The following is a 288,358-nucleotide window of genomic DNA, read 5'->3' on the forward strand; positions in this document are numbered from 1 at the left end:
TGTTCGGGGTACTGTCCACACCCGCAGAGTTTCACCGACCGGCTTACCTCCGTGTCCTCCGCCATCGCAGAGCATAGACCTCCCCCCCCGCCTTCTTGCATGAATCATGTACGTTGCCAGGTGCTAGCCAGGATCACAGTTGTCATGGAAACGAGCGCACGAGGATCGGCCACCATTTTCCATATGCGGTGTGTGTGGCAGCGTGGCGTGTGACGGCACAGGATGAAAGTGTCTGCAAAGTGGCGTATTAATATAGCTGCCCCTATAAAGGAAGCGCATGCTTATATGGGCAGTGTTTATATTTGGGACCCACAGCGATGTCTGATGGATCGTCTGTCCATGTGGGTTTGAATGTGGTCCAGAACCTGAACGGTGGCTGGCCAGAGATATTATATAGTATCGGTGAATAGTGTCGAAAAACAGATGTTGCCTGTCTCGGTGCCTCACTACTGGCGGGCCATAGTGTTCAGTGTATTCACCTCTTGAGGGCTCTGGTAAAAAGCAGAGCACTATACAGGGAATAGGGTAGGATCTCCTTTTCACCCTAAATCTTCTTCTGGAGACAGGCGTGATTAGCCGACTCAGTGGAGTGGGCAGAGCATACCATTCCAACTTTGAAGTCACCTAACTGAAGTTTAAATTTAGCCCCAGTATGGCGCAGTAGCCTAAGTCATGGCCTCGCAGTCCAGCTGCATTGTTTTGGCTAGGTGTCCCAGGGGCATCCCAGGGGCTTCCAGCAGGGGGTGCCATGAATTGGCTCTGTGTCACCCTGGGGGCGGGAGGTGGGGTCGAACAGGGCTGCCTCGTGTCTTCCTGGTTCTTCTGCTAGGTCAGATGCCTGCAAGCTCAATCGCGGTCACTAACTGGGGAATGTGTTAAGCTCCAGTTCGCGTGCCGGTGTAAACCTCCTGGTTGAGCGGGCAGAGTGATAGTTTGGCATTGGAGGACAGGCATCTTAAACTTCGACTCTCTAGTACTTGCTGTGGAGGTTTTACGACGTGCTGACACCATAATCGTGAATTTGACATATCTAATTTGGGAGGGGAGAGAAATATAAATAATGAAGCCATTTATTTCCCAGCTTTTGTAGCACCTTATTCCAGAGCGGACAAAACAACATATGTTTTTAACCTAGCCAGCTCAAAGATTTGATCTATCGACTTTTTCGTTACTTGTGAGATAATCTAACCACTAGGCTATTTACTGCCCCTAAAACCCATCCAAAACACCTTTGAAGGCACAGGAGTATTGAAGAGACCAAGACTGAAGCAAACAGATATGGACCGCGTACAAGGCATAACTTCTTTATTGTTATACACATAAATACTTCTCCAAAGACTTTGCACAAGTCAATGGGGCGACGGCATACTCTTGAGATATCAAAAGTCTCACACGGTTCCTCATCATTTGGTTAAACAGTCTAAGCATGTATAATCTTCATCCTGCAAACGTCCCCCAAGTTCACATCAATAACAACCAATTAGAAATGAAGGTTTTTGTGCTGTCAAATGTTACTGTAAGTTTATTATTAGATTACCCATTACAAACATGTTATATTCATTGTCAAAATACAGGTGTGCAAATCCTTAGAAAAATACCCACTCATACCAGTTCCTGGATTGTGATTCTGTAAAAATCCTTACAAATAGTATATATGTTGTCTATATATATATATATATATATATATATATATATATATATATGTATATATATATATATGTATATATATATATATATATATATATAATGTTTTCCAACATGCAATGTTGCTTTTTAGAAAAATATCCCAAGTACTAGTAGTTTAAACCCCTAAAAGATACAGCTCTCACCCTGCTCTGAGGGGACAGACTAGAAATAAAGAAAAGAGGATTTGGACTGAAATGGATTAAATAAAAAAACATATCAATACTTAAATGTTATAAGGTTGGTATGGCGAACTGCATTGCATTGGTGTAATTACGACACAGTGTAAAGTTGCCTTGGGAGAAATGTTTTTTCTCTTTAGAAATGTTTAATTATTTTCTTTATAGTGAGTCATGTTCTATACTGACACACTTCAGATGAACACTGTAGGACCAATCAGAATCCATAGACCAGTTAGTACTTCCAAAGTACAGTTTTGGCTCCCGAAATCAAGTGGTTTGTCAACAGATCATGCAAACTATCCTAAAAAACTACATTGAAATAAAAACAATTTTGCCACTTTTCAAGCCCTTTTCACGAAGACCAAAATACTCTAAACAAATAAACGTCTACTAGTCAGTTGCACGGTGAAATAAATTAATTTGAAATGGATGGTGGCAAGTGTAATGTTAGTTTGTCGATTGTAGATACATAAAAAAAAAAAAAAGTACTTCCAAGCTGCACCTGCAACTAAAATGGTTACGATGTAGTGGCATGTTTGTACATAACTCACCTTCTGAGGCAAGCAAACAACATTACTGTTCAAGACTTTTTAAAGGCATTACTTCATCCTAACCATACAGTAGTACCACTTACCATATTACGGTTTCTGTCAAAGTACCACATAACATCCCCCTGAATCCCACCTGAATAAATTTAACGTTTTTTTCTTAAGATCTGTACAATCAGTTATTTTTCTCAGAATCCATACAGGATGTTCACTTGCCATGCTAACAGACAAGCAAGCAGAATTCGGGAACTCACAATAAGAATAAGGACGTCTTTTATTTTTCTAACTCAGCCATCTACTTGCTCTTACAGCTTAGTGGTTTTAGAATGAGAAGCAGAGGAGAACAACTAAAGTAACTTGTCAACTAACAAAATCCCATGCACATTCATCTAATAATAATAACAAAAAATATATTTTGGATTCAATAAATATTTGATAAGACTTTTCATCCTTCAGTCATGTAGTCACATAGACCTATCTATGGCTTGCTACACTGTGGCTTCATTCCTCAAACCGTACTGTTCATTTCCCTGCTCACATCTATTCAAATGATGATTTTCTTTCCAGTTATGTGATAAAATTAAAAATAAACAGATTTTTACAACAGTTAAAACTTTAAATAGACTAGACCCTTTTTTGGCAAAATATATAATCCTTCATTAAAAAAATAATATTGCACATTTAATAAAATTAGGATAGAAGATTCTCATTATGAAGAAATAGAATTATGATTTTTATTCCTGATACCAAAATAAAAAGGATGTTGACTCTTGTCAAGGTTGATCAGTAGATTTTCTTTTTTTAAAACTAAAAGTAACCAACATAAAGAAAACAACAACTACAACAACAAAAACTACAACTAAATGTTGTCACAACAGTACCATGCACGGTCATGGTGTCAAAGCAGTGCCTTCCGGGTGCAGGTGGGAGGAGACAGAAGAAGCTGCGTTGGATGGTGATTGGTTAACAGAGTAAGACTGGCGAGTGACCGAACTAGCATAGACGGCTAATGTACGGTGCGTAGTCTTTCCTGCAGCAAGACGTGGTGAGAAGAGCCATTGGAACCGTAGAACACTGGAACATCAGAACTTCAAAATGTTGGAACCTTAAAATCTCAGAACCTCAGGACTTAGACTGTGGGAACATTGGAACGCCCCCTTCCCTGAAACCCAGTGCTCTGGCCTTGTGGTGCTCACATCTCCCCATCAAAACGTCAGAGAGTAAAATAGTAAGGCAGCTGTTCGCTCCTGTCATCTAAAAGTGCATCTCCACGCTGGCCCAGAGTCAGTCAGTCAGTCAGTCAGTCATCCCGTCATCCAGTCAGTCGCTCAGTGTTCAGGCTAGGGTAGACTTAGGTTCTGCACAGAAGGAGTAGCCTTGGGCCGTGCTCAAGCAGGGCAGAGTCCTCACTGATTGGGTCAGCGGGTGTGTATTTCAATACTTCAGATGTGTGTGTGTTTGTGTGTACGTGTGTTTGTTTGTGTGGTATGTGTGTGTTTGTCCTTTGTCCTAGTGTTTCTCTTTTGTCCCTCAGATTCATCCGATAGCTACCCAGAAGAGAAAATTATGATCAGGCAGGGCTGTAGACGGCCTAGGACCAGCTGCGGGTCCTTCTCTCCTGTTCCTCTCTTGCTCCTCTTCTGTTCCTCTCCGTTGTCACACAGCTGAATCCCATGCTCCTGTCGCTGATCCAGGTCTGGCTGGTGCCATTTTGATTTCTAAAGGCCGGCAATGCAACTACACCAGTTGCCATGGCATCACTGAGGAGAGAAACACAGTTCAGATGAGGTTTAATGAATTAATTATGAACTGATTAAAAGCGGGAGATATAACAAACATGTTGGGTAATTTAATGCATTTTCAGAAAGACAACAACAGTGGTAAACTGAGGTTACCTGACACTAGGGATCATCATGTCAAGAAGTGGACAAATATGATCGCTAGGCCGATATTCAACAGCATCACCATAGCAACCAAGATAGAGTTAGGAGCCTGCAAGACAAAGTAAAGAAGAGAAAACAACATGGAACTGCCATATTCCATAATTAGAATATATTCAAATCAATTACAGTTTGCTCCTAATAAATACATTAATAATGATTTTTTCAGGAGGTTAAATATCTGTGGGGGTCAGTAAGTAGAAGTGTTTGGTCATTATATACATCTTTGGTCAGTAGCTAGAGGTGTCTGGTCATTAAGTACATGTTTGGTCAGTAGCAAAAGGTGTTTGGCCATTAGATACATGTTTGGTCAGTAGCTAGAGGTGTTTGGTCATTAGATACAAGTTTGGTCAGTAGCTAGAAGTGTTTGGTCATTAGATACATGTTTGGTCAGCTAGAGGTGATTGGTCATTACATAGATGTTTGGTCAGTAGCTAGAGGTTTTTGGTCATTAAGCACTTGTTTGGTCAGCTAGGGGTGATTGGTCATTAGATAGATGTTTGGTCAGCTAGATGTGATTGGTCATTAGATAGATGTTTGGTCAGTAGCTAGAGGTGTTTGGTCATTATGCACATGTTTGGTCAGTAGCTAGGGGTGTTTGGTCATTAGATATATGTTTGGTCAGTAGCTAGAGGTGTTTGGTCATTAGATAGATGTTTGGTCAATAGCTAGAGGTGTTTGGTCATTAGGAACATGTTTGGTCAGTAGCTAGAGGTATTTGGTCATTTGATACATGTTCGGTCAGTAGCTAGAGGTGTTTGGTCATTAGATACATGTTTGGTCAGTAGCTAGAGGTGTTTGGTCATTAGATACATGTTTGGTCAGTAGCTAGAGGTGTTTGGTCATTAGATACATGTTTGGTCAGTAGCTAGAGGTGTTTGGTCATTAGATACATGTTTGGTCAGCTAGAGGTGATTGGTCATTAGATAGATGTTTGGTCAATAGCTAGAGGTTTTTGGTCATTAAGCACATGTTTGGTCAGCTAGAGGTGATTGGTCATTAAGTACAGATGTTTGATTAAGTAGAGTTGATTAGTCAGTAGACAGAAGTGTTTGGTCATTACATAGATGAGTTTGGTCATTAAGTAGAGTTGTTTGGTTATTAGGCAGATGTCTTTGGTCATTAGCTAAAGGTTGTAGCAAAGAGGTTTTTGGTCACAAGGTAGAGACGGTTGCCATCTAAACAGTGCTGGCATGAGAACCCACATTCCCCTGACACTCCACATCCCCGTCCGCCGTATGGATCAAGTGTCTCAGAGTAGGACAGCTGTCCTAGGATCTGTCCATGTAAACATAGTCCATGTGTTCGAGAATCTCAAACTGATCCCAGATCAGTCTTCTCTGAGACACCTGATACACACATGCTCCTCCCCTTCAGTTACCGTTTCTTCGCCACGGGACTCAGCCATCTCCCTGCTGGCCCTTTTGGTCTCTGCCAGGCTCTTGGGCTTCAATGAATCCTGCTTCCTGAGTTTGCCCGGCTCACTGGTGGGCGTCGGCTTTGGGGTGGAGCTCCGGAACGACTTGGGGGGCGGGGGGCACATCCTGGCGAGGGTCAGCTGACTCGGCTCCTCGTCCTCGTCCGGCTCGGGGTCTCTGGGCAGGGGCACCCGTGCGGGGGTTTTGACGTAGTAACTGTGATACTGAGTGTGTAGCTGTCCTATTCCATTACCAGGAGCCGCTGCCGTCAGGGGAGCAGACTGGGGGGTGGGTGGTTTGTTGGGGACAGGCTCCGGGGCCTTGTGGGGTTTAGCTGGGGCCTCCTCCTGTTTGACCTGTGGTGGGGGAGCAGCTCTCGGCGGCTCGGCAGGAACGGACCCCTTTTCCTCTTTGCTGACTTTCCTGCTAGCCCGCTCCTCCTTGCTGACCTTATGGGCCGGTTTCTCCTCCTTGCTGACCTTATGGGCCGGTTTCTCCTCCTTGCTGAGTTTGCGGCTGTGTGACGATTCTTCTTTGCTTGTCTTGCGGGAGGCGGAGGCGGAGACGCTGTTACCTTGCTGTCTCTTCTTGCTGTGGGGCGATGGGGGAGGGGTTGGCTCGGGCGTCTCGGCGTGGCCGGGGATGATGTCGTTCAGCTCTTCCTCAGCGGGGGGTTGTTCATTGGGGATCTCAACTGCCTCCATGAATGCCTGTTTGATATAGTCAGGACCTACAGGAAGACGGGGACACACTCTTAACTGGACCATACATGTAATATATCGTATGTAATATGTAACATATAAAATGTTATATGTAATATGCAACACGACATATATCATATGTAATACGTCATATATCGTATGTAATATGTAACAGGTAATATAACATGTAATATGTAACACATAATATATCATCTCTCCTTGTCATGATTCATTTTGGCTCTTTGGCTCCCATATTTTTTTTAAAACACGAGACAATCTCTAATGGGTCACCAACAAGTGTGTGAATGCATTACTCCACGACATGCCAGTTCCCATGGCTTATTAAGAATCCCCTCAACACAGAGTAGTGTTGAGGGGACTCATTGTACTCTGTCTTGAGGGGACTCATTGTACTCTGTGTTGAGGAGCTCATTGTACTCTGTTGTTGAGGGGACTCAGTGTACTCTGTGTTGATGGGACTCATTATGCTCTGTGTTGAGGGGACTCAGTGTACTCTGTGTTGAGGGGACTCATTGTACTCTGTGTTGAGGGGACTCATTGTACTCTGTGTTGAGGAGCTCATTGTACTCTGTTGTTGAGGGGACTCAGTGTACTCTGTGTTGATGGGACTCATTATGCTCTGTGTTGAGGGGACTCAGTGTACTCTGTGTTGAGGGGACTCATTGTACTCTGTGTTGAGGGGACTCATTGTACTCTGTTGTTGAGGAGACTCATTGTACTCTGTTGTTGAGGAGACTCATTGTACTCTGTTGTTGAGGGGACTCATTGTACTCTGTTGTTGAGGAGACTCATTGTACTCTGTTGTTGAGGGGACTCATTGTACTCTGTTGTTGAGGGGATTCATTGTACTCTGTGTTGAGGGGACTCATTGTACTCTGTGTTGAGGGGACTCATTGTACTCTGTGTTGAGGGGACTCATTGTACTTTGTGTTGAGGGGACTCATTGTACTTTGTTGGTAATGAGCGCCAGAGGCCTCCACGAGTGCCAGAGGCCTCCACAACCACCAGAGACCTCGACGACAACCAGAGGCCTCCACGAGCGCCAGAGGCCTCCACGAGCACCAGAGGCGCACACAACCAACGTTTCCTGACCACCACCCCCTTACGCAAACATTCCATTAAAGAGAGGCTCAGAGGACAAACCAGCGATGACACAGGAGATTACAAATCTCTCCCAGAGTGCCAGATAATGTAATCTGTGACCCAGCTAGCCACTGTCCAATAACCCGGATTAGGACAACAAATCAGGGCCCAACGATCTGCCCCCCACAACCCAGGTCTGGATTAAGGAAACAGAACCAGAACACAACCAGAAGAGGGAGGCCGAGAGCCCCCCCCCCAGTCCCTGCCTGACATCTGAGGACAGGTACTTCCATTGTGTGTACCATCACCGGACTAACAAAATAACAGCAATGCACTGTCCACTGCTCCAGTTTAGAACTCATGTTAGGAGAACTGAACAGAACAGAGACATTTGCTAACCACGGCCAGGTCTAGAAACCATATCAGGTGAATAGAACCAAGCACCAACTAGTTCTGTCAAGAAACCATTTTAGGAGAACTGAACCGAACTGAAGAGAACAAAGCCATCTGCTATATACTGCCAGGTATTTTAGCTCTCCAGATTCACGCTGGTTATATAAGTGGGCCTAGTTTATTTCATATGGTTTTTACAATCCTGATAAACTGAGTCTTTACCATAACAGCTAAACACATACCACAACAATGCTAAGCATTCTGGGAGATTTCCCACCACAGTGTGCCTCTGTATGAAGCAAACATGGAGACGTTCAAATATGTTAGTGTACCTTTTATGTTGCCACAGTAACAATGAAATGGAGTCGTATCATGCAATGTGAACAGCAAGAGTAGAGTGACAGTAAAACACATTACTCATGTGGCCCCTCATGGTGCCGTCAATGCAGACAGACACTGTAAACGGGGCCTGTAAACGGGGCCTGTAAACGGGGCCTGTAAACGGGGCCTGTTAACGGGGCCTGTAAACGGGGCCTGTAAACGGGGCCTGTAAACGGGGCCTGTAAACGGGGCCTGTAAACGGGGCCTGTAAACGGGGCCTGTTAACGGGGCCTGTAAACGGGGCCTGTAAACGGGGCCTGTAAACGGGGCCTGTAAACGGGGCCTAGCGATATGTTCACCGCCTCTCAGTACATCTGTGTCATTCAATGGCTGACGGGCGTCAGGTTGGGCTCAGCACCATCCAGGGTTTTTTGGGGTTGTGGGGGTTGCCAAGAACAAACGTCTCCCTGAGGGGTCCTGGCAAGCTCAACGGGGAACGCTGTTCTAATCGTAGAACTGAAATATTTCACTAGTTTGCGAGACAGTGGATAATGCAGATAATGTTTGACAGTATAACTGTTAGATTCCCCAATTAGTTTGATAATGTACGATAACAGATAAATGGTAGACATGGCAATGTTTGATATTTAAAGAATCATAGTAGATTCATTACAGCTCTGTTGGACTGAAGAGCAGGATTATTGTTTCCCAAATTCAATGGCACCCTATTCCCTATATAGCACACAAATTTTGAGCTGCGCTCATAGGAAATCGGGTGCCATTTGTGGCTCTGTGCAAAGAAGAGAGGAATCAGAGCCCAGACCCCAGGCTGACATTACTTAGATAAGGGACGTGATCTGGCCTGGAAGATTATAAGAACATCTACCAATGAAAATCAAGTTAGGAAATATCTTCCATGATGAGTTGTCAAGTGGTCTCATGTTCACAAATCAAATGTCCACAACTTTCTAAACTACTGATATTTTCCTTTAGGATTCCCTGGCCTAACATCTTTCCACGGTGAGCTAACTTGAATTAAAGTGCTTGGAATCACAGTCTCCGTCCTAAGCGACTCCCTATTGTCATTTATAGTGTAATTCTTTTGACCAAAGCCTTTATGAGATATCCTGCTCGAAGTAGCCATCAGAGGATGGGTACATGGTGGTCATAAAGGGATGGACATGGTCAGAAAAAGGGAAGGAGAGACTGACAGACTGGCAGACAGGCAGATAGACAGGCAGGCAGACACATCTGATTAGCACTCAGTACACAGAAAAGCCTTACTGGGAATCTCTCCGGGGAGACAGAATCCCAAACAGCAGACACATCCGTATATACAGCGGTCCTTAGTGAGTCCTATGGGTTCTGAGGAAAAATAGTGCACTATACTGGGATTAGATAGTGTGTCATTTGGGATACGGCAAGAACACTTCTGGAGCCTCCCAGCAAGCCAAGTCGGCACTACTTATCGAGTTATGGTGTGAAATTAGGCTCACAAGACTTTGAGCGCCGTGTAGGTTCAGCGGCCCTGGCCTGTTTGTGGAGGAACTGAAAGGACCGATATGAGAGTGAACCAGGAATGTACTAGTGGAGGGGACATCATTATATGGGCTTAAGTGATACTGGACCTTCACGCAGAGTCACAGTGCGAATCCCAAATGGCCCCTGCTACCCTGTATAGTGCAGTGAAATGCCCCAGCTGTGCAGATCAAGAGAAGTGCGTTATGCAGAGCAGCAGAATGCCACTGGATTCAGCCAGTGTTTGTTGGAGTAGATTAACTAAAGAAGTGTATTATGCAGAGCAGAAGAATGCCACTGGATTCAGCCAGTGTTTGTTGGAGTAGATGAACTAAAGAAGTGTATTATGCAGAGCAGAATAATGCCACTGGATTCAGCCAGTGTTTGTTGGAGTAGATGAACTAAAGAAGTGTATTGTGCAGAGCAGAAGAACGCCACTGGATTCAGCCAGTGTTTGTTGGAGTAAATGAACTAAAGAAGTGTATTATGCAGAGCAGAATAATGCCACTGGATTCAGCCAGTGTTTGTTGGAGTAGATGAACTAAAGAAGTGTATTATGCAGAGCAGAAGAATGCCACTGGATTCAGCCAGTGTTTGTTGGAGTAGATGAACTAAAGAAGTGTATTATGCAGAGCAGAAGAACGCCACTGGATTCAGCTAGTGTTTGTTGGAGTAGATGAACTAGAGAAGTCTATTATGCAGAGCAGAAGAACACCACTGGATTCAGCTAGTGTTTGTTGGAGTAGATGAACTAGAGAAGTGTATTATGCAGGGCAGAAGAATGCTACTGGATTCAGCCAGTGTTTATTGGAGTAGATGGGCCAGGGGCGGGGAAATAATACTGGCAATACAAAAGTAGTTGGTCCACTGCAAATTGAACAAGCCTAAAATGAGATTGCATTTGACAATGATATACTTTGATCACATTAGAACACTTAAAGGCCTACGCCTCTATGTTTATACACCTGAACTGAACTCATATTAGGTGTGACCTTACATTTTACCAAAGAAAACATGTTCACACTCCATGATTACCTCCACACATCTTTGCTAGCGCCAGCTAAAGTTTGCTGAAGATTTGGGTGGCTGTTTACTGTGAACAGAACAATGGATCGCATTTTCTCTTGAACTGTAAACTACTTTTGGGCTCATGGTTTATAAGGTTTGGGGACTGGAATGGACAGGGATCGGTGAAAGCCTTAAGCTGTGACCTCCAGCTCTGAAAATTGTGTTTTCGAAGCCACTGCTAGGCAATCACATTAAAATGCATTCATTATTTCCTAGTGACTGGTTTTGAAGACCTAAAAACAAAGGATCCCTCAATATGAAAGGGGCATCACAGGCACACATTACCGTGTAAGAAAAGTTGCTGTTACTCTGACTAACTGTTGCTATGTTCTATGGCTCGGTAAACTGTTGATTCAAATCTATTTAGATACAGTGATGGGAAACCTGCCAACATCTTGACCATGGCTGTTACAGCGTTATATTTGATCCCAAATGGCACCCTATTCCTCCTATAGTGCACTACTTTCATATGGCTTTGGTCAAAAGTAGTGCATTAGATAAGGCGTTCCATTTTGGACAGATCCACTGTAATCCGGCCTTGTTGTCAGCCAATCCTGTCGCTGTTGTAGTCACCGAGGACTTCCATCACTCCCCGAGAATGGAATGTTAAAGGGTCATCTTGTATGCGATGATGATGATGGTGTGTTCTAGAACTGGAATCACAATCAGATGTGTTATGAAAAAATAAATGAACCACACGTCAGAGCTTCTGCTGGCTTTTATCCCAGCAGGGATCAATGACAGGAACAAAACCTGCTGCTTTAAGCATGGTGGTTAATACAGGCTCCCTAAATCAAACCCATCTACCAATTATAAGATTAGTATGTGGCCTGAAATGAATACTCAACTGAACACAGGAAAACGATGTAGGTGTCCCTAATTACAGCCTATTCCCTAGTACAGTGCTTCCCAATGTATTATTTATTTGCATAAAATGTAGTCCTTTAATCCTACAGAACTAGCTCCAGACAAGATCAAACTAACGGGGGCTTGTTCATTATTTGACTAGTTGAAATACAGCTCGGGAAAAAATTAAGAGACCACTGCACCTTTTTCTTTCCCTTCCAAAAAAGTTGAAAAGGAAAGTATGGAGTGAGGAACAGAAGCGTTCAATTTGCAGTGGTCTCTAAATGTTTTCCCTTCTGTCCCTCACACAGTTTTGGAAAGGAAAGTACAAGGTGCAGTGGTCTCTTTATTTTTTCCGGAGCTGTAGATGTGCTTATCCAGGGAACTATATGGGTAATAGGAAGCCGTTTGGTAAGCGTCCTGTGATTGAACTCACCCAGCAACATCCCAGGTGTAGTTGAACCACACTGAAGACTAGGTGGGCAAACCTCAGACTGTTTTCTGCTCTTTCTTTCCATCTCTACTCCCTCCTTTCATTCTATCACCTCTGCTCTCTCTACTTCCCCTCCTCCTTTCATTCTATCACCTCTGCTCTCTCTACTTCCCCTCCTCCTTTCATTCTATCACCTCTGCTCTCTCTACTTCCCCTCCTCTTTTCATTCTATTACCTCTGCTCTTTCTACTTCCCCTCCTCCTTTCATTCTATTACCTCTGCTCTTTCTACTTCCCCTCCTCCTTTCATTCTATCACCTCTGCTCTCTCTACTTCCCCTCCTCCTTTCATTCTATCACCTCTGCTCTCTCTACTTCCCCTCTTTCCTCAATCTGATGTCCTAATCCTCACTCCTCTACATCCCACATCGGTAGAACAGGACAGTAATAAAGCCTTTGTTTCAGCCACGGATGCCAGCTACCTTCATGTTAATCCTGGGGCAATGTTCACACTCCCACACACACACACACACACACACACACACACACACACACACACACACACACACACACACACACACATAACCAAACACAAACACACACTCCCACACACACACATAACCAAACACAAACACACACTCCCACACACACACACACACACACACACACACACACACACACACACATTACCAAACACACACACACACTTCCACACACACACATAACCAAACACACACACATAACTACACACACACACACACACACACACACACACACACACACATAACCACACACAAACACACACTCCCACACACACACACACACACATTACCAAACACACACACACAAACTTCCACACACACACATAACCAAACACACACACACACACACACACACATAACCACACACACACACATAACCAAACACACACGCCACAGTCATCGTTAATAAGCCAATGACTTCCTTTCCCCTGATGACCTTAATTTGATGTGTCTGAATGAGAACAACCTAAAACCTCTGCATGGGGGTGTGTGTGTGTGTATAGCTGTCACTTCTACTGGCTTTGTGATTAAGTTAAGTTGGGACCTGACCTGGCTGCTTGTGTTAGCATGTATGCGCGCACGTTAGTGTGTGTGAGAGTTAGGGTGTGTATATAGTGTGTATTGCTATCACACCTGTAGCATTTTATTAATTAGACCAGGTTGCACTCGACCTAGCTGTGTTTATGTACGGGTGTGTGTGTTTGTCTATATGTGGAAGCTGTGTGTGTGTGAGCAAGATACACAGCTCTCTCAGTGGGACAGTACAATAGAAGGTGCAGTTCTAAATCAACAAAAGTGGCAATAGATTTTATCCTGGTTGAACTGGGAACCTGCATGAACAGGAAACCCTGGGAAAGCCTCTGCAGATTCATCAACAGCAGACTACCAGCATTTCTGACCAGCAACCTACGACAGACCATGTATACACCACCCCTCCGAACCAAAAATGTATGCACTGACGATGTAAAACAAGCGTGGCCTTGTTCCTGTGGAAGCTCTCTCCGTGGACAGGCCTGGTTAGAAGGGAAGACAGTGTAACCTGACCACAATATGAGGTGGAAATGGAGACACACTTCCTGACATCCCGACAAATGTAGTGTAGTTGTAGATATTTATTTCAACACATTGCCCTCAGATCATACAGACCTACAAGGACATCAGTTACACAGGTGCAACTACAGCAGCAAGGTATAAAAAAAATTGCCATGAGGAAAGGGGTGGAGCATCAAAATCATTGCAAACATGAATGAAATTAACCTGTTTATTTATTCCATTCACACTGTAACTATGGTTTCAACACTGTACATATTTTAATTGCACTGATCCTTTTGTGGGTGTAATGTTAACTTATATTCTGATGGTTTATTTTCCATTTTTGAAATGATTATTTATATAAATTTGAGTGAAAACCAATGAGAGAAAGACAGGAGAGGGAGGGAAATTAAAATATATAAAAAAGGAGAGAGTGAAAAAGAGAGAGTAAATGAAAAAGAGAGAGTAAATGAACAAGAGAGAGCCCCAAGGCTGCTCCTGATCTATGAGTCATTCTGGTACTGGGTCACACAGTTCATCCTTGGATTTTCTTTCTCTTTCTCTCTCATACACACACACACAAAACAAATGTTTGTTTTTCTTTATGCATATTCAGGTGCACTGATAACAGTAATGGTATTGAGGATGGCATTTAACAATGGAACCAAACCATTTAATAGTGATAGCATTGTAATTTGCATGTAGCTATTTCTCAGTAAGTATGTTTTATAAGGAGAGCAAATCATTTGAACAATTACAAAAAAGTTTTATTAGCCTCTATCATTGACTTACAGAACTTTGGTTTGATTGTTTGGATTCAACCCTAGATGGCTAAATCTTTAAATATGAACCTTTTTACAGATATTTAAGTCCAATAATATTGTTTAAAGGTGAATGGGTTTTACGCCTTTTCCATTTCATTTGATCTGTACAGAAAAAATACATTTACTATATACACTCACCTAAAGGATTATTAGGAACACCATACTAATACTGTATTTGACCCCCTTTCGCCTTCAGAACTGCCTTAATTCTACGTGGCATTGATTCAACAAGGTGCTGAAAGCATTCTTTAGAAATGTTGGCCCATATTGATAGGATAGCATCTTGCAGTTGATGGAGATTTGTGGGATGCACATCCAGGGCACGAAGCTCCCGTTCCACCACATCCCAAAGATGCTCAATTGGGTTGAGATCTGGTGACTGTGGGGGCCATTTCAGTATAGTGAACTCATTGTCATGTTCAAGAAACCAATTTGAAATGATTCAAGCTTTGTGACATGGTGCATTATCCTGCTGGAAGTAGCCATCAGAGGATGGGTACATGGTGGTCATAAAGGGATGGACATGGTCAGAAACAATGCTCAGGTAGGCCGTGGCATTTAAACAATGCCCAATTGGCCTAAAGTGTGCCAAGAAAACATCCCCCACACCATTACACCACCACCAGCCTGCACATTGGTAACAAGGCATGGATCCATGTTCTCATTCTATTTACGCCAAATTCTGACTCTACCATCTGAATGTCTCAAAAGAAATCGAGACTCATCAGACCAGGCAACATTCTTCCAGTCTTCAACTGTCCAATTTTGGTGAGCTCGTGCAAATTGTAGCCTCTTTTTCCTATTTGTAGTGGAGATGATGGGTCTTCTGCTGTTGTAGCCCATCCACCTCAAGGTTGTGCATGTTATGGCTTCACAAATGCTTTGCTGCATACCTGGGTTGTAACGAGTGGTTATTTCAGTCAAAGTTGCTCTTCTATCAGCTTGAATCAGTCGGCCCATTCTCCTCTGACCTCTAGCATCAACAAGGCATTTTCGCCCACAGGACTGCCGCATACTGGATGTTTTACCCTTTTCACACCATTCTTTCTAAACCCTAGAAATGGTTGTGCGTGAAAATCCCAGTAACTGAGAAGATTGTGAAATACTCAGACCGGCCTGTCTGGCACCAACAACCATGCCACGCTCAAAATTGCTTAAATCACCTTTCTTTCCCATTCTGACATTCAGTTTGGAGTTCAGGAGATTGTCTTGACCAGGACCACACCCCTAAATGCATTGAAGCAACTGCCATTGCATTGAAGCAAGTGTTCCTAATAATCCTTTAGGTGAGTGTAGAAGATCATGTAAATCCTGTCTCTACTCTACCTTCCTTCAACTGAGATTAATACTATTACTTAATTAATCAATAAATGTTTATATTATTGCTAAATCATATAGATTTTTCTATTTACAATCTAAATTCATATTATTTCTTCGGTTAATTGATTTATCTCAGAATAGTGGCAATATATAATTACATTATGACAACAAAGTAATTTGAATTGAATTGTGACTCAGAGGACTCATGTCCAAGTCTTTACGATGTAACCTGTAATCCAGATAGACCTGTGTCTCATCTCCAGGAAGAATTGATGATGTCACCTGGCACTGGCCTCCCCCTCCATTGGACTACTCCCCATCAGAGTGATGCTTGTCTGGGACTACTCCCCATCAGAGTGATGCTTGTCTGGGAATATTCCCCATCAGAGTGATGCTTGTCTGGGAATATTCCCCATCAGAGTGATGCTTGTCTGGGAATATTCCCCATCAGAGTGATGCTTGTCTGGGACTATTCCCCATGACAGTGATGCTTGTCTGGGAATATTCCTCATCAGAGTGATGCTTGTCTGGGAATATTCCCCATCAGAGTGATGCTTGTCTGGGAATATTCCACATCAGAGTGATGCTTGTCTGGGACTACTCCCCATCAGAGTGATGCTTGTCTGGGAATATTCCCCATCAGAGTGATGCTTGTCTGGGAATATTCCCCATCAGAGTGATGCTTGTCTGGGAATATTCCCCATCAGAGTGATGCTTGTATGGGAATATTCCCCATCAGAGTGATGCTTGTCTGGGACTATTCCCCATCAGAGTGATGCTTGTCTGGGACTATTCCCCATGACAGTGATGCTTGTCTGGGACTATTCCCCATCAGAGTGATGCTTGTCTGGGACTATTCCCCATGACAGTGATGCTTGTCTGGGAATATTCCTCATCAGAGTGATGCTTGTCTGGGAATATTCCCCATCAGAGTGATGCTTGTCTGGGAATATTCCACATCAGAGTGATGCTTGTCTGGGAATATTCCACATCAGAGTGATGCTTGTCTGGGACTATTCCCCATGACAGTGATGCTTGTCTGGGAATATTCCTCATCAGAGTGATGCTTGTCTGGGAATATTCCCCATCAGAGTGACACTTGTCTGGGACTATTCCCAATCAGAGTGATGTTTGTCTGGGATTATTCCCCATCAGAGTTGTGCTTGTCTGGGATAATTCCCCATCAGAAGGCTGTCCGTCTGGGATTCCAGCTAGGTGTTCATTAGTCCCTGGTGACATATGGTCTCCAAATATATACTAATTAACATAACTCCATGCACCATGCCTGCCCAACCCACACTCTGTTACAGCATCTTAGCCACACACACAGGCACACAAAACACATACAACACACACACATAACATAAACACACACACACACACACATTCAGTCTTATATTCAGAGCATGTATGCAAGTATGTAGTCACGCATGCACAAACAGAAGCATAGTGATAATCTGCTATTAGTGTTAAATACCCGTTACAAATGACAAGGGCTTTAAAAGGACCGTGGCTTCCTGTGGGGAGTGAGATTTGACAATTTTCTTATTGTTAGATGGTGACAATGTTTCCGTGACCGTCTGTTATCAGATTCATGAAAGTCACAGCAGTTTGCAAAAGGACATTGGAGATTTTACCACCCATTACTTCTCCTTTAGGCTTAAAAATACTAATAAGAATTAAGTGAGTGAGGAATTCACATCAGAACCAGACATTTGCAATGCAATGTTTTGACTGATGGGTAAATGTCTACAGGTAAAAGTCCTAACATATTTAAGTTGAGGCATGGTTACCAATCAGAATGGAGGATGATGTCGATAAGGTCTCTGTCAGGGTCTAGAAGGCGATGCCAGAGGTAGCAGTGAGGAAGGCACTGATTGAAGGGGCGTGGACTAGACCAACTGAAGTCAGCATCCCCAACAGCGTTCTTATTCATAACCACACTCTAGAACTCCAGGACACTCTAGAACTCCAGAACTCCAGGACACTCTAGAACACTCTAGAAAACTATAGGGCACCCTGTAACTACAGGATACTATAATTGTAAGTCACTACAAGCAAAGGACAGATAATCTCTAAAGCCATAGGACATTGTTAAACTCTAGGACACTCTAGAGTCCGAGAACAACCGAGCTCTAGAACTCTGGGCCACTCTAGAGCACCTAGCTGAGGTTCCCTGGCTGCCAAGGATTGCCGGTGTTTTCCACCACACCAACAACCAGCAGACCCTGTTCCCAGCCAGCAAGTACGTTAGCTGTGTCCTAAAAGGCGACCTATTCAGTGCACAGTGAACAACCTTCCATCAGAGCTCTCTGGGACCTCCATAGTTAATTGGGTACAAGGTGGTCCCCTGAGGCTGCATAAAAGGACATGTCTCTCATTGTCCATCAGTTACTCACAGATCATTTCATGGCTGGTGGGCGTTTGGCAGGGGGCCATGTCAGCGCCAGCAGGCTAGCTCCCAGGACTAAATATACCTGGAGCTACTGAGACAGGAAGGGAGATGGGAGGGGCTACTGAGATAGGAAGGGAGATGGGAGGAGCTACTGAGACAGAAAGGGAGATGGGAGGAGCTACTGAGACAGCATCACTCCCTGGCTACTGAGGTACAGTGAAGCACAGATAAAGACCAGGAGCCAGTTTCCCAGAAGCAACTTCAGACTAAATCAGGATTTCCCAAACCTCTCAGGCTTTCTTTTGTTGTAACCTTTAAGCACACTTGATTAAATTAGTCAAAGTCTTGGTATTTAGGTGGGTAATTGAATCAGGTTTGCCAGTTTAGTATGAAAACAAAACAGCCAGTAGGAGAAATAATTATTTTAGTTCTGCTAGCAAGTTCTGATAAAAGTCAGAGCCATGTTAAATGAGAACAGATGAAACACAATTTAGACATTTTAAATAATTTTAAACGTTCAAATATAAATTATTTGGAATGTAACTCCTCCATTAATTATAAACCATATTTAAAAAACCTGCAACAATAAAACCTTTCAACAATAAAATTAGTTTGAGTGCAAGGTGCCTGAATTATGCTGTCCTTTTCTCACTGATATTTACAGACTGGCTCTAACCACTACCCTGACCTCTTGACCTGGTCAGGACCCCCACCATGGGCTATGTGGCATAAGTGTTGCTTGTAAGACTCCACCCACCCCTCTAGTTCTATGCAAACCAGGTGATTCGAACCCTGAATGCTGATTGGCTGAAAGAGATCTTGCATGAGACCACATTCCATGGGTACGATATCACATTACTTTTCTAGTTATTTTGGTAACCAGGTTTACAATAGCAAACGTCTCGTGTTTTTGTTGTATTGCCACCTATACTGGCACATGCCCCCGTTCACCCACTGCTTCCCTAAGGCCAATGTTTAGTGTGTTTGAGGGAGCAGGTCACCTGTTCCGGAGAAACGGATTGCAGCTTCAGGCCTGGAATGTGCCACTTCGTGGGGAAGCAGCACTCACTAGATTGGTGACTTCCATAACAATCTGCAGGTATTTTTTTACCTGAGCAGGGATCTAACCTAACACCTTGCTGCATCCACCAACCAAGACACACAGGACCATCCCGATGAGGCAGTGAACATCTAACAGAAGTTCTACAGAATACACATTTCCAAATGAACAATGGGAAAGATAAGCATAGTCCTTCTTGTCCACACTGCGGAAAGCACTGACTTGGTCCTCCATTCTTAGCAGATTTAAAACAGGCTGCTTTTGTCCAAATCGAAACACAGTGGCTCATTGTGCTCTTAGAATCCTTCCTGAATAGCTGTGCTCTCTATTACAGCTATACTGTCCCAAATGGCACCCTATTCGCTGAGTAGTGCCCTCCTGTTGAGCAGCGCCTATCAGGAATTTGGGCATTTAGACTGAACACAGGGCAATGTCATTGGTGAGTATTCCGAGAAACTGGGCAGGAACTGGGACTTCTGTCAACACAGACCGTGCTAACTTTAACACATCTTTGCATAAATGCCTCAAGGGCGCATTCAGTTAAACGAATGAAATAAATGACTGTTACTGAACAAGCTTCTTCTGAACAGAGGCAGAGAGCGACAGTCACACAGAGGAAGAGAGAAAGGATAAGACCGAAAGAGCAAAGAGAGTGAAATTGAGAAAAAGTGAGACCGCTGGAGAAAAGTGAAGAGACAGAAAGAGTAAAACAAAGAACGAAAAATAGACAGAGAAAGTTGCTTGTGAAAACCATAACCTAACATCCTTTATTCCATGTGTAGTTCTGCTACCCAGCAGGTGGGGGACCCTGTGAACTCCAGCACCTGCTGTGCCAGTTAAGAACTAGGTTACAGTAAGTTAGGGTTAGCTCAAATCAGTGTTGAGTCTAGCATTTTTAGAGGCCGTAAATAAGATATGTCCAAAACAATAGTTAACGTGTTGTCATAGCTTCAATTAACAAAGTAAACATCAATCACTGAATACAATGCCCTTTTCACATTCTGGGGTTGCAAATGTAAAGTACAACTTTTGACAATTACTGCATTTTATGTAGCTATGATTGATTTGGGGTGAGGTTGTAGAGCTCAGGTTAATGATAAATGACTGATATACATATAGGTATATAACTCTTATAGGTATATAATGAGCTGCACCAAAAGGAAGTTGATCTTAAATCTGCAATTTCACCACAGAAGAAAGGATCTGACATGTATAATGTGTCCTAGAATGGTAATAACAGATCTGACATGTATAATGTGTCCTAGAATGTTAATAACAGATCTGACATGTATAATGTGTCCTAGAATGGTAATAACAGATCTGACATGTATAATGTGTCATAGAATGTTAATAACAGATCTGACATGTATAATGTGTCCTAGAATGTTAATAACAGATCTGACATGTATAATGTGTCCTAGAATGTCAATAACAGATCTGACATGTATAATGTGTCCTAGAATGTTAATAACAGATCTGACATGTATAATGTTTCCTAGATTGTTAATAACAGATCTGACATGTATAATGTGTCCTAGAATGTTAATAACAGATCTGACATGTATAATGTGTCCTAGAATGTTAATAACAGATCTGAAATGTGACTGTGAATATGACACGGTGTTGCAGAGTGTTACCTGGTTGGTGGAAGCTTGGGGATAGCTCCATAGCAACGGCCCTAGCGATGTCGGCATCCTGACTGGCAGCTAGAGCTGCCTGTTCTGCTGCCTCTCCCTTCGTCCTGGCGTGAGCCGTCCTTGAAAAAAAACACACATTATGATTTATTACAGCATCTCAGACACACAAACACACACACACAGACACCACATAAGACCAGCAACGCATGCATGCACCAACTCACAGAGAGAGAGAGAGAGAGAGAGAGAGAGAGAGAGAGAGAGAGAGAGAGAGCATTAGAAGAGCAACACACACAGTCATGTGCGGACATACTTTATAACATCATCATCAGCATCTCTCTCTCTGCATCCCTCTGTGTCTCTCTCTGCATCACCCTGTGTCTCTGTCTGCATCCCTCTGTGTCTCTCTCTGCATCCCTCTGTGTCTCTCTCTGCATCCCTCTGTGTCTCTCTCTGCATCCCTCTGTGTCTCTGTCTGCATCCCTCTGTGTCTCTCTCTGCATCCCTCTGTGTCTCTCTCTGCATCCCTCTGTGTCTCTCTCTGCATCCCTCTGTGTCTCTGTCTGCATCCCTCTGTGTCTCTGTCTGCATCCCTCTGTGTCTCTCTCTGCATCCCTCTGTGTCTCTGTCTGCATCCCTCTGTGTCTCTCTCTGCATCCCTCTGTGTCTCTCTCTGCATCCCTCTGTGTCTCTCTCTTCATCCCTCTGTGTCTCTGTCTGCATCCCTCTGTGTCTCTCTCTGCATCCTTCTGTCTCTCTCTGCATCCCTCTGTGTCTCTCTCTGCATCCCTCTGTGTCTCTCTCTGCATCCCTCTGTGTCTCTCTCTTCATCCCTCTGTCTCTCTCTTCATCCCTCTGTGTCTCTCTCTTCATCCCTCTGTGTCTCTCTCTTCACCTCTCTCTATATTTTTCTCTGTTACTCTCCCTCTGCATCCCTCTCACTATCTCTCTCCCCGTCCATCAGAACCCACTATCCTGAACCCACTATGGTTCTCAAATACTAAATCCTTATTTCCCAAATGAAACTGTGTCTGTCAGTCAGCTGGCAAATCATTGCACCCAGACCCATGACTGTGGGATCACCAAGACATTCACCCTCCCACCTACCCACCCATGATTGTGGGATCACCAAGACATTGACCCTCCCACCTACCCACCCATGATTGTGGGATCACCAAGACATTGACCCTCCCACCTACCCACCCATGATTGTGGGATCACCAAGACTTTGACCCTCCCACCTACCCACCCTTGACTGTGGGATCACCAAGACATTGACCCTCCCACCTACCCACCCATGATTGTGGGATCACCAAGACATTGACCCTCCCACCTACCCACCCATGATTGTGGGATCACCAAGACATTGACCCTCCCACCTACCCACCCATGATTGTGGGATCACCAAGACATTGACCCTCCCACCTACCCACCCATGATTGTGGGATCACCAAGACATTGACCCTCCCACCTACCCACCCATGAAAGGACAAGTGGAAGACAGTACTCTGGGCTGGGTCGGCTGCTAATGGAAAAGTTGCTGTTTTGATTAGCTAAAACAAAAACTAGAAAATGTAATCTGATTTTGTGCACTTAAGAAAAACACTTCAGATAATTACTTCTGCAAGCATCTCTGGATAAGAAGCTAAATGACTACTATGTCAATCTATAAATGTGGAATCAGAACTGAACTAAACAAGTCTGTTTCCCTCCATGTGGAAAATAATCATATTTGGCCTGTGGGTTGTAGAGCACTGACCCCATTATGGATGTGAGATGAAGAACACAGAGCCCTCTATGGATGTGAATTGTAGAGTACAGAGCCCTCTATGGATGTGAGTTGTAGAGCACAGAGCCATCTATGGATGTGAGTTGTAAAACACAGAGCCCTCGATGGAATGCGAACTGTAGAGCACAGAGCCCTCGATGGTTGTGAGTTGTAGAACACAGAGCCCTCGATGGTTGTGAGTTGTAGAACACAGAGCCCTCGATGGATGTGACTTGTAGAACACAGAGCCCTCGATGGATGTGAGTTGTAGAACACAGAGCCCTCGATGGATGTGAGTTGTAGAACACAGAGCCCTCGATGGATGTGAGTTGTAGAACACAAAGCCCTCGATGGATGTGAGTTGTAGAATACAGAGCCCTCGATGGATGCGAACTGTAGAGCACAGAGCCCTCGGTGGATGTTAGTTGTAGAACACAGAGCCCTCGATGGATGTTAGTTGTAGAACACAGAGCCCTCGATGGATGTGAGTTGTAGAATACAGAGCCCTCGATGGATGTGAGTTGTAGAACACAGAGCCCTCGATGGATTTTAGTTGTAGAACACAGAGCCCTCGATGGATGTTAGTTGTAGAACACAGAGCCCTCGATGGATGTGAGTTGTAGAACACAGAGCCCTCGATGGATGTGAGTTGTAAAACACAGAGCCCTCGATGGATGTGACTTGTAGAACACAGAGCCCTCGATGGATGTGAGTTGTAGAACACAGAGCCCTCGATGGATGTGAGTTGTAGAACACAGAGCCCTCGGTGGATGTTAGTTGTAGAACACAGAGCCCTCGATGGATGTGACTTGTAGAACACAGAGCCCTCGATGGATGTTAGTTGTAGAACACAGAGCCCTCGATGGATGTGAGTTGTAGAACACAGAGCCCTCGATGGATGTGAGTTGTAGAACACAGAGCCCTTGATGGATTTTAGTTGTAGAACACAGAGCCCTCGATGGATTTTAGTTGTAGAACACAAAGCCCTTTGTCTCTCCTCTTCCTCCTCCCTCTTTCTCCTCTTCCTGTCTCTCTCCACCCACTCTCACCATCTAACTCTTCCTCTCCCTCTCCTCCTCTCCCTCTCCTTCTCTCAGCCGGTCTTTCCTCCTCCCACCTGGTCTGTCCCTTGGTCTCTCCTCCTCCCTTATCCTGATGTTGTCCTGTATTAATGGTTATGGGGGGCTGAGTGCATGACAGGGCGACAGTGTGTGTGAGTGTGTGTGAGTGTGTCTGTGTATGAGTGTGTGTGTGTCAGTGTGTCTATGTGTGTGTGTGTGTTGGTGTAGTCCAAGGCAGTGAGATATTAAAATGGATGAGGTGGGAGCCATATCCTTCCTGTCGGCACAAAAATAAGCCATCGTTACCCACGGATAATGAAACTTATACAACACACACACACACACACACACGACACCTCTGTGGCTGTGTGTGGGCTATTTGTATTATAAATGTGTGGGACATGCATAAGTGTCTGTATATGTGTACGCCACTGTTTGAGTTGAAAGTGAAAACCACCTGACACCTCCTAGATACAGGCCTTCAGATAGAGGGCAAAAGGCAGTTTAGAGGGACTGTCTCCTATATGTCCTGGTTAAATGTAGTGTACTACAGATGGACTGTCTCTCTATATGTCCTGGTTAAATGTAGTGTACTACAGATGGACTGTCTCTCTATATGTCCTGGTTAAATGTAGTGTAATACAGAGGGACTGTTTCTCTTTATGTCCTGGTTAAATGTAGTGTAATACAGAGGGACTGTTTCTCTTTATGTCCTGGTTTAATGTAGTATACTACAGAGGGACTGTCTCTCTATATGTCCTGGTTAAATGTAGTGTACTACAGAGGGACTGTCTCTCTATATGTCCTGGTTAAATGTAGTGTACTACAGAGGGACTGTCTCTCTATATGTCCTGGTTAAATGTAGTGTACTACAGAGGGACTGTCTCTCTATATGTCCTGGTTAAATGTAGTGTAATACAGAGGGACTGTCTCCCTATATGTCCTGGTTAAATGTAGTGTACTACAGAGGGACTGTTTCTCTTTATGTCCTGGTTAAATGTAGTGTACTACAGATGGACTGTCTCTCTATATGTCCTGGTTAAATGTAGTGTACTACAGATGGACTGTCTCTCTATATGTCCTGGTTAAATGTAGTGTAATACAGAGGGACTGTTTCTCTTTATGTCCTGGTTAAATGTAGTGTAATACAGAGGGACTGTTTCTCTTTATGTCCTGGTTTAATGTAGTATACTACAGAGGGACTGTCTCTCTATATGTCCTGGTTAAATGTAGTGTACTACAGAGGGGCTGTCTCTCTATATGTCCTGGTTAAATGTAGTGTAATACAGAGGGACTGTTTCTCTTTATGTCCTGGTTAAATGTAGTGTAATACAGAGGGACTGTTTCTCTTTATGTCCTGGTTTAATGTAGTATACTACAGAGGGACTGTCTCTCTATATGTCCTGGTTAAATGTAGTGTACTACAGAGGGACTGTCTCTCTATATGTCCTGGTTAAATGTAGTGTATAGTCAAGCATGTTCCCACAAATGTATCGTGCAATTCATATACATATATATATATATATATATATATATATATATATATATATATATATAAAATACAATAACACTTTGAACATTCTAGAAAGATATTGTCTATGTTTTTTGCTATATGGGAAGAAACTTGAAAACGTTTTCAGTTTTGAACGAATGAACCCCAGTAATGAGAAGATTCATGTGAAACATTGAGGTGAAAACCACTCTTTCTTGTATTTAGTTGAGAACCCAACAGGAATGCTGGAGGCTTTCATTGGGCTTTAGTCTAAAACTATTTCCTCTCTATCTCACACATACACAGACACGTCTAAAGCATTACGCTAAATAACATGTCTGCACAAATTAACACCACCCTGGAAGCAAACCTGCATTCTGTGTCTATTTAATGGATACATGAGATCCCAGAGTTAATTCAGGATTACTTGAGCGCCAGTGTTAATTTAGGATTACTTAAGCGTGACTAACACTGTTAGCAGTACAAGAAACGCAACACCCAAATAATTTAGAAATGATTCACATACGTCAGAGAAGGTTTATGTTACTACCGATGAGCTGAGGGATGTAGAATGTATTTAAACAGAGTTATATACGGTGCTGTACGGAATTACTGAACCCCTCTGTAAAGATAAGCAAAAAAGGCTGTAGGATATGAATAGAATGCTGGTGTAAGGTTGGGCACTATTTAGCGAATATGGTAGAAGGGAGAGATGAAGAGACAGAGAAGAGGAAGAGAAAAGAAAGAGACAAAGAGAGGATGAAAGAGGCAGTGCAGATTTCACTGCATGAGCACTAAGCACTAAGCACTAAGCACTAAGCACTAAGCACTAAGCACTAAGCACTAAGCACTAAGCACTCGCTGGCAATCAATGGGCAAAACTAGCTTATAGCCGTTTTAGAATATAACTATTCTAAAACGGCCTGAATCTCATTGTTCAGGTTTTCAGTTTTGTCTTCTATTGTTTTTGCTGACATGCTGTCATAGATACAGAGGTTTTATACACGGTGGGGGGAAGGTCAGTTGGAAAGCCAGTGAATAATAAAGGCCCAAGATGGCTGCCTTTTGTTACACTGTACTCATCCATGTTTGGGTCAGAGGGCTCCATTAGTGAACACCTACTGCATTCTATTGGTTAGCACCTCAACAACAGGTGAGGAGAAAAATACTAGTCCAAAAGCACAGCTCCCACCATCTTCTAATTAGCAATTTATTTTAGCCAATCATCAACCATTTGCATCAGCCCAGGGAATATTGATTTCCCTTCCGTGATGATAGTCTACCTGCCTGTCTGTCTGCTTGGCTGTCTGCCTGTCTATCATCATGTCTGTCTGCCTGTCTGTCTGCCTGTCTATCATCATGTCTGTCTGCCTGTCTATCTGCCTGTCTGTCTGCCTGTCTATCTGCCTGCCTGTCTGTCTGCCTGCCTGTCTGTCTGCCTATCTATCATCATGTCTGTCTGCCTATCTATCTGCCTGTCTGTCTATCTATCTGCCTGTCTGTCTGCCGGTCTGTCTGCCTGTCAATCATCATGTCAGTCTGCCTGTCTATCTGCCTGTCTGTCTGCACGTCTGTCAGTAATCCATAGAGAAATGTCTCTCCTCTGCAACTCCTTGACAGGGTATTTTCTATTTAATCAAAGCCGATTCCCATAATTCGCATTGCAATTCACAGAAATAAAGCATCTGCCTTTGTTTGGGATTTTAAATCTGTTTCTACCTGTCCTGGATAATTATCTCCTGCTGCTTGATCCAACGCACTGACCCATCACTATATCTGTTTAAACTACAACAGGTTTATATGTAGCACCTGCCAGAGTTTCACAGAAAACAAATCAGTGACAGACAGACAGATAGACAGCCTGACAGACAGACAGATAGACAGCCTGACAGATAGACAGCCTGACAGACAGACAGCCTGTACTGATTGTGTCAGCCTGAAAGTACACTACCTCTGTTGATATGATTACTCCCCCCCTTTCCCCTCCCCTGTTCTCCCCTCCCCTCCCCTCCCTTCTTGTCACCACAGTACAGTCATGGTGATGCCAGCAAACAGCTGAGCAGATCTGGGATCAGGGGTCAAGGCACAATCACCAAACCTGCCTCTCAAGTAGCACACTATCACCTCACAGAGCACTACTCCTGACCACACGGGCCTATGTTGAAATGGTTTCAGTTTTTATTAGTACTTCTACAGGGAACTTGAGACCAGGTTCTCTTACAAGCCCTGTGTCACAACAATTAAATCACATAAAATACAGACAAAAACCTACTTACTAATTACAATCACATTTTACTATAATTAGTCACTTCTTTCAATTGTGTTATACAGTGGCCTTCAACTTTAGGTCACCCTGTAGAACATTCCAGGAGTGGGGGCCCAGTAGTTACGTTCAGTTATACCTGTATCAGACTAAGCCCAAGCTAGTGCTCTATAACGTGAAGAGGTGCCATTTGTGCCATTTAGATAATTACTGAAACTGTAAATGACCTTGTGCAGTGGTGGTCTGCATGTACCAAAGCAGCCAGTCTAACATTTCAAATCCACATTCACTCCAGATTGAACTACTACCACATTAACCTAATGATGATGGGATTCAGTCTAATCACTACTACCACGTCAACCTACTGAAGATGGGATTCAATCTGATCACTACTACCACATCAACCTACTGAAGATGGGATTCAATCTGATCACTACTACCACATCAACCTACTGAAGATGGGATTCAATCTGATCACTACTACCACATCAACCTACTGAAGATGAGATTCAATCTGATCACTACTACCACATCAACCTACTGAAGATGTGATTCAATCTGATCACTACTACCACATCAACCTACTGAAGATGTGATTCAATCTGATCACTACTACTACAAAATGACCTTGCAGAAATCCTACATTAAAAGGAGCAATCTGCGGTTCAAGCAAAAACAAAGTGACAACCCTGCCAGTGTTTTGGTAAACAGCTGAAGGATGGTAGAAAAATTTAACTATTTACATTATGGAAATAGATTTGGATTCAAGGAGTAATTGGCAATGATAATGAAATGTTCGATTTAACCATGTTTTAAAGCTAACAAAATTAAATTGTTTAGACACTGATATCCCTTTCATTAGGGGTTTTTGATATTGTAAAAGACATGAAGAGAGATCTACCATGGGTAAATATGTGATATTGTAAAACAAAATGAAGAGAGATCAACCATGCTTAGTGTTTCGATATTAGAATGGACAAAAAGAGAGATCAACCATGGTTAGTGTTTTGCTATTATAAAGGACAGAAAGAGAGATCAACCATGCTTAGTGTTTCGATATTAGAATGGACAAAAAGAGAGATCAACCATGGTTTCTGTTCTGATATCATAAAGGAGAGAAAGAGAGATCAACCATGGTTTCTGTTCTGATATTGTAAAGGTGAGAAAGAGAGATCAACCATTGTTTCTGTTCTGATATCGTAAAGGAGAGAAAGAGAGATCAACCATGGTTTCTGTTCTGATATCATAAAGGAGAGAAAGAGAGATCAACCATGGTTTCTGTTCTGATATCATAAAGGAGAGAAAGAGAGATCAACCATGGTTTCTGTTCTCATATCATAAAGGAGAGAAAGAGAGATCAACCATGGTTTCTGTTCTGATATCGTAAAGGAGAGAAAGAGAGATCAACCATAGTTTCTGTTCTGATATCATAAAGGAGAGAAAGAGAGATCAACCATGGTTTCTGTTCTGATATCATAAAGGAGAGAAAGAGAGATCAACCATGGTTTCTGTTCTGATATCATAAAGGAGAGAAAGAGAGATCAACCATGGTTAGTATTTTGATATTGTGAAGAATAACAACCTAGAAACCATGGTTAGTGCTGTAGAGGAATATACGTGTTCATCTTTATTTTAGCCTAACCCCCTTTCTCCTCCCCCCCTCCCCCTCCCCCTCCTCTCACCACCTCCCCTCCCGCTCCACTCCTCCCCGTAGTGGGGATCCTATGTACCATTCCCCAGTACAGGAGCAGCCCCCACCCTGTAGAGGCACCATCAGGGATGGCATGTCAGTGAAATTCAATCTCTTTGACACCAACTCAACCTGGTGCTCACACTCTCTCTGACCAGGCACATTTTTACACAGGTACCAAAATAATTATGCTTTAGTACCGTATGCTCTCTCTTCCTTCCTGAGCCTTTCTCTCTCTGTCTCTCCTCCTCTCTCTATATATACCTTATATCTCTCCCTCTCCTTCTCCCTCTCTTCTTCTTTTCCTTGATCTGTCTCTCTCTTTCTGTCTCACTGAACCTCTGATATTGCATCAGCATAATTATGAATATCTGTTTAGCCTCTGACAGGGGAATGGCAGTCTGGAATGGATATGAAAGACATATCAATCAAACCTGTGTATATGGGTGAAGGGGGGGGTGTAACAGAAAGAGGAGAAGGGAGAGAGAGAGAGAAGAGATCGGGAGAAACGTTGAGAAAAAAGGGAAGAAGAGATGGACCGAGAGAGAGGGAGGGAGAATAAATATATATGATATCCCAGGAGCCAGCTGAAGCCACACCTGTGACCTCACACAGACCGTCAACCTCAGGACGCCAACCTCAGGATGCCAACCTCAGGACGCCAACCTCAGGACGCTAACCTCAGGACGCCAACCTCAGGACGCTAACTTCAGGACGCCAACCTCAGGATGCTAACCTCAGACGCCAACCTCAGGACGCCAACCTCAGACGCCAACCTCAGGACGCTAACTTCAGGACGCCAACCTCAGGACGCTAACCTCAAGACGCCAACCTCAGGACGCCAACCTCAGGACGCCAACCTCAGGACGCTAACCTCAGAACGCCAACCTCAGGACGCCAACCTCAGGACGCTAACCTCAGAACGCCAACCTCAGAACGCCAACCTCAGGACGCCAACCTCAGGACGCCAACCTCAGGACGCCAACCTCAGGACGCCAACCTCAGGACGCCAACCTCAGGACTGGCCTAGTTACAGTTATACTGTACATACTAAAAGACACCCATTACATGCGTGGGTAGGGTGGATTACTGAGACTATCAGCCACAGTACAGATACACAATATGTGAAAAGTTGATGTAGTACACACATGGTATGGATAGGTCACTTCGACCTTTAACCTTTTTACCAGGTTGAGCACAAGCCGTCTTCTCATGAACAAAAATGTCCTGTTTATCGGCCTTGCTCAGGAACAGAACCAAGTTAGTAACTTAACTGTTGGATTAATGAAACGTATCACAATGACACTACTTTGAGTTACTTTCAGGTTACATTGTTGTAACAGTTTTCCTTGATTGCGTAAGCACATTTGTGCCTTTTTTTTTACTAGCTGAAATACGCTAAGACTCTCAAAACCTTAAATACATTAACTACTTGCAGCACAACACAAAAATCTTAAGAAACGTTAACACAAAATCCCATAAAGACTAAGTAAAAATATGTTTTCATATATTTTTGAACATGTACTAAAAATAGAAAAAAAAATATATCTTGCATATGTGCCCTCCACAATTATTGGCACTACTACTAAAGGTGAGTAAAAAAGTGCTGTAAAATATTAACCTTTTGGTAAATCCAACATCCAATTTATTTTTGGGGAGAAAATCTATAAATAATTATTTCTAACAAAAACAATTATTGCCAAACCTAGAAATTCTTATGAACAAAATGTAACTGAAGCATCTTTTCCATTTAGATTTTACTGTTTTAAGATGATCAGAGTGTTTAGGAACATTCAAGCAATAATCCATGACTTCTTGTTTCACTGGGTTATAAATATGAGGTGACACAGAGGCCATATTCCCTTATTCATATATCAACATGGGAAAGATAGGAGAACACACAAATTAAATGAGGGAAAAGTGTGTTGAGCTTCATAAGTCAGGGGAATTATATAAAGCTATTCACCAGAAAATGCCCATATCTACCGTTAGGGCAATACTAAAAAAGATCAAAGCAACTGGAACTGTTACAAACTTGCCTGGAAGAGGACCCAAGTTTATTTTGCCCCCACGCACAGTGAGGAGGATGGCAAGAGAGGCAAACAAATCCCCCAAAATCACTGTTGGAGATTTACAGAGGAGAGTAGCATCACAAATAGGGTCACAAAGTCTGCAAATCGTAGACTTTGTATATGCAAGATATATCTTTTTTTCTATTTTTAGCACATTTTCAAAAATACACGAAAACATGTTTTTACTTAGTCTTTATGGGATTTTGTGTTAATGTTTCTTCAGATGATACGTTGTGTGTTGTGATGCAAGTAGTTAATGTATTTAAAAACAGGCCATGTTTTTAATGTAATGACAGGAACAGGAAAGATCGCAACTGGAGTATGTTAAACGCTACAGGACCTTTGACTCAAGTCGAGTGCTATAGTCAGATGAAATGAAAATGTAGCTTGTCTGGTGGTAACAGAAGGAAGTTTATATGGACACAACCTGATCTCCACTGTTAAGTATGGAGGAGGGTCCCGTGATGTTGTGGGGTTGTTTTTACTCCAAAGGCCCTGGGAACCTAGTTAGGGTACATGGCATCATGAACTCCATGAAATACAAGCACATTTTGAATCTGAATCTGGCTACCTATGCCAGGAAACTGATACTGGGTTGTCTATTCGATCTTCCAGCAGGCCATGTTTTTAAACATACGTCCAAATCAACACAAAAATGGTTCACTGAACACAAAGTCAAGCTTCTGCCATGGCCATGTCAGTCCGGTGACCTAATATCCATTGAAAGCCTGTGGGCTGAGCTGAAGAGGAGAGTGCATAAGAGAGGACCAAGGACCCTGGATGATCTGGAGAGATTCTGGAAAGAGGAATGGTCTCAGATTCCTTGCTCTGTACTATCCAACCTTAAATGTTACAGGAGAATATTTAGTGCTGTTTAATTGGCAAAGGGAGGTTGTACAAAGTTGTATTATACATGTACAGGGTGTATTATAATGTAGATGGTGTATTATAATGTAGATGGTGTATTATAATGTAGATGGTGTTTTATACATGTACAGGTTGTATTATAATGTAGGTGGTGTATTATAGTGTAGATGGTGTATTATAATGTAGATGGTGTATTATACATGTACAGGGTGTATTATACATGTACATGGTGTTTTATACATGTACAGGGTGTATTATAATGTAGATGGTGTATTATACATGTACAGGGTGTATTATAATGTAGATGGTGTATTATAATGTAGATGGTGTATTATACATGTACAGGGTGTATTATAATGTAGATGTGTATTATACATGTACATGGTGTATTATACATGTACATGGTGTATTGTACATGTGCATGGTGTATTATAATGTAGATGGTGTATTATAATGTAGATGGTGTATTATACATGTACATGGTGTATTATACATGTACATGGTGTATTATACATGTGCATGGTGTATTATAATGTAGATGGTGTATTATACATGTACATGGTGTATTATACATGTGCATGGTGTATTATAATGTAGATGGTGTATTATACATGTGCATGGTGTATTATAATGTAGATGGTGTATTATACATGTACATGGTGTATTATAATGTAGATGGTGTATTATACATGTGCATGGTGTATTATAATGTAGATGGTGTATTATAATGTAGATGGTGTATTATACATGTACATGGTGTATTATAATGTAGATGGTGTATTATACATGTGCATGGTGTATTATAATGTAGATGGTGTATTATAATGTAGATGGTGTATTATACATGTACATGGTGTATTATATCTACACATATTTAGCCCAGTGGATTGCTAAGTAGTGATGGTGGAAGGAGGGTCATACTCTGACTTCAGAGGTTGTGAGTTGGAATCCATTTAAACACAGAAGGAAATCGCTGAGACTACGTTTTTATTTTAAATCCTAACCATTAGGGTATATGACCCTAACCTTAAACCTAACCCTGATCCCCAGCCCCAACACAGTGCGTTTGTGCGTGTGTGTGTGTGTGTAAGAGAGAGAGCGAGTTAAGTGTGTGAATGCTTTGCTCTAGATTAATCAGAGGCGAGCTACTCTGCTGCTCTTGAATGAGAGGAATGCCAGGCATCACAGAAATACTTATCTCTCCTCACAGACCTGACACATACACACTCACACTTTCCATTCAGACCGGGCTCATTCAGTGGTGATAAGGTTAAAGGTCGGTGAATAAGAAAACTCACCCGCAAGTTAAATCAGGACACACCAAAACTGACAGAGGAACCTGACACCCCCCAAGGCCTCTACACAAGCGTCACGGTAGCTCTCTATTGATTGGCTGATCAACACCATGAGGTCAAACGCTCAGCCCCAGGGGCTGATGGGATGGCTCATTTAGGGCTTTCTCTCAGAGCTGTGTGGGTCCTGTTGTTCCTGGTCTCCCTGTCACTCCAGGGCCTCCAACAGCCTTCTTTCTCCTGTCCGCTATTCAGCAATGTAACTCCTCTCTCCCTATTTTACTGAATCTATTCCATTCCTCATTCTTCTCCTCTTCCTCTCCTCCATCTGTCCATTCCCTCAACCCTCCTTTTTTTCCTTACCGTCCTCTCTGAATCACATGACCTCTAGAAATCAATAACAACACATCTACGTCAGCCAGCTACTACATAATGATGTTTACATAACAATTAACCAGCTACAGCCACAGTCTTTATAAAGGCTGGTTATAACACTAAGTCAGTCAGCTACTACATAATGACGTTTACATAACAGTTAACCAGCTACAGCCACAGTCTTTATAAAGGCTGGTTATAACACTAAGTCAGCGAGCTACTACATAATGACGTTTACATAACAATTGACCAGCTACAAGCCATAGTGTTTATAAAGGCTGGTTATAACACTAAGTCAGCAGGCTAATAAATAAGGACATTTACAATAAACAATTATCAATGATAATTGTGTACAGGTAAGATTTTCACCAGTTGAAGAAACTATGGGATCATATGTTCATGAGTCAGTCCTGGCCATGAACTCCTTTAGACCAAGCCTCAGTTAAGGACACACCCATATCGACCTGGACCTTTGATGAAAGTATGTTTGTTGTGGGTTTAACTGGTAGACTGGAAGAGCCTGTTTTGGAAGACAGAATTTCTGAACACAAACCAGTAATTCAATAAGACGATGAAGACTCAGTAGCCATGAATGCAGAATATAAAATTACATATTTCGCTGAAGGCATTTAAGAGTAATGTCATGAGCTTATGTCCACAGTCACATTGCTGTGAGCTAGGCCTGTTATCAAATATCTTCACAGGACAAAGTATCCCTTTTATATGAGCTGTTCACTTAAATAAACTTTCTCCCTTGACAAGACAACATTTATTTAAGGAAAGGGACAGAACCTTTCTAACAGAGATTCTGTCATTTGAACCGTCTTACATGCCAGAACATTTGAAAGATTCTCTGTAAAAACATGTTACCTTTCTGACATATATCATGTGTTTACTTTCCCTGACACAACCTGTTTACTTAGCCAGCTGTAGCCAACATTCATGACCATTAACTAATACCAGTTCTGGTTCAGAGGATTGCAGGTTGCTAGCGTGACTTGCATTGTGTGTCTGCATTTCTATGGTTTTATTACATAGCTACAGTACAGCCCAAACACTAATTCAGGGCATCTGCAATCTCAGGACAACGTAAAACACACACAAACACACAGACACACAAACACACACACCCACCCACACAAACACACACACAAACAGATGATTCAGGTACTTGCACGGCATCAAAGCCCTGGTTGTTTGTTGATGATGACAGTGATGAATCAAATAAATCCTTTTAACTTTCATAAGACTCCAGCCACCGGCCACAGTGTTGCCTTTCTGTCCATCCAATGGAGTCTCAGAAGTTATTCAAGTCACCATTTGCATATTCTAGTCATTCCATTTCTCTATTTATAATCCCACCCGATGTGAAATGCAGGCGAGATAACTCATAAGAAAATGGCCCCTGGCTTTAGTGCCCCCACTCGCTCACACAGCCACACCCACCTGCCCACACAGCCCCGCACACCCACCCGCCCACACAGCCCCGCCCACACAGCCCCACCCACCCACCCGCCCACACAGCCCCGCACACCCACCCACCCACACAGCCCCACCCACCCACCCGCCCAGACAGCCCCACCCACCCAAGTGACCTACCTGGAAGCTGCTATTTCCACTTTGGTCCTGGCGATGGCCGCCGCCCTCTGCGCCCCCTCTACGGCCCGGTCCACCTTCTCTTTGGTTTTAGGGTTCTTCAGGGGGATCAGATGCTTTTTTATTCCACGCACCAGCACATTATTTTTGTATTTCCCCTCTTCTTTGTTGCCCTCAGGGAAGGTCGTGCACCCGTAACCATGGCGCTTGTTGTTAAGCCACTCCCCCTCGTACTTCATTCCATTGGAGCGCTCGCTGACGCCGAACCCGTTGCGCTTGTCGTTCTTCCACTCCCCCATGTACGACTCTGTCGTCGTGGCGTCCACGTGGTCCTCCAGCAGCAGGTCCTCGTCCGGCAACTCGCCGTCACCCAGGGACACGGTGGAGTTGGCGTCTGCGTCCGACGAGCTGATTCGGCTCATGGTGGCGTCGCTGCGTGCCGAGCTCCTCTTGCTGGAGATGGACGACTTGGACTCGGACTTGTGGAGCCGGCGGAGGCTTCCGAACAGCGAGCCGCGCCGAAACAGGCCCTTCTTCTTTCCTCCGACGGCCTCGCTATCCGAGAGGAAGTTCAGGACAAAACCGCCACGGCCCCCAGTGGGCGTGTCTCCCGAGAGTTCCTGGAGCACGGCGCCGTTGCTCTGCTCAGATCGCAGCGAGGCCAGGGAGGTCCGGAGAGGGGAGCGAATCACTGTGGCCATGCCATACGGCACGCTCTGGCGCACCCCGTAGCCATGCCTCATTCCTCCCATCCACTGGCCCTGGTACGTACCTGCAGGGACAAGTAAACAGATTGATTGACAGGTCAACAGATTGATTGACAGGTCAACAGATTGATTGACAGGTCAACAGATTGATAACTGACTGACTGTTTGGTTGGATGGTTGGTCAGTAAACTGATTAACTTTAAATAAATGATTAAGGGTTTAGGGTTTAGAGAAACCTGATGAGGGTGAATTGGAACAATAGAGAATGTCTAGGTAGAATATTGGTCTAGGTTTTACACATAGATTCTGTTTTATTGTCCTCTGAAGTACTGTTTATGAAAACAGACCATGCGCGGCTCCAGTTCTAACTCTTGGAAAGCTGTGAGTGCTTTTATATGATATGATCAGAATTTACCAGGCGTCTATAGCCAATCAACAACTGATTTCAGTCAGGGTACGGTTGTGGATTGGCTACAACGAATAGAATGCTGGCAGTTCATTTAAAAACCTGAATGGAATCGTTCCTCCGGCCGGCCGGACCGCGAACACACACATAAACACACACACACACACACATACACACACACACACACACACACACTGTACACCCTGGTATTCAATTTTTCTGGGGTGTTCCATTTTCTCTTTCTATTGTGATCACTGACGCGCACACGCATGCAGGCACAAACACAATGTTAGACACACACACACGATCACACACACACACACACACACGCATATCTCTGAAGATGAATGTGAGTCACTCTGTCTATGAGGTGGGAGACTATTTTAGGCATATCACCATCTTGTGTTCCCAGTGACAGTCCCCCGTTTTCTTGCCTGCATAACACGCTCATGATATCATCCTTAGCTGAATGTTGCACGCGCAGACTGATTTCAAAGGTCAACCGGTGTGTTTGCAATGTTACAAACAGGTGTGTTACAGGTTTATTACACAACAGTTGTCGTCACGACGTACTTCGTATACACGATGGCAGTTGCTCTGCGTTCCAAAGACAATGCCTTTTCAGCCAATCACCAACAGGTGTTCAACAACTCCATGGATTCATCTGGGGACTAGATGAAACACACACCAGCTGATAATAATGTATGATATGTGTGTAGGATAATGTATGATTACATGCATTATAATCAGCTAGTGTGTGTATCATCTAGACATTTAGAGATTGACATTTAGACATCCAGGAGCAGGTTGTTACCCTGCTGTATGACGAAGCACCGTCTAACAAGTTCGTACTTCAGCTGCCAAGATGCTTCTGTACACTTCAGAAGTAATTCTGCTTCTAATGTCAACAGGTGTGTTAACAATGAAGACAGGTGATCTGGTTACTGTGGCAGCCATATTTACACGCTCCTCAGCCACGTCACCAAGATGAGATACTATGCTGTCGACCCCGGGCCAGCCACACGCACAGCCCATAGATCCAAGACAGGACAAGGACAGCTCTCAGAGGCTTCCCCAAATGATGAAACACCTGTCAAGCCAATTGTGCCAATGCTTTTGGTGCCTTGAAAATTGTGATATGATACACAGATGGGACACAGATTCTGTCAAATAAATGCTGTACCAATTTCTACTATCTGTATTTCTACTATCTGTATTTCTACCATCAACATCCATCTATTGATAGATAATTTACTGTACATCTATATCTCTATCATCACTCTAGCTATACCTTAATTAACTACATGAGAATACTTTATGCATGGTCCCAAAATGCACCACAATCCCTATATCATTAGGATAGGACCCCTGGTCAAAAGAGGTGCACTACTTAGAGAATGGGGTGCTACTGGGGACATAGACTATATGCACAGTAACAGCAAAGATACAGGACGATCACAACTTTAGCACTGATGCCACTAGACTGAGATTGTCCATCAGATTAATGAAGACAACACAGTGCTAGTGACCACTGGTATCTTAAAGCCTTCAGCTGACTCTTCAAATCCTAGTAGTTGATAAGGCTAAAGGTTATACACTACAGGCCAGATGTCCGTCTATTCTTATCACCACTATGCAGTATAAGAATTTATAGATGTTCCAAATGACACCCTATTCCCTAAATAGCTGACCACTTTCACCAGGGCCCAGAGGTTGCCATTTGGAACGGATTTCGGCCATAGCTGGTTAGTGATGTAACTACGTGACGTAACTACAGCGCGTATTGTGTATGGTACCCAAATACGCGTTTAGATGGTGAATCAGATGGTGTCAGCAGGTCCTGGTTCATCCGTGGGCGAATACTCAACCGTGAGGAGGTCTGTAACGGAGGAATGTCAAACTACAACTGCAATTTTCCTTTGAATCAACCGAATTGCTAAGTAGAAGCTACAAGCTGGTATACACTTTGAAATTACTCTACTATAATGAAAAGTGCTTTACAAATGCAATACATTGTTCGTAGTATTGGCTCTGCCGCATTTTAGCAATTTGCCCTGATGATTTGCCCATTGCAAATTCCTATTTGGCTGTGGGTGGGTGTGGAGCTAACCCTCCTCTCGCTCTCTCTCTCTCTCTTACACACACACGCACACACATATCCGTCTACCCACCCTCACCCCAAATACACTGCCACTATCACGTGTGTAGAAATCAATGGCTGAAAATGCGAGTTGCTGGTCACGGAACAACACAGACAACTAGCTTAGCACAGATAACTTGAGCCCATGCAACGTTTTAACCAACGGCGAGTAGCCTAAGCGTAGACATAAAAACACAGAATATACGCCGTTATTCCATCGAAATAATATAATAGGGAACATATTAATCATGAACATAAATCAAATAAACACGTTATATGCCGGTCGAAAGTCGAGCATGTTCCATTGCGTGCAATGGAGCTAAGTCAAAATTCGATCACTGTAATATATAGAAGCTTTTAATGCCCCTTTAAAAACGTCGAACATGGAGAAATATTGAACCCCATAAGAGTCCCATCTCCACTAGTGTGGCACATTCTGTCTCTGCATAAACCTCTTCGCACGCCAAACCACAACAGATCATTCAGACAAGGATCGTATTGGTTGGCGGTTTAAAGAGACACACTCGATATTTCATAAACAACGTACGCAAATCAATTTCTTCACGTTATCTTACCACCGTCTCCATAGGTCTCGATCCCATAACCGTCCTGTAGGCCATTACTCCACGTCCCGTCGTACCGGGCAGGTGTATTGTGGTTCTGGCGGAGTCCATACCGACCCTTGAATCCGTGGCTCCACTCCCCGCGGTAAGTCCATTTCCCTTTGGTTTCAACCCCCAGACCGTGCCGTTTCCCCTGAGACCAGTATCCGTGGTACGTATTCCCACTGGGCCAGGTATACACCCCCACTATCTCAAAGCCGTGCGACCAGGAGCCGGCATACTCGCCCTGGCCCTTGGGCCCGGTGCAGATGCCATGTCCGTGGGCTTTGCCGTCTTCCCATCCTCCGCAGTATGTTCCTCCATCGTCGAAGTCGAACCTTCCGCCCGTCATTCAGAATAGCCGATAAATGAATCAGAACACTACGGCCGCAGATTCAATGGTGTGGTGTAATTTTCCCCCCAGAATGGATCCAGGCGCCAATTTGGAGAAACTGACAGAAGATGACTCTGAACAAGAAGCAAGAAACAAAAACACTGACGATGATCATGGACAGTGTTTATGAACAGATAATGGCGTGCGTGATGAGGATTCGTGTGTGTGTGTGTGTGTGTTTGTGTGTGTGTGTATGTGCGTGACGGTAAGGTATGAATGGGAACGTGTAATTTACCGGAGGCGCACGCTGTATCCGCCGCGGTGTGGTAGGCTAGATCGTCTCCCCCTTTCACCACTGATCACAGAGGGAGAGAGAAACATCGAGTCGCTGAACAAGAAAGACACTGCCAATTGCTACGTCACGCATGCCAGTAGAACCTCCCACGAACACCCGCACACGCCCCCTCCGCCGCGGCCCCCTGCTCTAATTAACAGCGTGTACACAGTAGAGACGTCTTTGCCGCTGGAACCCAGTAAATCATTGTTAAAACAGCAGAGCAACCGACATATTGCCACTGCTGTTGCCACGCTTCATACCTGCGCCCGCCACCGGCACTCGCTGCCAAGCCGTACCTTTTAAAAATACGCGCCTCCTGCTTCGCACAGGTGTGTTCCCGTTACCGAAAGGCTATTTTTAATTTTTGAGTGAACATTGGGCAATATTTTAATGTCTTGGCTATGCGGTCGCTGTAAGACACGTGTATGGACGCCTAATTATAATACTGAAACATAATCCACGGTTTTGCCATTTGAGATTTACGAGGTCATACTATAAAGTTATAGCCTACTGTGCAGTCTACACAGCTTGTTTATTCAATCAGTTTGTTGGCTTTATAAAAATGTTAAGCCCGCGGTCGAATGGAACCTATTTGTAATTACATTGCTGACCATACCTCACATCTAAACCCAACAGAGATTCGAGGGAGAACCGGATAACACTGACACCTACTGATGGCTGTAGGGAATTGTCCAATGGTCGACAGACTTGTTGAAAACACTTGTCGTTTTTTGCCTACATAGGGCTATGGGTCATAGCCTCCTCCAAGCGAGGTTAATAAGTATTTTTATGTATTATTATTCTACTATTCGTGTTGCTAAAAGGAAATACATTGTATAGAATGTGTATTCCCAAGGGTCTACAATTGGCGTACCTAAAGGCATACATATGCTATAGGCTATTTGATGTCTGTTGGTCTTTTAGAGATTAACTTACAACGCGGACATCCATCATCCTTCACGGAGAATCAGTGCTGAGAATCAGTGCTCAGAGGGGCGTGATCCTGATGACGTAACGGGGTGGGCGTCTGGCTCGGCGTTCCCACCCGTTCCAGTGAGCGACATACCGCTAAAATGGCGACGGAAAACAGCTCCGAGTCTCAGGATGAGAAAGAAATCCTCATCAACAAGGGAGCTGTTCAGGAGACGCCACAGCAAGAGAGCACATCTGTCGCAGAAATAACAAACCCGAAACCGTCCAAACTGATGTTGTATCATTGGACGCAGTCATTCAGTTCTCAGAAGGTAAGTGCGTATCTGCAATCACCAGGTTCAGAACCGCCGCCATGGACAGCTCCTCAAGGGTGTCCAGTGGTGTGTTGCATAACTATGCTATACTTAGCATAATGCTAAACAAAATAATAGGCTACTTTTCCAGGCCTACGGGTTGACAGTTTAGTTTTCTTTAAGGAAATAATGCTTACAAGTAGTCAATGCTTACAAGTAGACAACATGTAGTCAATCATCATTGTTTGCATACGTCTGATTTAAATCAGGTATGGCAAATTAATGACGTGTTTTATGGACGCATAAACACTGTACTGATTGAGATTATGGTAGCCTATGTTATAATCACACTGCGTTCACCAAATTGAAAGATTGGTCCAGAATCTGATCTGCAAAACGCATTATGTGCTGTTTGTAGCTCAGCGTCCAGCTGGATCTCTTGGCCAGTTGTGAACATAAGTTTGCATACCCTGGCAGAAACTGTGGAAACATTGGCACTGATTTAGAAAATATGACTGATCATGCAAAAAAAACCTGATGATATGAAGCCATTTATTATCACATAGTTGTTTGGCTCCTTTTTAAATCATAATGACAACAGAAATCACACACATGGCCCTGATCAAAAGTTTACATACCCTTGAATGTTTGGCCTTGTTACTGACACACAAGGTGACACACACAGGTGGAAATGGCAATTAAAGGTGAATTTCCCACACCTGTGGCTTTTTAAATTGCAATTAGTGTCTTTGTAGCAATTGGGAATTAGTTTGTTAGCTCTCATGTGGATGCACTGTGCAGGATAGATACTGAGCCATGGGGAGCAGAAAATAACTTTCAAAAGACCTGTGTAACAAGGTAATGGAACTTTATAAAGATTGAAAAGGATATAAAAATATATCCAACGCCTTGCAAATGCCAGTCAGATGCCTTGCAAATGCCAGTAAGTAATCACTTATTAAGCAGTGGAAACCACCTTGACACGCCTCCCAGCTTCTGGCACACAGATATTTGTAGTGACGAGACCAAAATAGAGCTTTATGGTCACAACCATAAGTGTTATGTTTGGAGAGGGGTCAACAAGGCCTGTAGTGAACAGAATACCATCCCCACTGTGAAGCATGGTGGTGGCACTCTGATGTTTGGGGGGGGGGGGGGGGGGGTGAGCTCTAAAGGCACGGGGAATCTTGTGAAAAATGTTGGCAAGATGAATGCAGCATGTTATCAGAAAATACTGGCAGACAATTTGCATTCTTCTGCATGAAAGCTGCACATGGGACGCTCTTGGACTTTCCAGCACGACAATGACCCTAAGTACAAGGCCAAGTTGACCCTCCAGTGGTTACAGCAAAAAAAGGTGAAGTTCCTGGAGTGGCCATCACAGTCTCCTGACCTTAATATCATCAAGCCACTCTGGGGAGATCTCAAACGTGCGTTTCAAGCAAGATGACCAAAGACTTTGGATGACCTGGAGGCATTTTGCCAAGATGAATGGGCAGCTAAACCACCTGCAAGAATTTGGGACCTCAGACAACTATTATAAAAGACTGCATGCTGTCATTGATGCTAAAGGGGGCAATACACAGTATTAAGAACTAAGGGTATGCAGACTTTTGAATAGGGGTCAATAAAGAATAATTATTTGTTGCCATGTTTTGTTTTATGATTATGCCATTCTGTTATGGCCTACAGTTGAATGTGAATCCCATAATAAATAAAAGACGTGTTTTACCTGCTCGCTCATGTTTTCTTTACAAATGGTACATATTTTACCAATTCTCCAAGGGTATGCAAACTTTTGAGCACAACTGTAACACCTTAATTACAGCGCGATGGTTGGTAAGCATTCAGTGGACAAGGGATATTATAATACTAATGCATATAATATTTGATTTGTATAGTGAATTGCAGATGCCTTCTGCACTTAAGGTAGGAAACCAAACAAAAATCCTAACTAGTACAACACATCTTTTGAATTTACAATGGATAAAATAGATTTTAAGCTGATTTAATCAAACTTTTTTTTTTTGAGGGACATTGAATAGACCAACTTAACATGTGCATGTACTATGTTTTGTTAGAATAGGTCTGTGACTGGTGTGGCCATTCAGTTAAGAATCAAATTTTTCTTCTTTTGGGGAGTCGTTTTCAAGAATCAGCGTTGGTGCAAGTAACTCTGTTGAACTGTCCGTTCCAGATGCCTATTGGATGCTTTGGTCTAGACATACTAAGAGCCAAACGATACGCCTGCAGGGGGGGGGGGGGTAATGAATGTCATGTTGTCCAGGGGGGTAATAAACATTATGTTGTCCAGGTGCGTCTGGCCATAGCAGAGAAAGGCCTGCGGTGTGAAGAGTATGATGTAAGCCTCCCCCTCAGTGAGCACAACGAACCCTGGTTCATGAGGCTGAACCCAGCAGGAGAGGTGCCCGTGCTTGTCCATGACGACACCGTCATCACAGACCATGTACAGATCCTGGACTATCTGGAGCAGAACTTCAGGCATGGCAAGTCGCTGACCAATAGGCCACCTCAATCTATAGTTGTGGCTTGGAATACAGGGGGGTTTTGGAGGGGGGTGAAGATGGCTGGGTTATTCCATGTCAAATCACAGTTCCTCTCCTTATAATAATTATCATAATACTTTGTTTGGCACCATCCAAATGTTAGTTTTTAATTTGAATGTCTGTATATCCACTGATTTCCTGTTTTCATTTCCCCCTTAATATTTTTTTTTGAACAGTGCTGTTTCACACTGCCAGAAATGCCCTTGCACATCACAGTTACTGCTCTGTTCTTTTATTATATGTTCTTTTTATGTTAAGTTGAAAGTTCTGTTACTCATTGTTTTACTATTCTGTTTATTTTGTCCATTTAGCGTTATCAGTGTTATATTGTTCTCTCGTTATCTTGGTAAACGTGGGTCATGTTGTTCAGCTTGCCTCTGAGGAGGAGAAAGGAGATGTGGTCTGGTAAGTAAATGGAATTGTTTTGATGGATTTATTTGAAATTCAGTCAAAAACTTTCTGGTTTTTGAAAAACACTTTTCAACCAAATATGTTTATTTTAGTCCATAACTAAAAACAATACATTTGGCATGTTCACAGTTGATATATCTGTCTAATCTAACCTAATATGTTTCTCTCTGTGTGTGTGTGTGTGTGTGTGTGTGTGTGTAGAAGGCAGTATTAACCTCATCCCTGAGGAGGGAAGCATGTATTACCTCAGGGTTCATCACTACAGGGAGCTTCTGGACTCCCTCCAGATGGACGCCTACACCCATGGCTGCATCCTGCACCCTGAAATCACTGTGGACTCACACATCCCTGCCTACGCCACAGCACGTATACGAGGTTAGAGTCACACATCCCTGCCTACGCCACAGCACGTATACGAGGTTAGAGTCACACATCCCTGCCTACGCCACAGCACGTATACGAGGTTCGAGTCACACATCCCTGCCTACGCCACAGCACGTATACGAGGTTAGAGTCACACATCCCTGCCTACGCCACAGCACGTATACGAGGTTAGAGTCACACATCCCTGCCTACGCCACAGCACGTATACGAGGTTAGAGTCACACATCCCTGCCTACGCCACAGCACGTATACGAGGTTAGAGTCACACATCCCTGCCTACGCCACAGCACGTATACGAGGTTAGAGTCACACATCCCTGCCTACGCCACAGCACATATACGAGGTTAGAGTCACACATCCCTGCCTACGCCACAGCACGTATACGAGGTTAGAGTCACACACCACTTACGCCACATCCCCTGGTCTCAACAATAACCGGCCCTAACATGCCCTGGCCCTAACATGCCCTGGCCCTTACATCCCCTGGCCTAGACCTGGATCACAAACAACTTATACACAAATCTGGTACATTACATGTAAATAATAGCATATGGTTTGGGTTTCTATGTGACAGCCCAGATTGGAAATACAGAATCAGAGCTGAAGAAACTAGCTGAGGAGAACCCAGAGCTAAAAGATGCCTACATGGCTAAAACAAGGCGTTTAAAAGTAAGTGTCTTTACTCAAACCAACACTGTCAGACACTCTTGAAGGGGTATTTTAGACAACGTTTGAAGTTTCAATCGTTTCTTTACTATCCCTGGACGTGTATTTATAGTTCAGCTATGGGTCAGTTTGAAGAATGTCTCAGATATCTGGTGAATGTCCTGTGGTGTCTGGTAAATGTCCTGTGATATCTGGTTAATTTCCAGTGATATCTGTTGAATGTCCTGTGATGTCTTGTTGAATGTCTGCTGAATGTCCTGTGGTGTCTGGTGAATGTCCTGTGGTGTCTGGTGAATGTCCTGTGGTGTCTGGTGAATGTCCTTTTGAATGTCCCATGATATCTGGTTAATATCCTATGATATTCAGTTAATGACCTGTGATATCTGGTTATTTTCTATGTTGTGTACAGGTATGTGTTAGGTCATAAGGTTGCCAGACAAATGTTGCCGGTTTGAATCCCCAACAATAACAAAAAACAGCAGATGTGCCCTTGAGAAAAGGCAGCTACCCATAATTGGTCCTCTAAGACACTTTGGATAAGAGCATCTTCTTAGTGACTTAAAACGTTATTTAGATAAATGAATTAAGGCTAAAACACAATGTGTCTTTCTCCTGTTATAGCACAAGCTTTTGGACCATGACAACATGAAGTACCTGAAGAAGATGTTAGATGAGCTGGAGAAGGTCTTGGACCAGGTGGAGACAGAGCTACAGAGGAGGGCGGAGGAAACACCAGGTATCCATCTTGGTGTGAATGTCTAGAACATGGTCACACTCTGATCTTCAACTCTCCTGAGTAGGTTGGGAGGTTTTGTTCTGAGACGGGGTTGTAGATACGATGGGATATCATGAAATGTAAGGGGAGAAGAAAGGGGAAGGGGTATACATTATGAAATACAAATGGAATCCCTCTCTCCATCTCTTTTTATTAATCATTCATCCCCTCTTCCTCTTCGTCACCAGAGGAGTCCAGTAGTGAGTCGTGGCTGTGTGGGGAGTTCTTCAGCATGGCCGACGTCTCCCTGGCCGTCACCCTGCACCGCCTCACGTTCCTGGGCCTGTCCCGCCGTTACTGGGGCAACGGCAAGAGAGTTCACCTGGAGGCCTACTACGAGCGAGTCCTGGGGCGCCCGTCCTTCCGGAGGGTTCTGGGTCATGTCAACAACATTCTGATCTCGGCCGTGCTGCCTGCCGCATTCCGGGTTGCCAAGCAACACGTGCCCGCTTTCATCGGAACCGCCCTACTCGTCGGTGTCTTGGGCGGAGCCACATACCTGGCCTTCCTCTACCTGAGGAACAGGCTGTCACTGGCCAGGTGAAGAGGGGGCCCTTCTCCACCTGAAGGACAGAATGAACAGGTGATGGCCCAGGCGGGATGGAGGAGAGGTGGGGGAGGGAAGAGAGAGACTGTTGGGGAGCGAGTGGAAGAAATAAATTAGGAGAAGGAAGATCGTTAGAGAGGTGGATATGGCAAGAGAAAGAAATGGAGAGATGTTCAGACCCAGAATGTTTGTTGATGTTGTTGTTAACCATAAATAGAATAGAATATAACTTTATTGAATACCACTTTACTGTCCCCATCATTTGGACCTTTCTGTTTGCAATGTTGCAATTTGCACAAATAGAACTTTCAATCATTTTCATTTACAGCAGTTGGCTTCAATGCTTGAATATAAAATATCACATATATATTTTTTTTATATTTGGCATGATACAACTAAACCAGCTTTGGCTATAAATGTGCAATGGGTTAAAATACAATCTGAGACTGCATAGATGTTAATAAAAAACAGACATATAAAATGAATACATTGCTAGTCTTTTCCTTTTCCAAGTCCATTTCCTTTGCACCATGTGGAGAAAAGACTGTCTTTGCTGCTCCCTGGACTTCAGAATGACCCAGCCTCTCACGTCAAGTCTGCTGACAGCATTTCTAGTTTTATAACAAGACCCACCTATTTCCTGAGGCTTTTAAAATGTTTTCACAATGCTTTGCGTTTCTCAATACTTTTTGTGTCCTCATGCACATCTTAAAATGGGACTTTTATCCATTACACATTTTATTAATTATTATTGTTTATTCATCTTGAAGTGGGACCTTTTGTCCATTACAAATCAAATTCATTATTTATTGTTAATTTATCTTAAATTGGAACCTTTGTCCATTACAAATCAAATTCATTATTATTATGTTATTATTGACACTTTTCACCAGTGGACAACCTAGACAGGAGGAAATTAAATGTATTTCATATATAGTATGATACATATACATACTGGGTCCCAAATAGGTGAGAGTCCTATGAACCCTGGTTCAAAGAAAGCCCCTAGATAGGGAATATGGTGCTATTTGGGACATGACCGCAGTCTCTGATAGACACATCCTGTCTGTGGGATTGTGTGATGATTTGCTTGATTGTCATGTTCTGATTGTAAGTTGTCTGAACCCTCATTGAAATGTCCCTTGCATTCTTCTTCCCATCGATGTGTCCTGATGAAATTAAACCGATTCTCTTACTTCATTCATTCTTGATTACTTCTTTACTCTGTTTATCTCCAGTTATCCTTCACCTCTTCCTTGTTTCAGCTCTTTCAGAAGGAAAGTGTGGATTGGGGCCAATATTCGAAATCTCTTCTATTTCACCTCACACATGTTTTACTAAGGGCTCCATTAACCTGTGCGGAATCAGTGTAAAAGGTCATTTTAAATCAGAGGTCTCAAACCGGTTCCACGGAGGGCCATGTGTCTGCAGGTTTTTGGGTTTTCCTTTAAATTGGTTCCCAGTTCAGACTTAAACAACCAGGTGGGGGTAGAAACGAACCAATTAGTGACCTAATTAGTCAGTTAAGTACAAGGTGAGAGCGAAAACCTGCAGACACTCGGCCCTCTATGGAACCGGTTTGAGACCTCTGTTTTAAATCATTCAGGCTCATTGTCTATATTTGCCCTTTGGGAAATTCTTGTTAAAAGCCACACTGACTATCAAACCATTTCTGAAAATGTCAGGCACACCTAAAATAATTGAGTGAAAATATAACGCTAACCTATGCTACGATTCATATAGAGAAGACCTTAAGACTAAAGCTTTAAACAGCATCTGTTGGAGGTCATTGTACAGAGAAGACATATAGTAGAACTTTAAACATCTGTTGGTGGTAATCGCACAGAGAGGTCCTACAGATGACTACTGTTTTTTCAGAGAAGACATATAGTAGAGGTTTAACTACAGTACACTGCTGCCTCTCTTGCAGACAGTCTTGGTAGCTGTATATTGAATACATTGTCTGTGAGGCCTTCTTAAACAATTGCAGGTCCAAATACAAGGCATGTTTGAGTTCCAAATGCTAACCTATTCCTTGTTTTGTGCAGTATGTTTGATGTGATGAAAAGTAGGTCACTTAACAGGGAATAGGGTGGCATTTAGGAGGCAGACTTCACAATGTGGATATGGAATACTATGTTGAATTTGTCCCATGTTGAATATGGATGAAAAAAATTACATATTTAAAATAAATCCTTTCCTGTCTAAACAAGCCAGACCTGCCTAATTAGTACAAAGTCTAATTACTTCAGTATGAAAACTGGATTAAAATGTGGTATGTTTGACAGTCTGGAAAAACATATTGGCCTACAGACAGAAAGACCCAGACAAAATATATAATTAATCAAAATGAAAAAGCAGTAGAACAAATGACACACAGATGCATAATTAGAGTGTTACACAAATACACGCCAAACCAGCCCAAACCGTCAATGAATTACATTCTACCAGTCATGTGAGCTGTAAGGTAACAGATAATATATAATTTCCACAGCAGTATACAGCTCCAGAAAAAATTAAGAGACCTTTTTCTTTCCTTTCCAAAAAGTTGAAAAGGAATGTTTGGAGTGAGGAACAGAAGCGTTCAATTTGCAGTGGTCTCTTAATTTTAACCCTTCTGTTCCTCACTCAAAGCCTTCCTTTTCGACTTTTTTTGGCAAGGAAAGAAAAATGTGCAGTGGTCTCTTAATTTTTTCCAGAGCTGTATATAAATATATAAATGCCACAGCAGTAAATGGTGAAGGACAGAGGGGTTTTATGCTGAAAGAGTTTGACTCAAATGTCACAGCAGTACATGTGTGCCAGAGGCAGTGGCTTACACTAATGAACCACCCAGGCCACACAAAGAATACATTTATAATTCTCTACTCTCCATCCAATGAAAAACATGGTTGTTGGCCACTCTTGATGAGATCTCAATGTCAGTGATGTTAAACCAATCGCAGCTCTCCAAGTTGATGTTTTCAGTAGCTACAGATCCTGGATCAGCAATTCGTCCCATCGGATGGAAAAATGTAAAGATGACCCAGATCAGTGTGCTCGTAAAATCTATGGCGGTATGACAGCATATATTCTTCACCACCAGATGGTGGTGTTTCCTTACTAAACATTTGTCTGCCTAGAGGAGATGCTACTCTGAAGTGGAGTGAGTTCAGCAGCCATAGAGTGAGGTGGTGTCTCAAATAGCACACTACATAGTGCATCACTCTTGAACATAGGGACTAGATGGGCCGATAGGCTTTCGTCAAGGTCATTTATTTTATAGGGTGCCATTTGGGACATATGGATAGCATCTAGGGGTCGGTTTTTGCGGACAAAGATTGAGCCTGCATTAGTTGTCTTGGGTCTAGGGTTAGCAGGTGTCTGTTACACCAGCCCTTGGTGTCTATGACTGTGCTATATCTCAGCAGGACTACACCAGTGAGGAAGGCAAATTAACACCCAGGTAGGTGGGCAGGCAGGCAGAAAGGTAGCCTGACAAACATGAAGACAGACAGGCAGGCAGACAGGCAAGCAGGCAGAGAGACAGGTGACTAAACAAACCCAAGCTAGGAGCCAGCATTCTGCCTCGGCCCATGTGGTACACTCGCCACATGGTTCCATTGAGCAGGCTTGATGTCTGGAAAGTTTTCTAAGTTCTAACAGGTGGTGGAGCATAATTAGACAAAGCCCACTGGCCTCATCACAAGTAAGGAGGTGGAGTGGAAGCCTTGTTAAAGTGGCTCAGTGGTGCTGAGGGTATTATTGTATTCATCCTTTGGAGCCTGTACGAGGACCCACGGGTTGGAAACACGAGTCAGTGACTGTGGTCGACAAACAGGAGTCAGGAGAGATGCATTCTGATGGAGGCAGATGGGACGTTGGGTGTGTCTGCGCACGTTGTTTGGATGTAGTGTTTCTGGACAAGCACCACGACGAGGGCTTTGGAGGACACCCAGTTTTGCAGGGTCTGTCCGGTCTGTCCGGGGGTGGCCTGGTTTTACAACGTTGACCAGTGTTTTTATGAATGAATACAGATTTCAGCAGCCAAAGAATAGTCTGAAAATACACCAAACATATTCTTTGGGTTCATATTCTTAAATGTAATAGTTGTAGTAGAAGTAGTATTAGTAGTTAGTAATGGTATAGTAGAAGGAGTAGTAGGAGTAGTATTAGTATTAGTAGTAGTGGTAGTAGTAAGGGTAGTAGTAGTTGTACAGTAGTAGTAGTAGTATTGGTATTAGTTGCAGTAGGAGCAATAGTGGTAATAGTTGTAGTACTAGTAATAGTAGTGGTGGTAGGAGTAGTTGCAGTAGTAGTACAGTAGTAGAAGTAGTAGTAATAGTAGTACAGTAGTAGTTGTAGTACAGTAGTGGTAGTAGTAAAATAATTTGGGAGAAGACTTCTGTAAATAATCAAAATGTGAACAACCATCTTTGTAATGTATAGGTCCAACTTCTAACAGTTTGATGTTGTATAGAATTATGTAAGTTTGTGTGTTTATCTTTGTGTCGAATGTGAATATTCAACCAGCGATCACTCAGCCAAAGGCAAGGAGGGCAAAGTCCAAGGGAAATGGGCAACCATCACACTTTCAGTTACACTATGTATATAAACAAAGGTGAAATACTCACCACTTTTCTAATATTAACATACAATATTTATATAAACAAAAGAGAAATACTCACCATCTTTCTAATATTAACATACAGTATTTATATAAACAAAGGAGAAATACTCACCTGGCAACTCCATCAGCCGGTTGCCGGGCAGCATCATTAACCCTAACCCTTCCAGAAGTCTGAACCTACCGTTTAGGCAGCAGAAACACCTTTATTCCACTCTGCCACAGATATATAAAAAAATTTGTTCTGGCCAAGACTATTCTCAAATCAGTATGGTAAAAAAATGTGTCCCATGACCTAAGTTTTCTCATGAGTCTTCAACCTGGAGGGGACTTACTGAGGACCTTGATCAGTGGTTCTTAAACCGCTCCGGTCGACTTCCAGATGTTCCTAGCACTGGATGTATCCCAGAGGTAGCACATCTGAATCACCTTGTCAACTAATTATGAAGTCCTTGACTGCTTTTAGGAGAGCTAGTTCAGGGCTACAACAAACTTGTGAGACGGTCGGGAGTCCCCAGGAGAGGTTTGAGAAAACCACACATACTTTCTCCAGTTTTTCTGGACTGAAAAGACAATTGGAAGGTTCAGTCAGGGAACCCATCTATCCCAAAGTAACATAACGCTAAGACACGTTATGTTAGATGGTTTTTTAAAAAAAAGGTCAAAATAATGTTTTATTTCCTGTTTGAAGAATGATAATACAGTCTCAGGCTCGAAAGGAGGGAAATGCTCAAACCGCATTGCTTCCCGGTAGTTGAACAAATAAAGTGTATTGATCTAATGATGCACTCTGAACTGTAAATGTTTTTTTAATGAAATATATACTTTGTCCGGAAAATATAGATGGATGGTTGTGTTCTAGACAGGTATGCACATTTCCTACTCTAGTTCATAATATTTTGTAGTTAAACCATATTTGTAGGAAGAAATCAGAAAACCTTTTTTTTAAACCACATTCTGTGGCAACCGGAGGTTACTTCTGTGTACCAAGAGAAATGTTTCTTTCAGCACCACTTACATTGCCATTTTCAAAATCTGCTGCAAACCATTGCTTGGAAAATGTTGCTCTACCAGGGTAAAAAGGACACCAAATATCACGATATACACAGTTTGAAGTGTTAATACACCTATCTTCAGATAACTCGACACTTTGTGATGTTGCTCTAAGGTAAACTATCGTTCATTCACTATGAAAGAAAGGTACAAAAACTACAAAGGATCAACAAAGATCCTGTTATTAGAATGCTGAACACCTATTAACCCAAAAACATATTCACCTGAGGAAGTTGGTTAATCTGATGGCAAAACGGTCACAATAGACAGAGCTTTCTTGTAACATTTACACTGCACTGAAGTTGCTGGAAAGCTATGAATGAAAGGGTCTTCTGAAACAAAAACATCAAAAAGTGTCTCTATAAGTGATATGATAACCCATAGTGCTCTAGAGCTTACCGTCTGATGGCATCCATGCCCAAATCAAATGAGGCCATAGCAGGTGGTACCGGAATGTCAGATTCATTCAGTGACTTTCAGCCATTGAGTTTCACTGGAACGAAAAACTTGTAAAGAATAAAAGGTATGTTTACAATGTGTCAATGGAGGACATTGTTAAAATGATCTGTTAAAAACATGAGAAAAACTAACACAAAAGTGTCAGTACGAAACAGCAAATTGTACTGGATGCATGTGAAAATATGAACTATTTATTGTAGTTACAGAGTTAATAAAACAAACATGACTGTTTTAAGGTATTTGCCATAGTTAACATTGTAGGGTCAAATATGACCTTGCTTAGCACTATTAGCTGCTGTTATATGTTGCAGATTTTATACATGAAGAACAATGACTCAATAACTGAAAAAAGTTTTTCAATCACCAGACAATGTTCAATAAAGACCTGACATTGATGGACATTGATGGGTGAAGTTGTCCTTGTCAGTGGGGCAGGTTAACCTAACCTCAGGGTGTATGTGACCACCTCACAACCAGTGATAACATACTCAACAGGCTTCATTATGAGCACATACTGGTCTCCTCTTATTTAACATTGGTTAATTATCTATTTAATCTGTTTTGTCAGCAGTAATTTGCTTTAAAAGGCTGTCTGGGACTGCTGTTCATTGTATCTCACTGATCATGAGGGTGGTAATACTAGCACTGACTCTAGCCCTCGTGGGTAAGTAATACTATCTATCTACAGAAAAGTTACAAAATATGACTAATTGTTTTGAAATGTTAATTGTTAAATTGTGATTTCTTTTCTATTTTTATTCTAGCGTGTCAACATCTTAACCTTGGTAGGTTTAAGTTATGTTCTTGTCTTAACATACTTGTAGTTCATTGTGAAGTTTACCTGATGTCTGAAGTATTTTTTCAAAGATTACAACATTGTAAATTGTATGTTGATTTGACATTACAGCCCCCCAATTTGCTGCCGGTAAGACCCATGTGTACAGCTATGAGGCATTAATCCTGGGCGGTCTGCCTGAGGAAGGTCTTGCTAGAGCTGGAGTAAAAATCATCAGCAAAGTTCTCATCAGTGCTGTTGCAGACAATAGCTACTTGCTCAAGGTATTAGTTTCACTTTTACATGACAACCATACAGCACAACAATGTCCTGTGAGGTCCATTACACTGACTAATATGTATATTGGTATTTCCCTGTAGCTTGAGGATCCTGAGATCTTAGAGTACAGTGGATTCTGGCCCAAAGCTTCTTTTGTGCCAGCTCCAAAGCTCACCTCAGCCCTGAATAATCAGCTCAGGACCCCCATCAGGTTTGAGTACACCAACGGTGTTGTGGGTAAGGTATCTGCCCCAGCTGATGTCTCAGAAACAGTGCTGAATATCCATAGAGGCATCTTGAACATTCTTCAGCTCAATGTCAAGAAGACACAGAACGTCTATGAGCTTCAGGAGGTAATATCTGAGTTCTTCACTAATTCTCTCCTTTATGATACATGTTCTAATGTGTAATGTCTGAGTTCTTCACTAATTCTCTCCTTTATGATACATGTTCTAATGTGTAATGTCTGAGTTCTTCACTAATTCTCTCCTTTATGATACATGTTCTAATGTGTAATGTCTGAGTTCTTCACTAATTCTCTCCTTTATGATACATGTCCTTTCGGTTAGGCTGGAGCTCAGGGAGTATGTAAGACCCACTATGTGATCAGTGAAGATACCAAGGCAGAGCGCATCCATCTGACTAAGACCAAGGATCTGAATAACTGCCAGGAGAGGATCATGAAAGACTTTGGTCTGGCTTACACTGAGAAGTGTGTTGAATGTCAGCAGGTATGAACATAACTATCTATATTTTCTAGGCTAACAATACATAACCCCTGTATCAAAATGTCTTCCAGTTTCACACAACTGAAAAATAATCATGCAGTAACTAAAAATGTGAATTGTTTTTTGAATTCTATGGCATTTTCTCTAGATGTACATGACAAATCTTTAACATTTTCATTACAAATTTTAGAAAATTACGCATAAAGCAGTGAAGCCATGCAAATAAAGATTTTATCCTCACAGAGAGGGAGGGCCCTGAGGGGAGCAGCTTCCTACAACTACATCATGAAGCCAACTCCCTCCGGTGCCCTGATCATGGAGGCCACTGTTGCTGAGCTCCATCAGTTTGCACCATTCAATGAGATGACTGGAGCTGCTCAGATGGAAGCAAAGTATGATGACTTGAGATACAAAACAAAAACACTTGAACTTATATTATGTTTACATTTCTAAAGGTTTCTTATTAACAACTTTTCACAGACAAACTTTGACCTTCATTGAGATCAAGCAGACTCCCATTGCACCCATCAAAGCTGAATATCTTCAGCGTGGAACCATTCAGTATGAACTTTCCACTGAACTTCTCCAGTCACCGCTTCAGCTCCTTAAGATTACCAACCCACAAGCACAGGTACAATTAAATACATATATACTATTTTAAATTAACATGATACTATATTTATTAATTTGAGTAAATAGGTAAGTGTGACTGTAAATGTGTAATGTTTTGAATAAGCTGGATAATATGTAAACACTAAGATGACAGTAAATTTAGTTTTCTTTTTCAACTGCATTACATATGTGTTTAACAAGGTTTAATACAAATACTTCACTATAATTTCACTATAATTCTCTAGGCTGTAGAGGTCCTGAATCATCTGGTCACATCCAACGAGGCACTGGTCCATGAAGATGCTCCACTGAAGTTTCTGCAGTTGATTCACATCTTGCGCAGGGCTAGCTTTGAGAACATCGAGGCCATCTGGACTCAGTTCAAGACCAAACCAGCCTACAGGTATTGTTTTTTTAACATTCATTTTCTTGGACAACTACTCAAGCAGAGAAACAAAGATGTAACACAAATGTGCTGCAATGCAACATTTTATTTTTCAGAATGTGGATCCTGGACTCTGTTCCTTCCATTGGAAGTCCAGTTGCTGTGAGATTCATCAAGGAGAAGTTTTTGGCTGGTGACATCACTATTCCTGAAGCCGCTCAGGCTCTGGTTGCTGCTGTACATATGGTGACTGCTGATCTGGACACTGTCAAGCTTTTTGAAGTAGGTACAGCATTAAATAGCAGTTGCTTTCATCTTTAATTTCATATCTACATTTCTATTGCAGTCAATGGACTTACACAGAGTCCATTCATCTTAAAAGGGCAACTAGCTACCATGGAAATGATACAACCTGCTTAATCAACCAAATCTTCTCAAATTGGGTACATATTAGGGAGAAGCTATAAATCTAGTTACATCAGGAAATTGTAGGATTTATAGCAGCATAGTATCAAATAAGCTAGCTAAAATTGTTATAGTGCTAAAATCTACAAAGTGTCTTACAGATATTGAATTGCAATCCAGCACTTCTGGAGTCTTTAGATTTGTTCATACTGGTCACAGTCATATATAGTCCATGCTATTCATGAATTCATTTAATTCTGGTGAAATAAGTAAAATCTTAAATTCACTACTACTATGCATAGATTGCATGAGTCAGAATTGAGGCCTGAGCTATAATAGTGTGTAAAACCATCGCCCACAATACATAAAGGTACAGTGCGTGCATTAATGACCAATGTGGGTGTGAATCCCAGACCCACTTAAATCTTACCTACTCAATATAAAATATTCTAAATAACTTTTCTTTCCCACCAGAGCCTGGTTTTCCATGACAAGATTCAGAAACAACCAGTTCTGCGTGAGATTGTCATGCTTGGTTATGGTACACAGGTTTACAAATACTGTGTGGCTTCTCCCAACTGCCCTGCTGAACTTGTGAAGGTAAACTGGGTGTATTTTCCTATAATGATCTCTATCACTATGACCTAAAGGACTGATAGAGGTTATTCACATTTCTACGTCTTCACACAGCCCATCCATGACCTTGCTGTTGAGGCTGCTGCTAAAGGCAACTTTGAGGAACTCGCCAGAGCTCTTAAAGTTCTGGGTAATGCTGGCCATCCTGCTAGCATTAAACCAATCACAAAGCTCCTGCCCATCGTTGGAACTGCAGCTGTTAAACTGCCTCTGAAAGTCCAGGAAGATGCACTATTAGCTCTGAGGAACATTGCTAAGAGGGATCCCAAAATGGTGAGTAGTCACATCAATAAATAGCAAATAACAACGTCATCGACATCATCATCAACCATCATCAAGTCCTTTCAAATCTCTGAAATGTTTGGTGTAAATTAGGTCCAGGATATCGCTGTGCAGTTGTTCATGGACAAGGAAATCCACCCAGAGCTCCGAATGCTTGCCTGTGTTGTGCTGTTTGAGACAAAGCCTCCAATGGGTCTGGTGACTACTCTTGCTAACATTCTGAGGACAGAAGAAAATCTGCAGGTGGCCAGTTTCACCTATTCTCACATGAAGTCCCTGACCAGGAGCACTGCCCCAGACTATGCCCCAGTGTAAGAGCACTCTCCAACCTTTACTACAACTCTCTGAGTTTATATTTAATCGTGTACAATGACCTAGTATTCCTTCATTTAGTGCTGCTGCCTGCAATGTTGCTGTCAAGATCCTCAGCAACAAATTTGAAAGACTGGGCTATCGCTACAGTAAAGCCATGCACCTGGATGCCTATTACAGTAAGGGAATCCTCTTAAACTGCTTTGTTAACAATGACCCATAATACCCAAACCCATAATACCATCCACTAAACCTCAACAAAGACATTGACAGTCATGTATTCACTCTTAAAGGTCCCCTGAGGGTTGGAGCTGCTGCCACAGCTTTGTACATCAACGATGCTGCCACCATTTTGCCCAGAGCCTTTGTGGCCAAAGCTCGCTCCTACTTTGCTGGAGCAGCTGCTGACGTCCTGGAGGTAAAGGCATTTTTTAAAAGTTCCTTGAGATTATGATACAATCATTTTAAAACCCTTTTTAACGGTTCATGTATGATCTGTGTTATTCAGTTTGGAGTGAGAACTGAGGGAATCCAGGAGGCTCTTCTGAAAAATCCCACAGACTCTAAAAATGTTGATAGGGTGACCAAGATGAAGCGCATCATCCAGGCTGTAAGTGCAGTATTAAGGGTCGAAAAGTTAAACAGTGATCTTCAATTGATATCATTATTTTACGAATTAAGTTCATTCAGATTTGTGATATTTATCTTTACACAGCTGTCTAACTGGAGGTCCCAGACCACCAGCAAGCCCCTGGCCTCCATGTATGTGAAGTTCTTTGGACAGGAAATTGCCTTCATCGACATCAACAAAGCCCTCGTTGATCAGGCCATTCAGGTACAATGAATGAGGAACATGAATAGTTGTCAAAATTGTTAAAAACATTTACCGTTAAATTTGAATCCGTCCAACCGTTTAATCTACCCTTGTCCTAGCAGCTAGAGAAGAACAGTTAACAAAGTATTTCCCCACAGCTTGCCACCAGCCCTGCTGTCCAGGCTATGGGAAAGAATGTCTTGAAGGCTCTTCTTTCTGGAACTACTCTCCAGTATTCTAAGCCCCTGCTGGCTGCTGAAGTGCGTCGCATCTTCCCCAGTGCTGTTGGTTTGCCCATGGAGCTCAGCTTCTACACTGCTGCTGTTGCTAATGCATTTGTCGATGGTAACCATATCATAGTAGTTATTAGTACTTCTTTATTACTTCCTATCTCCAGTCTGCCATATCAATGTGTTTTATTCTTTATCTTCATAGTCCGTGCAACTATGAAACCTGCTCTGCCTGAAAACTTCAATATTGCCCAGCTGTTGAAAACAGACATTCAGCTGCAAGCTGAAGTTAGACCAAGGTTAGTATTACCGTAGGTTAATTTAATGATTTTATTATTAATATCACCATTCTTGGTGAACTTAACAACCTTCTCCATTCCCTGTAGCATTGCCATGCATACATTTGCTGTGATGGGAGTAAACACCAAATTCCTCCAGGCAGCACTGATAGCAAGAGCTAAGGTCCACACAGTTGTCCCTGCCAAATTCACAGCAAAACTTGACATTGCTAACGGACACTTCAAGATTGAGGCTTTGCCTGTTTCTGCTCCTGAGCACATTGTTGCTGCTCAGTAAGTATAATGTTTTCTTGGTCAGCAAAAAGGTAGTTATAGATGTCAAAGTTCTTATTGTAGAACCATGCCACCACAATAGATTCTATGTTCCTTCAACAGAGTTGAGACCTTTGCAGTAGCAAGAAATGTGGAGGATCTCCAAGCTGAGAGATTAACTCCCTTGATTCCTGACAAAGCAGCAAGTCTACAGGTGTCCAGTGAGACATCAACTATGACTGATTCTGGAGACTCCAATACTGACAGTTTGGTGAGTTTAGATTAAATACTACTGAAACAAAATGCCCTTTTACTTCATCTGTAAGAATTATTTGACCACATCCAGTTGATTACCTCATACATTGATATCTGTTTTCAGTCAAGATCTTCAGAGATCGCAGAATTTCCTTCCATACAGCAGCTTGAGAAAAAATTATGTGCTGAAAGACTTGGAATCAGTGCATGCATAGAGATTGCCTCTGAGAATGCTGCATTCATCAGAAACTCTCTTCTCTACAACATGATTGGAAAGCATTCAGTCATTATTGCTGTGAAACCAGGCAAGTATACATTTGATAATAAAAAAAATGGTACTTCGGATTTACTCCAAATAATCGTAACAGAGTTATTTATAATGCCTTAGCCTCATCAGGGGCTGACATTGAGAGACTTGAGATTGAAGTGCAAGTCGGACCCAAAGCTGCAGATAAGATCATCAAAGTCATCACCCTTAACGATGATGAGGAAGCTCCTAAAGACAACACTATCCTGTTGAAGATCAAGCAAATGCTGGTACCTGGTGTGAGGAACAAGACTTCCTCCAGCTCTAGCAGCTCTAGTTCCAGTAGCTCCAGTTCCAGCAGCTCTAGTTCCAGTAGTTCTAGATCCAGCAAATTGCAGAGCAGCAGATCTTCAAGCTCCTCTAGGTCCAGTTCCAATTCCAGCTCCAGCTCTTCCAGCTCTTCCAGCTCCTCCAGCTCCTCCAGCTCTCGCCGCTCCATGGTCAGGATACTGCTTAGTCAAACATTTGTTGCAAACATACATTTTAATAATGTATGTTAAATATATTAAACTGACATGCTCCCTTTCCCCCCAAATAGTCTCAGGTTTACAACCGCAATTTCACCAGGAATCACAAGGTACAATATTAATCTTTTTACACTTATTTATCAAATTAAATTAATGGTGTACAAAATGATATATTGATACAGAAATATTTACTTACATTCCAAGATTTGTTTGTTGTTTTGACTTATTTTATTATTTGTTTTCAGGTCTCTCAAGCAATCTCCAAGACAAGTGTCTCGAAAAGCAGGAGCAGTGGCTCTAGCTTCCAGCACATTTACAATGAGGTCAGATTTTGACACCAAAATCTGAATCAAGATGATCATGTCCTACCTGGAGGTAGTGAAGAGATAATATAATGCAACATCTATTTCTATTTTCAGGCCAGATTCCTTGGCGAGACTCTTGCCCCTGAGGTGGTAATTCTGGTCCGTGCAGTGAGAAAAGACCAGAAGCAGGCTGGATACCAGGTGGCTGCTTACTTGGACAAAGCTACTTCCAGACTTCAGATCATTCTGGCTGCCATTGCTGAAGATGACAACTGGCAATTATGTGCTGATGGTGTTCTGCTCAGCAAACACAAAGTCAATGTGAGATCAATTATATGTAGATGGTTCTACAATATAAGTCTTCTTATTGTACCTGGTTTACTTTGGTAGCAATAACCTCTGTTGTATTATACCATTATTACACTCTTTGTTCTCTTAACCAGGCCAAGATTGCTTGGGGTGCAGAGTGCAAGGAATATAAGACCTTCATCACTGCAGAGACTGGTCTTGTTGGCGAAAGCCCGGCAGCTCGTCTGAGGGTGTCTTGGGAGAGACTACCCAAGGTTCCCAAGACTGTTAGGCGTTATGTCAAGATGTACGGTTACTGTATAATTTCCTATTTTAAGAAGATCCTTTAATTTATACAGCCGTTGAATAATGTTATAAAAATGATCAAGAACCATTTCTGATTGAGTTCAAATCTTTCTTCTCTAGCATGTCTGAATACATCCCAGAGTACATTCCATCTTACCTGGCTAGTTTGATTCCAGTTAAAAAAATGAGAAATAGTGAGAAACAGATTCAGTTGACTGTGGTTGCAACATCTGAAAGGACCCTGGATGTGATTCTGAAGTCACCCAGGGTGAGGAACATTTAAACATTTTCCAAAAACCTGTTTCGCAGTTTTTTCTGCTCCAGACTTCTGGGTTGACTGTTTCTGATGATTATCTGTTTATCTACTTTTCAGATGACAATGTCTAAACTGGGCATGACCCTCCCCTATCCTCTGTCCATTGAGTCTGTGACTGGCCTTTCTCCTTTTGATGAAAACATGGTCAGCAAAATACACTCAGTGTTTAGTGAAGCCACCTCAGGTCAGCAAAACAATACTAAAACAGAGACAATTCACACTAAATGGAAAATTAAAGGTTAAAAAATTCCAGGAATCTTAGCTTTGTTTACTGTTTTCCAGCTCAATGTAGCATGGTCAGAGACACTTTGACAACCTTCAACAACAGGAGATTCAAAAACGAGATGCCACTTTCTTGCTACCAGGTTCTGGCTCAGGATTCCACCCCTGAGCTCAAATTCATGGTTCTGCTGAAGAGGGATCAGTCAACTGAAGAAAACCAGATCAATGTGAAAATTTCTCACATGCAAGTATACTTTTAGAAAACAATTGCTTTTCACACATGCATGTCTCCATTACACCAAAAAGCTAATTTGCCACATTTAATCTCTGACATTTCCAGTGATGTTGACTTGTACCTTGAGAACGATGAAGTGATGCTGAAGGTCAATGAAATGGAAATTCCCATCAGCAAGCTGCCATACCAGGACCCCTCAGGTTTCTGCTAATGTTCCTAAGACATACTTTATTATCATCACAATAAATAAAATAATAAAATAATGTTCTGCAGTAATAAGATCACAGAAAATAAACAACATTGAAAAACTGCTTTCTAAAGGTTCTATTGAGATCAGACAGAAGAGTGAAGGCCTGTCTCTGAAGGCCCCAAGCCACGGTCTCCAAGAAGTCTACTTTGATAAGACTTCATGGAAGGTGATGAGAATCTTATGTCAAAATAATAAATAGAAGTGGCTGTAAGGATATTAATAGTTTAAAGTATACAACAACTTCAGCTGGAGTCATTCTAAGTGTTTGTATGGTTTTGGCCCTCAGGTTCAAGTTGTGGACTGGATGAAGGGGAAGATTGGTGGAATCTGTGGAAAGGCTGATGGGGAAATCAGGCAGGAGTATAGTACACCCAGTGGACGTCAGACCAAGAGCCCAGTCAGCTTTGCCCATTCTTGGGTACTTGCCTCTGTGAGCTGCCATGATAAATCTGGTAAGTGTCATGCGATGATCGCCTTTAGTAATTTTAAATCCTGTAGTATGTTAAAAATGGAGCTTAGGTGCTTCAAATTCCAGCCTGTATCTTTGACATATTATCACTGTACCCCATTGTCTTAGAATGTCGCATGAAGCTGGAGTCGGTGAAGCTGGACAGAGAGGTGACTTTGGAAGGCCATAAGTCTAAATGCTACTCTGTTGAGCCTGTCCTGCGTTGTCTTCCTGGATGTGTTCCATTGAGGACCGCCCCCGTTACCATCGGCTACCACTGCCTGCCCCAGGGTGAGTTTACAATGGAAATCTATGAGCTTTTTTTACTGAGGTTGTTGAACAATTCCAATTCTCTTTTTCTTGAGGAAAACCATTTTGTTTTGACGTACTAAATTGAATTGAATTTAAATGCTATCCAAATTAAACTATATTCAGTACATGACACATACGACAGGTGTACAAGGAATTCAGTTCTACAGCAAAGTGCTTAGATACTTAAATTCAGACAATGCAGAGATTGAGAAGAAAGAACAAAATAAAAAATCAACAGTGAAAATATATCAGCAGCTACTAACTCTTTATTCTCTTTCATATAACAGGTTCCCACCAGAACAGCTCTGATGATCTGAGCAGCAACTTAGACCAGAGTGTGGACCTGAGAGAAAAGACAGAAGCTCATTTGTCCTGTAGCTGCACCAAAGATTGTTCATAGAGCCTTTAAGTGGGACTTAAAAGTTGTAATAATCTTTTTAATGTATTCTGAATACCTCTTGATGTAAAATAATGATTAAATAAACAAATTATAAGCATCTCTACATTTGGAATATTTTTTGCCAGCATGACAGGAATTAATGTTTAAAGTTTACTAAGTTGAGTGCTGTTTATGTCTTCATCTTGATATATACATTTTAGTATTAAATTCCACTTGATTATCTATTAAATTATAATTTTATGAAATTGCATTTGGCCTTCTGCTTCCATGCGATAGACATCCCAAATTATGGAAATTGACATTCGTTGAGCCGCTTCTAACATTGGCCTAAAAAACCCTTATTCAGATTGGAAACATGATTTTGGAATCAAAATTTAGCTCCGGAAAAAATTAAGAGACAACTGCACCTTTTTCTATCCTTTCCAAAAAAAGTTGAAAAGAAAGGTTTAGAGTGAGGAACAGAAGGGTTAAAATTAAGGGACCAGAGCTGTATTATGTATTATCCGGAACAGTATTATGCTAAATTATTGTTAAAAGACTGTTGTCTATGAAATAACTGCAATCTGGTTCAAATAATCACGATCAGGCAATTACGTAATAATTGTGACAGCCCTTGGTATAGGTCCTCTATATCACTTTAGATTCTGGCACAGCAATTTCCAATCGTTACTGGACCCCTGAACCTGCCGCCATACAGGCAGCCCAGGGAAGACTACATCAATTACATATTGTTAGAATGATGGTGTTTAATACTTCTCACTGGCATCGAGACTAATTGTAATAAACAGGCTGGAGGTGTCAACCTTTTTTATAAATTTTTTATCCATAGTTATTTAGCAGTAAAGCGGGATGGTGTTATTGCAAAAAAATATATTATTAAATGATGCTTTAACAACACTGGAATGGAGACAATGTATGTAACTCAAACACGTTTCTGTGGCTATCGATTCAACTCTGATCGACAAAAAAAAAACAACACATTACTACATTTTTATGTTTCTAATTGCATAAACAAGAAATAAACATTATTTGCTTAAAACCTAATGTGGTTCATTAATCAGTTGTATTTGCATCAAATTCTGGGCTTAAAATGGCAGAAAGCATGTTGCAAGAACAATAGCCAGCTAACATTTACCACAAGATGATACCAGCTAGCATTTATGCTGGTGGACACCACAAGCTTAGCCTGAGCTGTATAGTAAATTAACTACAACTGTAATTAACCTGTATAGCACTAATACATGAAAATGAAATTACTATTGACAAAATGTACAACACTATAACATGACACAAGTAAACATAATTCTACATCACATACAAGTAAATTCTACTGATTCTTAGCTGTAGTAAGCTAAGATTGTTCACCGATAGTCATTGCTAACTTGCCAAAAAAACACGTTTATTGAGATTTTAAAGAAACTAACCAGTGATTCATACAAAACTTCTCAATTTGTACAGTGAGATTTTGTATATAACTCTCAAATGTATTTCCCACTTTTAGCTAGATAACCATTGTTCAACTGTATGCAAGTTCTGCACATGCCAGGCTGCACTGCTTACTCGCTAATGAGAACTGCGTTGTAGCCAGGGTTGCCAGATTTCATTGACGGTGTTCCGAAACATCATTTTACTCAGACAAACAGGTCTGACAAATTTCATTGTAAATGAATGGCAATATGCTCCTTCAGCAATGGAACATGAACACCAGTAAACCAATATTATGCGGCACATGTGATGTGAATGAAGCTGATGTCCTATGTTAATAAACAACACGAAAAGTTGACCGTACAAACACTTCATATCATACCATATCGAATTATATATTTCATGTGTATATGACTTCTATGCAGAGCATCAAATATGTCTGGAGTTAACCAGGGGTCTGAGCTTAGGGAGCAATGTGCACGTGGAGCCAACAAGGCCATAGATCACGCTACCATATGCCATCTGTTTGTGAGAACATAATAGGAACACACAATGAAAAATGTGAATACAAAATATTCCTAATAGAGGCCAAGCATGGGCCCCCCACCCAGTACGAGACCAAGGTGACACCACACTTCCAGCACACCTGACAGTCACGCTACAGCTTTAGTGCTAGCTTTGCGTCAGGCATAGCAGAGAGGCAGTCAAGTTTGCTGTAGTAAAGGTTGTGTTCACTAAAGATTCTGTAGGTTCATTTAGTGATAATGCAGGGTTTGTTCCTCTGGACTGACATATCTGCAATGTGGCAATGACCACTAACATCTAGTGGAAATACACCATATATTTATGAAGTCTAATGATTGAAAACTTACAGAAAAGGTTAAGGTCACATCAAAGTGACTATGAACACATTTAAGTAGGTTAGTAGGGTTATAAGATAGGAAGAAACCATTGAGAGGAGCCAGACTCTGAGTGGTTGCCCATTCATATTTTGGCTGTCAGGTAAAAATTATGAGTCACCTAGTCCCCCTGCACAAAATTATTGAAGCATTAAACTAGGGACTGAGAAACTGATGGGTCTGAAAATATAACCCCAGACAGGAAATAATTCCACCTACTTTGCTAAGCACCAGACCAAAAGGATACTTTCATTAGGGGGAACACGAGTAAACCAGAAATACCAAGTGGAGAGGGGAGCCTTCCAGGCAAGAACAGCCAAGTATATTTTGTAACTCGAGTACCTTTCCAATCATCTTCACATCCCTGCGACAGACTACACTAAATCATGGACTTTGCTGAAGAGACGAGTAGACGAGGTCATGTAAAGCTTTGTTCGTTGACAGTAAAACCTTAAAATCAGCCCTTGCCTTAACAGGCTGTCGGTGCAGAGAGTCTGGGATAATGTGATATGTTTTTTTCATTTTAGTTAAGATTGTAGATTTGATTTAAAACAGAACTTTTTTATACAATTCTCTGAAGATGTAAAAAATTTGCTCTAGAAATATATTTTATACGTTCATCAAATGAGATCAGGCTCGAGGGTAAGACTGAGCTCTCACATTATTTTGGGTTAGGACTTAACCACCATTAAGGTTCATTGTGAGATTGGACTGCAAATCTGTTTCTTGGGACCAAAGAGTATAATTTCAAAATAAACAATGTGTTTTTCCATAATAAGGAGAAAATGACTGGATTTCTGTTTCTGTGATAAGGATTTTGAGAATTAATTTTTGTTACTAAAGGTCAAACAAGATAAAACACTTTTACCTAAATCTTGGGGAAAATATGCCACTTTCAGAGTAAAGTTTTTCATGAAAAATCTGATGGACATTGATCGGTGAAGTTGTCCTTGTCAGTGGGGCAGGTTAACCTAACCTCAGGGTGTATGTGACCACCTCACAACCAGTGATAACATACTCAACAGGCTTCATTAGGAGCACATACTGGTCTCCTCTTATTTAACATTGGTTAATTATCTATTTCATCTGTTTTGTCAGCAGTAATTTGCTTTAAATGGCTGTCTGGGACTGCTGTTCATTGTACAGTATCTCACTGATCATGAGGGTGGTAATACTAGCACTGACTCTAGCCCTCGTGGGTAAGTACTACTATCTATCTACAGAATAGTTACAAAATATGACTAATTGTTTTGAAATGTTGATTGTTAAATTGTGATTTATTTTCTATTTTTATTCTAGCGAGTCAACATCTTAACCTTGGTAGGTTTAAGTTATGTTCTTGTCTTAACATACTTGTAGTTCATTGTGAAGTTGACCTGATGTCTGAAGTATTTTTTCAAAGATTACAACATTGTAAAATGTATGTTGATTTGACATTACAGCCCCCCAATTTGCTGCCGGTAAGATCCATGTGTACAGCTATGAAGCATTAATCCTGGGCGGTCTGCCTGAGGAAGGTCTTGCTAGAGCTGGAGTAAAAATAATCAGCAAAGTTCTCATCAGTGCTGTTGCAGACAATACCTACTTGCTCAAGGTATTAGTTTCACTTTTACATGACAACCATACAGCACAACAATGTCCTGTGAGGTCCATTACACTGACTAATATGTATATTGGTATTTCCCTGTAGCTTGAGGATCCTGAGATCTTAGAGTACAGTGGATTCTGGCCCAAAGCTTCTTTTGTGCCAGCTCCAAAGCTCACCTCAGCCCTGAATAATCAGCTCAGGACCCCCATCAGGTTTGAGTACACCAACGGTATTGTGGGTAAGGTATCTGCCCCAGCTGATGTCTCAGAAACAGTGCTGAATATCCATAGAGGCATCTTGAACATTCTTCAGCTCAATGTCAAGAAGACACAGAACGTCTATGAGCTTCAGGAGGTAAATACACACATAGATGTTTCAATGAGAAATCTCTGAGTTCTTCACTAATTCTCTCCTTTATGATACATGTTCTAATGTGTAATATCTGAGTTCTTCACTAATTCTGTCCTTTATGATACATGTTCTAATGTGTAATGTCTGAGTTCTTCACTAATTCTCTCCTTTATGATACATGTTCTAATGTGTAATATCTGAGTTCTTCACTAATTCTCTCCTTTATGATACATGTTCTAATGTGTAATATCTGAGTTCTTCACTAATTCTGTCCTTTGTGATACATGTTCTAATGTGTAATGTCTGAGTTCTTCACTAATTCTGTCCTTTGTGATACATGTTCTAATGTGTAATGTCTGAGTTCTTCACTAATTCTCTCCTTTATGATACATGTTCTAATGTGTAATGTCTGAGTTCTTCACTAATTCTCTCCTTTATGATACATGTCCTTTCGGTTAGGCTGGAGCTCAGGGAGTATGTAAGACCCACTATGTGATCAGTGAAGATACCAAGGCAGAGCGCATCCATCTGACTAAGACCAAGGATCTGAATAACTGCCAGGAGAGGATCATGAAAGACTTTGGTCTGGCTTACACTGAGAAGTGTGTTGAATGTCAGCAGGTATGAACATAACTATCTATATTTTCTAGGCTAACAATACATAACCCCTGTATCAAAATGTCTTCCAGTTTCACACAACTGAAAAATAATCATGCAGTAACTAAAAATGTGAATTGTTTTTTGAATTCTATGGCATTTTCTGTAGATGTACATGACAAATCTTTAACATTTTCATTACAAATTTTTGAAAATTACGCATAAAGCAGTGAAGCCATGCAAATAACGATTTTATCCTCACAGAGAGGGAGGGCCCTGAGGGGAGCAGCTTCTTACAACTACATCATGAAGCCAACTCCCTCCGGTGCCCTGATCATGGAGGCCACTGTTGCTGAGCTCCATCAGTTTGCACCATTCAATGAGATGACTGGAGCTGCTCAGATGGAAGCAAAGTATGTTGATTTGAGATACAAAACAAAAACACTTGAACTTATATTATGTTTACATTTCTAAAGGTTTCTTATTAACAACTTTTCACAGACAAACTTTGACCTTCGTTGAGATCAAGCAGACACCCATTGCACCCATCAAAGCTGAATATCTTCAGCGTGGAACCATTCAGTATGAACTTTCCACTGAACATCTCCAGTCACCACTTCAGCTCCTTAAGATTACCAACCCACAAGCACAGGTACAATTAAATACATATATACTATTTTTTATTAACCTGATAGTATATTTATAAATTTTAGTAAATGGGTAAATGTGACTGTTAATGTATATTATTTTAAATAATCTGGATAATATGTAAACACGTATGTAACAAGTGTTAATACAAATACTTCACTATAATTTCACTATTATTCTTTAGGCTGTAGAGGTCCTGAATCATCTGGTCACATCCAACGAGGCACTGGTCCATGAAGATGCTCCACTGAAGTTTCTGCAGTTGATTCACATCTTGCGCAGGGCTAGCTTTGAGAACATCGAGGCCATCTGGACTCAGTTCAAGACCAAACCAGCCTTCAGGTATTGTTTTTTTAACATTCATTTTCTTGGACAACTACTCAAGCAGAGAAACAATGATGTAACACAAATGTGCTGCAATGCAACATTTTCTTTTTCAGAATGTGGATCCTGGACTCTGTTCCGTCCATTGGAAGTCCAGTTGCTGTGAGATTCATCAAGGAGAAGTTTTTGGCTGGTGACATCACTATTCCTGAAGCCGCTCAGGCTCTGGTTGCTGCTGTTCATATGGTGACTGCTGATCTGGACACTGTCAAGCTTTTTGAAGTAGGTACAGCAACTTACTAGTAGCTACATAGCATCTCACTAATGTGTGTAAGAAGATATGGTTGATATTCCATTTGATAACATTATGAATGTTTCTTTGGTTGTCAGCTCAGTACCTAAAATGTGAATGTAACAAAAAAATTCAAGACAAAGTATAAACTGCTATTTAATGCATCAGAATTTTTGAATTCATAGCGTTGTGGTAAGCTAGCTAGCTAACATATTTTTAGTGCAATTTTTTTAATATTTCATGTCGTTTATATAGTTATAGTTAAAATATGGTTGGTGAAAGGATTGTGCTATATTCTATAATGTCCACAAAGAGTCTTACAGATGTTGACCAAAGTTGCAATCCAGCACTTGTGCAGGAACTGGAGTCTATAGAACTAGCTAGAACAAAACGACCTCTGAATTCATTCATAGTAGATGCATATAGGACATCATGAATTAATTTCAGTCTGGGGAAGTGAGTAAAATCCCATATTTATCCAATGATCGGATGATTGGATTACTGTACCCTGAGTTAATATACTGGGTAAAACCATTGCCTGTAATACAAGGTCCTCCAGTGTGACCGTATGAGTGTGAATCCCAGACACACTAAAAATGTACCTATTCAATATAAAGGACTATAATGAACCTTTCTTTCCCACCAGAGCCTAGTTTTCCATGACAAGATTCAGAAACAACCAGTTCTGCGTGAGATCGTCATGCTTGGTTATGGTACACAGGTTTACAAATACTGTGTGGCTTTTCCCAACTGCCCTGCTGAACTTGTGAAGGTAAACTGGTTGTATTTTCCTATAATGATCTCTATCACTATGACCTAAAGGACTGATAGAGGTTATTCACATATCTACATGTCTTCACACAGCCCATCCATGACCTTGCTGTTGAGGCTGCTGCTAAAGGCAACTTTGGGGAACTCATCTGGGCTCTTAAAGTTCTGGGTAATGCTGGCCATCCTGCTAGCATTAAACCAATCACAAAGCTCCTGCCCATCGTTGGAACTGCAGCTGATAAACTGCCCCTGAAAATCCAGCAGAATGCACTATTAGCTCTGAGAAACATTGCAAAGAGGGATCCCAAAATGGTGAGTACAATCACTTCAATAAACAGCAAACTACAATGTCATTGCTGTCCTGCTGGAAGTCCTTTCAAATCTCTGAAATATTCCTGTAAATTAGGTCCAGGACCTTGCTGTGCAGTTGTTCATGGACAAGGACCTCCACACAGAGCTTCGAATGACTGCTGCCACTGTGCTGTTTGAGACAAAGCCTCCAATGGGTCTGGTGACCGCTCTTGCTAACATTCTGAGGACAGAAGAAAATCTGCAGGTGGCTAGTTTCACCTATTCTCACATGAAGTCCCTGACCAGGAGCACTGCCCCAGACTTTGCCCCAGTGTAAGACCACTCCTAAAGGTTAACATAATCTCTTTTAATTTGTATTTAATCATGTACAATGACCTAGTATTCCTTCATTTAGTGCTGCTGCCTGCAATGTTGCTGTCAAGATCCTCAGCAACAAATTTGAAAGACTGGAATATCGCTACAGTAAATCCATGCGTCTGGATGGGTATTATAGTAAGGGAATCCTTTTAAACTGCTTTGTTAACACTGACTGACCCATTATACCATCCACCAAACCTTTACAAAACTGTAACAAAGACATTGACAGCTAGGTGTCTCCTTGTAAAGGTCCCCTGAGGGTTGGAGTTGCTGCCACCGCTTTGTATATCAACGATGCTGCCACCATTTTTCCTAAAGCCTTTGTGACCAAAGTTCGCTCCTACTTTGCTGGAGCAGCTGCTGATGTCTTTGAGGTAAAGGTTGTTTCCAAAGTTCCTTGAAATGATAATAGAGTAATTTTAAAACACATTTAATCTGTTTGACTGTAATCCCACTCAGGTGGGAGTGAAAACTGAAGGAATCCAGGAGGCTCTTATGAAAATCCCAACTGATTCTGAAAACGTTGACAGGATCACTAAAATGAAGCGGGCCATTAAGGCTGTAAGTAGAGTATCAACGATCACTAAATATAAAGCACTTGAACTAAGTTGATCAATCCGGTTTCCTTTACTTACACAGCTGATCAACTGGAGGTCCCAAAATCCAAGCAAGCCCCTGGCCGCCTTTTATGTGAGGTTCTTTGGACAGGATATTGCCTTTGCAAATATCGACAAGGCCCTCGTCGATCAGGCCATTCAGGTACAACTAATGAATCATTTTAACTTTTACAGTATTTATGGAATAATTGAATCTACCCTTGTCCTACCAGTTAACAAATCAGTTAACAAAGTATTTCCCCACAGCTTGCCACCAGCCCTGCTGTCCAGGCTATGGGAAAGAATGTCTTGAAGGCTCTTCTGTCTGGAACTACTCTCCAGTATTCTAAGCCCCTGCTGGCTGCTGAAGTGCGTCGCATCTTCCCCAGTGCTGTTGGTTTGCCCATGGAGCTCAGCTTCTACACTGCTGCTGTTGCTAATGCATTTGTCGATGGTAACCATATCATAGTAGTTATTAGTACTTCTTTATTACCTCCTATCTCCAGTCTGCCATATCAATGTGTTTTATTCTTTATCTTCATAGTCCGTGCAACTATGAAACCTGCTCTGCCTGAAAACTTCAATATTGCCCAGCTGTTGAAAACAGACATTCAGCTCCAAGCTGAAGTTAGACCAAGGTTAGTATTACCGAAGGTTAATTTAATGATTTTATTTTTTATACCACCATTCTTGGTGAACTTAACAACCTTCTCCATTCCCTGTAGCATTGCCATGCATACATTTGCTGTGATGGGAGTAAACACCAAATTCCTCCAGGCAGCACTGATAGCAAGAGCTAAGGTCCACACAGTTGTCCCTGCCAAATTCACAGCCAAACTTGACATTGCTAACGGACACTTCAAGATTGAGGCTTTGCCTGTTTCTGCTCCTGAGCACATTGTTGCTGCTCAGTAAGTATAATGTTTTCTTGGTCAGCAAAAAGGTAGTTATAGATGTCAAAGTTCTTATTGTAGAACCATGCCATTCTATGTTCCTTCAACAGAGTTGAGACCTTTGCAGTAGCAAGAAATGTGGAGGATCTCCAAGCTGAGAGATTAACTCCCTTGATTCCTGACAAAGCAGCAAGTCTACAGGTCTCCAAAGAAACATCAACTATGACTGATTCTGGAGACTCCAATACTGACAGTTTGGTGAGTTTAGATTAAATACTATATGAGTATATATGCCATTTTCATTTAAAACTAGATTCACTTGTGCATTATGAATCCACAGATTATTAACAACTATATCTGGTTATGTTCTATGTTGATGCTATTTTTCAGGAAAGATCTTCTGAGATCAGTGATTCTAAATTGTCATTCAACTACAAGTCCAAACGGCAGCTTGAGAGGTCATTATGTGCTGAAAGACTCGGCCTGAGTGCATGCATAGAAATTGCTTCTGAGAACGCTGCCTTCATCAGAAACTCTCTTCTCTACAACATGATTGGAAATCATTCAGTCATTATTGCTGTCAAACCAGGCAAGCATGTATTACTTCATGTTATATGTTAAATAGCTTAAAATCATATGTTAATATGAATATGTTAAATGTATTTAAAAATAATTGAGCATTTCATCTAAATGTATATTGCTTGTCAATTTAGCTTCATCTGGAGCTGCTATTGAGAAACTAGAGATTGAAGTGCAAGTTGGACCCAAAGCTGCAGATAAGATCATCAAAGTCATCACCATTAATGATGATGAAGACGCTCCAGAGGGAAAACCTATCCTGTTGAAGCTCAAAAAAATGCTGGCACCTGGTCTAAGGAACAGTACCAGATCTTCCTCCAGCTCTAGCAGCTCTAGTTCCAGCCGCTCTAGTTCCAGCCGCTCTAGTTCCAGCAGCTCTAGTTCCAGTAGCTCAAGTTCCAGCAAATTACAGAGCAGCAGATCTTCTAGCTCTTCCATGTCCAACTCCAATTCCAGTTCCTCCAGCTCCTCCAGTTCCTCCAGTTCTCGTCGCTCCATGGTCAGGATACTGTTGTCACAAACCTTTTGCAAAAAAATTTGAATAATGTTTAGTGAATATTTTATATATTAAAATGTTTTTTCTCTAAATAGGGTGAGGTTTACAACCGCAACTTCACCAGAAATCACAAGGTAGAATTTTATAATAAATAGTTTTAAATCTAATGGAAATAATTGTATACAAAACTATGTATGTATATATATGTACTTACTTATGTTCCCAGATGATTTGTTCTATTCTGTGTTTTCAGGTCTCCCAAGGAATCTCAAAAAGCAGGAGTACTGCCTCTAGCTTCCAGGAAATCTACAATCAGGTTAAATATAAACACCAAAACTTGAGTCAAGATGATCATGTCATTCCTTTTGTTCACCCAGATAGTGTGCAACAAGTAATAAAATAATTCTTCCTCTCAGGCTAGATTCCTTGGCGAGACTCTTGCCCCTGAGGTGGTCATTCTGGTCCGTGCAGTGAGAAAAGACCAGAAGCAGGCTGGATACCAGGTGGCTGCTTACTTGGACAAAGCTACTTCCAGACTTCAGATCATTCTGGCTGCCATTGCTGAAGATGACAACTGGCAATTATGTGCTGATGGTGTTCTGCTCAGCAAACACAAAGTCAATGTGAGATCAATTATATGTAGATGGTTCTACAATATAAGTCTTCTCATTGTACCTGGTTTACTTTGGTAGCAATAACCTCTGTTGTATTATACCACTATTCCACTCTTTGTTCCCTTAACTAGGCCAAGATTGCTTGGGGTGCAGAGTGCAAGGAATATAAGACCTTCATCACTGCAGAGACTGGTCTTGTTGGTGAAAGCCCGGCAGCTCGTCTGAGGGTGTCTTGGGAGAGACTACCCAAGGTTCCCAAGAAATTTTGGGGCTATGTCAAGATGTACGATTACTGTATAATTTTCTGTCAAAATGTACTGTTACTGTATAATTTTCTGTCAAAATGTACTGTTACTGTATAATTTGCTATGTCAAGATAGCGGTTATGTGTCTAAATGTATAACTTTATAATGATACTGCAATTTAATAATTTGAACCGTTTCTAATATATTTATCTTTCTTTTCTAGTATGTCTGAGTACATCCCAGAGTACATTCCATCTTACTTGGCTAGTTTGATTCAAACAAAAAATAAACAAAATAGTGAGAAACAGATTCAGTTGACTTTGGTTGCAACGTCTGAGAGGACCGTGGATGTCATTCTGAAGTCACCCAGGGTGAGGAACAGTGTTTCTTCAACACAACTATTTTCTGCTTCTGTGTAGTCCTCACCAGATTTCACACTTATGTTTACTGTTTCTGAAGAGTATCTGTTTATCTCTGTCACAGATGACCCTGTCTAAACTGGGTTTGAACCTCCCATATCCTCTGCCTATTGAGTCAGTGACTGGTCTTTCTCCCTTCAATGACAACATGATTAACAAAATTCACTTGCTGTTTACTGAAGCCACCTCAGGTAATGGAAATCAATATTAATATATACAGTTACAGTAAGTTGAATGTTACAAAGTTAAAGAAATACAAGGATTATGAGGTCTGTTGATTGTTTTCCAGCTCAATGTAGCATGGCAAGAGACACTTTGACAACATTTAACAACCGGAGATACAAGAACCAGATGCCACTTTCTTGCTACCAGGTTCTGGCTCAGGATTCCACCCCTGAGCTCAAATTCATTGTTCTGCTGAAGAGGGATCAGTCAACTGAAGAAAACCAGATCAATGTGAAAATCTCTCAGATGTAAGTATTCTTTTAGAAACACAAGCTTTTTACATAAGTATCTGTTCCACCAATAACATACAAATGTATTTTCTGACATTTCCAGAGATGTTGACTTGTCCCTTGAAGACGATGAAGTGATGCTGAAGGTCAATGGAATGGAAATTCCCCTCAGCAAGCTGCCATACCAGGACCCCTCAGGTTTCTGCTAATGTTCCTAAGACATACTTTATTATCATGAAACTGACTAGAATGATCTAATATTGTGGAAATTTCTCTCTTAATCTACTTTAATACTGACTTTACATTTAACATTTCTGTTCTTACTTAAAGGTTCTATTGAGATCAGACAGAAGCGTGAAGGCCTGTCTCTGAAGGCCCCAAGCCACGGTCTCCAAGAAGTCTACTTTGATAAGACTTCATGGAAGGTGATGAGAATCTTATGTCAAATAATAAATAGAAGTGGCTGTATGGATATTAATAGTTTTAAGTGTACCACAACCTCAACTGGAGTCATTTTAAGTGTTTGTATGGTTTTGGCTCTTAGGTTCAAGTTGTGGACTGGATGAAGGGAAAGGTGGGAGGAATCTGTGGAAAGGCTGACGGGGAAATCAGACAGGAGTACCGCATGCCCAGTGGTCGTCAGACCAAGAGTCCAGTCAGCTTTGCCCATTCCTGGGTACTTGCCTCTGTGAGCTGCTATGATAAGTCTGGTAAGTCTCAGGCGATGATTGCCTTTGATGTATCACAACAAAATATAGTGAATAAACACACAGCATACACTGCTATCCAGTTGTAAGTTTTAGTCCATTCCATCACTTTAATAATATGCCATAATATAACATTTGCCTAGTTAATTATTTGAGCCAGTATATGTAATAATTTTATTTAATCCTGGGTGGTCGCAGAAAAGACCCGTGTGTGTGGTCTGAGGCTTTTGAACAAAACAAATTGGAAAATGATACATAGGGGCAAGAAATGCTGAAATAGTGGAAACCATCTGAGTCCACTGGACAAACAGTTTTTGACACTCCATGTTCATCATTTCAGACAGTACTTTTTAGAGCAGTGTGCGTAATCCAAAATGGATTGCTAAAGAATTTGCATTATTTGATCGGATTTCATCCATGTATAATTGTTTGAAAAACGTATACATTCGAAGACTTCCTGTTCATCCAATATTTTATAAATGCGCAGGCTGAATCTTTAACTTATTATCACTGTACCCCTTTGTCTTAGAATGTCGCATGAAGCTGGAGTCGGTGAAGCTGGACAGACAGGTGACTTTGGAAGGCCAGAAGTCTAAATGCTACTCTGTTGAGCCTGTCCTGCGTTGTCTTCCTGGATGTGTTCCATTGAGGACCGTCCCCGTTACCATCGGCTACCACTGCCGGCCCCACGGTGAGTTTACAATGGAAATCCAATGCCATATGTTACTGAAGACAGCATCATGTTGTATCCAACACAACAGGAATCGAATCCATTTCAATTCCAGTCAATGAACGACAGTACCATTCTAGATCCAATTCCAAATCACTTCAGTTCTTTTCACTGAGGAAAATTTTGTTTTGGTTCACTTTCTAAAATGACTGAAATCAAATTAAGTTTAATTGTATTGATTGTAGACTTAGCCTGACAATGGAAGGTAAGGTGTAGTTCCAAACCCTTCATTTTCTTTCTTATAACAGGTTCCCACCAGAACAGCTCTGATGATCTGAGCAGCAACTTTGAACAGAGTGTGGACCTGAAAGAGAAGACAGAAGCCCATTTGTCCTGTAGCTGCACCAACGATTGTTCTTAGAGCCCCCAGACTGAAATGGTCATTTCAATTGCCTTCTAGTATTCACCCAATACATATGGATGTAACATAATTATTGAATAAAAACATTTTATACATAATTATTTTTCGAAATGCTGTTATATTGTGTGATGTTAAAGGACATTTTGGTAATACTTTACAATAAGGGTACATGAATTGACAGTTATGATTCAGTATTAACAAACATGAGTTACAGGGTCTTAATAAACATGTAGTCCTCTTTGTTAACATTAACTAAGGCAGTTATACATGTGAGTATTAGTGTGAGGTAATGTTATAATAATAATACATTATATTTATATAGCGCTTTTCAGGGACCCAAAGACCCTGTACAATAGTAACATGGAACAGAAAACAAACAGAAACAAAATAAATACGATGAGAAAACAACAAAGATTGAGAGTGTGGGATTTGACGTGGCTATGGGTACGCGATTTTGAACAGATGAGTCTTGATGTGTTTCTGGAAGATGGGGATAGTCTCAGAGTCACGGATGGTTTTGGGGAGAGAGTTCCAGAGCCTAGGAGCAACCCTTGAGAATGCCCTGTCACCAAAGCCTTGGAGCTTTGACTTGGGGATCATGAGGTGGCCTGCAGTACTGGAACGGAGTGTGTGTTGGTTGATATGGAAGAAGAAGGTCAGAGAGGTAGGCAGGGGCGATATTGTTTAGGGCTTTATATGTCAATAGTAGGATCTTTTAGTTGATGCATTGGGTGATAGGAAGCCAGTGTAACTCACAGCGGATAGGGGTGATATGCTGCTGGGACTTGGTGTGAGTCAGTAGTCTGGCAGCAGAGTTTTTAACCATTTGGAGTTTATGGAGGGATGTAGATTTGATGCCAGTGAGTAGGGAGTTGCAGTAGTCAAGACAGGAGGTTATGAATGCATGTATTAGGGTTTCAGCAGCAGGACAGGAGAGGGAAGGTCTGAGTTTAGAGATGTTGCGAAGATGGAAGAATGAAGGTTTTACAGTTTGTTTGACGTGCTGATCAAAGGAGAGTGTAGAGTCCAGAATGACGCCAAGGTTACATGCGTGGGGGGATGGAGAAACAACGGTGTCATCGATGTTGAGATTGAAAGTGACAGTTTTGTTGAGGGTGGATTTGGTTCCAATGAGTATGGGTTCTGTTTTGTCACTGTTTAGTTTGAAGAAGTTGTCCTTTATCCACGCCATTATTGCAGTCAGGCAGGATTCAATATGGGTCAGAGGTGGGTTGGTGAGAGACTTGGTGGCTAGATATATTTGTGTTTCATCAGCATAGCAGTGGAAATTAAGATTGAAGTGATAAAGATTTGACCAAGGGGAAGGATATAGATGATGAAGAGCAGGGGACTAAGTACTGACCCCTGGGGGACACCTTGAGTGACTGTGGCTGAATCTGAGTTTAGGCCTTGGAGTTGGATAAAATGGGTTTGGTTAGTGGGATATTAATTGAGCTAGGAGAGTGCAGTTCCCTCAACACCCAGACCCTTGAGCCTGGTGACCAGAATCTGGTGGTTAACGGTGTCAAAGGCAGCACTCAGGTCGAGGATAATCAGGATGTTGAGGGAACCAGCATCAGTAGAGAGGAGAAGGACATTGACGACTTTGAGGAGTGCAGTTTCTGTACTATGGATTGGCTGGAAATCAGACTGAATAGGCTCATATAGATTGTTTTTGAGGAGGTAGGCTTTGAGCTGTGAGGCAAAAATTCTTTCAAGGGTTTTTGCCAGGAAGGGGAGGTTGGAGATGGGGTGGAAATTGTTAAGGATGTTGTTGTCGAGTCCAGGTTTCTTTAGGATTGGGGTGACAGCAGCAGCTTTGTAGCAGGAGGGGAAAATACCGTTGGTGAGGGAGATGTTGACTATGCTTGTGATGTGTGGACAAAGAGCAGGTATGGAGGCTTTAAAGGCATTTGTGACACTTATTGTAAATTTTAAACCATATGGGTATTAATTAATGGATAATTAAAATTTGGAGAGTCTTCATTAGAAGGCCTTAGTAGCTAGGCATTTAGTAAAATATTTATAAAATATTTCCTCACTATTTAATAATTGTACCGAATGTGCACACAAGAATGAAGGTATAGGAGTAACTCAAAGATGAGTTCATTCAAGTTTGTCCTCTGTCCTCAACCTGTTCTCAAGATGGAAGATGTGATGCTGGAAGATAAGGAAGTAAGTGAAATGTACAGTCTGAAAAAAGCTAAAATGCAATCTTTAGTTAGTGAATGTATAGTTGTTACCTTCAACAGGAATAAACATGAACAATGACTTATTAAATGAATGTAGTAAATGTTAATACATTTTAACGAATACATCGCTGGACCAAGAAGCTAACGTTCCTCTGTGTCCTCTGTGACACAGCCTTGTGTCTCGTCTCTACTTCCAGTTGAGAGTATCTGCTTGCGTCGTGTTGGTTGTCGCTTCTCATGGGAGCTGTCAAACTCTGTTCAACTGTTTCTTCCTGTCTTCTCTAAAACGTTCCGTCGTTTTACTGTTTTTTGTTTTATATTACCTGCTGCTGGTACGCCTTTCATTTGCTGATCATACGTGTCTCAATTGCATTGCTGTGATTACCTCCAACTGGATAACTACTCATTCGGCTCCTGTCTACCGTCTCCGTCCTGTCCTGGAATATACTACGGTTGGATTTCCACGTCTTCCCATGAATTATAAAGCCTCCCTGCTCTATGAATTAATACTGGACAACAAGCTGGACTTTCTTTTCCTAACTGAAATGTGGCAAACACCCAGAGATTTTTTCATATTAAATCAAGCAGTTCCCAATGGTTTAGCTATCTGTCCCACTCCTGCCTAACAAGTTGTGGTGGTGGCTTTGCTGAACTAGACAAATCCCATTTTAAAATCACTGAGTTGTCTCTTCCATCTTTCACCTCATTTGAATATATAGCCTGTAAATCAGGAAACTCCCTGACCATCATCCTTATTTATCGTCCTCTGACTTAGCTGAACTACTCACCAATTGCTGAATCACTCTCAACTCACCTTCTCCTGCTTGGCCACCTCAATATTCACTTTGACTCATCTAACTCCAAACTCTGATTCCATCGCTGTCCTGGACTGTTTTAACTGTATCCAACATGTTAATTTTCCCTCCCATTTCAAAGATCACATACTTGATCTCGTCTGTTCTGCCGGCCTTACCATTACCCATATAACTCCATCTTCATTTCCTTACCATTACCCATATAACTCCATCTTCATTTCCTTACCATTACCCATATAACTCCATCTTCATTTCCTTACCATTACCCATATAACTCCATCTTCATTTCCTTACCATTACCCATATAACTCCATCTTCATTTCCATTGTCTGACCACAAGATCATTCATTTCTCATTTTCTTCCAACATACCACACAACACTGAAGTACATAATCTCCTTCTGTAACATCAAAGCTGTTGCCCCTCCCCAATTATCAGACACCATTTGCTCTGCTCTTCCGATTGATTCCACCCTCAAATCACCTGAAGAACAAGCTAACCATCTCAACATTGCTATGTCTGTCTCTCTCAATGCTCTAGGCCCACTAAAAACTAGAAATGTTTCTGTCACCTCCTCATCCCCCATACATTTGAGCTCCTCACTATCTAATAAATCTACCACAGCCCCCCCTACTCTTAACCTCCATATTTGTCCACTTGCTGCCCGGGACTCTCACCTCTCCTCATTCAGTCCAGTTGATTCCCCTTACATCACAAAACTCCTAATGACATCCAAAAATACTACCTGCTCTCTTGATCTTCTTCTCACAGTCCTGCTTAAGTAATGCTTTACTACTATGAAATCATACTAATGAAGACTCTACAAACGTTTATTATCAATTTTTTACTAATCATATGGTTTACACGTTACAATAAGTGTCACAAATGCCTTTAATGAATGGTTTACTACTATAAAGTCATGATAATGTATAGCCCACAAACGTTGGTAATACAACAATACACATGAATTCCATCCTATTTCCAATACAGATATCTTGAAATTACTAAGTTCTATAGACTCTGTGCACCAGCGTAGTGACGAACTTCCGCTTTTGTCTAGAAGTCGGTATTGCAGTTTCTGGTTTACTTACTAATACTCATCCGCATTAGTAAACACCTAAACTCACAACAAGATGAGTGATGCTGTTGTACGGAAAAGAAAATAAATATAATGTACGTGACTCATTTAAGTTTCAAGGTACAAGTGGGGCATCATTTTTATCAGGAGAATGTCCTCTTTTTAATAAAATATTTCTTGCGCCATTCAATGACTTCAAACGCTAGACTAGAAATAGTCAAAAGGCGATTTTTTTATATACTTCCACGTAACGCAGGTTTAAGCGCAATTAATACCATATAGGACCAGATGTTTACTTCCTATGCCAGTTGTTATTTTTCAGTTTCGTTGTGAAATGAGGTTACAGTAGTCAAATAAAAGAGGAGACCTGTTTTGGTACTTTTTTGAGGCTATGGAATTTGAAGCTTCATTCAGGTTAGAAGAGGCTGAACGAAGGTTCGTTTCAATTCACTTGCTATGACGCGCTAGCGTTCCAGCTCAGCCAATGTTCTTTTGCGGTTTGAATGCCGGTGAATTTTTATGCGTTCTATTGTCCTGCCTAATACTACACTAAAAAGGAACACGTCACTAACTAGCTTAGCCGATAGCCGGCCGGCACACCACAGTAAACTACTTACCCTCGTAGTTGTGCAGATAACTCGATACGTAGAGTTTGAATCCCTTGTTCAGCTTGCTTGTTGGAGCAGGGGACCAGGCATCAACAATTCGATGGACATCACTAATGCTTATTTTAGGCAGGTCTTGGAGACATCTACTAAAAACTGAAATTTTGGGCGACGCGGGTGATCGCCTTAAGGAAACCGGAAAATGATATGCCAACATCTGGCAAAAGCGGAAGTTCGTCCATACGCTTGTACACAGAGCCTATTGACCTTATTTGCACTGCAGGGTACCATGATATAACTTTTTTGGTATGCAATAACAGACATTCCTTTGTTAACACCACTTGCACATAGTTAGGTTATGAATACCTCATGTACATAGTTCTCTTTTTCTATCCTCACTCAAATTAATGGACCTCATCAGTAATTTACTGAGGGGTTATTAAGCAACTAGTTAGCAACATTTAAACAAACTTAGATATTCATATTTCCGTGCGCAAACATTTCTACGTACTAAGCTAGCTAACATTCAGTCACTCTACACGCCCTGAGCACGTGGACTAGTGAAACACACTCTGTGAAAATTTTGCATAAAACACCCGCAGCTGTGCCTAGCAAACTTAAACGATAAATTTCAACATGCCTTTGTCATATAAATTAACTCAACCTAACAGTTAACTTAGGGTAATGCCTACTTACCAATGATAAAACTCTTTCTGTCATCAACAATGTTCATACCTGAGGAGAGGGGATACTAAATTACACAGGACACTGTGCTGCTTTCTTTGTGTCAACGGTTGTGATGATGAAGATTAGCAGTGGCTCCCTCTCTATCCACTGATTACACCAGAACAAACTAGTCAATTGTCACGCCCTGATGTGTTTCACCTGTTGTCTTGTCCCCGCCCCTCACCAGGTGTTCCCGGTTCCCTATTGGCCCTGTGTATTTAGGCCCTGTTCTCCGTTTGGCAGTTGCCAGATCGTCTTGTCTTGTACAGTCGTTTCCAGCGTTCTGTGTGTGATATTACCCACTCTGCCTGTCATTCTCTTCCCCGGTTGTGACCCTTGCCTGTTTTCCGGATTACGAGCCTGCCTGCCCTCCCCTGTTCCTTCGACCATCAGACCGCCCGACAACGAACACTACCTGTCCCCCACCGCGAGCCTGCCTGCCACCCTTGTGCCTTCAACCATCTGACCGCCCCGATAACGACCTCTGCCTTTCCCCCACTGTGAGCCTGCCTGCTCCCTGGTTGTTCAAAAAATACTTTGGACCGCCCTCCTCTGCCTCTGTGTCCGCATTTGGGTCCCCGCTTGCTCACCGTTGTGTCATCAATCCCATATCTGGATCAAGTAATGTACTCGCTCAACAAGTTCAGTAGAAATTCTGTTAAATGAACAGCACATTTCAACAGAGCTATGTCAGCATATATACAGTATATACAGTGGATATAAAAAGTCTACACACCCCTGCCAGGTTATTGTGATGTAAAAGAATGAGAAAAAGATAAATCATGTCAGGACTTTTTCCACCTTTAATGTGACCTATATGTGAACAATTCAATTGAAAAACAAACTGAAATCTTTGAGGGGGAAAAATAAAAAACTCACAAAAACCTTGTTGCATAAGTGTGCATACCCTTAAACTAATACTTTGTTGAAGCACCTTTTGATTTTATTTCAGCACTCAGTCTTTTTGAGTAGGAGTCTATTAGCATGGCACATCTTGACATCGCAATATTTGCCCACTCTTCTTTGCAAAAGCGCTCCAAATCTGTCAGATTGCGAGGACATATCCTGTGTATAGCCCTCTTCAGATCACTCCACAGATGTTCAATTGGATTCAGATCTGGGCTCTGACTGGGCCATTCCAAAATGTTAATCTTCTTGTGGTGAAGCCATGCTTTTGTGGTTTGGATGTGTGTTTTGAGTCATTGTCATGCTGAAAGGTGAAATTCCTCTCCATCTTCAGCTTTCTAACGGACACCTGTAGGTTTTGTACCAAAATGTCTTGGTATTTGGAACTGTTTATAATTCCCTCCACCCTGACTAAGGCCCCGGTTCCAGCTGAAGGAAAACAGCCCCAAAGCATGATGCTGCCACCACCATGCTTCACTGTGGGTATGGTGTTCTTTGGGTGATGTGCAGTGTTGTTTTTGCGCCAAACATACCTTTTGGAATGATGACCAAAAAGTTAAACATTGGTTTCATCAGACCATACCACATTTTCCCACGTGCTTTTGGGAGACTTGATGTTTGTTTTTGCAAACTTCAGCCGGGCTTGGATTTAGGAATTACAGCACTTTAATATGTAGCCCCCTCTTTTTCAGGGGACAAAAAGTAATTGGACAAGTGACTCAAAAGCTGTTTGATGGACAGGTGTGGGCCATTCCTTCATTATTTCCTCATCAATTAAGCATATAAAAGGTCTGGAGTTTATTCCAGGTGTGGCATTCACATTTGGAAGCTGTTGCTGTGAACCCACAACATGCGTTAAAAAGAGCTCTCAATGCAAGTGAAACAGGCCATCCTTAGGCTGCCAAAAAACAAGAAATTCCATCAGAGAGATTGCAGGAACATTAGGAGTGGCCAAATGAACGGTTTGGTACATTCCATTCTGAGTTAAAAAGAACAGACTGGTGAGCTCTGCAACACAAAAAGGCCTGGACGTCCATGGAAGATAACAATGGTGGAAGATTGTAGGATCCTTTCCATGGTAAAGAAAATACCCTTCCCAACATCCAAGTGAAGCACACTCTCCAGGAGGTAGATATATCATTATCCAAGTCTACCATAAAGAGAAGTTTTCATGAGAGCAAATACAGAGGGTTCACCACAAGGTGCAAACCATTCATAAGCCTCAAGAATAGAAAGGCCAGATTTTGCCAAAAAATATGTAAAAAAGCCAGCCCAGTTCTGGAACAGCATTATTTGGACAGATGAAACTAAGATCATCCTGTACCAGAATGATGGGAAGAAAAAAGTATGGAAAAGGCTAGGAATGGATCATGATCCAAAGCATACCACATCATCTGTAAAACACAGTGGAGGCCGTGTGATGGCATGAGCATGCATGGCTTTCAATAGCACTGGGTCATTAGTGTTTAGTGATGATGTGACAGAAGACAGAAGCAGCCGGATAAATTCTGAAGTGTATAGGGATATATTGTCTGCTCAGATTCAGCCAAATTCAGCAAAGTTGATTGGATGGCGCTTCACCTTGCAGGCGGACAATGACCCAAAACATTCTGCGAAAGCAACCCAGGAGTTTTTTTAAGGCAAAGATTCTGTGATGGCCGAGTCAATCACATGATCTCAACCTGATCAAGCATGCATTTCACTTGCTGAAGACAAAACCTATGGCAGAAAGACCCAAGAACAAACAAATACTGAAGACAGCTGCAATAAAAGGGCTGGCAAGGCATCACAAATGAGGAAACCCCGCGTTTGGTGATTTCCAATGCGTTCCTACAAAAGATTGTTGACAATGTATTAAAAATTGACATTTTATTTATGATTGTGTTAATTTGTCCAGTTACATTTGGGCCCTTTTGATAAGGGGACTGTGTATGAAAATGGTTGTAATTCCTAGAAGTTTCATAAGATATTTTTGTTCAACCCTTCAGTTGCATCTCGGTTGTTTAATTTCAAATCCATGGTGGTAGCACACAGAGCCATAATTATGAAAATGGTGAGATTTTCCACATATTTCCAGACCTAACTGTAGGTGTGCCAGCAATACTGTAGGTGTGCCAGCAATACTGTAGGTGTGAAAATGTGGAGACATAACCCAGCATACAGCTGTATTGCTGGCATGTGTGCTTTCACCTAGCAGGGTGGAGGAGGAGAATAATCAAATTATAAAATTATATGTATTTTCTACATTTAATTTAATTTCAAAACATTGACAAAATCTGTAAGTTTTAAGTATGGTGTGTGTATGAATGTTGCTGAGGCAATGTACGGACAAAGAGATGTGGGAAAAGATATGCCCCTGTTATCTACAGAATGATTTGTTGATCTGGAGTGAAAGTCATGGTTTTAAAAGCATCACAAAGTGTGACAATGTGTTACGGCGACACCTAAAATGACCACAATGTATGTAGCTATAAAATGTCACCACTTCCTAATTTCACAGATTAACTACTTAAACGTTAAATCATATCGAATATTTTTATTTCAACCACTGATAGAACACAGCCTTTGTCCAAACTTAAAGTCTATGATTTCGGTTTCCGGGGGGTGGATTTGCCCTTTTGATCAAAAACAAATAAAAACATGACAAAGTTTAATTTGATTTGATAAATGTTGTCCAAAAATGGGAGAGGAGGGAGAGGAAGAAAGGGCACACCGTCCCATTTGGGCCGAATGCCCAGTTAAGTTCTGATGTAATGACATTATCACTGATTAAATATGTTCTAATATATTTAATATTCTGTTATAATGTTACATTCTACTATATATTATAATAGTATAGGTAATAAGAGTCCCACTTACCTTAAAGCCAATATACCTTTTAATTACCTTGTTTATAATGGTCTGGGACACCTGAGACAATCACATAACAAGAACCATTTGTTGGCCTTGACACAGGAAATCCTACAAAATGTATGAGAACTAGAAAATAATTAATTTTTCTTTTATTCATTTAAAGATTTCTAGTTCACATAATATTCAAATTTCTTCATGACTCATTTTTGGCATAGTTTCCAGTTTGGGACAAAATATGACTATGGATATAATTATATTGGTTGAAATATGTTGGTACTTTTAGTGTTAAACAACATAATATGTAAGTTCATAAGGACACCTGAGTATTTTCATAGGAAAATTGATGGACATTGATCGGTTGTCCATGTTAGTGGGGCAGGTTAACCTAACCTCAGGGTGTATGTGACCACTTCACAACCAGTGATAACATACTCAACAGGCTTCATTATGAGCACATACTGGTCTCCAATTCATTAACATTGGTTAATTATCTATTTAATCTGTTTTGTCAGCAGTAATTTGCTTTAAAAGGCGGTCTGGGACTGCTGTTCATTGTATCTCACTGATCATGAGGGTGGTAATACTAGCACTGACTCTAGCCCTCGTGGGTAAGTACTACTATCTATCTACAGAATAATTACAAATTACGACTAATTGTTTTGAAATGTTGATTGTTAAATTGTGATTTATTTTCAATTTTTATTCTAGCGAGTCAACATCTTAACCTTGGTAGGTTTAAGTTATGTTCTTGTCTTAACATACTTGTAGTTCATTGTGAAGTTGACCTGATGTCTGAAGTATTTTTTCAAAGATTACAACATTGTAAAATGTATGTTGATTTGACATTACAGCCCCCCAATTTGCTGCCGGTAAGACCCATGTGTACAGCTATGAGGCATTAATCCTGGGCGGTCTGCCTGAGGAAGGTCTTGCTAGAGCTGGAGTAAAAATCATCAGCAAAGTTCTCATCAGTGCAGTTGCAGACAATAGCTACTTGCTCAAGGTATTAGTTTCACTTTTACATGACACCCATACAGCACAACAATGTCCTGTGAGGTCCATTACACTGACTAATATGTATATTGGTATTTCCCTGTAGCTTGAGGATCCTGAGATCTTAGAGTACAGTGGATTTTGGCCCAAAGCTTCTTTTGTGCCAGCTCCAAAGCTCACCTCAGCCCTGAATAATCAGCTCAGGACCCCCATCAGGTTTGAGTACACCAACGGTGTTGTGGGTAAGGTATCTGCCCCAGCTGATGTCTCAGAAACAGTGTTGAATATCCATAGAGGCATCTTGAACATTCTTCAGCTCAATGTCAAGAAGACACAGAATGTCTATGAGCTTCAGGAGGTAAATACACACATGAGAAATCTCTGAGTTCTTCACTAATTCTCTCCTTTATGATACATGTTCTAATGTGTAATATCTGAGTTCTTCACAAATTCTCTCCTTTATGATACATGTTCTAATGTGTAATGTCTGAGTTCCTCCCTAATTCTCTCCTCTATGATACATGTTCTAATGTGTAATATCTGAGTTCTTCACTAATTCTCTCCTTTATGATACATGTTCTAATGTGTAATGTCTGAGTTCTTCACTAATTCTCTCCTTTATGATACATGTCCTTTCGGTTAGGCTGGAGCTCAGGGAGTATGTAAGACCCACTATGTGATCAGTGAAGATACCAAGGCAGAGCGCATCCATTTAACCAAGACCAAGGATCTGAATAACTGCCAGGAGAGGATCATGAAAGACTTTGGTCTGGCTTACACTGAGAAGTGTGTTGAATGTCAGCAGGTATGAACATAACTATCTATATTTTCTAGGCTAACAATACATAACCCCTGTATCAAAATGTCTTCCAGTTTCACACCAAAAAATATTCACGCAGTCAATACAAATGTGAATTGTTTTGTGAATTTTTTGGCATTTTCTGTAGATGTACATGACAAATCTTAAAAATGTTCATTACAACTTTAGAATCTAACGTAATAAAGCAGTGAAGCCATGCATGTCAACTTGAGCAGGAAAAGTTCTGCAAATAAAGATTTTATCCTCACAGAGAGGGAGGGCCCTGAGGGGAGCAGCTTCCTACAACTACATCATGAAGCCAACTCCCTCCGGTGCCCTGATCATGGAGGCCACTGTTGCTGAGCTCCATCAGTTTGCACCATTCAATGAGATGACTGGAGCTGCCCAGATGGAAGCAAAGTATGTTGATTTGAGATACAAAACAAAAACACTTGAACTTATATTATGTTTACATTTCTAAAGGTTTCTTATTATCAACTTTTCACAGACAAACTTTGACCTTCGTTGAGATCAAGCAGACACCCATTGCACCCATCAAAGCTGAATATCTTCATCGTGGAACCATTCAGTACGAACTTTCCACTGAACTTCTCCAGTCACCACTTCAGCTCCTTAAGATTACCAACCCACAAGCACAGGTACAATTAAATACATATATACTATTTTAAATTAACCTGATACTATATTTATTAATTTGAGTAAATAGGCTAGTGGGACTGTAAATGTGTATTATTTTAAATAAGCTCGATAATATGTAAACACCAAGATGACAATAAATAAAGATTTCCTTTTCAACTGCATTACATATTTGTTTATCAAGGTTTAATACAAATATTTCACTATAATTTCACTATAATTCTCTAGGCTGTAGAGGTCCTGAATCATCTGGTCACAACCAACGAGAAACCGGTCCATGAAGATGCTCCTCTGAAGTTTCTGCAGTTGATTCACATCTTGCGCAGGGCTAGCTTTGAGAACATCGAGGCTATCTGGACTCAGTTCAAGACCAAACCAGCCTACAGGTATTGTTTTTTTTACAGGTACTCGTTTTCTTGGACAACTACTCAAGCAGAGAAACAATGATGTAACACAAATGTGCTGCAATGCAACATTTTCTTTTTCAGAATGTGGATCCTGGACTCTGTTCCGTCCATTGGAAGTCCAGTTGCTGTGAGATTCATCAAGGAGAAGTTTTTGGCTGGTGACATCACTATTCCTGAAGCCGCTCAGGCTCTGGTTGCTGCTGTACATATGGTGACTGCTGATCTGGACACTGTCAAGCTTTTTGAAGTAGGTACACTTTCAAATGAGATTTGAGCTTACTTATTTGTATTAGATGTATTCATATTTATTTTATCTTATGCGGAATGAGTGGAAGTTTACAGATTGATTTAACCTTTGGTCCCAAGATGACCTCAAACTTCATATTTCAATCAGAGGAATAACATTTTAAATGATCTCCGTATCAACAGATGTATACAAACAACCCTTTCTTTCCCACCAGAGCCTGGTTTTCCATGACAAGATTCAGAAACAACCAGTTCTGCGTGAGATCGTCATGCTTGGTTATGGTACACAGGTTTACAAATACTGTGTGGCTTCTCCCAACTGCCCTGCTGAACTTGTGAAGGTAAACTGGGTGTATTTGCCTATAATGATCTCTATCACTATGACCTAAAGGACTGATAGAGGTTATTCACATATCTACATGTCTTCACACAGCCCATCCATGACCTTGCTGTTGAGGCTGCTGCTAAAGGCAACTTTGAGGAACTCGCCAGAGCTCTTAAAGTTCTGGGTAATGCTGGCCATCCTGCTAGCATTAAACCAATCACAAAGCTCCTGCCCGTCGTTGGAACTGCAGCTGTTAAACTGCCTCTGAAAGTCCAGGAAGATGCACTATTAGCCCTGAGGAACATTGCTAAGAGGGATCCCAAAATGGTCAGTAGTCACATCAATAAATTGCAAATAACAACATCATCACTCTCCTGGTAGAAGTCCTTTGAAATCTCTGAAATATTGGTGTGAATTAGGTCCAGGATATCGCTGTGCAGTTGTTCATGGACAAGGAAATCCACCCAGAGCTCCGAATGCTTGCCTGTGTTGTGCTGTTTGAGACAAAGCCTCCAATGGGTCTGGTGACCACTCTTGCTAACATTCTGAGGACAGAAGAAAATCTGCAGGTGGCCAGTTTCACCTATTCTCACATGAAGTCCCTGACCAGGAGCACTGCCCCAGACTATGCCCCAGTGTAAGAGCACTCTCCAACCTTTACTACAACTCTCTGAGTTTATATTTAATTGTGTACAATGACCTAGTATTCCTTCATTTAGTGCTGCTGCCTGCAATGTTGCTGTCAAGATCCTCAGCAACAAATTTGAAAGACTGGGCTATCGCTACAGTAAAGCCATGCACCTGGATGCCTATTACAGTAAGGGAATCCTCTTAAACTGCTTTGTTAACAATGACCCATAATACCCAAACCCATAATACCATCCACTAAACCTCAACAAAGACATTGACAGTCATGTATTCACTCTTAAAGGTCCCCTGAGGGTTGGAGCTGCTGCCACAGCTTTGTACATCAATGATGCTGCCACCATTTTGCCCAGAACCTTTGTGGCCAAAGCTCGCTCCTATTTTGCTGGAGCAGCTGCTGACGTCCTGGAGGTAAATGCTGTTTTTCTAACTTCCTCGAAATAATTAGTAATTTTAGACTCAGAAAAGTTTTAAAACAAATTTTAACTGTCCCAATATACATCTTTTCACTCAGGTTGGAGTAAGAACCGAGGGACTCCAGAAGGCTCTTTTGAAAAACCCATCAGATTCTGAAAACGTTGGCAGAATTGCAAAAATGAAGCGCGTCATCCAGGCTGTAAGTAGAGAATAAAACAAACTAAACTACAGTATCTTCAACAGATTTAATAGTTGTTTTAAAAATATGCTGATCAATCACGTTTCCTTTACTGCTTTATAAACAGCTGATCAACTGGAAGTCCGAAACTCCAAGCAAGCCCCTTGCTTCCTTGTATGTGAAGTTTTTTGGACAGGAAGTTGCCTTTGTTAACATTGACAAGGATCTCGTTGATCAGGCAATTCAGGTAAAACTAACATTGGAACTTAGATCAAAGAGTAATTATAATATGGTTGAATCTATCCTTGTCCTACTAACTGGAGGAAAACAGTCAACAAAGTATTTCCCCACAGCTTGCCACCAGCCCTGCTGTCCAGGCTATGGGAAAGAATGTCTTGAAGGCTCTTCTGTCTGGAACTACTCTCCAGTATTCTAAGCCCCTGCTGGCTGCTGAAGTGCGTCGCATCTTCCCCAGTGCTGTTGGTTTGCCCATGGAGCTCAGCTTCTACACTGCTGCTGTTGCTAATGCATTTGTCGATGGTAACCATATCATAGTAGTTATTAGTACTTCTTTATTACCTCCTATCTCCAGTCTGCCATATCAATGTGTTTTATTCTTTATCTTCATAGTCCGTGCAACTATGAAACCTGCTCTGCCTGAAAACTTCAATATTGCCCAGCTGTTGAAAACAGACATTCAGCTCCAAGCTGAAGTTAGACCATGGTTAGTATTACCGAAGGTTAATTTAATGATTTTATTATTAATATCACCATTCTTGGTGAACTTAACAACGTTCTCCATTCCCTGTAGCATTGCCATGCATACATTTGCTGTGATGGGAGTAAACACCAAATTCCTCCAGGCAGCACTGATAGCAAGAGCTAAGGTCCACACAGTTGTCCCTGCCAAATTCACAGCCAAACTTGACATTGCTAACGGACACTTCAAGATTGAGGCTTTGCCTGTTTCTGCTCCTGAGCACATTGTTGCTGCTCAGTAAGTATAATGTTTTCTTGGTCAGATGTCAAAGTTCTTATTGTAGAACCATGCCACCACAATAGATTCTATGTTCCTTCAACAGAGTTGAGACCTTTGCAGTAGCAAGAAATGTGGAGGATCTCCAAGCTGAGAGATTAACTCCCTTGATTCCTGACCAAGCAGAAAGAATACAGCTCGCCAGGCAGACATCAACTATGACTGATTCTGGAGACTCCAATACTGAAAGTTTGGTGAGTATATATGCTATTTAAAACTAGATTCACTTGTGCATTATGAATCCACAGATTATTAACTACTATATCTGGTTATGTTCTATGTTGATGCTATTTTTCAGGAAAGATCTTCTGAGATCAGTGATTCTAAATTGTCATCCAACTACAAGTCCAAACGGCAGCTTGAGAGGTCATTATGTGCTGAAAGACTCGGCCTGAGTGCATGCATAGAAATTGCTTCTGAGAACGCTGCCTTCATCAGAAACTCTCTTCTCTACAACATGATTGGAAATCATTCAGTCATTATTGCTGTCAAACCAGGCAAGCATGTATTACTTCATGTTATATGTTAAATAGCTTAAAATCATATGTTAATATGAATATGTTAAATGTATTTAAAAATAATTGAGCATTTCATCTAAATGTATATTGCTTGTCAATTTAGCTTCATCTGGAGCTGCTATTGAGAAACTAGAGATTGAAGTGCAAGTTGGACCCAAAGCTGCAGATAAGATCATCAAAGTCATCACCATTAATGATGATGAAGACGCTCCAGAGGGAAAACCTATCCTGTTGAAGCTCAAAAAAATGCTGGCACCTGGTCTAAGGAACAGTACCAGATCTTCCTCCAGCTCTAGCAGCTCTAGTTCCAGCCGCTCTAGTTCCAGCAGCTCTAGTTCCAGCAGCTCTAGTTCCAGTAGCTCAAGTTCCAGCAAATTACAGAGCAGCAGATCTTCTAGCTCTTCCATGTCCAACTCCAATTCCAGTTCCTCCAGCTCCTCCAGTTCCTCCAGTTCTCGTCGCTCCATGGTCAGGATACTGTTGTCACAAACCTTTTGCAAAAAAATTTGAATAATGTTTAGTGAATATTTTATATATTAAAATGTTTTTTCCCTAAATAGGGTGAGGTTTACAACCGCAACTTCACCAGAAATCACAAGGTAGAATTTTATAATAAATAGTTTTAAATCTAATGGAAATAATTGTATACAAAACTATGTATGTATATATATGTACTTACTTATGTTCCCAGATGATTTGTTCTATTCTGTGTTTTCAGGTCTCCCAAGGAATCTCAAAAAGCAGGAGTACTGCCTCTAGCTTCCAGGAAATCTACAATCAGGTTAAATATAAACACCAGAACTTGAGTCAAGATGATCATGTCATTCCTTTTGTTCACCCAGATAGAGAGCAACGAGTAATACAATAATTCCTCTTCTCAGGCCAGATTCCTTGGCGAGACTCTTGCCCCTGAGGTGGTCATTCTGGTCCGTGCAGTGAGAAAAGACCAGAAGCAGGCTGGATACCAGGTGGCTGCTTACTTGGACAAAGCTACTTCCAGACTTCAGATCATTCTGGCTGCCATTGCTGAAGATGACAACTGGCAATTATGTGCTGATGGTGTTCTGCTCAGCAAACACAAAGTCAATGTGAGATCAATTATATGTAGATGGTTCTACAATATAAGTCTTCTCATTGTACCTGGTTTACTTTGGTAACAATAACCTCTGTTGTATTATACCATTATTACACTCTTTATTCTCTTAACCAGGCCAAGATTGCTTGGGGTGCAGAGTGCAAGGAATATAAGACCTTCATCACTGCAGAGACTGGTCTTGTTGGTGAAAGCCCGGCAGCTCGTCTGAGGGTGTCTTGGGAGAGACTACCCAAGGTTCCCAAGAAATTTTGGGGCTATGTCAAGATGTACGATTACTGTATAATTTTCTGTCAAAATGTACTGTTACTGTATAATTTGCTATGTCTAGATTGCGGTTATGTGTCTAAATGTATAACTTTATAATGATACTGCAATTTAATAATTTGAAGGGACTAGTCAAGAACCGTTTCTAATATATTTATCTTTCTCCTCTAGCATGTCCGAGTACATCCCAGAGTACATTCCATCTTACCTGGCTAGTTTGATTCCAGTTCAAAAAATGAAAAATAGTGAGAAACAGATTCAGTTGACTGTGGTTGCAACATCTGAAAGGACCCTGGATGTGATTCTGAAGTCACCCAGGGTGAGGAACATTGTTTCTTTCACAACAACCTTTTTGCTGTTTTCTTCTTCTGACTCCTATTTTGGGATAACTGTTCTTGGTGATTATCTACTTCACAGATGACCCTGTCTAAACTGGGTTTAAACCTCCCATATCCTCTGCCTATTGAGTCTTTGACTGGTCTTTCTCCTTTTGATGGAGACATGGTCAGCAAAATTCACTCAGTTTTTACTGAAGCCACCTCAGGTCAGAAGAAATAATAATCGAAATCAGCTTTTCACACTAAATGCAAAGTTACCAAACTCAAAAAATGTTTAAAAAATGTCTGTTTATTGTTTTCCAGCTCAATGTAGCATGGTCAGAGACACTTTGACAACCTTCAACAACAGGAGATACAAGAACGAGATGCCACTTTCTTGCTACCAGGTTTTGGCTCAGGATTCCACCCCTGAGCTCAAATTCATTGTTCTGCTGAAAAAGGATCAGTCATCTGAACAAAACCAAATCAATGTGAAAGTCTCTGACATGTGAGTGTTATTGTAGAAAACAACTTCTGACACATGTATTTGAAAGTTCTCCCAATAACATACTGTATCACTCTGACATTTCCAGTGATGCTGACCTGTACCTTGAGGACGATGAAGTGATGCTGAAGGTCAATGGAATGGAAATTCCCATCAGCAAGCTGCCATACCAGGACCCCTCAGGTTTCTGCTAATGTTCCTAAGACATAATTTTTTATCATCACAATAAATAAATTATTCTAATGTTCTGTAGTAATTAGAAAATAAACTACAACATTGAATAACTGCTTTCTAAAGGTTCTATCGAGATCAGACAGAAGCGTGAAGGCCTGTCTCTGAAGGCCCCAAGCCACGGTCTCCAAGAAGTCTACTTTGATAAGACTTCATGGGAGGTGATGAGAATCTTATGTCAAAATAATAAATAGAAGTGGTTGTATGGATATTAATAGTTTAAAAGGTTCTACAACTTCAGCTGGAGTCATTCTAAGTGTTTGTATGGTTTTGGTTCTCAGGTTCAAGTTGTGGACTGGATGAAGGGAAAGGTGGGAGGAATCTGTGGAAAGGCTGACGGGGAAATCAGACAGGAGTACCGCATGCCCAGTGGTCGTCAGACCAAGAGCCCAGTCAGCTTTGCCCATTCCTGGGTACTTTCATCTGTGAGCTGCCGTGACAAGTCTGGTAAGTCCTATCCTACATCCTGTACTGTATGAATCTAACAGTTCTCAGCTGATTTAGTTATAGTGATTCCCCAGAGATGTTTTCTTTTTTCAGTCACTAGAGTGGAAAGTGGTGTTGAAGACGGGTACCTGAAAATGTGCACGTTGTACAATATCTTAGAAATGTGAAGGTGCTTAAGATCCCTGACTTCATCGTTGACGTTTCATTGCTATATCTACCTGTCCCAGAATGTCGCATGAAGCTGGAGTCGGTGAAGCTGGACAGACAGGTGACTTTGGAAGGCCAGAAGTCTAAATGCTACTCTGTTGAGCCAGTCTTGCGCTGCCTCCCTGGCTGCGTTCCACTGAGGACAACCGCCGTCACCATCGGCTACCACTGCCTGCCCCACGGTGAGTTTACAACAAAAAACTAAGCAATACAATGACAAGAAAGAAGCCCAAATCAAGCCCATATCAGCCGACACGTGAGCAGAAGTGATAGTGGTGAGCTAGGGAGGGGGCTTGAAGAGTAGCTATTTATGGACCAAAGCCATTTTTGTTGTGAGTCAAGACATTGTTCCTGTAGTTGAAGTTGTATGCTAAGCCAGCACCAAAAAGTGGGAGGCCAGGGATTCCAATCTAAGGAGATGTGCACAAAGATCTGTGTCTCTAACCACAACTAATCACTACTGAACAATGAATAGTTACTAGGCAGAATTTCAGAATAGCTGTTTAACAATGGTTTGTCAGTCTATCAGTCGCTCTTCTTGGCCAGCTCCACTAACGTGGTCCAGCAAAAATAAGGAATGGTCCCAATCAAGTCATTATGTTGTAATTGGTTGAATGGAATCCTTTACAAGTATGCCAATTAGAGTAAAACAGGAAATAAAGGAAGTTAAGCTAATTTGCCAGTTCTTATTCTTTCCCATTGCAGATTCCAACCTGAACGGTTCTCAGAGTTTGAGGGGCATCTATGATAAGAGTGTGGACATAAGAGAGAAGACAGAAGCCCATGTGGCTTGTCGCTGCACAGAGGATTGTGCTTAAGGCCCCATGGCTGAATCCTGAAGCATTCATTGTTTTTTAATGTTGAAATCATCTGTATATCTAATACTTTAATAATAAAGCAATCAGTTCCTTCTAAATATTCCTCTCCAGTGTATTCTTTGGTTTAACAACTGGATTGCCTATGTATCGATGCATATGCCTGTGTATTGATGCATATCATCAGCATAAATTGAGATATGATGCTAAGAATGATGTACGGTGAAAGGACTGTAGTCAGGAGACTGATGAGCCTCAGTGATTGGTTCAAGTGAAAGGCCAATCAGCAGTGAAGTGAGGAGACATTCCTGACGTGACCCTCCGTTAGGTAATTGTAGGTAACTAGCTGGCTGTAGGTCATTAGCTTGTCAGATTCTGACTCAGGCTAACCTGGATGTAATCACAGTGTTTGATTACATGATCAAATGTCAGAAATGTCTCAGTTTGATGCTATCCTTCATAGTATTTTAATTTAGTACATTTAAATGTTGACAAATACTTCACCCAATAAGGTCACTTCCACACAAAGGCCGACTTCTAATGGTTGCTGTGCTTTATAGCCGGGGTTCTAGGTTAACAGCTCTCAATCAAACAGACACGCATGAACCCTAAACCAGCAAGAAACTAAATGGGAAAGACCCCTTTCAAACTATTTAACAGAAAATATGTATATAGAATGTTCTTTCAATGAGTTATGGCGAAGTTCCCAGGAACACAGCACGCACACAAATATACACACACACCAATACAGACACATGACATAAACACCTACACATTACCCACACCTACATGGCAAGAACATAAACAATAACACACACACACCAACACACAAAGACCCATGACAGGTAAATAAACAATAACACACACATACCAACACACACTGCTCTATTCAGAATGACATATATTGCAAATGTTCCCTGTTTTCATTTCTGTTCCTTGTTTTTATATCCTTAGCAGTGTTTTTGTAGTTTATTTTTCAGGATACATTTCCAGTCTCTCAGTAAAGGCCATTCTCCTGCGCCTTAAAAACTCTAGCAGAAACCCTGAAAGACTTACTAATGCACTGTAGCATGTGAATCAGTACATAAGACAGGTCCATCAAATGCATTGGAAGGAATGATCATATAGTCTCTACTGTATGACCAGTCAGGTGGTTTTGTTTGGGAGCTGGGTGTTTTATGTACTGTACTGTATGACCAGTCAGGTGGTTTTGTTTGGGAGTTGGGTGTTTTATGTACTGTACTGTATGACCAGTCAGGTGGTTTTGTTTGGGAGTTGGGTGTTTTATGGACTGTACTGTATGACCAGCCAGGTGGTTTTGTTTGGGAGTTGGGTGTTTTATGTACTGTACTGTATGACCAGCCAGGTGGTTTTGTTTGGGAGTTGGGTGTTTTATGTACTGTACTGTATGACCAGTCAGGTGGTTTTGTTTTGGAGTTGGGTGTTTTATGGACTGTACTGTATGACCAGGCAGGTGGTTTTGTTTGGGAGTTGGGTGTTTTATGGACTGTACTGTATGACCAGCCAGGTGGTTTTGTTTGGGAGTTGGGTGTTTTATGTACTGTACTGTATGGCCAGCCAGGTGGTTTTGTTTGGGAGTTGGGTGTTTTATGGACTGTACTGTATGACCAGCTAGGTGGTTTTGTTTGGGAGTTGGGTGTTTTTTATGTACTGTACTGTATGACCAGCCAGGTGGTTTGGTTTGACAGCTGGGTGTTTTATGTACTCTACTGTAGGAACAGCCAGGTGGTTTTGTTTGGGAGCTGGGTGTTTTATGTACTGTACTGTATGACCAGCCAGGTGGTTTTGTTTGGGAGCTGGGTGTTTCATGTACTGTACTGTATGACCAGCCAGGTGGTTTGATTTGGGAGCAGGGTGTTTTATGTACTGTACTGTATGACCAGCCAGGTGGTTTGGTTTGGGAGCTGGGTGTTTTTTGTACTGTACTGTATGACAAGCCAGGTGGTATTGTTTTGGAGCTGGATGTTTTATGTACTGTATGACCAGTCAGGTGGTTTTGTTTGACAGCTGGGTGTTTTATGTACTGTACTGTATGACCAGCCAGGTGGTTTTGTTTGACAGCTGGGTGTTTTATGTACTGTACTGTTGGTACAGCCAGGTGGTTTTGTTTGGGAGCTGGGTGTTTTATGTACTGAACTGTATCACTGCTGAGGCTGCAAGGCCTTCTGTCACTTTTTGAATCGTTGATTTTAAGACACATGTTTCTTGTTTCTTCTAGTATTGTGCTTGGCAGCGCTGGTTACGATTCTGCCAATGTCAAAAATCTGCTTTCAATAACATATATAGAGTTTCACCTGTTATCTTACAGGGGTCTTTCAGAACAGAGAATGTTTCCCTGGTTTACATATAGTTGTTTAGGTAAGCCTTGAGTTGCTCATTCTTATCTGATAAAGCTTGCTCTTTAATTCAGGTATGCGGTCAGCACAAGTACTGAACGGATTTCACAAGTTTGTCAGTATTGTTCTTGTGATTGAGTTCAGATACAGTTCAAGGTCTGTCTTGAATCAGTTGAATATTCCCTGAACCCCTTGAACTCAGTTGTGAATGGGCACTGAATTGACATGCGTTTGCAGAATAAACAGGTTTTTGCATGAATAGAGTAAAGGCAGGTGAAACATGGTTCAGTCTCTGTTAGATGTTTACCTTCTATAAAACATTTGGCTCAACATGCTAATCAGACTCGTTTCAGAACGTCTTAAATCTCACTGGTAGATAATGGCATTTGGTAGTATATTTATATGTAAACCCAATTACTGTAAAAAAAACACAAAAAATCGTGAAAACATTTTTGCAAAAGCCTAGAAACTATTTTATTCATGCATTAATCATGGAAACAAACACACCTGCCTAATAAAAGTGAGCTGTGAAACACATTTTCCAGATACTTCTGGTACCTGTAAATGGTGTGATTATGTCAAAGAAACAAGATGTTATTTGTAAACTGTCTACTCTCACATTAAAGCTGACAGTCTGTACTCTAATCCCATCATTCTATAATTTCAAATCCGAGGTACTGGAGTACAAAGACAAAACAACAAAACCTGTGTCACTGTCCAAGTATGGACTTCACCGTATATGGAGTCATGTATAAATGTCTTACTGTATGTCTGACACATCTTACTGTATGTCTGACATGTCTTACTGTATGTCTGACATGTCTTACTGTATGTCTGACACGTCTTACTGTATGTCTGACATGTCTTACTGTATGTCTGACATGTCTTACTGTATGTCTGACACGTCTTACTGTATGTCTGACATGTCTTACTGTATGTCTGACATGTCTTACTGTATGTCTGACATGTCTTACTGTATGTCTGACACATCTTACTGTATGTCTGACATGTCTTACTGTATGTCTGACACGTCTTACTGTATGTCTGACATGTCTTACTGTATGTCTGACACGTCTTACTGTATGTCTGACATGTCTTACTGTATGTCTGACATGTCTTACTGTATGTCTGACACGTCTTACTGTATGCCTGACATATGTCTTACTGTATGCCTAACACATGTCTTACTGTATGCCTGACACATGTCTTACTGTATGCCTGACACATGTCTTACTGTATGCCTGACACATGTCTTACTGTATGTCTGACACATGTCTTACTGTATGTCTGACTCGTCTTACTGTATGTCTGACACGTCTTACTGTATGTCTGACATGTCTTACTGTATGTCTGACATGTCTTACTGTATGTCTGACATGTCTTACTGTATGTCTGACACATCTTACTGTATGTCTGACATGTCTTACTGTATGTCTGACACGTCTTACTGTATGTCTGACATGTCTTACTGTATGTCTGACACGTCTTACTGTATGTCTGACATGTCTTACTGTATGTCTGACATGTCTTACTGTATGTCTGACACGTCTTACTGTATGCCTGACACATGTCTTACTGTATGCCTAACACATGTCTTACTGTATGTCTGACACATGTCTTACTGTATGCCTGACACATGTCTTACTGTATGCCTGACACATGTCTTACTGTATGTCTGACACGTCTTACTGTATGTCTGACACATGTCTTACTGTATGTCTGACACGTCTTACTGTATGTCTGACATGTCTTACTGTATGTCTAACACGTCTTACTGTATGTCTGACACATGTCTTACTGTATGTCTGACATGTCTTACTGTATGTCTGACACGTCTTACTGTATGTCTGACATGTCTTACTGTATGTCTGACATGTCTTACTGTATGTCTGACACGTCTTACTGTATGTCTGACACGTCTTACTGTATGTCTGACACGTCTTACTGTATGTCTGACACGTCTTACTGTATGTCTGACATGTCTTACTGTATGTCTGACATGTCTTACTGTATGTCTGACATGTCTTACTGTATGTCTGACATGTCTTACTGTATGTCTGACACATCTTACTGTATGTCTGACATGTCTTACTGTATGTCTGACACGTCTTACTGTATGTCTGACACGTCTTACTGTATGTCTGACATGTCTTACTGTATGTCTGACACGTCTTACTGTATGCCTGACACATGTCTTACTGTATGCCTAACACATGTCTTACTGTATGCCTGACACATGTCTTACTGTATGCCTGACACATGTCTTACTGTATGCCTGACACATGTCTTACTGTATGTCTGACACGTCTTACTGTATGTCTGACACATGTCTTACTGTATGTCTGACACGTCTTACTGTATGTCTGACATGTCTTACTGTATGTCTGACACATGTCTTACTGTATGTCTGACATGTCTTACTGTATGTCTGACACGTCTTACTGTATGTCTGACACATGTCTTACTGTATATCTGACACGTCTTACTGTATGTCTGACATGTCTTACTGTATGTCTGACACGTCTTACTGTATGTCTGACATGTCTTACTGTATGTCTGACACGTCTTACTGTATGTCTGACACATGTCTTACTGTATGTCTGACATATGTCTTACTGTATGTCTGACATGTCTTACTGTATGTCTGACATGTCTTACTGTATGTCTGACACGTCTTACTGTATGTCTGACATGTCTTACTGTATGTCTGACACGTCTTACTGTATGTCTGACACATGTCTTACTGTATGTCTGACATATGTCTTACTGTATGTCTGACATGTCTTACTGTATGTCTGACATGTCTTACTGTGTGCCTGACACATGTCTTACTGTGTGCCTGACACATGTCTTACTGTATGTCTGACACATGTCTTACTGTGTGCCTGACACATGTCTTACTGTATGCCTGACACATGTCTTACTGTATGCCTGACACATGTCTTACTGTGTGCCTGACACATGTCTTACAGTATGCCTGACACACGTCTTACTGTGTGCCTGACACATGTCTTACTTATCTGAGCAGAAAGTCTTCTCAGTCTCTGCACATCCTTGGACTGTATCCTAAGTGGAAGATCGCTTCAACCAGAGGACGTTGAGAGGACCTGATTCTGCCCAGCAGGCTCTTACTACTTAAAATCTCAGCTCTGGATCCTTTCCTCTTCTCTCTATACACCAAGCAGTGTTCTAATACTCAAGACCAGGACTCGAACTCAGTTTAGGCTCAACTCACGATTTTCAGGACTTGTGACTCGACTTGGACTCGACTATGGAGATAGATTTCTATCGAAAAGTTGTAAAGTTGTAAATAGCAAGTCACAAATGCATACTGTAAGTCACAAATACATAATGCAACTGTCAAAGAAAAATCACAGTCAAGAATTGTTAACAAAAACAAAAGATGATTAGCAAATAAATGTAAAACTGTTTTTTATGTTGAATCATGTTTTTGTGAATGTTTTTATAGCATTTGTCACCTGCATTTTACAGATTTGTGACTTGCATTATATTTGTGAGTGGGCTAGTGTTGGGTAGTAAGTATGATTTATGTTTACACATTTTACAATTCAGCATAATCTATTGTTGTTGATTTCTACCGCTCACAGCAATGTGGGGACATGGTGGATGGATGTCGGTCGCAGGTGCCTTTCAAGTTTTATCACCTAGTTAGCAAATTGAATATTGCCAGTCTTTCTGCTCAGTCAAGTGTTACAGGGTGAAATGGTAAAGCATTCTATCAAGCCATGTCATGCCCCTGTAATGGAATGATAATGATCTTCCTACAGCAACATTTTTGTTTTACTTAGCGACTACCGCAATGCACAAACTTCTCAAACTTTAATTATTTGATTAAATATTTATTTCTTACAAATAAGTAGCATTCAAAAATTGAAATTTACTGTTCTGTGCAGGTGGATACAATTGTTTTATCCGATTTAAGATTTTGTAAATTTTGTGATCAACCCTATTGGCATTTCTGCTCCCAGTCTGAAAGATGAGACTGACTGGAAAATAATAAAATACATGATTCAGTTATGTTGAGGGATTATTGTAAGGCATGAATTTTGGTGTTTTACATAAATCGACATGTGTAGCTGGCTGAGGAGAACAGACTGACCATCGAATGTGTAGCTGGCACATGTTGGTTTGTGTAGCAACTCCAACACATTAACAAGTTCAAGATGCATTCTAAGTTTCACTCTTTTTATTTTCAGTTGTAATTAACAAAAGAAAAAAATATGATTGAATACTTTATAGGTTTTATAGCACCTTTGGTTTGTTGTGTGTAACCTGGAAATGTTTTGCAGAAATATATCATGTACTTCCTGCCAAAGTTATGTCACTTGGCTGTATCCATTTTATTTATTTTATCTACTCATGTTTTATATCCTGGTGTATAAGAGTTTGCCTCAGTCTGCAGTCAGTTACACAAGTCACCTAATAGACAATGTAATCTAGCCAAGGATGAGATGAGCTAACAAGCTAATGTAATGCTACTGCATGCCATGGTTAATACCAATATTATTATTGTCTGAATATCTCCGTTGGTACTTAACTACAATATGCTACAGATTATTTAGCCTATTAGGAGACTTGATTGAGTAGAAAGACTGGCCATAGTCAGTAAGCAAACTGGGTGATAGAAGCTATATGCATATATTTCTTGACAGTGATTTTTCTTTGAGAGCTGCATTATGTCTTTGTTACTTGCAGTATATACAGTATATATTTGTGACTCGCTACTTTCAGGTTTACAACATTTTGATAGAAACCTCTCTCTCCATACACGACCACAGGGAGTGAGCAGTTTTCTTTTGGTGTGGGAAACCTGCATCAGAGGAGAGTGTTTGCAGACAAACAGGCTCAACTCCAGCTCCAATCATACATACATCGCTAAATCTATTCCCATAGCTAAGCAGTCCCAGCCTTGTTGTTAGCTACCCTTCGCCTGGTTTTGGATGAACTAATTGACCAGCAACATTAGTAAGCATTTAGTTGAATTTAACAATCCAACTGCGGAAACCTCCCTACAGAAACCCCACTTTGCACACTGAGATCCCATTGCCAGATTATCTGAAATGGAGTTTCTATTGGGCAAATTCAAGTAGGTCCCTGTCCCTACCAGTTTCGTTCAATTGGGAAATAAATGAATCAAAGTAGATGTCCAGAGGCTGACGTCACTAGTACTATGAGTGATAAGACATTGTCAGTGAATGAGGTCATCAAGATGTCAGGATCATTAAAGGAAATGGGAGGCTTAAATACTCACACGAGCTGAGACCAACCTCAGACCACTGCCTTCTAAGCCTGGCACTGAGTGAACTCAACCACATGCTAAACCAATTCACAGTTGAAATGGGCTTTACATACAGAAAATGGTGGTTTAGAAATGGTTCTTACACAACAATGCATAAAAAATACTACACACTTAGCTTATTTTTTTCTGAGTTGGATAACCAAGGCCAAAACGCAGCACATTGCTGTAATAACCAGCCTGGCTGAAGGAGATTGTATAGACGGTCACGCCATATTCAGCGAGGGCCAGTAGAGTGTGTGAGTTTACTGTGAGCCAAGAAACCCTATCTGCCTATGTTATCATTGGCTTACACCTCATCGATCTGTATTTGTTTTTGTGGAGAATATGTCTTTGTGCAAATCCAGAAAACCACAGTCTATATTAAGTATGAATCAATCATCTCTCACTCTGCATGTGTCTATCATGCTGTTTCAACAGTAGACCATGAGAAGGGGTCGGGTTAAAAGTTATCAAATGCATTTTCAACCATACAAAGTTACATATCCTGCTGTCTAATCCAGGAATGGCATGAACATTTCTTTCTTACTTTGGGTCTCTTATTTTATGTGCGTCAAACCGAGAGTCTACACCCAATGTTGTCATGTCAGGGACTATTAACAATTTTTTCAAATTTTCTACTCAGCATTTTGCCTTTTTGCAAATAGTATTTTTTATTATTGCTCTTTAAATTGCCCAGCATAAAAAAATAAAACATTATATAACATTTGGTACACATATGTACAGTGGGAACCCCCACACAAACACACATACTGTACTGCACCATATTACCAATGTTTTTTTTATCTCTAGGAAATAGAAATCAATCAGCAACTTGTTGGCGCTTCTGCACAATGATTCCCGCAGGACATCTGCGCCTCTGGATTCCTCATTGGAAGTTTTTATTCATTCACCCACTATCAAAGTAAATACCTGGAATAGCCATTCCGGTTAAGCTTATGTCCTTGCTATAGCAACAACCCTGGCTCAGACCAACACTCCAAAAACAAAAGGGTTCAATTAGATTTCATCAGCTGTGCCTTTGGGAAACCTATTTTTGGTTCCAGGTATAACCTATCTGGGTTCCATCTTGGAATCAGGTTTTACATGGAACCTAAAATCAGTCAGTCCATGAGTGCAAGCCTTGAACCATTTGGGTTCAAACTTCAAATTTCAATGCAGTAACCAAATCTTGGTTGTACATTGTGTGCAAACTGACAGAATGCCAAATGTTATCATCTATACTCTGACCTCCTGGACGTCACGGTTTTGTGGGGGCTGCTCGTGTCACAGTAGGTTGAAACCCTTGGCCAGCTGACGTGGTGTGGAATCCACTTGGTCTTGATGGGAACGTACCTATTGGTTAAGGGTCGTAAAGATTGTTCCACAACGCAACCACCCGGTCGTTGCCCAGGTTTTTATTTTTCTGTTATGGTTTATTTCTGAAGAGTGGCTGTATATCACCTCGTCCCCTGCCCCATCTCCTCAACCCATGTATTTTAGAGTCAGCTAAACAGCCTACTGATGTAAGACCATACATCAGTGGAGTTGGCATAAGAACATACAGACTGTAAATTCTACACATCCCATCTGCTGTTTAATTCTCCAGGATAAACATTATCCTCTTCAGCAGCTTGTGATGAGAGTTACCCTAACTTCAACCTTCGGAATGGGGAATGAATCTCTCAATATTCAGTTTTAATTTAAAAGGCTTTATTGACATGGAAAACTTGTTTGCATTGCCAAAATAGTATATAATAACATGTGATAATTAACAGAAGTGAATTTTTTTTTTATCTCCCTTTATTGCTCTCGGTGTCTGTCTTTCTCTTTCTTTCACTCTCTTCCTCTCTGTGACTCTTTCTCTGTATTTCTATTTATCTGTATCTCTGTTTAGCCTGGATTCTAACACATAGCTTTTGTCCTGATCTTGTGATCAGGTCTTATGAGTGCCAATATACAATATTCCATCAAGTTCAGGACCAATGACACATTTCTGGGGCATGTATATATGGGGCTACAATGTGGCAACATTGCCCCTTTGTCAGGAGAGGTAGTGCTGGACTTTATGAGGCCCAGTGTGGGACAAAACAATCCAGTGCAATCCCCACTGATGTTAGTCTTAAACTTGACTTAATCTGTGTCCACGAAATCAGCCCCAAGTGAGTTCCCAGGAAGGTCCTTGCAGCCAAGCAGGACCTTCTCTCAGGTGTCATCAAAATCTGCCGTGGTATTCCTGAAACAGCACCACATTCATATTATTATTATTATTATTATTATTAGCCAAATTATCATTATCATTTCAGGCAACAAAAAAACTGTTTTAGAATGGCCCTGCTGCCCTAACGATGCAATGTCCTGCCTGAACTTTCACGTGTCCCAGAACTGCCATGTGACAACTCATCTCAAACACTTGTACATCTGTATTAATGGAAAGGGATTATTCCAAAAATAACTGAACCTAAACCCAATGGGATTTGAAACAACAACCTGTGGCAATAGAAGAAATGTGCACTACAGACTGAGCTACACAGACAATGATGATTGTGCAGGAAATATGTGTAGTATTTTCATTCAGTGAAGCTGGGGACAAGGTTTCTTTCATTCACTGCCAAAATCAATGTCACCCTGTCAATCGAGAGGACTTTTGCCAGCGGCTTTTTTATATGTACTGTTTCATGTCTTTCCTTCAGCAACACATTCAACAGGTTCATTTTAGAGTAGACTTCAATGTAATAAAAAAGGAAAACTATTTGTCAGCTGCTGGCAAAACCTTTGCCTTCATATTAATTGAAAACCATTTTTCCAAAAGCAGCTAATTGTAAAGTGACCCCTGCTGGACTTGAACCAATAACCTCCGGCATTAGAACCATCCTGCTCTACAGACTAAGCTACACAGACAAATGTGACTCCTTGAGAAATACATGTAGTAGATTTTCATTCAATGAAACTGGGGACAATGTTTCTGTCATCCACTGCCAAAATCTGAGTCTCCATGTCAGTCGAGAGAAATTTTTCCAAAAATTATTAAACTTTTGCTCTAATTGTGTCTCTCTCTCACCAACACATTCTACAGGTTGATTTCATTCTGGAGTAGATTTTTCTTCAATAAATCAGGGGACACGTATTCTGCCAGCCACCGAACGGCAAAATCCATGCCCCTGTCAATCAACATAGATTTTTCCATGAATTACATATGCTTTATGTCTCTCCCTAAATTACATATGTTTTATGTCTCTCCCTCACCAAGACATTAAACAGGTTCATATAAAAATAGAGTTCAATGAAATAAAAAAGAAACCCCATTAGTATCAACCACTTTTGATCATAAAGGATTAATCCATAATTCTCAAGTGAAACTGACCCACGAAGGATTCAAACCAACAACCTCTGGCAGTAGGAGAACCCTGCTCCACAGACTGATCTACACAGACAGTTGTCACTCAATAAACTAAGCAGGGATCTACAGCTTTGACGGGGGGGTCGGAATAACAATTCTCCCCGGCGTACTACACGTGCGGGCCAAACGGCACTACGTCACTGTAGGAGTGTACACTTGTAACCATACTAGGGCACAACTTGGGGCGGAGATTGCCATTTGGGCCCACAGCACTGGAGGCATAAACCTGAGTGGCTTTGTGGCTATGGCTGGTCCATCACACACATCAAATAGACCTTACCAGGAACGGAACAGGTTGGCGTGCCGAGCTTGGCCACAATGGGCAGATAGAGCGGTGATTTACAACGCTGAGTGTTCTTTCCAATGGTGTTAGGTATCACCCCCCCGCAACGCTCTGTTTATGCAGTGAGTATGATTTCTTTTGTAGGCCTAGTTTAAATATTTAAGAAGCACATGTTGAAATGGAGGTAGTTAAAGGGTTTCATCGTGAAACACAGACAGACACACAAAAGCACTCACGCTGGACAAGAAGAAGGGTAAACTCGTAGGGGGGTATTTTAACTATTGGTGTCAACATCTCGATCCCTGGACCATTCCACCCAGCAAATACAATAAAACACACTTTCTGGTGACTGCACTTTCTGGAGAACACTGCTGTCTTTCTCTGCAGGACTGGAGAGGTTTCAGGTTGTTTGAGTTCTTTGTTCCAGGGTGTCCAGCTATGGGAAGTGAAAGAGAGAGAGCTGAAATTGGGATATGCCGGTCTCCAATTAATCAGAATATAGCAAAATATAACAGTCAAAAACACAACATATTTATGATTAAGAATCACAAGCACATTCATTTGACCATGGTTACTGAAAAACCAAGACGATACGCAGGTTCAGTGAATTACAAAACAATTAGAGAACATTCCATCTCTAAACATGAACCTGTAGTCAACATTTCAAAAATAGACACTGATCCTTGTAGGAGCGGAGAAGAAAGCTATCAGCTGATAATGCATCATATTTAAGACTGCCACAGTATTAAGGAAGAGAGGAAAGCCATCAGCCGATAATGCATCATATTTAAGACTGCCACAGTATAAAGGAGGAGAGGAAAGCCATCAGCTGATAATGCATTGTATTTAAGACTGCCACAGTATTAAGGAGGAGAGGAAAGCCATCAGCTGGTAATGCATCATATTTAAGACTGCCACAGTATAAAGGAGGAGAGGAAAGCCATCAGCTGATAATGCATTGTATTTAAGACTGCCACAGTATTAAGGAGGAGAGGAAAGCCATCAGCTGGTAATGCACCATATTTTATTAAAAAAAATATTTAAAAAATGCTCAAACTGGGCCCTGCAGATACATGTTACTACATATAGTTTAGGTACAATGATTAAAAACATACAGAAAAAACACAGAGAACAGACAATACATGACACTCAAAGATAGCACAAGACAAAGGACATTGCTTCAATATGTCATTCCCTCAGTGGCCTCAGGATTTTAGTGGATATTGGGCCTGAGGAGGTTAATCACAAATAAAGTTCAGCTGTCCTGACATTTTCTTAGTTGCATCTCAGAGCAAAAGCCGTGGTCCGCAGAGAACTTCCAAAGCATCAGAGGGGTCTCATTGTTGAAAGATATCAGTCAGGAAAAGGGTACAAAATAATTTCCAAAGCATTAGATATACCATGGAACACAGTGAAGACAGTCATCATCAAGTGGAGAAAATAAGTCCCTCTTAAATTGATGAAAAGACAAGAAGAAAACTGGTCAGTGAGGCTTCCAAGAGGCCTACAGCAACATTAAAGGAACTGCAGGAATTTCTGGCAAGTACTGGCTGTGTGCTACAATGTGACAACAATCTCATATTATTCATGTGAATGGGTAATGCTGTAGGGTGGAAAGACGGAAGCCTTTTCTTACAAAGAACAAAATCTGCCTGAAGTTTGCAAAAACAAACATCAAGTCTCCCAAAAGCACATCGGAAAATGTGTTATGATCTAATAAAACCATGGTTGAACCTTTTGGCCATGGTTGAACCTAAACATACCTAATTCCAAAAGGTATGTTTAGCGCAAAAACAACACTGCACATCACCCAAAGAACACCATAACCACAGTGAAGCATAGTGGTGGCAGTATCATGCTTTGGGGCTGTTTTTCTTCACCTGGAACCGAGGCCTTAGTCAGGGTGGGAAAAAATACCAGGCAATTTGGACACAAAATCTTCAGGTGTCCGTTAGAACGCTGAAGATGAAGAGGAAGTTCAACTTTCAGCATGACAATGACCCAAACCACACATCCAAATCCACAAAAGCATGGCTTCACCAGAAGAAGATTAATGTTTTGGAATGTCCCAGTCAGACCCCAGACCTGAATCCAATTGAACATCTGTGGGGTGATCTGAAGAGGGCTGTGCACAAGAGATGTCCTCGCAATCTGACAGATTTGGAGCGCTTTTGGAAAGAACGGTGGGCAAATATTGCTACGTCAAGATGTGCCATGCTAATAGACTCCTACCCAAAAAGACTGTACTGTAGTAAAATCAAACGGTGTTTCAACAAAGTATTAGTTTAAGGGTGTGCACACATTCAACCAGGTTATTGTGAGTTTTTATTTTTCCCCCTTTAAGATTTCAGTTTGTTTTTTGTTCACGTTATAGGTCACATTATCTCACAAATACATAGAAAACCTCAGAAAATACAAATCATGTAGTACTCTTGAGGTTTACATACAATCATGTACAATCAGAGCATGCCTGAGGTACCACTCAGAAGGAATACATACATCAGATACCTGGTTTTGAAATACTTACACAATTTCTCCCACAAATACAGTGGGGAGTACAAGTATTTTATACACTGCCGATTTTGCAGGTTTTCCTACTTACAAAGCATGTAGAGGTCTGTAGAAGCCCTCCTGTCCTCCACTCATTACCTGTATTAACTGCATCTGTTTGAACTCGTTACCTGTATAAAAGACACCTGTCCACACACTCAATCAAACAGACTCCAACCTCTCCACAATGGCCAAGACCAGAGAGCTGTGTAAGGACATCAGGGATACAATTGTAGACCTGCACAAGGCTGGGATGGGCTACAGGACAATTGGCAAGCAGCTTGGTGAGAAGGCAACAACTGTTGGCGCAATTATTAGAAAATGGAAGAAGTTTAAGATGACGGTCAATCTCCCTCGGTCTGGGGCTCTATGTAAGTTCTCACCTTGTGGGGCATCAATGATCATGAGGAAGGTGAGGGATCAGCCCAGAACTATTTGGCAGGACCTGGTCAATGACCTGAAGAGAGCTGGGACCACAGACTCAAAGAAAACCATTAGTAACACACTACGCCGTCATGGATTAAAACCCTGCAGTGCACGCAAGGTCCCCCTGCTCAAGCAAGCGCATGTCCAGGCCCGTCTGAAGTTTGCCAATGACCATCTGGATGATCCAGAGGAGGAATGGGAGAAGGTCAAGTGGTCTGACGAGACAAAAATAGAGCTTTTTGGTCTAAACTTCACTCTCCGTGTTTGGAGGAGGAAGAAGGATGAGTACAACCCCAAGAAAACCATCCCAACCATGAAGCATGGAGGTGGAAATATCATTCTTTAGGGATGCTTTTCTGCAAAGGGGACAGGACGACTGCACCGTATTGAGGGGAGGATGGATGGGGCCAAGTATCGGTATCTTGGCCAACAACCTCCTTCCCTCAGTAAGAGCATTGAAGATGGGTTGTGGCTGGGTCTTCCAGCATGACAACGACCTGAAACACACAGCCAGGGCAACTAAGGAGTGTAAGAAGCATCTCAAGGTCCTGGAGTGGCCTAACCAGTCTCCAGACCTGAACCCAATAGAAAATCTTTGGAGGGAGCTGAAAGTCCATAATGCCCAGCGACAGCCCCGAAACCTGAAGGATCTGGAGAAGGTCTGTATGGAGGAGTGGGCCAAATTCCCTGCTGTAGTGTGTGTAAACCTGGTCAAGAACTACAGGAAACGTATGATCTCTGTAATTGCAAACAAAGGTTTCTGTACCAAATATTAAGTTCTGCTTTTCTGATGTATCAAATACTTTTGTCATGGAATAAAATGCAAATTAATTACTTAAAAATCATACAATGTGATTTTCTGGATTTTTGTTTTAGATTCCGTCACTCACAGTTGAAGAGTTCCTATGATAAAAATGACTACATGCTTTGTAAGTGGGAAAACCTGCAAAATCGGCAGTGTATCAAATACTTGTTCTCCCCACTGTATGTTTATGTTGTTAACAAAATGTACACTGTTCAATGTACAGTTGTGACCTTTTAACCCAGGGACCCTGCAGTCACATTATTTTGTCAGTGCACAGAATACAGAAGCTTGCAAAAACTGTTACAAGCAACACAACATTTTTTAATTGGTTTTATATAAGGGACAGTCAGTGACAATAAGCTTTGTTTGTCTAAATAGTAATTGGACCAAGGAGGCACAAGGCAGTGTTTACCTGTGACTGTTTACATGTGACTGTTTACCTGTGACTGTTTACATGTGACTGTTTACCTGTGACTGTTTTCCTGTGACTGTTTTCCTGTGACTGTTTTCCTGTGACTGTTTTCCTGTGACTGTTTACCTGTGACTGTTTACCTGTGACTGTAGAGTGAAAGAAAAAGAGAGAGAGAGAAAAGAGAGAAAGAGAAGGGGAGAATGAATGCAGAGAGAAAAAGAGGAATGACAGGAGAGAAAAGGAAAAAGGCAGAGAGGAAGAGATAAAGACTACGAGCCAGAATAGAGATTAGAGGGGAAAAAGAATGAAATACAAAGAGGTTTTTATTGCACGATTAGGAATCAAGACACAACCATTTTGCTACATCTGTTATTCTATCTGCCAAACTGCGTATGTAATAATAAAATAAACTCTGCTAGTCTTGAGAAAGTCATTGGCCACTATACCCTGTAACTCTGTAGCTAAAATTCCTTATGCGATTTCGCCTACGTTGCAATAGTGACTGAGTTGTCATGGAGATGCCAAGAGTCCGAGCGCGCCAACTGTTATTCCCTGAAGGAGAAGCTGCCAGACCATTTTACTGTTATGTTGGATCAGGGACAGTCATTGTGTTCAGGGCTTGAGTAATGACACCGTAGCCATGGGAATGCAGCTGTAGTCTTTGCTGAAAGAAGGACAGTCTTGCGCGAGAGAGGGGTCAATCAGCCTTTGGCCACACTGATCCATTAAGAAGTAAACCAAATGATCTGCTGAGAATGAGAATGCGAAAACATGCTGCCCTTTTGGTAATGGGTTTACGTTTTTTTCGGTTCGTCTAAAAGTCCGGAACTTCCTGTACTTGAAAACAGATGGGAAATGTTTTTTATTGGGATGCATCATCGTCACTGATTGTACAACTCTTGGCATAGAATTAGGGGTTTGAGAGGATGGCAGACAATTGGAAGTCTACAGGGGCAGACTGGGACTAGAAAATGACAGTCTACAGGGGCAGACTGGGACTAGAAATCAACAGTCTTCAGGGGCGGACTGGGACTAGAAATTGACAGTTTTCAGGGGAGGACTGGGACTAGAAATCGACAGTCTTCAGGGGCGGACTGGGACTAGAAATCGACAGTCTTCAGGGGAGGACTGGGACTAGAAATTGACAGTCTTCAGGGGCGGACTGGGACTAGAAATTGACAGTCTTCAGGGGAGGACTGGGACTAGAAATTGACAGTCTTCAGGGGCGGACTGGGACTAGAAATTGACAGTCTACAGGGGCGGACTGGGACTAGAAATTGACAGTCTACAGGGGAGGACTGGGACTAGACATTGAGAGTGAACAGGGGAGGACTGGGACTAGAAATTGACAGTCTACAATTTCTAGACTGGGACTAGAAATTGACAGTCTACAGGGGCGGACTGGGACTAGAAATTGACAGTCTACAGGGGAGGACTGGGACTAGACATTGAGAGTGAACAGGAGAAGACTGGGACTAGAAATCGACAGTCTTCAGGGGCGGACTGGGACTAGAAATCGACAGTCTTCAGGCATGGACTGGGTCTAGAAATCGACAGTCTTCAGGGGTGGACTGGGACTAGAAATCGACAGTCTTCAGGCACAGACTGGGACTAGAAATCAACAGTCTTCAGGGGCGGACTGGGAATAGAAATCGACAGTCTTCAGGGGAGGACTGGGACTAGAAATTGACAGTCTTCAGGGGTGGACTGGGACTAGAAATTGACAGTCTTCAGGGGAGGACTGGGACTAGAAATTGACAGTCTTCAGGGGCGGACTGAGACTAGAAATTGACAGTCTACAGGGGCGGACTGGGACTAGAAATTGACAGTCTACAGGGGAGGACTGGGACTAGACATTGAGAGTGAACAGGGGAGGACTGGGACTAGAAATTGACAGTCTACAATTTCTAGACTGGGACTAGAAATTGACAGTCTACAGGGGCGGACTGGGACTAGAAAATGACAGTCTACAGGGGAGGACTGGGACTAGACATTGAGAGTGAACAGGGGAAGACTGGGACTAGAAATCGACAGTCTTCAGGGGCGGACTGGGACTAGAAATCGACAGTCTTCAGGCATGGACTGGGACTAGAAATCGACAGTCTTCAGGGGTGGACTGGGACTAGAAATCGACAGTCTTCAGGCACAGACTGGGACTAGAAATCAACAGTCTTCAGGGGCGGACTGGGAATAGAAATTGACAGTATTCAGGGGCGGACTGGGAATAGAAATCGACAGTCTTCAGGGGAGGACTGGGACTAGAAATTGACAGTCTTCAGGGGTGGACTGGGACTAGAAATTGACAGTCTTCAGGGGAGGACTGGGACTAGAAATTGACAGTCTTCAGGGGCGGACTGGGACTAGAAATTGACAGTCTACAGGGGCGGACTGGGACTAGAAATTGACAGTCTACAGGGGAGGACTGGGACTAGACATTGAGAGTGAACAGGGGAGGACTGGGACTAGAAATTGACAGTCTACAATTTCTAGACTGGGACTAGAAATTGACAGTCTACAGGGGCGGACTGGGACTAGAAATTGACAGTCTACAGGGGAGGACTGGGACTAGACATTGAGAGTGAACAGGGGAAGACTGGGACTAGAAATCGACAGTCTTCAGGGGCGGACTGGGACTAGAAATCGACAGTCTTCAGGCATGGACTGGGACTAGAAATCGACAGTCTTCAGGGGTGGACTGGGACTAGAAATCGACAGTCTTCAGGCACAGACTGGGACTAGAAATCAACAGTCTTCAGGGGCGGACTGGGAATAGAAATTGACAGTATTCAGGGGCGGACTGGGAATAGAAATCGACAGTCTTCAGGGGAGGACTGGGACTAGAAATTGACAGTCTTCAGGGGTGGACTGGGACTAGAAATTGACAGTCTTCAGGGGAGGACTGGGACTAGAAATTGACAGTCTTCAGGGGCGGACTGGGACTAGAAATTGACAGTCTACAGGGGCGGACTGGGACTAGAAATTGACAGTCTACAGGGGAGGACTGGGACTAGACATTGAGAGTGAACAGGGGAGGACTGGGACTAGAAATTGACAGTCTACAATTTCTAGACTGGGACTAGAAATTGACAGTCTACAGGGGCGGACTGGGACTAGAAATTGACAGTCTACAGGGGAGGACTGGGACTAGACATTGAGAGTGAACAGGGGAAGACTGGGACTAGAAATCGACAGTCTTCAGGGGCGGACTGGGACTAGAAATCGACAGTCTTCAGGCATGGACTGGGACTAGAAATCGACAGTCTTCAGGGGTGGACTGGGACTAGAAATCGACAGTCTTCAGGCACAGACTGGGACTAGAAATCAACAGTCTTCAGGGGCGGACTGGGAATAGAAATTGACAGTATTCAGGGGCGGACTGGGACTAGAAATCGACAGTCTTCAGGCGCGGACTGGGACTATAAATTGACAGTCTACAGTGGCGGACTGGGACTAGAAATTGACAGTCAATATGGGCGGACTGGTACTAGAAATTGACAGTCTACAGGGACGGATTGGGACTAGAAATTGACAGTCAATATTGGCGGACTGGGACTAGAAATTCGCCCTGGCATGTGTAATACATCTTGCAATTTTTTTCCTTAGAATGAGCTAAACCCTACCCAACACTTCAGCCTCACATGAATGTGTTTTATTACAAATATAGGTTAATAGCTAATAATAACTAACAATCTTAATTCTCAATAGGCGTACCACAGCCGGGACACCAAAACCTTTATGCCACAAAGTCTTATTTATTTATTTTTTGTTATAGGCATATTATATATGTGCAGAAAGCTTAGAATCTGGTTAATCTAACTGTAGTATACAATTTAACGTAGCTATTACAGCGACTAACTCCTATGCAAGTGTTTGAGTATAGTCAACATCTACAAAAATGGCACCAGGGTCACTAGTTCGGTGTCTGATGGTAAATTGTGTACTTACAAATAGCTTCTGATTTCTTTTCTTGATGGTCCCAGAGATATAGCCAAGCATTGTTTTCTTTGATAAAATCTGTTTTTAAATTGACAACGATTCATGTTCTTCACAGTGAAATCCAACTCGGTCAACTCGGCGCAAATCTATTCATGATATTCAAAACTCTTACTAGGTTTTAACACAGCCTAATTGGTATTTCTGAAAAGAAGAGTCTCTATCATTTAACCAGCCATAGTTTATCCTTCTATGTGGCCTCTACGCTTCGCACAACGTCAACAAAGACATGCAGTCTGGCACCGTTTACTAACAGGCTTTTGGGTTTTGTAGCATGTATCTTCCTCAAACGACGACCAATGGATTAGAAACTCACTAGGTTGAGAGCACACGAGCCACACTTTACGGCAACTGTTGAACGATCACCTTCAGACATACATACAAGACACACCAAGAGTGCGCACCACCCCTACAAATCTTCAACCTAAATTGAATATTGCGCAAGACGCATAGCTGTCGCTGCTCACAAAACTATACTCAGCATTTAAAGTTTAAATGGCTACTCATAGGTGGAAAAGCAACGTAGGAGACAAATTTGAACTAGATTTTTTGAAGAAATCATGGACTTTGAGTCAAGCATCTTGGTGAGTTCAATAAAATAGATTACCCAAGACATACAGTATATTAGCCTTAGCATATTAGGCTATGATAGGCTACGTCATATAGTTTCTGAGCGTCTTACTGCCAATTGGGTCACGTCATTATAGTAGATTTCAGTTCATAATGTTCTTATATATAACCAACTGTCTATGTGATTTGGCAATGCCATTTTGTGTCTGTTTCTTATGGCCTATTCATCCCCATATTTCTCCCTGAATCCCCAACAGTGATTCAGGAGGTCCCTCTGGCTCTTGACCCCCACCCCACTGTGACGCCATCATCTGACTGGCCATTTCAGAGCTTTCCCAGAAGTCGATAAGTCTCCCCCTTCTTTGTCCCATTCCCTTCTGCTCTTTTCATTTCAACTCCTGCCAACTGTTTGCTTATTATCTATGTGTGTAAGGAGGCATAGATACCACATATGATCTAACCACATATGATGTTAGATCACCACATATGATGCAAACACCACACGTTAGATCATTGGATCCACCTCCTTGTCGCGCCTCCTGTTAGTATTTTCCATAATGTATAACATTCCTGGGAGTGTGTAACCCTTATTTTAATCACCTCTGCACTGTTGTATGTTCTGTGTATGTATGAACTTGAAAATTCATGATGTGTCCAAAGTGTCCAATCTGTAAAGGACACGTTGGCCTTGCTTTAAAAAGAACTAAGTAGATCACTGAATTTTATATCAAACGGCCATGAAACTTGCTGACATCTATTGAATCAAGTGGAAAGTTCCTCCAGGTTTATAATCCATGTTTGGCCTTCCCCACTGCAATTCAAACATGATGAGGAATTTAGTTTTTTACAAAAAAACGCATGTTTTTGGTTTGTTTTATCTTCTGCCAAATATATTGTGTCATACTTTCCTGCATTAATTTATAATTCCTACAAACCAGAGTGTCTCCTTTCAAATGGAACCAACAATATGTTTATACTATATTCAGGTCATGAGCTACAAGCATTTAGATTTGGGTACACCATTTTAGGTGGAAATTGAATAAGGACCGCCCAAAGAACCTATAGTCAGGTCTTCTGAACACATTTGTAGTAAAACCAGAATCAGAAACGCTGTCTCTCTTTCATACCCTTCAATGCTGCAAGCCAGTACTTTAGATTAGATTCAGCTGTATTGTCATTGAACAGTACAAGTACAGTATAACGAAAAAAAAAAAAGTATCCCCTGATTTTGTACCTTTGCCCACTGACAAAGAAATGATCAGTCTATAATTTTTATTCTAGGTTTATTTGAACAATCCAGAAAAACACAAATGTATTTACATTTTAATGAGTGAAATAAATATTTGATCCCCTTTCAATCAAAAGGATTTCTGGCCCCTGGTGTCTTTTATATAGGTAACAAACTGAGATTAGAAGCAAACTCTTAAAGGGAGTGCTCCTAGTCTCAGCATGTTACCTGTATAAAAGACACCTGTCCACAGAAGCAAGTCAATCATTCAGATTCCAAACTCTCCACCATGGCCAAGAACAAAGATCTGTCCAAGGATGTCAGGGACATGATTGTAGACCTACACAAGGCTGGAATGGGCTACAAGACCATCGCCAAGCAGCTTGGTGAGAAGGTGACAACAGTTATTGCGATTGTTCGCAAATGGAAGAAACACAAAAGAACTCTTTCGGTCTGGGGCTCCATGCAAGATCTACCTTCAAATCTTCGCTGAGAACCTCCTTCCCTCAGCCAGGGCATTGAAAATGGGTCGTGGATGGATATTCCAGCATGACAATGACCCAAAACTCACGGCCAAGGCAACAAAGGAGTGGCTCAAGAAGAAGCACATTAAGGTCCTGGTGTGGCCTAGCCAGTCTCCAGACCTGAATCCCATAGAACATCTGTGGATGGAGCTGAAGGTTCAAGTTGCCAACAATCAACGTCGAAACTGACTTGGAGAAGATTGGCAAAGAGGAGTGGGACAAAACCCTCCTGAGATGTGTGCAAACCTGGTGGCCAACTACAAGAAACATCTGACCTCCGTGACTGCCAACAAGAGTTTTGCCATCAAGTACTAAGTCATGTTTTGCATGGGGGTCGAATACTTATTTTACTAATTGAAATGCAAATCAATTTATAAAATTTTTGACATGCATTTTTCTGGATTTTGTTGTTGTTATTCTGTCTCTCACTGTTCAGATAAACCGACCATTAAAATTATAGACTGATCATTTCTTTGTCAGTGGGCAAACATACAAAATCAGCAGGGGATCAAATCGTTTTTTCCCTCACTGTATTAGCGGCCTATTGGGAAGAGATGGAGAGACAGACAGAGCGGAGGCAGAGAAAGAGATGGATGCACTGAGAGAAAGGAAGTAGAGAGTGAAAGACCAGGGACAAGGGGTAGATAAGAAGGGTCAGAGGGAAGCAGAAATTGTAGAACAGAAGGAGATGGAGAACGAGACGGAGAGAAAATGAAAAGGAAGGAGTCTGTATTCAGACAGCAGAGCCAGTAGTTTTTATTTATTTGAGTAGCAGCTGAGAGGTAGCATGTGTCTCTGTGTTAGAGGTCTGGCGAGCTATCACTCTCTCACAAGGCGGATTTAATACATCTCAATGGGAAAACAAATAATCACCCACTCACACAAACTGTAAAATACGTTATCTGAGTCCACCAATCACAGATCATACGGCAGGTTATTGGGAGACCTGGGAACAACTGACAACGGCTTGTCTTTCCCAGAGCCTTGGGTAGAGCCAAGTCTGCCTTGGGTAGAGCCAAGTCTGCCTTGGGTAGAGCCAAGTCTGCCTTGGGTAGAGCCAAGTCTGCCTTGGGTAGAGCCAAGTCTGCCTTGGGTAGAGCCAAGTCTGCCTTGGGGAGAGCCATGTCTGCCTTGGGTAGAGCCATGTCTGCCTTGGGTAGAGCCAAGTCTGCCTTGGGTAGAGCCAAGTCTGCCTTGGGTAGAGCCATGTCTGCCTTGGGTAGAGCCAAGTCTGCCTTGGGTAGAGCCAAGTCTGCCTTGGGTAGAGCCAAGTCTGCCTTGGGTAGAGCCAAGTCTGCCTTGGGTAGAGCCATGTCTGCCTTGGGTAGAGCCAAGTCTGCCTTGGGTAGAGCCAAGTCTGCCTTGGGTAGAGCCAAGTCTGCCTTGGGTAGAGCCAAGTCTGCCTTGGGTAGAGCCCTCCTCTGGGAAGTGAAGACTTCACCTCTGGGTGGTCTACATATTTGGGAGCTATTTGGCAGGGCTAACCAGACCTTTATGCCTCGTGAGAAACTGTGCTCTGCTTCTATCAGAGAAGGCTGGAGAACCGGCTGTTTTTCTTTCGCCATTTCCCACTAGTGGCACTTCTAATTCCCCTGGTGACCCACCTCTACCCTTTTCCTTCAGTGGTTCTGATCTGGGGTCCATGGCAGCTGCCGGTGTGACGGTGTGTATTGTCCAGTCTAACCCATGTAGAGAATACTGGAAACTGATCTTCCTGTCAACCTTTGTGGAAAACCATCCTATCTGGCGATACTGCAGAGCCAACTGCTCCAGTGCTTTGCCCTGCACTGTAACCTGCATAGTTTTTAGCCTAGTGTTTGACATCCTCTTTGACATCACTGTGATTGCAGTATACGCAAATCACCTATTAATGAATAGCATTGGCTACGAAAATATTTACTTTCCTCACAGCACCACCCTGAACGGTGAAAAGTTGTGGGATGTTCTCCCAATACACGCCAACTGGTTATACTCAATTTCCCAGTGACCAAAATCTGTTTTGTACAGTGTAGCGGAAGGAGTGCAAAGCACAAGACGTCTAATAGAAGTGACGATGCATTGCACTGTATTGTGATATCATGGAATTAGAAACCCTCCAAAATGTCCTTCAGGAACTGGACTTTCAAATGTATTTTAGCTCAGATGGCTTTAAACATTACCATACAACATGTTACTAAAGAAAATATCAAATTCAGATGCTTATGGTTTCTTTATTCAATAAATATTTTACAGAGAATTTCAGGGAATTAAACAGTCAAAACTTCTGTTTTGGGGCTCTATGAACAATCTTTGGTGCAGCTACAGGACAAATGAGCTTCTGTCTTCTCTCTCAGGTCCACACTCTGGTCTAAGTTGCTGCTCAGATCATCAGAGCTGTTCTGGTGGGAACCTGTTATAAGAAAGAAAATATGGGGTTTCAACTGCAGATCACCTTTCATTGGATTTCAGTCTCGTTACATTTTATTGTTTTTAAATAAGCATTTGAAGGTGAAGTCTGGGGTCGACTCCAACATTGTAATAGATCAGCTACTCTATACTGTCTTCAGTAAAAAATTATGTTGGAAACTCACCCTGGGGCAGGCAGTGGTAGCCGATGGTAACGGGGACGGTCCTCAATGCAACACATCCAGGAAGACAACGCAGGACAGGCTCAACAGAGTAGCATTTAGACTTATGGCCTTCCAAAGTCACCTCTCTGTCCAGCTTCACAGACTCAAGCTTCATGCGACATTCTGGGACAAAGAGGTACAGTAATGTGAAACAGGAAGTCCAGGATCAAGTACCTGCAAATTATATTAGATATTGTACGAATTAGTACGTTTGCATGAGACTTACCAGATTTATCATGGCAGCTCACAGAGGCAAGTACCCAAGAATGGGCAAAGCTGACTGGGCTCTTGGTCAGACGACCACTGGGTGTACTATACTCCTGCCTGATTTCCCCATCAGCCTTTCCACAGATTCCACCAATCTTCCCCTTCATCCAGTCCACAACTTGAACCTGAGGGCCAAAACCATACAAACACTTAGTATGACTCCAGCGGAAGTTGTTGTACACTTTAAACTATTAATATCCTTACAGCCACTTCTATTTATTATTTGACATAAGATTCTCATCACCTTCCATGAAGTCTTATCAAAGTAGACTTCTTGGAGACCGTGGCTTGGGGCCTTCAGAGACAGGCCTTCACGCTTCTGTCTGATCTCAATAGAACCTTTAAGTAAGAACAGAAATGTTAAATGTAAAGTCAGTATTAAAGTAGTTTAAGAGAGAACTTTCCACAATATTAGATCATTCTAGTCATTTTGATGATAATAAATGATGTCTTAGGAACATAAGCAGAAACCTGAGGGGTCCTGGTATGGCAGCTTGCTGAGGGGAATTTCCATTTCATTGACCTTCAGCATCACTTCATCGTCTTCAAGGTACAAGTCAATATCACTGGAAATGTCAGAGTGATACAGTATGTTATTGGGAGAACTTTCAAATACATGTGTCAGAAGTTGTTTTCTACAATAAGACTCACATGTCGGAGATTTTCACGTTGATTTCGTTTTGTTCAGATGAGTGATCCTTCTTCAGCAGAACAATGAATTTGAGCTCAGGGGTGGAATCCTGAGCCAAAACCTGGTAGCAAGAAATTGGCATCTCGTTCTTGTATCTCCTGTTGTTGAAGGTTGTCAAAGTGTCCCTGACCATGCTACATTGAGCTGGAAAACAATAAACAGACATGACAAAACCTTTTGAGCTTGGTAACTTTCCATTTAGTGTGAAAAGCTTTTTTCGATTATTATTTCTTCTGACCTGAGGTGGCTTCAGTAAAAACTGAGTGAATTTTGCTGACCATGTCTCCATCAAAAGGAGAAAGACCAGTCAAAGACTCAATAGGCAGAGGATATGGGAGGTTTAAACCCAGTTTAGACAGGGTCATCTGTGAAGTAGATAATCACCAGGAACAGTTATCCCAAAATAGGAGTCAGGAGAAGAAAACAGCAAAAAGGTTGTTGTGAAAGAAACAATGTTCCTCACCTTGGGTGTCTTCAGAATCACATCCAGGGTCCTTTCAGATGTTGCAACCACAGTCAACTGAATCTGTTTCTCACTATTTTTCATTTTTCGAACTGGAATCAAACTAGCCAGGTAAGATGGAATGTACTCTGGGATGTACTCGGACATGCTAGAGAAGAAAAAGTTAAATTAATCAGAAGTGGTTCTTGATTATTTCTGTAACATTATTCAACTATTATATACAATCATGGTTCATCTTAACATAGAACAAGACACCATAACAGTACATTTTGACAGAAAATTATACAGTAATCGTACATCTTGACATAGCCCCAACATTTCTTGGGAACCTTGGGTAGTCTCTCCCAAGACACCCTCAGACGAGCTGCCGGGCTTTCACCAACAAGACCAGTCTCTGCAGTGATGAAGGTCTTATATTCCTTGCACTCTGCACCCCAAGCAATCTTGGCCTGGTTAAGAGAACAAAGAGTGGAATAGTGGTATAATACAACAGAGGTTATTGCTACCAAAGTAAACCAGGTACAATGAGAAGACTTATATTGTAGAACCATCTACATATAATTGATCTCACATTGACTTTGTGTTTGCTGAGCAGAACACCATCAGCACATAATTGCCAGTTGTCATCTTCAGCAATGGCAGCCAGAATGATCTGAAGTCTGGAAGTAGCTTTGTCCAAGTAAGCAGCCACCTGGTATCCAGCCTGCTTCTGGTCTTTTCTCACTGCACGGACCAGAATGACCACCTCAGGGGCAAGAGTCTCGCCAAGGAATCTGGCCTGAGAGGAGGAATTATTTTATTACTCGTTGCACTCTATCTGGGTGAACAAAAGGAATGACATGATCACCTTGACTCAAGTTCTGGTGTTTATATTTAACCTGATTGTAGATTTCCTGGAAGCTAGAGGCAGTACTCCTGCTTTTTGAGATTCCTTGGGAGACCTGAAAACACAGAATAGAACAAATCATCTGGGAACATAAGTAAGTACATATATATACATACATAGTTTTGTATACAATTATTTCCATTAGATTTAAAACTATTTATTATAACATTCTACCTTGTGATTTCTGGTGAAGTTGCGGTTGTAAACCTCACCCTATTTAGGGAAAAAACATTTTAATATATAAAATATTCACTAAACATTATTCAAATTTGTTTGCAAAAGGTTTGTGACAACAGTATCCTGACCATGGAGCGACGAGAACTGGAGGAACTGGAGGAGCTGGAGGAACTGGAATTGGAGTTGGACATGGAAGAGCTAGAAGATCTGCTGCTCTGTAATTTGCTGGAACTTGAGCTACTGGAACTAGAGCTGCTGGAACTAGAGCTGCTGGAACTAGAGCTGCTGGAACTAGAGCGGCTGGAACTAGAGCTGCTAGAGCTGGAAGAAGATCTGGTACTGTTCCTTAGACCAGGTACCAGCATTTTTTTGAGCTTCAACAGGATAGGTTTCCCCTCTGGAGCGTCTTCATCATCATTAATGGTGATGACTTTGATGATCTTATCTGCAGCTTTGGGTCCAATTTGCACTTCAATCTCTAGTTTCTCAATAGCAGCTCCAGATGAAGCTAAATTGACAAGCAATATACATTTAGATGAAATGCTCAATTATTTTTAAATACATTTAACATATTCATATTAACATATGATTTTAAGCTATTTAACATATAACATGAAGTAATACATGCTTGCCTGGTTTGACAGCAATAATGACTGAATGATTTCCAATCATTTTGTAGAGAAGAGAGTTTCTGATGAATGCAGCATTTTCAGAGGCAATCTCTATGCATGCACTGATTCCAAGTCTTTCAGCACATAATTTCTTCTCAAGCTGCTGTATGGTAGGAAAATCTGTGATCTCTGAAGATCTTGACTGAAAACAGATATCAATGTATGAGGTAATCAACTGGATGTGGTAAAATAATTCTTACAGGTGAAGTAAAAGGGCATTTTGTTTCAGTAGTATTTAATCTAAACTCACCAAACTATTAGTATTGGAGTCTCCAGAATCAGTCATAGTTGATGTCTCACTGGACACCTGTAGACTTGCTGCTTTGTCAGGAATCAAGGGAGTTAATCTCTCAGCTTGGAGATCCTCCACATTTCTTGCTACTGCAAAGGTCTCAACTCTGTTGAAGGAACATAGAATCTATTGTGGTGGCATGGTTCTACAATAAGAACTTTGACATCTATAACAACCTTTTTACTGACCAAGAAAATTATACTTACTGAGCAGCAACAATGTGCTCAGGAGCAGAAACAGGCAAAGCCTCAATCTTGAAGTGTCCGTTAGCAATGTCAAGTTTTGCTGTGAATTTGGCAGGGACAACTGTGTGGACCTTAGCTCTTGCTATCAGTGCTGCCTGGAGGAATTTGGTGTTTACTCCCATCACAGCAAATGTATGCATGGCAATGCTACAGGGAATGGAGAAGGTTGTTAAGTTCACCCAGAATGGTGGTATTAAAAATAAAATCATTAAATTAACCTTCGGTAATACTAACCTTGGTCTAACTTCAGCTTGCAGCTGAATGTCTGTTTTTAACAGCTGGGCAATATTGAAGTGTTCAGGCAGAGCAGGTTTCATAGTTGCACGGACTATGAAGATAAAGAATAAAACACATTGATATGGCAGACTGGAGATAGGAAGTAATAAAGAAGTACTAATAACTACTATGATATGGTTACCATCGACAAATGCATTAGCAACAGCAGCAGTGTAGAAGCTGAGCTCCATGGGCAAACCAACAGCACTGGGGAAGATGCGACGCACTTCAGCAGCCAGCAGGGGCTTAGAATACTGGAGAGTAGTTCCAGAAAGAAGAGCCTTCAAGACATTCTTTCCCATAGCCTGGACAGCAGGGCTGGTGGCAAGCTGTGGGGAAATATTAGCTTCAGCATTTTTGGATCAGCAGGTTTGACTCATTCAAATAAAGAATTATAAAGGTAAAACTGTAAATGCTTTACTAACACTTTTGGAGACTATTAAGAACCGTCATGGATTTTAACGTCGTACCTGAATGGCCTGATCGATAAGAACTTTGTCGATGTTTACAAAGGCAATTTCCTGTCCAAAGAACTTCACATACATGGAGGCCAGGGGCTTGCTGGAGATATCAGACCTCCAGTTACACAGCTGTGTATAGATGAAGAGAGTAAACATGATTGATCTACTCAATGTCAATGAACCACAGCAATTCAATCAACTGTGGAACATGAAGTTATCTTTGATACCGTACTTACAGCCTTAAGGACACGCTTCATTTTAGTGATCCTGTCAACATTTTCAGAATCTGTTGGGTTTTTCATGAGAGCCTCCTGGATTCCATCAGTTTTCACACCAACCTGAGTGAAAAGATTTACATTGGGACAGTCAAATATTTATTTTGTATTACTTAAATTCTAAAATTACAAAAATTTCAAGGAAAACCGCCTTTACCTCCAGGACGTCAGCAGCTGCTCCAGCAAAGTAGGAGCGAGCTTTGGCCACAAAGGCTCTGGGCAAAATGGTGGCAGCATCGTTGATGTACAAAGCTGTGGCAGCAGCTCCAACCCTCAGGGGACCTTTAAGAGTGAATACATGACTGTCAATGTCTTTGTTGAGGTTTAGTGGATGGTATTATGGGTTTGGGTATTATGGGTCATTGTTAACAAAGCAGTTTAAGAGGATTCCCTTACTGTAATAGGCATCCAGGTGCATGGCTTTACTGTAGCGATAGCCCAGTCTTTCAAATTTGTTGCTGAGGATCTTGACAGCAACATTGCAGGCAGCAGCACTAAATGAAGGAATACTAGGTCATTGTACACGATTAAATATAAACTCAGAGAGTTGTAGTAAAGGTTGGAGAGTGCTCTTACACTGGGGCATAGTCTGGGGCAGTGCTCCTGGTCAGGGACTTCATGTGAGAATAGGTGAAACTGGCCACCTGCAGATTTTCTTCTGTCCTCAGAATGTTAGCAAGAGTGGTCACCAGACCCATTGGAGGCTTTGTCTCAAACAGCACAACACAGGCAAGCATTCGGAGCTCTGGGTGGATTTCCTTGTCCATGAACAACTGCACAGCGATATCCTGGACCTAATTCGCACCAATATTTCAGAGATTTGAAAGGACTTCTACCAGGAGAGTGATGATGTTGTTATTTGCAATTTATTGATGTGACTACTGACCATTTTGGGATCCCTCTTAGCAATGTTCCTCAGGGCTAATAGTGCATCTTCCTGGACTTTCAGAGGCAGTTTAACAGCTGCAGTTCCAACTATGGGCAGGAGCTTTGTGATTGGTTTAATGCTAGCAGGATGGCCAGCATTACCCAGAACTTTAAGAGCTCTGGTGAGTTCCTCAAAGTTGCCTTTAGCAGCAGCCTCAACAGCAAGGTCATGGATGGGCTGTGTGAAGACGTAGAAATGTGAATAACCTCTATCAGTCCTTTAGGTCATAGTGATAGAGATCATTATAGGCAAATACACCCAGTTTACCTTCACAAGTTCAGCAGGGCAGTTGGGAGAAGCCACACAGTATTTGTAAACCTGTGTACCATAACCAAGCATGACGATCTCACGCAGAACTGGTTGTTTCTGAATCTTGTCATGGAAAACCAGGCTCTGGTGGGAAAGAAAAGTTATTTAGAATATTTTATATTGAATAGGTAAGATTTAAGTGGGTCTGGGATTCACACCCACATTGGTCACTAATGCACGCACTGTACCTTTATGTATTATGGGCGATGGTTTTACACACTATAATAGCTCAGGCCTCAATTCTGACTCATTCAATCTATGCATAGTAGTAGTGAATTTAAGATTTTACTTATTTCACCAGAATAAAATTAATTCATGAATAGCATGGACTATATATGACCGTGTCCAGTATGAACACAATTTTAGATAGCTTTTTTTCTAGCTAAATCTAAGGACTAGTGCTGGATTGCAATTCAATATTTGTGTTAATTTTTGCACTATAACAATTTTAGCTAGCTAGCTTATTTGATACTATGCTGCTATAAATCCTAAAATTCCCTGATGTAACTAGATGCATAGCTTCTCCCTAATATGTACCCAATTTGAGAAGATTTGGTTGATTAAGCAGGTTGTATAATTTCCATGGTAGCTAGTTGCCCTTTTAAGATGAATGGACTGCGGGTAAGTCCATTGAGTTCAATAAAAATGTAGATATGAAATTAAAGATGAAAGCAACTGCTATTTAATGCTGTACCTACTTCAAAAAGCTTGACAGTGTCCAGATCAGCAGTCACCATATGTACAGCAGCAACCAGAGCCTGAGCGGCTTCAGGAATAGTGATGTCACCAGCCAAAAACTTCTCCTTGATGAATCTCACAGCAACTGGACTTCCAATGGACGGAACAGAGTCCAGGATCCACATTCTGTAAAAGAAAATGTTGCATTGCAGCACATTTGTGTTACATCATTGTTTCTCTGCTTGAGTAGTTTTCCAAGAAAATGAATGTTAAAAAAACAATACCTGAAGGCTGGTTTGGTCTTGAACTGAGTCCAGATGGCCTCGATGTTCTCAAAGCTAGCCCTGCGCAAGATGTGAATCAACTGCAGAAACTTCAGGGGAGCATCTTCATGGACCGGTGTCTCGTTGGATGTGACCAGATGATTCAGGACCTCTACAGCCTAGAGAATTATAATGAAATTATGGTGAAGTATTTGTATTAAACCTTGTTAAACAAATATGTAATGCAGTTGAAAAAGAATTTACTGTCATCTTAGTGTTTACATATTTTCCAGCTTATTTAAAATATTACACATTTACAGTCACACTTACCTATTTAAAATTAATAAATATAGTATCAGGTTAATTTAAAATAGTATATATGTATTTAATTGTACCTGTGCTTGTGGGTTGGTAATCTTAAGGAGCTGAAGCGGTGACTGGAGAAGTTCAGTGGAAAGTTCATACTGAATGGTTCCACGATGAAGATATTCAGCTTTGATGGGTGCAATGGGTGTCTGCTTGATCTCAACGAAGGTCAAAGTTTGTCTGTGAAAAGTTGACAATAGGAAACCTTTAGAAATGTAAACATAATATAAGTTCAAGTGTTTTTGTTTTGTATCTCAAGTCATCATACTTTGCTTCCATCTGGGCAGCTCCAGTCATCTCATTGAATGGTGCAAACTGATGGAGCTCAGCAACAGTGGCCTCCATGATCAGGGCACCAGAGGGAGTGGGCTTCATGATGTAGTTGTAGGAAGCTGCTCCCCTTAGGGCCCTCCCTCTCTGTGAGGATAAAACACACAGTGGCAACTGTCATCGCAGCCGGTAGAGAGACCAAATCTTTATTTGCAGAACTTTTTCTGCACAAGTTGACATGCATGGCTTCACTGCTTTACTACTTTAGATTCTACATTTTTAAGATGTGTCATGCACAGCTACAGAAAATGCCATAAAATTCCCAAAACAATTCACATTTTTATTTACTGTGTGAATATTTTTCAGTTGTGTGAAACTGGAAGAAATGTTGATACAGGGGTTGTATTGTTAGCCTAGAAAATATAGATAGTTATGTTCATACCTGCTGACATTCAACACACTTCTCAGTGTAAGCCAGACCAAAGTCTTTCATGATCCTCTCCTGGCAGTTATTCAGATCCTTGGTCTTAGTCAGATGGATGCGCTCTGCCTTGGTATCTTCACTGATCACATAGTGGGTCTTACATACTCCCTGAGCTCCAGCCTAACCGAAAGGACATAAAGGAGAGAATTAGTGAAGAACTCAGACATTACACATTAGAACATGTATCATAAAGGAGAGAATTAGTGAAGAACTCAGACATTACACATTAGAACATGTATCATAAAGGAGAGAATTAGTGAAGAACTCAGATATTACACATTAGAACATGTATCATAAAGGAGAGAATTAGTGAAGAACTCAGACATTACACATTAGAACATGTATCATAATGGACAGAATTAGTGAAGAACTCAGAGATTTCTCATTGAAACATGTATGTGTGTATTTACCTCCTGAAGCTCATAGACGTTCTGTGTCTTCTTGACATTGAGCTGAAGAATGTTCAAGATGCCTCTATGGATATTCAGAACTGTTTCTGAGACATCAGCTGGGGCAGATACCTTACCCACAACACCGTTGGTGTACTCAAACCTGATGGGGGTCCTGAGCTGATTATTCAGGGCTGAGGTGAGCTTTGGAGCTGGCACAAAAGAAGCTTTGGGCCAAAATCCACTGTACTCTAAGATCTCAGGATCCTCAAGCTACAGGGAAATACCAATATACATATTAGTCAGTGTAATGGACCTCACAGGACATTGTTGTGCTGTATGGGTGTCATGTAAAAGTGAAACTAATACCTTGAGCAAGTAGCTATTGTCTGCAACTGCACTGATGAGAACTTTGCTGATGATTTTTACTCCAGCTCTAGCAAGACCTTCCTCAGGCAGACCCCCCAGGATTAATGCCTCATAGCTGTACACATGGGTCTTACCGGCAGCAAATTGGGGGGCTGTAATGTCAAATCAACATACAATTTACAATGTTGTAATCTTTGAAAAAATACTTCAGACATCAGGTAAACTTCACAATGAACTGCAAGTATGTTAAGACAAGAACATAACTTAAACCTACCAAGGTTAAGATGTTGACACGCTAGAATAAAAATAGAAAAGAAATCACAATTTAACAATCAACATTTCAAAACAATTAGTCATTTTTTGTAACTATTCTGTAGATAGATAGTAGTACTTACCCACGAGGGCTAGAGTCAGTGCTAGTATTACCACCCTCATGATCAGTGAGATACAATGAACAGCAGTCCCAGACCGCCTTTTAAAGCAAATTACTGCTGACAAAACAGATTAAATAGATAATTAACCAATGTTAATGAATTGGAGACCAGTATGTGCTCATAATGAAGCCTGTTGAGTATGTTATCACTGGTTGTGAGGTGGTCACATACACCCTGAGGTTAGGTTAACCTGCCCCACTGACATGGACAACTTCACCCATCAATGTCCATCTACATCAGATACCTACTAAACATTACATTGCAAGTTTTTGTTTTCTTAAGAGTGTAAGTATTGCAGTGTATACAGGTGTAGGATCATAATTTGATTGTGTTAGATGATTAGATCCTGTAAAGTAGACAATTTAAGCCTGTAGAATACTGTTCAGCTAAGGTAAGACTTCTGAGGTTTGTAATTTCTTCTTAAAAATATCTCGAACTTCAAATAGCTATCAAGACCTATCCCTTAATCAAATATCTAAATTAGTGGAAATAAAGCTTCAGAAGTACTTTGAATAGGCTTTTGATCATTGTAAACATACCTTTTTAAATCTTTTAAATCATTTGTTTTAAACAATCTCTAAATGCTCACCTTTGGGTATTTAACTGTCGTTTATGTTCATTAAATCTGAATAATTCTAAACAATTCACATCAAATTTGACATAAAATTACTTTGTTTAAAAATAAATTGATCAACATTATATGCATAGTTAACAACTGTAAATCTATTATACTAATCGTGGTCAATGGCTGTAATATTTTTATGTTTTTCTAGGTTAAGATCGGTATATTTGTGTTAATCTGAAATGTGTTAGTGGATGCATTTGAATAAAATAGTTTAGGCACCAAAAAGGTTGCCAAGCCCTGGGTCCATCCAATGCAAAACTGATGGCCTTGATCACTGGGTCATTCAAGTCAACACGACAAATGTCAACGGTCAGCTTGACTAATAGATAACACAAAGTTATGTCAGTCTTTGATATTAAATATGCCACAATTGTGTTGTTGGATTCAATGTGTCAATTTCATTTAAAAAAATCACTGTAACAGAAAATAATTGCTTCATGCAAGCAATACTGGAGAAAAATCTTGCATTAAAATATTTCACAATGAAAGAGTAATTACATGAGCAGAAGAGTAATCATTTTTTCAAATGATACATTTTCTCAGTCATTTTGTATTTATTCTTTTTTTGTTGCATTGATTAATTTGCATGAATACGCAGCACAGTGAGTAAATATCGGGCCTCTCTGCAACCGGCACTATTGACCTGTTACAGGTTAAAAAAAACATACAGCGATTACTTGAGGATTATTGCAGTCGTATTAGAATTATTTTTGATGAAGAAGGAATGGTTTGAGCATCAACTTAGTAACCCCATTTTTGCTAGATCATATCTCCTAACCAGCATGGTGAAAACAATGCTCTTCTGAACCTCGGCAAGTCAGTATTCACAGGCATATCAGATTTTTATGACTTCCAATTACTCTTTTTTCCATATCTTTTTTTCAAGTGAATTTCAAATATCAAGTTTATTTGTCAAATGCACCAAATAACACAGCGTCATCCTGCACAATGATATTCTTGTGACATGGCACCCGACAAATACATAGTGAAAATAAAAAAATATATATAAAGAACAACAAACCAGACACGCCTAGTTCAGCCGAACTGCAATTCAAAGCATTGCCCTCTAGAGATTCGAACCCGGGTCGCCCACGTGAAAGGCTGTGTCGCTAATCTCTACATCACAGAGCTCCACGTTTGGTGGGTGTCAATATCGCTTCTTGTGTCTATGAACAAATCCTCTTTTGCTACTGGCCGTTTTAGCAGCTAATTGGCCATTTGTGAATAATATTGATATAGTTAAACTGACTAACGTTTCTTACAAAGTTTACCTCCAACACAAATAGCGTCTATGAATTGTTAGTGTTTGCCACTGGCCCTTTGAACAGCTTATTAGCCAGTAATAGGCTTTACCAGTATCTACTAACTTTCTGGAATAGTCATAGGAATTGATCAATTGCTAGCGGGTCTGCTAAAGCTATTTCATTTTATGGCATAAGAACATATTTATTTATTTCATGGCATAAAAACATACTTTTTTCTTTCATTCGTGAATGACATTGATGCAATATCTATCAATAAAGGTGATGATATCTAACTTTTTCATTAAGTGAAACGACGAGAGAATCGTAGAAATAAAATAAATGTTGTTGTTCACAGTAGATTTGAACTTGAGCCTTCCACGTGAGAGGCACTGTCTTTAACCATAACACCTCGGCATTACACATTTCTCTAGTTGCTCAACACTATTGAGCATTCTGTTAAACTGACGTTTCTTATAAAGTTTATCTCCATCAGAAATAGCATCTATTAACTGTTAGCTTTTGCCACTGGCCGTTTAAACATCTTATTAGCCAGTAATAGGCTTACTGGTATATACTAACTTCTTAGGAATAACCATAAGAATTGAGTAATTGCTAAAGAGACTAAAGATGAACTTTTCCATTCCAGAAACAGTTGCAATATAACCGTATACATTTTTAATTAAGGCTTACAGTAACGTAACTACTGTATGTTGTAGCCAGAAAATGTGTTTGTCTATCCTGACCCAAAACACATGCACGGATGCGTACTTCGAAAATCCACCAGAAACAGTCGCAATATAACCGGAAAGTGTTTTATTTCAGGCTTACTATATAATGTAGTCACTGGAGGTTTTAGCCAGCAAAGTTTTCATCTTTACAGAATAATTCATGATGCATACTTCTCATTGCCTGCGAGGAGATACAAAATCAGGACCTATAGTTCGCAGGTCTGCTTCCCAAACTACTATAACTATTTAGCAATTGATGCTCAGTCAGTCAGTCACTCAGTCAGTCACTCAGTAAGAGACATTCGCTCTTCTTGGTTGTCTCTGCTTACGCGGTCCGGCAAAAATACACTCACCTAAAGGATTATTAGGAACACCATACTAATACAGTGTTTGACCCCCTTTCGCCTTCAGAACTGCCTTAATTCTACGTGGCATTGATTCAACAAGGTGCTGAAAGCATTCTATAGAAATGTTGGCCCATATAGATGGGATAGCATCTTGCAGTTGATGGAGATTTGTGGGATGCACATCCAGGGCACGAAGCTCCCGTTCCACCACATCCCAAAGATGATCTATTGGGTTGAGATCTGGTGACTGTGAGGGCCATTTCAGTACAGTGAACTCATTGTCATGTTCAAGAAACCAATTTGAAATGATTCAAGCTTTGTGACATGGTGCATTATCCTGCTGGAAGTAGCCATCAGTGGATGGGTACATGGTGGTCATAAAGGGATGGACATGGTCAGAAACAATGCTCAGGTAGGCCGTGGCATTTAAACGGGGCCTAAAGTGTGCCAAGAAAACATCCCCCACACCATTACACCACCACCACCAGCCTGCACAGTGGTAACAAGGCATGATGGATCCATGTTCTCATTCTGTTTAAGCCAAATTCTGACTCTTCTGAATATGTCAACAGAAATCGAGACTCATCAGACCAGGCAACATTCTTCTAGTCTTCAACTGTCCAATTTTGATGAGCTCGTGCAAATTGTAGCCTCTTTTTCCTATTTGTAGTGGAGATGTAGTGGAGATGAGTACCCGGTTGGGTCTTCTGCTCTTGTAGCCCATCCACCTCAAGGTTGTGCGTGTTGTGGCTTCACAAATGCTTTGCTGTATACCTCGGTTGTAACGAGTGGTTATTTCAGTCAAAGTTGCTCTTCTATCAGCTTGAATCAGTCGGCCCATTCTCCTCTGACCTCTAGCATTAACAAGGCATTTTCGCCCACAGGACTGGATGTTTTTCCCTTTTCACACCATTCTTTGTAAACCCTAGAAATGGTTATGCGTGAAAATCCCAGTAACTGAGCAGATTGTGAAATACTCACCAACAACCATGCCACACTCAAAATTGCTTAAATTAACTTTCTTTCCCATTCTGACATTCAGTTTGGAGTTCAGGAGATTGTCTTGACCAGGACCACACCCCTAAATGCATTGAAGCAACTGCCATGTGATTGGTTGATTAGATAATTGCATTAATGAGAAATTGAACAGGTGTTCCTAATAATCCTTTAGGTGAGTGTATACACAACACTGTAAAATAAGCAACAGTTTAAAAGGAGTACTGTAAACTATCAGCAACATTGGTAGTAGTATTGAATATTATAGATATGGCATAAGTTATTATAATTATAATATTATATAAGTATGGCAATAATATACATAACAATGTAAACTAGTAGCAATTTTAGAATGACTATGATGGGGGAGTATGATCAATATGGGTAGAAGTATTAGATATTATAGATACATATGAGTGTAATATGCTTATGAATGGTACATGCAATGGAATATTCTAATGTACATTGAATGTACCTGAAAAGACACCAGAGCATTTGGTATGTTCATGTGTGATCATTATGATCATGGATCAGTGTTGCTGGTTGAGGAGCCTTATGGCCTGAGGGACAAATCTGTTTTTGAGTCTGGAGGTGGTCTGTTCACAGCAGTGTGAACAGACCATAGCCTGTGTGACTGTAGTCTTTTATGATGCTCCAGTAACATATACCAGACGGCAGCAGTGTGAACAGACCATTGCTGGGTGACTGTAGTCTTTTATGATGTTCCAGTAACATCTACCAGACGGCAGCAGTGTGAACAGACCATAGCCTGGGTTTGGCTGTGATCTTTCATGGTGTTCCGTGCTTTCCTCAGCCATTGTGTATGGTAGATGCCTTACATGGAGGGGAGATGGTAGCCGATGATGCGCTCCGCAGACTTCACCACACTCTGGAGGGACTTGCGGTCTGCAGCAGAGCAGCTGCCGTACAAGGTAGTAATGCAGTCTGAGAGGATGCTCTCAATGGTGCACCTGTAGAAGTTGGTGAGAGACAAATTTCTTTAGTCTCCTCAGGAAGTAAAGTTGTTTTGGGGCACTTTTCATTGCAGAGTTCACTCATCTAGACCAAACGAGGTCATCTTTGATGAACGCTATTCTTCACCTTGTGGTGATCCCTCTGTATTTGTTCTCATTAAGTCTTCTCTTTATGGTAGACTTGGATAATGATATGCCTACCTCCTGGAGAGTGTTCTTCACTTGGCTGGATGTTGTGAAGGGGTTTTTCTTTACCATGGAAAGGATCCTACATTCATCCACTACTGTTGTCTTCTGTGGACGTCCATCCCTTCTTGTGTTGCAGAGCTCAGCAGTGTGTTCTTTTTTTCTCTGAATTGTTGATGAACTGATTTGGCCACTCCTAATGTTCCTGCTATCTCTCTGATGGATTTTTTTTTAGCACCCTACAGATGTCCTGTTTCATTTGCATTGAGAGAACAGTTTCCAAAACTGTATATGTTCATCTCAAATGCTGGGTGTGATTAGCCTACAAAAGTGTTTTATTGTGATAACATTTCTTAAATTTGCATTGCTTTTTCTTTGGGATATCTTGAGAATGTTAATTGATTGGGTCGAACTGTTTTGTACTTGTGGGGGTCTTGCTTCTGTTTGTTCACATTCATGGTGGTTTGGATTTGTGAACGGAGCCCCAAGACTATCATGTTCACATTCATGGTGGTTTGGGTTTGGCTTTGTCACCTCCTTTATTGATATGATTAATTGTCTGGTCCAAATGCACCAATTCAAACAGTCCACTTTTGTTCACCAGAGCACAGCGTTACATAACAGGGATACCCGGTTTCTCCAGGCCTATTCTGTACTCAGAATAGAATCTCTAGCATGGGCAGTTTGGGAACATTTGTGTATAATATATCCATTTTAATGCTCTGAAAACGCCTGTTGTGTCACGGGATCTCAACCACCAAAATAACCAGGCTTATGCATTTATTATAGGCTATCCATGCCCAATGAGTGTAACACAAAAATGCACAAGTTACTTTAGTGCAGAAAAACATATTTTGTTTTCAATGCTCTGATTCATAAAACTTTTGCACTTACAGTGGACATCAAAATGAAAATGCAGCTTTTGTTCTTGTTGGCTTTAATAAGATTTTCTGACCAACAACATTTAAGTGGAAAACCAATGGATATATCTTATGTTGGTCTTTAAAATTGGGGTTATAACTGTGTACTTTTATTTTAAATTTTTGTACTTTTATTTTCAAAAAGTATAGATCTGTTGAGGGATATGATGAGAATATGAAACATCATTAATGTTAGTTCAAGAAGAAAGACCATCAGGTAAGCTGTCAATAGGCCAAAGGCAACCTTAAAGGAGCTGAAGGAATTTATGTCAGGAACTTGGCCCTCCCTGCATATTACCACCATAGCCTGTTGCCCCCCATGTCTGAGCAGTGGTGTAGAGTGGCAAGACAATTTATTTTTTTTCATTCAAGCATCCAATCAAATTCCAGAATTAATGGCCTTAGTTCCAAAGGTTTGGCACAATGACAACATGGCTCATCACCCAGAAAGCTCTGTACCCACTGTCAAGCACGATGGACAGTCGAAACATTATAAAAGTAAAGATATACGTTTTTCATTTTTTTTATTTTTTTTATTTATAATAATCCGATTAACTGCCAAATCACATGACTATGTCCAAGACGTTCATCCAGAATCTTAGGATCTGTCCACATTCCTCACTCCTGCCATTATTATAGGCCACTCAATATCCCCTTTAATCTGGTACTGAGTTAGACTGGGACACAATCTCTTTTATAGGTTACTTTTGTATATTTGATCTACTGACTTGTGTTGTGTTCGTGTTTATATTATGGTGTCAGTATAGCACCATCCTGTGGTATAAAATTGTAACAACATGTATGTTTATAATCGTCATGCTCTCACAATCTAATGTGCAATAACTGTGGAATATACTTATGAATTAATACCTACTCAGTTTGGTCATCGCGATTGTTGCTGTGTCAAGACATGTTTTAGAGAACCACCACTGATGTCACAGGACACATTTGTCAGCATGGCTGTGCTGGTTATTTACTATCAACTCTATGGAAGTTTTACCCTGGCACTTAGGATACAAAACCAAAAAATCAGAGAACAGTGTTTTACTGGACTTCTTGGTATTGTGTAATCTGGACTGAGTTGTCAATGAAAGACCAAAATGTCCAAAATGATCTCCTGCCCCATGTTCACAACACAAAGAACTCACTTTGCTCTGTTCATAGTTTTAAGAACTCTTTGTGTGAGACCCAAGAACTACTCCCATGTTTCTTGTTTGACCACTTATTTCAAGCTACATTAAAAGTGTTATTTTTGTGGTCAGTGGATGAAGTAGCTAGCCATGATTTGTTTCAAGATGACAGTGAGCTAGTTACGAGTTGATGTGTAATAACAGTCAGCTGGGCTACCGAGCAGCCTCATATTAGCCACCTGCTAGTTGTTTTATGACAAAAACACTGAAAGCACTAAATTCCTGTAGCTAGCCAGGAAGGCTACCTCTGCAACAATGTTATTGGAATGAGGGAGAGTTAGATTTAAGCAATACGGCACTCAGGAGTGTGTTATATGGCCGATAGACCACGGCTAAGAGCTGTTCTTTGGCACAATTCATAGCAAAGTCCCTGAATCCAGCGCTATTGCCAATATTCCAGAAGCTGTGGACTACTGGCGATAAACAACCCCTGGAGATGCCCGGGAGACACCTCATTACCATTATCAACCTGTTACCAACCCACTGGAACAGTAGAAGGGAATGTAAAGTCATGCAGCATCAGGTTGACCTTGGGCTTTGTTACTCCAGGACTGCTCTGAGTCGTGAGGTAATTCTCTGGTACTGCACAGTCACGTGTTAATGGCCACACACGCACAGCACTGGACTGCATAACTCAGGAAACCAAGCCTGGCTCTGGTCACAGGAAGGGGCACTATATAGGGAATAGCTTCATGAATAGGAAATTAAGGTGGCGGCTGATTTATTGACACACCGTATCCATGGAGATCCAGTAGTATGGTGCTACACCCGATTAGGTTGAAGAAGCTGTTACACCAGTCAGCTGGAGAGACAGCACCGTTTCCACCTCACGGACCTCCACAGGAACGATTCTCACTTTCTCCCTTCTCTTTCCGAAAGGTTGTGACCTGGAGCTTTAGGATCAGGAGATAATGAAGAATATTCTAGGCACATGATACACATACTGCATATACTGTATAGCCTTGGTTTTTGTCTGCATACAACGGCCTGTGTCAATAATGTCATGCGTTGTTTTAAGGTTATTTTAAGAAGGATCAGTAGATCCATAAGAACCATCAATGCAACTACGGTTCAAAGCGGTGGCCGTTAACTAGTAGCGCTGACAAGTCAGAGAACCACCGTTACAGAAGTATCTAAACCATCACTACACTGCCAGGTCAAGCTGGCTGATGGTCTGTCAGGGTGCGGCGTGCTGAAAGCTGTCCTCACTAGCTGACCAAATGTACGTTGTTCAGCAGCCAGAGCACATACTGTTGCTATATAGCCCTGGGCCGACCTCGGCTCTACAGTACTGGTTCTCTCCCGCAATAAACATCAAGGTGACCTTGTTAAAATGTTTGCTGAGTGATTGAGGAAGGCCATCCCTCTCAGTAACGGGTTCCGGTTATATACTATAGTGTGGTTCTCTATTATAATCACATCTGTCCAATAGAGTGATGGTGTTTGGACGTCTTATTGGAATCATTTCCTTGATAATCGCGAAACATATCCATCACATTTTTAAGGCGGTAGTCTTTCTTCTCTCCGGGCCATTAGCTAGCTAGCATACAGTAGATATGTAATTTTCTAATTAAGTAGCTGGAAAGTAAAGCATACGTTTTTGTATGTTGGGTGCCAATAATAACCTGAATATTAACTTCAAGCTTTGTAATACTAACTATACAACTTGATTACATGTACGCACACTTGTGGGTTTTGCCTGTTGGTCCTCCTTGCAATATCAGCACCAGGAAGTAGACAGGAAGTAGAAAAGAGCGTGTGTACACAACAACTTCAAAATCCATGGTATTTGTGGAGTGGGAAAATCTAGAAGCTTAATAAAAATAAATGATCACAGACAAGTGGCACAGGGTATATATGGCACACAGTGAGTTGGAAAGGTCTCCTCTCTCTCTCTCTCTCTCTCTCTCTCTCTCTCTCTCTTTCTCTCTCTCTCTCTTTCTCAAAGAAAATCTATGTCTAAGTTTAAGTAATTTTTCACCACATACAAAGCCACTTACAGTAGTGAGTGCATAAACATGTTATATTAATGGAGTAGGGTGGTAGCAAACTACGTCAGACCACCATTTAAACTGTAATTCATATCATGTTTCAGTGCCTCCAGTGCCAACATCCTCCAGTGCCAACATCCTCCAGTGCCAACATCCTCATGACTAACTGTGGTGCTTGACAGATGTTGCCTTCAGCCTTCATTAGCAATTCAGCATTTATTCATTCTTGAGAAACCACATACATGGCTTGGTCTGGTTGATTCTTCAGAAACCACATACATGACTTGGTCTGGTCAGTTCTTCAAAAACCACATACATGGCTTGGTCTGGTTGATTCTTCAGAAACCATGTACACGGCTTGGTCTGGTTGATTCTTCAGAAACCACATACATGACTTGGTCTGGTCAGTTCTTCAAAAACCACATACATGGCTTGGTCTGGTTGATTCTTCAGAAACCATGTACACGGCTTGGTCTGGTTGATTCTTCAGAAACCACATACATGGCTTGGTCTGGTCGGTTCTTCAGAAAACACATACATGGCTTGGTCTGGTCGGTTCTTCAAAAACCATGTACATGGCTTGGTCTGGTCGTTTCTTTAGAAACCACGTTCATGACTTGGTCTGGTCGGTTCTTCAGAAAACACATAAATGGCTTGGTCTGGTCGGTTCTTCAAAAACCATGTACATGGCTTGGTCTGGTCGTTTCTTTAGAAACCACGTTCATGACTTGGTCTGGTCGGTTCTTCAAAAACCATGTACATGGCTTGGTCTGGTCGTTTCTTTAGAAACCACATTCATGACTTGGTCTGGTCAGTTCTTCAGAAACCACATACATGGCTTGGTCTGGTCGATACAACTGTGGGTTTGTACAGCATGTTTGTGTAGAATTATCCACCAATCAATTTTAAAGAAGAGGCACTGTAAGAAGATGTGAAGAAACTATTTGCAGATAAGTGAAGACTGTATTTCTGACTCCCAAATCCTTTCCTAGCCCCTACAGCCTATGTTTGTTTGAACCTTAGTGTGTTTTGAGTAGGTATGTGGTGTACGCAGTATGCTGACAAACTTTTATTCCATGTTTTCCCTGACACCTATGTTAGCTTTTACAAATTCCAAGCAGGACAGCAAAAGGGTCTTGTGGTCAGCCACACTTCTGAACATTGCTATTCACCCAGCCTACAGCCTCTGAACCAGACTCACTAAACAAACATATTTGGAGAACATCACTGGAAACTACTCTTGGTGCCCCTCGATCTTCTGAAGACAGGGCGAGTGGACCTCAGTGTCAAAACAGAGCAGCCTGGCAAACCAGTTTATGGGCTGCACTGGGTTGCAAATGTGTTTAGCTGCATAGGAGCGGAGTAGCAATTTAATGTGTAGTTCGTACATTTCTTTGGCAAATGTGGCAGTGAAAAATGTAAGACATTGACTTTTGATGTTGTTGAAATGTTTGCAATCAATTAAAATATATTTTTTTGTATCTAAACATAACTTTTTTTTTTACGTTTTTGTATATAGGTAAAAAAGGAAGGTGGGTCTGAACACATAACATTTGTTTTGCAGATATATTACTGGATATTTTATTTCAGCAGTTTTGGTAAACAAAACATATTCTAGTCTGAGCCAACACAAAACATATTCTAGTCTGAGCCAACACAAAACATATTCTAGTCTGAGCCAACACAAAACATATTCTAGTCTGAGCCAACACAAAACATATTCTTGTCTGAGCCAACACAAAACATATTCTTGTCTGAGCCAACACAAAACATATTCTAGTTTGAGCCAACACAAAACATATTCTAGTCTGAGCCAACACAAAATATATTCTAGTCTGAGCCAACACAAAACATATTCTAGTCTGAGCCAACACAAAACATATTCTTGTCTGAGCCAACACAAAATTAATCAGAACAGAATTATCAATCCTAGAGGATATGGGTCCTAATGTTTCACCCTCTGAAGAACAGAGATAAGGGAGATGCAGGTAGCCAGGGCAGAGGACCTCTGACAAACCAACACATAAAAAAAGCAATCAAGTTCGCTACTTCAAAATGGAACCATAGTGACTCAGCATTGCTCAATGATGGATGCCCTGTCCCTCCATCTGTCAATCTGTCTGTCTGTCCTTCTTTGAGTATTCTGTATAGTATGATTCATTTTAGCAGTCTCCACAGCTATTACAATGAGGATTGACTTAGGACACACTTTCTGTTTGTTTTTATATATACGTGTGTGTGTGCGTATAAACAGAACACCATGCCTTGTTTGTGGTACAGACTCCACTGGTGATGAATTAGACACCCAGATCTAGAAACAGTATGTCACACCTTTCAACTCAAACCTCTCTTCCTTCAGTGAGTGTGTGTGTGTGAGAGTGTGTGTGTGTCTCAGTCATGGTGGAATGAAAGACAAACAGACTGTCATCCTCATCATTCATCATCCCTCTCTTTCCACACCACGATCTAGGATGGAGAGACAGTGGGAGAGGAAAGAGGAGAGAAGAAATGAGAGAGAAAGAGACAGAAAGACCAGACAGACAGACAGACAGGCCAGACAGACAGACAGACAGGACAGACAGACAGACAGGCCAGACAGGACAGACAGACAGACAGACAGACAATGCCATCACATTGACTTGCCTGTCCCCTGAACACAGGGCGAGAAGTAGCCCTAATAAAATAAATTGAGACAGCTCAGATGAATTAACTGAAAAAATGTGTCATGGTTTAAAGAAATCTGGAGATCACTCACAAAGGGCCTCAGTTTTACAACTCTGTCATAAGGAGGGAACACAAAGGACACAAAATGAGTACCCTTGAAATTGACCACTAATATTCCCTGTTATTGTAAATAACTATTTCATGCCTTGCCTGCAATCAGTTCAGATCGTTGATCACATCGATTCAAAGCAACAATATAGCAAGTTGAAAAGTCAAACCTGGGCTGCCTATATTTTTCATATTCCACAGACACACACACACACACAGGTTGTACAAACTGTGTCAATAGCATATCACACTGGGCTCAAATGGCCTAATTCCCTTGCACGCTACCCTAAAAGAGCCCTCTTGGTCTAGGTCAAAACCTACATATCCACCTAGGAAAAGAGGGCTCCATTTGGGACACGTGCCCTCCCTCCCTCCCTCGGGTCTCTCCCAGGTGTTGCTGGTTTCAGGAGTCGTAAAAACGAGCCAGGATGACGTGGGTAACAGGTGCACTGATGGACGCGTCCCAAATGACAACCTGTTCCCTGTTCCCATTGCTTTTGTATTGGTGCACTGGTCAAGACCAAAGTGTACTATAGAGGAACAGGGTGCTATTTTGGATAACAGAAGTAAAACAGATGCTCATCTGAAGAAACGAGCATAGTCACAGAGACAGCACACTCTCCTGCCACAAATCACGGCCCGAAAACACGAGGATTCACTCACCGCGAAGAACTGAAGAGTAAAGTTCAACAACTGATAGGACGCACTCTGTAAGAAACATTGTTTCATTTGTTTTGTACTCGTGCCTCCTTTTGTCAGGGTGGATCATGTACATGTTTAGTGTTAGAAGCAGCTCAGCCTGTCAGCACAACCCAAGGAATAAGGAGCTTTGCAGAGTCACGTGGGGACTGCCCACAGGCCAGTTAGTCTGGCTTCAATGTGAGGCAGCTTGATGAACGCGACTGTGAACATGTGTGTGTGTGTGTTTTAGGTCAAACTATATTCATGGGGACCAAATTTCCCAACGGGTATAGTAAAACCAGAAAAAATTTGACTTTTGCCTCATGGGGACCGGTTAAAGGTCCCCATGAGGCAAAAGTCAATTTCCGGCTCAGGGTTTAGGGTCAAACTTACAATTCATTTTAGAGTTAGATTTCTTCAAGGTCCAAGCATTGTTGGTTAAGTTTAGGGTTAAGGTTCGGCATTACATCTAGGTAAAGTTTAGGCATAAATTTTACTTTATTTAGGTTAAGGTTAGGATTCAGGTTAGATTAGGGTTAGGTTAAGGTTAGGGTTAGGTTTAGGGTTAAGATTAGGGCAAGGGAGCAATTTAAATTTTCTTATCTCCATGAGGATAGCCATACAAACTTGTGTGTATGTGTGTGTGTGTGTGTGTGTGTGCATCTGGATTATTTGAACAATACCCCTGTGTTCTGTGTGTTTTACCTCAGACTGCCCGCGCTGCGTCATCAAGCTCACGGTCCTGCAATAACACAGTGCCCTGCTGAGGCAGATATAGCTGTCAACTACATCCACACACTACCTCTCTGTGTGTGTGGCGCATATAGTGTGTGTTTTGCGTGTGTGTGTTTATATCAGTAACATCCAAAGGGAATCAACCTGCCTCTTTAAGGCCTAAGTAGCCGAAAGAGAAGAGTACTGCCAGTGGTCTCAACACTGGTTCAGAAGGAGGTCGGGTTGATGGATTTAATAATGACAGTTAATTAAACACAAGAAAACAAGATATTAAATCCCTCGCCAGCAGTGGTTTGTCAGTCCATATTCTCTTCTGTCACCTCCTAAAACAAGACCATAGATGCGTTTAACCAGTCTGATTGTTTGAGGACATTTACAATTTTTCCGTTTTAGCAACCTTACCCAACATTCTCAGATGTTTGTCAATGCAAATAAACCAGGTCTTGGCTAAAACCACACAAACCCACAGCTCATGTGGTTTGTCTCACAGCTTCCCATCAATGAGCCTCGTCCTCCACACTGGTGATATTCCCAACACCGTTCCATCACCGTTCCATCAACGTTCCATCTTTACACCGGAGCCTTCATCAAAGGGAACACACTCAGCATCAAGCAAACAGACTATAGCTGGAGAACCAAACCTGTAGTGGCTTCTGGTTGCCTGCTCCAGGAAGTTATTAGTATGTCAGCATGCTTTTGTCTTCAGCCTTCATGCAGGGTGCTGTGTATTTGATCTGCGTAGTGAGAGAGACAGAGGGAGAGATGGAGAGAGAAGGGAGAGAGAGGAAGGATGGAGGGAGAGAGTGTGAGAGATGGAGAGATGTGGAGGGATGTGGAGGGAGGGAGGGAGGGAGGGAGAAGGAGGGATGAGGTGGGAGGGAGACGGAGGGATGAGGAGGGAGGGAGACGGAGGGATGAGGAGGGAGGGAGACGGAGGGATGTGGAGGGAGGGAGACGGAGGGATGAGGAGGGAGGGAGGGAGGGAGGGAGACGGAGGGATGAGGAGTGAGGGAGACGGAGGGATGAGGAGGGATGAGGAGTGAGGAAGACGGAGGAATGTGGAGGGAGGGAGATGGAGGGATGAAGAGGGGGGGAGACAGAGGAATGAGGAGGGAGGGTGACGGGGGGATGAGGTGGGAGGGAGACGGGGGGATGAGGTGGGAGGGAGACCGAGGGATGAGGAGTGAGGAAGACGGAGGAATGTGGAGGGAGGGAGATGGAGGGATGAAGAGGGGGGGAGACAGAGGAATGAGGAGGGAGGGAGACGGGGGGATGAGGTGGGAGGGAGACGGGGGGATGAGGTGGGAGGGAGACGGAGGGATGAGGAGTGAGGAAGACGGAGGGATGAGGAGTGAGGAAGACGGAGGAATGTGGAGGGAGGGAGATGGAGGGATGAAGAGGGGGGGAGACAGAGGATTGAGGAGGGAGGTAGACGGGGGGATGAGGTGGGAGGGAGACGGGGGGATGAGGTGGGAGGGAGACGGGGGGATGAGGTGGGAGGGAGACGGGTGCTCAGTGAGAATGAGAGGAATGTTGTTTTGGGGGGTCAGTAGTGCTCTTGTTCCCGTCCTTTACGTCACTACCACCCACAGCCGTCCCCCACATGGACCAGCGCCAGGAATGTGCTTCCTTCTCCGGTTGCTGATGACACGGGTCACCTCCTCGACACTCCGTGGAACAACATGGCGGGGAGGAGAATCAACACTCTCTGCTCTGGTTGGAGGTTCTGGGTGGTTCACAATGAGGGGAAGTTGGACCAACATTTCCTAGGGCCCAGGTCCAGAACAGCTTGTGAAATTGTACCCCTCAAATGTAACCGGCGTCCGGACTGCTGGGTAGAACCAGGGAGAGGCCGGGTTTACCCCCCGATCAGATTCTTCTTCCTTATTCTTATTCCTGGGACGGTTCTGCTATTCTAAACCTCAAGGCCGTGTGTCATGAATGTAGCCTGTCTTATGATTCAGATTTTCACACGGGGGGGGTGGGGGGGGGGGGGCACGTTGTGGGCACAGGATCCAGTGTTCCTCTACTACAGCAGTACTCACAACTGTAATACAAGAACATTACCAAAAAGCCAAAAGAACTAATGTAACTAACTAACATGGGGAGCCTAAACTGAGTTCTTGACTCAGATGTATTTATCCCAATAGCAAAACCTCTATAAGGACACGTGAGTCACTTGAACTTACACAGGAACTAAAACACAAGCGCTGAAAACGCCTCTCACTCATCCTCCTCCTGCTCCCTCTAACCTCCCTCTCTACCTATTTGATCCCCTTGTTCTCCATCCCTCCTGCGTTTTTGCTGTCTCCTTCGGCACCCGAGTGACGCGTGTGTTCTATCTGGTTGTTGGCCCAACTCAGACCGGGAGGCTCCTGCTAGGATGAACACAACTGGGAATAGTGGGAATCCCCATTGAGGGGAAGGTTTCATGAACCTAAACAATGCATATAAAAATAAGCATTGACCTGGCTCCTTTTTACCTCATTATCTCTGGGCCTGGAAGATTTCTTGGATTAGAAACATTAATAAAAAAAAAAAGAAATATTTATTAAATCCTGAGTTTTATGGTGTGTCTGGGGGTACGTGTAAAGCTGTTTTAGCGTCCAGATGGAAAGGTTATCAGCCAAGACCATGGACTCTAAATCACCTGCTCGCCAGGCAAAGCAAAGAGAGTGGCTGAGATAGGCTTAAATTAAAGAGTTATTATGGTTCCTTACGGCCCTGGATGAGCTGAGTGTCTCTTCATCATCTTTATGTGGAGATGTGACCTGTACCTCATCGCCTGTTCCATGTAGTAGACTGCGTTTAACCACGGACCTACAGGCCCTTTTCAAAAGTAGCTCCTGCAAAGGCTGTAAGGGTGCATTTTGGAACACAGCTCGGTATTGTGGGTAGGCTGTAAGGGTGCAGTTTGGAACACAGATGAGATTACTGCTAGGTATTGTGGGTAAGCTATAAGGGTACAGTTTGGAACATAGGCGCAGTGGTTTTTGGGTCAACATCCCAAATGGCACCCTATACCCTAATGAACTTTCTTTAAAAGGAATGAGACACACTGTTTCATTAGGAACATACTCTGCAAGTTTTTATAGATAATATAGAAAATTCATGAATCTACAAAATAAACAGTTCCATCGATGATATTTACTGTAACAACAATACCATTTATATCTGAATCAACATACACTAAGCTGACCCTGTGCTTTTACTGTCAAATGAACTGCTATAATTAATTTCTGTGAATCTAACTCTTGGAGGATGTTCTTTTGAACACTATTCAACCAGCTGTATATTATAATTTTCCAACTTCCAATGCCAGTTTTCCCTGCTCACTATTTTCCATTTTCATCAAAATAAATCTCTCTAAAGCTATTACAGGACTATCAGAGAAGTAGTCCTTTCCATTGGTTCAACCCATGGTGATAAATGCATCTAAATCAAATGCACACACGCAGAGACACTGGTCCAATCAGGGCAGACCTGCTGACCACTGGTCCACTCAGGGCAGACCTGCTGACCACTGGTCCACTCAGGGCAGACCTGCTGACCACTGGTCCAATCAGGGCAGACCTGCTGACCACTGGTCCAATCAGGGCAGATCTACTGATCACTGGTCCAATCAGGGCAGTTCTGCTGACCACTGGTCCAATCAGGGCAGACCTGCTGACCACTGGTCCAATCAGGGCAGATCTACTGACCTCAGGTCCAGCAGGGATTATCCTATGGGAGGCATTCTAAAAGGCGGGCCCAGTTTGTAACAGCTAATATTGAAGGAGAAAGAGAAGGTCGTACTATAGAAATATGCAATAAAACAGCAAAGAAAAATAAACACCCATGTTTCTCAATTGTTCTCTTGACAGTCTATGACCGTTCAATGCTGTTAAATACACTGTTTTATATTTTAACAGGCGGTAGTAATGGATGATTTGTTAAGCATATGCATCGTCCCTCACACCCCTCCTCTCTCTTCCTCTCTCTCTCTTCCCCCCGTTTCATTCCTCAGTCTCTACATCCCTCATGCTGTCTGTCTGCCCGTCAGTCCGCCTGGCTGTCTGTCACCCTCATTTCACAGGAGCACAGTCTCCTCGCGCAGCTGACCAATGGTGCTCTTCCTGGTTCAACACTGCCAGGCCGCTATGGACACTGCAGGGTTCAACACACAATTACCAAATCTGTCGGGAAACCTCTCTGTTTGCCAGCACGCTCAGTCAGGTCCTCACTAAGGGACGATTCCTGAACAGCACACTATTCCCTGCAGACCCTGGTCAAAACTAATGTACTTTCAAGGGGATGTCACAGGCATTCCCACAGATTGTGAGGCACTTGGCCATTTCGGCTGTTGTCTGTGTGTTTTCTTGTGTGAATCTGAGCCATAACAGTGACGTCATTATACGATAAATGAGACTAGATGGATCCTGTTACGTTTTTTTTTTCGGGGGGAAAGTACACAGTGTTTTACTGGAAAGCGCGAGCGCTAGCTGGTTGAGTGGAAATTTGATAGCAGCTCAGGCAAGTTCACTGCTTCTCTTTAAGCTCCCTCTGCTTATGTCATTGGTTTGGTTGGCTTCTCCAGTTGCTCAGGATCTAAGTCTTTAGTATGTCACCATTGAACCGATACATACTGTAAGGGGGATCAAAAGGCAGCCAGGTAAAAGAAACATCAAATTACCGTAAACGCATCTCACAGCAATCAAATACTTAGCTTTGATTTGATGGCCTAGACCTGCAGTCTGGTACGACATGAAGTTTACATGGGTTTTTTCACACAGGCTTAGCCAGGTTAATGTTGCTATTAAATTGCCTTACAACTGTAGTCATTTCGCTAGAATTTTCTGCTAATAAACAATATTTGCTTTTAGGTCCTCCCATCTTTAGTATACATGGGTTTATCACAAATGGCCACCTATTATCTATGGGCCCGGGTGGAAAAAAGGAGTTCCCTACATAGGATGTCATTTGGGACATGTAGCATGTACCAGTGATGTTTGACTTCCAGCTGCTGTACATCTGGGATCAATCAGCCTTTGCATGTCTGCAGACAGGACACTGGAGGTCAATGGTCAGCCAAAGGCTTCACTTTACGTGTGTATTTGTGTGTGACACCGTTCAAACTGCTGCCTGCCTGCTCACGGTTTTCTCCTTTGACCTCTGCCCTCCATCAACCTTACCCGAGCCATTAACTTTCTCAACCTTTGGGCTGTTTTGCTTTGTATCCTCGTTCCTTATGGACATTATTGATCTTTATTTTAAAAAGAGGGGTTTTGTTGTTGTTGTTCTATTAGATTTTCATGATGTGTATGTGCGTGTGTGTCGGTGTGTGTGTGTGTGCATATACATAGTAAAAGAGTTTCTTTCTCTGTGCTGTGGGCCATGAAACCCAGTCCATCTGTGCAACAGAGAGTACCTAGAGCATGTTCACCATGTTAACCGACTGTTACCTAAACAGCTGAACTGCACTGCTCATATTCCTGTTTATTAATGTGCTTCGACTGTGCATTATTGGTGCGTGGCCATTTGGTCATCAGACACTACTTCACCAATCACCATTCAGAGTCTGTGTAATGGGTAGCCTAACCCTGAAAGCTGCATGAAAGAATGCTGAAAAGGACAGTCTCAATATCAACAACATGCCCCAGGTGTATAGCCAATATACCATGGCTAAGGGGTGTGTCCAAGCACCATGACAACAGATCTCAGCCATGATATATTGGCCATAATCCACACCCCTTCGTCTTATTACGTAATATCTATTCTCACACTATTGATATTCCTATTTTTCACACACACACACACACAGTTAATACAATGGGGTGAAACAGGCAGTCTGGTCACGACTTGGTCCTCATTTTATTTGGCTTCTGGTTGCAGGTGGAACACCACATCTACGCCAGGCTGATGGCACGATAACTAGATGTAGTTAGGCCGAAATGGGCGGAAGGGCAGTCTGGCAGTGTTGTGCCAGCTTCTGAAAGGCTGCTGGATCAAATCTCCTAGCTGCCACGTAAACCAGTGGTCCAGGGTTGGTGTCAATTATAGCAGTGAACCCATGTTCAGATAGTGTACCAGAGTGGGATGTGCCAAATATAAGCTAAAAAAACTGTTATTCCCACTCTTAAAGGATAAAAAAAGGCATCCCTGTTTTAACCTTTTAGAATTTCTAGAAAGTTTATGAAAGGAAAGAAAGAGCCTTAATAACTATGTAATGCTATTTGTTGAAGCTATGGAGTTTTTAAACATATAATGTACTTTGTCAATTCCTATTTGATAATTCAATTGATGTTTGTGATTCCTTAAACAAATGTAGATGCATGTCACATCTGACAAGCAAATCAGGAAGAGCAGGTGAGGGAGATTCTTCTTTCTCTTTTGACTGAATATCAGCATTCAAACGACTGATGCAGCTGAGTCCACAGTAGTGAAAAATGAGCACTGCTTTTAATGCCATCATTCATCGTGGGCCAGACTAACTGTGAAATGCGTCATCTTAGGCCAGACTAAATGTGAAAGGCTTCATTTTTGGCCAGACTAACTGTGAAAGGCATCATCTTAGGCCAGACTAAATGTGAGTCTTCATCTTGGGCCAGACTAACTGTGAAAGGCGTCATCTTAGGCCAGACTAAATGTGAAAGTCTTCATCTTGGGCCAGACTAACTGTGAAAGTCTTCATCTTGGGCCAGACTAACTGTGAAAGGCATCATCTTAGGCCAGACTAAATGTGAAAGTCTTCATCTTGGGCCAGACTAACTGTGAAAGGCGTCATCTTAGGCCGGACTAACTGTGAAAGGCATCACAGAGAAAATAAATGTTAACTCCATAAGTGCTAAGACGCAAAAAAAGACTTTTCTTTGAGCTGACTCAAAACATATTTTAGATAATCCATACTTCAGTAACACCCTATTCACCCCAAGGCTTATTTAGCGCACTACTTTTTTTCAAAATCAAAATGCAATAGGGAATAGGTTTCATTTTGGACACACATTGATTTGCCCAGGGTTTAAACTGTCTATCTCACACTTTTCTATTTCCAAGATGGCCAACGGTCATAGAAAATGTAATCTGATGTTTAGATTTGCTCTATTTCCTCTTCTCCTTCCAGGTCTGCTACTTCTCGCACTCCTTATTCTGTAAAGCTGCTCACAGGAATGGAACTGTGAAGGAGAGAGGGTTAGAGAGAAAATACTATGGAACAATAGGGAGATTGAAGGAAATTCAGTGTCTCACAAAAGTGAGTACACCCCTCACATTTTTGTAAATATCTGAGTATATCTTTTCTCGTGATAACACTGAAGAAATGACACTTTGCTATAATGTAAAGTAGGGAGTGTACAGCTTGTAAAACAGTGTACATTTGCTGTCCCCTCAGAATAACTCAACACAACCATTAATGTCTAAACCAAAAGTGAGTACACCCCTAAGTCACTTGAAGTTCAACATGACACCTCATGGCAAAGAATTCTCTGAGGATCCATGCCCATCCTTACCCATCCTTACCCATCCATACCCATCCATACCCATCCCCCATCCCTACATCCCTACCCATCTGTCACCATCCATACACATCCTTACCCATCCCTACATCCTTACCCACCCCTACCCATCCATACCCATCCCTACCCATCCCTACATCCTTACCCACCCCTACATCCCTACCCATCCCTACATACTTACCCACTCCTACATCCTTACCCATCTTTACCCATCCCTCACCATCCATACCCATTCTTACCCATAAAAATGCTTACAGTAAAAATGCTTCTCTGCTGGTGGGACCAGCTTCCCCTGGAGGCTCGGATAGCAGAGTTGTCCCCCATTTTCAGAAAACATCTGAAAACCCACCTTTTCATTGTGTACCTTTCTAGAAGTGACCATTCCTCTTAAAGCCACAGAAAGGCATTTACACTGCCTCCTACTAGGCTTGTGATAGCAATGCTGTGTTCAGGACTGGATTATCAGTCGACAGCCCAGCTCCTCCGGGCGACTTGGATGGTGTAGGTGGGCGTGTAGTTATAGTAGTAGTCACATAAACATACGGCTGAAAAACAGCCCTGACCTGCTCACCCCTGACCCGTTCATGGTTCTCATAGTACCTTGGCTTCTTCTTCATTGTCTTCCCGGGCAAACGTATCTTTTGATGTTTTGTAGTGTCCTAAATTACACCCTATTTCTGATTTGCTGCATGTGGCTCAGGTTTAAAGTAGTGGACTCAATAGAAAATAGGATGCCATTTGGGTCACAGACTGTAACTCAATAACAGTGAACTAGGCTGCTTCTCAGGCTGTGCAGGGCTGAGTGGTGAAAGTACATATGATAACAAAAAGGCTGAACAACACCCCTGACCCTCCCATGGTCCTCGTAGTAGCCTGGACTTGGCGTCCATCTCTTGCTGTGACGCACATCTGATGTTAAGTCTGATCCAGGAGAAATGACAAAACCGGGTCAGAGTACAAACAGGAAGCCGCGATATGATGTAATGTTTTCGCTTTTCTTCTGGAAAACGGTTGTTCAAATCACCTTTGCGCTTTTTTCTCGAGGGCACGTGGCCCAAATCACAGACTTTTCCTTTCACAGTGCTCTACTTTTACATGTAGGGCTCTGGTCTAAACTAGTGCACTAGTTTGGGAATACGCACTGGCTTTCTGTAGGCATAACAGGCTGTGTGTAATGACCGGAAAATATCAACATGTTTTACGGTTCTTCGTCATGCTTATTACTGATCCTCTATTGTTGGGCAAACATCATCACAGTCTGTATGTCCTACATGAATACAGTGGATTCATATGTCCTACCTGAATACAGTGGATTCATATGTCCTACCTGAATACAGTGGATTCATATGTCCTACCTGAATACAGTGGATTCATATGTCCTACCTGAATACAGTGGATTCATATGTCCTACCTGAATACAGTGGATTCATATGTCCTACCTGAATACAGTGGATTCATATGTCCTACCTGAATACAGTGGATTCATATGTCCTACCTGAATACAATGGATTCATATGTCCTACCTGAATACAGTGGATTCATATGTCCTACCTGAATACAGTGGATTCATATGTCCTACCTGAATACAGTGGATTCATATGTCCTACCTGAATACAGTGGATTTATATATCCTACCTGAATACAGTGGATTCATATGTCCTACCTGAATACAGTGGATTCATATGTCCTACCTGAATACAGTGGATTCATATGTCCTACCTGAATACAGTGGATTCATATGTCCTACCTGTGTACAATGGATTCATATGTCCTACCTGAATACAGTGGAATCATATGTCCTACCTGAATACAATGGAATCATATGTCCTACCTGAATACAGTGGATTCATATGTCCTACCTGAATACAGTGGATTAATATGTCCTACCTGAATACAGTGGATTCATATGTCCTACCTGAATACAGTGGATTCATATGTCCTATCTGAATACAGTGGATTCATATGTCCTACATGAATACAGTGGAATCATATGTCCTACCTGAATACAATGGAATCAAATGGCCTACCTGAATACAGGGGAATCAAATGGCATGTAATATTTAGGCATGTTTAAAAAGTTATCTGATTACAATATTTTTGCTGGTAACATAACGGTTTACCTATGTTTTTTTGTAATCCGTTACTCCACGGCCCTGATTCTGTTTCATTACAGTTCCTGTTCTGCCCAGGACAGGGGCTGATGGGGATTTGAAGAATGTCAACCCTGTTTCTGTAATTGCACAGCACTGGTTTGTTACAGCTGCAAAACTTGTGGAGGTTTTTGGCTGCAAGGTTGTGCTGTGAGGAATAGAGCCAAGAGAAAGACAGTGTGGAGAACCGAGTTTGGAGAGGACAGTGAAAACTAGCTGAAGCAGGTTGAAAAGACCAAATCAACACACCACTTAGAGTACATCATCCCAACATAACCAATTCACTTGTTTATCACTTGGGTACCTGCTCGCACGTCTACGGAACACTGACAACTCTCAATGAAGTCATGTGTGTATGTGAATGTTTCGTTTTTTATGGCCAAATCGCCTTTAAGCAGGGAAAACAAATAAAATTGGAGTTGAGGTTGCTAAAGTTTGTAATGGCTGTTTACAGATAAAATCATAAACAAGAAAGCATTTTTTTCCTAATCCATTTCTGAGTCTAACATCAAAAGTGAACCAGTCCTACACTCCAGCGTAGTATATTTGCATTCAACATGCCAATTCCCAAATCCAACCAAGTCACACTGCTTTTCCCCAATCCCGCATCAGCATGTAGATAGAATCCCCCTCATCTTCCAGAGACTGCTTCTGTTTCCAGCCACGACCAGGTTGTCTAATATGGTGTAATATGGGCTAGCTGTTCCTGGGTCTTTAACCCTGCTGAGACAGGTGGCGTTCCTCGTAAGAATTTATGACTTGTCTCATCTGGTCCGAGGCAAACACACAGGCGTTTTATGGAGCAAGTACTGGAAAGGCACAGTCTTAATTGCTTAAAAATGTCACTGCTTGTTTACACAGTTCTGTTCCGCTCCTCTCAGTGCTGGAACCCCAGTGAAGGACAACTAGCAAACCTGCATTAGGGCCGGTGTTGACTCCCCAGTCAAGGACAAATCAAACTGTTTCCGGTATTTCATTGACGGTGATGACGGTCTGTTAAATGGCTAGCTCCATAGAGCTCCTGCCTTTGTTAAATGGCTAGCTCCATAGAGCTCCTGCCTTTGTTAAATGGCTAGCTCCATAGAGCTCCTGCCTTTGTTAAATGGCTAGCTCCATAGAGCTCCTGCCTTTGTTAAATGGCTAGCTCCATAGAGCTCCTGCCTTTGTTAAATGGCTAGCTCCATAGAGCTCCTGCCTTTGTTAAATGGCTAGCTCCATAGAGCTCCTGCCTTTGTTAAATGGCTAGCTCCATAGAGCTCCTGCCTTTGTTAAATGGCTAGGTCCATAGAGCTCCTGCCTTTGTTAAATGACTAGCTCCATAGAGCTCCTGCCTTTGTTAAATGGCTAGCTCCATAGAGCTCCTGCCTTTGTTAAATGGCTAGCTACATAGAGCTCCTGCCTTTGTTAAATGGCGAGCTCCAAAGAGCTCCTGCCTTTGTTAAATGGCTAGCTCCATAGAGCTCCTGCCTTTGTTAAATGGCTAGGTCCATAGAGCTCCTGCCTTTGTTAAATGACTAGCTCCATAGAGCTCCTGCCTTTGTTAAATGGCTAGCTCCATAGAGCTCCTGCCTTTGTTAAATGGCTAGCTCCATAGAGCTCCTGCCTTTGTTAAATGGCGAGCTCCAAAGAGCTCCTGCCTTTGTTAAATGGCTAGCTCCATAGAACTCCTGCCTTTGTTAAATGTCTAGCCTACAGACTTCTGACAGGATTCCCTTTATCTCCCCAGAGTCTTTTAAATTTTTGGATTCCACTTGTATATATCTGTTAGCAAGAGAAAAGGCTGAGGACTGGGCTGTGTGTGTAAAAGCTACCTGTGTGAACTGGAACCCTAACCCTCTCATTTACCTTCATAAGTCACAAAAGCTTGGTTAATGACTTTTCTGGTACTTGGTACAGGGAGTCATAGTGGGTTGGAACAGACGCAGTGATGGCCATCAGAATGTTGTTTCAGATTTTAGGCCGACACGTGGACTGGAGAGCGGACCGAGGTCCAGCTAAACGGTTCTGGAGGGCGGCTAGGCCTGGGGGCTTCCTCGCTGTGGTGCTCATTCTCATGGGTGGAGAACTAAGGGGAGCCTGTTTTAAATGTCTCTCAGAGGCAGAATGTAACAATATACAGTATCTAATGTTAGCTAAAGTAAAATGACAAAGGTTTCCTCAGCTGGCTTGAGTTAAGGCATTTGATTACCGTTCAGATTTACGCGCTGGAAGGAGAATGTGTTCTCCCTGGAGAGACGAGCAGTGTGATATGAACCAGAACAGCATCGGCTGTGCTTATAATGTGCCTAGAATTATATACCAAATGGAATTATTGGTGACTGTCCCAATTTGAAAGCAATACTGAATAGTCCTTCTAAAATCTATGGTAAAAAAACTATGGTATTAAACATAAAGTTTTCTCGTGCTTGATAGGTACAGTTAATCTGCAGCACTGATCTTTTTTAAAGATACACTGTACTTCATGTATTTCACAATTAGCTTGATTTTCATCACTACATAAAAGTGGTCTGGACCTGACAGACTGAAGACATGTTAATCCCACCCACCAGCTGATGCAGTCACCTGGGAGAAACCCATGGCGTTAGATCAGTTGGAGGATGGATGATGACAGCCAACAACCTGTGCTCTGGTCCACTGGTTGGTTGGATGACAACCAGAAACAAACATCAGGCAATTCCCAACAATCCCACTGAAACACCATGCAGGCATTTGTCGACATCCCACTCCTGATTAGGCTGACCCAAGTCTAGCAACTTACTCATTCCGGATCAGAGGAATGAGATGCCTTAACTGACAGATGTGTGATTTTATACTGCGTCACCAAGGCAGAAATACATTTTCTGAGATAAGTGAAGCGAATTCATGAATGCAGCTGGCACTCCACTGGAACATGGTGTCCCATAGTCACTTTGGCTATGATGTTACATTACAGAAAGACGGAAAGCGTACAATGTGAGGATCGAAAGTTTGAAAAAGAATAAGAGAAATTCCATGGTAATAGAATTACACTGTGACAAACCATGATCAAAAGTTTAAAAAAAAGTATAAGAATAAGAACAATGATTGTAAAATTACTTACCGAAGATTAAAACATTTATGGAAGAAAGAGTAGGGTGTCAGCTATAGATTTGGAATACACAAAATCATGGGTGTCTGTATGTAAAATGGCTGAAAAATATATACATGCAGCACTGTTAAAATCATTATTATAGTGTAGGGAATCAATGTGCATTTCATTTTTTGAAATGTTAAAATATATATTTTTTGAAACCTTTGCAAGCTCATTTACTAAAGGCGTAAGTAGAGCCATCGTTGAATGTGATGTTGTTGTAATTCAGCCATTGTCCACTAGGTGGGAGCAAAATCAGGATATCACCATTAATTAATGGATCAAAATGGTTTAGATTTGTCCAAGATTGATCTTTTGGCATTGAACTGGCCAGCAGGTTTGACTCCAACTAAAGTCCAACAATTGTCCAAATGGCACAGTGTTTTCTCAAGCATGTATGTGTCCAAAACACAAGATCAAAACATGTGTTTTTAAGCTTAATATTGCAGACATTGTGCCCCTAAATTAATCCCCACTGATACAGAAATTGGTCTATAGATGATTTTTTCCCTTTCAATTGTAGTTTTGATCGGTTTTGCACAAAAGCAGCAACAGGAGTCTGTAGGCATCTCAGAAACCAGGCCATCCTTTTCGTGTCAACTTAGAATTGAAAGTGTTCTTATGAACTTTACATTTTAGTGGTCATGGGTCCTTTTTACATAGAAATGATACATTAAATAAATATGGAATACTGTTTACATTTCAAATAAAACAGAAAAGACAATAAGGTTTAGACTGAAGGGTTAGACCACGGAATGTCTCGTACTATTTAAATTACTATGCGGTCTCTGCCGGGCCTCCTAGAAACTATTGATTTTATGGAATGTGCAACATTACTGTATAAGCAAGGTGCTGCATCACAGAGGCCCAGTATGCTATTCTTACTTCCTCAGATACTAAACAAGCTAAAAGATTTAACTTGGGCCCTCTGTGCTATTTCATAACTCTTCAGGATTATTTTCCAAATGTCTGTTAAACTTAAACAGTGAACCATCCCACAATTACAGTAGGTTTAGCATTGGCATGTAAAACGGTTTGGCTTTGGCATGCAGTTTCCACTTTCTCATCTTTCCAAATTTACATTTCAAGTGACCAGATTTCTAGCATTGCCTCTTTCACTCCATCTAGAACTACAGCAGTGGAATTTCATGACATATTTGACAGGAATATTCCAGAGGTGGAGGAGAGCTGGGTGCCTGACACCCATTGCTAAGTGTTGGTCCCATGTTTGATGAGTTAATAATAAAGCATACCAGCATGGCCCATTCATTTTGCAGGTCTTTTAGGACCACGGTTGAAACTCCTAATAGACTTCTGTTTAGAGCAGGGACACGGTACTGGATACAGGATGAAGGGATGATTGGTGGGACTAGGTATTATGGGTCAAAAGCCTGAATTGTGAAACAACGTTCCTTTTTGGTGTCCACTGGAAGAGTAAGTCTCAATCCTGAGTAGGACCATAATTCCCATACTGCACCTCACCTAAGACAAAAGCCTGTAGAGGACTTGCTTCATCGCCACAGCGTACCGATAGGATCACTGGTCTTAGAGTGCTTTGTTTTCTGTCAGGTGGAAACTCCCAGGGACTCATAGCCTTTTCACTGGCCACTAACAGGATCCTGGTGCACTAATCTGACAAGAATAATCTGGAATAATTCTGCCCAACAGTCTCCGTATTATTCTGACATCTTAAGCCCCAAATGGTGCAGCGCTCTGTGTCCCGCCTCTTTCTATTTGGGGCACAATGCTCAAGTCAATGGGTGCAAGTGGAGTCACTGGTTCCAGCTCCGCTAAAACCTCCATCAGATGCCAAGTAATCAACCAGCAGCAGGTCGCTGACTCATAGAGTTTTTTTCTCCCCGTTAGAGAGCTTGGCCGTTTTGTTCACCGGCTGGCTGGATGATGAGAAATCCGGTACCATCCAAAACTCCGGAGCTATGTTTTTCGACGATGGCGCACCGAGAGTCATGATTTCACGGTAAAACAGATGGATGGACGCAGCGTTGACGCACAGGTCACATATTTGTTCACCCTGCTGCAGCCACTGACAGCTTGTCCACAACCTGCCAACCAGACGTGATGAAGTGAAAATCAGGTGGGACTGCCAGTGATGAGGCAACTTGGGACAGACTAACCTCTAGGCTGTCCTTTAGACAGACTGACCTCTACGATAGGCTGTCCCTAAAACAGACTAACCTCTACGATAGGCTGTCTGGGAATATCCGTCCAGACGATAGAATTGGCAGTATCGACCTTCACATTGTGAATCTGCAGTGTGATGTGATGCTGTATGGGAGAACAGTCTGCCTTTCACAAGCAGTATTGTACAGTGGGGCCTGGTGCACTTTGCCCCAAGACTCTGTGTGCTTGTAATAGCAGATGACTGCATCCACCACATTCATTCTTCCATTTCATTACATGAACAGAAAAAAAACGGACAAAATGACAGTGCAAAACCCCGGCAGCCGAAAGGAAAAAGGTCCGTCCCACATAGCATACTCTCTAGGGCATACACACAGTGGGCCTTGGTCAGATGTAGTGAGCTATGTAGGGAGCAGAGAGTTCTTTGGGATTCAGTAAAGGTACAAAGAAGCTGTCAGCTACAGGTCGGCCAGCCTTGGGTCCTCTCTCATCTTCTGTCTAGACTGCCTGCAGTCTCAAGGCCTTCCCAGTCAGCCAGACAACCAGCCAGACAGCCTACACCTCCAGAGCATGAGGGAGGAGGCGACTCGGATGACAACAGCGCATTAGCATCTACTGTTACTGATTCGTCTAAGAGGTTTCAGGGAAGTTTCACTAAGGGTTTCTACATGTGCAGGCTGTGCATCTGGTATTGTGGAGAGGGGCTGAAATGCAAAAGTTAGAATCTTAGGTGGAGAAAAGAATAAAGGCTAAAGCATGAGACTCCACAATGGTAAAGTATACAGTAGATCCACAGGTTTCACCAATCTGACACTGGGATTGCAGAGGGGAGGCCTAACGAGGAACATGTGAATGCCTGGAGAGCCAAATGATGGTGGGATGAACACAAACAAAATAAAGGAGCTGTAGATAACAAAGTATGATCGATCCATCCAAGGTGGGTTTTTTCCAGCTCTTCTTTCTCCCAGGTCTTGGGTGACAATTTTTCCTACCTGTTGTCATAAAGATGCATTATAAACGTCTTGGATTCTAACTTTAGACTTTGTTGGATATTTCATGTTTGCCTGTCGTTTGCACCCGACATCAGAACCTCTTGTGAAATGTCTGCCTGGGGCCACAGTCCCGTCTCTGTCCTCTCTTACAAGGCCCAGCATCAAAGATGGCCGTGAGTATCTTATAGATGGGTGAGAACATCTGGGGGTGAAAGGAATGTAGCATGTCAAAAATAGATCCAGGGCTGGTTGGTTGTAGAACTGTGTCCCAATTGGCAGCCTGCTGCTGATGCGATGCACTGTTTGTGACCATAAGCCTGAAGTAGAGGACTGTAAAGAGAATAGGGTGCATTTTGGGACACAACCTTCTTCTGAGGTGAGCCGTTCTGTATGTCCAGAACATGTCTTCTGATCATATTCCCACACTGCAAAACATTGTTACAGGAAAAGAAGTGTGTTCAAAGGTTTAGGGTTTGCAGACATTGTGGTTGCAAAGATTGGTTTCAATCACTGCCAAGGACACAAGACCAGTGGAACCATTTTCGTGAGTGACTTGATACATTAAAGTATTTTTTGGGCTAGAATAACATGTTACATGCCTTGAAACAGTACTGGTTCCTGTGTAACTAGACTGAACATTCATTGTGTGACAAGCTGACTGTCCCCAAACTGTGATTAACAAACAAACAAAGCAGAAGTAACCATACAGGCCAAGGCAAGATCGAACGCAAACAGCTCTTTACAAATGCAAACGCCATTGAAACCTGGGTGCTGAGACAGGAATGTAAAGGCAAAAGTATCCAGGCCTGCAAGAAACATTGGGAGCCTGAGGGACTAGAGAATTCAGCCGTTAGGCGGTTTACCACATACTGGGCTTTTTGTGAATAACACTTACCCTCTTATTTTCTTTACTAGAACTGACTTCACTGTTAGCTGCATTGCTGAGGATACATTTGATCTATTGTTACAGTGATATTTGGTTGGATAATTGGACTGACATAAGTCGCTCAGGGTAAGAGCTTCCGCTAAACCAGTAATCTCAATGAAGCTCTGGGTCTACACCTGTAAAGAGATGAGACAGAATAATGATCCGTATTGGAACTCACTCTTCTTTCAAAGGCAGAGGCCACTCTGTGGGCCAAGTGACCAAGAGAATTCAGTAAATACATTTTCACTGAAACTAGATAAATAAATGAGTAGATCCTAAAACTCCATGTCTCAAATTGCTAAATTATCCATGGCACCTACATCTGAAAACAATTCTATATTATCACAGAACAAATCAAAAACAAATTTAAACATGGTAGGACAATAAGAAATTGATGTCAAGTCCTTTTCACATGTTAGACCACTGCCCACATGTTAGAACCCTTATTAAATGTTAGAACCCGGTTCACATTTTAGAACCCTAATCATGTTAGAATCCTGATGGTTCGGTCCCCAGCAGATGCCTATGTGCTTGTGAGTCTCCTGTATATGTGTTGCTAGACATGACCACCTGGTCAACCTGAAAGCTGTGGAGTACTAACCAACCTCACACACATTCACAGACGTTGCTGTTCTTAGGAACCAGGTTCACGGCTGATGATGTTGTGTTTTCCAGGACACTGAATTCTAGAGCTTGTTGTTTTGGGCTAAGGCCAGAGGGAGTGGGCTTGTGATACTTTGGGTGTCTTGGCCGTGTTCACAAGCTTGCAGATCAAATCATTCCGATTGCAGGCCGATGTATAAGTCGAGGGCAGCTGGCTAGGGAACTGCTCTTTGTCAGTGGTCATGGGAAGCCTGACTGTCTGAAGAAAGAGGTGCTATGTAACCCTTAAGCGTCTTCACACAGAGAGACCTTTAGAAATATTTGAAGTCTTTCCTGAATGTACATTTGGTTAGTGAGCTTGTAAGTAAGTCAAATTTGAGACTTTGTGTGTGTTTGTCAGAAACACAAGCTGGTTGGCCTCGACTTGGTCTGCAAGGAACTGAAACACACTGAGTACTATAAAATATTTGCTATGTAACCATGTAGTGTATGGCAAGACTGCTTAACAGCTGCACATTAGAGGATCAGTGGCCTGGTCAACGTGAATCTGAAGAGCTGGGCAGCTGTCCAACGTACACCACTCTAGACTCTCACATTCTTCTCGTGCCCTCCGGCCAACACCATCAGACCTATGACATCACAGGTGTCTTTATTTACTTTTGTCTCTTCGATTCAGCTAAGACGTGGGATTGTTGGATCTTTATTCTGTTGCAAATAATTTTCCCGCATAGCAGGAAATGCAAACTTCAACTTTGTTTGTCAGAGATGTAAAATGTACAAAGTAAAAGTTCCAACTAGGTTCAACTGTGTTCACCACTTTAGGGAAGTTTGTATTTAAGACCTACAGTAAATTACCAGGTACAAGGAGTATCATGTTGAACCTTTAATGTTCTGTAATGTGATTACTGTTGGTTGCAGAGTGAAGTCTCATTCATTGGAGTTGTTGCCGTTTTGCCTTTAAGACAAATGTGCTGTATTCTTTTATGGGTCCCATTAGAGCACGACATTAGCTACGGCAGGGTTGGGGGCTTCGTTCCTATTCGGGAATAGACCAAAACTACTACTGTAACTCACACTGGATCAAGGTGTCTGCACAGTGAGATCACATTGAGATCACAGAGCAGCTAAACAAACCACAATGGTTTGAAAGCTACAGTATCTCACAAAAGTGAGTACATCCCTCACATTTTGTAAATATTTGAGTATATCTTTTCAACACTGAAGAAATTACACTTTGCCACAATGTAAAGTGGTGAGTGTACATCTTGTATAACCGTGTAAATTTGCAGTCCCCTCAAATTAACTCAACATACAGCCATTAATGTCGAAACCGCGGGCAACAAAACTGAGTACACCCCTAAGGGAAAATGTCCAAATTGGGCCCAATTAGCCATTTTCCTTCCCCGGCGTCCTGTGACTCATTAGTGTTACAAGGTCTCAGGTGTGAATGGGGAGCAGGTTTGTTATATTTGGTGTTATTGCTCTCACATTCCCTCATACTTGTCACTGGAAGTTCAACATGGCACCTCATGGCAAAGAACTCTCTGAGGATCTGAAAAACATTATTGTTGCTCTACATAAAGATGGCCTAGGCTATAAGATTACCAAGACCCTGAAATTGAGCTGCAGCACGGTGGCCAAGACCATACAGCGGTTTAACAGGACAGGTTCCACTCAGAACAGGCCTTCACCATGGTCATCCAAAGAAGCTGAGTGCACGTGCTCAGCGTCACAGAGGACGTCTTTGGGAAATAGACGTATGAGTGCTGCGAGCATTGCTGCAGAGGTTGATGGGGTGGGGGGGTCAGCCTTTCAGTGCTCAGACCATATGCTGCACACTGCATCAAATTGGTCTGCATGGCTGTCGTCCCAGAAGGAAGCCTCTTCTAAAGATGATGCACAAGAAAGCCCGCAAACAGTTTGCTGAAGACAAGCAGACTAAGGACATGGATTACTGGAACCATGTCCTGTGGTCTGATGAGACCAAGATAAACTTATTTGGTTCAGATGGTGTCAAGCGTGTGTGGCAGCAACCAGGTAAGGAGTACAAAGACAAGTGTGTCTTGCCTTCAGTTAAGCATGGTGGTGGGAGTGTCATGGTCTGGGGCTGCATGAGTGCTACCGGCACTGGCGAGCTACAGTTCATTGAGGGAACCATGAAGGCCAATATGTACTGTGACATACTGAAGCAGAACATGATCCCCTCCCTTCGGAGACTGGGCCACAGGGCAATATTCCAACATGATAACGACCCCAAACACACATCCAAGACGACCACTGCTTTGCTAAAGAAGGTGAGGGTCAAGGTGATGGACTGGCCAAGCACCCTATTGAGCATCTGTGGGGCATCCTCAAACAGAAGGTGGAGGAGCGCAAGGTGTCTAACATCCACCAGCTCTGTGATGTCGTCATGGAGGAGTGGAAGAGGACTCCAGTGGCAACCTGTGAAGCTCTGGTGAACTCCATGCCCAAGAAGGTTAAGGCAGTGCTGAAAAATTATGGTGGCCACACAAAATATGGACACTTTGGGCCAAATTTGGACATTTTCACTCACTTTTGTTGTCAGCAGATTTGACATTAATGGCTGTGTTGAGTTATTTTAAGGGGACAGCACATTTACACTGGTATACAAGCTGTACTCTCACTACTTTACATTGTAGCAAAGTGCCATTACTTCAGTGTTGTCACATGAAAAGATATACTCAAATATTTACAAAAATGGGGTGTACTCACTTTTGTGAGATACTGTATATTGAGATCACTGAGGAGCTAAACAAACCACAGTAGTCAGAACGACATATTGAGATCACAGAGCCGCTAAAACAAACCACAATAGGTCAAACAGCATACTGAGTTCACAGAGCCAGACCAACTCCATATTTTCCCCTTTTCTAAACCTCATTCAGGTTATAGTCAGAGGTTTCTGAATCAAAACAGAGCTTGTTTGCTCTCGTCGCCTCATTCACACACTGATGACCTCTAAGTGATTTTCCCAGTTGTGCTGAGCTGTGCCAGAGCTGTAACAATAGCTCTGGGTGGAGCCGCGCAGCTGTCCTCCGGCGTCTGTAGCTCTGATTGCTGCGAGTTATGGACGGCTGGACAAACCCGTCACTTCACCAGATGAAATCACTTCTCATTTGTCGGGGACCACATGTACAGCAAATAGACGGAGATTATACGTTGCAGCAGATGTACATTTTTAAATAGTAATTTAACAACCACTCCTGGTCCAGGGCGACTTAGCTAGGTGGGACCAACACAGCGCTCAGTAATAGTAAGTACATTTTACACAAAGAATAGCTATCAGCAAAATTACTTTGGTGAGGAAGAGGCAAAATAAATACAATAGTTCATAAATGCAGAATCACTATAATCTGTGAGTGTAGAAATACAATACTCCATTAATGTAGCATTAATACAATACTCCATTAATGTAGCAGTAATACAATACTCCATTAATGTAGCAGTAATACAATACTCCATTAATGTAGCAGTAATACAATACTCCATTAATGTAGCAGTAATACAATACTCCATTAATGTAGCAGTAATACAATACTCCATTCATGTAGCAGTAATACAATACTCCATTCATGTAGCATTAATACAATACTCCATTAATGTAGCAGTAATACAATACTCCATTAATGTAGCAGTAATACAATACTCCATTAATGTAGCAGTAATACAATACTGCATTAATGTAGCAGTAATACAACACTGCATTAATGTAGCAGTAATACAATACTCCATTAATGTAGCAGTAATACAATACTGCATTAATGTAGCAGTAATACAATACTCCATTAATGTAGCAGTAATACAATACTCCATTAATGTAGCAGTAATACAATACTGCATTAATGTAGCAGTAATACAATACTCCATTAATACTGCATGCCTTTAGACACTAGCTTATTTCACCGTGTGACGTTCATTCTCGTTCTCTCACTGTCTCTTTGATTTTCTCCCTCTCTGACTTAATGTCTATCTCTCTCATCTCTTTCTGTCCCTCTTCGTCTGTCTCTCCCTTTTCTCTGAATCCCTCTCTCTCTGTCTTGGCAACAACACAGTGCTTTTGAGAGGCCTCCTCAGAAAAAAGGGGGAAGGCTAGGGGTAGACTTGGAACAATATATTGTAAGTAAATAAATGCTCTGTCTAAAAAAGAATGCTTTTCTCAAACAGAACCAAGGCCCTTGGAGAGGCCCCCCATGCCCCTAATTACTCCTCTGATAATATGATAATAACAGTTTACCCAGTTGGAGTCACTGAGTTCACTGTGAAAGAGCCGAGCACAGCCAAGCAGCGGCGAGCCGAGCCCTCAGAATGACAGACAACAGAACAGAACCGAACAGAGCCCTCAGAATGACAGGCAACAGAACCTAACAGAACAGAGCCCTCTGAATGACAGACAACATAACCTAACAGAACAGAGCTCTCTGAATGATAGACAACAGAACTGAACAGAACAGAGCCCTCAGAATGACAGACAACAGAGCCGAACAGAACAGAGCCCTCAGAATGACAGACAACAGAACCGAACAGAACAGAGCCCTCAGAATGAAAGAACCGAAAAGAGCAGAGTCCTCAGAATGACAGGCAACTGAGCAGAGCCCTCAGAATGACAGAAAACAGAGTAGAGCCCTCAGAATGACAGACAACAGAGTAGAGCCCTCAGAATGATAGGCAACTTAGCAGAACCCTCTGAAATGACAGGCAACTGAGCAGAGCCCTCAGAATGACAGGCAACTGAGCAGAGCCCTCAAAATGACAGGCAACAGAGCAGAGCCCTCAAAATGACAGGCAACTGAGCAGAGCCCTCAGAATGACAGGCAACTGAGCAGAGCCCTCAGAATGACAGGCAACAGAGTAGAGCCCTCAGAATGGCAGGCAACAGAGTAGAGCCTTCAGAATGGCAGGCAACAGAGAAGAGCCTTCAGAATGACATGCAACTGAGCAGAGCCCTCAAAATGACAGGCAACTGAGCAGAGATTTCAGAATGACAGGCAACAGAGTAGAGCCCTCAGAATGGCAGGCAACAGAGCACAGCCCTCAGAATGAGAGACAACAGAGTAGAACCCTCTGAATGACAGGCAACAGAGTATAACCCTCAGAATGACAAACAACAGAACCCAGCAGAGCAGAGCTCTCAGAACATGGATTAGGACTGGATGGAAAGAGCAACAGAGGGAGAGAGAGAGAACGAAGAGTAGAATGAAGTTAGAGAATGGGACAGCAAAGGGGGAGAGATAGAGATGGGAAGAGAAAAATAAGTGATGGAAGACAGAGGCGCCACTTAACAGTCCAGGCCTGCAGTATGACGTGTGTGTCTAATGTCTCACAGGCCCTGACATCAACAGCCTCAACACCAAGGCACCTGAGACAGGGCCTGCTGAATGGCTCTGAGACTCTGATTGGTTTCACTGGGGGCGGGGAGGGGTGGGGGGGTGCAGTATGCTGCAGCCACATCAGATAAGGGGGAGAAAGAGAATGTTTGAGAGAGAAAGAGAGACATGGTGAAAAAAACACAGAGAGAGAGACAGACACAGGGACAGACCGAGACAGACACAGGGACAGACAGAGACAGACACAGGGACAGACAGAGACAGACACAGACACAGGGACAGACAGAGACAGACACAGGGACAGACAGACACAGGGACAGACAGAGACAAACACAGGGACAGACAGAGACAGACACAGGGACAGACAGAGACAAACACAGGGACAGACAGACACAGGGACAGACAGAGACAGACACAGGGGCATACAGACACAGGGACAGACAGAGACAGACACAGACAGAGACAGACACAGGGACAGACAGAGACAAACACAGGGACAGACAGAGACAGACACAGGGACAGACACAGGGACAGACAGAGACAGACACAGGGACAGACACAGACACAGACAGAGACAGACACAGGGACAGACACAGGGACAGACAGAGACAAACACAGGGACAGACAGACACAGGGACAGACAGAGACAGACACAGACAGAGACAGACACAGGGACAGACAGAGACAAACACAGGGACAGACAGAGACAGACACAGGGACAGACACAGGGACAGACAGAGACAAACACAGGGACAGACAGACACAGGGACAGACAGAGACAGACACAGACAGAGACAGACACAGGGACAGACAGAGACAGACACAGGGACAGACAGAGACAGACACAGGGACAGACACAGGGACAGACAGAGACAAACACAGGGACAGACACAGGGACAGACACAGACACAGACAGACACAGGGACAGACACAGGGACAGACAGAGACAAACACAGGGACAGACACAGGGACAGACACAGGGACAGACACAGACACAGACACAGACAGAGACCGACACAGGGAGAATGAGAGAAAGAGAGACAGAAAGAACAAAGAATAGATACAGACAGAGAGAATGAGAGAGAAGTAGAGAGACAACACATGAAAACACATGAAACACAGGCTGCGTTACACACTCAATACATCACTGCCCACTACATAGTGAACAGGGCGCCAATTGGGACAAAAACCAACTATTTAATGAACACTGTTATTAGTACTCTGGTATACTCAGCCAGGCCCAGTTTAGAAACAATTCAGTGTCCCAGGTGACCCCTTGTTCCCTAGTGAACTACTTCTGACCAGAGCCATAAGCAACGTCTGAAAGTGCTGCGCTGCACAGAATGCAGGGGGCTGTTTACGACTCCGAACCGGTCTTTCTGTCCAAGTCCTTGACAGGATGGTGTCGGCGGCCCAAGTCAACAGAGCTGTCAACTACCTACAGATGTCGGGTAATAATAAGGCGTTTTTACGCTGCAGGAAAATCCCACTTCAGCGGTGAAAGGAAAGGTGGATTGCCGTGTGGGTCGTAATTGGGTCTGTGGTCAGGTAGAAAAAAGCGGGAAGAAATCTAAATCGGGAAGAAAATAGAATAATGAAAAAATACAAATGTAAGCTCTTCATCTTCATTTAGCTATTAACCCGTCATTTTCTTAACATTGTTCCAAAAGTAAAACTAATTTAGTTTAAAAAAAAAATTGCAGCAATTGTATAAAGTTTAAAAAAAAAATTGCAGCAATTGTATAAAGTTCGGCTTTGAATGGTTTTCTATTTCAAAAAACATTTGGTATGAAACCATCTCACTGTCCCTCTATTACCATGGAGGCCTTTTGAGACCTCAAATACAATACTAATTTGCATTTCTGACTGTGCCACAGAGACAACAACAGTGACCATATTAAGATAAAACGTCTGGTCAAAGATCCTCTCTGATGGCTTGGCAGAGATTCGGGTGAGGAAGGTGACACAACATTTTACCAAATGACAGTTCAAGATTTTGGCAATGAGTCAGATAAAGTTGTGGATACTGCGCCTGTAGACGTCCAGCCACTAATCTAATACTTATTATCAATTAACAATTAACATAACTTGGAGCCCTGCTCTCTTGCCAAAACTGGAGGATAACTCACATCTACCTATGCAGGTTATCCTTCAATATCAGCAAAGAAAGAGAGCAAAGTGCCTAAAAGGGCTACAATACCGCACGTGATACGTCCCTCTCATTAATCCAGCACGTGAAAAGTCAATAATTTCCAAGTGATTTTTTTTTAAAGATCCCATTAGAGAAGAGAAAGAAAAAGAGGAGACAGAGGGGGATTGAGAAAGAGATAGAGGGTGAACGAGAGAGCGAGAGGGAGAAAGAAAGAAGAGAGGGGAAAGAAGAGAAAGGAAAGAAAGAAGAGAGGGGAAAGAAGAGCGAGGAAAGAAAAATGTTCCTGCGTCACGCTGCTTTAATTTGTTCAACAGCTGCCAAGAAAAAAGATGACCTGCTGAAGGGTTTTCTTAACTTGGCCCAAGGACCATCAGCTCTCTGGCGCAGAGCTCCTCTGGACCAAACACTGAACAAGTGTAATCTTTACAGTATGAGGACTACGATAAAGAATACAAATAGGAGACGGACATGAAACTCATAACAAACCTGTTGGATGTCAGCCCTTATTTCTGCAAGCCCTGACCACTTGAATGTTTCAATCATGCAACACTTCTGGACTTTTAAAATAGGGGACTTCATAACATTGTGGTTGTTTCAGGAGAAATTTCATGAAGTAGACGGAATAATATAGTATATATGTTGCTCTTAGGTCCCTTAAAGTCTTATTGAGTTGCTCTGGATAAGTGTCTGGTAAATGAATAAATTGCCAAATGATACACTGATAAAGCCTGTTAAAGACAAGTCCAAGATGTAATCTCTTTGCTTTAACGAAATGTCACTGTAACAGCACATACAGCATCACCTTCAGTTATCACATATCTTCATGAAAATTTGATAAGTTATGTTGGCCAGTCGCCCAGCACTCGTGACCACAATAACCTCAGACCCCCGCACCCAACACCATTTGCCTCCAAGCCTTCACTGCCCCAGCCCGTTACCACAGACCTCTCCTCCCTCAGGCGGCCAGATCTCTCTTTGACTTGTATTGCAGGGATTATACGCATTTCTTATCATATGTTTTCCTTTTCACTATGTCCAGCTGCGCAAATGTTAAGCAGATGTTTGTGAAAGAGTAAAGCGAGCTCTGTCTGCCAGGAAACGGGTAAAAAGAAAACAAAATGTGACGTCTCTACATATGACGTTTTGCTTCAGGTGAAAGGGAGGGACTGCGTCCGCACACCTTCAAACGGCTGCCTACTTCCTGCATTGACCACTGTGATATAAACTCGGCGCGCCGAACTGCTGCTCAAGTCCTCCTATACTGTACTACTAAGCTGTTGGAACTGAGGTGCTCTTTCTGCTATTCTAGCTGTGACTGGGATAGTACTGCCTGACAACGCTATTTGCTATATCACCGCAAAGTACAAGGTAGGACCATTCCAACATTCAAGTGTGGGATTTTATTTATTCTCCTGTCAAAACCTTGTTTGTACGACCAAATGTGGATTTTCGATATATTTTTTTCCATACGCTTAGCATGTTTTAATGTCTGTTCTTTTATCCTATTTCAGATTAAATCAAGACTCTAAATACATCTTGTCAAAAATTTTAAAAAGAAGCAAATATGAATGCCCCGCACTTCATAGACTTTCTGCTTATGTGCATATCTTGTGCAGCAAGTGTATTGGCAGCAAACTCCACTGTTTCCGCTACGTTGCCAGAAACAAATTTCACCGATTTTGGCGCAACTTTCACCTATCGAGAAGTAGAAAAAGATCTTCCCTTGAGCAGGAGGAAGCGTTATATTTCCCAAAACGACATGCTTGCAATTCTTGATTATCACAATAAAGTAAGAGGAAAGGTTTTCCCTCCAGCGTCCAATATGGAGTACATGGTAAGTGAATTTTCAGAAATATTTTGAATTATTTGCCAATTACTTAATTATTATTTTTATTTTCTGAGATCCCTGTCTGCCATTACTCTTCTGTTTTGATATTGCTTTTCAGGTCATTTCCTTTCTGTTACATCAGTGGCACGAGTAATAAAGGATTGCTTACAGGCAGTATAATCTGGAGACACTGCAGAGTTAATTGATGCATGTGTACGCCCCAATTCACTGATAAACTTGTGCCAAGCGCCACAGCCAGTCGATAAACGGGGGTTGCTAAGGGAAAACTGTCTGTACGTCGTGCACATGTCCCAAGCGGCACCCAATTGTCTAAACTAAAATAAGTAGTAGGGTGTAATTTAGGTTGCCGGCAGTGAGTTCAAAGCAGGATGTTCAGTGATAAATGTCTCCTGGCCGTCTGGCTCTGGTCCCCAGCTGTTGACTACACGTCTGCGTCCAGGACCACCAGAGCAGCCTAGATTGGGGGGGGGGGGGGGGGGGGGGGTGTCAAGCGTAATACCGGTGGCTGACGGACGGGAAAACATTGAACGCTAGAGGTGTCCTTAGCGCTAGTACCTAGGATTATTATATCCCATAGACCAAGGCTCAAATGTAAGGAAGCGTGTGCCGTTCGGGATCCAAGCGTTTTGGTTGAAGTTTTAGTTTCACTTTCCAGTGTTGAGGCCAGGATCATGTCTTTTAAGTTGCATCGTGACTTCAGTGACAAGAGGCTGTTGAAGTTGCATTGCAAATACAGAGAATAGTGGAGGCTAATACAGAGAATAGTGGAGGCTAGTTAAATAAGCCCTAGCTACCATAGACCAACCCTTGGCAGCGTATCGTTCTGATCAGGCCAATTGCACAGTCATCGTAGGAACAACGATGGAATCATGGAGAGGAAGTGTCCCCCCTATTTCGTAACACAACATTCAAAATTGGAACCACGTGCAAGAGAGTAAAGAGCATTCTCAGATCTAGGCGGTTGCCCCATTTGTGATCCAATTTTTTTTTTTTTTGTTATACTATCGTTCCAGTAGTGCTGTTGACAGAGTTTGTCAACCACTGGGCTCCGGACCAGTACTAGTCCACAGAGACTTAGCTTCTGGGATGTCATAACATAAACATATGTGTATAATGCACATAGGATTTTACATCAGGTCGTAATATTTCTGTTAGTACACCCACAACAGTGCTGATTGGATGGAGGGGATGCTCATCATGCATCTAACGTTCTGACAGTAACCAATAGTATCCTTAATTGAAGTTAGATTTCTGGATAGGTGTTAGCTTTGCAGGGCAGGTGTAAATAAGTGACACTGTAAATATAAAATGTGAAGAAATACTCTGACTCATCCCACTTGAACGTAGACCCACTGAAGTATTTATCTGTCTGCTCCGGTCTGTAGTGAAAAAAATTATCAGAAACCCTTTACTAACTGAATATAGGGCAATGAAACCAAAATTATGCCAATATTTTGTCAGAACTCAGGAAAATTGCTGCAGTGTTTGAAGTATTTGGAAACCAAAGTTGTTTATAAATGGAATGTGTGAAGAAACGTCTACAGATCTAGCTAGCTGTTGCCGTTGCTGACAAATTTGCAGACTGCTCGGTTTAAAAATCTTAAATTCTGGTTTAGTTTTATATAACACATTTTTTTCTCACTGAGACGTAAACTTGCAGTATAGAAAAGGCTTTTGAATTTTTCATGCTCACTGTGTGTGTGTGTGTGTGTGTGTGTGTGTGTGTGTGTAGACATGGGATGAGACATTGGCAAAGACGGCAGAGGACTGGGCACATGCGTGTCAGTGGGAACATGGTCCTCGCCACCTTCTTCGCTTTCTGGGTCAGAACCTTTCTGTCAGGACTGGACGGTGAGTAACCTCTGACCCCCGACCTCTCACTGCTGACCTTAGACTGTGACCAGTGCTTAGGTTGGTGTTCCCTTCCCCCTCAAAAGGTTAGGGTTCAGAGTGTGTGGAAGGGAAGCTGTTTCTGAAACTCTGTCATATTTTGACCAGAGGTGTCTACAAATGGGATCAGGACATTTGGGACATCTATGTCTTTAGCTATTACTTAAAATTATCAGCCATGTGGGCCTAAATAGAAAAGGCCCTGCCCCTACACAGTCTAAGCCCTGCCCCTACACAATTTTGGCCCTGCCCCTACACAGTCTATGCCATGCCCCTACATAAAATAGGCCCTGCCTCTATACAGTCTAGGCCCTGCCTCTATACAGTCTATGGCCCGCCCCTACATATAATAGGCCCTGCCAATACATAAAATAGGCCCTACCCATGCACAGTTTAGGTCCTGCCCCTACATAGTTTAGGCCCTGCCCCTACATAGTCTAGGCCCTGCCCCTATACAGTCTAGGCCCTGCCCCTATACAGTCTAGGCCCTGCCCCTACACAGTCTAGGCCCTGCCCCTACATAGTCTAGGCCCTGCCCATACAGTCTAGACCCTGCCCATAAAGTCTAGGCCCTGCCCCTAGATAGTTTAGGCCCTGCCCCAACACAGTCTAGGCCCTGCCCCAACACAGTTTAGGCTCTGCCCCTACATAGTTTAGGCCCAGCCCTTAGGTAGTTTTGGCGCTGCCCCAACATAGTTTAGGCCCTGCCCCAACATAGTTTAGGCCCTGCCCCTATATCGTTTTGGCCCTGCCCTTACATCGTTTAGGCCTTGCCCCTGCGTAGTTTAGGCCCTGCCCCTACGCAGTTTAGGCCCTGCCCTTAGGTAGTTTTCCATCTCATCTTTTTATCTAAATATCTTCCCCTTTGTACTAATCTGTCTGTGTGTTTCGGTGCACAGCTACCGTTCCATTCTCCAGCTGGTGAAACCCTGGTATGATGAAGTCAAGGACTATGTTTTCCCCTATCCAAATGACTGTAACCCCAGGTGCCCCCTGAAGTGCCATGGACCCATGTGTACGCATTATACGCAGGTGAGAAGGGCTAGAACTGTGCCATGGACCCATGTGTACGCACTATACGCAGGTGAGAAGGGCTAGAACTGTGCCATGGACCCATGTGTACGCACTATACGCAGGTGAGAAGGGCTAGAACTGTGCCATGGACCCATGTGTACACAACATACACAGATGAGAAGAGCTAGAACAGTGCCATGGATTTATTTGTGTATTTAGGGCTTGTATTTAAAAGGGGACAACTCTTCATTACAAATGAAAACAAAACAAAAACAAATGTCTAGAATTGCAACCTCAATCAACCCCATCAATCCTTGATTATATAAACGTTTGAGCTACTCGTGGGTCTTTCCCATTGTGATGTCATTCTCGGTTTGGTGAAAAGTGCTCAAAGGCCCCTTACATAATGCTGAACCCTATTCTTGTTACTTTACAGATGGTTTGGGCCACAACCAACAAAGTTGGCTGTGCCATTCACACGTGTCAAAACATGAATGTGTGGGGGAACGTATGGAAACGGGCCACCTACTTAGTCTGCAACTATTCATCTAAGTAAGTAGATTGTAACATACTCATTCTTAGTTTAATCCTTTCTGATGTTTCAATTAAAATGAATGCAGTGTTAATAAAAGTATAATAAAAAAATATAATAAAAGTTTGGTGTTTTTTGCCTCAGTTTCTATAGCGCTGGCGTGTCACCTTTAAATGTAACCACCGTAATGTTTGTACCCACAGCCATGTGTGCATTCAAGCTGCTATTGGCATGGTCCTAAAATTACAGAGTTAATCTCCATCCATTGGGGTTAATACACAATGCCACCCATGTTGCTGGGATTAGTGATTTAGGAATACAGGACACACAACCGTGAATGGCACCAGAACATTCCGAACCTCAAAGAATTCCAGAAACAATGATTTGCCTAATTCTGGAATCGAAGGCTGGCCTTGCATGACTGTTTGGCCTTGTGACCCAAACCTTATAATCGTAAAAAAATCACTCTGCTGTTAAACTAACTAATGGAGGATATCGCTTCAATGCTTTAGAACATGTGCACCCGTGTTCTGTGAAAGACCTTCTTAGGAGGACATTCTCTTCCACTGAAACAATGGGACCTACTACCAATTTAGCTTTTCAGTTTTAGTCAAAAAATAAATAATCTATACTGTAAGTAATTACACAGGCATCGATCTACCATTCCTTATGGAACACCTACACAGTAGTTATATAGCTTTTACACCATCTTATACATACCCTCTAATGATAGCCCTACAACCATGTTATACATGCTACTTAAATTGCTTTTGTACAATTTTAAATGGTTGTCATATCCTCTAACGATATCCCCACGCCCTAGTTATTAATGCTAGTTATATATCTTGTACCTGAAACTTCCTTAACCTATCTGGGTCACCACTAACTCTGTCTACTTGCGTTGTTTTCCAGGGGGAACTGGATCGGAGAAGCCCCCTACAGAGTAGGCGTCCCGTGCTCAGCCTGTCCTCCAAGCTATGGAGGCTCATGCTCCAATAACATGTGCTTCCCGGCCCTCAACACAAACTACCTGCAGTGGTTCAAATAGATCCACAAGTTCCAGCAAATGGTATCCTAATCCCTATGTGGTGCCTCGTGCAGACCGATGGGTCCTGGTCACAAGTTTTACCCTGTATAGGGAGTAGCGTGCCATTTGGGACACATACTAACACCAAGCTAAACACCTTGACCCCTGATTCTGACCCCAACCCAGAGACCCCCTGCTCCCCCAAAGGATTTGCACATCAATCCTGGAAATTTTTTTGTATATATGGGCTTATTTAAGACACAAGCATACATTGGAAGACAGCATATGTTTTGATAATGTGTACATAGATTGTATATTGTTTTTTTTACATTGTTACTTTAGTTTTTCTTCATTATTTTTATATGATGAATTGGAGTGATTCACAGGAAGATAATTCATCTTGTGAGGGATGTTTTTGTTGTGGATGCTTTACAGTATTATGGGTTTACCGTAACATACCAGGTACTCATGTATCTTGGATGCGCGTGGACAAGCATCACCATGGTAACATGTAACCAATGGAAGATGCCCTGCCATTCTGGAGACGGGCCACTGGCACTGCAGCATCACTACCTAGTGAACATACTCTGATTGCTAACTGTAAACATATAAATTGGAACGAAACAGTTTTGCTGTTATTCAGTTACCTGTTCACTAGTGAAGAAAGTACCGTCTCATGACCGGCAAGGTGTCTCCAGACATGCTTAACTTTTCCATGTCCTGTGGGGCCTCCATTTAATAGGCGTATCAGATGGCCAGATGCAGGAGTACATAAGTAATAGCTGCTTATATATAATTGTTTTCACGGTGCTAAAGGCATTTCTCACGCTGTGTTCGGGATTCACTGCAGGGTGGGTTATTGCCCAGTGAACTGAATGGCCAGTTTTGCTACTTCAAGGCATCCTGGTCAGTTTTGTGGAGATTGCGAATTAATTATTAGACAAATTGGCTTAACCGTAGATTATCTTTGAATGTCTGTTATAGCGTGCTGTGCTATAATAACACACTTTGGATTAATACTGGCGTCTCTCAATGGTGCTAAATTCTTTACACATGCTTTGTGGGTTTTGCCTTGACACTGTCAGAAATACGTGGTCTTGGCCTTCAGGCCTCAAATATACAGCTAAATCTACAAGTAGGCTACCAAACCACATGGCTAGCTTATGACATCACCATCCATATCCTGAAGCAAATTGGCAAACCGTGTCTTCACCACAGTACTGGAACATCTCCAGAGTGAACTGAATGGCTTGTAATATCTTCGTGGTGTGGAGTGTACCTGGATTTCCTAGTATTCCCCTCGATTATGACCAGGATGTCTGCAAAAAAACTGGGATTTTTGGAAATATCCATGGAACTTTGCAGCTTTTTGTGTTTAGAGATCCATTTGGGATTCATTGGCCTCGTGCTGCTGTAGACAATGGGACCGTGACAAATGACTTCACCAATCCAGGGTAACTTTAATTTTGATGTTGGGAAGCGCTATTTCAGACTACTATAAAAGTGTGTATTGGGTCCTCTTTGTAATAATCAGTAATATTATATGTTATATTTTCCAAGTCCAGACAAGCTTGTTCCTGAAACATTACTAGATGACAGGTTCAGTATGCACTGGTTGTGTTGCTTTTAACATATTTCTGGGCATTTTATCTAGTCGTTTCAGTGTAATTTGTATAACTTGGCCTAAAAGGGCAGTATTGCATGAATATGATAGGGTATGCCTTTCCAACAAACTTGGCTGCAAGGGTCATGGGTTCAAGTCTTAATGCATGGTTCTGTTGTTGTGTGTTGTATAATGGGTTCACCAGGGATGGAACTTAAGTATTTTGGACACTAGCCAGGCCGGCCAGTAGACCACAGCTAGCCTGTATTTGGATGGCTAGTTTTCTACTAGTTCCATCTAAAATGTACTAGCCACAGGCTAGTTGGCTTTCTTAATTTCCATCTCTGATGTTCCCTGATCTGCATTCAGTTCTCAGATAGAGAACCTCATCTTCACGTGCACCTTAAGGGTTTGTATAATTTCATAATATCAGGAGATTACCTGTTTTATGTTCATAGCACTCATACTTTGAATATCCCTATACTATATTCGTACTTGCAAGTTATTCGGTTTTATACACAATACATATTTAATTGAAGTACTTTTTTTTTTTATATAATTTTCGAAATGGGTTGTACATAAATGTGTAAAGGAATTCTTAGTAATTGGCTACTGGGTTTTGATTAAGATATTGTAATGTAAAAAAGAGAGAGAGAAAGAAAAACGTGTATTGTTTTCTCCAACTTAATATGGTCGATATGGAAACTGTTTATAAACTTGGCACTATTGGCAAGAAATGCCTCCACAATTTTGACTTGGCAAGTCTGTCAGAATTCCTTTTGAATCTAGGTCAGGATTCTCTCCCATCTCTGAACTCTGCTGTGTCATGCTCTCTCCACGCCAGCGTCCCAAATGGTATAACACCCCCATTTATACTAGTGCACTTTGTTTTGCCAGGGTCCATAGGGCTCTGATCAAAAGTAGTGCACTATTTAGTGTGCTTTTTGGACCAGGTGTACATGACCCATAATGACAGGCCTACTGAGTTGAAATATCATAAAAAAATATATTATTAGCAGTGCTAAAGAAACAAATGGAGCAAAATTAGAACATTTGTCAACAACATCAACTGAGATCAGACTGATCAAGATTAAAATTAGGAAATGAACATGATCATTTTTAATTGTTTGATTCATCCGCACTGACTATTTAAATTCTTTGTATTTATGATTATGATTGTGCTTCTTTGGTGGATGTATTTTGTAATAAAATATTGGTTTGCTTGTTTTCCTCAATGGTCTGTGTTTTATTGCTGTTTAATACTATTAATACAATAGGACAGGTTTGTTACACTTAAACCTTCATCTACCTCACAGTCAACTTCCAGTTGCAGCCAAACATATTACACACAACACAATTTCACCTTACTATACTATTTCCCAATTTCCTCTGAAAGACGTTCACATCTTGATATTGAATTTGCAAAATTGCAGAACCAATTTAGCTTACAAAATAAAGCCTGTGTACATTTTGATTTGTTCCCTGGAGTTAGTACTTCTTTGCACAGCCTTTGTTCAAGAAACTACCAGCTGCTTTATCCTGTAGCCAGCATAGAGCATGCTGTATCTTCCTACTGGAAATTTGTTTCAGCAGCAAACTGCTTCAATAATTGTAATTCTTTAAAATGATTTAAAATAACTCTTGTTATGGATAGGAACTATTGTAGAGCTGTGCTCTTCCCAAGGCACTGCAAAACAGTCCAGTTTTTCTCCCATAACCAATTTATGGTGCTCTTGGGTTATTGGCCGGCTGGGAGACCCACAATAGAGAAACCATTTTTGGACACCGGGTTGAGACCCTCTCCCTAGAATTAGCCAGGCTGAGGGATGATGATGTTATGGGTTTGCTTTGCTTCCTTCCTTAGAATGTAAGTGATACGTCATGAATTGAACAGATTACCAAGGGGCTTCTGAGTGAAATGTTCAACCCATGCATCTACCCATCCATACATCATCCTTCCATCTACCCATCCATACATCATCCTTCCATCTACCCACCCATCCATCATCCTTCCATCTACCCATCCATACATCATCCTTCCATCTACCCACCCATCCATCATCCTTCCATTGGCCCATCCAAACATCATCCCTCCATCGGCCCATCCAACCATCATCCCACCATCGGCCAGATTCATCCTTTAAAAACAACACAGGGGAAACCCAGAATCATCCTTTAAAAAACGACCTAGGCAAAACCCAGATTAATCCCTTAAAAACAACACAAGGGAAACCCTGATTCATCCCTTAAAAACAACACAGGGAAAACCCAGATTCATCCCTTAAAAACGACCCAGGCGAACATCCTTTCTCTTTAATTGTATTTTTTATGTCCAGTTGAAGCTTGGCATCTATGAACCACCTCCTGAGTATCAAAGGTGCAAGAGGGATCAGAGACAACACAACAAAGCTCCAACTGAATCCAAATAAGAAAACTTTGACATATTGATCCTCGTCTACACAAACAGAGAGGCTATGATGCGCTTTCATAGAGGCCCTGTGCATTCAGCTTTCATAGAGGCCCTGCGCGTTCAGTTTTCAAAGAGGCCCTGCGCATTCAGCTTTCAAAGAGGCCCTGCATGTTCAGTTTTCAAAGAGGCCCTGCGTGTTCAGTTTTCAAAGAGGCCCTGCGTGTTCAGTTTTCAAAGAGGCCCTGCGCGTTCAGCTTTCAAAGAGGTCCTGCGTGTTCAGCTTTCAAAGAGGCCCTGCGCATTCAGCTTTCAAAGAGGCCCTGCGCATTCAGCTTTCAAAGAGGCCCTGCGCGTTCTGCTTTCAAAGAGACCCTGCATGTTCAGCTTTCAAAGGGGCCCTGCGCATTCAGGTTTCAAAGAGGCCCTGCGCGTTCCACTTTCAAAGAGGCCCTGCGTGTTCAGCTTTCAAAGAGGCCCTGCGCATTCAGCTTTCAAAGAGGCCCTGCACGTTCCGCTTTCAAAGAGGCCCTGCACATTCCGCTTTCAAAGAGGCCCTGCGTGTACAGCTTTCAAAGAGGCCCTGCGTGTACAGCTTTCAAAGAGGCCCTGCGCATTCAGCTTTCAAAGAGGCCCTGCATGTTCAGTTTTCAGAGAGGCCCTGCGTGTTCAGTTTTCTCCCATGAAACCATTGACCTCACTGAGAAATAAAAAATGAGGGGGAGAGTCAGGACGAGATAGCGAGAGAAAGAGACAGAAAACAGGCACAGGGGAAAGAAGCAAGGGGGACAAAAGAGGGAAGAGGTTAGTGAGTGTAAAAGAGAAAGTGAGGGAGGCAAGAGAATGAGACACAAATCAGGAAAAAAGAATGAGAGAAAGAGAGAGAGAGAATGAGAAAACCGACTCCACATTTCAGACAGCTTTCACAGCTTAAAAATGCTCTCAGACGGTGAAAGTTTGTACAAAAATCAAGCAGGAGGAAATATGATGCCAGAAATGTTTTGATCTGTTGGACAGATGCAGTAGTTCTTCCACAGACTTAAAGACAACGGGAAGATTACCGTGCCGGCACACACACACACACACACACACGACCAAATCCATACCAGGTCTACCAGTACCAGGCCTACCTGTGGATGCCCTGAATGAATCACAATTTGTATTGTCCTGATAAGGCAAGTAACCTTACAGCTACTCAGACTTTAACCTCATGTGAAGGTGCTGCTAGTGGATTATTTATATTTTACGTCCGCAGTTGTTCATCTAGTGGTGGGAATTCCCCGTCATCACCTGAGAAGGTGGGGATTGATGGACTCAGCCCATTATATGTTAATCACCACCTCTACTGTTCTGTCTGTGCTAATCAACGGGTTATTTTGACTTGACCAGGCCGCAGAGGGCTGGTCACTGTGGGTTACGGTCGTGATTAAGTCATCAGAAGACTCAAGAACTTCCACAGATGTTTTGTTGGAAGTATGGCCATTGAGTAGATGAGGGTGAGAGCACATGTCCTTGTGGCATTCTATCGATGATGGATCCGGAGGCTGGGATGTGCTATCCCATCTTCACGTGTTGCGTGTTTATGGACCAAGAAGTTGGTTATCCCCTCGCAGATGGAACTGGGGAGAGTTTGCACTGTAGCCAGATTATGGTGTTGAAACAGAGCTTAGGACCACAGACGGTGATTATGTCTTTAGCTTGTCATGGTATTAAAGAATTTAGAATAGGTCCATGTTAATAACATTGTTCACAGACCTTGGGTCAAAGGAGTCAGGGACAGGTTAGAGACAGGAGGTGATCAAACGTTTTCCTGATGCTTTCACAGCTTCAGTCTGAAGAGAAGAAGAATGATGTGACAGAGGGAGGGAGTAGGGTGGCAAATCATACGAGAGCACGGAGGTCATATTACCATGGTAATAAATCTCATTCAACCATCTTTAAATTCCATTTCAGTTCCCGACACCTGTACTGTGTCCCAAATGGCACCCTACTCCTTACAGAGTGCACTACTCTTGTACTTCACTCCAATGGGAATAGGTTGCTATTTGGGACATACTATGTAACACTGAGTATCAGTAACCCAATCTGGCCGTCCACACTACTCGATTTAATAATCAAAATGTATTTTCCATATTTTATTGGACTTTTAACTGTTTGAAAAGGTGTCATATTTTATCCCACTCTGAAATTATGGAAAACATACACATCCTTACAGATATGAACACTTATAGTATCTCACAAAAGTGAGAACACCCCTCACATTTTTGTAAATATCTGAGAATATCTTTTCATGTGACAACTCCGAAGAAATTACACCTTGCTACAAAGTAAAGTAGTGAGTGTACAGCTTGTATAACAGTGTAAATTTGTTGTCCACTCAAAATAACACAACACACAGCCATTAATGTCTAAACCGCTGGCAACAAAAGTGAGTACACCCCTAAGTGAAAATGTCCAAAATGTATACTTTTATTAATATTTTCCAACATAAGTAAATGCGTATTCTTCATTTTTGTAAGTTGAATGTTGCGAGTCTTACAGCCACTTCTATTCTGGGTTTTCGTTTTATATAACTCTTGAAGGAATGTTCTCAAAAGATTGGGAACGAGCGGCCAAGTGGTTAAATTTTATTTTGAAGTTTGTGTCAAGATTCAACCAAAAACAGTAAATGTAACAATCGAAGCCAAAAGATGATAACCTGTCAGTCAATCTGCAAATCGCTGGCTCAGAAACACCAAATATATCCACGACAACTAAATGTTTTCAGGAATAAAACAGTTGAATAACAATTTAAAAATGTTAACCCTTGAGAATCATTTAGATGTACACAGATGCCTCTAGCACCATAGCAACTATAGAATATTAAAAATCTACATCGATTTAAATAACTAAATACCTTATCTGGTTTCTTGTGATATACCTCAGTGACCTGTCCTCTCTCCTCACCCCCCTCTTCTCTTCAGCCCTCACAAGGCCAGAAAAGACCCAGACCTCACTGTCAAACTGCAGCCATCTGAGAAGTTCACCGGCCCGTTGAGAGACATTAGAATGGCCTTGCTGTCTGGACGTCTAACTAGGGTTAAGGCTCAATGTAACCATGTCCAAATAAGCTCTGAGGAAACAAGGCTGTAAGTTTGGACACGGATAGTGTCAATATTCAGCTCCTTATCCCAGCAAAAACAGTCGGGATGAAATGGACTGTGGATGGCTGGAGGGGCTGAAGGGCTGCTGAGGCATCTGGGTGATTGCTACTCCAGACCTGGGATGAGTCCCAAAGGCAATCCTATTTGCTTAAGGCCCTAGTCAAATGTAGTGTGCTACATAGGTGCTAGAGTACCATCAGAGGAGATATGCTAGAAAGAGAAGACAGATGAGACAGTAAACACATTGCTTGATGCTAAATGGACTTTTTTCCTCAGATGCTAAAGAAAGGAAGGGAAGAGAAGAGTAGAGGAAAGGAGGGGGAGAGAAAATTATGGGAAAGAGGAGAATCGAAGGGGAGAGGAGAGAAGGGGAGAGAGGCGAAGCAAAATCTAGAGAAGGAGGGGAGAGGAAAGGAGGGGAAAGGAGAGGAAAGGAGGGGATTTGCTTTTGGTGAATTGGGTTTCGGTGGACAAGATGCTGTAGTCATCAACTGTCATCAAAATGTTTCCACTGGTACTGTTTAGACTAGTTGGTTTTCAGATAATGCAGAAAGTACTGTATACTCCAAAAGGTTTTCAGATATTACTGAAGGTACACTGCAAAAGAAAATTTTCCTGGAGGGGCCTTTAGGGGCTGGAAATATGGCTGTGATACATTTAAATGTAGAGGGCAGGCAACTGTTACTATGACATATAATTCATACATAGAAGTTTCTCAAGTTATGACCCTGTTAAAATACATATCATTGCTGTAATATGGTAACACAACTGATTTATAGTATTTAACCTGATGAGAATGATAACAAATCAAAACTCTTGTCTTGGTCCTCCATCCCCCCACTGGTCTCGTTGTGCCTCTTTCTGTGTTCTCCACTGGTTGAGGTATGTGGGGCACTGGGATAACTGAGAGGAACACTACAGTAATGTACATCTGTCAGACAGACAGCCGTACCTCCCTCATTGGCAACATGTTTTCAGATCTTCACAGATGTTGGCATGTAGACGTTAAAAACCTATCACAGCTGTAAATCTTCTCAGGTTCGGTAAACTATGTTCGGCCTTTCTGTCTGTCTAGGTCCCACTCTCTTGCTGTTCACTGACTGCAGTAAAAGACAAATGAAGCAAGTCCATTTGTGGGGTCATGGAGTCCTATTTTACCCATAAAGCTGTGTATTTAGGACAATGTGTCCATAATATCAGGCTAAATCAATATACACAATAATACCCCATAATGATACAGTGAAAACACATCTTTAGAAATGCCACATTTTTGGAAAATCGTATTGGTACTGACACCCCTTACCGTATTTTGTATAAGCGGTCCACTAAAGGGCATTCACATAACTTGTGTAAAGTCACTCCAGCGTTGTGTTAGCTGAATGTTTCGGGTTGTTGTTGTGCTACAAGATTTATCTTTGATTTATCTGATGTGCTTTGCACTCTGATCAGGTTTTCTTTAAGACCCACTCAAAATTTTGCTCTGTTCATCCTTCCCTCAATCCTGACTCTCAGTCCCTGCTTGCTGAGAAGCATCCCCACTGCATGATGCTCCCACCACCACCATGCTTCACTGTAGGTATTTCATTTGCCAGGTAATGAGCGGTACATTGTTTTCCCTGATGTAATGCTTTGCATTCAGGTCTAATAGTTTCATTTTGATCTCATCAACCAGATAATCTTAAACTCTTGAGTACTTCAAGGGGCAATTCATTTTCAGTAGTGGAAATATTCTGAAGCTCTTTTGGAGTGGTCTTTGGGTTTTTGGTAATTTCCCTGTTTCATACAATTCATGCCTTCTGTCTTAGTTTGGCGGGGATGCCAGCTCCAGGAAGAATTTTTGTGGTTCCATACTTCCATTCCATTTCACAATGATAGAGCCCACTGTGCTCCTGGGAACTTTAAATGCTTTACCATTTATTTTATAACCTTCCCCCAGATGCTTCGAACTTGAAGCTCTATGGAGAGTTCAGCAGACTGCATGGCTTGGTTTTTGCTTTTACATGCACTGTGAAATGTGTGACTTAATGTAAACAGATATGTGCCTTTCTAAACCATGTCCAGTCAATAAATGTTGCCACAGGGGGACTCCAATCACGTTCTAGAGACTCAATGATGATTAAAGGACACAGGATGGATCTGAGCTCAGCTTGGAGTGTCATGGCAAAGGGTCTGTATACTTACAGTATGTTAATGAGATATTTCAATTGATAATTTTAAATACATTGGAAGAATTTCCAAAAATGTGTCTAAATTTTTTCATTATTGGTTAATGTGTGTAGGTTGAAGGCAAAACCATGTATTTAATCAATTATAAATAAAGTCGATAACACAACAACATTTGTAGAAAGTCAAAGAGTCTGAATATGTTACAACTTGATTGTCATCGAACAGTAGAAGTACAGTACAACAAAATGAAGTTAGCATCTAACCAGAAGTGCAAATAAAAGAGGGCAGACAATTTCCAAGTATTAAATATAATGTATGTTACAAGTGGGATGTATAGATGTGGAAAATGCTAATACAAATGACAGTTCTAAATGTGCATCAAAGGCAAATTGAAGGTAGCATGTGCAACTGAAATACAGGGATAGCAGCAATGAATTTCCCAAGGTAGATGTGTACAATACATGTAACAACCGTAAACATCCTTTAGGAGACCAGTAGTACAAGGAGAGTCAAGGTCCCTGAAAGGCAGCACTAAGCAGAGGGTGGGTATGGTTAGTGATGGTTCACAGAGCTGAGCACGGTTACAGTAGCTGCAAAGAAACTGTTCCTGAGCCTGCTGGTGTGGGAACAAGGAGACCTGTACTGCCTGCCTAATGGTAGGATGGCAAACAGTTTGTGGCAAGGATGGGAAGGTTCCCTGATGATGCCGCGCACCCTGCACAGACACCGCTTGCGCTGGAGGTCTACGATGGCTGGAAACTGGTCACCAGAGACGTGCAGCGTGCTGTGATGTGCTGCTGTTGCAGGGCCTTCCAGTTAGCCACGGAGCATCCGCCAAACCACACTGTAGCACAGTTCATCAAAAAGCTCTCGATTGTGCAACGGTAGAAGTTCACAAGGAGCTTGGAAGACAAGCGGGCCTTCTACAGCATCCTCTAAAAGTACAGGTGCTGCTGTGCCTTTTGGACAAGGGTTGAGGTGTTGAGGGTCCAGGCGTGGTCCTTGGAGATGTTGCCACCCAGGAACACTGTGCCCATTAGGTGGGCACACGCTCCACCTCAGTGCCATATATGTACTTTCCAGGCCCTGAGGCACATTGATACACATGGAAAACGCACACATTCAGTCTTTCCACCACCAGACATTAGGAATCACAAGCTACACAGACTTCCCTGTTTGTCTCTTACAGTGCCCATTCACACTTGACCATTGGGCAGAACCTCCAGAACCTGTTGAATGTATTGTAAAAACAAACACTTGTCAGTGACCAAAATGGTACCGCATTCCCAGATGAAATGCACTATTTATACCCATATAAATGGCACCCTGTTTTTTATATAGTGTACACATTTTGACCATGGTATCATTTGGGATGCACACATTGGTGGGCCTGTTTCGGGAGGAGCATGGTTTACACTAATCTCACTGGCCCGGCCTCTCGCTGCCAGTGAGGCCATGTTGGATCATGTGCAGTTTAGGAATGCAAACCGTGGAAGACAGTAATCTACATCTTGTGTCTTAGCTAGCTGTTTAACTACCAGCAGCACCACATCCTGTGTCTTAGCTAGCTGTTTAGCTACCAGCACCACGTCTTGTGTTTTAGCTGGCTGTTTTGCTACAAGCACCACATCCTGTGTCTTAGCTAGCTGTTTAACTACCAGCAGCACCACATCCTGTGTCTTAGCTAGCTGTTTAGCTACCAGCACCACGTCTTGTGTTTTAGCTAGCTGTTTCGCTACAAGCACCACATCATGTGTCTTAGCTAGCTGTTTAACTACCAGCAGCACCACATTCTGTGTCTTAACTAGCCTTTTCCCTACCAGAACCATGTCCTGTGTCTCAGCTAGCTGTGTAGCTACCAGTACCAGTGTGACATTTGGGACACAAAAGGTAGGTAGTAAAGGGCGATTTAGGACACACCTCACTGCTTAGAGACAAAGGAAAAAGCAGACTGGTAGCACTTCATTTCACATTATTTTCCACTGGTTATTTACTATGAAATTATGTGGTATCGTTGCAGTAGGCTACCTCCATGAACATCCAGGGCGCAAAGAGTATACAGCCAGCTGGAAGACAGAAGCTCCATGACCAAGTCTGTAAATCCTGGACCATTGCAACATGTCGGCTTCTAATTACAGAGAAGATGATTTAGTTTAACTACCATTATGTCCAAGAGTGGCTGGATGTTGGCTACATAATCAGGCCAGAGACCACACGCACACGCACACATTCTACATGGAACGGAATGTTGCTTTAAAACAGGATTCTAATTCCATTCTATGAATTAGAATTTTATGGCTGGAAAATCACAGGCTTCCGGCAGCAATCCTAAAACAGCAAACGTCCAGGGTTATGCAGAAGTTCCTGTGCTGAGATGCTGTCCTTGACCTGAACATAGAGTGGACTGTTTTCAGAACCAAAAAAAATAATTCTGTTCAAAGGTGAAGGTGGCATGACTCCATCACATACTTTGTACCATTGTGGTAGAACTGTCCCTTACTGTGTCCGTTTGAATCTTGTGACATACTAAGGAATGAATGAATTGCACTGCATTTACTATCATCTCACTGATGGAAGTATTGAACAAATTATGATAATCATATAGTTTTGCAAAGGTACATTGGGCTTATGTGATAGGATTCATATTTAATAGGGCTTATGTGATAGGATTCATATTTAATAGGGCTTATATGATAGGATTCATATGATCGGATGAATATGATGGATATTCTATGATAGGGTTAATATAATGGATATTATATGAAAGGGTTAATATGATGGCTATTCTATGATAGGGTTAATATAATGGATATTATATGAAAGGGTTAATATGATGGATATTCTATGATAGGGTTAATATAATGGATATTATATGAAAGGGTTAATATGATGGATATTCTATGATAGGGTTAATATAATGGGCATTTTATAATTGGTCTAATATGTTGGGCCTTGTTGAGTTAATTGTATTATGTGAAAGGGTAAATATGATGGATGATTTATAATGGGGTTAATTTGATGAGCATTATAAAAAGGTTAATATGATGGATATTATATGATAGGGTTAATATGATGGGTACTATGTAGTAAGATTAATATGATGGATATTATATGAAAGGGTTAATATGATGGATATTATATGAAAGGGTTAATATGATGGGTACTATGTAGTAAGGTTGATATGATGGATATTATATGTAATAAGGTTAATATGATGGATATTATATGAAAGGGTTAATATGATGGATATTATATGAAAGGGTTAATATGATGGATATTACATGAAAGGATTAATATGATGGGTACTATGTAATAAGGTTGATATGATGGATATTATATGTAGTTAGGTTGATATGATGGATATTATATGAAGGGGTTAATATGATGGGTACTATGTAGTAAGGTTGATATGATGGATATTATATGAAGGGGTTAATATGATGGGTACTATGTAGTAAGGTTGATATGATGGATATTATATGAAGGGGTTAATATGATGGGTACTATGTAGTTAGGTTGATATGATGGATATTATATGAAGGGGTTAATATGATGGGTACTATGTAGTAAGGTTGATATGATGGATATTATATGAAGGGGTTAATATGATGGGTACTATGTAGTAAGGTTGATATGATGGATATTATATGAAGGGGTTAATATGATGGGTACTATGTAGTAAGGTTGATATGATGGATATTATATGAAGGGGTTAATATGATGGGTACTATGTAGTAAGGTTGATATGATGGATATTATATGAAGGGGTTAATATGATGGGTACTATGTAGTTAGGTTGATATGATGGATATTATATGAAGGGGTTAATATGATGGGTACTATGTAGTAAGGTTGATATGATGGATATTATATGAAGGGGTTAATATGATGGGTACTATGTAGTAAGGTTGATATGATGGATATTATATGAAGGGGTTAATATGATGGGTACTATGTAGTAAGGTTGATATGATGGATATTATCTGCATCTCCAGTAGCACCATAGTGCCTATAGTGCACTTTAACCTTTCTTTAACCTGGGCCCAAAGGGAATCTTGATTGCGCTGTATTTCTACGGTCTGAAACCCCTTGCATTGGTGATCAAACAGTCACATACTCTCTCATTTACATTCAAGCCATTTAGCAGATGTTCTTAACCAGGGCCAATTACAGAACTGATTCCACACATTTTCATTATTCTTCGCCCTTCTTCCCTGATAGGAATCAAACTCACAACCCTGGCGTTGCAAATGCGACGGTCTATTAACTACATCACCCTGCTGGGATCACCCCTTAGGTACCTGGAACAACACTGAACAATGAGTTAATCTCATACAAGAGAGCAGAAGACAATTAACTGCTCAGTTGAGTGTTGGAAAACATTGGAACTTTATAAACTGCTGACATACACTTCCATCTAGTGGTAGAAGAGATGTAAAACAAGTTGCGTAAAACATGAAATATTTAAGAAGAACATTTATATTTTAATGGGTACAAACGTCAGAAATAATCGATGTATTTACTTCAGCAAATGGGTTGAAATAACTGATAATTCTCTTTTTCTTCAATCACTGTGAAGTTAAATATTTTCTGACTGTTATGAAAGTGCAACTTTCCAGGGATGTCGATATCTCATCCTGCGTTTGTGCTCTGGTTTATAGAACAGTAATGGGAACACATAACCCACAGGCTTCCCCTGAGGTTTTAAACACAGACAAACATCGTTTCATCTTTGTTGGCACCCATGAAATGAGTTCCAATTAAAGGAAACCCCTGTACTCCTAGTAAGTTTATTTCCTAACCCTAACAAAACCTTAGCCTAAAGCAGAAAAATGACAGGCACAGAAATCCACACAAATCGTGAAACAATGACACCCATTTAGGAATTGGTATATTCAGTCACACCTACAACTGCCCTAGTGTTTTGTGGCAGGCAGGCAAGTATGGAGACATGATCACTCTTCAGTGACAACCTGTTTGGTTATCTGTAAAATATTGCCTGGTGGTTTAGAAACCCTAAATGCTATGGAATGCCGTTTGGGTCTGTGTCAAAATTAGGATGTTACACACGTAAGAAACAGTACCTAGCTTACAGAACACAGTGATAGACAGTCTGACATAATGGGAACAAAATCTGCACAACATCTGAGGTGTTTTTGGGTCTGTAGTTATCCTTTGAAGGTAAAGGTGTTTTATGGTTAGTTGGAACTGGAAAACAGAATCTGTATTCTAATTCTGCAATCCAACAGAACACTGATGGCTTCACTGACCAGCACAATTGTTTTTCCCTCCTAAGACGTCTTTGTTTTACTGATTCTCAAATACATAGTTAGTGTATTGAGCTCCATTCTTCCTTGTAAGGAAACCACCTGCTTTAATTCTTATGCAGGCGCTGTGTATCTGTATGAACAGGGATTTTCAAAGTTGAAATGTAGTTTTTAGTTTTCCTTAGTCACAACAGAGCTGAAAGATTGTTTAATGTTTAATCCTTTAATCCAAATCAGAATTTCACAACGAGTTCACTGTACAATTTAATTTATAAAACTTAAAGTAACAAGAAGTTGCAAAGGAATATGACAATCAGAATATGAAACATACTTGTTCTTTTAGTTAATATTGAAGAAAATGGAGGCATGGATGAAAACTGTTTCAGTCAGCCATTTCCCTGAGGCGCCGACCTAGATTACTAAATCTTCTCCAACCTGCAGAGGGAGGTGTAGACACTCACACGTAATTGAAGTCAGGCAAACATGAGGAGATTATAATCCATAAGAATGACATGGTAAAATTCAATAATTAAAATATTAATCTTAAGCTGAAAACCCGCCATTTGGCACTTACATTGAAGTTCAGGGTTGAATAGCACATTTGACTCACTTAACTATAGTCTGACACCATCAACTGTATTGTTGTGGGATCTTTCCAACTGTAGGGGATACCAAGGTAATGTGTTCCAGTGTCCAGTGGTGGGATTTCTCCAACTGGAGGGGATACCAAGGTAATGTGTTCCAGTGTCCAGTGGTGGGATCTCTCCAACTGGAGGGGATACCAAGGTAATGTGTTCCAGTGTCCAGTGGTGGGATCTCTCCAACTGTAAGGGATACCAAGGTAATGTGTTCCAGTGTCCAGTGGTGGGATCTCTCCAACTGTAGGGGATACCAAGGTAATGTGTTCCAGCATCCAGTGGTGGGACCTCTCCACCTGTAGGGGATACCAAGACAATGTGTTCCAGTGTCCAGTGGTGGGACCTCTCCAACTGTAGGGGATACCAGGGCGATGTGTTCCAGTGTCCAGTGGTGGGATCTCTCCAACTGTAGGGGATACCAAGGTAATGTGTTCCAGTGTCCAGTGGTGGGATCTCTCCAACTGTAGAGGATTCCAAGGTGATGTGTTCCAGTGTCCAGTGATGGGATCTCTCCAACTGTAGGGGATACCAAGACGATGTGTTTCAGCGTCCAGTGGTGGGACCTCTCCAACTGTAGGGGATACCAGGGCGATGTGTTCCAGCGTCCAGTGGTGGGACCTCTCCAACTGTAGGGGATACCAAGACGATGTGTTTCAGCGTCCAGTGGTGGGACCTCTCCAAATGTAGGGGATACCAATACGATGTGTTTCAGCGTCCAGTGGTGGGACCTCTCCAACTGTAGGGGATAACAGGGCGACGTGTTCCAGCGTCCAGTGGTGGGACCTCTCCAACTGTAGGGGATACCAGGGCGACGTGTTCCAGCGTCCAGTGGTGGGACCTCTCCAACTGTAGGGGATACCAGGGCGATGTGTTCCAGCGTCCAGTGGTGGGACCTCTCCAACTGTAGAGGATACCAGGGCGATGTGTTCCAGCGTCCAGTGGTGGGACCTCTCCAACTGTAGGGGATACCAGGGCGATGTGTTCCAGCGTCCAGTGGTGGGACCTCTCCAACTGTAGGGGATACCAGGGCGATGTGTTCCAGCGTCCAGTGGTGGGACCTCTCCAACTGTAGGGGATACCAGGGCGATGTGTTCCAGCGTCCAGTGGTGGGACCTCTCCAACTGTAGGGGATACCAGGGCGATGTGTTCCAGCGTCCAGTGGTGGGACCTCTCCAACTGTAGGGGATACCAGGGCGATGTGTTCCAGCGTCCAGTGGTGGGACCTCTCCAACTGTAGGGGTTACCAGGGCGATGTGTTCCAGCGTCCAGTGGTGGGACCTCTCCAACTGTAGGGGATACCAGGGCAATGTGTTCCAATGTCCTCATGTTTTAAAATGATAGTGAATTTGGTGAGTAGTCTTGACTGAAATCCAAACACTATTCTGAAATAATACCACAATATCACCTGGTCAACGTCCATTAAACAGTGTTTAGGAGACTGAAATAAATCTGCAGACTGACATCAACAGTAAATAATGTCATTCATCGGCATCACATTAGTCTCAGAGAAGTTGGTCAATATTTTGTTTCATCCAGCCTGGTCAGGCTTCGGGTTTTGCTACTGACAAGGCCACGTTCCTCTGGCACAATCTGGTTCTTTGTAAATATGGCAAAACTGTAATTCAGCACAAAATATCACTGTGTTCCATGACCATAAAACATATATTCACTTTTCAAAAATAAGTACATGTTTTATGTCTTGGTTTGAATATTTATTTAACAGTCATACACACACACACACACACATACTCAACCCACGCACACACACACACACACACTCAACCCACACATGCATTCGCACCCACACACGTGTTAAATGAAGAGCAATAATCATTTTATAGCAAATTAATTAGTGCTGTGTGTATGTATGTGTGTGTGTGTATGTATGTGTGTGTGTGTATGTATGTGTTTTGTGTGTGTGTGTGTGTGTGTGTGCCTCAGAAGATTGCAAGTAAAGCCATGCTATTTCAGCTGGGGAGGGAAGGACCAGGGGCTCGCTGCAGGCACCTTGCTGGAGCCAGGGTGAGCTGAGAGAAGGAATCACTGGAGGCTGAATGGCTGAAGCAGGGCTGGGGTGAGCTGAGAGAAGGAATCACTGGAGGCTGAATGGCTGAAGCAGGGCTGGGGTGAGCTGAGAGAAGGAATCACTGGAGGCTGAATGGCTGAAGCAGGGCTGGGGTGAGCTGAGAGAAGGAATCACTGGAGGCTGAATGGCTGAAGCAGGGCTGGGGTGAGCTGAGAGAAGGAATCACTGGAGGCTGAATGGCTGAAGCAGGGCTGGGGTGAGCTGAGAGAAGGAATCACTGGAGGCTGAATGGCTGAAGCAGGGCCGGGGTGAGCTGAGAGAACCGTGGGTCTGTGACAGTTCACACAGCGGTGGTTTCCTAATGTAAGAAGGCCTTATGCAGCACCTGAGAAGTAGGCTGGATGGAAGAGAGAGAAGAGGGAGAGAGGAGAGGCGTGTCTGCCGACTTCTTTGTCATTAGTTTGGGATTAGCCTTTCCTGCTATGGATGAAATGCATGAAACCCCATTGCAAAACATATGTAACACAGCTACGCTGAGTACAAAAAGGTTTTTTAATGTGCACCTCCTAAATCTGATCTAGGACAAGTAAAGTATAGGATGAAATGAGACATTTTAATTATTTGTGTATTTGGTTTCTTAAAGAGGTCCCTTAACCTCCAAGCCAGTAGTCTTATGTACCCACCAAAATCATCTGGGTCCCACAATGCTCTCTTGTAAAAAACAGAGCAGATCTGAGCAGAGTGAAATGACACAAAGTGTATATTTCAATGTAGAATCTCTGTTAGAGTTCATAATGTGTCCATAATTGCAGTCTGTGGTTAAAGTCCATAGATAGACACCATAGTTAATCTCTTGAGTCCATAGTCTATCACTAGAGTCTATAGTTAGAGCCCATACTTAAAGTATTTTGTTAGAGTCCATAGTTAGAGTCCATGGTTGAAGTCCATACAGTAGATGGAGGACGTAGTTAGTCATTTGACAGTTACTTTTGGCATGTAATTTATTTTATTACTCTTTTCCACATTGTAGAATAATAGTGAGGACATCAAACTAATAAATAACACATGGAATCATGCAGTAACCTAAAAAGTATTGAAGTGATAAAAATACATTTCATTTAGTACATTCTTCAAAGTAGCCACGCTTTGATTTGATCCCAGCTTTGCACACAATTTGCATTCTCTCAACCAGCTTCATGGGTTAGTCACCTAGAATGCATTTCAATTAACAGGTGTGCCTTGTTAAAAGTTAATTTGTGGAATTTCTTTCATTCTTAAATGAGCCAATAAGTTGTATTGTGACAAGGTAGCGTTGATATACAAAATACGACATGAGTCCATGTGTGACATTTTTTGTTTTCCGACCATTGTGTCTCTGTGAGAAACAGAGTGGGTGAACAGATGATCTTTGCATGTGAACGGAGGATCCCACCATGAACTATGGAGGAGGAGGTGTGAAGGTGTGGGTGCTTTGCTGGCGACACTGTCAACAAGTTGTATTGTGACAAGGTGATTTATTTAGAATTCAAGGCCAATCAACCAGCATGGCTAACACAGCCTTCTGAGGCGATACACCATCACATCTGGTTTGGGCTTAGTTGAACTATAATTTAGAATTTCAAATAAATTATCGAATTGGTTTTTCAATAGGACAATGACCCAAAACAATCCTCCAGGCTGAATTAGGGCTATTTGACCAAGAAGGATGGCGATGGTGCTGCATCAGATGACCTGGCCTCCACAATCACCTGGCCTTAACCCAACTGAGATGGTTTGGGATGAGTTGGACGGAGGAATGACAGAAAAGCAGCCAACAAATGCTCAGCACGTGCCAAGCTGTCAACAAGGTAAAGGGTGGCTACTTTGGATGTCAATGTATTTTGTTTTGTTATGACTTTTCTGGTAACTATATGATTCCATGTGTTATATAATGTCTTCACTGTGGTTGTGATTGTATTATTAAGGAATGTCTACATATTTGTCCATGGACAAAAGTAATTTCCATTTTGTCACTAAACATCAATTTTAGTTGGAAATTAATTATCATAGTATTTATTTATTACATTTCTTACATACTTGTACATTACATTGTATTGACTACTTGAATGTTAAAACTTGCTTCTGTAACAGAAAACAGTTCAACCCCACCTTTTAAAAAAGTGATATTCAAGTATTTATGAGTTCCCTGAATTAGCTGTTTTGTCTTTGTCTTTAGTGAATCCTATCTCTCTATTTTCTTAATCAAACAGTTTTTTGTTTCTCCGCAAAAGCATAAATGCTCCAGGCGAGTTCTCCGTAAATCCTCTTTAGGTTTTTCTTTGTCATGGAAAAATCTCTGTATGCTTCTGAACCACTTCTTCCAGTCATTTAAAATTTGAGGTACACGATGCATTTCAAAAGTGACAAAATCACCGGATGAAGAGTTATCAGAAATAGTCCGGGTGGATTGTACCGTGAGTTTAGCATATGAAGAACAACGTTTTTTTTATTTTAGATTTTTACATTAAGTTGATGAATCGCGTGCACACACAAGCACGCACACACTGACACGACACACACGCACACTCCTGTCCCTCTCAGTCCCAGGTAAGACGACGGTTCTGTTGAGTCCAAACTTTACAGAGGCGTGGTCAGAAGAGTTCGTCACAGATCTACCGAGCCAATTTCTTGATAAATGTGCAGTGATGGTTTTGCGGCTTCAGTGCAAGATTCCTGCAGGCAGGCGGCAGAGACCTAACGGTCTAGTAAACCAATTAAATCCATAAAGCTTGATTGCGGAAGTGTGTCTTCAATTCAAATGGGACTTTTGCAGGAACTGTGCAATCAGTCGCTAGAGTGATTATTTTGATGGTGATTCAAACACAGCTTTCAGTTGACTGCGATGCTTCAACGTAACTGGAACCGGAAAGTTTTAGAGCAATGAAATTTATCAGAGGTAATACACAACCGTTAACTATTTCATTTCAGTAGAAGAAAAACATGTAGACAATGTAAACATTTTAATTAGACTGTTTTTACAGCTTAAAACATTTGCAATTAAGGAAACTGTAATGTGTGGTAAGCAATGTGTGCAAAACCCCGTAGTCTTACGTTCTTTTCCATTTTGCGCAAGTTGCGGTAATTTTTTAAAATTTAAATCCAGCGACCGTAATGAAATACCTCGAGATATTATTCAACAGTTCATTTTCACTGGAGGTCACTGTTGTTCCTAAACTAACACGAAGCAACAATTTAACATGGAGCCGTGTGTTGGTATAGCACGGAATTTTCACACATTTTCACCCCTTTATTTTGGATACTGCCTAACGGACTAGGAAGCGTGAATGAAGTAATACATTGATTATTGAATGTTGATGCATGTATCTTAACTGGCTAAAAATATGTGCTTGCGTGTTTTGCTTAATTCATAGTGCTTAATTGATTAAAATATTTGTAAAAAAATAATAAAAACATCCATTAAATTTAGATTTAAGGTGTAATGAAGGAGGTCATTAGGAATTTCGAAACACTATAATGTAATAATGTAAGGCAACCTGCTGCAATAGGGTTGTGAGTTTGCAACATTTGGGCAAATAACACATTTATTGTCTCGAATTTGTAATGTAACCTTTCAGGCTTTTTCAAAATTAGCTAATATAGCGGCAATGTTTTTGGAGTGGACTAAGGTTTGCACATTAGCTCAATTTCTAATCCTTCTAAAGCAAATTACAGAAAAATGCTGAGTAAGCACTTGGTTCAAGTTGGCTTTTTTACAGTGTTGTGGTTGGTTGACTTCTTTGGCACTGTAAATAACCACCCACAGCAATGCCAAGTCACCCCTAGTGAACTCGAAGATGCCATGTCACCCCTAGTGAAGCCTAGAAGGTTACAAATGGCAGCCCTCCAAACCCTAATACACTCAATGACACACCCACACTGAACCCCTCGATATGACAGTGAATGGCAGCCCACCAAACCATAACACTGAGTGGAGCCGATCCCCTCTCCGGTCCGCCGAGCCGATCCCCTCTCCGGTCCGCCGAGCCGATCCCCTCTCCGGTCCGCCGATCCCATCCCTCTCCGGTCCGCTGTGCCTCCCAACTTCAATATTGACTCAAGTCATTTAGCAAAACTGGATGCATGTTGCTTTTCTCCTGCCAATAACTCTTTCGTTTTTCTCATCTCTCTGCCAGAGCTCTCTGCCTCCATAGTCTATATGCCGTCACACTGAGGAGCTACGCAGAAAGAATAACAAACACGGGATCCTCAGACAACATCCAGAGTTCAGTAGGTCATCACTCCATCCATACATCCATCTGTCCGCCCGTCCTCCGTCACCCCCCCCCCCCCCTCAGACATGTGGTCCGGGAGATGGCTGATGGGAGCGTCCCTACTCCTTGTGCTTCACGCCTCGGCCTCCATGGTGATGCTTGGGAATGGTAACCCAGGTAACGGTACAGGCTGGAATGCGATGCTGGAGAAGTACCTGGATGAGGAGGGGCCCTGGTGGGGGGCCAAGCAGAGAGGGAAGAGGGCCATCACCGACAGAGACATGACCCTCATCCTGGACCTGCACAACAAGCTGAGAGGGGAGGTCTACCCACCTGCTTCTAACATGGAGCATATGGTAAGAAAGGACACACAAAGCCAGCCTATAATGCTGACAGACTTGTAGGCAGACTTGCCAACTTGCTGACTGACTTACAGGCAGACTGACTGACACACTTGCTGACTTACAGGGAGGCAGGCTGACAGATTTACTGACTGGCTGCGAAGTTATCTTTTCCACTGAGACCTGGGTGTGCAGACCCTGCTCAGGTGTGCTGCTGGCATCCTCTGAGATCGATGGAGGCTGGCTGCAGACCGTTATCTCTCTGGCATCGTGTGAGTGTGTGTGTGTGTGTGTGCGCGCGCGCACGTGAATGGTAGGCTCCTGAGGCCCCCCATCGTACCCTTTCCACCAGGGAGTGCCATGTTGGCAGTTAAGAGAATAATGAAACTATATTTACCTCTATGTAAAGAAACAAAGCAGAATAAAAGTAGAAAAGTCCTTTTGATACACCCCAACAGCTACATCTGAAATAGTACCGGGGGCTCTGCCATGTAATTTAAAGACGCCAGAGTGTAGCTTTTACAGACTAGTCTGAGAGTGCGCGTGTGTTTGTTTGTTTGTGCATGTCCCAGCCTGTGTGTGTTGTGTGATTGTGTGCTCTTAAGTTTTCTGTGCGTGTGATCGTTTGTGGTTGAGTTTGGCATCCCTCTGGTTGAGGCCTGCTCCAGGAGAATGCTGACTCTGCAGAAATCCAGGCTCCAGTTACATTGCTCTGACTGTTTCAGGCCAGGCACACCAGGGGTGAGGGTTGAGGACAGAGGCAGGAACGGGAAATATCGAAAGTCAATATTATTCCTGTCATGAAGATGTTCCACATCTGTCCTGTGAGGAAGAATAACATCAGCGCAGGTCGGTACAACTCACTGCTGTTGAATCCAGTACAGTCTGATGCACTTCACTGGTTAGTTTTTGAACGAGGCTTTCATGTTCCGTGTCTTTCTCGTTTACTATTCAGTTTCAAATTTAAGGTTGGAAACATGCTTGCCTTGCAATAGCAAGTCAAAAATAAGGTCTGTAGCCCAACAAAAACCCCAAACACCGGTGGAGAAGAACGAGAACGTACTCTCTTACAGGGATGACGTACTCTCTTACAGGGATGACGTACTCTCTTACAGGGATGACGTACTCTCTTACAGGGATGACGTACTCTCTTACAGGGATGACGTACTCTCTTACAGGGATGACGTACTCTCTTACAGGGATTACACTTCAGAAATCCTATAATTAGGTATTATAGTGTTGTAATAAATATTCAAATGAAGTGTTGTTTTTGCTCCAGTAGTTGCCCTGTCAAAAATCTTGTGACTGCACATTGCAGCAGTTTACTACTGCAGAAACAATCCAGTGAACTCAACAGCAAGTAGAACGGTATTTTCTGCTGATGACATCAAGTTAATGTGATCAGTACTCTAACCTTTTCCTTTTCTCCCCTCCACTTGTTTCGTCTCTATCCCGGCGGCACCGTTCCTAAACCATCTCCCACTCTTTCTGTGGTGCTATCCTACCCAGCTGTAGTCTTCAGAATTCCCATGATCTGCTGGGTTTTCTGCACACTGGTCCTTTCTGCTCCCATTCCATTTTAAATTTTGGGCCCAGTCGGATGAAGGTATTCCCTCTAACTCGACTGTTGAGTCAGAGGGAATGTGGTGGATAAACGGGCAGGTGTCTGTGTTTGAAGTGATGCCCAGAACAGAGGGGAGGAGGGGGAAGACCTTGATTTTAGACTGGCTCCGGATGTAGGATTTCTACTGGTATCAGTCTCTTAAAGTTGAAGCCGTATTCATGTTTTATCTCACATCAGCTTAGAATGTCCACATTTCAGAACACAACATTACAATGGCCTGGCCAGCCTATAAACTCAATGTATATAGAGGTCTTTGGAATCCATCCGCTACATGCCAATCATGAGTGCTTCCTCTTCAGCACTGTCCTGGAATGTGACTTGGGGTTAAACCCGTTGAGGATTCTTTAGCACTGTCCTAGGATGTGACTCCGTGTTAATCCCGTTGATGACTCTCCTGCACTGTCCTGGGATGTGACTTGGGGTTAATCCTGTTGATGACTCTCCTGCACTGTCCTGGGATGTGACTTGGGGTTAATCCCGTTGATTACTCTCCTGCACTGTCCTGGGATGTGACTTGGGGTTAATCCTGTTGATGACTCTCCTGCACTGTCCTGGGATGTGACTTGGGGTTAATCCTGTTGATGACTCTCCTGCACTGTCCTGGGATGTGACTTGGGGTTAATCCCGTTGATGACTCTCCTGCACTGTCCTGGGATGTGACTTGGGGTTAATCCTGTTGATGACTCTCCTGCACTGTCCTGGGATGTGACTTGGGGTTAATCCTGTTGATGACTCTCCTGCACTGTCCTGGGATGTGACTTGGGGTTAATCCTGTTGATGACTCTCCTGCACTGTCCTGGGATGTGACTTGGGGTTAATCCTGTTGATGACTCTCCTGCACTGTCCTGGGATGTGACTTGGGGTTAATCCTGTTGATGACTCTCCTGCACTGTCCTGGGATGTGACTTGGGGTTAATCCTGTTGATTACTCTCCTGCACTGTCCTGGGATGTGACTTGGGGTTAATCCTGTTGATGACTCTCCTGCACTGTCCTGGGATGTGACTTGGGGTTAATCCTGTTGATGGCTCTCCTGCACTGTCCTGGGATGTGACTTGGGGTTAATCCTGTTGATTACTCTCCTGCACTGTCCTGGGATGTGACTTGGGGTTAATCCTGTTGATGACTCTCCTGCACTGTCCTGGGATGTGACTTGGGGTTAATCCCGTTGATTACTCTCACAAGCTTTCCTGGCAACACTGTGCTTTAAATATATTCAATGAAATGTGCTTGGACAGGTCTGCCTATGCTGCCCACCCATTTTATTTGCATAGGCACACATACACTCACCTAAAGGAATTTTAGGAACACCTGTTACATTTTTCATTAATGCAATTATCTAATCAACCAATCACATGGCAGTTGCTACAATGCATTTAGGGGTGTGGTCCTGGTCAAGGCAATCTCCTGAACTCCAAACTGAATGTCAGAATGGGAAAGAAAGTTGATTTAAGCAATTTTGAGCGTGGCATGGTTTTTGGTGCCAGGCGGGCCGGTCTGAGTATTTCATAATCTGCTAAATTACTGGGATTTTCACGCACAACCATTTCAGGGGTTTACAAAGAATGGTGTGAAAAGGGAAAAACATCCAGTAGGCGGCAGTCCTGTGGGCAAAAATGCCTTGTTGATGCTAGAGGTCAGAGGAGAATGGGCCGACTGATTCAAGCTGATAGAAGAGCAACTTTGACTGAAATAACCACTTGTTACAACCGAGGTATGCAGCAAAGCATTTGTGAAGCCACAACACGCACAACCTTGAGGCAGATGGGCTACAACAGCAGAACACCCCACCGGGTACCACTAATTTCCACTACAAATAGGAAAAATAGGCTACAATTTGCACGAGCTCACCAAAATTGGACAGTTGAAGACTGGAAGAATGTTGCCTGGTCTGATGAGCCTCGATTTCTGTTGAGACATTCAGATGGTAGAGTCAGAATTTGGCGTTAACTGAATGAGAACATGGATCCATCATGCCTTGTTACCACTGTGCAGGCTGGTGGTGGTGGTGTAATGGTGTGGGGGATGTTTTCTTGGCACACTTTAGGCCCCTTAGTGCCAATTGGGCATTGTTTAAAAGCCACGGCCTACCTGAGCATTGTTTCTGACCATGTCCATCCCTTTATGACCACCATGTACCCATCTTCTGATGGCTACTTCCAGCAGGATAATGCACCATGTCACAAAGCTCTAATCATTTCAAAGAGTTCACTGTACGGAAATGGCCCCCACAGTCACCAGATCTCAACCCAATAGAGCATCTTTGGGATGTGGTGGAACGGGAGCTTCGTGCCCTGGATGTGCATCCCACAAATCTCCATCAACTGCAAGATGCTATCCTATCTATATGGGCCAACATTTCTAAAGAATGCTTTCAGCACCTTGTTGAATCAATGCCACATAGAATTAAGTTGGTCCAAATTGTTGGGGGGGTGTAACGCTATCTGTGTCTTTCACTGTAACACCCCCTCCCTCTGTTTCTACTGCATCCAATCTCCTCTTTCCGCCAAACCCCTATTCTTGTCTGTCTCTCTGCACAATTTAAACTGGACAGGAAAAAATAAACTCTGGCCGTAAATGAAGTGTTAAGTGAAATAAACTCAAAGGTTGAAGGGGTTGTGGGGATGTGTTGTTCTGAACGGCCCCAGTGGGAGTGTGATTGGGGGGCCCAGTGGGCCCTCAGGTCCAGGGCCTGAAACCCCCTCCCACACACCCTTTCTGTGCTGGCTGTGCAAACATCATCAGTTTGACATCCAGTCTGTGCTGTTTCTGTTGTTTTTCAACAACCCCCTTTTAGGTATTCCTAGACATTTCAGAAATTGGTTAGCCCTTACCTAGTGAGACCTGATTCAGGAAAATTTCCTGAAGAGGAACAGGTAATGGCTAGGTCTGCCTGCTTTGTGTTTTTTAGCATGGTCGTTAGAAGATGTCACTGAAGACATTCTGGTCGACAAAGGCTTTCCAAAAAAGGCAATCAATCCTGGGGATATTTGTTTAGCAAATACCATCACGTACTCTGCAAAAACACAGCTGTATAGCTGGATGTAAAGTTGTGTCCCTGAGTAAGGCTGTTAATCTAATGGTTCCCAGGTCTCTGCTCTAAGTGAGAATGTGTTCTCAGTCAGCTTGCCGGGACTAGGGTTCCATTTGGGAAACAAATCACCTCAACTTGCTGCCCTTCCCAGAACACCACCTGGGCCGCATTCCAAATGATGCCCTATACCCTTAAAAATGCAGTCACTCCTCCAAACTGCTGCTGAGTCAGAGAGCTCATGTTTCCAACCCTCTAGACAGCCTGGAAGGTAGTTAATTACTTGTTGCTGGTCAGGTGTTCCACCAGGGCTAATGTGGAGAACAGAGGCTGTTTCTGGGGGAACCTGGATCTATAGGTTTCTATTCCAGGGTCTGGTGGTGGTGGAGAGACTTGCAGCTAAAGAGGTTAGGGTTGTGATGTGTGAAATATCCACTATAACACGTTCAAACAGCTTTACTCGCACGGACATTCAGGATCTGTTAAAAGTGAAAGTGCATGTTTTAAGTTATCCACTAGAAATCCTTACAACTTTCTGGTGAACTAGCCAGAATGTTGGACATCATTTGGAAGAATATATGTATTTTACATTCTCCCACAAACCACAGAACGGGAACCTGATATTTCTTGCTTCCCACTAAAGCATGAACTTTTCAAGAGGCCCTATCAGAAAGCCAGAAGGCGTGTGTGTGTGCGCGGGTTACAGCAGAGTGATCTGAGAGGGCTGAGTTGAGGGCCCCTATATTATACTATACATATGGAAGGCATTACTTAAAGGGAAAACAACCTGCCAAAGTTGCCTTTGAATAACCTCAATCAGTAGGGAAAACAAACCATTGGCCTGTTGGAGGGCATTCTCTCTCTTTCTCTGCTTCTCTCTTTCTGCTTCTCTCTCTCTGCTGAAGAAGGGAATCCCACTCCAACCTCTCTCTCTGCCCTGTCCAGGGAGTAAATACCACAGATCTAAACAGTATTGCATCTGGTTGAGTAGTCGTGCGCCATTCCAAGACACCCCTGAATCCCAAACCAAATGTTGTGTAATTTAGGCACACCTGTCCATTAATTTGTTTGAAATAATGCAAGTTAAAAAGAAACAATGCTTCATGGATTCCTGTTCTCATGGTGGCAGCATTGTTGCTTATTGGCTGGAAGCTGCCGCTGGGGGGGGGTTCAGTTTGCCCCTACAACTTTAGAAGGGGTTAATTTGGGATTCAGCAGAGGCCATCCAGAGGCCTGTCAATGTGAGAAGGTTGTCCCTGTGAGCATTTCCAGTCTAAGTGCTATTAGAGTCTATTACAGTCTACACAAGCCCCCCAGTAGGTTAGTCTGTAGTGTCCTGTGCTGTCTGCCTCCTGTATAGTACAGACTCGGAGGATAATGACACTGTTTATAAAGTGTCTTCATCACTGTCCAGGTTTGGGATACAGAACTGGAGCGAACCGCGGAGGAATGGGCTGAGACTTGCCTATGGGAACACGGCCCGGCAAGCCTCCTGCCCCAGATAGGACAGAACCTGGGAGCTCACTGGGGATGGTAAGTTGGGGACATCAAGGCTTCTGATTGGGTGACTCGACTGTCTGTGAAGAACCCCTTTTGGTTGCAGGTAGAACTGTACTTGGTTCCATTTAGATCCTTTAAATCATAGGGTTGTACACTGAATCCAAAATGGTTATATCTGGAAACCAAAAGGGTTAAACAGGATGTCCTCCAAATGGGGAAAAAAGCCTTTTGTAAGCGTTCCTCTGAGCGTGTGGCTTTCTGTGTCCGTTGTTGTAAACCTCTGTGTTTCCATGGACAGGCCACGGCCTCCTACCTTCCATGTGCAGGCCTGGTATGACGAGGTCAAGGACTTTTCCTTCCCATACCCCCAGGAGTGTGACCCTTACTGCCCCTACAGATGCTCTGGGCCCGTCTGCACCCACTACACACAGGTACACAGCGGAACGCTCAAACATGCAGCTGAGGAACATTGCCATCTTTATCATCTTAACGTGTGTGTGTGTGTGTGTGTGTGTGTGTGTGTGTGTGTGTGTGTGTGTGTGTGTGTGTGTGTGTGTGTGTGTGTGTGTGTGTAGCTGGTGTGGGCGACTAGCAGCAGGATAGGCTGTGCCATCAACATGTGTTACAACATGAACGTCTGGGGTCAGATCTGGGCCAAAGCTGTTTACCTGGTCTGCAACTACTCTCCAAAGTAAGACTACAAACACTCCGGGATTTTACTCCCTTCTCTGACACGCCAGAGGAGGAGGGCGCGAGAATAGGTGGGAGGGAGGGGGAGAGAAGTGGGGGGCTGAGGAAATGCTAGAGCATAGGAGGAAAGCGGGGGGGGGGGGGGGGTGGGTGATGATGTGTCCTTCATCTCTTCTGTACTGTCACATCCTGTGTCCTTGTCTGTTATGTCACTGTATTCTATGTTCCTGTCTCCTATGACTTTTCCTCCCGTGTCCATGTTTCTTGTGTCCTGTCCAGGGGTAACTGGTGGGGTCACGCTCCATACAAACACGGCACCCCCTGTTCCGCCTGCCCCCCCAGCTACGGAGGAGGCTGCAAGAACAACCTCTGCTACAAAGGTGTGTGTTGGTTTGGGGTTAGATTTACTCCCAACCAAATGATGATATCTGTCCAAATGAGTGTTGTGACTTTCAATGAAAACATTTGTGTATTTATCTAAAAGTAAATATTATCACCTCGTTCTTCAGATGACGCAACAGACTCACAGACCCCCCAGGAGGAGACGGAGGAAAACAACTTCATAGAACCGGAGAACCCCTGGACCCCGCAGAACCCACGCACACGGGCCCCCCAGCCCAAACCTCCCGCCAAGCCGCCGGGCCGGACCCCCAACCTGCCCACCACGACCTCACCCGTGGAGCGGATGAGAGATGAGAGGGTCCACACTCAACAGATGTGTAAGTGAACATTTACCTGTTTATTCTGGCTTAAGTTTCATATGTGAATTTGGGGTACCGGTTCTGGGTCTGTGGGTTGGGGAGACAGGGGGTATTGTAATTCTTTAAAAGCTGGACATCATAACTGGCTGGCATTTTGAAAGCACTTTGATAGCTCTCCTTTGGTTCCCAATTATTGTGGATGTAGCAAAAAGGATAGAGGAAAGAAATTAAACCTGCACGCACCCTCTAAACGAAAATATTTTACTCATTTTGGCCATTTGCCATTTTTCCTAAGTTGAAGTTCTGCAGGCTTTATCTGTCAATGTTCTTATTTGCCATGACAGTTCTTTAAGTAGACTTTAATATCACGAGTCAGTCTTCTGTGCAGGGAGAGGAACCCTTTTTTTTTTTATCTGCCCTTGCCGTGATATGCTGAGTGTGTTTGTTTTTGGACAGCTGAGGGGGGTTGTGGTTTTTTAAATGGCTGGGGGCCCTGGTGGTAAACTGAGACCAACTCCTCTCCCCACACTACCCTCCCTATCATGAACTCTTAACTGGAATGTTTCATTTACTTTCTTCATCTTACTGTTATTTACTGCACAAGTTAATCCCACTGAATATCTGTTACTCAGAATGGACCTGCTACTTCCTCAGCATCAGTCCTAAAATAACCCTTTTCCAAACGAGTCCTGGGGCAACACACCCCAGGACTAGTTTGGAAAAGGGTTAACACACCCCAGGACTAGTTTGGAAAAGGGGTAACACACCCCTTGCTTTGCTAGTATACTCATGCCTTCTGTTCAGTAATGATGTCAAGATTGTAGTTTTCCACTTAACAACAGTAAAAAAAATAATAATATTATGCCTAAAAATGTCTGCTGAAGGCATGTGCGATAGTCAGGCAAATGGACTCATCCATTGTGTTCTGTGTGTTTCAGCTCAGCTTGTGACCTGTGAGACTAAACTACGAGATCAGTGCAAAGGAACCACTTGTAATAGGTAGAGAAACAAACTGCAAAACACACTGTTCTGGTAACAAAACCTGTGTACCACATACAACCTACATAACTGTCTTTTCAAGTAGCACATATGGCCAATACAAACAGCCAAAACAAATCTGGTCTGTAGTGATAAGACTAACATATATACACCAGTGTCTTTAACTAAAATGTTGTTAAAGACGCCATCCAAATAGCTTTTTTTTTGTCCATCCCTGGAAGGTCATCCTAAATCCTCTTTAACCCTTACCCTCCCCTGACCTCCATGACCCAGAAACTCATGTAGAAAAGTGGTGCCAGAGGTCAGATGGTCAGTAAGTCAGGGCCCTCCTCCTCATACCTGCAAGTGACCCAAACAAGGCATCGTACGAGGCTAAGCAAATGCGATCGTTTTTTGTGGAAATGCGTTTTCGTGGGTCGTATTGTGTGTTTTTTTTCTGTAATTGAGTTTGGGCCAGTTAAGATCAGTCCTAGCCAGTAGATTTCAGAAAAAAGTTAGTTGGACCCTGTTTTAACTATATGGAGGAAAACTAGTTACCATTCAAGTCAGTGTTCTATGAGTTCTACTGCTACTTTTGATAGAAAACCAATTACATTTTTGTTGAAACATTTAGTTTGACAAAACATTCACAATAGCTTTGAAGGTTTGTTGGTTAGGTACTAGTAAAAATACGGCAAGCTTTCACTTTCCTGAAAAAGAAATCTCAATTTTTTGGGGAGTTTTATTTGACAGTAATTTCAAGAAAATAAATTGCCTTACTATGACAGACCACTAAGTTTGCACACCAGTGAGCATTCTGTGTTTGTCTCTCTACGTGGCTCCCCAGGTATGAGTGCCCTGCTGGCTGCCTGAGGTTCTCCGGGAAAGTGGTTGGGACGGTGCACTATGAGATGGTCAGGACCGTATTGTGCACAATCATGCGTTTCTTCAAAAGGACACACTTCCACCTAATAAATATATATATTTATCTCGCTACTCTTGCCCTGGCTCTCTAGAACAGGCTACTTGATTTGATGGCAGGCTTTGTTGAAATGTACATTTAAGTTAATAATAATTGCATTCACTTCACATTGTTCATTTTACACTCCGCTCACTTGTCAACTTTACATTCAACTAACTTTACGTTGTAAACTTCACAGCAGTCCAGTATCTGTCGCGCTGGCCTCCATTCTGGAGTGATAGACAATGATGGAGGATGGCTGGACATCACCAGACAGGGAAGGAAGGATTTCTTCATCAAGTCCAATAAGAACGGAGTCCAATCTATAGGGTATGATGTCAATGCCTGGTGACGGCCCAAAACAATGGTGCTGTCATCCAAACCCTTTTTAGTTATATTCATGTCAGACATATTTGAAGATTGCCGTGAGGCCAGACTGTTTGGTTTCACTATGACAGCAATGGAGAAGGCAATACCAGAAACAGGATGGAATAAATGACTCATGCAGAGAAACGTTCTTTCCATGGAGACTCTCTAATGAGGATACTTCTTATTCCAGGCATAGGTCTGGGACCGGAAGAGGCCGTCCTTAATGTCCTTTGGAATGTTTCTGCTCTCCATCAAAACGTTTTAATTTTCACCAGGTTTTTTTTGTCTGGATAAAGACTGAATAATAACGTGTGTCTGTGTGTTCCAGGAAGTATCAGAGTGCCAATGCATTTATTGTCTCTAAAGTAACCGGTCAGTACAGTATGACAACAAATACATTATCTGCATCACTATGGGCTGAACATTTATAATAATGTAAAACATGCATGACAATCTAACCAAATAAAAGCCTGAAATCCTATGTGAATTCCTGGGGTATAATGATTTCAGATCCCTTTCTCTCTTCTAGTGAAAGCCATCACCTGTGAGACCACCGGGGCTGTGTTGTGTCCCTATCAAAAGCCTGTGAAGCACTGTCCAAGGTAGAACAAGCACCCCACTCCCCCAACCCAAAGCACTGTCCAAGGTAGAACAATGACCCCCAACCCAAAGCACTGTCCAAGGTAGAACAATGACCCCCAACCTGAAGCACTGTCCAAGGTAGAACAATGACCCCCAACCCAAAGCACTGTCCAAGGTAGAACAATGACCCCCAACCTGAAGCACTGTCCAAGGTAGAACAATGACCCCCAACCCGAAGCACTGTCCAAGGTAGAACAATGACCCCCAACCCGAAGCACTGTCCAAGGTAGAACAATGACCCCCAACCCGAAGCACTGTCCAAGGTAGAACAATGACCCCCAACCCGAAGCACTGTCCAAGGTAGAACAATGACCCCCAACCCGAAGCACTGTCCAAGGTAGAACAATGACCCCCAACCCGAAGCACTGTTCAAGGTAGAACAATGACCCCCAACCCGAAGCACTGTCCAAGGTAGAACAATGACCCCCAACCCGAAGCACTGTCCAAGGTAGAACAATGACCCCCAACCCGAAGCACTGTCCAAGGTAGAACAATGACTCCCACCTCCTCGACCCGAAGCACTGTCCAAGGTAGAACAATGACCCCCAACCCGAAGCACTGTCCAAGGTAGAACAATGACCCCCACCCCCAGACTGTTTATATTAACCTATGGTGATCTACTCTGCAGGTTATATTGCCCCCAGAACTGCATGGAAGAGGTCTATGAACGATCACGGGTCATTGGAACCGGAATCTATTCAGATGTAAGGACATTTTGGTGTATTCTTAAATTCCCTGAGGTTTCTTCAGGTCCCTGATGTTAGAATCCTTGAGGTTCCATGATCTCATATTTGTCATCAAATGGCTGTGGTGAAGTGCCTGATTGGGGATGACTGACATTTCTCACAGTTCCTTTTCTCTTTCTCTCTCACACTCTATTCACCCCTCTTTGGTCTCCACCCTCTGGATCTCTCTCTCTCTCTCCTTACTGTTTTTCCCCTCTTTCTCTGTCCTTGCAGAAGTCCAGTATTTGCCGGGCAGCAATTCATGCAGGCATGCTTCAAAACGACCAGGGTGGCTACATTGACGTGATGCCGGTAGATAAGCGGAAACAGTACATTTCTACGTACCAACACGGCATTTCATCAGAGAGGTACGGACCAACCCACGACCAACCCGTGTAGGGAATTAATCCTGCAGTGAGGGCACAAAGCTTGGACAGTAATGGTTTCTAACACACCAGCATGTAGTCACCCCATAGACCTTTTTTATTTCTAGTGCCTTTTCACCAGGGCTCTGATCAAAGTATTTTGGGGCTAAGCTGTCATTTTGGACACATCCGCTGGAGTTTTTAGGTATTCATGTGGAACGACACTGTAAGGGATGGATCATATTTAGACAGGCTGGTAGAACAGTTATTTCCAGAGTTATGTATTTCAAGAGTGTTGCCCGATGCTGGTTTCTTTCTCCTCCTCAGCTGCTGCTACATGATAATTCCCATTTTCACAACATGAAAAGATGTCTACTTAAAACAGATATAGTCTAGTGCCTGACTGAAACTGTGTCCATGTGACTTCAATGAAAGTGGCAAATGCAACCAAGACAGACTGAATGAGACATTCTGCTTGTCCCAAACATCATCCTGTCAGCTCAAACCGTGTACTACACTTGACCAGAGCTCTAAGGGCCCTGTTCAAAACAAGTGCACTGGGGAATAGGGTGCAATTTGGGCATAGCACCGGAAAAATGTAGTCATCGCTTTGCTACCTGCCTCTCTGTTAAAGGTAAGGCTCTGTACCAGTGTGGACAAGGAGAACAGTTTAGTCTGTGCTAGATGCTGCATGGATGGTGAAAGTTGTCCTTTTTAAGCCTGCTTGTGCGTCATAGGGGGGTTTGTTGTGGGCACAAAGCTCCTCTATATTACATAGCATCTGCTCTGGGTGTGTAAGTTTCAACAGTAGAATGCTTGGAACGATGGAGTCCTGCACAGAAACAATAGGGGTGTAGCTAGCATAGTGTTTTATGGACTTGGTGTTAGTTTTATCCTAGAATTATAGCCAGCTAGTCTAGCTTCAACAGCAACTAAAGTAGCTAGAGACAGATGGGCATGTTGAGGGATGGAACATCCTCCTTCCAAAATATTCCTTCATTTGATGTTTTGTGGATGGAGCGTTGTCATGAGGAAGAGTCCGGAAGAGACTCACTAATGGGCCCTATCTCAAAGTCACTTGGATCCTTTTCCTCTAATGGTACCTCACTCACTTGGATTCTTTCCTCTTGCCTCCTTCATCCAAAATTGAGGTTGACTTGGCCCAATCAGCATTTTTATACATGCCACAGAGTATGATAGGATGTCAATTACATAATTGTATGCAGGACACCTTTATGGAAGCACTAAATAGGTCATTTATTCAGGTATTTCCTTTAATTTGTCATATGTCTTTATTTGCTGATTATTAGTTGCAGAACTTTTCAGACTAACAGAAAAGTAAATTACATCTAAACTTGTTCAGGGTCCTGAAAAAACATTTTCATGCCCTTAAAATGCTTTAAGTCGCTTTGGGAAACCGCGTCTGCTAAATGACTAAACTGATGTTATATAGCCTAGCAACTAGCATGGTGTTGGTGTTATGAAGCTCAGCAGCAGCTTTGTATGCGTCTTATAAAACCTTGGAGCTAGAGTAATGATAGTGTTATAAAGCCTAGCATCTAGCCCAATGTTAGTGTAATCTAGTCGAGTAGCAGCGTTTTAAAGCTTAGAAGTTTGGATTAAACAGCTTTGACTTGTTTCTTTGGATTGCTGTGTTAGCCTCCATGTTAGGGTTCACGGTTGACAGCTATCAGCTGTGTTTGTGTGTGTCAGTCACTCTGTTTTAGAGCCTTCAGTATGTTGAGATTCTGATGCATTCCAAACCCAGCGTGACTAAATTCTCTCGTTCTTTCCTCCCTACCTCTCCCACTCTCCCCTTAATTCGTCCTCATCTCCTCCTTTCCCCTATCAGTCTTCAGAACCCCCCAGGAGGAAAGGCATTCCGGGTGTTTGCTGTGATCTGAGGGCATGAGGGTCCTCTCTTCTCCCTCACCAAGCACACAAAGTCATTCCTGTCTGCTGTCTGTTGGGCTGAATGGGCCTTGATCAACTAGCTCGTCTGCGTCAACATTTAGAAAATGACTGAAATATTTTTTCTAGCATTCTTAATACCTGCGTGGCTCTCCTCCAGGGTAACGAAAGAACTTTGACGAAAACAAACAAGTGTAACTGGCAACGGTGAAGTCAGTGAGAGTGTTGGCGAGAGTATTTCTGGCCACTCGCGTGCAGTTGCATTTCTCTTTTTTAATGTTAACAGGTTCACTTTATAAACTGTATATAATTTCCATACAGTGGCCAAGACTACTGTATTTTGTACATGGGAGTAAAGTATGTCTTTTGTTCTTATCGTCGTAGCTGTAGAACGCATCAGCAGATAATAATGTTAGCACATACCGGATATTAATGTTACTTTTTACATGCTATGTTTCGCATTTTATAACCGTATTTCACTTCGAATCTGCTTCTGTCACATGTTAAGTGTATGTGCTTTGGGATAGAACTTTGTTTTCTGGTCCGGTCTGCTTACCTTTTCTATATACTCCAGTGGAAGAATTTGTAATGGATGTATTTTGTATTTTTTTGTATTTTGTTTTTATGTCAGTGCTATTAAGGGTTGTATTATGCTGCTATGTTATTATATTGTAATATTGTTTGCATAAATGTTGATTCAGTCTGATTCAGGTTACAGTTGAGGTCATGTTATGACTATGGCACTCTGTTTTGGCAAAAACATGTTGTAACTTAGGCTGCATTCATACAAGAAGCTTGATTGGGATATTATTTCTACTAAATGGTCTATGTATTCAATCATATATTTTATTAGCTGGTCTGATTAGTCAGGACTAATTAGTTAACCAAACAATATTGGTTTCCCTGTGTAAACACACTACTTAGTAATGTTATGCTTAATTTGGTGTGTCATTTACAGCAACTGTTACTGTAGTGTTTATTTGGGTAGAACATCCTGCTGGTCAGAATGTTCACCACTGTAGCTCAGCCTGGCTCTGGATTGAGTTATGCTCTTCAGTCTGCTCATCATTGATTGGTCACACTCAAAAGTCATAGTTCTTAAAAGCATAGTTCACCTTTCAAAGCTGTTTTTTTTTTTAGAGCAAAAAAATGTAATCCAGGTGTGAGCCAGTACTTCATTATGAATAAATATTAAACAGGTAAATACTTGATGCTTTCATCAGTCTAGATTAGTGGTTGAAACATAGATATGTAATATATGGTAAGGGCTTGGAAGCTCTGTGGCAATTTAATGTTTAAACTCATGGGTACCTTCTAATGAATATTATTTGCAAAACATGACTTTTGTAAACATATCTGTAGTGGCCACCTCCAGGCCTAAACATTTATATATATATATATAATGCATTAATGTGTAATATGTTTATGAAAAATATACACTACAGTTTGAAAGTTTGAGGTCATTTAGACATTTCCTTGTTCTTGAAATAAAAGCTTTTTTTTTTTGACACCTCACAGTTCCTTAACTGGCAGCTTCATAAAATGGTTTAAAGACAGTTTTATTGCCTTACTCAGCACAACAGTTTTCAGCGATGCTTACGTCAAAAGGGGTTTCTAATCATCAATTAGCCTTGTAAAAGTAAACTTGGATTGGCAAACACAACCATTGGAAAATGGCAATTATTCCCTATAAACTTTGCTTTTGTGTCCAGGACAGTGATATTTTGAAATGTATCTATTTCCATTGAGAAAACAGGTGGCTTTGTGTCTTTTAATTCACATAAAGTCTGAAAAGAGCAACATATGAATCCAAATGAACATGTATTTATACTGAAGTAATACAAAAATGGCTACCAAAGATTTTGCTGGATGTCTTGAAGTATGATGAGTACTGCTGAGAGGCCATAGCCTTCCAGATGGGTCTCCAAGGCGGTTTTACCAAGTTTCCCTGCTATCTTTGCCTTTGGCAGGACTGGCCACAGCGGACCGAGTTCCCTGTGGGGGGGGGCAACGGCAAGTGGGAGCCACTGGTGGACCCCCGGAAGGTGCCGATGAGGAGTCAGCAGCCTTCAAGACTTCTTCCCTAAGCTGTCTGAGGCAAAGGTCAAAGCCGGTGTCTTTGTCAGACCGCTGATAAAGAAGATCCTGGAGTGCAGTGAATTCCCCAAGAAGCTAACTAGTATGGAGAAAGTGGCTTGGAACAGCTTTGTCACAGTGGTTTGGGGCTTCCTAGCCAATCACAAGGCCGAAAACCATGTGGAGCTGGTTGAGACTCTGGTGAAGAACTAGGGCACAATGGGTTGTAGGATGTCCCTCACACTCCATATCCTTTTTGCTCATCTTGATGAATTCAAGAAGAACATGTGTTCTCGGAGGAGCAAGGCGAGCACTTCCGCCAGGATATACTGGAATACTTGAATGCTGCTATCAAGGACAGTATAACGAGAACATGATGGGAGACTACATTGGGGGGCTGATTTGTGAAAGTGATTTACAGTATAATTGTACTCTTTTGTAGACATTTTTGTACTACTTTAGTATAAATACATTTTAATTTGGGTTCATGTGCTGTTTTTCTTCTGACTTCATGTGAACAAAAAGACACAAATGTGCCGGTTTTCTCATTGGGAATAGGTTAATTTCAAAATATAACTGTCCTGGTCACAAAGCAAAGTTTGTCGAAAATAAAAGCCATTTGTAGCTATACTTTTTAGGCATAAGCAATCACAAACTAACACTAAAGAAATTGTTACATAGTGAAATTGGCTGTATCAGCTACAATAGTCATTTGCAACATTAATATCTACACTGTATTTTTTATCAATTAGATGTTATTTTCATGAACAGAAAATTGCTTTTCTTTTAGAAAATAAGGACATTTCTAGGTGACCCCAAACTTCAGAATGGCAGTTTGGTTAATTTGGGGAAAGGTGTTCCCAAGGTGTAAATGTTTTAATTATCTGGTTTTCCGGAAATCATGTTTGGAGTGTACCTGGAATTTCTGCTTATTTTTTCCTTATTTTGGATATCTTGCTTGTTCGCTTGTAATTCCAGGAATCTTCCAACAAGTCTTTCTTGAAACCTGTGATTTTGAGAAAGTTTCTGTCGTACACAAAATCTAACTGAAAGAATAAATGTTCTATTGATCCTTCCCTAAATTTCTATAGTCCCTGTTTTATAGATGTATTTTTCACCACCTCAAATCTGTTCCTTATGCAAATAAAAGATTTAAAACCTACAGTCTCGTGTTATTAAACCAACAGCGGAACCGCCAGATGGGGCAATTGTTAAGACTAAGGGGGAATCTCAAAAATGACGGGATGGGATTACAACTGTCACACTGGAATGGCAAGGCTCCTGGATATGACGACTGATCCCGTCACACTTGGAAAGATTACATTTTAACACACATATTTTCAATCCAATTCGTAATTCATTGCAGCCCTTTCTTAGTGGACTGGAACAATCAACGTTAAGATATGTCTTTTCGAAAGAACTTCCGATGCCATTTCAACTCTAATCACACTGCCTGTTCTGCCAGGTCAGGATACTGACCAGATTACATACACGTCAGAATGAGCACACTCACAGGCCTTCTACCTCGACAGCGCACAGGTGACCAAATTATGAACACGACTGCATTGGGCATAGTGGCAGATGCTAGCCCAGTTTTCAATTTAAGAAAACTCTTTTGCACTTAACCCAAGCCTTTTTTCTCTTTGTCTGATTTTCAAGCATTACACTCTTGGAACTTAAATGAGCGCTAAATTCTAAAACAAGATGTAAATGTTGTTCTCTACCACCCACAACTCAAAGGACCTTGACATTTTTACACTTGATTGATCACAGTTTTAACAAAACAGAAATGTGTGGCCACCAGATGAATGTAAAATAAGACATTGCGTAAACGGATTGTAATGAATGTCCTAGATCCAAAACCGTATTACATCTGCATTGTGGAATGTAAAGTTAATTTGCAATGGGGGCGTAAAGCAACCAGCAGGAACTTTACCTTATGAGTTAAATTCAATGTAACCCCAACCAAACATGGTACCATGAGGCCAGTCTTACGAGGTGTTGAATTTATAAGATACTGCCCCTCCCCCCCGTAACACCAAGCTTAGACCAACCTGCTGAAAAACAACTATTTTAAATGACTTCAACAAATGTTTGACAGGTGGGAAATGGGTGAAACAGTCATTAAAACATGATGGGATGTTATTGTTTTTGGGGGAGGGGAGAATGTGGAGCTCATGGCCATAGGGACAAACTGACTCACAGGACTGTATGTAAAACCACTTAGCACAATGGGCATGCAACCTGACCAGGAAATTACTGTGGAAATGTGTGTTTCTGTGTGTGGGGAGGAAACGGGTTAGGCAATGGGCAATAGGTCCATCGTAAAACAATTCCATACATTCACTTAGTACAATTTTCAAATTAAAGGGGAATACACAAAGGCTTTATACAATCTCTTACCTCACTGTCCTACAAACCTGCAGTCTATGTCATTCTAATTATGCAAAACAGTGCCCCTAGTGGCCAGTTCTTAAATTAAGTACCATAAAGAACCCATCACTAGTCAGAACAAAGACCATTAAGAACCCATCACTAGTCAGAACTAAGACCATTAAGAACCCATCACTAGTCAGAACTATACTAGGACCATTAAGAACCCATCACTAGTCAGAACTATACTAGGACCATTAAGAACCCATCACTAGTTAGAACTATACTAAGACCATTAAGAACCTATCTTTAGTCAGAACTAAGACCATTAAGAACCCATCACTAGTCAGGACTAAGACCATTAAGAACCCATCACTAGTTAGAACTATATTAAGATCATTAAGACATTTTTCAGGGCTCTGGACAGGCAGACAAGAGGACTGCGACATACAAAAGACAGAGGGCAGGGGTAAAGGAGCATATGGGTTTATTATTCTTTTCTTTACTGTGTTTTAGTGTTTTAACTCCAGACATGTATCAGTTCTCTGCACTAAGATTTGGTATTGTAGTTGCATTACAAACACACATGTGCACACTCAGTTCTGTTATGTAGTGGCAGTAGTAAAGTCTGTTCTGCTTCTAGCTTGACTTTGGCAAATTAACTTTACATAAAAGTTGACAGCGAAAGCTTTTTCCCCCCTTATGATCCAAAAATATTACATACACATAATTATTTATTTTTGGGGATAGACAGAGTTGCCACTTTGGAGGAGAAATAAAGGTTTTCCTTTGCAGCAAGGTGACTCATAATTCTGGAGTTATTTGGAGTAAATGCTCTTTAAACATAAACCCCTGACAAATCTAAATTAAGACATTTGATTTAGGAGATCCATCTTTCTTCTGACCAGAGAAACAGTCCTGACTGTGTTTAGAAGTCTGGCCCTGTAATATACTCATTTGAGGTGTGTGTGTGTGTTTGTATGTGTGTGTGCGTGCGTGCGCGTGTGCACATGTGCATGTTTGTTTCCAAATCAAGGTGTTTTTAATCCTGGAAATATTAATTTTCCTCAACACCTTGAAACACTCTTACTAACAAAGGCTGTCTGTGAGGCCCCATCGCAGCCCTATTGCCTTTCCATAGTCCACAATAGTGGACTGTTCGAATCTCGTAGAGTGGCTTTTCCACACGTAAAAACAATGGAGTGTTTAAAAAGTCTAGTGAACCATTCACTGCTGCATGACGTCTCGTAGAACACTGGTCCCAGTTTCATGTGTTGTGCGTGTGTGTTCGTGTGTGTGTGTTTTTGTTGGGCCTGGGGGTGTTTGTTATGGTGTGACCAACATGTGACCATTATCCAGTGCTTTTCTTCTGAATACAACAAGTTAACATTGCGCTGGTGAGCAACGAGCCCCTGAGTACCATAAGTTAACATTGCGCTGGTGAGCAACGAGCCCCTGAGTACCATAAGTTAACATTGCGCTGGCGAGCAACAAGCCCCTGAGTACCATAAGTTAACATTGTGCTGGTGAGCAACAAGCCCCTGAGTACCATAAGTTAACATTGTGCTGGCGAGCAACAAGCCCCTGAGTACCATAAGTTAACATTGTGCTGGTGAGCAACGAGCCCCTGAGTACCGTAAGTTAACATTGTGCTGGTGAGCAACGAGCCCCTGAGTACCATAAGTTAACATTGTGCTGGCGAGCAACGAGCCCCTGAGTACCGTAAGTTAACATTGTGCTGGCGAGCAACGAGCCCCTGAGTACCATAAGTTAACATTGTGCTGGTGAGCAACGAGCCCCTGAGTACCGTAAGTTAACATTGTGCTGGTGAGTAACGAGCCTGAGTACCATAAGCAGGAAGTCCCAGTTACGACATGCTGTCAGCTGAACAACTAGTCCAAAAGCACAAAAAACACAAAAGATCATCAAAAAAGCCTTTCTTTCAAAACCTTAAGCACATCTGACATGCAACAAACAAGATCAAACATCAGCGTGTAATCTAGAAAGGCGTGTTGAAATACAACATTTGACAGGATTTTCTTTATTGTTAAAATACTTTTTACTGTCACTATGCTCATTGTTTCTAACTGATCATCAGTCAACCATCTGTTGAATATACTGTAAGTATTTTACATTGTTTTGTCCTATGGGCAGATTGAAAAGTACAGAATCACCACCTTAAGGCCATAGATTTGTATGGGCTTCGAAATCACAACCTTGGTGTTAGTAGTGCCAGCCACAAAAGACCACTGCATTGCCTATGTACAATATAAAACTGTCATAAACAGGTCATGATTGTCATCCATGGTAGTAAGCACAACTGGTAACCATAATAACCATCTAAACCATGTGAACACTGGCAATGTCATGACATCACTGGCGAACTGTGTCCAAATGAAGATATTCATTATGACATGGACAAAATATAATGTCCAAATGACAAAGACAGAGTTGATGCAAATTATTGTAGTGCGTGCGAAACATCCACACATGTTTTCATTTATTTCTGATAGCGTTTCTTACAATTTATTAGACAAAAACCTAATGTTGCAATAAAAGTTGTTCATCATGCCGCTGTCACCCATCATCACTTTTCAGGAAATAAACGTTTATTCTTTGCTTTGACAGGATTAGCGTTTTCTTTGTCAGACGTTACTTTTGCCGCTGATGGCCTTATTATCCTAGCTGGAGCCACATTTCTGCAATCAAGCTAGCTAGAAAGAAAGCAAGAATATTTATAAATCTCCCCCCACATGTAGCTCTAACCGCAACCTGCATTGCCAGATGGGGTGGGTTCCTGTACACATATTTTTTAATGACACTGTGCGGGCAAAAGTAGATTGGGAAGATCGACTTGCAGATAGCGACGGCCGTTATTTTTACGTGGTGTCTGCGATTGATTAGCGGTTTACAGAAACTCATAATTTATTGAGTAGAGATTAGTTCACATTTGCGGTCCTTCCGAAATGTTGCGATTCCAGATGTTGTACCACTATATATTGTGCTATCTACATATCAAGCACAAGGAGGGACTCGAACAGCCAGTAGAAATTGGGTATTTTCCATCAGTCAATATGTACATTCTAAAAGTCTGACAAATAGGCTACTGAAATTTAATCGATTATGAAATTAAATGGCCCTCCCTTGGACTCAATAAAAAAAAACTGTAAACCCTCGCCAAGAATAAAATTTTAAAAGCATAACCCTTTAGTGAGCATAAAAAAGCAATACCTTTAGTGAGCCTTTTCAAATTCTCCTCTTAAGCAATCTCTGCCCACTGTACTCCAAATGGTTGATTGAAGAAAAAATATTTAAATACCCTCTATGCTCTCCTGCTCCAAGTAAAATAAATGAGTATTTTGCTGCTCGGCCAACATAGATGAATGTTTCATTGTTCCACAGAAATAAAGAAAATATAAAATCTCGCTCTTGAGTTGAAAGATAGTTTCCACGGCAGCATAATGTCCCGGGTGTTGCTAGGCAGATTAGGAACATCTGGAAAGTTCCTCTGGACATGTAAATTCAATGAAACTCATACACACATGCTCACACACACACACACACATATACCTTTTCATGTGACAACACTGAAGAAATTACACTTTGCTACAATGTAAAGTAGTGAGTGTACAGCTTGTATGACAGTGTTAATTTGCTGTCCCCTCAAAATAACACAACACACAGCCCTTAACGTCTAAACCACTGCCAATAAAAGTGAGTACACCCCTAAGTGAAAATGTCCAAATTGGGCTCAAAGTGTCAATATTTTGTGTGGCCACCATCATTTTCCAGCACTGCCTTAACCCTCTTGGGCTGGGAGTTCACCAGAGCTTCACAGGTTGCCACTGGAGTCCTCTTCCACTCCTCCATGACGACATCACGGAGCTGGTGGATGTTAGAGACCTTTTGCTCCTCCACCTTCCGTGTGAGGATGCCCCACAGATGCCCAATAGGGTCTATGAGGAGTGTTTGGGTTCATTATCATGTTGGAATACTGTCCTGCGGCCCAGTCTCCGACGCTTGACACCATCTGAACCAAATAAGTTTATCTTGGTCTCATCAGACCACAGGACATGGTTTCAGTAATCCATGTCCTTAGTCTGCTTGTCTTCAGCAAACTGTTTGCGGGCTTTCTTGTGCATAATCTTTAGAAGAGGCTTCCTTCTGGGACGACAGCCATGCAGACCAATTTGATGCAGTGTGCAGCATATGGTCTGAGCACTGACAGGCTGACCCCCCACCCCTTCAACCTCTGCAGCAATGCTGGCAGCACTCATATGTCTATTTCCCAAAGACAACCAATGGATATGATGCTGAGCACGTGGACTCTTTGGTCGACCATGGCGAGACCTGTTCTGAGTGGAACCTGTCCTGTTAAACCGCTGTATGGTCTTGGCCACCATGCTGCAGCTCAGTTTCAGGGGCTTGGAAATCTTCTTATAGCCTAGGCCATCTTTATATAGAGAAACAATAAAAAAAAACCTGATACTCTGAGAGTTCTTTGCCATAAGTTGCCATGTTGAAATTCTAGTGACCAGTATGAGGGAATGTGAGAGCGATGACACCAAATTTAACACTAACAAGTCACATGACACCAGGGAGGAAAATGGCTAATTGGGACATTTTCACTTAGGGGTGTACTCACTTTTGTTGCAAGCAGTTTAAACATTAATGGCTGTGTTGAGTTATTTTGAGGGGACAGCAAATTAACACTGTTATACAAGCTGTACTCTCACTACTTTACATTGTAGCAAAGTGTAATTTCTTCATTTGAGGGGTGTACTCACTTCTGTGAGATACTGTATATATTGTGTATATGTCACTGTAAATAAAAAGAGCATGGCGACACCAGGAAACACACGTCATACAGTTTTACACGTGTAAGACAGACACTGGGAGCCCTTCACTCCGCTGTGTTGGAACTAATGCAGCACGTCTGGCTGGATGTCAGGGACACGGTTACATCTCAATGAAGGCAGATGGCGGCCACATGTTCTGGCTTCTTCAAACAAGCGGACCGTGAGACACCTACGACCCAGTCTGCAGACGGAACACACCTCGCTCTGAAACCTCACTCAGAGTTTTCTGCGCCCGTTCAATGTGCCCGTTCAATGTGCCCGTTCAATGTGCCCGTTCAATGTGCCCGTTCGATGTGCCCGTTCAATGTGCCCTTTCAATGTGCCCGTTCAATGTGCCCGTTCAATGTGCCCGTTCAATGTGCCCGTCTGGGTTTGGGGTGCCCGTTGGGCAGTGCTCTATTGGTTGATTAGGGACAGGGAAAGATCAGTCAGGTACCGATGGAAATGTTTAAAATTCAATTTGAAACTATTTTGTATATGGTGCTGGGATGTTAAGTAAGGAGACTGTTCCCACCAGATGTGTGAAAGGTCAAAGTAAAAAACAGCTTCCTCAGGTGAGTCCCTTTTTACGTGTGCAGGTAAAGGGAGTTCATTTAGATCTTTACCGGGACGTCTCTCACTTGGTGAACACAGCCAAGTTTTGTTTAACGCTGGGGAAGGACTTTTACCTTTGTACATTTTACACCTCTGATTCTTCCACACTATTTAATAAGATGAGAAAAGGGTGAATGACATTGTGGAGCTGAGTTATGACGGTTGGACTCTCCGAGGTGAAGTTTCTCTGCAGATGTTTGACCAGATTATCATCTGAGGGGGCAGTCTCACCCAACACCGATGAAAACAGACTGGAACAAATATCTAGATCTGATCCATCCAAGGTCATTTCCATTGTGAGTTTACAGAGGAGCTAATGAGGAGAGTCAAACGTTTTTATAAAACATTGTAATCACTGTTACAAAGCCATTAACTTAGGTCTACAAAGCATAGATGAAGGACACTTTCACATCTCGTTCAAACCCTGAGACAAAGCTCCTTTGAAAGTAAATGCCTTTTCATGCACAACAGAGACTAGCTAACTAAATATCTGGGAGGGGCCTTTTGGGTTTCCTGTCCTCGTTGGCCCAAAATGTGGGTGGAGTTGCTGATAACAATGCACACACACAGACACACACACACACACACACACACACACACACACACTAAACCACTGAGTGTTGCTTGGCGTCAGTGCTCACAGACCAGACCATGGCTCCAGTTTCAAAGAGACCAAGCAACGGTCCAATCAGGAGGAACAGAGCGGCCCACTGGTCGTTACAACAAACACTATCGAAAAGAAAATAAATGGGGGGCGTGGCCGTGCGTCCAGGAGCACCCTGTTTCACAGAGAGTGCTCCACTTGTGACGACAGCTCTCCACTGGGTCAAACAGTCTACCCTGGCATGCCAGCAAGGCACAAACAATGAACTTACACATGGATGGCGTTCCTCTGTTTCTCACAGTAATCATAACAGATAGAGGAAGTTTGAGGGAAAGGCTGTGCGTAGTGCATGGCCAACGACTCAGGCACACACCAATGTATGCACACACACACGCTAAAGTAACAAGCTAGAATATACATTACTTCTAGTCAGCACACTACAGTAACTAGCTAGAGCATATATTACTACTAGTCAACACACTACATTAACTAGCTAGAGCATATATTACTACTAGTCAACACGCTACAGTAACTAGCCAGAGCATACATTACTACTAGTCAACACACTACATTAACTAGCCAGAGCATACATTACTACTAGTCAACACACTACAGTAACTAGCTAGAGCATATATTACTACTAGTCAACACACTACATTAACTAGCTAGAGCATACATTACTACTAGTCAACACGCTACAGTAACTAGCCAGAGCATACATTACTACTAGTCAACACACTACATTAACTAGCTAGAGCATACATTACTACTAGTCAACACACTACATTACCTAGCTAGAGCATACATTACTACTAGTCAACACACTACATTAACTAGCTAGAGCATACATTACTACTAGTCAACACGCTACAGTAACTAGCTAGAGCATACATTACTACTAGTCAACACGCTACAGTAACTAGCTAGAGCATACATTACTACTAGTCAACACACTACATTAACTAGCTAGAGCATACATTACTACTAGTCAACACGCTACAGTAACTAGCCAGAGCATACATTACTACTAGTCAACACACTACATTAACTAGCTAGAGCATACATTACTACTAGTCAACACACTACATTACCTAGCTAGAGCATACATTACTACTAGTCAACACACTACATTAACTAGCTAGAGCATACATTACTACTAGTCAACACGCTACAGTAACTAGCTAGAGCATACATTACTACTAGTCAACACGCTACAGTAACTAGCTAGAGCATACATTACTACTAGTCAACACACTACATTAACTAGCTAGAGCATACCTTACTACTAGTCAACACGCTACAGTAACTAGCCAGAGCATACATTACTACTAGTCAACACACTACAGTAACTATCCAGAGCATACATTACTACTAGTCAAGGTGAGCTATTACAAAATACACCTCTAAACCTGTATCCGTTTGGTCTGTGTCTGGCTAAGTTCATGTCTATTTATATAGGTTTCATGTTTAGGGGGCATCCCACCACAGGGTTGTGGGAAAGGTTGAGGTCACAGGATGATGAGGGGGTGGTGGGATGGGTTGAGGTCACAGGATGGTGACCTGGTGGTTGGTTGGGTTGAGGTCACAGGATGGTGACCTGGTGGTTGGTTGGGTTGAGGTCACAGGATGGTGAGGGGGTGGTGGGATGGGTTCAGGTCACAGGATGGTGACCTGGTGGTTGGTTGGGTTGAGGTCACAGGATGGTGAGGGGGTGGTGGGATGGGTTCAGGTCACAGGATGGTGACCTGGTGGTGGGATGGGTTGAGGTCACAGGATGGTGACCTGGTGGTTGGTTGGGTTGAGGTCACAGGATGGTGAGGGGGTGGTGGGATGGGTTCAGGTCACAGGATGGTGACCTGGTGGTTGGTTGGGTTGAGGTTACAGGATGGTGAGGGGGTGGTGGGATGGGTTGAGGTCACAGGATGGTGACCTGGTGGTTGGTTGGGTTGAGGTCACAGGATGGTGAGGGGGTGGTGGGATGGGTTGAGGTCACAGGATGGTGAGGGGGTGGTGGGTTGGGTTGAGGTCACAGGATGGTGAGGGGGTGGTGGGATGGGTTGAGGTCACAGGATGGTGAGGGGGTGGTGGGATGGGTTGAGGTCACAGGATGGTGAGGGGGTGGTGGGATGGGTTGAGGTCACAGGATGATCACATCACCACTGACCCTCCAGGTTTACATGTAAGGGTTGATTTCTAAAACTGTAAAGTCACGATACAAATCAAAGTTTAATGGTGATTCACTCAAAACAGACAGACTATCGAGGCAGTCTGTCCAGCCACAGTGACTGAAAGCTGAAGATTAAACTGATCTAGTACAGATTCAGTGAGCACAGCTGGCCTTTGAGACCAGTGGAAACCCCAGGATAACACTGACAAACGCCCGAGTTAATCACTGGGGTTCATCCCTCTGTCATCCAACACAGCCGTGGCCATGGGAAGATGTTTATAGCACACTCTGCAACCCTACTTCCCATGGCTGACCCTACAACAGGCGGTGTCAGGAGGCCCCTAAATATAGTGAATGACCCCATCCACCCCAGCCATAAATTACTCTCTACACTACCACATAGCAGACATGCCTTGAAGAAGTAGAGCACTTTTACTGCCAGAGCCTTCTGTCAAACCCACGCCGTACGAATCTTAAACAAGGCTGCTGGTTATTGCTCAATTAACATCTTTGGAAAAGTGCCCCAAGTAATCATTCAAAATTTGTTTGTTAGTCTGACTGGGTGTTAATAAAGCATTTGACAAGTAACAATTAAAACTATTCCAAATTATCCTCAGCTCTGGGTTTAGGATTAAGGTAAACTAATATGTGCGTCCAAGATCAGTTCACCCCAACCCACAAAAGTGGGGAGAATTTCCCCAATAATGACCAGGGAATATGCATGCACAGCAACCTCTGGAAAATGAGTGGTAGCATCAAAAAAAGATTCACAACCATTTCCTCAGTGGAAACTTGAAGTTGACTTCTCATCAAAATACCATTTGAGAATTTTTTTATACAACTTATTGGCAATCACACACAACATTATTTATAAAAACATTTATTTTCAAAAAAGCAAGTGATCTGTACATGTTTTTAGAACAATTGTATTTTGTAGTGAATTCTGGTGCAGAGGTCTGAAGCCCCAGACAAGACCTGCCACCCGTCTGAACCCCCAGACAAGACCTGCCATCTGTCTGAACCCCCAGACAAGACCTGCCATCCGTCTGAACCCCCTGACAAGACCTGCCATCCGTCTGAACCCCCTGACAAGACCTGCCACCCGTCTGAACCCCCTGACAAGACCTGCCATCCGTCTGAACCCCCTGACAAGACCTGCCACCCGTCTGAACCCCCTGACAAGACCTGCCACCCGTCTGAACCCCCAGACAAGACCTGCCAGCCGTCCGAACCCCCAGACAAGACCTGCCACCCGTCTGAACCCCCAGACAAGACCTGCCAGCTGTCCGAACCCCCAGACAAGACCTGCCACCCGTCTGAACCCCCAGACAAGACCTGCCACCCGTCTGAACCCCAGCTGGGCCAACTGGCTGCACCCATCATCTCCATCCATGCGCCGGTCTCCCTAGCCTCTCCTTTCCTGTTGATGAAAAATAATAATACATCCCCAAAACAAAGCTTAAAAAGTAAATACTAAAATGAGTTTTGGGGGAAAACAAAATATTATAAAGCTGAACATAAAATAAGGCTTGGGCCTTGGACAGTGAATATCAGTAGACAAAAATAGTAGTGTTCAAAAACAGTCCAGATGCCAGTACCTTACACATAGAGTCTCCCTAGGATCTGGCTCAAAATACTCTAAGCCATTATAGAACACATTGCCCTCCATGGTTTGGAGGTCTGGGGTCCACTTACCAACTAAGAATTCACCAAATGAGACAAACACCCAATTGAGACTCTGCAGGCAGAATTCTCCAGAAGTATCCACAGTCAAAACGAACCCAAATAACGCATTCAGATAAGAATTAGGAAAGTACTCAATTTAAATCCAAAATAGAGGCACATTTCCCAAAGTCGACTCTTCACCCTTCCATCAATCAATCAATCAATCAATCAAGTCAATAAAATGTATTTATAAAGCCCTTTTTACATCAGCAGTTGTCACAAAGTGCTTTTACTTGAACCCTAAGGAGCAAACAACAGTAGTGTTGAATTTCAGTGGCTAGGAAAAACTCCCTAAGAAGGCCGAAATTTAGGAAGAAACCTAGAGAGAACCCAGGCTCAGAGGGGTGACCAGTCCTCTTTTGGCTGTGCCGGGTGAACATATTAACAGTAAAAAAATGTATAGTTAATAAATGCATGTGGGCTGACTCCAGAGTCTATTTAAACTTAGTCCAGGTCAGAAGCATGACCAGATGGACAAGGACAGGGACAACACGGGGGAGGTGTCAGCACAGTGGCAGCTGAAATCATCAGGCATCACGTCGATCTGCAACACAACCAGGAGGACTTTGGATAGGGACAGCAATGGGTCTTTAAAGCCAGGTACTCCTCAGGTGTGGGCCAGGACCTTTATGTTCTGGCCCACACCTGAGGAGTAGTTTAAAAATAACATTTTGAAAATGCATTCCTTATATCTACAAGGATTTATAGTGGAGAAGGAGAGCTGACCCTACTCCCCAGCACAATAATATAGCAGCATAAGACCTTGGGGCTGAGACAGGGGGGCCTGGTAACACTGTGGCCCTATCTGGGGGAGGCCCCGGACAGGGCCCAAAAGGCAGGAAATCAATCCACCAACATTGCCAAGAATCAACCAAAGGGACACCCACCAACCGCAACCACCATGAATGAGGGACGAGTATTGCCAGCAGAGTACAGCCCAATTGCACAAGTGTGCAACCGAGAGACAACAACATGCCAGTGACTGGCATTGGAGGGAGGGCATCCCAGTGGCGATGAGAGCCCACCTGGCAAGACAGCAAGGGTGGACAGTATCAAGCCTTTCTGGTCACCTTCACGCCCCTGGGCCAGACTACACTTACACTTAGTCTTTAGTAGACACTTGAAAGTTTGGCTGGATGGCTGGATCATTTCAGCGAGGTAAGTAGGAGCAAGTCCATGTATTGATTTATAGGTTACCACTAAAACCTTAAAATCAGCCCTAACCCTAACAGGCAGCCAGTGTAAAGAGGCTAGTACTGTTGAAATGTGTTCAATTTATTTTGTTCTAGTTAGGATTCTAGCAGCCGGGTGCGGCACAAATTGAAGTTCATTTATTGATTTGTCCGGGTAACTGAAAAGAAGAGCATTGCAGTAATCTAATCTAGAAGTAACAAAAGCATGGATTAGTTTTTCTGCATCAGTTTTTGATAGAAAGTTTCAGATTTTTGCAATGTTTCGAAGCTGAAAATAAGCAACACTTGAGACGTATTTTATATGTTCTTCAAAGGAGAGTTCAGGGTCAAGGGTAACGCCAAGGTTTCTTACAGTATTTTGGGATACGACCATGCAGCCGTCGAGGTTCACAGTGAGATCTGCTAACAACGCTCTTTGTTTTTTGGGTCCTAAAACGAGCATTTCTGTTTTTCTTGAGTTTAAGAGCAAGAAGTTCTCTGTCATCCACTTCCTAATATCTGAAACGTATGCTTCCAAAGTAGCTAATTTTGGGGCCCCACCATGCTTCATTGAAATATATAACTGTGTGTCATCAGCATAAAAGTGAAAGTTGACATTGTGATTCCGGATTACATCACCCATAGGCAGCATATATAGTGAGAACAATAATGGGCCCAGAACCGAGCCTTGAGGAACACCAAAACATACCTTTGATTTGTCAGAGGATATGCCATCCACATATACGAACTGATATGTTTCAGATAAATAAGATTTAAACCAGGCTAGCAGCGCTAAGATCAAGAAGCAACAGAACGGATGCGGAACCTTTGTCTGAGGTCATTAGAAGGTAATTTGTTACCTAGAGGCAGAGCCCTCTGTCCAGCGTATTATCTAGAGGCAGAGCCCTCTGTCCAGTGTGTTATCTAGAGGCAGAGCCCTCTGTCCAGCGTGGTACCTAGAGGCAGAGCCCTCTGTCCAGCGTATTATCTAGAGGCAGAGCCCTCTGTCCAGCGTGTTACCTAGTGGCAGAGCCCTCTGTCCAGCGTGTTACCTAGAGGCAGAGCCCTCTGTCCAGTGTGTTACCTAGAGGCAGATCCCTCTGTCCAGTGTGTTATCTAGAGGCAGAGCCCTCTGTCCAGTGTGTTACCTAGAGGCAGAGCCCTCTGTCCAGCGTGAGATAGAATAATTGAGGATTTACTGCCAGACTGAGGTGCTGGCTCGCTATTTATCCCTCCTCCACTTGATCGTCCTGAGAGAAAGTCAACCTTCAAAGCAGGGACTTAAGTTTGATAGATACTGCAGTGCCATTCATATTTACAGGGTCAGTAAACTTCTTTTGGCACCATTTAAAAATGACCATACTTTCTATACAGTCACCATATATCAGCGGAACAAATTATTAGTAAAAGGTTTTTGGTAAGCGAGGAGTACACTGCATATTTCCCATGCTAGTATACTTAATTGTACTTGAAATGTATTATATTTGTCCTCAATATACCTCAAATATATTATTTTTTCCCCATAATTATTGAAGGTATACTTAAAGTCTAATGAGTTATAATGATTATATACTTCCCCATACATATTGGGAATGCATTGTAATATATTTCAGCAAAAATATATTTTAAATATACTCATCAAAAATACATTTGAAATCAATCATGTATAAATTATAATTAAATATATTCATGAAAAGCATATTTAGTTTACTTTCCCGTCATTCCTGTTAAAGTATATTGACAAAAAGTATGGTAGAATTTAAAGTCTGATTAATTATATTTAAATATAGTTTTCACAAATGTACTGAAATCTAATTTCCTCTTATTTGTATTTAAGTGTTCATCCACAAAGTGATACTTAAATGTAATGTACTGTAGTTAGTTAACCAATGTGTTCTAAGTACAGGTGAACTTAAATTCCTTTTTTGTATTTCAGTACATCAATGCTATTATCAATCCCATATTGAGAACATTATAAATACAATTAAAAAAAAAACAACAGTGCCAAAAAGAAAATGCTATGGTTCAGGCAGTTTTCCCTAACAGGATTGTGTTTAAAGTCAGAATTCTGAGAATAAAGTCAGAATTCTGAGAATTCTGCTTGATCAGCTTATTTCTCCAACCTGATTCAGGTGAACAAAAACAATCCAAAATGTATTTTCGATACAGTTGCAAAGTTAACAAAAAAGCAACGCTCAACAAGTAAAGTGGCTTTTCATTTTAGCTGTAATAAATACATTAACTACGTTGATGAAAAGATCATCACCATTAGAAAACAAATAACTGACTCCTCCTTAAATAATTATAGTCCCCAAAATCTCAGTTGTCCTGAGAATGTCCTGAACCTCCCTGACCAGGTGTCAATGGGGACACTTGAATTTTTTTATTCTGTATTGCTCAACACATTCACTAAATTTGTAATAAGTTCTAAACCCACAAATTGTCAGCTAGACCCGATTCCAACAAAATTACTTAAGGAGCTATTTCCTGTGCTAGGTCTGCCAATGTTGAACATAATAAATTGCTCCCTTTCCTCCGGATGCGTACCAAACTCACTAAAAATAGCAAAAATTAAACCTCTTCTAAAAACAATTAATCTGGATCCTGACATATTAAACAATTATAGGCTAATGTCGAACCTCCCGTTCCTCTCAAAAGTCTTAGAAAAATGTGTTTCCCAACAACTGAATGCTTTCCTGAAGACAAATAACATTTATGAAAAGCTCCAGATCCCATCATAGCACTGAGACTGCACTCGTGAAGGTAACAAATACCTTCTAATAACCTCAGACAAAGGTTCCGCATCCGTTCTGTTGCTTCTTGATCTAAGTGCTGCTTTAGACACTATTGATCACTCCTTTCTCTTAGAGAGACTGGAAACCCATATTGGGCTACGTGGACATGTTCTAGCCTGGTTTAAATCTTATTTATCTGAAAGATATCAGTTCTTATGTGTGGATGGCATATCCTCTGACAAGTCAAAGGTATGTTTTGGTGTTCTAGTGGCCTTTATCCTCTTCCGTAATCCAGGCTAGTCTGAATTCTTCCAACTTTGGTGGAGCGCCACTTTCGCTCCAATTTTCTGGAGGCTTAAGTGCTCTAGTATTGTCTGTGTACCAGGGAGCAAGTTTCTTGTTGCGTATTTCTTTTATTTTTAGTGGTGCAACCGTATCTAATGTATTTCGCAGTGGTGAGTTTAGATCCTCGATTTGATCGTTAGCGGATTTATTTACTCTGTCGTTGATGAGCAAGCTTGTAAGAATATCAATGAATTTATTTGTAGTCCGAGAATTTATAGTACGGCTTTTGAAACTCATTGTTAGCGTAGCAAGTGGATTTCTTGTTTTAACGGTAAATGTAATAAGACAGTGATTCGATATTCCAGGATTTTGGGAGGAAATTATTAGATCTACAATATCTACTTCTAAAAGACTAAATCTAAGGTATGATTGTGGCAGTGTGTTGGACCTGAGACCTGTTGGATAAAACCCATTGAGTCAATTATGGCTTCAAAGGTTTTTTGAAGAGGGTCATTGGACTTTTCCATATGAATATTGAAATCACCAAAAATTTGAATACTATCTGCCATGACTACAAGGTTAGACAAGAATTCTGGAAACTCAGTGAGGAACATTGTGTATGGCCCGGGGAGCCTATAAATAGTAGCTATGTAAAACGATTTATCAGCCTGGTTAACTTTCATGAGTAAAACTTCAAAATAATGAAAACCAGTGATGTGTTTGAGGTATATATATTTATAAATATTAGCAACACCTCCTCCTTTTCGGGATGCACGAGGGATATGATCACTAGTATAACCAGGAGGAGAGGCCTCATTTAAGGCAGTGAATATATTAGGCTTTAGCCACGTTTCACACAAGCTAATAACATCTGGTTTATGATCAGAGATTAATTCATTTACTGCAACTGCCTTTGGAGCAAGGGATCTAACATTTAGGAGTCCCATGAGATGTGAGGTGATACAGTCATTTTTATTTGTGACTGAGGTGGAGGAAGGCTTTATCTTAATAATTTTGCTATTGTTAGCACTACCTTGTTTAACTTTTCTCAGCCTGGAACGAGTCACAGTGGCAATAGGTAAAGCTGTACTAACTACTCTGGCTATGCTATCGACTGACTCCACTATGCTAGCAGGTTGGCTAACAGCCTGCAGCCTGACCTGCACCCTATCTCATGTTAAAGCTATAGGAGTGAGACTCCTGTCAATGTTCCTAGACAAAAGAAGAGCACCACTCCAGCTAGGATGGAGTCCGTCGCTCCTCAGCAGATCAGGCTTGGCCCTATTTATGGGAGAGTCCCAAAAAGAGAGCCAGTTATCTACAAACTCTACCTCCTGCGACGGCCAGAACTACGTTTTCAGCTAGCGATTGAGTTGCACAAGTCTGCTGTAGAGCTCGTCACCACCCCTAGCTGGGAGGGGGCCAGAGACAATTACTCGATGCCGACACATCTTTCTAGCTAGTTTACATGCTGATGCTATGTTTTGCTTCGTAACCTCTGACTGTTTCATCCTAATGTCAAAGGCCTTTATCTACAAAGATATGAACCTAGAGAAACACCTGTTAAAACTGGAGTTCTGTTCACAAACACAAACAGACTCTACAGAACACGAACACAGCAACACAGCTAGACAAATAATGATGAAAAACATATTGATTTAGAAAGAGGGCTCTGCCTACAACCCAGCATCAGAGGACTGGAGAGAGGCTCAACCTACAACCCAGGATCAGAGGGCTGGAGAGAGGCTCAACCTTACAACCCAGGACCAGAGGGCTGGAGAGAGGCTCAACCTACAACCCAGGACCTGAGGACTGGAGAGAGGCTCAACCTTACAACCCAGGACCAGAGGGCTGGAGAGAGGCTCAACCTACAACCCAGGACCAGAGGGCTGGAGAGAGGCTCAACCTACAACCCAGGACCAGAGGGCTGGAGATCTTCCTGTGCCTCCTCAGTTTGAAGTGGAGTGAGTTATCACAGTGTATTTATAAAATACATAACAACAATTTTATGTTTTTCAATCAATCAATCAATCAAATTTTATTTGTAAAGCGCCTTACAACAGCCAAAAGTTGCACAAGGCGCTTTCCATTAAAAGCTTCAGTAGACAACAGAATATAAAAAATATTAAAACATATAAAAATATAAGATAAATGAAGAAAAATGTATATGTACATATATATACACATACACCCGCATACGCATATACACACACATACACATACATACACATAAAATATATAAAATGAGCAGACGAGTCAGAGATTACGTGTTAAAAGCCTGTCTGAACAGATGTGTTTTCAACTGCGCTTTAAAAACACTGAACACGGTAATGTTACGCAGGGATGGTGGTAAAGCGTTCCACAGAGTTGGGCCCTGAACTGCAAATGATCGGCCTCCAAACTTTTTGTATTTGAATTTGGGAATGACCGGAGAGGTGTGTTCAGAGGAGCGGAGAGCTCTAGCAGGTTGGTAGACCGTTACTAATTCGGTGAGGTAGGCCGGGGCCAGTCCATTGATGGCCTTGAATACAAACAGCAGGACCTTGTCAGACACTTATCTAGAGATTGCATTAACTTTTATTATACTTATGGATACTGGTACCCAATGGGAATGAAACCCACTAACCTGGCATTGCAAATGCCAGGCTCTTCCAAAAGAGTAACATGGCATGATTTGCCAATGCTGAATATGTTTCTCATAAAACCAACCATAACAGTTCTCTGTTGAGTGTTCCTCAATGTCAGCCCTTTTGCTAGTGATGTTTACAAAAGCCTTTAAAACATAAGGCAACATCGCCCTCTACAGGACATTGGTATGAATCACATTAAGGGATTTATACCTTCACATTTTACATTTAGTGGGAACACTTGTATGATTTACGTGTGAGGGTATATGTTTGCATTATTTTCCGTATGGACACATTTATGTAAGAAACACATTTATGCATTTTATATAGGGCACAACTGCCTTGTCAAGACTTATGTCAATCAAAAACCCAATTCCCTCACGGGATAAGTCCTTGGACATGTCCTTCCACATCACTAGAGGTCAAGATGGGTTTATACAACCACTATTTGGACACCCTAAACCAGTGTTTCTCAACCCTGCTCCTGGGTGTCCCCCTACCCTGCATGTTTTACATCTCTCCCTGCTCTGTCACACCTGATTCAAATGATCAGCTCATCATCAAGTCCTTCATGAGCTACATCAGGTATGTGAGGGCAGGGAGAGATCTGAAACATGCAGGGCAGGGGGGGGGGGGGGGGGGGCGTCCAGGAGCAGGGTTGAGAAACACTGCCATAAAACATGACTGTCCATCCCTGTTCCTGGAGATCTACTGTCCTGTAGGTTGTCTCTCCAGCTCTAATTTAGCACACTTGATTCTAATAATTAGCTGGATGCAAAGCTTAACCCAGTTAGTCACAAATGGGGTTGAAATGAAAACCTACAGGACAGTAGATCTCCAGGAACAGGTTTGGGCAGCCCTGCCCAAAAACCTCTCCTATATGCATTCCAATGTGGCCTGTCGATTGAATGAGCGATCAGTGATGATGAGTATGCTCTAATGCAGTGTTATTCAAATCTGGCCCTCTGAGCCAGTTCCACTCCACGTTTCCATTGCAACCCTCTAATCTGCGACTTGGCCTTCTGTTCTACCCATGCCCGGATCCCCACGGGTGGCAAAGCCGGTCATTGCCCCTCCAGATAGAATATGTGCCCCACCAATTTTGTTTCCCCATAAACGCTGCAAATGGTATATTAATTAAATAAATATATATTTTTTTTAATGCCACCTCAGTCATTTTATCCAGGAGCCGGGTCTGGTTCTACCTCATCATTAACTGCCCCCACCTGGTGTTCCAGGTCTGACGGGGTCCCTCGTTAGGTGGATGCAGTGAAAGAATGAAGCAGAACAGGCTTTGGGGGATGGATTTGAATACCACTGCTCTGCTGCATCCTTTTATATTGAATACCGTGACAATTCTTTCCAAACTGTGGCCAAATGAAGTTACATCAGTTGAAAGGGTTCATGGGTAAATGCAGCTCTCAGTAAGGAGGAAATGTAATTATAATGCATATAATGTGAGTCCAAATGTTCACGGAATGGATAATGCATTACTTCTTATTGTGTCATTATTTAGTCACTGAAGTTCCATTACAAATCATTTAGTTGTACCAAACATCCTTGCTACTATTTGACTTTACAACCACAATGTTATTAATGAGCTTGAACAGAAACATTGTGTTTCAACTTTATTTTATTTTATTGAATCACCAAGAAAACAAAAGCATATTCATTTTTGCAGATAACAGTGTATGGAAAAGGTGCCTATTAGCCTAGTACATTCAAAAAATGTTTCACTCCGTGAATCCAGAAAAAACCCACCCTGCTGTAAATAAATCCCAAAGAGCTAAACAGTGTGTGTTGACAGACAGGGCGTTGTTAGATATCATCAGGTGCCCCTCAGTATCCGTCTGTAGTGCTAATAATGTCCCAACGATCGCTCAGCTACGCTCACGAATCTAGACGACATCTGACTGCAGTCTCACATGGTTAAGCTGTCTGGTGTGCTGTTGTGTGTGTGTGTGTGTGTGTGTGTGTGTTTGTATTTGTCTGTGTGTGTGCATCATGTGCCACGAGTGTGAGGTGTGAGTTGTGTAAGATGATGGTTGACAGGAACAGACTGAACATGGCTTGTGGATGAAAGATGACGTGAATGAGGAGGTGAATGAGGAGGTGTGTGTGATGGATGTTGAGTGAAGGTGACAGGAGGCAGAGGAGAGCCTGCTGCACTCAACATGACAGGAGCATGAGGGACACATCGCGTATCTCAGCACACATCTCACAAGAAAACCGATCTGTCTTTCTGATCTCACCCATCTGTGACAATTGGAAATGACACTGCATTTCACAAATCACTACTCTCACACGTAATGTAGTCTGATTTGGAAAACCTTAGTGTCGTACGATGTCCCGTTCTGCTCAGCTGGTTGAGCCTGCTTGTCTGCGTCAGCAGGGTCCTGGGTTTGATTCCCACAGGTGGCCAGTGTGCAAAAGAATGCACTCACCACTGTCAGTTTCTCTGGGTAGCAGAGTCAGTCAGATGACTTAAATGTAACAATAAAAATGAAATGAGTTTGTGCTGGAAGAACTCAGAAAAGCTGGAGGAAATGCCAACTTTGAACCTTTCCCTGTGTGTGTGGATTGTGTCAGCTGTCTGGCTAATGATGCAAAACGTTACCATTAAGTCTAAAAACTAAAACCCTGCAGCTGTTTTAAGAAACACTCTGTGAATTAACCCATTGCATGTGACCTAAGGAGACAAGAATGTCCCTATCAGTGGTTATCTCAGACAACGACATGACAAAGAGTCACAGACTGGTGTTACATCTTGCTTCAGTATAACGTTTGGGGATATCTGATTTTTAATGGTCAGAGAAAAGATCGATTCGCAGACTTCACCTTTGGTTCTCCGAATGCACTGCCCTCTCAGGACTAATGAAGCTCTCCATAACCCCAGACGGATAGATCACGGCTCTACCACTGTGACTGAATTATGCAGATCAGGAGCAGGTTTTTTATTTCAGGGCTCGGCAGGGTTCAGGGCCGCGCTGCCTACACCGTTTCATACACCAACTCATGGCGGTTGTGTGGTAGAATTGAATCAGACCAAACAGTTTAGTGATTTTATTTGCTCCCTTTGGCACTGTACTAATGGACCTGGTAATGCTGTGCAACCCTAATGCCCCCCTGAGACTGCTCAGGGCCCGCTAGTTACAGAGCTTTATGACTTAATGAGGCCCACACCGAGCTCTGCTGCCCCCCTTAATCCTGTTGGTGGCCTCATAGCTGCCAGTGCTAATGACTTGGGCTGGATCCAAAATGGCACCCTAATCATTATGGTGAACTATACAGGAGAGAGAAATGGGCAAAGGGTTTGAGTGGATGTTGCAGTGGGAGGGGCGACCGAGTGGAGAGAGAGAGGTTGAGAGAGAGAGAGAGAGAGAGAGGGAGAGAGAGAGAGAGAGAGGTGGAGGGAGTGACGGACCCGGGGGGGTTAAGACAGGACCGGGGGGAAGGGGGGGTTACGGGGGGTGACGATGATTCGTGAGGTTCAAACAATACTAGAGTAATGTAGAATACTAACTTTCTATTTTACATTTCCCCATAAAACCAAATGCATATTCAATACGATACCTAGCTGTGGTGTATAGAAGTGGGTATCCTGTAATTTTGTCATTTTTTCCAAATGGCTTGTTCCACAATGGTAATGTACCGTGTGACAGATTATATAAGAAACCATGACATGGACTCTAAAATGTAATGCCCTAAAATGAATCCCATTTGGTCGTTTAGTCAAAGCCAACCCAAGCTGTAGTGCGTTGGCCTGGGGACCTTTCTAGCATGGCTGAAGTCATGATGGTGAATGCACGTCCAGGCATTGTTCATTTAGTCCCGTAGTATGTAAACCACCACTGTGTTTTCACAGAATGCTCTGAGTTCTTACTAAAACCTCTCACCACACTACAGAGCCAAGATTAACCAAGTCATTCAACACAGTTGCTGGTATCTATAAACTGTGCTGAAATGTACCAGAATGAATAAGACCCAGTAGGGTACAAAGAGATTGAACAACAGTATAGGATAGGTTAAGCTGCAGTCTATCCAAGGATCAATGGTTTTAAATCATCTACAGCATCACTTGGTCAAGGGAAATATAATATTATTTTTAACATATTTACATACACTATATGACCAAAAGAATGTGGACACCATTATATTGAGTTCAGGCGTTTCAGCTAGCATTTTCCAATTGAACTAGCTACAATTTCCATATTTCAAAAATCTTCAAGACTTAAGTTAACTAGACTAAATGTTAACTAGCTAGCTAAGCCAGTAAACGAGGGAGTACAGCCAAACCACACCACTGACAAAGTCATTTAAAGCAAAAATACATAAAGTTTATCTAGGTTAATATTTCCTTTCTCGTCCGGAGCTCTATCACCTTCGGCTGAGGAGCACTGTTGTCGTCGGCTGAGAGAAGACCACCAGCGGACCTGGCTGTTCCAGGAGACAGAAAGTCGTTCTTCTGCTGCTCCAATTCGTTGTCCACATTGTCTGCTGCTCGACTACTGTACATTTATTTGTTTGGACAAATGACAATGATGTTGTTTGATGAGCTTGCTTCATAATGTATTACAGAAGTAAAGTTAAACCTATGAAAATAGAATTCTGGTTAAGGTAAAAGAAAATAATAGAATATTCTGGCAAGCAGAAATATTTGACTGAAGTAAAGTAGGCTAACATAAGGTTCTGAATTACCAGCCAATCAATTATTTAATACCAATCAAAGCAATTTGGTCTTGTGCACATTATTTCTTTATTGGTCATTTTTTAAATGTAGCTTATGTAATTATTCATATGCGATTGGCTTTTGTATGTGTTTTGCATGCTTTATATACTACAAAAATAATGTATATTGCATACATTCACTGTACTGCATTGATACGCATCAGTAAGAAGAGATATGCCTGCTGACAATGTGGGTATATGGCATATGTTGTACCTGCGTGTACCCTCATCTACACCACTGAATGGAATGGACCAAACTATTTACACCAGTGTTCACAGCAAGGCCTTTTTCAGGCAAGCAGGAACGTTTTGAATTTGGATGACCATGCAATTTATTTCCAAAACAGATCAGTCAGTGGGAACAGCTTTGCCGTGTAAAAAAAAAAAAAAAAAGAAGTATTGTCAGACGTTATTCATTGCTGAAAGACCAATCTCAACCGCAATGAAGGTGTGGACATATACAGCATAAAACGGGTGATTATAGTTCAGTAACTGGAAAATGTACATTTGCTCTGATTCTAATAAAAACAAAAATCCCTACTGATTTTGACAGGGGCTGTTAACCCACTAAATTTAACCCACTAAACCCTTTAAAGTTGTTTATTACAACCATATGTGTTCTGTAGCCGACACCCTCCTACATGAGGATTGGTTCAAAAATACATGAGTGAACTGGACACACCTCTATCATTGAATACTAAAACAATAACTGTACATAATAAAGCCTGATCATTCTGAGAGAGATGCAGAGACAGATGTGTTTTGCTAAATAAATAATGTAAATCCTGTCAAATTAAGCTGACAGTCTGCACTTTAACACCACAGACATTGCATCAAATAAAATCCAAAGTGCTTTAATAAATGGCCTAAAAGAATATATCACTGCGCAAATATGCTTGAGGTTCGCTTAAGACTGTTGTAATCTGGCTGCACATGCACACATCTTTCGTTTGTCCACTCTCCTTTCCCTCTGAGTTCTTCCTTCCTGTGGACAATTGCCTGGGAGAATTCGTTCATTCACCAGAGAAAAGAGGCTATTCACTTCAGATTGACCTCCCTCTCACTGGCCGGACAAAAAGAAAATTAACCATCAAATGTGGTAGAGACTGATAAATTAGAAGAAAATGAATGGAACAAAACCCCTCCACACCAGTTTAATTATATACCCACCCACCTGTCTTACTGCCTCTCTGTCTTCCTGCATGTCTGTCTTCCGGCCTGTCTGCTGGTCTGTCTACCTGTCTGTCTGCCTGTCTGTCGTCCTGCCTGTCTGCTGGTCTGTCTACCTGTCTGTCTGTCTGCCTGTCTGTCTTCCTGCCTGTCTGCTGGTCTGTCTGCCTGTCTTCCTGTCTGTCTATCTGCCTGGCTTCCTGTCTGTCTATCTGCCTGTCTTCCTGCATGTCTGTCTACCTGCCAGTTTGTTTGTGTTTCTTATCGGTGAGGTCATTGACACCGACAGGAAGTGTGGCTACAGAGTCCTGCCTCTGTGAATGTGCACCTCACACTCAACCTGCAGATACCTGCTTTCATGGTCTCTGTAGCCGGTGCCGGTGGCACGTGTAACCAGGGATCAGTTTGGACGCCCTGTAGATGGTACGCTTGCAGGGTTATCTGACCCATGACTGGAGGAACCGGGACCGAGTAAAGAAATCCACCAGGTATTTCTCTGGGGAATGCAGTGAACATGTTAAAGATCACAGAGTTCAGGATCGGAAACACAAGATGTTGCAATATATTGGATATTGTGTGTGTGTGTGTGTGTGTGTGTGTGTGTGTGTATATATGTGAGAGAATAGAGAGGGAGAGATACGGAGTGAGACAGAAAAAGTCCCTGAAATGCGAGCGTTTTTACATCCCCATCCTGGTTTCCGTCCTCTCATAAATGCTGTTGTCAGCCCCAGAGACGCAGCAGTTATTCATCTCCACTGTAGGAGGGCAGAGAACAGAGAGACGCACAACAAGCACAGCACCTATCAAGATGACAAGACCGGCGCCTTGCAATTTACCGGGTTTCCACAGCCCATCCAAACGCAGTGATGAAGCTGTTGTTGCTGTGCTGTGGGGAACAGATTGCCAACACAAGGCCCATGTTAATACTGTTGTAATTTAGATGTTAAATTAATTACAGTGAGTCGTAGGTATATACAATACATTATTCAAAGAATACAAGGAAGGAGAAGATACATGAGAGCCCAGAGAGAGGAAATCAGTGTGATTAGTGGACTTTATTAAAAAAGAAGGGCGATAGAAAAGGAGCTTGGCTGAATGTTCGGATGTGCCAGGCTTCAAATACACTATTAGACCTCAATGCGTATTGACTATTTGGGATGGGTTGCAAGACAAAAGCATGTATTGAGAGCAAATAACAAATGTAAGTGCCTGGAGTTTTCGAAATGGAATCTGCCCTTGAATTGAAAAAATGAAATGTCTTTAGCCCTTTTCAAGTTGCACGTGTACTATGTTCACTAAAAATGTTACTTTTTTGGATTGTCGATTTGCTTTGGCAGTCTAAACAAAACGTTTCCATGCCAATGACGCCACTTTGAACTGAGAGGTGTGGGGGGGAGCGATGGAGGAGAGAAAGAGACGTAAATAGAAACAAAGGGAAAGAGAACGAAGGGCAGACCTAGAGAGGATAGGGAGAGATAGAAAGAGGAAATGACAAATCAAGAGAAAGAACTAGAGACAGAGATAAGGAAAGAGAGAACAAAAGAGAGAGAGAGAGAGGTAGAGTGAGAAAGAAAGACAGACTGAGAGCATGTGGCTAATGTCTAATTATGCTACCATAGAGTAAAACATATTGGAGAGTCAGTATTATTTTTATTACAAAAATACCCAGTACCATAATTAACCAACAATAAAGCCAAGCCACCAGAGAACCAGCCAGTCCTTCAGTATTAACCGTTTAATATGAATAGACAACCCCCAAGACATTGTTCTTACTGGCTTGCGGTAATGAGTAAACACAATGTGTTTTCCTACTGCTTCGGGAGTGTAGGTGAAGTGTTCACAGGGTGTCTGAAGACCCTGGATCTGGAATGTTGGACCCTCCTGGACTGCTTGGCTCTCTGAGAGGTAGATGGTCTTCTGAGGGGTAGTTGGTCTGCTGAGAGGTAGATGGTCTGCTGAGAGGTAGATGGAGGTAAATGGTCTGCTGAGGGGTAGATGGAGGTAAATGGTCTGCTGAGGGGTAGATGGAGGTAAATGGTCTGCTGAAGGGTAGATGCTCTGCTGAGGGGTAGATGGAGGTAGATGGTTTTCTGACAGGTAGATGGGAGGTAGATGGTCTGCTGGGAAGTAGATGGTCTGCTGGGAGGTATCTGGTCTCCTGGGTGGTAGATGGTCTGCTGGAAGGTAGATGGAGGTAGATGGTCTGCTGGGAGGTTAATGGAGGTAGATGGTCCCCTTGGAGGTAGATGGTCTCCTTGGAGGTAGATGGTCTGCTGGGAGGTAAATAGAGGTAGATGGTCTGCTGGGAAGTAGATGGTCTCCTTGGAGGTAGATGGTCTGCTGGGAGGTAGATGGTCTCCTTGGAGGTAGATGGTCTGCTGGGAGGTAAATAGAGGTAGATGGTCTGCTGGGAAGTAGATGGTCTCCTTGGAGGTAGATGGTCTGCTGGGAGGTTAATGGAGGTAGATGGTCCCCTTGGAGGTAGATGGTCTCCTTGGAGGTAGATGGTCTGCTGGGAGGTAAATAGAGGTAGATGGTCTGCTGGGAGGTAGATGGTCTCCTTGGAGGTAGATGGTCTGCTGGGAGGTAAATAGAGGTAGATGGTCTGCTGGGAAGTAGATGGTCTCCTTGGAGGTAGATGGTCTGCTGGGAGGTAAATGGAGGTAGATGGTCTGCTAGGAGGTAAATGGTCTGCTGCGAGGTAGATGGTCTCTATGGAGATAGGTGGTCTGCTGGGAATAACAGGACTTTACAGGACAGAAGATCAGGCTAATTGGGGAAATAAATGTATTCACATCTACCTGTGCAGAAATGACTACTACTACACTAAAGAGATATGACTACTTCTACACTAAAAAGATATGAATACTACTACACTAAAGAGATATGTCTACTACTATACTAAAGAGATATGACTACTACTACATTAAAAAGATGACAACTACTGCACTAAAAAGATAAGACTACTACTACACTAAAGAGATATTACTACTATTATATTAAAAAGATGACAACTACTGCACTAAAAAGATACAACTACTACTACACTAAAGAGATATGACTACTACTACATTAAAAAGATGACTACTACTGCACGAAAGAGATATGACAACTACTACACTAAAGAGATATGTCTACTACTACACTAAAGAGATATTGCAACTACTACACTAAAGAGATATGTCTACTACTACACTAAAGAGATATGTCTACTACTACACTAAAGAGATATGACAACTACTACACTAAAGAGATATGACTACTACTGCACTAAAAAGATATGACTACTACTACAGTCTACAGACTATTACTACACTGATATGTCAGTAAAGAGATGTTTATCTGTCTGTTTGTCTATCTATCTGTCTGTCTATCTGTCTGATTGTCTGTCTCTCTGTGCAAGATTGCTGAATGCTAAAACAGACTGCCACATAATCACAAGAGCCAAAGCTATGAACTTAGCCTTGGAAACATAATGATTGTCATTTCTTTGAACAGTTACAGATCAATAAAACATGACACAGATTTACATTAAAATGCAATAAACCACTGGCCTTTACAGCCATTAGCTAATTGGTTGGTGACCTCAATATTAATTAGAAAATATGAAGTAGAAAATGTCAATAATGTATCTACTGTTGTTTCGGAGCAGCCAGCCGGAGGCTGGGATCCAAGCCCCATGTAATATGCTGAAGGATTCAAAGAGAGGCCAGAGCCTTCAACGCTCCGTGCCAAACAATCCTATACTCTCTCCCCCATGTTAAGTCTCCCTTCACAGAAAACAATCAATATTTTACAGCTCAGGCTATAGCGAAAAACTGTAGATAGTATGGCAAGGAATAATTACATCCTACATTTCAAAGCAATTGCGATTGTACTGCTGTGTGATTCGTCAAGGCCAGATAAGGTTTTTTTATTTTTATAATTGGGTGTTATTGTGGATGTGGTCAATGGTGAGGGTTTATTCAACCCTTTTCAAGTTGTGTAGAACGACACTGAAGGATCATCTCGAGGACGAGAGAGATGGAGAGAAATGAAAATATGTTTACGCATGAATCCGCGACCAGCCTCATCCTCCTCTTCCTCATCTTCACCCTCTCAGAGGTTCTCAACCAATCTCCATTACAAAGGAGAGAAACGGTGACAGGACACGAGAAACTAATTATTCACCTGCTGTTTTTTACCACTATGCTAGACAATCCAACACACCAGTCTGTTTTTCTAATTCCTGTCTCTATAGCAGCCTGTGTGTGTGTGTGTGTTCAGCACTGCGTACTGGTCAGTGCTGTGCACATACACAATGCAATCATTATTTCTGCCTCGCACAAGTCTGAGGAGAATTGCAGAACGAGGGTTGTCTATTGTGATGGAAAAGAGGAAGCATTTGGTTTAGATTTAAGCTGCAAACGACTCTAATAATATCACACAATGTCCGAAGTGAATGGGAAACATTTCTTACAGTTTTTCTCAATCGCTTTGGCTCTTTTTTTCGAAGCAGTCTTAACATTCTCTAAACTGTAAGTGCAATTGTCACAACTGTTTCATGGGACATCACAACTCTATGGCATGTCTGCAGAATGTAGCAGACCTAGTTTCAAAAGCTTGTTTTTTGGTAAGGAAGTTGGCCAATACCGCCAAAATGTAAAGTTATTTTGGCATTGTGTGAGCCGTACTGGTCAAAATGTTTAGACGTTTTTTCACCATGGTAGTCCATCCTGGAAATGTTTGTTTCAACCACATTTCAGTTTTGTTACTTTTTTGTGGACACTGACTCCTTGATGTATTGTACAGGAATGTCAGTTTTTCTGGCTGAATGCGGTTGTGCATCACACTGAGCTTTTTAGATAATTTCAACAGTAGGTAAAAGTCTACTGGGAAAAGTCAATATTGTACAATACTGTAGTACACAGAGAAAGGGTATGCACACAGTGGGGAGAACAAGTATTTGATACACTGCCGATTTTGCATATTTTCCTGCTTACAAAGCATGTAGAGGTCTGTAATTTTTATCATAGGTACTCTTCAACTGTGACCGATGTGGAAAAACTCCACTCGCCGTGTTTGGAGGAAGAAGAAGGATGAGTACAACCAAAGAACACCATCCCAACCGTGAAGCATGGAGGTGAAAACATCATTCTTTGGGGATGCTTTTCTGCAAAGGGGACAGGACGACTGCACCGTATTGAGTGGAGGATGGATGGGGCCATGTATCGCGAGATCTTGGCCAACAACCTCCTTCCATCAGTAAGAGCATTGAAGATGGGTCGTGGCTGGGTCTTCCAGCATGACAATGACCCGAAACACACAGCCAGGGCAACTAAGGAGTGTAAGAAGCATCTCAAGGTCCTGGAGTGGCCTAGCCAGTCTCCAGACCTGAACCCAATTGAAAATCTTTGGAGGGAGCTGAAAGTCCTTATTGCCCAGGTACATCCCCGAAACCTAAAGGATCTGGAGAAGGTCTGTATGGAGGAGCGGCCCAAAATCCCTGCTGCAGTGTATGCAAGAACTACAGGGAACGTATGATCTCTGTAATTGCAAACAAAGGTTTCTGTACCAAATATTAAGTTCTGCTTTTCTAATGTATCAAATACCTATGTCATGCAATAAAATGCTAATTAATAATAAAAAAATCATACAATGTGATTTTCTGGATTTTTGTTTTAGATTCTGTCACTCACAGTTGAAAAGTACCTATGATAGAAATCACAGACTTCTACATGCTTTGTAAGTGGGAAAACCTGCAAAATCGGCAGTGTATCAAATACTTGTTTTCCCCACTGTATGCATAGAGCACATTAATATTTTTAGCAATGTGTTACATTTAAACAGAAAATTCACATTTGTCAATTTTTACATATTTCTTACATGTAAAGTCATATTCAAACCCCCCTTAATGAAGAACAACATTATGAGTACCGTGACGTCGCCCGGTATGGCGCAGCCGGGGCCCCACCCTGGAGCCAGGCCCGGGGTTGGGGCTCGTATGCGAGCGCCTGGTGGCCGGGCCTTCCCCCATGGGGCCCGGCCGGGCTCAGCCCGAACGGGTGACGTGGGGCCGCCCTCCCGTGGGCTCACCACCCACAGGAGGGACCATAAGGGGCCGGTGCGAAGAGGATCGGGCGGCAGTCGAAGGCAGGGGCCTAGACAACCCGATCTCTGGACACGGAAACTAGCTCTAGGGACGTGGAATGTCACCTCGCTGGCGGGGAAGGAGCCTGAGCTAGTGCGTGAGGTTGAGAGGTTCCGATTAGAGGTAGTCGGGATCACCTCTACGCACGGCTTGGGCTCTGGAACCACACTCCTTGAGAGAGGATGGACTCTTCACCACTCTGGAGTTGCCCATGGTGAGAGGCGGCGGGCTGGTGTGGGTTTGCTTATAGCTCCCCAGCTCTGCCGCCATGTGTTGGAGTTTACCCCGGTGAACGAGAGGGTCGTTTCCCTGCGCCTACGGGTCGGGGATAGGTCTCTCACTGTTGTTTGTGCCTACGGGCCGAACGGCAGTGCAGAGTACCCGACCTTCTTGGAGTCTCTGGGAGGGGTGCTGGAAAGTGCTCCGACTGGGGACTCTATTGTTCTACTGGGGGACTTCAACGCCCACGTGGGCAGCGACAGTGACACCTGGAGGGGTGTGATTGGGAGGAACGGCCCCCCTGATCTGAACCCGAGTGGTGTTCAGTTATTGGACTTCTGTGCTAGTCACAGTTTGTCCATAACGAACACCATGTTCAAGCATAAGGGTGTCCATCAGTGCACGTGGCACCAGGACACCCTAGGCCGCAGGTCGATGATCGACTTTGTTGTCGTCTCATCTGACCTGCGGCCGTATGTCTTGGACACTCGGGTGAAGAGAGGGGCAGAGCTGTCAACTGATCACCACCTGGTGGTGAGTTGGATCCGATGGCGGGGGAGAAAGCTGGACAGACTCGGCAGGCCCAAGCGTACTGTAAGGGTCTGCTGGGAACGTCTGGCCGAGTCTCCTGTCAGAGAGATCTTTAACTCCCACCTCCGGCAGAGCTTCGACTGGATCCCGAGGGAGGTTGGAGATATTGAGTCCGAGTGGACCATGTTCTCCACCGCCATTGTCGAAGCGGCCGCTTCGGAGCTGTGGCCGTAAGGTCTCCGGTGCCTGTCGAGGCGGCAATCCCCGAACCCGGTGGTGGACACCGGAAGTAAGGGATGCCGTCAAGCTGAAGAAGGAGTCCTATCAGGCCTGGTTGGCTTGTGGGACTCCTGACGCAGCTGACGGGTACTGACAGGCCAAGCGGGCTGCAGCCCGGGTGGTTGTGGAGGCAAAAACTCGGGCCTGGGAGGAGTTCGGTGAGGCCATGGAGAAGGACTATCGGCTGGCCTCGAAGAGATTCTGGCAAACCATCCGGCGCCTCAGGAGAGGGAAACAGTGCCCTACCAACGCTGTTTACAGTAGAGGTGGGCAGCTGTTGACCTCAACTGAGGATGTCGTCGGGCGGTGGAAGGAATACTTCGAGGATCTCCTCAATCCCGCTGTCACTTCTTCCATTGAGGAAGCAGAGGATGAGGGCTCAGAGGTGGACTCGTCCATCACCCGGGCTGAAGTCACTGAGGTGGTCAAGAAACTCCTCGGTGGCAAGGCACCGGGGGTGGATGAGATCCGCCCTGAGTACCTCAAGTCTCTGGATGTTGTGGGGCTGTCTTGGTTGACACGCCTGTGCAACATCGTGTGGCGGTCGGGGACAGTGCCTCTGGGATGGCAGACCGGGGTGGTGGTCCCTCTTTTTAAGAAGGGGGACCGGAGGGTGTGTTCCAACTATAGGGGGATCACACTTCTCAGCCTCCCCGGGAAAGTCTATGCCAGGGTACTGGAGAGGAGAATACGGCCGATAGTAGAACCTCGGATTCAGGAGGAACAGTGTGGTTTTCGTCCGGGCCGTGGAACACTGGACCAGCTTTATACCCTCTACGGGGTGTTGGAGGGTTCATGGGAGTTTGCCCAACCAATCCACATGTGTTTTGTGGATTTGGAGAAGGCATTCGACTGTGTCCCTCGCGGCATCTTGTGGAGGGTGCTTGGGGAATATGGGGTCCTGGGTCCTTTGCTAAGGGCTGTCAGGTCCCTGTACAACCGAAGCAGGAGCTTGGTCCGCATTGCCGGCAGTAAGTCAGACTTGTTCCCAGTGCATGTTGGACTCCGGCAGGGCTGCCCTTTGTCACCGGTTCTGTTCGTAATTTTTATGGACAGAATTTCTAGGCGCAGCCAGGGGCCGGAGGGTGTCAGGTTTGGGGACCACACAATTTCGTCTCTGCTTTTTGCAGATGATGTTGTCGTGTTGGCCCCTTCTAACCAGGACCTTCAGCATGCGCTGGGACGGTTTGCAGCCGAGTGTGAAGCGGTGGGGATGAAAATCAGTACCTCCAAATCTGAGGCCATGGTCCTCAGTCGGAAAAGGGTGGCTTGCCCGCTTCAGGTTGGTGGAGAGTGCCTGCCTCAAGTGGAGGAGTTTAAGTATCTAGGGGTCTTGTTCACGAGTGAGGGAAGGATGGAACGGGAGATTGACAGACGGATCGGTGCAGCTTCTGCAGTAATGCAGGTCGATGTATCGGTCTGTCGTGGTGAAGAAAGAGCTGAGCCGCAAGGCGAAGCTCTCGATTTACCAGTCAATCTACGTTCCTACTCTCACCTATGGTCATGAGCTTTGGGTCATGACCGAAAGGACAAGATCCCGGATACAGGCGGCCGAAATGAGCTTTCTCCGCAGGGTGGCCGGGCGATCCCTTAGAGATAGGGTGAGAAGCTCGGTCACCCGGGAGGAGCTCAGAGTAGAGCCGCTGCTCCTCCACATCGAGAGGGGTCAGCTGAGGTGGCTTGGGCATCTTTTTCGGATGCCTCCGGAACGCCTTCCTGGGAAGGTGTTCCGGTCCCGTCCCACCGGGAGGAGACCCCGGGGAAGACCTAGGACACGCTGGAGGGACTATGTCTCCCGGCTGGCCTGGGAACGCCTCGGTGTCCCCCCGGAAGAGCTAGAGGAAGTGTCTGGGGAGAGGGAAGTCTGGGCATCCCTGCTTAGACTGCTGCCCCCGCGACCCGGCCCCGGATAAGCGGAAGAAGATGGTATGGTATGGTATGGTATGGTAAAGTCATATATAGTGAGCTGAAAAAAAAACTGCAACCACAATGAAAACATGTGCAGTAGTTCTGTAAAAAACAATGAATTGTACATAACAATGCAAGTTCCCATCTTCTTGGTGGACATCTTGTCAGTCTTGTTGGTCTGGCAAGAGATTTTCATCAACGTCATATGGCAGATAATTTGCCAATTTCGCAGATATCAAAAACATTTCATGTCATAGTTATTTATGGAATATACATGTATATCTGATAGATTTTAATTATTGAATGGATACTTTTGTATGTGATGGCTTACACAATGAAAGAATGTTTAGTTGTGAAGTTGTGAAGAGTAAGACAATTTCACTGAGAATCAATTCATCAGTTTTGATCAGCAAGCCATGTGCATGTACAGTATCTCAAAAAAGTGAGTACACCCCTCACATTTTTGTATATATTTGAGTATATCTTTTCATGTGACAACACTGAAGAAATGACACTTTGCTAAAATGTCAAGTAGTGAGTCTACAGCTTGTATAACAGTGTAAATTTGCTGTCCCCTCAAAATAACTCACCACACAGCCATTAATGTCTAAACCATTGGCAACAAAAGTGAGTACACCCCTTCAGAGATTTCTCATTCGAGAATTGAGCCAAAACGATTGAGAAAAACTGTAATAGGACAGACATTTACCAAGTCAGATTACCTTTTAAATTACATGTTTTTGTCTCTGTGTTCAATTCAAATAACATTTTGGTGGTACCAACAACTTCTTGACTTCCAGTGCAGGATATGAATTCCATAGGGAGATGTTTGATGTCCTAAATGACTTCTAATGAAACAGTGAAAAGAAAGAGACTGTAGCAACATCTCTCCTGCTTCCCTAAAAGCCCAGAGAACCAGGTTGTTTATAAATATCCATTCAGTCACACAGTATCCTATGCTACTGGGACTGGATGTCTCTGGACTAGATGTCTCTCCCACCTTCATTCTCTGGGTTCAGAGTGAACGTGGAGGTGAGTTGTCTTAATGCTTCCCACCATGGGCGGTAATGGTAGCTTCCCGTGGGGCTGCTGTGGCTATTGGTTCCGCGAAGCTGCAGGATCGGAATCTGTGGGTGGGGCTCTTGAGTCATCTGATCTCTCGAACAAGAGGCCTACTTTTAGATGTCACTGACAGTTTACAGCGACCAAACAAGTTCTCCCCTCACGGAGCTCCTGTGAAAGGCCAAGTACTTCACAGCAGGTTGTGTCAGTGTGCCATGTGGCGATTATGGAGCAACCCCAGGGGCTCACCGCCTGGTCGCGTGGCTTTTGGCGGCCAGGCCAGGTTCAGTGCCCATGGATCCCCTCCGACAACACCGTTATTACTGGAAAGTACGAATGATCATAGAAAACTCCACTCTCGCGTCTTCATTGCCTGGCTATTGGCAGGGATTCTCTCTTTTCTGTGTTTGTTCTGTCTTAAATCCACCACATCTGGCTGTTCTTTGATGGCAGGTACTGTAACACTGAGCGTGAAGAAGTTTTGAGCAAAAGACGGGGTATGAATGACTGTTGCTTTAACACCAGACGTTCACCTTACCACTGCTGTAGATTACAGAGAGAGTAAAAGTAATTTATCTCTGAGCTCAGGAGGCTCCTTTCAGCTGACTCTCTGATATACCAGCAAACATAAATCGGATGCATAAAAAGTGGCTGATGTGGATTGTGTTTGTGTCCCTATAGAAAGATGTTTTTGTATGGTGTTTATCTTTCACAGACCCTTAAACTGTAACAAAGCACCCAGGGGCAAACAGACGTCCTGAGGGAGAAGTGGAGGGCTGGGTCAGGGACAATGTTCTTCAGGAGTTAATGACTCAGCTGGAGGCTGTCTGCCTGCTAGGCTAGGTGCTGTCTGCCTGCTAGGCTAGGTGCTGTTTGTCTGCTAGGCTAGGTGCTGTCTGCCTGCTTGGCTAGGTGATGTCTGCCTGCCAGGCTAGGTGCTGTCTGCCTGCTAGGCTAGGTGCTGTTTGTCTGCTAGGCTAGGTGCTGTTTGTCTGCTAGGCTAGGTGCTGTCTGCCTGCTAGGCTAGGTGATGTCTGCCTGCTAGGCTAGGTGCTGTTTACCTCCACCCAATGCATGGTCTACTGTCATCGGGAACCCTTTGGAGTGGATACATGTGTATTTTAATGTCAGGCCTTACAAGGACAGTTGATAAGAGTTCATGGTTGTTCTAGGTATTTAGAGATAGGCGACACAAGGTCTCTAGATATCAATGTCCAGTGAAAAACAATGCACAACCTCACGTTTCTACAGTATTTATTGTGGAAGCATAATAACCCCCAAGGATCAATTTGTTGATTTTTTTGTGACCATATCTAAGGACCAGCTCAATTCAGTCAATATTCATTGGTGGGGTTAACTACCTTAATAAGTTGGAGCTGTACAATATGGTTACTGATGGTCATTGGGTTTGTTGCATCAGGGCCAGAACACTCAGAGAAGGCAGCTTTAATCACCATCTCTGGCTGTAAATAAAGCCACCTGGTGTGTCCTTTTAAAGGTATACCTTGATACCTCAGCCTGGCTGGGTTCTTTAGTTTAACAGCACAGGCAGGATATGAAAGGAACTGGATTGCCATTTGAAATTTCAAAGGGTAAATACGGTTAATGATATCAGTGTTATGCTAAATCAGATTAGTTGGGGTGGTGACAGGAGAAAGAAAAAGACCAGTTAAATAACACATCACAGGAAAGTTTGTCCTCATTTTAGTAATGACAAGGGATATCATCTAAACATAGTAGAACTTATTTGCACTGTATAGATTTATTTAAAATGCATATATTTTTTTAGACCAATTTAACACCCTATGTGTGAAAGAATCAAGTCAAGACAATTATTGTGTAGAACATACTGAATTTAATGCTTGTTATTTATTTATGTACCTCAAATTGAAATAAAAGCAAACATGACACTTTTCTTTTTTTTTTTTTATAATTTCAGTTTTCGTTTTTAATGCTCCAAATAGTTATGCTACTGCAGGTCATGCCTCAGGCATTTTGTGAAGGTCATACCTCAGGCATTTTGTGAAGGTCATACCTGGTGCTGCCAGAAGGCTAGTACCTTAAATTCATGATAAAATTATATTAATGAAGTTATCACAACATGAAGCCATCCTCTGGAAACACTTCTTAACAGCACAACCTTTCACACCAAAACACTTTATTTTCTTCCTTCTAAGCTGGCAAAAAGGTGTTGCTGTGATTTCTAGCCTGAAGAATATGCATCTTGGAACAAGAACACACTAACACACGCACACACACAGCACCCAGTCTAACAGTAGTAAAAGCATGTTGAAAGATTAACCAAATTATTTTTTCTTTTTGGTAGGCTAAGGCTATCACCATCTTTCCACCTTTGATGTTGGGTTCCACGCTGGGAGAGAAGCAGAATGGTGCTGATCTCCAACCCACTGATCATTACTGCAACAGTATATCTTTCTTGCTGCTAGGCTGCTAGACTGCTGGACGACGTGATGTGTAGCTATGCGCCGCTAGGATTGTCTGTCTGAACGCAACCATCGTTTTCATAACAATCCACTGAGTGAAACTATTCGTTTGTCGCCCAAATGGTTGTGTCGTAACCGCCGGGAGAACCTCCATGTGATGTAATCTAATCCGAAACTAAATGAGTGAAAGTCACAAATAAGAGCTAACAAAGCCATCTTCTATCCCAGACTCCCCGCTTTCAAGTGTCATGTTTCCAGCTCGCACACTTGGTGTTTGACAAACCACTTGGTGTAGTTTGATTGACTTACCTTTTCACTCTGATAAAACACCTTAATAAAACACTGCAATTTTCTGTATTTCCTCTAGGCCATGCATAAATGTTGCATATTAACAAGATTCCTGAACCTCTACTTGCGTAACAAGAGTCTCAAGTTTAAATGTTAAAACCAAACCAAAATTGACTTTGCTGATAGCTACCTCACAGAGTAAAATGTTATATTACGGAGTTGTGTTGGTGTTCTGCCCAGATATCTTCAGATTCATTATGTAACCAAATGTTGCACTGGATAAAAGCATTTGTTGAATGTTTTAAATGTTCAATGTAAAATGTAATCAGTAGACGACGTATTCTGAAAGAGCTCTCATCCTGAGCATAATCCTCTTTGTTTAGTACATGGGGGAAGCTTTGCAGTCTTTATACCAGGGTATACAATAGTGCTGAATCATAGAAATGTGCCATGGTTTTAGCTTTAAAGTATGATGGCACTGCACTTAAATACCACAATATCATACTATTGTCAGGTGTGTGTTCAAAATTACTTAGAATGTAGTCAAGATGTAGTAACTTAACTTCATACTGATTTCCATAGATTTACTTTGCATTTCACTTCAAGCCAAAGTAATTAGTTCCTTCAACTTCAATACCGACCCTCAACATTAAAAAACATCAAATATTCATCAGAAACATCGTAAACACTTCTCCCTTGAACATGTTCTGTTTTTTTATTGATTTGGTAAGGGTTAGGGTTAGGGTTACCCTGACCCTAACCCTAACCATGACCCTAACCCTGACCCTAACCCCACACAGGACTGTGGACACGAAAGTAGTGAACTGAAATTAAATAAATTCTAAAGCTAAGATTATGTAGAAATCAAGATCACCGCCTGCTTGCGTGATTGCCATTATGAGTACTTGTGTTTTGAAGTGAAGCCAGGAAGAAAGGCAGTGATCTTGGTTTCTTGGAAGTCTTTTGACAGTGTTGCTCCGGGTGACAAAGAATTGTAGCTGCTGTGTGGTACACTGCTTAAAAAAGTGAACAATGTAATTACACATCGGGTTTCGATAAACAAAATATATTAAAGATCAAAATCTTTACACTCCATTGTGTAATTTGTTGAGAACAAAATTATGTAACACCGGTCAATGGAAACCAAAATCACCAACTGATTGAAGGCTGGATTCAGACTCACACCAAAAATCTAAATAAACATTTGAAATCATAAGCTGCTCCAACTTAAGCGAATGTCCTCAAGGCAACTCCTAATGTGACTCAGTAGTGTGTATGGCCCCCACGTGCCTGTATGCACTCCTGAAGATGGGTCTGAGGATTTCATTCCAGTACCTAACAGCAGTCAGGATACCGTTAGCTAGCACATGGAGGTCTGTGCAACCCTCCAAGAATATGCCTCCCCAGACCATCACTGACCCACTGCCAAACCAGTCATGCTGGATGATGTTGCAGGCAGCATAATGACATTCACCACAGTGTCTCCAGACTCTTTTACGTCAGTCACATGTGGTCAGTGTGAACCTGCTCCCATCTGTGAAAACAGGGCACCAATTGCGAACCATCCAATTCTGTTGTTCTCTGGCAAATGCCAATCGTGCTACACAGTGCTGGGCTGTGAGCACAGGTCCTATTATAGGACGTCGGGCCCTCATGCCACCCTCATGTAGTTGGGCCCTGATGACAGTTTGGTCAGATACAGGCACACCACACACCACTCATTTTGTAGAGCTCTGTCAGTGCGCCTCCTGTTCCTCCTCGCACGAAAGGCGCAGATATAGGTCCTGCTGCTTGGTTGATGCCCTTCTATGGCCCTGTCCAGCTCTCCTTGTGTAACGGCCTGTATCCTGGTATTTCCTCCATGCTCTAAAGACTGTACTGGGAGACACAGCAAACTCTCTTGTGACGGCACGAATGGATGTGCCATCCTGGAGGAGCTGGACTACCTGTGCAACCTGAATGGACTGCAGGTACCGCCTCATGCTACCAATAGTGACAAGGACACTAGCAAAATGCAAAACTAGAAAAGAATTAGTGAGGAAGGATAAGGTGAGAGCAATTGTCTGTGGCCACCACCTGCAAAACCATTCTCTTTTTGGGGGTTGTCTTGCTGTTGCTTCTCCAGTGCGCCTGTTGTCACTTTCATTTACACCAAAACAGGTGAGATTGATTCACAATTGCTTCTGCTTCCAAACTGGACAGACGTCCTTGAAGTTTAAGTGACTTGGCGTTATACTGGGATGATTACATGTTCCCTTCATTTCGTGGTGCAGTGGGGTTCAAAATGAATCAGAACTGCCATTAAAGACAAGTACGATAACTGCTGCGTAACCGTTGTGTAACCAACTAAATGTCATTAATCTCCAGGCATCATGTGAAATATGATGTTTTTTGAATCGTCTAAAAGCTAGCTGGCAGGGTAGCTGACGTACACACTGGAACGCTTTGAACGCAATTGCCTTCATAGAAAGATTTAATTTCCTAATATCAAATTGATTTGGCTAATATCTAAGCCACATAAACCATGCTGAACTTGACAGTGGTGCTAAGGAAATAGTTTTGTGTAACTATTTATGCATTTACATTGAGCCTCAATCCAATTATTTTGGCTGTTGACTGTATGCAGGTAGTTTGATATTGGGGTGGGAAATGTTATATGTTATGCAAATCTTTGCTGTATTGGGAGTCACCAATTTAACTGCTCCTGACGTTGGAGGGATATGCCTCCTGCTCCTTCCTGCTCCCTCCTGCTCCCTCCTGCTCCTTCCTGCTCCTTCCTGCTCCTTCCTGCTCCCTCCTGCTCCCTCCTGCTCCTGTGCCCTGGACTAGACAGCATGCCAACAAATGACTGGGGTATGATGATATTACGAGAAATGATTTCCTTTATGTCAATACAGTGATTCATCCCGAGTTTCCTTTCTTGCCTGACACAGAAGAAAATGGAAAGATACACTCAAAGTTTTGGAAGGCAAGAGACACGAAAAAGAGACAAAGTGGAAAGTGAAGGGACAACTAGGTTCAGCCAATGCAATGATCTTGTAAGGTAGGAACTGCTTTTTTGTATTAATAAAGAGGTTGTGTAGTGGGGGAATTTGTGTAAAAGGGCTTTATAGACAAAGTGTGCCATTGTTGTGAAATATCAGTATCTTTGTGTATTTAGACATTTTGAGAATGTTGTATTTTTTTGTTCTACAACAGATACTAATTACATAGTTATACATGCTCCCTAAATACATAGAACAGACACTAATTACATAGTTATACATGCTCCCTAATTACATAGAACAGACACTAATTACATAGTTATACATGCTCCCTTATTACATAGAACAGATACTAATAACATAGTTATACATGCTCCCTAATTACATAGAACAGATACTAATAACATAGTTATACATGCTCCCTAATTACATAGAACAGATACTAATTACATAGTTATACATGCTCCCTAATTACATAGAACAGATACTAATTACATAGTTATACATGCTCCCTAATTACATAGAACAGATACTAATACCATAGTTATGCATGCTCCCTAATTACATAGAACAGATACTAATACCATAGTTATACATGCTCCCTAATTACATAGAACAGATACTAATACCATAGTTATACATGCTCCCTAATTACATAGAACAGATACTAATAACATAGTTATACATGCTTCCTAATTACATAGAACAGATACTAATAACATAGTTATACATGCTCCCTAATTACATAGAACAGATACTAATCAAATGTTTAAATCTGTTTTTTTTTTAATAGAGCAGGGGTGTCCAGAGAAGAGACATAGAAAGGTATTGACAATCGACACATCCCAAATTGAGAGTCTCTATTAATATAACTATTGTGATGAACTTTTCAGTGTTTATCTTAGGTAATGCTTAGTCAAGAGACTGTATCGGTCCCAGCCAGATGGAACTGTTTCCGCTTCGCGTTTTCTGTGAGTCCTTGGTTTGTCATGTCCTTGTTTGGTCTTTCCTGCTCTCGTTTCAGTTAATCAGTTTATTCCGTTCACCTGTGTTTAGCCCCCAGCTGTTGCTGTTGACCTTGTAAGTTTGTGTATTTAATTCAGGCATTTTCTCCCTGTCCTGGTCGGTCAGTGTGTTGTATGTCACGTTCCATGTTCCAGTGTTTAGTTTATGTTTTGTATATCCTTGTGATAGTTTGTAGTGGATGGCACTCAGTTGTAGTTTTTCCCTTTTGTTTTCATTAAACACCCCTTCAACTCTGTGCTTGCCTCCGTCTCCCTCCGTAAATCGTGGCAGAGATCATGAATTAAACATTTTTCAAACTGATTATAAGTGTAACCTCAGTATTTCTTGAGTGCTTAACCCCACACTACAGGACCTAGATAAAGCGACGAGAGAGCAGAGAGAAATAGAGACAAGAGAGAGCCCACCTCTATGTCTCTATAAAAGAGTGATTCATAATTCATTTTCAACCCTTACACATCAATACGAGGTCAAACCCCATGTACAAATGCCAGTATGTTCATACACTCTCACTCACACCTTTTTTGAGGTTAAATAACTTTGCAAGTCATGTTAGATTTGAAGAAAATTAACATATTGTGCAATACACATTAAAACTGTTGCCAAAATATAGCGATGGGCATTGAGTGCACGCAGTCCTGGCTAGTGCTGGAGTGAGGAGGCTAAACTGTACTAGTAAATAGGTTTGGTAATGATGGTGGAGACGGGATAAACTGGTCTAGTTAATAGGTTTGGTAATGATGGTGGAGACAGAGATAAAATGTATTAGTAAATTGGTATGGTAATGATGGTGGAGGCAGGATAAACTGGACTAGTGTATTGGTTTGGTAATGAGTTATAGGAATCTTCGTTGCCAGGGTTGAAAGAGTTGTTTCTGGTGTTGATGATGATTTTGATGGTGATTATGATGTGTTGATGTGGATGATGGTGTGGGCATGATGGTGATGTTGATGGTGTGGGGATGATGCTGATGGTGATGATGATTGTGATGGTGATAACGGTGCAATTATCAAGATGGTGTTGGTGATTATGATGATGAGGAGGGTGATATTGATGATGTGGATGGTGGTGGTGATGATGGTGATTATGGTGATTGTGATGATGAGGATGGTGATAATGATGATGTGGATGGTGGTGGTGATGATGGTGATTATGAAGATGATGATGGTGCACTTTTGGAAAGTGGAAGGAGTGTGTGTGTGTGTGTTCTGAGAGAGTTGTCCTGACACAGACTGGCATATCACTGCAGGTGTATGCCTCTCTGGTATTAGCATAGAGAAACTCTGAATTCCTTCTTGCCTTCTTATCTCGTTGAGCATACCTCTCTCTCTCTCTCTCTCTCTCTCTCATTCTCCTCTCTCTCTTTCTCTCTCATTCTCCTCTCTCTCTCACTCTCATTCTCCTCTCTCTCTTTCTCATTCTTCTCTCTGTGTTTTTCTTTCTTTCTGTGTAAGACAATGTTTCTACGAGAAGGTTACACTATGCATTGTTGTTCCATTCCATATTAAATGTAATTAAAACAATTAAAAATAAATTCAGTATTTCTCCATAAATTAAGCAATGACTCGTCATGTATCCTCTGTCACCAGTAGAGGGGGTCGTCGTTCATCAATGTCTCTTCTGAAAGCTCAGTTGGATACATCTGTGTTATTATATTCTATCACACCATGTAGAGAAACATCCTATTCAAACTTGTTTATGTGTCGTTGAATAATTGGAAAGGCATATCACTCCATTCCGAAATAAAGGGTTATTATACAAAAGGAAGTCCAAGAGCGATTGGCTCAAATTTCTTGGTATTAAGCAGGGGTTAATCCTTATTCAGATCTGCTAATCATGTAATCCAATCTATGGTAATTTAATGGCAAGCAATTGACTTAGTCTGCAGATCATATCAGTTTTTCTAACACAAACCAAACCTGTGTCAGTAGAATGTGTTTACCAGCGTTTAGGATAAATGCACCAGACTGCTAGTCAAGAGGTGCTTTTTGGACAAGTAAATGGATTTCGCGTGCTGAACTTAAATAATGTTTGGTTTTACTTGTGGAGGGCCCTTATCTGCCCAGTGTGTATGTTGGTACTTTGGATGGTTTATTGGAGGCAGTAAAAGTTAAATTAAAGCTCTTTAGAAAGGAGACAGAAATTGATCAGACTGGATCTGCTATAAACCAGCACTTGAAAACAGTAATGCTGCTTTAAACCAGAGTTATGTAGTCTCTAAACCAATACCATCAGGTGGTTTGTTGGCTTGTGTGTGTGTGTACTGTACAGATACAACCACACTTGTAGGATATCCTTTCAAGGATGGCAAAACAAAACAAATTCCCTGGTATGATGAAACCAAAATCAAACTATTAGGCCTAAATGCCAAACGCTATATCTGGTGAACCTCTCATCACCTGGCTAACACAATCCCTGTGATGAAACATGGGACTGGGAGCCTTATGCTATAGGGAAGTGTAATCAGTTATAAACTGTATGACATATTGAGTACATATCGTTCATTTGGAAAGTAATCAGACCCCTTCACTTTCTTGCCATGTTGTTCACCCTTTCCTCGATCCTGTGCCCCAGTCCTCGGTGCTGAGAAGCCTCCCCTGCATGTCTTCTGCCTTTTACTCATGAGTGGCTTCCGTCTAGCCACTCCACCATAAAGGCCTGATTGATGGAGTGCTACAGAGATGGTCGTCCTTCTGGCAGGTTCTCCCATCTCTGCAGAGAAAATGTCTTCCATTTCACAGTGATTGAGCCCACTGTGCTCCTGGGAACTTTTAATGCTCCAGCAATTTTTTATAACCTTGCCCAGATCTATGGCTCAACACATTTCTATATTTTATAGTCTGCCCTGAGAAGTTTGGAACAATATAGACAGGTGTGTGCCTTTAAATGTTTCACCACTGAGAGCATCCTCTCAGGCTGCATTGCTGCCTGGCACGGCAGCTGCTCCGCTGCAGAACGCAAGTCTCTCCAGAGGGTGGGGAAGTCTGCGGAGCGCGTCACTGGCTGCCATCCTCCCTCCATGCAAGGCATCTACCATACACAATGCCTGAATAAAGCACGGAACATCATCAAAGATCACAGCCAAACCCAGGCTATGGTCTGTTCACACTGCTGCCGTCTGGTAGATGTTACTGGAGCATCATAAAAGACTACAGTCACACAGGCTATGGTCTGTTCACACTGCTGCCATCTGGTAGATGTTACTGGAGCATCATAAAAGACTACAGTCACCCAGGCTATGGCCTGTTCACACTGCTGCCGTTTGGTAGACGCTACCGGAGCATCGTAGAAAGCACCTCCAGACTCAAAACGTTTTTTCCTTGAGGCCATAAGGCTCTTCAACCAGCAACACTGATCCATGATCATAATGGTCACACATGAACATTCCAGATGCTCTGGTGTCTTTTCAGGTACTTGGACATTAGAATATTTAAAATTGCTGCTAGTTTAAATTTGTATGTATATTACTGCCATACTTGCCATATATAAATGTTCAGTAATACTAGCCAGATTGCTGCTAGTTTACAGTACTCTCTTTTAAATTGCTGCTAGTGTACAGTGTTATGTATTTTGTTGCTTTATTTTATTGGTATTTTCTGTCTAGATATATTTTTGCTTATTTACTCTCCTTGACTCTCACTACATAGTTATTCGGGTGCCATGTCATTTTATTCCGGGATGGCCCTGTGCTTTGTTCGGTGCATTTGACAAATAAACCTTGACACTTTCTAAATCATGAACAATCAGTTGAATTTGCCACAGATGGACTCAGCAGACATCTCAAGGATGATCAGATGACACAGAAGCATCTGAGCTCAGTTTGGAGTGACACTAATACATGCTGTGTATATTGATGTCAAAAAAATCATTGAATCAGTCAGAAATTTAGTCTAATACAGAACAAAGTGTGGATACACTGAAATGGTGTGGATAATGTGGTGTGGATACAGTGAAGTGGTGTGGATAATGTGGTGTGGATACAGTGAAGTGGTGTGGATAATGTGAAGTGGTGTAGATAATGTGAAGTGGTGTAGATAATGTGAAGTGGTGTGGATAATGTGAAGTGGTGTAGATAATGTGAAGTGGTGTGGATACAGTGAGGTGTTGTGGATAATGTGATGTGGTGTGGATACAGTGAGGTGGTGTGGATAATGTGACTTGGTGTGGATAATGTGACTTGGTGTGGATAATGTGAAGTGAATATTTTTCCAAATGCACTGTATTAATTGTATTGAATGAATCCTGATGCTTTCTCTGAAGCCCCTCAAGACCCTGACTCTAAGCCACTGGGTTACTTTGGGTTCAGCGGTCAGGACCTTTTTAATAGGAACTTATTTGTGGTAACCACAAAGATGTGAAAACAAATGTGTGTGTGTATTTGTTTGTAAGAGTAGGCATGGGTGTGTACTCTTGTCTGTTGTGTGTGTGGAGTCGGGGGGTGGGGGCGTTGGGGGGTGGGGGCGTTGGGGGGTGGGGGCGTTGGGGGACTGCTTCCATCAGCATTCGCGCTGCCACCATCTCTTTGACGGTCTCATATGTCTTTATCCTCTGCTGAAGGTGACATAAATCAGTTTCTTGGAGAGAACTTCACATTCCACCTTGGGAGCGGCAAGTCTCTTATTTATCAATATTATTGGTTGTCCCCTTTGCTTAGCTAAAGCTATTTCACACATGGTTAGCGAGACGATGAGAAAGACTCCTGGGGTGTAGATTTAGCCAGCCTCCCTAAGTATTTCCCAGATCCCTGATCACTAGGCAGACAGTTGAACTAACACACTATGAAATCCAACTCAAGTCGTTTCTTTATTTTTCCATATCGATCATTGCTCAGGTGACAGATGCCCTAACATTTATTAACATTCAGTAATGGCCTGCGGTTGGTTCGTCCTCCTAGTACATTTTAACACACAGACAGCTGCCTGTCAATTACTGATATATTTTCACCCTTGTCATATTAATGTAGTGGGGCCACACCATTTCTGATACAACTGGGCAGGACAATTTAATGCAGGGCCAATCCAAGCTTCCCAAGACTGTGCTTGTTTTTGTACCACCTCACTGTACATTTTGTTCATATATTATGAGGCATTAGCATATACTGAGATAAGAGGGACAGGGCTGAGAGATGCGGCGAGATTTGAACCCACGTCTCTGGCATGTGGTCAACATGTGTGCAAGACATGTGAGGTTGTCACCAGCTAGGCAACACTCATGTAAACAGAGGACCATGCAACTCTGGATCGGGGTACTCAACCCTTACCTTACGAGGACCAGAGCCTGCTGGTTTTCTGTCCTACCTCATCATTAATGTCACCCACCTGGTGTCCCAGGACTAAAACGGTCCCTGTTCAGAGGCTGGCAATGAAGAGATGTAGTGAGACTGGCTTCGATGTTCCAAGTTGATTTTAAGGGCTCTAGATCTCTTCCTTAAAACTCAGAACGCACGAGTACACGTTGGTGTTCACGACCGACGTCGGGCTGCGTGCATCGACCCCCACAACACAGGAGACAGTGAGGAACAGTAATGAGCTACCCATGGGACCCTGAGCCCGGCTGGCAACACTTTCATTTCAACCTGGATGGAGAAATGGGTTGTTGTAGATCATGCCAGAGAGCCCTCAACAATCAGATCCACTCCACCTGTGTACCACCAGCATTGGCCATGTTGGCGGCGGACCTGCATCAGAGCTGTAAATCCGAAAGCTGTCCTGAATGGCAAAGCCAGTTAGGCTGTAGAGGGCGCCCCCCTTGGATGCTTCAGTTACAGTCCCACGTGGCATCTACATTAGCTGGACTTGAATCCTCAGATTTGAGTGGCTTTCAATAGCATCGTCTGTACTCACAGCCTGTAGTATAGGCACCGGACGTCCTCGGTTTCAGGAACAGTCCCCGGACTTGGTTACCTGTCCTCGGTCTTGGTCCCCGGGGGTCGACCTGTGCCCAGAGAAGTTGTCCCTGCTTAGCCCTCAGAAAACAAAATGTAATTCTGAATAACCAATATTCTGATGCCTTGGTCTAAATCAGGTTTGCTCTGTACGTAAACTGATTACATTTTATTCCGTGTGATTCTGCTGATGGTTTTTCAGGTTGGATCAGTGACGCGTTTTAACCACTTCCTTAACAACCGTTGCCGGGAAGAGTTGCATTATGGAACATTCCCACTACAGCTACCACGTTGAGTTCCCAACACAGGCGCATCAGAAATGAATGGACATAGAAATGAAACCAAATCTAGTCGTCTTAACCTGTACTACACAGCCTGTGCATTCACATCCTGACGCCAAGCGTTTGACTTGGTAACAACCACACAAGCATCCACCTTGCAATTTCAGATCTCTAATGAAGATCTCCGACTGCATCGTATATTCAGAAATGAATTGTGTTGGGTGAGTTAATGGAATTCGTTCTGTTTTTGTTCAGTACGAATGTTGACCTGTCTACACTTGGACCACTACAAACCAATTTGCCCACAGAGACAACACACTGCGAGATACAGTACTAGATCATGATTGGACCAAATGGAATTTATATGCTGTGTCACAGTTATTTCATGCAGAGTGTTGAGCCCGGCAGGCAAGCATTTAATTCCAACCTGGCCTGTTTCACTGAAAGTGAGCTGAAATAAAGATTTACAACAAAGCCTAAAAACGTTACGCTTCTTTTAGCGGTCGGTAAGCTTGGCGGTGCTGTTATCTCAGCGCTCCACAAAGCCATCCTTTATCCCTCCACTGATGTGGCCCTAACGTGTCACACCAGTCCCTCTAAGACAGCCCCCCCATCGACCTCTATCACCTGGTCATGTTGAATCGCTGTGCTCTAACCTTTCTCTCTCTCTTCCTACATATCTATAAATGTTACTCTCCCTTTCCTTCCGCCTCCCCATTCGATCATAAATGTATGTTTAGGTCAGTTTTTCTGAGTTTTCAACGCAAATATTATTCAATGCTTAGAAGTACATAGTATTTCATATTACACATGCATAGAAATATTAAATTGGTGTGGCCATTCAGGTCACTTGTGCACATGTCTGTAGGTATACTAGCTGTTGGATCAACTGACCAGAAACCTAAGTACTGCTCGGTTTGTTTTTGTTTTGATGAGAATGTGTTCTTTGTCACCCAGTAAAATAAGTGTAAATAATAGCTTGCGAGCTACAGCTCTAAGGAAATATTCACTCCGCCCCCTTCTGGAGATACGCATTCACAGTTTAATTCCCTTATCTGAAATGAAAATTCTGTTCTTTCTCAACCTTGAAAGACAAGAAGGACACTGGAAGTGTATAATCCACTTACAGGCTGAATAAAAGGGCAGGATTGTTCCTGCCTCCAGCTCACTACATTCCCCTGTTCTGCTCAAAATAGCAGGAACTTGTATGAATACATTCTTCAGATTTATCTCAACGTAACAAAGGCAAAGACAACATGGATGGCAATTTGAATGAGTTGTTGGACCTTTGAATGGAGAAATCAGATAAGAGTTTTAATAATACTTAACCATAGTGCCCATGCTCGGTGAGATTGGGAGAAAGAATGGGGGGGGGGGGGGTGAACAAGAGGGTGTGCAGTTTATTGAGCATGTACTAAAGTATATTGACCATGTACTACAGGGAATTGATCATGTACTACAGTATACTGAACATGTTCTACAGGGTATTGATCATGTACTACAGTATACTGAACATATTCTACAGTATATTGACCATATACTACAGTGTTTTGACCATATACAGCACCATATTGAGCATGTACTAAAGTTTATTCACCATGTACTACTGTTTACTGAACATGTACTAAGGTATATTGAGCATGTAGTTGCCTATATTAATCATGTACTACAAGTTTATTGAGCATGTACTGCAGTTTATTGCCCATGCACTACAGCAGTGGTACCCAACCAGGGGTACTAGGACCCCTGGGGGTACATGGCCTCTCCACAGAGGGTACTTCAAAACACTCATGACACCATAGACTTACTAGTGAAATGAACATGAGGGGGTACTTCAGGGGTACTCCAAGCAGTGCAAAATCTTTTTGGGAGTACAGTAACTGAAAAAGGTTGGGAGCCACTGCACTACAGTATACTGACCATGTACTACTGTATATACGAAAACATAATCTTATGAGATGTGGACACCACAGCCAGTATCTGATCCACTAACTTGCCTCCCCACTGGTCTATGAGGGCATAAATAACTGCTTCGGAGTATTTCTCTTTTGTTTTGTATGTTTGTAGGATTCTCAGCTGGAGGCTGTCCACAACAGAGCTACATTTCCGTGTGACGGTCTGACAATCCATGTGACCGATGCTGGCTTCATCTCCTCTAAAGGTGGTAATTAGAGGCCAAACTGTTATACACTATGACCGAGGCTAGTATGGCCCACGGGTTTGAAGGGAACTGGCAAGGCGATGGCTGTCTCTGCCCGGCTGGCTCACTAACTGTATGGGCTAAGTCACCATTAATCACCACTCATGTCCTCCCATACGACTCGTGGGAGGCTGCATCCCCACAGGCTTTCCACGTACTTGACCTGAGCGGTTTGACTTGATGACCAGATCTTCTCTCCCCGGAGGATCTGGCCTTTTGAGTCCTATAATCTCTGTCATTTTGAATGGTTGGCTATAAAAGCCAACTGACAATTACGTTTAGTCTTGAAGTGTAGATATTTTTTGACCTGCTGGTCATCCAAACATTTAAATGGCTTGAATAACGTTTTGGCCTTAAAAGGTCATGTACTTTAATAATCTCTATTTGTCACAGACAGAAGTGAATGGTCACCCCTGCAACTCTATAAACATATTATAGCCTGCTCTTTGGGGATTAGCCTGGAGATTTAGCATCCCAGAGTCACCTCTTCACTGTTGACATTAAGACTAGTGTTTTGCCTGTACTATTTAATGAAGCTGCCAGTTGAGGACCTGTGAGGTATCTATGTCTTGAACTAGACACTAATGTATTTGTCCTCTTGCTCAGTTGTGCACCGAGGCCTCCTACTTCTCGTTCTGTCCTGGTTGGAGTCAGTTTGCACTGTTCTGGGAAAGGAGTACTATACATCGTGGCGGGGCTGGCTGTAGGCATGTGTCAAGTGGGGGGCCCCAGACTGCTAGTGAGCAGTCTCCACTAAGGGAGAGGAGGCCCCCAAATAAAATGTTGCTTAGGGACCCCCAAAAGGCTAGGGCCGGCACTGCATCATGGTATGAGATCTTCAGTTTCTTGGCAATTTATCACTTTGCCTTCTTTTTTCAGAACAAGAATGGACTGGCGGGTTTCAGAAGAAAGTTCTTTGCTTCTGGCCATTTTGAGCCTGTAATCAAACCCACAAAAACTGATGCTGAAGATACTGAACTCTATTGACTCTATAATCAGCATAACACTTTTCAGCTGTGCTAACATTATTGTCAAAGGGTTTTCTAATGATCAGTTTGCCTTTAAAATTATGAAACTTAGATTAACAAACACAATGTGCCATTGGAACACAGGACTGATTGTTGCTGATAATGGGCCTCTGTACACCTATGTAGATATTCCATTGAAAATCAGCCATTTCCAGCTACAAGAGTCATTTACAACATTATCAATGTCTACACTGTAGACATTCTGAACAATTTATATTTATGTTATTTTAATGAAGACATATTTCTAAGTGACCCCAAAGTTTTGAACGGCAGTGTATATATTTAATTAAGGCCTACAGAACTAAAGCCTACAGATTTAGTTCTGTAGGCCTTATGTCTTAAGGGGAATTATGTCTTGTCACTGAGTTTGACCCAAATCCCAACTGCAGTCACTCTTAAAGCTGCCAGAGGTGTTTTTAGAGGAACCAGAACAATGGACAACCATTACAACCACTTTAATCAAAGGCAGCCAGACTTCTAGCCAGGGCAAATCGATTCTTTGCAGTGATTGGCCAGGAAATCAGTACTCGAACTCTCTTTGCAAATGAGGTTTCAGAATTCTGCCCCGCGCCACGCTGAGAGCACAAAGTGAATGGGGAGAGCATTCAGAGTCTGGGATTGGCAAGAACTCACGCAGAGTCTTTTCAAGGGTAAACTGCACACAGAAAATTTGGTCAGAACCATTCTATAACTACTGCAAGGTCACATTGTCTAGTTTTTGTAATCAACTTTTTTTACTATTACATTCACAATGAGTAGAGACTATGAATAAGTCCAAACTGTCACACTGTTCAAATTTAATACAGTACTTTTTGACAGCAGTAGGCAGCAGATTGCCATTTTTGACACAACTTTTTTTGGGCAATTATCAATAACTTGTAACTTTGACATTCAACACAGACATTTAACCTGGTCTATAACAATAACCTGTAACCCTGGCTTGTAACACTAACCTGTAACTATTTTATTAAACACTATCCTGTAACCCTGGTCTGTAACACTAACCTGTAATTATTTTATTTAACACTAAACTGTAACGCTGGCCTGTAACACTAACCTGTAACTATTTTATTAAACACTAACCTGTAATCCTGGCCTGTACGACTGACCTGTAACTATTTTATTTAACACTAACCTGTAACCCTGGTCTGTAACACTAACCTTTAATTATTTTCTTTAACACTAACCTGTAATGCTGGCCTATACGACTGACCTGTAACTATTTTATTTAACACTAAACTGTGCTCCTGGACTGTAACATTTCGTCTGTAATATGGCAGGCAAAGTGTTGGTGAGGAAAAGACAGCAAAACACAGGAGTCGGTATTAGTTCTTTTTTGAAAATCCCTTTCCATTGATATATGGGCGCCAAATGTATTGTAAAGAAATCCATAATGGGGCCAAATGTATTGTATTGGTGTTTAACGTCTGGTGTATAACACTATCCTGTAACCCTGGTCTGTAACATTAACCTGTAACCCTGGTCTGTAACGCTATCCTGTAACCCTGGTCTGTAACACTACCCTGTAACCCTGGTCTGTAGCACTATCCTGTAACCCTGGTCTGTAACATTAACCTGTAACCCTGGTCTGTAACGCTATCCTGTAACCCTGGTCTGTAACACTATCCTGTAACCCTGGTCTGTAGCACTATCCTGTAACCCTGGTCTGTAACACTATCCTGTAACCCTGGTCTGTAGCATTATTCTGTAAACCTGGTCTGTAGCACTAACCTGTAACCCTGGTCTGTAACATTAACCTGTAACCCTAGTCTGTAGCGCTATCCTGTAACCCTGGTCTGTAGCACTATCCTGTAACCCTGGTCTGTAACACTATCCTGTAACCCTGGTCTGTAGCGCTATCCTGTAACCCTGGTCTGTAGCGCTATCCTGTAACCCTGGTCTGTAGCACTGTCCTGTAACCCTGGTCTGTAACACTATCCTGTAACCCTGGTCTGTAGCGCTATCCTTTAACCCTGGTCTGTAGCACTATCCTGTAACCCTGGTCTGTAACACTATCCTGTAACACTATCCTGTAACCCTGGTCTGTAGCATTATTCTGTAACCCTGGTCTGTAGCACTAACCTGTAACCCTGGTCTGTAACATTAACCTGTAACCCTGGTCTGTAACACTAACCTGTAACCCTGGTCTGTAACATTAACCTGTAACCCTGGTCTGTAACACTAACCTGTAACTCTGGTAATTTACTACTAACCTGTAACCTTTGCATTTAACAGTAACCTGTAGCTCTAGTCTTCAACACTATCCTGTAACTCTGGTCTTCAGCACTATCCTGTAACTCTGGTCTTCAACACCAACCTGTATCCTTTCCAGGTTTGTTTTCTCAGGAAAGTATGGTGACTATGTTTCAGGGGTTGGGAGGTTTGGAGGGTAAATCCCCTGTTTCATGGTTCACTGGCATATCATCCTCCCTTCACGCTGGGTTGGCTGAGACAGACCTGGATAAATCAGGAGAGAGAGGGAGTGGGAGGGAGGGGTTGAGGGAGTGGGAGGGAGGGGTTGGGAGGGAGGAAGGGGGGCAAAAAACAGAAACAAGAAAGCAGGGAAGCCTAGTTCAGCTGGACCGCAATAGAAAGTATTGCCCTCTTGAGATTCAAACTCAGGTCACTCACATGAAAGGTTGTGTTGCTAACCACTACACCACAGAGCTCTATGTTCAACATGTGTCAGTATAGCCTCTATCCTGAACAAATCCTCTTTTGCCACTGGCCGTTTTAACAGCTTATTAGCCAGTAACAGGCTTTACCAGTATCTTCCAAACTTTCTGGAATAGTCATAGGAATTGAGCAAATGCTAGCGAGTCTGCCAAAGCTGTTTCATTTCATGGCATAAGAATGTAGTTTTTTCTTTCATGGCATAACAACGTCTTTTTTCTTTCATTCGTGAATGACAGTGATACAGTAACTATCAGGAAGGTGACGATAACTAACTTTTTCATCAAGTGAAACGACGAGAGAATCGTGGAAGTAAAATATATAAATGTCGTTGTTCACAAGAGATTTAAACTTGAGCCTTCCAAATGAGAGGCACTGTCTTTACCATAACGCCACGGCTTTACGCATTTCACAGGTCACTAAACACTATTGAGCATTGTGTTAAACTGACTAACGTTTCTTATTAGGTTTACCTCCATTAGAAATAGCGTCTATGAGCTGTTAGCTTTTGCCACTGGCTGTTTGAACAGCTTATTAGCTAGTAATAGGCTTACTGATATCTACTGACTTCTTAAGAATAATCATAAGAATTTAGTAATTGCTAGCGAGACTGAAGATGAACTTTTCCATGCCAGAAACAGTATATATATATATATATATATATATATATATATATATATATACAATATAACCATATACAATTTTAGGTTTCAGCCAGTGAAGTTTTCATCAATATGGAATACTTCACAATGCGTACTTTACCTGTGAGGAAATATGAACTTTGGACCTATAGTTCACAAGTCCACTTCTCTAATCACTACGCTATTTAACAAGAGTCAGTCAGTCAGTCAGTCAGTCAGTCAGTCAGTCAGTCAGTCAGTCAGTCAGTCAGTCAGTCAGTCAGTCAGTCAGTCAGTCAGTCAGTCAGTCAGTCAGTCAGTCAGTCAGTCAGTCAGTCAGTCAGTAGCCGGCTCCACTTACACGGTCTGGCGAAAAACAGTGAGAAAACAAGACTGGAGAGAATGTGGAGTGGTACCTGGTATCTGTTAACCCTTTATTGTCTCGGAGGTGAAGATGAGAGGGAGTGGAGAGAGAGGAGAAGGGCGAGAGAGGACAGAAGCGGGGAATGAGAGGAAAGGAGTGGAGGAGAGTGGAGGGGGGAGTGGGGACAGAGGAGTTGAGAGAAAGGAGAGAGAGGAGGGGAGAGAGAGAGGAGGGGGAGAGAAGAGAGAGAAGATAAAGAAGGCACATTCATATTGTTTGCAGTACGTAGGCACCATGAAGGTGTATTATATTATGGTGTGTCTCTGATGGCTCTAACAGGAAAGGCCAGACAGGTATCTACACAGTAGCACACATTCTGCTCCTAATCCTCAGTAATATTACTTGTCTAGCAAACTCTATTTCATGCTCTGTTGGTTGAGTAATACCGTACAGCTATATCTTAACACAAAAGTCCCCTGACGTTTTAGTAATCAAGTTATGGCTGTCTTGAACTGCATGCTACTGTGCCAATGCTTAGATTGGGGATTTGTGAACAGCGCTACGTAAAACTTACAAAAGTTTTAATTTATTCAGGGATTTTTGGGAGAAATGCACATCATAGTAACATCTCTATGTTTTTCCAAATAAAGTAAATTAAACAATTGTTTTCAATATAGCTTTCATGTTTATACTGTATATGATATCTTGCTTTTGTTTGTTAGCATGTAAACCACTTATACAATGTTCTAAAGTAATGTACAATATTATTAAGAAATCATATTCTTCAGTAGCTATTAATCCTTTGGAGCACAATTTGGGATTCTTTTCACCAACAAATAAAAACAAGAAACCAGCCAACCCGCAATCAAAAGCACTGCCATCTCAAGACTCAAACCCGGGTCACCCACATGAAAGGCAGTGTCATTAACCACTACACCAGGAAGCTGAACATTTGACACCTGTCAGTATAGCCTCTTGTCTATACTGATACCCGGAATCTGTATATCCTGAAAAAATCCTCTTTTGCCACTGGCCGTTTTAATAGTTAATTGACCATTCGTGAATGACACTGATACAGTTAAACTGACTAACGTTTCTTACTAAGTTTACCTCCACCACAAATAGCGTCTATGTATGCCGTTTGCCACTGGCCATTTTAACAGTGTATTAGCCAGTAATAAGCTTTATCGGTATCTACTAACTTACTGGAATAGTCATAAGAATTGAGCAATTGCTAGCGAGACTGAAGACAAACTTTTCCATGCCAGAAACAGTCGCAATATCGGAATGAAATGTAAGTTTTAAATAACCTATAGAAAAATAGCCAAAAAAGGATTGCCCCCTGTCACTACATCCTGGCACCTGGCCTGCATTACCAACTATTTACAGAAGAGAGCGAACTTCAGATGAGGGAGTTACATTAAAAGCATCAAACTCAAGTGAACATGCTGCCAAATGAACACGATTCTATACAATTTGTGAGGAGTTTAAGATTCGATGGAAAGATCAACGAAAATATTAATAATGATATATTGATTGATATATTGATTTATTTGGGGATGGGGGTAATTAATAGCGACGTCACTGCAGTAACACCATATTGGGTTCTGGACGAGGGCAGCGAAGTGTGTTAAAGGAGAGGAAAAATTCAAACAAGAAAATGACAACGACATGAGAACGAAAATTCATTACCTTTTCTTAAATGAGTAAATCAGTAAGGCAGCACCATACGGTCAGAAAGTAACAGGACACAATAACCTGTTAGGTGTGGCTGACAAACAGGGAACTTAAATAGCCACATAATAACTGATGAGGTGCAGGTGTGTCGGTGCTCGGCGCTGCTGCCATCGTCTCCTGCCGGCAGTTAATATGGCGGTGAGGTGGAGCGCAGGAGAGGGCGTGCAACGCCACGCGGAGAAACCGTCACAAACACAAGTGAAGCATGCTAAATGTTTTCAACACAGGAACCAGGCTGGATGTAGAGATAATAAACACAGGAACCAAGCTGGATGTAACAGTCATCAACACAGGAACCCGGCTGGATGTGGAGGACATCAACAAAGGAACCAGGCTGGATGTAGAGATCATCAACACAGGAACCAGGCTGGATGTGGAGGACATCAACACAGGAACCAGGCTGGATGTAGAGATCATCAACACAGGAACCAGGCTGGATGTGGAGATCATCAACACAGGAACCAGGCTGGATGTGGAGGACATCAACACAGGAACCAGGATGTAAGTAGTGGCAATTAAGCGGATAAATTAAGGCTGTAGACACTTAGCCTGATCAAGACCTAGCACTACATAATGACAGTAATTCACTTATGTTTCTTTTAAGCTGTGTAACGATTTTTGTCTTCTCTCCTGCATAAAATTGATCGAAAGCCGAGGATGCCTGGCTAAACAAACAACCTAAATGAAATGGGATACTTTCTCTCTAATCTGGGAAAGAGCATCCATATAGGATGGATAGAGTGTAGAGGACAGCTGGAAGATAAAATATGGATGGGACATAGAGGATAGATGGAGGATAGAGGATGGATAGAGGGTGGAGGATAGATGATAAATGGAGGATAGAGGATAGATCAAAGACAAAGTGTTTTGGTAAACAAATTGGCAGGACAAAGGAATCACAGTAAGTAGAATACACATATTTTATGATGAATGAACTTCCAAAAGTGCTAGTTGATCATACTGTTTGAGCAACAACGCAGAATGTACATAAATAAATACAAAACATAAAAACAATATAAAGAGTAAAAGCAAAAAACTAGTAATGAATCCGGAGTCATTGTCTGTGCAACCTTTCTCTACGGCGCACCTAGTGGGGGATAGAGTATGGATGGAGAATACAGGATAGATGGAAGATATATAAGGGATGGAGCATAGAGGATAGATGGAGGATAGATAAAGAATGGAGCATAGAGGATAGATGGAGGATAGAGTATGGATGGAGCATAGAGGATAGATTAAGAATGGAGCATAGAGGATAGATGGAGGATAGTTTAAAGATGGAGCATGGAGGATAGATGGAGGATAGATAAAGGATGGAGCATAGAGGATAGATAGAGTATAGGGTATGAATGAAGCACAGAGGACAGATGGAGGATAAATAAAGAATGGAGCATAGAGGATAGATGGAGGATAGGGTATGGATGGAGTATAGAGGATAGATGGATGATAGATAAAGAATGGAGTATAGAGGATAGATGGAGGATAGATAAGGGATGGAGCATAGAGTATGGATGGAGCATAGAGGATAGATGGAGGATAGATAAAGGATGGAGCATAGAGGATAGATGGAGGATAGATAATGGATGGAGCATAGAGGATAGATGGAGGATAGATAAAGGATGGAGCATAGAGAATAGATGGAGGATAGATAATGGATGGAGCATAGAGGATAGATGGAGGATAGGGTATGAATGAAGCACAGAGGACAGATGGAGGATAGATAAAGAATGGAGCATAGAGGATAGATGGAGGATAGGGTATGGATGGAGCATAGAGGATAGATGGAGGATAGATAAAGAATGGAGCATAGAGGATAGATAGAGGATAGATAAGGGATGGAGCATAGAGTATGGATGGAGCATAGAGGATAGATGGAGGATAGATAAAGAATGGAGCATAGAGGATAGATAGAGGATAGATAAGGGATGGAGCATAGAGTATGGATGGAGCATAGAGGATAGATGGAGGATAGATAAAGAATGGAGCATAGAGGATAGATAGAGGATAGATAAGGGATGGAGCATAGAGTATGGATGGAGCATAGAGGATAGATGGAGGATAGAGTATGGATGAAGCACAGAGGACAGATGCAGGATAGATTAAGGATGGAGCATAGAGGATAGATGGGTGATAGGGTATGAATGAAGCACAGAGGACAGATGGAGGATAGAGTTTCCAAAGAAGTTGGGACGCTACGTAAAATGCAAATAAAAACTGAGTGCAATAATGTGCAAATGTTATATTTAATTGAAACATTTACATAGACAACATATTAAATGTTGAAACTGAGAAATGTTATTGCTTTTTGGAAAAATACATCAATTTTGAATTTGATGCCAGCAACACGTTTCAAAAAAGTTGGAACGGGCATGCTTACCACTGTGTTGCATCACCTCTTTGGTTAACAATACTCTGTAAGCATTTGTGAACTGAGGAGACCAATGTCTGAAATTTCAATGTTTTTCCATTTTTGCTTGTTATAGCTGCTCAAGAGTTCAGGGTCTCCTTCTTCATATTTTTTGTTTCATAATGCGCCAAATGTTTTCAGTGGGTGACAGGTCTGGACTGCAGACAGGCCAGTTTAGCACCCAGACTCTTTTACTACGGAGCCATGCTGTTGTGGTACATGCAGAATGTATTTAATATACAATATGTATTTAAATGTGTGGTCATTCTATTTCAATCAAAGGAGATAAATTCTAACCAAGTCTTCTGAACCCCTGAGTTACAATAGACTGCTCTCGCCTGAGTTACAATAGACTGCTCTCGCCTGAGTTACAATAGACTGCCCTCTCCTGAGTTACAATAGCCGACTCTCCCCTGAGTTACAATAGACTGCTCTCTCCTGAGTTACAATAGACTGCCCTCCACTGAGTTACAATAGACTGCTCTCTCCTGAGTTACAATAGACTGCTCTCTCCTGAGTTACAATAGCCTGCTCTCCCCTGAGTTACAATAGACTGCCCTCCCCTGAGTTACAATAGACTGCTCTCTCCTGATTTACAATAGACTGCTCTCTCCTGAGTTACAATAGACTGCCCTCCACTGAGTTACAATAGACTGCTCTCTCCTGAGTTACAATAGACTGCTCTCCCCTGAGTTACAATAGACTGCTCTCCCCTGAGTTACAATAGACTGCCCTCCCCTGAGTTACAATAGACTTCTCTCTCCTGAGTTACAACAGACACCGAGCCTCTGTGTGTGTGTTCTCTATGCCTAATGTGCCCCTCCAGTTCTCCCAGCCTCCCTCTCCTCCTGGATCAAAGACTGTTTGAAGTCACAGGGTCGCCCGCCCAGCTGCGTGCCTGCTCTGAGAGAAAGGTACGTTCTACCTCTGGAGGCTAATGAATCTAAACCTCCCACTCATTATCTACCTCTGCAGCAGGCAAATTAACAAGGAAAACATTGTAGGACGTTACTGTGACACACTGAAGCACATCTTCTATGTCATCTTATAGAACCAGCTAGCCTGGTGTTGGTGTTACTGTGTACTTTCTAAAATGTAGAACCAGCTAGCCTGGTGTTGGTGTTACTGTGTACTTTCTAAAATGTAGAACCAGCTAGCCTGGTGTTGGTGTTACGGTGTAGTCTCTAAAACATAGAACCAGCTAGCCTGGTGTTGGTGTTACTGTATAGTCTCTAAAACATAGAACCAGCCAGCCTGGTGTTGGTGTTACTGTGTTGTATCTAAAACATAGTACCAGCTAGCCTGGTGCTGTACTGTCTCTAACCTGTGTGAACATTGGTTTCCAACCATGTTCCTTGAAATGTTAAGGAACATATACATATGAAATTTATTTTTTCATAACAACTAGAACCAATAAACATATGTACTCACTCTTTAGAACTTTGGAGAATCTGCTATAAATACACTCTTTGGACTCAGGAGACTCTCGAACAAGGTGATGGTTTTTGCTGTTTGATGTCCGCAAGCCGGTCTATTTGTTACTGAAATGTTTGTTGAAGAAAGGCAGTCACCGATAAAGGTTGGTGTCATTTCTTACCACTAGACACTGAAGTGTGTGTGGCACACACGTTTTTCTTTATTAGTAAAGTCGTACAATTACATACAATCTAAATCACATAGGATGTAGTTGATTCACTCTTACCTTATCCTGTACCATTATAGAAACACATTATGAAACACACACTAATTCCCACAGCCCCCATTTCGACTAACAGGATAACAGAGTGTGTCCCACAACGCGAATGTTTCCTGATTTGTTGTTCCAGGCATGTAGGAGGGCCTTCAGTCCTGATCTATCGCACACTCACGGCAAACAACTCTTCTTTCTTCTTCTCTATATGATCATCCCCTTTATACCAGGGACACACTTCAGTGGGAGCCGGGGTGCTTTCCAGTCCAGATGCCTTCTGGGTCTACAGTTGAAGGGAGGGGAAAAGGGAAAGAGAGAGGGAGGATGGGAATCTCAAACGGTCCATAACAAAGATAGGCCCTATTTAGATGCTTTATCCATATTGGACCATGTTAATATGTTCACATTTTAATACATAACTGAACCCCAGCAGTGTGGGGTTAAAGTGGGGCCGGGAATAGAAATGTATACCTTTAAAAGTCTCTTCCAAAGGTCGCATGAGGTCACAGGGAAATACACTTCTAACATGTTCTTTTTCAGCCCAAATGGTTCCAATGTGATGGTCGGTTTTGTAGAAAAGAAATTCTGACAAAATGTCCAGCCAGTGGAAATTACATCCTATACTCTCTGCTTCTATAGTATACGACAAACAATATAAATCATACATGATTAAAATAAAAATACAAAATAGGTTGTCTTACCGGAACCAGTAACTCTGATAAACACTAAAGTATAACAAATTACACATTTTCAAAGCTGAGTCTACGTAAATACAAGTTAATGCAGTCTCACATCAATCTGACACTAAAATGAATTTCAAATAAACATTTAAAAAACATATTAAAATGACAACAAAACTAAAAGTCACAAGACTATAGTAACCGTTGTTACCATGTTGCCTTTGAAGAGTATACTGTAGAATGTTAAAAGATGTTTTTAAATCTAAGTGGTCATTCATTCTGAATAAAAACACTACCCAGCTTGCCTGCATTTTCCCATTCCATGCATGAGCAGGTCCAGGTGTTGGCTCGGCATTCATCTTCGGTTGTTACCAGCCCAGCTAGCTTACAGTAGTCATTACAAAGTGTGATGCTAAACTCTAGACAACGAAAAGCTGTCTTTCTGTCTTTCTACTTCCATGGCACGCTGACTTATCAGTAGAGATGATTATAGACCTCATGTTTTCTATCTTCTTTAAAAGGGTTCTTGGAAAATGGCCCATTTCCTGTAATGGTTGAGGTAAACAGAATGCATGGCCATTAAATTAAAAATACAAAGGTTGTCTTACCAGAACCAGTCACTCGGATAAAACAAACATTAAAATATAACAAATGACACATTTTCAAAACTGCGCCAAAAGAAACACAAGTGAATGCAGTCGGAAATCAAATGACACTAAAATGAATTTCGAATAAACATTTAAAAAAACATATTAAAATGAAAAATATGGTAGTAAGTCGGATTCGTTCCAGGTGGGGGTTAGCCTCCGCCAAGGCTGCGCTTTGTCACCAATCCTGTTTGTAACTTTTATGGACAGGATATCGAGGCGTAGTTGGGGTGGGGAGGGGTTGCAGTTTGGTGGGGATCTCATCGCTGCTTTTTGCGGATGATGTGGTCCTGATGGCATCAACGGTCTGTGACCTTCAGCACTCACTGGGCCGGTTCACAGCAGAGTGCGAAGCGGTTGGGATGAGGATTAGCACCTCTAAATCTGAGGCCATGGTTCTCAGCAGGAAACCCATGGAGTGCATCCTCCGGGTAGGGAATGAGGCGTTACCCCAAGTAAAGGAGTTCAAGTATCTCGGGGTCTTGTTCGCGAGTGAGGGGACAATGGAGTGGGAGATTGGCCGGAGAATCGGAGCAGCGGGGGCGGTATTGAATTCGCTTTACCGCATCGTTGTGACGAAAAGAGAGCTGAGCCGGAAGGCAAAGCTCTCGATATACCGGTCAAAGGAGCAGGCTGGGTCATGCCCGAAAGAACAAGATCGCGAGTACAAGAGGCTGAAATGGGTTTTCTCAGAAGGGTGGCTGGCTTCTCCCTTAGGGATAGGGTGAGAAGCTCAGCCATCCGTGAGGAACTCAGAGTAGAGCCGCTGCTCCTTTGCATCGAAAGGAGCTAGTTGAGGTGGTTTGGGCATCTGGTAAGGATGCCCCCAGGACGTCTCCCTAGGGAGGTGTTCCAGGCACGTCCAGCTGGGAAGAGACCTCGGGGTAGGCCCAGGACTAGGTGGAGAGCTGGCAAATGTGGCTCGGGAAAGGGAAGTTTGGGGTCCCCTGCGGGAGCTGCTGCCCCCGATACTGGATAAGCAGATGAAGATGAGATGAGATGATTAAAATGAAAAATAAAATAAAAGTCACAAGACTATAGTAACCGTTGTTACCATGTTGCCTTTAAAGAGTATGGAATGTTAAAAGATGTTTTTAAATCTAAGTGGTCATTCTTTCTGAAAAAAACACTCCCCAGCTTGCCTGCATTTTCCCATTCCATGCATGAGCAGGTCCAGGTGTGGGCTCGGCATTCATCTACAGGTGTTACCAGCCCAGCTAGCTTACAGTAGTCATTACAAAGTGTGATGCTAAACTCTAGACAACGAAAAGCTGTCTTTCTGTCTTTCTACTTCCATGGCACGCTGACTTCTCAGTAGAGATGATTATAGACCTCATGTTTTCTATCTTCTTTAAAAGGGTACTTGGAAAATGGCCCATTTCCTGTAATGGATTGAGGTAAACAGAATGCATGGCCACAGTGAATTCTATGCTGGTACCTTACAGTGCCTTGTCCAAAACAGTGGTCACTTAGCATCTTTTGCTCTGTTTTTGTTGTTCTTCTAACATTGTGCCACTCCTTTAATCCTTCTCCCATTTAAAAAATAAAATAAATATATTTGCTATTGAAGAAAATACTGTCAATGTGTTTTCCAGCACCAAATGAATAGTATTTTTGTTCAGGGGTTAGGTTTAGGGGAAAACACATAAGTATTCAGTCTTCAGTGAGCACTTTCTAGAAGCACCTTTGGCAGTGATCACAGCTTTGAGTCCTCTTGGGTATGCCTCTACCGGCTTTGTTAAGTGGATTTGGTTAGTGTTCCTCATTGTCCCATGACGCTCACAGCACCATGCTTCATGGTAGCGGTAATAATAAGTAATTAGCGGCACCTCGTTTTCGCCATTAGTCCCATTTTGATCTCATCAGAGCATCACATCTTTCTCCCGACATTCCCAGAGTCCTTCAGGTGACGTCATCTGCCTTTCGGAGTGGTTTCTGTCTAGCCAAGTGCTGCAGAGAAGGTTGTCCTTCGGACAGGTTCCTATACATACTCTAATCTGGACCTCAACGCAACCAAAACTAAAGATCTGGTCATTGACTCAGAAAAGACCAACCCACCTTCCCAGCTCTGGTCGTTAATGTACAGATTACAGAGCAAGTGTGGGACTTCAACTACTGACACTGAACACGTACTTACAATGTCAGCCACTTAGTAAGTGTAATGTTTAAACCAATCCATCGTCCAAGCATTTTACCAATGCTTTATAGACTCCATCCCAGCCTTTAATATTGTGGGGTGGTTTTGTGCTTTAGGGAACTCAAGTCAGAACCCACTGAACTGGGTAATAAGAATCAGCGGGAAGGTCATTGGAGAAAGCCAGGAAGCCCTTGGTGACATTTACAATGTAATTATTGAGGAAGAAGAGGGAATAAATAGCCATGGATACACACGCTGAATGACCACACCACCCCATCCGCACAGACTGCGACTCCCGTTCAGGTTTACATGAGAGGTGTCTAGTTTTGTGTCAATATCTATGAAACGCTTTTGAAGTATTTTTTGATTTAAATATGTAGTCCTGCAATTCACCTGTGTTTGCCACTGAAATTTAAGCAACGCTGAAACCAGTGAATTTTGAATGTGTCAGAAGCCCTAGAAGTGGTGCTGATCCATAGGATTGTGACGTATCTGGGGTACCATAATGTTTTCTGTCTGTCCAGGAGCGAGGACCGGACCATTATGCCACTGTTAAGCCTCTGTGCTTCCCATTGCCCTGACACACATCACGGTCAACAGGACCCCCCAGTAATTATAATCCTGAATGTTCGTGTTTCTCAGTGTTGTTATGGAGACCTGTGGGTGTAGAACAGGGGAGGAAGAGGAGGGTAACCAGGAAGAAAGATGTGGGAGTGGGGAGAAACAGAGACAAGAGAAAAAGTGAGTGAAAAGGAAGAGGAGCAATGAGAAAGGTGTCAAAAGGTGAAAGAAAAAGGAGGGTAGAAGGAGAATGGTGAGGGATGGAGGTAGAAGGAGAATGGTGAGGGATGGAGGTAGAAGGAGAATGGTGAGGGATGGAGGTAGAAGGAGAATGGTGAGGGATGGAGGTAGAAGGAGAATGGTGAGGGATGGAGGTAGAAGGAGAATGGTGAGGGATGGAGGTAGAAGGAGAATGGTGAGGGATGGAGGTAGAAAGATAGGTGGAGTGAGATGGAAGGAGGATGGTGAGAGGTGGATGTGGGTGGAGACAATCCTTCAAATTACCTTCAGTTTCTCACCACCTCGAAAACCCCTTAAATTACAGTAATATGCTCAATTTTGTTCACAGCAACACTGGTGTATTATGGGTAATTGAGTCAGTCAGTGAATCCCTGTCACTGCAGACAGGAACACAGAGGACTCATGTAATGCAAATAACCCATCTGCACCATAAGGCTGTCTGTGTGTCTGTGTGTCTGTGTGTGTGTGTCTGTGTGTCTGTGTGTCTGTGTGTCTGTGTGTCTGTGTGTCTGTGTGTCTGTGTGTCTGTGTGTATGTTGTCTCTGCGTGTGTGTCTTTCAGTGCAACTGCAAAATAAATAATCGAGCCAGGCAGTGTGTGTATCATGATGTCGGAATATATATTCTGTGTGATGTCTGCCATCATGAAAAGGAAACGGAGAGCTTCGCAACAGACCACTGGGAGATTAGGTCTCTATGGGTGTCTTAAAAAGGGAACTTGATCCAGTGGAAAGGAGTCACTTCTCTTTCACGGTCGATGTTCTTGTTCTGTGGTTCATTCTAGTCCTGTACTGGTGTAGTGATGAATTCCGGTCACAAATTATTGGTTTGTGAAACAACATTATCTTAGAGAAGGAGAGCCAGGTGGAGAGATGAAGTTGGAGAGAGGGAGGTGGGAGGGAGGGAGGTGGAGAGAGAGAGATGGGAGGGAGGGAGGTGGAGAGAGGGAGGTGGGAGGGAGGTGGAGAGAGGGAGGTGGGTGAAGACAATGCTTCAAATTACCATCAGTTTGTCCCCACTGTTGTTGTTGAGCGGCCAACGAGAACCTCTTGATCACATCTTCCATTTGTACAGAAACTCGTGTATTAGGGGTAATTGATCCAGTCATTGAAAGCCTGTCAATGAAGACAAAAACCCAGATGAGTGTGTGTCTGTATGTGTGCTTACCAAATAATCTCCTTCCAGCCTGCGTGTGAGTCTGGTGGGTTGAGAGATGAGTCACAACTTGTGATGGAATATATATTCTGTGTGATGTCTGCCATCCTGAAGAGGAAACAGAGAGGCTGGTAACAGACCAGAGGGAGATTAGGTCTCTATAGAAATCTTAAAAATTAACTTGATCCAGTTGAAATGAGTCTTCTCTTTGAGAGACTAGTTTATTGGTTGGTTCCAGTCTTGTACTAGTGATGGTTTCAAGTTCCAACATACAGTTGCTCAAAAAACATTATTTTAGACTGAAATATTGTACAATCCGACCCTCAAATAATGGTGTGCCCTGTGACACAGAGATATGCCAATATATGTCAGAAATAAACTTTAGATACAAATGCAAAGGTCAGAGGGAACCTAAGGTCGCTAACGATATGTGTTTGGGATTGTTAAATGTATAAACATATTATGGCCTATATGCAATTACAAGTCTGTGAATGAATAAATATCTAACATCATGGTATGTACCAGGACACTGCTTCAGGGTTCTACATAGATCTGTTGAAGGGCTTTCAAATATTTTTGGGAAACTGTGAATGCCACGTTTTATCTCTCTCTCCTCTCCAGTCCTTTTTGGCCATGTGGTGTCTGACTGGCAGAGCTTATATTCTCTTTGAGGTTATTACGTTTTCTGTCAAAGAGTAATTACATTGTCTTCTGTGTGCTTGTCACTTTCCAGCAGGCTTTAGCGCTAATCTCTGAGCAAAACCCTGCTGTCACTGTTCCGGCAGGAAGCTTCGAAGACGGGGGATGCTACCTCATCCGTTCCTCAGGCCGCAAAAAACACTGCTCACCATGGCAACCCTATCGCCACGATGAAGGGGCATACTAACAGACCCTTGCAGAGCTGGAGAGGAGTTAATCTCTGGAGTAGGTACTGTCGTATGTCACCACAGTGAGTGAAACTCATGGGACAAAACGCAGCATGTATCTAACTAGGTCAAAGGGTAAAGAGAAGAACACTCCTCTCAAAAGCTCCATCTTCTGTCCTAACCACCTGTCTTGTAGCTATACTGAAGGCCATCTGTAACTTGCTAGTGTAATGATAAGGGTCCTTGTAGCCTGCTAGCATCATGATTAGATACCTGATAGACTGCTAACCTAATGATTATGGCCCTGGTAGCCTGCTAGTGTAATGATTAGGTCCCTGAGAGTCTGCTAGCTTGATGATTAGGTCCCTGAGAGTCTGCTAGCTGGATGATTAGGGCCCTTGTAGCCTGCTAGCGTCATGATTGGATACCTGATAGACTGCTAGCCTAATGATTGGTACACTGCTAGTCTCATTATTATGGCTCTGATAGTCTGCTAGCCTAATGATTGGTACACTGCTAGTCTCATTATTATGGCTCTGATAGACTGCTAGCCTAATGATTGGTACACTGCTAGTCTCATTATTATGGCTCTGATAGTGTGCTAGCCTAATGATTGGTACACTGCTAGTCTCATTATTATGGCTCTGATAGACTGCTAGCCTTTCCGTTAGCACACTGGTCACTTGCTATCGTAATGATTACTGCCCAGTCGGTAGAGGTCTGGGTAGAACAAAGCTTTGCAGCTGTCTCTTCAGTATGACTCTGGTGGGCCAGATTAGTAGCCAGGATAGAGGATATCCAATCCCCAGGAGGTTAGAAGCAGCTTTGAAATCTCAAATGAGGGGTAAGAAGAAGCTCTGTATATAATCCGCTTATCTGAAATACATCTGGCTTCCATTCCATTTTTCTCTTCTGACTGTACAATTACTTTATCAACATGCCTGTTTCTTAGAAAAAGTAGGGTCTTGGACTTGGCATTGAAAGTGGAGCTCACAATATTTTAATATACAGGTGTTCATCATGAAATTAGAATATCATCAAATTTATTTCAGTAATTCCATTCAAAAAGTTAAACTTGTATAATGTATACATTATACAAGGAAAGAAAAGGGCTGACTAAAGCAGCAAAACCGACAGTACATAAAGCACCAACGAAACTTATGTCTAACAGCAACACACGCAGGCAAACACTGACAACAACAATGATCCACACTGTGGGGAGCAGAGGGGAAACATTTAAACACATACTAATGAGCAAACAGGGACCTGGTGTGAATGATGATTGAAGACATGTGACACAAAACAAGTCCGGGATGCATTTGTGTGAACATTGGAAACTGAAGGTGCACAGAACGGTGGCGCTGCTGCTCACCTTACCATGACACAGACTGATATATTTCAAGTGTTTATTTCTTTTAATTTGGATGATTATAACTGACAACTAATGAAAACCCCAAATTCAGTATCTCAGAAAATTAGAATATTGTGAAAAGGTTCAATATTGAAGACACCTGGTGCCACACTCTAATCAGCTAATTAACCCAAAACACCTGCAAAGGCCTTTAAATTGTCTCTCAGTCTAGTTCTGTAGACCAGTGGTTCCCAACTACGGTCCTCAAGTACCCCAACAGTAATTTTCATTGTAGCCCAAGCCAAGCACAGCTGATTCAACTTGTCAACTAATTATCAGGCTCTCATTGAGTTGAATTGGGTGTGCTTGTCCAGGGCAACAACAAAAATGTGTGCTGTTGGGGGTACTCGAGGACCGGAGTTGGGAACCAGCTAAAGAGGCTGGCTGTTCACAGAGCTCTGTGTCCAAGCACATTAATAGAGAGGCGAAAGGAAGGAAAAGATGTGGTAGAAAAGTGTACAAGCAATAGGGATAACCGCACCCTGGAGAGGATTGTGAAACAAAACCCATTCAAAAATGTGAGGGAGATTCACAAAGAGTGGACTGCAGCTGGAGTCAGTGCTTCAAGAACCACCACGCACAGACGTATGCAAGACATGGGTTTCAGCTGCCGCATTCCTTGTGTCAAGCCACTCTTGAACAAGACACAGCATCAGAAGCGTCTCGCCTGGGCTAAAGACAAAAAGGACTGAACTGCTGCTGAGTTATGTTCTCTGGTGAAAGTAAATTCAGCATTTCCTTTGGAAATCAAGGTCCCAGAGTCTGGAGGAAGAGAGGAGAGGCACAGAATCCACGTTGCTTGAAGTCCAGTGTAAAGTTTCCACAGTAAGTGATGGTTTGGGGTGACATGTCATCTGCTGGTGTTGGTCCACTGTGTTTTGAGGTCCAAGGTCAACGCAGTCGTCTACCAGGAAGTTTTAGAGCACTTCATGCTTCCTGCTGCTGACCAACTTTATGGAGATGCAGATTTCATTTTCCAACAGGACTTGGCACCTGCACACAGTGCCAAAGCTACCAGTACCTGGTTTATGGACTATGGTATCCCTGTTCTTAATTGGTCAGCAAACTCGCCTGACCTTTACACTATGGAAAATCTATGGGGTATTGTGAAGAGGAAGATGCGATACACCAGACCCAACAATGCAGAAGCACTGAAGAACACTATCAGAGCAACCTGGGCTCTAATAACACCTGAGCAGTGCCACAAACTGATCGACTCCATGCCACGCCGCATTGCTGCAGTAATTCAGGCAAAAGAAGCCCCAACTAAGTATTGAGTGCTGTACATGCTCATACTTTTCATGATCATACTTTTCAGTTGGCCAAAATTTCAAAAAAAATTTTTTTTGCATTGGCCTTAAGTAATATTCAAATTTTCAGAGATACTAAATTTGGGGTTTTCATTTGTTGTCAGTTATAATCATCCAAATTAAAAGAAATAAACACTTGAAATATATCAGCCTGTGTTATGGTAAGGTGAGCAGCAGCGCCACCGTTCCGTGCACCTTCAGTTTCCAATGTTCACACAAATGCATCCCGGACAAGTTGAATCAGCTGTGCTTGGCTTGGGCTACAATGAAAATTACTGTTGGGGGTACTGTTGGGGGTACTTGAGGACCGTAGTTGGGAACCACTGGTCTACAGAACTGGACAGAGAGACCATTTAAAGGCATTTGCAGGTGTTTTGGGTTAATTAGCTGATTAGAGTGTGGCACCAGGTGTCTTCAATATTGAACCTTTTCACAATATTCTAATTTTCTGAGATATTGAATTTGGGGTTTTCATTAGTTGTCAGTTATAATCATCCAAATTAAAAGAAATAAATACTTGAAATATATCAGTCTTTGTCATGGTAAGGTGAGCAGCAGCGCCACCGTTCTGTGCACCTTCAGTTTCCAATGTTCACACGAATGCATCCCGGACTTGTTTTGTGTCACATGTCTTCATCATCGTTCACACCAGGTCCCTGTTTGCTCATCAGTATGTGTTTAAATGTTTCCCCTCTGCTCCCCACAGTGTGGATCATTGTTGTTGTCAGTGTTTGTCTGCGTATGTTGCTGTTAGATGTAAGTTTTGTTGGTGCTTTATGTACTGTTGTTTTGCTGCTTTAATCAGCCCTTTTCTTTCCTTGTGTTTTTGTGCTTGGTGTTTGTTTGTTGATATTAAAGAGAACTACATCGACTACCTCTGCCTGCACCTGGTTCCTTGCTCCCGCAACACTGCATTCATTACAGTCTGTGTGTAATGAATATATAATATACAAGTTTCATTTTTTTGAATGGAATTACTGAAATAAATCAACTTTTTTATGATATTCTAATTTTATGACGAGCACCTGTATAACACTTCTGTTTAATGCTACAAAGTCAGGTTTCAAAAACAGGTTCTGTTGGACATAGAATTCTATGAGCGTAAAGGGTAAGGAATTGTTGGCGGAATACATTGGTGCAGTTCAATAAATGATTCATATAATTAGTTAAATCACAGTTAAACTGGGAATGTCAACGTAATTAAAATAAAGAGGACAGTAATCATGAGTTAGCAATAACATTGCTATCTGATCTGTTTTTGGAACTCACTAGCTATTTATTTTGCCTGCTATAACATGCCAGCAGACTGGATAGTAAGAGGGAGAATGTCTTTGGATGAAAGAATGCTCTAATTCAGATCTTGTCCCACTATCTGTTTTTTTGATGAATCAGGTCAGATATTTTTGCAAATAATTGTGTGAAACTCTAGAATTAGTCTGTATAAATGCAGACTGGAAATCTACATGTTTGTGTGAGCTTCATGAGTTTAGGTATTTCTTCTTAGTTGTTCTCTTTCTTCTGTTGCTGTCTGCTCTCAACACATGACTCATTTGAGGACTGTAGCTACAGGGGCCAGCTGTCATTGCTGGGGTGAAATCTTTATTCCTTACTACCCCAACTTTCACTTTTCATAAGTCACCCAGTGGGCAGAGTTAGCATGTTTTCACATATATCTCCCAACAGGCAGAGTTAGCATTTAGCATGAATATCTCAACCACCAAGCCGTATTAGCATGTTAGCATGAATATCTCACCCACCAGGCAGTATTAGCGTGTTAGCATGAATATCTCACCCACCAGGCAGTATTAGTGTGTTAGCATGAATATCTCACCCACCAGGCAGTATTAGTGTGTTAGCATGAATATCTCACCCACCAGGCCATGTTGGCGTGTTAGCGTGAATAACTCACCCAGCAGGCACATTTAGTGTGTTAGCTTAAATAACTCAATCAGTTGACTACAACAACAACACTCTCAGATGTCTGGTAGTCTCTGGGGAGGGTTTGTGGGTTACAATCTACTAACACAGAGATGAATGCCATTTTAAACTTTAGAGAACACTAAGAAGGTTATAGTGAAAGAGCAAAAACCAAGCCACTGTTTAGGAATAGATATATTCCCCCAATGAAAAGTTTGATTTAGAGTTTGGCTTAAACTAATTATCAGGACCATTAATCACTCCAGTTCCTTAGTTTGAAAGGCAAATTCAAGATAACTAATACACATTGGGCAGTCTGTTGGCAGACAATTCATCTTAAATTTGTTTGAAAAATATTCATTACTTGCCCCGATTTATTCAGACACACAGAAACGTGAAACTGAATGTGGAAACAAGACATGAACCATATTTTGAATGGTCATTTTCTTTCTAAAATAAAACTTTGTTCAACGTACTTTTATTGTTATTTGTACAGAAAGGCTTAATAAGATGAATGCACTAAATGTAAGTCACTCTGAATAAAAGCAAATGCTAAATTATTTCCTTGAAAAATGAATGCAGCAAAATTTGTGTTGTAACAAAGAGAAAAAGTACAGCTCATCTAACTACTCCTGAGAAACAAATATGTTTTTAAAAAGCTTAGCAGTCTTAAGATTGCTTTCCATGTCAGTATAATCAGAAATAAACCCCTATGTTTAATAAGGTGACCAGATGTCTGAAATGAAAACCGAGGATGTTTCTAGTTTGGCGGTCAATGTATCATTAAAGTATCTGACGTTATTATCTATGAAATAGAAAAGGGGTTACAATCCAGTTTCTTGTATTTAGGCACATTGTGAGAGACAGAGAAACTATATTACAGAAACACAACTATGATAGACAACTATATTACAGAAACACCACAGACAAGTCTGAACTGTCCAATCTGAACAGCCATTCAATGGTCCTGGTTGTCTGGGCAGAATATGAGCAAAATTGAAAAACAGAGACAACAGACTTTTTCTTCTATTACAATCTTTCTCTTATTTTGTTCACTCATCTACTCTTTCTTCCTTTCCTACTCTTTACCTTTCCACCTCATCTTCTACTCTCTCCTCGCTTCACTCTTTTTACTTCCTTAATCTTTCCTTCTCACTCTCTTCTCCTTCCTCTCCAATCTTTAATAATAAACAGTACGCTATAAGATAAAATACCTTGGTTAACATATTCCCATTGCTTGCCTCATTTTTGTATTTTATATCAAAACATTTGTAATAAATAAATAAATAAATTGTCAGGCTCTGTAATCACATCTTTACCTTTCCTCTTTTATCTCCTTCAATCTTCTTCCTACCTAGTCTTCCTCCTCTCCTTTCTCTCCACTATTTAACAGAAAATATTATGCTAATGTTAACCATGCAGATTTCTAATTATATTTTCACAATGCTTATTATGTCAAATAATGAAAATTGTAATCTACAATTAAATGCATGCACAAATAATTAATTGTGCATGCATTTAATATGATCATATTTTCAAAATACTCCGTCCACTGCATGTGATGTGAACGTTTTTTTTAAGCCTAGTAGCTAGCGAACCTCTACATAGCTAATGTTAGCTATAATAATCTATTTTAACCCTTATAGAGCAGATCATCTATCAATTTAATAATAATAAATTGTGACATAACATCACTAGCTAATATTTAAAACGATCGAAACCTGTCTCGAAAAGACACTTTTTTCCCAAAGCAGTTTTCTCTAAAATAGCGTGAGCAAGTAATTAGCAGAAGAGTGAATTAAGCTACTATAGCGAGCAGCCTCCTCTGTTGACCAAAAATAAGCACAGCGCGATTCAGACGTCAACCGGTAGGTTCTGCTGCCCGGCCTTTTTTGCCACGTAAAATATTATTTCGCTTTGCATTCTCATTTTAAAGCACAGCTAAAAACTGGGACATTTTCGGGGACAGCTCCAGCCGGGGACATGCCACCAAATATCGGTTCTGTCCCCGGAAAGCGGGGACATCTGGTCACCCCTAATGTTGCTAGATAAGGATGTTGCTAGCACATTCAGTAACTAACGCTAGCTAGCTGGGCTAAAGCTAAATTCGTCTTCTGACAGAAAATCTCCGTAGCTGGTTTACTTTACAGTAATGTTGTAGACATTCGGTCTCTGAATTATGAGTGATTATTACTGAAAATCAGTCTGTAAATCATGCAGTGTGTGTAGTGGAATGTCAGGGTAGTTAAATCAAGTTGGGTTCAAATAAAGTGAGTTGAAGCCAAAAAGGTCAGAATAGAGGAAACATTTAACCTGGAAGGACCTTGACTGTTATAGTGAGAGAAGGGTGTAATGAGAAAGAGAGAAGGTACTGAGATATGGAGAGAAATAGAGAGAATACGTTGCAGAAATGGAAAGGGGGGTAGGGAGGGCAGCTGGATATCAGCTTGATTTGTGTTCGTCTGGTTTGGTCCCTGTGTATTATTTAACAGATAGAAATGGAGAGAATGCTAACAAGACCACATCAGCCAGACAGACAGGACCGACCGTAACCCCAGGGTCTCTACAGCACATTATGTTACATTCTGTTGTGTGTTTGTATGCACACTACCATCCAAAAGTTTAGGGTCACATAGAAATGTACTTGGTTTCGAAAAGAAAAGCACATTTGTCATTTATTAAAATAACATCAAATTGATCAGAAGTACAGTGTAGACATTATTAATGTTGTAAATTACTTTTGTAGCTGGAAACGGCAGATTTTTTTATGGAATATCTACATAGGTGTACATAAATCTATTATCAGCAACCATCAGTCTTGTGTTGCAGTGGCATGTTGTGTTTGCTAATCCAAGTTTATCATTTTAAATGATAAACCCTTTTGTGATTATGTTAGCACAGTTGAAAACCGTTGTGCTGATTAAAGGATCAATAAAACTGGCCTTTAGACTAGTTCAGTAACTTCAGCGTCAGCGTTTGTGGATTTGATTATAGCCTCCAATCAATCAATCAAATGTATTTATAAAGCCCTTTTTACATCAGCAGTTGTCAAACTGCTTTTACAAAACACCCAGCCTGAAACCCCAAGGAGCAAGCAACAAAAATGTTGAAGCTAGGAAAAATTCCCTGAGAGGAGCTGAAATTTAGGAGAAAACTTAGGGAGGAACCAGGCTCGGAGAGATGACCAATCCTCTTTTGGCTATGCCGTGTGAATATTTTAAGAGTACAAGTTGTAATAATTAGTAAATGCATTACAACCTATACAACCTAATCCAGGTCAGAAGCATGATCAGATGAACAAGGACAGGGAAACCAGGTGGAGGGGTGCAGGGCTGGTTATCAGACTGGCAGCTGGCATTGTCAGGTATCGTCTTGATCTGCAACATAGCCCGGAGGACGTTGGTCAGTGGCAGCAGCGAGTCTTTAGAGCAGGGGTGGGCAATATTTTTCAGTGGGGGGCCACATTGAAAATGCCAGAGGCCATCGCGGGCCAGATTACTTTTTTAACCAACATGCTTAAAAGACACAGCACAGCTAACTCTGTTTACTTGCATATTACATTTATGCATATTTCTATTCCATGCAACATCATTTTCATAATCTACCTTAATTTACTTTAATATTGTTTGTATTATTAACAGCTGTCTTTATGGCAGGCAAAGGCCTAAGGATACATTTTTAAGGTTATTGCTCAATGGAAATCTTGCAACACATACTTGCCTTAAAATTTTACTTTCAATATAACAGAGTAGGCTATATTACTTAAGGTATATTGTTAACAACATTTATTAGGGCAGCCATGAGTGTATCCCAGCCAACGTTGGTATGTGGGCAACATATGGGTAGTAAATGGGTCCTATATGGGATTGTATGGCCCCATGTTAATTGCACATATGGGTTTCATGCAGGACTACACTGGGTGTTAGCTGGGCCCCAACTGGGCAACATACGCAAGACCCGTCCCAGTCCCATCTTCAAGCTTTTCACATAACATCGGCTGAAATCTGGGTTGCAGGTGGGTTTGTCCACGGGTTCCACAATGACCCCATGTTAATCGCCCATATGGGTTTCATGCAGGATTACATTGGGTGTTAGTTGGGCCCCAAATGGGCAACATATGCATGACCATCCCTGTCCCACCTTCAAGCTTTTATCACTTTTGAAGATTTTTACTCAATGCAGATGTTGGTATAATTGTGGTTATCTAACTTCTTCCAGTATATTTTTTGTACTACATGCTTTTAACGACAGCTATTTCAGCAACTTTCAGGGCCACTCACTCATTATGAACAGGAGAGCCTTGTGTGGGCGTTGACAAGAGAGGTGAAGTCAGGAGTCTGTTGAAGCAGTGTGTGGTACTGCTACTACTCAGTCAGTGAGGCTGCATCTGCGCTTGGACTTGTTGAATTTTGGACATGTTTGACAGTTTTTTTAATTTTGCCTCATGCTTGCTCTGGAAGTGCCTCTGCAATTTGTGCTCTTTAAAAACTGTGACGTTAGCATTACGTATTAATTAAGCAAGTTGCTTTACCTGTGACTTTTGCAAATAAATATTTTTTTCTGTCCATTCTGTTTTCGTTATCAACTTTTCTTCATTTTCTGATATTGTTAACCGTCTCGTGGCACTGCCATAATGTACTTATTATGGGAGTGCCATGAGAATTTTAGTTTGAAATAAAATAAATACACAGCAGTAAATAAAGTAACGTAATCTGTAAGCTCGTCAAGTATTTTTTCTTAAATAAGGAAGTACAGAGACAAAGTTCTCTAGGCACAATTAACAGTTTTAAGAGAGACGCGTCAAAACAAACATAATTACAAACATAATCGTCTGAGGAGTCTCTAACTCAATATAGTTCATTCAACAGTATATATCACATACAAAAAGGGGTGTGGTAAGTTGTTAGCCATCTGTCTTGTGTCACATAGGTTTTACCCAAAGGGCGGGCTGTCCCCCCACTTTATCCTTCCTGCCATAATGTTTACTGTTGTGTTTACCTAAAGGGGCCAACTGATCTTACTTCCGCCAAGGACCACATTCCTGAGGAACAAAAGACTGACACCCTTCTTTGTCTAGGCAGGAGGACATGGCCCAAATACCTAATAATACTCTGATATTATACAGACATGTGTGTCACAATCAAAGTAAAGTTTTACATACCAGCCAATGGAAAGACAGACATTTCTCAAATGCACCTTAGTTAAAACGTTCCATAACAATAGTAGCATAAAACCTTGGGGCTGAGACAGCGGGGTC

The 288,358-nt window shown here is 42.2% G+C and overlaps 9 protein-coding genes and 1 pseudogene across 11 annotated transcripts; 7 read left to right on the forward strand and 3 right to left on the reverse strand.

Moving 5' to 3' along the window:
• Positions 1–3,998: 3,998 nt before the first annotated feature.
• On the reverse strand, positions 3,999–40,096 carry jph1a (junctophilin 1a). Its single transcript, XM_020041931.3, has 7 exons — positions 39,924–40,096; positions 39,268–39,762; positions 35,443–36,211; positions 20,964–21,082; positions 5,735–6,501; positions 4,309–4,405; positions 3,999–4,173 (listed from the first exon to the last, which is right to left on the reverse strand). Exons 2-6 carry the CDS (start codon positions 39,644–39,646, stop codon positions 4,325–4,327), a joined length of 2,115 nt encoding a protein of 704 aa, XP_019897490.2. The 5' UTR covers positions 39,647–39,762; positions 39,924–40,096; the 3' UTR covers positions 3,999–4,173; positions 4,309–4,324.
• A 328-nt stretch (positions 40,097–40,424) lies between these two features.
• Positions 40,425–47,741, forward strand: gdap1 (ganglioside induced differentiation associated protein 1). Of its 3 annotated transcripts, none has more exons than XM_013131566.4 (7): positions 40,425–40,738; positions 40,890–41,209; positions 43,506–43,698; positions 44,371–44,544; positions 45,128–45,222; positions 45,841–45,955; positions 46,183–47,741. In XM_013131566.4, the coding sequence occupies exons 2-7, from the start codon at positions 41,039–41,041 to the stop codon at positions 46,536–46,538; spliced, it is 1,104 nt and encodes a 367-aa protein (XP_012987020.1). In that variant the 5' UTR covers positions 40,425–40,738; positions 40,890–41,038; the 3' UTR covers positions 46,539–47,741. The 3 variants fall into 3 exon arrangements, with proteins under 3 accessions (XP_012987020.1, XP_034145259.1, XP_028972150.1); XM_034289368.1 differs by lacking the exon at positions 40,425–40,738 and adding an exon at positions 43,093–43,120 and having other exon boundaries at positions 41,123–41,209; XM_029116317.2 differs by lacking the exons at positions 40,425–40,738; positions 40,890–41,209 and adding an exon at positions 44,070–44,163 and having other exon boundaries at positions 43,618–43,698.
• A 5,512-nt stretch (positions 47,742–53,253) lies between these two features.
• On the forward strand, positions 53,254–62,781 carry LOC114828728 (vitellogenin). Its single transcript, XM_029116192.2, has 34 exons — positions 53,254–53,323; positions 53,424–53,444; positions 53,567–53,718; positions 53,815–54,066; positions 54,283–54,444; positions 54,685–54,833; positions 54,922–55,072; positions 55,299–55,456; positions 55,555–55,720; positions 56,318–56,443; positions 56,534–56,752; positions 56,855–57,072; positions 57,155–57,252; positions 57,367–57,491; positions 57,582–57,683; positions 57,789–57,908; positions 58,046–58,232; positions 58,323–58,416; positions 58,504–58,689; positions 58,792–58,939; positions 59,048–59,228; positions 59,312–59,670; positions 59,769–59,807; positions 59,943–60,020; positions 60,117–60,323; positions 60,446–60,597; positions 60,717–60,864; positions 60,970–61,096; positions 61,195–61,378; positions 61,475–61,569; positions 61,691–61,785; positions 61,906–62,071; positions 62,197–62,358; positions 62,667–62,781. Exons 1-34 carry the CDS (start codon positions 53,284–53,286, stop codon positions 62,777–62,779), a joined length of 4,980 nt encoding a protein of 1,659 aa, XP_028972025.2. The 5' UTR covers positions 53,254–53,283; the 3' UTR covers positions 62,780–62,781.
• A 3,481-nt stretch (positions 62,782–66,262) lies between these two features.
• LOC105010276 (vitellogenin) lies at positions 66,263–76,476 on the forward strand. The gene is made up of 34 exons (XM_029116191.2): positions 66,263–66,302; positions 66,403–66,423; positions 66,546–66,703; positions 66,800–67,045; positions 67,502–67,663; positions 67,904–68,052; positions 68,141–68,291; positions 68,472–68,629; positions 68,728–68,893; positions 69,550–69,675; positions 69,768–69,986; positions 70,081–70,298; positions 70,381–70,478; positions 70,593–70,717; positions 70,803–70,904; positions 70,983–71,102; positions 71,207–71,393; positions 71,484–71,577; positions 71,665–71,850; positions 71,943–72,090; positions 72,223–72,421; positions 72,546–72,910; positions 73,003–73,041; positions 73,161–73,223; positions 73,324–73,530; positions 73,653–73,804; positions 73,990–74,137; positions 74,250–74,376; positions 74,475–74,658; positions 74,744–74,838; positions 74,971–75,065; positions 75,185–75,350; positions 75,877–76,038; positions 76,326–76,476. Exons 1-34 carry the CDS (start codon positions 66,263–66,265, stop codon positions 76,436–76,438), a joined length of 4,989 nt encoding a protein of 1,662 aa, XP_028972024.2. The 3' UTR covers positions 76,439–76,476.
• A 9,705-nt stretch (positions 76,477–86,181) lies between these two features.
• On the forward strand, positions 86,182–95,766 carry LOC105019664 (vitellogenin-like). Its single transcript, XM_034289431.1, has 34 exons — positions 86,182–86,221; positions 86,322–86,342; positions 86,465–86,622; positions 86,719–86,964; positions 87,250–87,411; positions 87,677–87,825; positions 87,914–88,064; positions 88,291–88,448; positions 88,551–88,716; positions 88,931–89,056; positions 89,149–89,367; positions 89,460–89,677; positions 89,760–89,857; positions 89,972–90,096; positions 90,200–90,301; positions 90,408–90,527; positions 90,634–90,820; positions 90,911–91,004; positions 91,092–91,277; positions 91,363–91,510; positions 91,615–91,813; positions 91,938–92,302; positions 92,395–92,433; positions 92,553–92,615; positions 92,716–92,922; positions 93,045–93,196; positions 93,366–93,513; positions 93,612–93,738; positions 93,836–94,019; positions 94,105–94,199; positions 94,314–94,408; positions 94,529–94,694; positions 94,922–95,083; positions 95,607–95,766. Exons 1-34 carry the CDS (start codon positions 86,182–86,184, stop codon positions 95,717–95,719), a joined length of 4,989 nt encoding a protein of 1,662 aa, XP_034145322.1. The 3' UTR covers positions 95,720–95,766.
• A 4,374-nt stretch (positions 95,767–100,140) lies between these two features.
• On the forward strand, positions 100,141–164,073 carry LOC117593656 (annotated as a pseudogene).
• LOC105010353 (vitellogenin) lies at positions 119,775–129,426 on the reverse strand. The gene is made up of 34 exons (XM_034289397.1): positions 129,325–129,426; positions 129,204–129,224; positions 128,930–129,081; positions 128,582–128,833; positions 128,130–128,291; positions 127,686–127,834; positions 127,447–127,597; positions 127,073–127,230; positions 126,809–126,974; positions 126,069–126,194; positions 125,760–125,978; positions 125,450–125,667; positions 125,270–125,367; positions 125,031–125,155; positions 124,835–124,936; positions 124,608–124,727; positions 124,280–124,466; positions 124,096–124,189; positions 123,823–124,008; positions 123,575–123,722; positions 123,286–123,466; positions 122,782–123,161; positions 122,651–122,689; positions 122,469–122,531; positions 122,162–122,368; positions 121,888–122,039; positions 121,591–121,738; positions 121,366–121,492; positions 121,088–121,271; positions 120,908–121,002; positions 120,681–120,775; positions 120,396–120,561; positions 120,131–120,292; positions 119,775–119,949 (listed from the first exon to the last, which is right to left on the reverse strand). Exons 1-34 carry the CDS (start codon positions 129,362–129,364, stop codon positions 119,837–119,839), a joined length of 4,986 nt encoding a protein of 1,661 aa, XP_034145288.1. The 5' UTR covers positions 129,365–129,426; the 3' UTR covers positions 119,775–119,836.
• pi15a (peptidase inhibitor 15a) lies at positions 158,796–176,805 on the forward strand. The gene is made up of 7 exons (XM_010904897.3): positions 158,796–158,808; positions 168,816–169,031; positions 169,175–169,497; positions 171,245–171,363; positions 172,302–172,434; positions 172,853–172,968; positions 173,861–176,805. Exons 3-7 carry the CDS (start codon positions 169,228–169,230, stop codon positions 173,994–173,996), a joined length of 774 nt encoding a protein of 257 aa, XP_010903199.1. The 5' UTR covers positions 158,796–158,808; positions 168,816–169,031; positions 169,175–169,227; the 3' UTR covers positions 173,997–176,805.
• A 17,139-nt stretch (positions 176,806–193,944) lies between these two features.
• On the forward strand, positions 193,945–212,515 carry crispld1a (cysteine-rich secretory protein LCCL domain containing 1a). Its single transcript, XM_010904898.3, has 15 exons — positions 193,945–194,160; positions 195,398–195,831; positions 201,884–202,002; positions 202,268–202,400; positions 202,545–202,660; positions 202,939–203,039; positions 203,169–203,378; positions 204,299–204,359; positions 205,186–205,252; positions 205,499–205,629; positions 205,997–206,040; positions 206,198–206,270; positions 206,939–207,014; positions 207,270–207,403; positions 209,253–212,515. Exons 2-15 carry the CDS (start codon positions 195,562–195,564, stop codon positions 209,302–209,304), a joined length of 1,587 nt encoding a protein of 528 aa, XP_010903200.2. The 5' UTR covers positions 193,945–194,160; positions 195,398–195,561; the 3' UTR covers positions 209,305–212,515.
• A 25,748-nt stretch (positions 212,516–238,263) lies between these two features.
• Positions 238,264–246,644, reverse strand: LOC117593657 (nuclear pore complex-interacting protein family member B11-like). The gene is made up of 2 exons (XM_034289488.1): positions 246,550–246,644; positions 238,264–239,158 (listed from the first exon to the last, which is right to left on the reverse strand). Exons 1-2 carry the CDS (start codon positions 246,642–246,644, stop codon positions 238,264–238,266), a joined length of 990 nt encoding a protein of 329 aa, XP_034145379.1.
• Between the last annotated feature and the right edge of the window lie 41,714 nt (positions 246,645–288,358).

Source organism: Esox lucius, chromosome 21 (assembly GCF_011004845.1).
Source record: "Esox lucius isolate fEsoLuc1 chromosome 21, fEsoLuc1.pri, whole genome shotgun sequence".
NCBI lineage: Eukaryota > Metazoa > Chordata > Actinopteri > Esociformes > Esocidae > Esox > Esox lucius.

Bases quoted from the DNA above. Each gene is read 5' to 3' on its own strand.
- jph1a (XM_020041931.3), bottom strand. From the start codon at position 39,646: ATGACGGGCGGAAGGTTCGACTTCGACGATGGAGGAACATACTGCGGA. The intron at 36,212-39,267 runs GTAAGATAACGT...TTGTCCCTGCAG, and splicing joins CGAGACCTATGGAGACGGTG to GTACGTACCAGGGCCAGTGG. The intron at 4,406-5,734 runs GTAACTGAAGGG...TTTGTCTTGCAG, and splicing joins AGTCCCGTGGCGAAGAAACG to GCTCCTAACTCTATCTTGGT.
- gdap1 (XM_013131566.4), top strand. From the start codon at position 41,039: ATGGCGACGGAAAACAGCTCCGAGTCTCAGGATGAGAAAGAAATCCTC. The intron at 43,699-44,370 runs GCAAGTCGCTGA...GTGTGTGTGTAG, and splicing joins GGAGCAGAACTTCAGGCATG to AAGGCAGTATTAACCTCATC. The intron at 45,223-45,840 runs GTAAGTGTCTTT...CTCCTGTTATAG, and splicing joins CTAAAACAAGGCGTTTAAAA to CACAAGCTTTTGGACCATGA.
- LOC114828728 (XM_029116192.2), top strand. From the start codon at position 53,284: ATGAGGGTGGTAATACTAGCACTGACTCTAGCCCTCGTGG. The intron at 55,721-56,317 runs GTAGGTACAGCA...CTTTCCCACCAG, and splicing joins ACACTGTCAAGCTTTTTGAA to AGCCTGGTTTTCCATGACAA. The intron at 60,598-60,716 runs GTACGGTTACTG...TTTCTTCTCTAG, and splicing joins GTTAGGCGTTATGTCAAGAT to CATGTCTGAATACATCCCAG.
- LOC105010276 (XM_029116191.2), top strand. From the start codon at position 66,263: ATGAGGGTGGTAATACTAGCACTGACTCTAGCCCTCGTGG. The intron at 70,905-70,982 runs GTAAGTAGAGTA...TTACTTACACAG, and splicing joins TGAAGCGGGCCATTAAGGCT to CTGATCAACTGGAGGTCCCA. The intron at 73,531-73,652 runs GTGAGATCAATT...TCCCTTAACTAG, and splicing joins TCAGCAAACACAAAGTCAAT to GCCAAGATTGCTTGGGGTGC.
- LOC105019664 (XM_034289431.1), top strand. From the start codon at position 86,182: ATGAGGGTGGTAATACTAGCACTGACTCTAGCCCTCGTGG. The intron at 94,020-94,104 runs GTGAGTGTTATT...TGACATTTCCAG, and splicing joins AATGTGAAAGTCTCTGACAT to TGATGCTGACCTGTACCTTG. The intron at 94,200-94,313 runs GTTTCTGCTAAT...TGCTTTCTAAAG, and splicing joins GCCATACCAGGACCCCTCAG to GTTCTATCGAGATCAGACAG.
- LOC105010353 (XM_034289397.1), bottom strand. From the start codon at position 129,364: ATGAGGGTGGTAATACTAGCACTGACTCTAGCCCTCGTGG. The intron at 120,562-120,680 runs GTGATGAGAATC...TTTGGCCCTCAG, and splicing joins TTGATAAGACTTCATGGAAG to GTTCAAGTTGTGGACTGGAT. The intron at 120,293-120,395 runs GTAAGTCTCATG...TCTTTGTCCCAG, and splicing joins GAGCTGCCATGATAAATCTG to AATGTCGCATGAAGCTTGAG.
- pi15a (XM_010904897.3), top strand. From the start codon at position 169,228: ATGAATGCCCCGCACTTCATAGACTTTCTGCTTATGTGCATATCTTGT. The intron at 171,364-172,301 runs GTGAGTAACCTC...TTCGGTGCACAG, and splicing joins CTTTCTGTCAGGACTGGACG to CTACCGTTCCATTCTCCAGC. The intron at 172,435-172,852 runs GTGAGAAGGGCT...GTTACTTTACAG, and splicing joins TGTGTACGCATTATACGCAG to ATGGTTTGGGCCACAACCAA.
- crispld1a (XM_010904898.3), top strand. From the start codon at position 195,562: ATGTGGTCCGGGAGATGGCTGATGGGAGCGTCCCTACTCCTTGTGCTT. The intron at 202,401-202,544 runs GTACACAGCGGA...GTGTGTGTGTAG, and splicing joins TCTGCACCCACTACACACAG to CTGGTGTGGGCGACTAGCAG. The intron at 203,040-203,168 runs GTGTGTGTTGGT...CTCGTTCTTCAG, and splicing joins GAACAACCTCTGCTACAAAG to ATGACGCAACAGACTCACAG.
- LOC117593657 (XM_034289488.1), bottom strand. From the start codon at position 246,644: ATGACTCAAGAGCCCCACCCACAGATTCCGATCCTGCAGCTTCGCGGA. The intron at 239,159-246,549 runs GTGGGAAGCATT...TGTTATTCCCAG, and splicing joins AGCTACCATTACCGCCCATG to CAGACCACCTATCTCCATAG.